The sequence below is a fragment of the Mugil cephalus genome, chromosome 7, assembly GCF_022458985.1.
Source record: "Mugil cephalus isolate CIBA_MC_2020 chromosome 7, CIBA_Mcephalus_1.1, whole genome shotgun sequence".
Lineage (NCBI taxonomy): Eukaryota > Metazoa > Chordata > Actinopteri > Mugiliformes > Mugilidae > Mugil > Mugil cephalus.
The window spans coordinates 20405445-20616961 of NC_061776.1; the positions used below are offsets into that span (position 1 = coordinate 20405445).

At 42.4% G+C, this 211517-nt stretch overlaps 20 protein-coding genes, 1 long non-coding RNA gene and 1 other non-coding gene across 31 annotated transcripts; 12 read left to right on the forward strand and 10 right to left on the reverse strand.

Annotated features, from left to right (window-relative positions):
* The first annotated feature begins 3621 nt into the window (after nucleotides 1–3621).
* On the forward strand, nucleotides 3622–10939 carry gtf2b (general transcription factor IIB). The gene is made up of 7 exons (XM_047588989.1): nucleotides 3622–3740; nucleotides 4952–5064; nucleotides 6438–6571; nucleotides 6838–6984; nucleotides 8878–9007; nucleotides 9334–9615; nucleotides 9737–10939. The coding sequence occupies exons 1-7, from the start codon at nucleotides 3724–3726 to the stop codon at nucleotides 9868–9870; spliced, it is 957 nt and encodes a 318-aa protein (XP_047444945.1). The 5' UTR covers nucleotides 3622–3723; the 3' UTR covers nucleotides 9871–10939.
* Nucleotides 10940–11063: 124 nt separating this feature from the next.
* Nucleotides 11064–34103, reverse strand: pkn2a (protein kinase N2a). 2 transcript variants are annotated; one of them, XM_047588988.1, is made up of 23 exons: nucleotides 33707–34103; nucleotides 27091–27255; nucleotides 26609–26744; nucleotides 23133–23287; nucleotides 20329–20458; nucleotides 20093–20238; nucleotides 19648–19861; nucleotides 19093–19278; nucleotides 18772–18881; nucleotides 18505–18648; nucleotides 18048–18123; nucleotides 17682–17838; nucleotides 17455–17581; nucleotides 15882–16018; nucleotides 15482–15557; nucleotides 15160–15251; nucleotides 14706–14882; nucleotides 14370–14432; nucleotides 14202–14278; nucleotides 13453–13595; nucleotides 13236–13343; nucleotides 13041–13121; nucleotides 11064–12956 (listed from the first exon to the last, which is right to left on the reverse strand). In XM_047588988.1, the coding sequence occupies exons 1-23, from the start codon at nucleotides 33725–33727 to the stop codon at nucleotides 12753–12755; spliced, it is 2925 nt and encodes a 974-aa protein (XP_047444944.1). In that variant the 5' UTR covers nucleotides 33728–34103; the 3' UTR covers nucleotides 11064–12752. The 2 variants fall into 2 exon arrangements, with proteins under 2 accessions (XP_047444944.1, XP_047444943.1); XM_047588987.1 differs by lacking the exon at nucleotides 33707–34103 and adding an exon at nucleotides 28751–29131.
* Nucleotides 34104–38564: 4461 nt separating this feature from the next.
* Nucleotides 38565–61892, reverse strand: hs2st1a (heparan sulfate 2-O-sulfotransferase 1a). Its single transcript, XM_047589574.1, has 8 exons — nucleotides 61618–61892; nucleotides 61301–61475; nucleotides 44552–44805; nucleotides 44382–44467; nucleotides 44037–44175; nucleotides 43372–43469; nucleotides 40994–41151; nucleotides 38565–39378 (listed from the first exon to the last, which is right to left on the reverse strand). Exons 2-8 carry the CDS (start codon nucleotides 61422–61424, stop codon nucleotides 39155–39157), a joined length of 1083 nt encoding a protein of 360 aa, XP_047445530.1. The 5' UTR covers nucleotides 61425–61475; nucleotides 61618–61892; the 3' UTR covers nucleotides 38565–39154.
* A 313-nt stretch (nucleotides 61893–62205) lies between these two features.
* On the forward strand, nucleotides 62206–67992 carry selenof (selenoprotein F). Its single transcript, XM_047590313.1, has 5 exons — nucleotides 62206–62312; nucleotides 63544–63711; nucleotides 66163–66226; nucleotides 66680–66729; nucleotides 66919–67992. The coding sequence occupies exons 1-5, from the start codon at nucleotides 62265–62267 to the stop codon at nucleotides 67048–67050; spliced, it is 462 nt and encodes a 153-aa protein (XP_047446269.1). The 5' UTR covers nucleotides 62206–62264; the 3' UTR covers nucleotides 67051–67992.
* Nucleotides 67993–68608: 616 nt separating this feature from the next.
* cldn18 (claudin 18) lies at nucleotides 68609–72472 on the reverse strand. The gene is made up of 5 exons (XM_047590098.1): nucleotides 72140–72472; nucleotides 70792–70956; nucleotides 69374–69539; nucleotides 69179–69295; nucleotides 68609–69058 (listed from the first exon to the last, which is right to left on the reverse strand). Exons 1-5 carry the CDS (start codon nucleotides 72357–72359, stop codon nucleotides 68962–68964), a joined length of 765 nt encoding a protein of 254 aa, XP_047446054.1. The 5' UTR covers nucleotides 72360–72472; the 3' UTR covers nucleotides 68609–68961.
* A 161-nt stretch (nucleotides 72473–72633) lies between these two features.
* Nucleotides 72634–74987, reverse strand: LOC125010861 (transcription factor Sox-14). The gene has a single exon (XM_047589738.1). It carries the CDS (start codon nucleotides 74684–74686, stop codon nucleotides 73961–73963), a length of 726 nt encoding a protein of 241 aa, XP_047445694.1. The 5' UTR covers nucleotides 74687–74987; the 3' UTR covers nucleotides 72634–73960.
* A 5549-nt stretch (nucleotides 74988–80536) lies between these two features.
* On the reverse strand, nucleotides 80537–80608 carry trnap-ugg. Its single transcript has one exon. It is a non-coding gene; the product is annotated as a tRNA-Pro (tRNA).
* A 1153-nt stretch (nucleotides 80609–81761) lies between these two features.
* septin2 (septin 2) lies at nucleotides 81762–91400 on the forward strand. Of its 3 annotated transcripts, none has more exons than XM_047588978.1 (13): nucleotides 81762–81915; nucleotides 82786–82831; nucleotides 83588–83702; nucleotides 85476–85562; nucleotides 85693–85816; nucleotides 86041–86175; nucleotides 86326–86443; nucleotides 86770–86871; nucleotides 87429–87574; nucleotides 87710–87832; nucleotides 88806–88869; nucleotides 90004–90103; nucleotides 90258–91400. In XM_047588978.1, exons 2-12 carry the CDS (start codon nucleotides 82808–82810, stop codon nucleotides 90088–90090), a joined length of 1125 nt encoding a protein of 374 aa, XP_047444934.1. In that variant the 5' UTR covers nucleotides 81762–81915; nucleotides 82786–82807; the 3' UTR covers nucleotides 90091–90103; nucleotides 90258–91400. The 3 variants fall into 3 exon arrangements, with proteins under 3 accessions (XP_047444934.1, XP_047444936.1, XP_047444935.1); XM_047588980.1 differs by having other exon boundaries at nucleotides 87710–87793; XM_047588979.1 differs by having other exon boundaries at nucleotides 81778–81910.
* A 686-nt stretch (nucleotides 91401–92086) lies between these two features.
* Nucleotides 92087–97791, reverse strand: stk25b (serine/threonine kinase 25b). The gene is made up of 11 exons (XM_047588977.1): nucleotides 97375–97791; nucleotides 96377–96607; nucleotides 96183–96239; nucleotides 95943–96051; nucleotides 95002–95159; nucleotides 94660–94845; nucleotides 94119–94264; nucleotides 93810–93915; nucleotides 93339–93410; nucleotides 92521–92657; nucleotides 92087–92429 (listed from the first exon to the last, which is right to left on the reverse strand). The coding sequence occupies exons 1-11, from the start codon at nucleotides 97402–97404 to the stop codon at nucleotides 92390–92392; spliced, it is 1272 nt and encodes a 423-aa protein (XP_047444933.1). The 5' UTR covers nucleotides 97405–97791; the 3' UTR covers nucleotides 92087–92389.
* A 1198-nt stretch (nucleotides 97792–98989) lies between these two features.
* LOC125010368 (mitochondrial fission factor homolog A-like) lies at nucleotides 98990–104584 on the forward strand. The gene is made up of 7 exons (XM_047588944.1): nucleotides 98990–99160; nucleotides 99809–100032; nucleotides 100236–100414; nucleotides 101813–101904; nucleotides 102052–102222; nucleotides 102639–102714; nucleotides 102999–104584. The coding sequence occupies exons 2-7, from the start codon at nucleotides 99816–99818 to the stop codon at nucleotides 103128–103130; spliced, it is 867 nt and encodes a 288-aa protein (XP_047444900.1). The 5' UTR covers nucleotides 98990–99160; nucleotides 99809–99815; the 3' UTR covers nucleotides 103131–104584.
* Nucleotides 104585–104665: 81 nt separating this feature from the next.
* zgc:110269 (probable flap endonuclease 1 homolog) lies at nucleotides 104666–109504 on the forward strand. Its single transcript, XM_047588942.1, has 11 exons — nucleotides 104666–104918; nucleotides 105649–105715; nucleotides 105895–105997; nucleotides 106201–106255; nucleotides 106343–106404; nucleotides 106498–106634; nucleotides 107743–107803; nucleotides 107960–108091; nucleotides 108194–108339; nucleotides 108416–108560; nucleotides 108732–109504. The coding sequence occupies exons 1-11, from the start codon at nucleotides 104837–104839 to the stop codon at nucleotides 108786–108788; spliced, it is 1047 nt and encodes a 348-aa protein (XP_047444898.1). The 5' UTR covers nucleotides 104666–104836; the 3' UTR covers nucleotides 108789–109504.
* Nucleotides 109505–109652: 148 nt separating this feature from the next.
* Nucleotides 109653–117796, forward strand: agfg1b (ArfGAP with FG repeats 1b). 2 transcript variants are annotated; one of them, XM_047588940.1, is made up of 12 exons: nucleotides 109655–110013; nucleotides 112211–112304; nucleotides 112582–112697; nucleotides 113290–113428; nucleotides 113558–113717; nucleotides 113867–113974; nucleotides 114401–114533; nucleotides 114801–114880; nucleotides 114999–115091; nucleotides 115296–115454; nucleotides 116066–116160; nucleotides 116295–117796. In XM_047588940.1, exons 1-12 carry the CDS (start codon nucleotides 109847–109849, stop codon nucleotides 116352–116354), a joined length of 1404 nt encoding a protein of 467 aa, XP_047444896.1. In that variant the 5' UTR covers nucleotides 109655–109846; the 3' UTR covers nucleotides 116355–117796. The 2 variants fall into 2 exon arrangements, with proteins under 2 accessions (XP_047444897.1, XP_047444896.1); XM_047588941.1 differs by lacking the exon at nucleotides 113867–113974 and having other exon boundaries at nucleotides 109653–110013.
* Nucleotides 117797–117952: 156 nt separating this feature from the next.
* fbxo36b (F-box protein 36b) lies at nucleotides 117953–121645 on the forward strand. The gene is made up of 4 exons (XM_047588943.1): nucleotides 117953–118467; nucleotides 119699–119807; nucleotides 120502–120674; nucleotides 120855–121645. The coding sequence occupies exons 1-4, from the start codon at nucleotides 118372–118374 to the stop codon at nucleotides 121350–121352; spliced, it is 876 nt and encodes a 291-aa protein (XP_047444899.1). The 5' UTR covers nucleotides 117953–118371; the 3' UTR covers nucleotides 121353–121645.
* A 3551-nt stretch (nucleotides 121646–125196) lies between these two features.
* On the forward strand, nucleotides 125197–131926 carry grk7a (G protein-coupled receptor kinase 7a). The gene is made up of 4 exons (XM_047590291.1): nucleotides 125197–125963; nucleotides 126801–127256; nucleotides 129729–130009; nucleotides 130257–131926. Exons 1-4 carry the CDS (start codon nucleotides 125367–125369, stop codon nucleotides 130594–130596), a joined length of 1674 nt encoding a protein of 557 aa, XP_047446247.1. The 5' UTR covers nucleotides 125197–125366; the 3' UTR covers nucleotides 130597–131926.
* Nucleotides 131927–133836: 1910 nt separating this feature from the next.
* atp1b3a (ATPase Na+/K+ transporting subunit beta 3a) lies at nucleotides 133837–139202 on the reverse strand. Its single transcript, XM_047588753.1, has 7 exons — nucleotides 138665–139202; nucleotides 137202–137330; nucleotides 136821–136919; nucleotides 136490–136683; nucleotides 136220–136270; nucleotides 135586–135672; nucleotides 133837–135497 (listed from the first exon to the last, which is right to left on the reverse strand). Exons 1-7 carry the CDS (start codon nucleotides 138774–138776, stop codon nucleotides 135330–135332), a joined length of 840 nt encoding a protein of 279 aa, XP_047444709.1. The 5' UTR covers nucleotides 138777–139202; the 3' UTR covers nucleotides 133837–135329.
* A 1552-nt stretch (nucleotides 139203–140754) lies between these two features.
* Nucleotides 140755–152808, reverse strand: gk5 (glycerol kinase 5). 2 transcript variants are annotated; one of them, XM_047588752.1, is made up of 17 exons: nucleotides 152768–152808; nucleotides 152020–152385; nucleotides 151653–151746; nucleotides 150883–150958; nucleotides 150709–150802; nucleotides 150402–150533; nucleotides 149270–149345; nucleotides 148983–149044; nucleotides 148801–148874; nucleotides 148110–148170; nucleotides 147569–147695; nucleotides 147384–147488; nucleotides 145334–145428; nucleotides 144335–144438; nucleotides 144184–144243; nucleotides 143797–143930; nucleotides 140755–142450 (listed from the first exon to the last, which is right to left on the reverse strand). In XM_047588752.1, the coding sequence occupies exons 2-17, from the start codon at nucleotides 152143–152145 to the stop codon at nucleotides 142281–142283; spliced, it is 1590 nt and encodes a 529-aa protein (XP_047444708.1). In that variant the 5' UTR covers nucleotides 152146–152385; nucleotides 152768–152808; the 3' UTR covers nucleotides 140755–142280. The 2 variants fall into 2 exon arrangements, with proteins under 2 accessions (XP_047444708.1, XP_047444707.1); XM_047588751.1 differs by lacking the exon at nucleotides 152768–152808 and adding an exon at nucleotides 152531–152758.
* On the forward strand, nucleotides 152797–158472 carry LOC125010268 (nucleolin-like). Its single transcript, XM_047588750.1, has 14 exons — nucleotides 152797–152953; nucleotides 153355–153418; nucleotides 153508–153618; nucleotides 153689–153826; nucleotides 154074–154145; nucleotides 154233–154356; nucleotides 154478–154635; nucleotides 155569–155698; nucleotides 155825–155979; nucleotides 156089–156218; nucleotides 156308–156441; nucleotides 156546–156672; nucleotides 156758–156954; nucleotides 158172–158472. The coding sequence occupies exons 1-14, from the start codon at nucleotides 152939–152941 to the stop codon at nucleotides 158231–158233; spliced, it is 1617 nt and encodes a 538-aa protein (XP_047444706.1). The 5' UTR covers nucleotides 152797–152938; the 3' UTR covers nucleotides 158234–158472.
* Nucleotides 158473–158652: 180 nt separating this feature from the next.
* On the forward strand, nucleotides 158653–177226 carry LOC125011313 (polyamine-transporting ATPase 13A3-like). Of its 4 annotated transcripts, none has more exons than XM_047590467.1 (34): nucleotides 158653–158989; nucleotides 159513–159596; nucleotides 160619–160688; nucleotides 161484–161706; nucleotides 161922–162092; nucleotides 162259–162329; nucleotides 162480–162563; nucleotides 162651–162720; nucleotides 162819–162953; nucleotides 163128–163200; nucleotides 163391–163522; nucleotides 164590–164757; nucleotides 164912–165069; nucleotides 165145–165333; nucleotides 166148–166209; nucleotides 166992–167142; nucleotides 167373–167495; nucleotides 167572–167589; nucleotides 167696–167846; nucleotides 167998–168118; nucleotides 168968–169092; nucleotides 169177–169340; nucleotides 169800–169898; nucleotides 170036–170115; nucleotides 170246–170288; nucleotides 171062–171171; nucleotides 171297–171393; nucleotides 172177–172249; nucleotides 172355–172532; nucleotides 172705–172886; nucleotides 173999–174087; nucleotides 174257–174337; nucleotides 174619–174714; nucleotides 175748–177226. In XM_047590467.1, the coding sequence occupies exons 4-34, from the start codon at nucleotides 161527–161529 to the stop codon at nucleotides 175928–175930; spliced, it is 3657 nt and encodes a 1218-aa protein (XP_047446423.1). In that variant the 5' UTR covers nucleotides 158653–158989; nucleotides 159513–159596; nucleotides 160619–160688; nucleotides 161484–161526; the 3' UTR covers nucleotides 175931–177226. The 4 variants fall into 4 exon arrangements, with proteins under 4 accessions (XP_047446423.1, XP_047446422.1, XP_047446421.1 ...); XM_047590466.1 differs by having other exon boundaries at nucleotides 161533–161706; XM_047590465.1 differs by lacking the exon at nucleotides 159513–159596 and having other exon boundaries at nucleotides 161533–161706.
* A 7222-nt stretch (nucleotides 177227–184448) lies between these two features.
* LOC125010872 (transcription factor HES-1-like) lies at nucleotides 184449–186684 on the forward strand. Its single transcript, XM_047589765.1, has 4 exons — nucleotides 184449–185223; nucleotides 185323–185418; nucleotides 185543–185630; nucleotides 185937–186684. Exons 1-4 carry the CDS (start codon nucleotides 185116–185118, stop codon nucleotides 186386–186388), a joined length of 744 nt encoding a protein of 247 aa, XP_047445721.1. The 5' UTR covers nucleotides 184449–185115; the 3' UTR covers nucleotides 186389–186684.
* Nucleotides 186685–193053: 6369 nt separating this feature from the next.
* On the reverse strand, nucleotides 193054–195581 carry zgc:153913 (carboxypeptidase N subunit 2). The gene is made up of 2 exons (XM_047590567.1): nucleotides 195090–195581; nucleotides 193054–194951 (listed from the first exon to the last, which is right to left on the reverse strand). The coding sequence occupies exon 2, from the start codon at nucleotides 194946–194948 to the stop codon at nucleotides 193383–193385; it is 1566 nt and encodes a 521-aa protein (XP_047446523.1). The 5' UTR covers nucleotides 194949–194951; nucleotides 195090–195581; the 3' UTR covers nucleotides 193054–193382.
* A 102-nt stretch (nucleotides 195582–195683) lies between these two features.
* Nucleotides 195684–198336, forward strand: cldn1 (claudin 1). Its single transcript, XM_047590568.1, has 4 exons — nucleotides 195684–196030; nucleotides 197209–197373; nucleotides 197513–197597; nucleotides 197832–198336. The coding sequence occupies exons 1-4, from the start codon at nucleotides 195808–195810 to the stop codon at nucleotides 197989–197991; spliced, it is 633 nt and encodes a 210-aa protein (XP_047446524.1). The 5' UTR covers nucleotides 195684–195807; the 3' UTR covers nucleotides 197992–198336.
* A 109-nt stretch (nucleotides 198337–198445) lies between these two features.
* LOC125011376 lies at nucleotides 198446–210232 on the reverse strand. Of its 2 annotated transcripts, none has more exons than XR_007113179.1 (3): nucleotides 209952–210232; nucleotides 204326–204524; nucleotides 198446–203953 (listed from the first exon to the last, which is right to left on the reverse strand). It is a non-coding gene; the product is annotated as an uncharacterized LOC125011376 (long non-coding RNA). The 2 variants fall into 2 exon arrangements; XR_007113178.1 differs by having other exon boundaries at nucleotides 204249–204524.
* Nucleotides 210233–211517: the final 1285 nt, after the last annotated feature.

A 211517-nucleotide genomic window follows, 5' to 3' on the forward strand; every position in this document is an offset into this window, starting at 1 on the left:
ATCTATCTATCTATCTATCTATCTATCTATCTATCTGTCTGTCTGTCTGTCTGTCTGTCTGTCTGTCTGTCTGTCTGTCCCTCTGTCTGTCTAGCCATTTCCAGCCTTTTCAGGATTCGATGATGCACTGGGTACAGGAAGTGTCTTCTCTGTTTCAACCCATACAGGTTTCAACCGGTCCTGGGCTGCTGCCTCCTACCACTCTGTTCTCATTCACGCTGCCCCTGTACTTTGAAAAGAAGGGGGAGCGATGTGTGTTGCAAGATCAGACATGGAGGTTGTGCGTTGCGTGCCTGTACATAGACACCTGTAGACCGATTACACTGATAGGTGGTTTTGTCTATTCTCTGTAGCAGGGTTTTAGAGAGAGCAGACTGAGTGCATACAGCACACTATATGACAAAGTTACTGTTTTGGCGATAGGGCCAAATATTTGCTCAGACTTGAGTAACACAGTCGTGTGATAACCGAGAAAAGCAATAGATGTGAACTCACTAAACATGCAGGCTACTTTATTTCAGCTTTCAGTCATTCTCCTCACAACCTCTGGACATTATTCGTAGGTAAGTGTTAATATGATACGTGGTATAATGGTTAAATAAACTGGGCTAATGCCGAACCTGCAATTGTTATGTGGCTGTGGTGAGACATATGGTTAGTGTGGTGAGGGGGAGGCTTGGTTTGCTGCGCCGTGGTAGCAGTGCTTAAACAGTATGAGGTTTCCTCTCCGTCTTAGCCTGTAGAGGCCAACTGTTGAAACCCCTAGCAACTAGTTCAGTGAGTTGGAAATCAGCTCAGTGATGCATAAATTATTCAGCATGGACCTCCCTTTGATTTGTAAGGAGTGCACATGGTAGTAAAACACTAAGATGTGTGTAAACTGCACATCAGATAAACACATATGAGGTCCTTATGTGGAAGAAAGGGGGGGAAAAAATAAACTGTGATTTTTTTCTTCTCTAAAGTCACACACATCAACAAACCCAAACAAACAAACTCGTTTCTATGGCAGTTAATTTCCTGTATGCAAAGTAACAGCAGAGCTCTCAGTCCTACGCGCAGTGGGGTAGGAAATTTAGGATTTGGTTATAGTACATGTAATAGTGGCTAAAGTAGCTTTGACAATGTATGTAATCACATAAGAGTGCTTGGGTACAAAAAAAATGTGTGTTACCTAATGCCAGTTTAGTATGCCACTTAGTGTAACATGTGCATCTTTGGAATGTGGTACGAAGCCAGAGCACACAGAGAAAACCCACACAAGCACAGGGAGAACAACTCCACACAGAAAGGCCGAAGACAAACTCCAGACCTTCTTCCTGTGAGGCAACTGTGCTAACCACTGAGCCTCTGTGCCACCCTGATTACAGATATTACAGTTGGAAAAGAACAACAGAACAGCTCCTCAGGCCTTGAGCTAGTAGCCCATGTGCATTTGTATGTCGAGCTTGTTTAGTGAACATGTGGTGTCTTCTACTGTAACTTTTTATGCAAGTGGAAGTTACACAATTGTTGTGGAAATTCTGTAGTAAAACGTAATAAACCTACGCATGCATAGGAGAAAAAAAGACAAAGAAATTAAGCAGTGCTCTATATTTATTGACGTGTTTCTTATAACAGGATTCCAGCAGGAGGGAAACTGGTGGGTGCCAGTTTTCGTGGGATATGCGTAACTCCTACAACAGAGAATCTTTTCAGTTTTTTTCTCCACTAAAGAAACCAACTGCCCTTGGACAGAGTTGGATATCTGGGCTTATCTTACTTCCCTCTTTCCTAAAACAGACTTCTCTGATGTATGTGTGTGACAGCCAAAAGATAAGTCCTTCACACACAAAGGCAGAGGATATCGTGACCTAATGGTGACCTGCGTCTCACCAAGGTTTAAAGTGACCTGCTGGCTCGTCGCCGCCAGCAGCAAGAGCTGGGTCACTCTGCAAAATGGTAAAATGATACTTGGAACGATAGTAAAAATGATAACTGTCGATGCTTTTCAGGAACACATGCGCTGAAGCAACAGCACAATAAACATTTACTTGCTCGGAGTGCAGGCATATTCTATATTGCTTCCTGACAAGCAGCAATGGACAAATGGATTAAGTCGCTGTTCATCATTTTCAGTGCTAATGGGATAACCACATCAAAGCTATTTTCCTCTATGCCACATTCACCCACACCATAGTCAGACACCCACATCAATACAAGGCGGCCTTTATTTGTCAGATGTCAGATGAAACTACTGAGCCCAGATGATGTGTTTCAGACAAAGTGGGACTGTACATGTGGCAAGGTCATCTTCACTATTATTCCAACAAACTGGATCTCGAAGGTGGAGATTCTAGTGATTTTTGAATTACTGAGTGAGAATCTCATGCTGAGTTTGTCCGTTAAAATGAACAACTCTAATCGTCTTCTTGGAACAATGAGTGTCATTGGTGAGTCAGGAACACTTGGAAGTATTTTCTAAACCCAAGACTCCTTTTGTTTAGCTCCACCTGCTGTTGTCTGGAAGCACACTCATGACTAATACTGGTGGGGCAGTGGTAACGAAATAGTTAGCTGCAAGTCCATGCCCTTTTGTTTGTTTTGTCAGTAATATATGATCATTCTCAGATATTGCTTTGTTATTCTGTTACCACAAAACAGGACCATATAAAGTGACTCTTTGTGGTTGTGCGGGTTCCTTCTCCTTCCTGGGAAGTATGGTACAGAGGAGCAGTGCAGTCACGGACTGGTACTGAGTCAGACACACAGGCTGGCCTGGCACAGTCCTATAGCTGATTCACTTATTTTTCTTAACAACAGGCTTCTTAAGGAAACTGGTAATGTTAAGATTTATGAGGCTGCAGAACAAAAGTTTTAAATGTTCAGTACACACCCCTAGGCTGACACAGTGTATAAACTGAAGCATTTAATTGTTCCTGATAAGCTATTGCCGTGTTTATGTTGTAACACGCCAGTTGCATTACATTCTTGAGAAAGCTTTATATTTACAAGGTTTTTGCAATTGTATGCCTCTATTGCGTGGTTAGGTTTGTAGCTAAGGCCTTAATTCACTGGCCCTTTTTAGTAATTTTATTAAAAGCACCATAGAAAAAAAGGGTAAGTATCAATTAAAGGGGAAATAAAAACAGCGCTAAGCTTGTTCGGCTACTTCTAGTAGATTTAAGTTAACCTCACACATGATTTGGACACCAACACACGCGAAAGCTATGTTATAATGACATTTACAAGTTATTTGTTGAACTACTTTTGGGAAGTTTTCCGGAAACGGGAGTGCGTTTGTTCTGGCTTGTAGTGACGTGCGAAACGATACTGAAATATCGATTCCTCCGCTACCAGGCCTTTATGCTCTAAAATCGATTCTCAAAACAAAATATCGATGCGTCTGATCCTTTAGTCGTTTCGGGTAATGTATGTCAGTAACATGAACACAGTAGAAAGCATTTAAATTGTTGGGATCTTACAAATGATACGCGGTTGGTGGGGCCTACTTCCGCCTGGGTAATACGCTACTTATTTTTAGATTTACGACACAATAAAAGTATTTTCACAAAGTATCGATGTCGGATCGGTATTGCTGATACCAGCCTGAATTCTGAATTAGTACTATTTTGGTCTCTTTGACTCTCCGTAGACGTGTGGGCACGTGATCGTACGAAGTTATAAATAGAGGTGCGGCCCTCGTTTGTTTCTTTGACTGACTGGAGTGAAGTAAGGAGTGGTATGGCGTCAACAAGCCGGTGCGTAGCAACTTTGTCCGAACGCAACATCCCTGATTGTTTTTTAATGTACGATTGGAGAATTTTATCTGATCGGAGATATAGAGCGAGCTGTACTCGACGAGACATTTGTGTCGTGGTGCTGCTAAAGGGACCTCTCCTTTGTCAGTTCCGTTAGGTGTACAGTCTATTGTGCTAGGTGCTAGGTAACAGATGGCTAGTTGGTTGACATTAGATGTTACCAGAAGTGTTTGTATCGTTGCTCTGCTCTCATCGCTGTACCTTTGCCCAGTTTCTTCTGTCGTCTGTCTGTCTGTCACGTTATTTGCCTCGCATTACGCATATGTTGTGCCGCTGCTTTAGCCTTTTTTTTTTTTTTTGGGTAACAATGTAGCTACTGTAGCATTAAGCGATAAGTTAAGCTAACATGTTGACTTGCTTCCTTACATCCTGACATTTGTAAACACACGCAGTCGTGCAGGTTTGAGACTCTTTAACCTGGCTCATGTTGAGCCTTCATTTAAAACAGGTTAAAAATATAAACATATAAAAAATAGAAAGCCTTAATACTTAGGTTTCTTTGTTTTGTCTTTGTCACGCAGTCTGGTTTTCGTTGTTATGTCAAAATTATACTAATCACTGTCATGTAATTATTAATTAAAGAATCAACAGATTCTGGTTCTTTCTGACTGCAGACACATATTCACATATTTACACATACCAACGAGCTTCAGACAGTTTGGTTGTCTCAGCCCTGTTTGTCCTCTCCGCTGGACAAATAGACCAACATTAACAGAAGACAGACACTTTGTAACATGTGTTGCTGAAGAATATTCACTCACTTACTCCTTCCCAGACCCACACACTTAGAGGAAATTGTAAGTGAATAGAAAACTACTTATCTTCTTAGCTGAAATTAGTTTTCATCATCCTTGAGCAGATGAGTGCCCCCCTCCATATGACCTGCGCTCTGCACAATGTTTCTTCCTGTTATAGGAGAGGTTTTCCACTTTTTTGCCTCTTTTTCTTTTGGGTTTAGTCTTTGTGTTCTGTAAAGCATGTTGAGTTGATTCAGATTGCTGCTGTAAATAAATATAAATTGAGTTGAAATAGATTTTTCAGCTCTGCAGTTCTTGTCCCAGTCTTCCTCTGCATCACCTCATCTTTGACCGTCTTCTTTGCTGTTTTGCCTTTTGGGCTAATTCGTAACTGAACTGTTGTTTGCTTTTCAGCGGAGATGCTCTGGCCCTTCCAAGAGTTCAGTGTCCCAACCACCCTGATGCATTACTGGTGGAGGACTACAGAGCAGGGGACATGATTTGCCCTGAGTGCGGCCTCGTCGTAGGTGAGTACAATGAACACGTGCACTTTGGCCTTTCAATTACGACTTTCAGTCAGTGCATCCTTCTTTCCTTTCCTGTACTTGATACTTCCACTAAACTCAACAGCCCATTTCTGTCAGTTTGGTTTTAAAGGCACTGCACGTATAAATGAGGTGAAACAAGGTCACAGTTTCCAAAATCTGAAAGAATTTTTTGTGTGTTAGAAGCAAGAATTTGATATGAATATGAATATAAAAAAACATTTGACCTACATTTAATGAGAGGCCAGAGTGGGGCGTATAATAGAGATGGTTTAACGTCAGAGAAACTTCTAACAAACCGCATCGACAAGTCGGCCATTTAACACCAAGGTGCATATTTGCATGAGTGGTACCGTTCCAGAGTATACAAAGAGAGAAGTCTTTCATCATGGGATTCAGAGTGTACTGTAAGACAAAGGTGCACAGAGTTCTCCTCTAATGAGGCCCCTCAGCACAGACCAGGTCAGATGGGAGACGAGCGACGCCAGTCGGTCTCTGATGCAAGCTTAAGTGCCCCCTGTTCCTGCTCCCATCGTTCCGGCCGGCCTCTCTGGAGATGAATGTCTCTAGATATTAGAAAGACCGATGGAGGGCAAAAAACAGGATTAAAATATCAAAATCTAATCCTCAGCCCTGGCACATGGTTCCAGGAAGAGACGGCCGTGATAACCGGGTGAAAATAATAGCTCTGTTCTGGCAATTTCCTCTGCTGTTGTCACACCCTGACTGAAGACTCAGATTCAGAGACAACACGCTGAGAATATTTGCATTATTTTCTTTGGTTGAACTGAACTGAAGGAAGTGGCAAAGAGACAGTAGCTACGGTATCTGAACTGGTTAAAGACACGTTCGCATGAGGAAATAAAAGTTGATATTACACAATCTTCTGGTTAATTATTCCACAGAGGCATCATTTGGCCAGGCACTTAAAATTTATATGCTTAAGTGTCTCACTGGTCATTGATTTTTCAACTACTGTTTTGTGTCAGGTTGTTTCAGAGGAGCTGTTTACTGTCTAAATGCTGAAATTCATCTGTCACGAACGTCTTAAAAAACACTGAAATCAGAGTCAGGTCCTAGGATATGAGAAAAAGTAAACATGTTTATAAGGATCTTGCACATCTCAATGAAATGACGCATGTCAACGCTTTGATGAAATGTCCTTGTTTAAAATAGTCCTTTCTTGCTAAATAGAAATCATACAGTCAGTCATGATGAATTGAGAAACAAATATACCAATTAAAAACCTAATACTGTGAATATTTCTGAAATAGATCCCATGGGCTTATTGGAGATTTAGACGTAGTTTCTTACCATCGAATATATTTGTATTAAATTGTCTAAAACCATTTCAGGTGACCGTGTCATCGATGTTGGGTCAGAGTGGAGGACGTTTTCTAATGAGAAAGCCCTCAAAGATCCATCCAGAGTGGGAGACGCCCAGAACCCGCTGCTTAATGGAGGAGACCTAACCACCATGATCAGCAAGGTGAGAGACGGCCGTGTGTGAAGTTTTATCCTGTTCACTGTTAAACACGCAGCTTAGTCAGATTTTGTCAGCGCAGTTTTCCTATTGCTCAGAGATTCACATGCAGGAAGTGAAACACCTTGACGTTTAGTATTAGTGGAAACATCAGTGTCACCATCTAACAGTGTCAGCAGCTACTCGCAATCACAGCAAACCACATCCTCTGAGTCGCTGTGGCTTTTCTTGGAGCATCCTTTACTCATAATCGTCCGCCGCTTCCACCGCAGGGAACAGGTGCCGCCAGTTTTGATGAGTTCGGCAACTCCAAGTACCAGAACCGGCGGACCATGAGCAGCTCTGACCGGGCCATGCTCAACGCCTTCAAAGAGATCAGCACCATGGCCGATCGCATTAACCTGCCAAGGAACATTATCGTAAGTAAAAAAAAAAAAAAAAAAAGTGATTTTTGAAGCATTTCATGGAACTCGTGAGACCCATGAGCTGAGCCCCCTTCACAGGCCCTACCTGCTTCTAACAGGATCATGAGCTCATTTATAGACCGGGCGTCTCTTCTAGGAATTGAAACTGAGTTTGATAAGGAAAGTGGAGAAATGAAAGCCGTGTGTGCGGGCAAAGGGGAAAGGAAACTGAAGTGTGCAGTTATGTAACCGTGTAACTCGGTGGTGTGGTGTGCCACACGAGGGCAGGAAGACTCTGGGGCATTAATAAATGAATGAATGAATGAATGAATCCATCTCATTATCAGGAGTAGTAAAGACCTGATACATTAAGTTTAATGTTCTGCCTGGTTGCAGCTCCTTAATAATTGGTGGTTATTTATTTCTAAATATATTTCTGGGATTACATCATGTTAGTGTTGAAGAAAAACTGAGGAAGTTGCTGGAATTCGTCGCTTTCTGAGAGGGCTGGGTTTGCCCAGTGACTGCACATAGGATAAATGCAACGTTGACAGCAGCTGGCGTCTCCTCCAGTAGGATCGGAGGCTGTGGTTTGGTTGTGGCTCTCCTTACACAACCTTTCGGTGAGGCAACGTTGCCCGGAAGAGTGGGCTGGATGAGCTGATCGAGCTTCCAGCCCAGGGTGGAGCTGTGCAGGCGCTGCTGTGAATGTTTGCTTTGGAAGGAGGCAGAAGTGAGAGGAGACGTGGGATAGTTCTGGTTCTGTAGCAGGAGGGAAACGTGGATCAGGAGCTGAATTTGATCAGTGGTGTAACCTCTGTTAAAGGTGAGGAGCAGTCAGGAGACCAGGAACTTTAATTACCTGAGGTTCTGGGTGGAGGGAAGTGACGATAAACGTCTCAATCCTGGAGAATTATTTAATCTGTGCATCACCATGAAGATCAGATGCAGAGGAAATGAAAGTAACTGGTGTAAACAGAAACATTACTCAGTCGTTCAATACTGCGATTCCTATATATATATATGTTGGTGGAGAGGGCTGGTTCTCATCTGGTCAGTCTGGTGCTGATTCTGTTCATGGTCAGAGGTGAAACGACCGTCTTGGTAGATTTTGGGAACAACCTCCTCCCAGTTTTCTGTAGAAGTCAAATGGACGTCCAACGTACAGTTACTCTGACGTCATGCTCATTTACATTGTATAAAAGGTCTATAGAAAATCTGTCTCCTCGTTCCTTTAACTCCAGACGAAAATCTCGTTCTGTGTGTTATTGAAAGTAAATGGTCGTATCTGTAAGAAAAACACATTCCTGGAACAAGTTAGCACCACACATCCGAAACGGTGACAACTAGTTACTTTTTAAGACAATGGTTAAAAATAAGTCAGACATGTACTCACATAGCATAAATAGTTTTCTTAATCTGATGCATACTCTTTGGTTCTTGGTCCATGTCTTTTTCGATGCCGTCTGTCTGTCTGTGTCCTTTCGGCTTTGTTTTGGTTTCCGGTTGGGTAATTGTCTATTGTGTGATTGTTGTTCTTAAGTCTTCTCTGTCTGTGTTGTGTACCTGGGACTAAGGCTGAAAATCAGCATTTGTGTTAAGTTTGGCTCATTAACACTGATGACGAACGCATCAATGTTGATTAATGTGCATCGTCCCAATTCATTAAAACTAACAGTGACAGGTAGATCTTTTTATGCTGAAACAGAACAACTTCACTCCTTTTATTTTTTTATATTCAAATGTAGGTAAAGTTTTTAAACGTCCACTATGAATCGTTTTCAAATTTCACTTAAAAAAAAAAACCCTAAATGATCCTTAAAACCATGTGATGTGTTGACTTGTAGATTTATGTTCTGAGAGTATGCTAATCATATGTTTCCCTTAAATAACGTTTTCACTCTGCAGGACAGAACAAACAACTTATTCAAGCAGGTCTACGAACAGAAGAGCCTGAAGGGTCGAGCCAACGACGCCATCGCGTCGGCCTGTCTCTACATCGCCTGCAGACAAGAGGGTGTACCGAGAACTTTTAAAGGTTTTTATTTCTCTTGTTACAGTTTGTCCAAAACACTCTTGATGTCAGAAAACGGGAATCTGGTGTTTAAACCACATTTACAGTAGTTTACTCTAAATTTAACTATTATTTGTTTTAATTACTTCAATTACTTTTTGGCAGCACAGAAAGAAATTATAAATATGTAATGGTTCAAACGTAATTTTTGATGTTCATGTTTCCATGATGTACCTGAAGTGCTCTCAGCTGGTTTCGTGTGCGCCATATGATTCAGCACCATTAATGTCAGTCGAACAGCACAAACCGCTCACTTTCCTCCATTACAACTAATCTCCCCCCTCCTCCAGAGATCTGCGCCGTCTCTAGGATCTCAAAGAAGGAGATCGGGAGGTGCTTCAAGCTGATCCTGAAGGCGCTGGAGACCAGCGTGGACCTCATCACCACGGGAGACTTCATGTCCCGTTTCTGCTCCAACCTCGGTTTGCCCAAACAGGTGCAAATGGCAGCTACGTTCATCGCCAGGAAGGCCGTGGAGCTGGACCTGGTGCCCGGCAGGAGCCCCATCTCTGTGGCTGCTGCAGCCATATACATGGCCTCCCAGGCCTCCGCGGAGAAGAAGACCCAGAAAGGTGAGTGGAGAAGTTGTATATGCGTAACAGGTGCGTTCATGTGTACTGGTAGTAGTGGGCTTTGTGAGTTAAACGTTTAGGATGTGTTCAGACTCTCTCTCGGTCTCTGATGCTCCCGCAGAAATCGGAGATATCGCTGGTGTCGCAGACGTCACAATCAGACAGTCGTACCGGCTCATCTATCCGCGCGCCGCAGAACTGTTCCCTCCGGACTTCAAGTTCGACACACCCGTCGACAAACTGCCACAACTGTGAAGAAGACTCGCGCCGCACTGTGCTGATATTTTTTTCTGCTGTACTTACAAGATTGTATTCTTCTTATTATTATTTTTTTTTAAATCTTATTTGTGTTGGATTTGGAGGGTTTCTCTTGTCCCGCCTATGACTACAAGCCTCCGTCATGGCACTCTTGACAGGAAGAAAGCGGACTCACATTCCAGTGCTTAAACCAACAGCTGTACTTACAGTATTTCATTTGAGTGTATATACTGTACCATGTATATATGTCCAAGTGGGAAAGTGTAACTGATGCTTGGAATTTTAGGCTGGTTTCATACTGTATACATAAAACTTCTGTTTTTGTAGAGAAATGACCAGGTCCCGTGTCCGTGAGGATTCTCAGTTATCCAGGTGATAGTAACAACCGCAACAAAGCTAAAACCAAGACGACTGGACTTGTTGAGTCGTTCCATCCACGTGTCGTCTTCAGTTCTGAGCGACTTAAGTTTGTGTAGTAGGTGGTGTACACTTAAAGCTCAGTCCTCTGCTGTTGGAGGTTGTCGTTCGGATTAACCTGCTGCGTCTTTTCGAGGTTGGTGGCGCTTTAACGAGGCGTTAAACTTTTTGGGGACAGACGTCGAGACTGCTTTCGGGTTTTACGTCGATGGCTCCCTGCTTCTAAAAGTAAAGAAAGCTCTGTTTATTTTAAATTTAAATAAATAGAGACGTTTACGTAAAACTGTCAGTCCCTGAGACGCTGGTCCTGACTTCTGTCCACGTGAGGTTTCACGCCCTTTCACACATTTAGTCTGGAGTGTTTCACCGTTAATGGTTGGTTTGAAAGCCACTAATCTTGGAAAGAACGAACCGCTGAGGTCGTCCGACTACCGTCTAATGACAGGTGAGTATCGCGTCGTTAACAGACCTCAGTCATGTGACCAAATACAGACCTACTCGGGGCTTTTAGAACTGAAGCGGACACTTGGATGAGTGGTGAGACGTCAAGATTATCTTGACTCTGTTATAGCTTTGTGTTTAGACCAGGTTCTCTTTTGTTAGTTTGAATTGTGTTAAGTAACTTAAAATAAAGATTTTCATGAAATCATGTCGTCGTGTCTTTAACGTTAGTGTTTAAGAACATCTCCACTGGCTGGTTCCCATCAACACCCGAGTCTTAATGAAATAAAATAAAAAAAATAAATAACTACCAGGAGTAATAAAAGCAAAGCCACTATTACAAATGTTTAATTTGTGCATTCAACAAACAATGACTGCAAAAATGCCTTTGTTTTGTTATTTTTTACACCGGGATGAACAGCTGTGAGGGTTGAGTAATTGGTGTACCATCCATAAAGTGCCATATGTTCTGGCAACAACATGCACAAGCAAGGAATAAAAAAAAAAAAACTTTGTACAATCTATTTTCATCATTAAGAAACGTACATAATTAAAAACTATTGATAAAATTAGTGCTTTCAGCTTAATTGTGTACATACAGTATGTATATATAATATACCCTGCCCTCCCCTGTAGTGATTCATCTCGACAGGTCTGCGACATCTGAGTTAGTTCATGTGGGACATGCAAACTGATCAATGCACCAGCTACAAACGGGGAGTCACAACAATGTGGGAAGCAATTCAATTTGACAAAGACCTAAAATAGTGTGTCCCTCCACATCGAAATAATAATAATAAAAAAAAAAAAACACTTTTATGCACAACCCATGTTTGCTTAATTTGTCGCTGGATTTGCTTTCAGTCCATTTTTTTTTTTTAAACCTTTAAAGATCCTCTGCTGCTTCAAGAAGGACAGGACAAATTTGGTTTTGGTAGCTGTAACTGTGCGAGTCACTTTAGTGTTTCTACTTTCACTGAGGTAACAACAACAAAAAAAAAGTCAGGTTCAACACAACCAGTTCAGAAAGGAATGGAAAAAATAATCCACCTGAACAGAGCCAACAGAAAAAGTAAGTTCAGCTGAACATCGACACTAAACCAACCTGCCACTAGAGGGCGGCACACACAACACAGTCCATGTTTTGTAATATTTTTTTGGCCAAAAGGCTTTTTTTTTCTCCCCCCACACTTAACTCCTTTCCAAATACCTGCTAATTCGTTCAGCTGCTTCGGTGGCGTGTAGTATTTGATGTTCTGCCGTTTAGTGTTAAAATCTGAGGTCTCACACACAGACACTGAAACTTCAGGTGAACAAAGAAACAGGAACACGTGTTGAGGTGGGACGCAGACGAGGACCCGAAAGGAAGGGTAGTGTGAAGACTCACTGGGTTTTCAAGTCTAGAAGCAGCAGTAGTAGTCAAGAGTATTTGCTATAGCTGACCATTCAGTGACTAACATCAGTTTCAGATGTGATGGTTGCAGGACTCAACAGTGAGAGAAACGTGAGCTGTGGCGAGGGCTTGAAAGAAACCGAAACACAATAAAATATACGACTGAATATAATCTGTACAGATCAAAAAAAAAAAAAAAAACTGAAGACAGCGACACTGAATAACATGATTGTGACGTTGCCGTCTTCTCAGAGTTCATATGAAAAACATTCTCAGTGGTCAGACAACGGACACGATGACGACGATGATGAGAGTCTTTACAGGAGCACGACCCTCCTTCACTCTCCAACACAATTTCAGTTTTATTTTTTTCTTTAAAAAAAAAAAAAAAAAATTCTTCATGTGGATTAAAAAGGAAAGTGGGGTTCCTCAGGAGGCGTCTGGACTTTCTTCTCAATGGCACAGAGTTTTGCCCGAAGGCTCGGGGAGCCGCGCTCGTTCTGCTCCTCCTCAACATTTTGGGCAGTTTAAAAAAAAAAAAAACGATCTGAGCTACAGTCTTCGCTCCGTCTCTTGGTTCACAGTGTGTGTTGTGTGGGTGTGTGTTTGGAGGGGGGTTCGGGTGAAGCTAACACCAGTCAGCGATGTAATCGAAGTCAGAGAACATGTTCTGCTCCCCGGAGCTCAGCACTCGAGGTTCTCTGGGTGGGGTTAAGATCGGAGCCTCTGAGGTAAATTCGTCGTCGAAGTTGCTGACGTCGTTGGCGCCCTGGATCGTCGGGACGAACGGCGGCTTCACCTTCTTGGCCAGCAGTCCGCTCCAATCCATGTTCTGCCCGGAGACAGGGAGCGTAACGTGAGCCATCGGTTTTTAAACGATTCGTTATTAGTGCCGATTGTCTTTTAAGTCTCTTACCCTGAAGAATAGATGTTTCTTAACCTCCTCTGCGTCCTTTTCTCCTGCTCCCAGACGTCTTTCTGGGCTTCTCCTTAAAAGCTGAGAACAAACGGATGAAAAGAAGAAAAGAGTAACTCACACTGTCCATGAATTGAAGCATTTAAGTGTTTTGAAAAGGCTTCGAGTTTAGAGTTATTCATTCTGTCTACGTACCCTCCTCATGATGGAGATGGCCTCTGTGGAGAGGAACCGTGGGTAGCGGACTTCATCGTTGACAATGCTGTCAAACACCTCCTCCTCATCGTCACCTGGGAAGGGCGACTGGAGAGAAATGAAAAAGAAAGCGATGTGAGAAAAGTTGAGCTTGTATGAGTCAAACCGTGCAACACATGAACATTCGCTGACAACAACTACACAGTGATGACCTCACCTCTCCAACCAGCATCTCAAAGATGAGGACACCCAGCCCCCACCAGTCCACAGCGCGAGTGTACGACGTCTCGGTTAAAACCTCGGGAGCTAAAAACTCCGGCGTGCCACAAAACGTGCTGGTGCGGTCCCTGAAACCCATTCCTGAAAGAAACGCAGAGGCCGTTACACAAAGAAAGCAAAACTAATCATCCTCTAACGCTTGTTTGGTTGAGATTCAGAGGACCTTCCAGTTCACAATTGTTAGTTTTAAGTAGAAACATGGATTTGTTATTTTTTTTTTTGCATCAGTATTGCCCGATACATGCAGCCGATTTTTCTGAGTCGATATTTGGAGCCGATACTGCTTTTTCTCCCTCCATTTACATGGTAACAATGACACAATAGTAACAAATGTTACAAGTCTCAACTTAACCAAAAACATAAACATTTATTGAGCTCAAAAAATTCTAAGGTCAGAGAAATAGAAAAAAATAAAAATATATGTATTGGTGTACGCACCTGCGTATCAGCCGACACCGATACAGAAATATCGTATCGATATACTGGCCGGCCGATATAAATCGGTCGATCTCTACTTTAAAGGTTAATTAGAGGGTACATATATGTATTTAAAATACCAATTAAAAGTCTGGACAAACCCTTGCCTGGTAGTGGTGGTGGTGCAATATGCAAACAAAGAGTCCACAGCATGTTTCAATCCTTCAAGCTTTTAAGAAAGTTAAAGACAATTTGATTTTCATCCTTTACCTTCTTTGCAAAGCCCAAAGTCAGCAATCTTTACGTATCCCTCTGTATCCAGGAGCAGGTTATCCAGCTTCAAATCTCTGCAAGTTACAAAAAACACAAACAAGTTTATTTTGGTGAACACTGACGCTTCAAAGGAGGATTATATCCGTTTCACTTCTCAGACTTTACCTGTACACAATCTTATGTTCATGTAAAAACTGTAATCCCAACACAACGCAAGCTGCATAAAATCTGCAAGGATGAAAAAAAAAAAAGGAGATTGTGTTTTATTGGAGAGCAAACAACACAGGAAGAGAACCACACTCATCAATAAGTAGTAAATGATGATTAAAGAGCAGTTTATGTCAGAAGTGAGATTAAGTGAGAATGAAAGAAGAGGAGGAAGCTTTAATTCATCTGTGCAACAATATGAAAAGAAACTCTCTTGAGCCACTCGTGAACATTTTACATGGTCCCACTGATAAACTCATTGACGACCACGGGGGTAAAGCTGCGGTCACTCACACGGCCCTGGGCTCAGAGAAAACATCCGCGTGGATGTGCATCATCAGGTCGCCTCCCGCCGCGTACTCCATCACAAAACAAACGTGCTCCTGCGTCTGGAAACACGCAAACAGGTTGACCAGGAACGGGTGGCGGACGCTGTTGACAGTTTCAAAAATCCTCTTCTCGCACATCAGACTGGTGGAGAGGAGAGGAGAGGAGAGGAGAGGAGAGGAGAGGGTCAATACAAGAACTGATCCTGTTTTTTCTGTACAACGGGGTTTTATCAATGGATTTGAGGGGTCTGATATTGATTAATAAAATACTGTGGAAATATCACAAATCTCTGGAACCAGCAACATTAGTTTTGAGATGATCTGTTTCGTAACCAACAGAAAGTTAGTGTTTTGATATAGAAATGTCTCTAAATGAATTGAATCAGACCTTAATCTTAGAAACCACTTTAAATGTTTACCTGTCAACTTCATCCCGAGCCACAATGTCTCCTTTCTTCAGAGCTTTGATGGCAAACATCTCTCCTGTGCTTTTATATTTTGCTAACAGCACCTGGGGGCAGATGAGAAAAGCATTTTAGAAAAAAACCTTTGTAAGTAGCAAAATCAATTAATAAGTTGACACAACAACAAAAATCAACTGTTTCTGACCAAATCCTACTTCTAGCAAACCTGCCAGAAACTTTCAGCTTCTAAAAGCGTTTAAATCAATCTATCAGACACGAGCTATTAAATGCAACAATTAATCGTTCGATGCAGCCTCGTGAGTCTAATGAAACGTACTTTTCCGAAGTGACCACGTCCGAGCACCGCCACACATTTGAAGTCTTGGAGGCTGAAGTGAAACTGTTCTTCTACCCTGCAAAGAGATCAGTGTGTTCAGTGTCAGCGAGTCGACACCAGGGGGCGGTGTTTGAGCCAGGGAACCGTTGACGGCCTCACCGGCAGCATGTCACAACAGGAGGGTCAACAACAGACAGGGAAAGATGTCAACAACTGAACAACAACAACTAAAATGGTGGCTAGTTGTTATTTACAAAGCTCGGTGTGTTGAAACAAAATTAACTTGGGGAGAAAGTAAAATTAAACAAAATATCCGACTTGTCTTTTGTTTAACTTGAATGTGAAACTTCCTCAAAGCCTTGTAAGTGGCCTCAGCACAGCGAGCACACGGCCGTCCCACCTTATGTCTGTGTCTTTCTGGATGGCGGTGAGCTCCAGGTCTGGATGCTGGATCTCCTGCTCCACCACTCCATCCATGTCGGGAATCAGCACCTTGCTGTTTCTCTTGTTGAGGAAGTCGAATGAGGCGAGCGCATCCTGCACAGACGACAGAAACTTCAACACTTAAATGTCGGCTTATTAAAAATTCAAAGGGGGACTAATAGTTAAGTTACAGCCACAGCTGTTGAGTCTTTGACAGCGTTTTTCAATTTTATTTTCTTCTTCGTTTCTCTGCCTTGGAACTTAAATTGTTTATTTGAATTATAATACTACAGCACAGTTGGACCAGAAGCAAATAAACGGTTGAAGGAGTCATATTTTTCATGTGCAGTCAGTATTTTATTTTAGTTCAGAACTACTGCTTTTTGTCCTGTTGACTCATTATTTCAGAGCCATCTTTGTCCTCTTTGGCTCAGGACAGGCAGTTTCAAGTCCATGGTAAATACAAAACCATGATTACAAAACAAAGAACTTTAAAAGCTCCACACAGAGCAACCTTGGTGGCAGTTCAGTGTCAGCAAAGGTCTCTCGGTGACACGGTGGAGTCTGGCTACGATTAACTTGATTTTAACTCAGAATAAAGGAGATGGTAGACGGCAGTGGGTCACGTCTAGTAGCTTTGTGCAGGTTTGCCTTCATGTTCTCCTCATTTCTGCAACCTTTGGAGCTGTAATTTGTTTCATGGGTAACTTGGAAAAACATTTAAGCACCTCCTAAAACAGGAAGTCAGGCCCCTCTGGTCCACTGACTGAGATCTGAGTCCCGGCTGAAGTCTGTTTATTCAACTTGGATGCATTTAAAACATGTTTTTTTCTGTGATCAAAAACTGTAACATGTAACATACTCAAATCAATCAATTTATTAAACTATGAGAGTTTAGCCCTGATGACATGAACACATGCAGAAGTGCTATTTGAAGTCTTTCAGTTAAAGTGTGACTATTTTTATTTTATTAGATGAGTGATTTAAAAATAATAACAACCATGTGATTTTTCTGGTACAAACTTTTTTGCCCTGTTAATTTCTCGTGTGTCAAAACTGGCTTTTCTTGCTTGGCTGGATGTTACTGATTCACAAGAAAGCACTTGTTTTATCTTTACAGGAGTGACACATTGTTTTAAAGAGCCAGGGTGCAGGATTTAGTGACAAGTGCCAGTAAGCTCATAGTAATCCAAAGAGTAACCCTCCTTCTCAAGCGTGACTCCAAGACGCCCGCTGCCCTCTAGGTAGCGTCCGTTGGTCTGTTTTGGTCGACTATAGAAAAAATGTTTTGTTTTGTTCAAAATAAGCTGCTCCCACTGTAGATACGAACGGTTCATTCTACAAACAAATATATTCCTGGGTGATTTTACACTAATAGAAACATAATCATGAATCCTGATCCTGTTTGTGCTAACAGATTGTCCTAAACTCTACCCAGTGGCCCTTTAGATAAAGAGCATGTGGCCGTGTTGCTCCTACATCTGTGTTTACATCAGCTCATAGTATCGTCATTGACAACGCTATCTGTAATTCCTGGAACACTACTATACCTGTACTTCCTCCTTGTCTGGGATCTTATGCTGCACCAGTGGTTCTCTGATGTCATCAGGTGCTGGGTAGTGTTTGGGTCCTGGTGTCGGCTCTTTGTCAAAGTCCAACTTGGTCACTAGAGGGTCACTGTGTGTGGACGAGGACAGACAGCTCAGTGCTCTGGATAATAACACTATGAAACTTTTTGTGTCCTTTTAATATCTCTTGTGTGTGTGTGTGTGTGTACCTGTTGGGTGTGGGGGAACCCGGTAGGCTGCTGGGCCCAGTCTCCGCTGCCTGCGGGCTGAAGGAGTTGGTGCTGACGGTCGGTATGGCTCTTCTTACCAGACGGCCCCAGGTAGCGATGTTAATGTTCATCTGAGGGGCTCGCAGGAAAGTCTTACCTGATATGGAGAAAAGCAAAAGAGACGCAAAATGAAGATTTTGAAAAGCAAAAACGATGGGAAACGGGAGAAAGAAAGAATTCTGCATGTACACGAGTAATAGAAATAAAATAACTGCTTTTAGCCGCCTAGCAACAGAGTTGGATGTTAATATGACTGGACACACCATTCAACAGAGTTTAAAAAGATTAAAGACAACAATTAGTCACCTTGTTGTTTTGAGAAAATCTTCTTTTGTCTTTGCAACTTTGGTCGTCTCTCAATGACAGGGTTGAAAAATGTTACCTAAGAAGGAGAATAAAAGAGAGATAAGAGATAAATGTGTGCATTTATGAGTCATCCAAACAGGTCTGTGTGTGTTTGTACAAACATAATAAGATGCACTGCAATCACACCACAAAAACTGATCTGATACAGGGATCAAAGTAACGTTACATGATTGTATAGATACACATTTTCTGTCTAAATCAGGTCAAGAACAATAATAACTTTCTTATCATAAAACCGAGTGCATAATGAGCTGCATGTTGTTCAAATGTGACCTGTCAATGTTCTTTACTTTAGTTATTATTTTACCATTTATTATTACATGACTAATATTAAGAAATCTTTATGATCAGCAAAATGCTCAGCGCCCTTTTGAGGAGGTAGTTGGTGAGAGTTTACCTCAGCAAACAACATCCCCTGTGGCTCCAGGTACAGACACATTCCATGACGCTGGTTGTCCAGGAAGTCCTCCAGCCGCAGGAACTTGACGGCACAGAGCGAACGCCAGTCCCGCCAGTACACGGAGATCTCCAGCTCGCGAGACTACACGGCGACATTTACACACCGGCAACAAACATGAGAGAAACTCACCGGCCGTGTTGCATAAAAGCAACACTGAGTCAACAAGCACACGTGCAATTCGAAGGCAGAGATGTGTGTCCTTACCCGGTCCAGTTCCAATGTAAACTTCTGGTCCCACGCCTGGTTGCTGACCGGCCTCCAGCTCGTCTGTCCAACTACTGTGTTGTCCAACTTCAACACTGCACTGATCTCATCTGAGGAAAAGCTCTGAGCTATTAACAACATCCTGGCTGTCACCATAATCCAGCCGGTATTAAAATAAGGCTGTTTCTTTGACTGATGTGTTTAAAAGTGGGGCTGACGTCGACATAAGTTCTGTGTGTTAATTTGCACAAAATCAATAAGTCTTCTTCTAAGTATTCTTATTACTTATTCAAACAGTGTACGAGGGTCAGGTGTACTTACTGGAGACCTCCTCGCTTTTCGTCAGGTTCCTTGAGCTCACGCTGCGGTTTCGATTTGCTCGACTGATGAAGGACGAGCGTGTCTCGCTGGGGCTCCAACCAGGCAGAGGGACAGAGGCGGCTTTGGAACGACCTGGGACGTTTTCCAGAAGATCCTGACAGCCCATGAGCCTGACATCTAACGTGCCTGGAGGTAAAGGAAGAACAGCAAACACCTCTGGTTCACAACGTGTCCTGGTTGTTCCCAGACAGTTTTACATATATCAACTGATATATGTAGATAAATACACGTCAGGGTACGATGAGTTAGTCTAATCTGTGTTTTAAGTTTCATTCAGGAATATTTTTAGGCCACAAATGTACCATCCTACTTGCTAAATTACTAGCTACTAAGTTAATCTTTTTTGTAAATAAGTATTATTTTAATTAAATTTAATCCAAATGGGTGAAACAGGAAGTTGATATCAATCTTTGACCAAGTTGCTTCTTTCATAAAAATAAATAACCACCTTGAGCTCATAAATAGTATTTCAGCAGCATAAGAACATCATGTTACCTGTGAGTGCTGCAGGCTTGGTCACGGTGCTGTACTGGTTCTGTGTGGAGATGATGCTGGATCTGGGACTGAGGACCGGTGAGGACAGCAGGGACAACTCTTCTGCGATAATGCTGCTGCGAGGATGGTTTTTAGGCAACTCGCTGAGGCGCTGCTCCAAAGAATATCGCAAGAGGTCGAGCTTTTGACTGGACTCATTAAAACGGGCCTGGGCCTGGAGACGGGAATCAAGGAAACAAAGGTGGGAGGACATTAGACGGCGATAACATGGCCTATTTCACTTTGGGAGAGCACAGCAGCAGTGCAGGGATCGATTACATTCCCAGTCTATGAGACTCCATTGGCAGTGATGGGACTCTTGTTTTGTCTTGTATCAAATCACTGCTGAAAATGAGGGGTTTACACACATACAACCACCGACACACACACAGACTCATGAGTCTACCTCTGAATGTGCTCTCTTTTCTGTGACTTTTCCCGAGCCTAAGAGCTTCATGACGTTCTTGGCTCCCTCGGCCACCGCGGACTCTATCTTGGCGTGGTGACACAGCTCCTCCACCCGTAGGTCTAACGGGCTGATGATGGACTTGTCTAGAGGACAGGACGGACGTCATTCTTTATTTTGATACAAATCTGTTGTGTAAGTTTGTGCTTACTGATGAAACGAAAGCAAAGGCTCACCCATCATATCGTTGCTCTCGAAGCTCAGCTCGGTGGCCTGGCTGGCCTTGAGGATCTGCATCCTGATGAACTCGATCTTCGTCTTGCTGTCTTGAAGCATCTGCTGGGCCGTCGCTAATAACTTACGATCCTGTGAACCAAATCAAAAACAACCCCTGCTTATCTAAAGCACGGTATCTCTAGACATACTTAATGTTAAAACAGTGTTGTGTCTATGAAATCTGGCCACCAGGACTTCACACGCGACTCTCGGCGCATGCCGTCCCTCGTCACTCATTGTGTTTTGTTGTTGTATGTAACGCTCACAAGTTCATGCCCTTAATTGGAGCTAAAAACAAGTGACCTTATGGAAAATGTTATTCACATAAAAAAGGAAGGTGGAATCTCATTGTGTGCTGTTTTTGCTGAACCTCTAATACGTGCTAACACACACACACACACACACACACACACACACACACACACACACACACACACACACACACACACACACACACACACACACACACACACACACACACACACACACACACACACACACAGTGAAGTAAGCAAACTCCACCCCGAATTCCTGTCAAGTTTAAATCGTGGTCGTTGATAGCGACGCGTGCAGGAAAAAACCTCCGTCCAACAGGCATTTCCTCTCTGACATCATGACAGGACTATTTCCAACTGGAAGGTGCCTCTGTCTATTGAACCGGGGGAACTCGCTTACAAAACACCGTGGACCCCCCCACCCACCCAGACAGACAGACAGCGGGTGTCAGGTGACAAATTTCAGTCGCCTTTACTGCAGCACAGTTACACAATAAGGCCCTGCAAGTACCACTTGTTTTGAAACATTCTATTGAACACACAATTGAGAACGGCCTCTCAGAAGACTCGGCCAACTGTGGACACCAATTAAAGACAAATATAAAGTATCACGTCTAGAAAGCTTTATAAAACGGCTCATTTCAGCAATGCTCCACATCACACTGCATTTTTAAAAGCATGCGAGCAGTTGATTCTGGGATGTAGCCTGACCCAGACTACTTTAATGAGACTATATTTTTGAAGTACATGATTATATATCAATAAAACAATCTATTTATTCATGTGCACATTTATTTTTGGAATACGTTACATAAAAGAGTTCATTGTTGACATTCACACTGGCGCTGGCAGGCAGGTATTACTACCTTTAAACATAGCCACAGCTGTTGCTCTGTTTCCAGCTGGGTGACACTGACTTGATTTGCATTTAGAGTGTGGACTTGAGAGTGGTGTCAATCTTCCCAACTCTGGTCAAGAAAGTGAACAAGCCTGATCCTCAAAATGTTGAACTGTCCCTTTGAAAGGATTTTAGAGGAAGAACGTAATCAATCTATGCCACATTAAATTACACCGGACATAAAATGCAGACTAGCAGAGTAGAGATAATACTACTGAAACCCTACACTGCACTATACCACAAACTACAAAGTGGTTTCAATTACTACTGGCCAGCACAAGTTGAACATGAGAGGCTCACAGGGCTCCAGCTGTTATTACCAGACCTGGGGACTTACGCTCACCTCCCGACTAAATTATAGTTTTCCGTCATTCTGAGCATTAGACGGGGACCGTAGGAGCTTTGTGAACAAACAACATCGGGCATGACACGCAGCATGTGTCAGCACCTTCTTATGTTCCCCCTCCCCTGCAGTGACGGTGCCAGGTTACAGGCTGGAGTTCAGACGAGGAACGGGGCAGCCCGATGCAGTTTCATGGCTTTATGTTAAGACCAACTAGCAAGTCTGATCATTTGTTCATATGATATTTTAACTAAGGTTTGCAGGACGATGAATGAAGGATTTTAAATGTTGGTGAATTATGTAAATTGATGTGAAAGAGCATTGTGGTGCAGGACCTGAGACCATAGGCTCATATGAGGCATTTTCATGTAAATCTAATAGTGAGTCAACGTTACAGCTGAGAGGGTTGAAAAGTTCACTTAAGGTTGACTTTGATTACTAGTTATTTCTAAATTACAGTAATAGGTGAAAAAGATTTAACCTGATTATTTTATGTACCACTTTATTTCGTCAGAGATGGTCTCTCACTGCAAAGCAGTGAATATGACAACTATGTAAGGTCAGCGTTGGACCAGGATCAGGTCGGTTTGAGAAGTGAGGCTGTGCTCCCTTTGATCAAACCAGTGATTCAACTGCTTGATGAATGAAGCTGAGGAAAACCTGCTTAAATGGAATCAGCTCAGGTACAATAACGTTATCTCTCTTTCTCAAGGCTGATGATCCAAAAGCAGCAAGAAACAGAGAGAGCCTATTTTAGTTTTGTTTAGTCATGTCTCTCTTTTTAAAGCTCTTGTGCGTTGGAAAAGAAAGAACCCTACAGAATATGTGTGTATGTTGTTTTTATGCCTGTTTGCCCCACTGAGTCACTGTTTCAGGCACCATAAGCAATTTGTCTGTCAAATGGAAATGGGGTTGAAACTAAGCCCGTCCAGCTGTCGCTCGGCTCTGAGCAGACACCGTGACCGTTAACCACGGCTCTAAATCAATGCACAGTATCTTTATTGTTGGGGAGACATTTTACAGTATCACCAGCTTGTTTCTTCCAAGATCTCAGCACTCTCTTTGGCGAGTATAATATTATTTTTAGGAATAATGTTCAGAACAACAGAAGAAACATCCAGCTGTGTGAAACTGTATCCGTTTCATAAAATATAACTGTTGTGTGTGATTTGAACACGCTTGGCAGTTTGACAGGAAAGGAGCTAAAACCTGAATGTCAGGTGAACCCTCCCCATTTTCCGTGCCTACCTTGGAGGGCCCGTTGGAGTACATCTGAATCATGTTCTCTGCTCCTTGTTTGACCTTGAGCTCGATGTCGTTCTGCCGTTTCAGGGCTGCCAGGCGGCTGCTGCTGGTGCACATTCTCGCTTCGCTGTTAGGAGTATCGGGGGTCAGAGGGCATTCTGGGTAACGACAACAAAAACAAAGACAGGTTAGAGTGTGGTTAGAGCTATCTGGCGACAAAGACAAGGTGTTCTTATTGAGGTTTGTCACAAATATGCAAAAACAAGCTCTGATTTTTGGCGGCGAGCCATTTTTAAACGTTGCTACACAGATTCGCGGCTCTGCAAAACGACGCCTAACTTTTCCCACAAAAACGCTTCAGGTAGCGACTTCAGTCGACGCATCATGTTCCCAGAAAAGTCTGCTGTTCATAATTTAATGCGGTTTGTTAGTTTGTGTGACTAGAACTATAATAATAATAAATTAGTAAAAGTAACACAAATGTAGCCTTTCATTAGCGACTCTCAGCAGTGCGCTCTGTTCAACCCTGTAGTCATTTCTCTTTTAGGCAACGCAATAAAGACAAACGACAGCACAAGTGCAAACATGCAGAGCACGGCATCACTGTATACGTTAATGAGGAGGAAACACAAACCTTTGAATTTTTTTAAAAACCCAAAATGATGTTGTGTTCAGATCCCACAAGCTGCTAGACAATCCCAGCACCATTAGGCTCATTTATTTGTAGGCATTTGAAATACATTCACTAATACACTTAACACAAAAATGCACAGAGTGATACACAAAGTGAAAATGAAGAACAACCGCCTTCTACCCACGAAGGTGGACCGCAGCACTGAGAAATAAGATCACTGTTTGGTTGTGTCGTTTTGTCATGTCTGGACACGAAAGGTGCTGAGAAAATCACTCCCTAGAATGAGCACACAACACAGAGCACAACATTCACACACAGGTGAGTGTGTCAAAAAAAGAAGAAAAAAAAAACCCGCCCAACGTCTCCCAACTTGACTCGTCAGTTCAGTTTCAGAGTTAATGTCATAAAGGAACTTCTTTTAGAAAGATCCCATAGAGAATAATATTCATACAAAATAACAGCCCATTGCTATGAATGGAAATCTGTTAGCTCAGTTATAATATATTTTTTATTTTAAGTCCAAAGACAAAAGACAAGTCCTATGACATGTAACAAACAGGTGGAGATCTTCACTGAAGGTGTCTTGGGTTTATCCAAAGTGAGCTTGACTTGTGTTACCCTAAATAAGGAGCGGTAAAGAAAATCAGTTGTGCTCCGCGCCCCTCCCAGACCCAAAAAACAATAACCAGCAGGAGGGTCTGTGATTCATTCAGCCTGGATGTCTCATCAAAACATTGTTTAATGACTCCTTTGAACACCTGTGGGATATGGGAAATAAGGAAGCATGTGACTCTTTGAACTGAGAGTCTAAATGATTCATCTAATGAACCTTAATAAGCTTAGAGAGCGTCACTGCTGGGGTTTCTATTAATGGGCAGGAGAGGAGGATGCTGGCCTTCCCCGGGGCTGCCCTTTCCTACGCAGAGATACTCACGCTGAGAGGGGCGGGACTAGACCAGAAAACCAGAGGGGGCACATGTCTGAAGAAAAGCCTGAGGAGCACGATGGGAACTCACCGGGAGCTTGGGGCAAAACTGACAACTTAGTTCAGCAAGTGTGCTGCGTTATATGAATGAAGGTTGTGTTAAATCAAAAGGAAACTTGTTAGTGTTAAAAGGCCCACAAAAACACACATGTAGACGTGGTCCATATGTCATGTAGCTTATGTTCGGGGCTTCACTCTCTGCGAGGGGGTGCGGTTTGTCTGAGATCAAATCGAGCCAAGAATTCAAGGACCCCCACCCTGTCCTCAGTGTGGTTCAGCCCACGCTGGGCAGTAGGACAAGACACTGAGCTACTGAATAGCTGCAGGGCTGATGTCATGCTGGACAACTGACAAGGGGAACCCTCCCTCAGATTAACCCCATCTGTGTCCAACAGGAACGCAGCGCTAACAATACTCTCTAAACAATGACATCATGACTGGGAGACCTGGACACACAGCTGGTGCGAGCGGTTGTGAAATGATGATGAATGGAAGAAACGGCGATTGGGACCGGACTCTTTATGAATGAGATCAGATGCGATCGAAGGACCTGCCCGGTGACCCCGCTTCGGGGCCGCTGGTCCCAGACAGCGTCTGAGAGCGAGTCGGTCCATTTCTGGCCTCGGGCTGAGTGGTGGAGAATAACCAGAGCTCCCTCAACCTTCTCCTGGAACAAAAACACATTCTGGCTGCTCACAGCAACTCCTTCCTACTAATTCAGGAAACAAGCGGCGTCTCTCGCGGATTCGGGAGCCAAACATATTTCAAGAAGTTGTCTCATGTCTGAGGAGCTCAGCAGCGTTCAGTCCCCCTCCATCATTTTGCAATGGCCAGCGACATTCCACCGGTGTTGCGTCACTCAAAAAGAAAGCCCTTGTTCACCAGATAGAAGGTCGCAGAGTCAGGCTAAATTTGTTTCCACTTAAGATAACCATTTACCACGACAGCCTCCCTTCCCTCCTCCAGTACACACACAAACATCCCTCATCATCTACTTCCTAACATCAACCCAAGCGAGGAAATGTGATGGCAACTGGCAGACAAATACCATTCCCTCTCTTCCTGAATTCACTGAGACGCTGGCCACCAACAACCATCCTATAAGTCAACTACTGTAACAAAACCATACTGAATATACACACAGCTGTTGTGGTTTACTCTCCGAATTCCATTGTTGTCGACAAATGCACAGGAGCGGGCTTTCAGCAGCCTCACGGAGGAACAATCGACAGCGCGTTGTAGCTGTCGCTGGAATGCGGAGTGCAACAATGTCAGCCTCTGGAGAGTGAGTCACCTCCAAACACTCAATGTGCTCTCTGTGTGTTTGCATAGGTGCTGCTCTGACACAATGCTGCCGAAACAATTTACTTAGTGATACTTCACATTTACAATAAATCAATAAGACGGCGCAACAGAGACGGGAGTAACCGGAGGACGGGCTGGTGTCGTGTGACTTGTTTACCTTTAAAGCTGAGAATGAATCACGTTTAAAATTCCCAAAACAAGAAGAAGAAGAAGAAGCCTCCTTCAGTGATGGAGGTTATACTACAGGTGTAAACATGATGACATGTGTGGAGATAAGATTCTGTTTCCTGTGTCTTCTCGTCTCAAACCAATGATACACTTGAAAACATAAGGATTTATTTTAACAACAATTATCTAGGTGCTTAAAAAGACATTTAATCTATCACCTTATCAATTAACTGACTATTTTTAACATCTAACGTCATCATGTGACCAACCCGTCACCACCCTCTCCCAATACAGACACACAACTACAGCATGTCTGCTATAGCATAGCATTAGCTTATGTTGGCGTTCCTGCGTTGTTAATCATTACTGAAGTCTTTGTGGAGTTACCTAGCAGCTCCTCAGGGTCTTTGACCACAATGTGGGCGTTGAGCTCTTGTAGCTCCTGGTGAAGCTCCTCAACCTTCTTGTTAGATTTTTTCAGCATGTTGTCAACATAAGCCAGGCTCTTCTTGTCTGTGGTGACCTGAGGAGTGAGAGAGGGCACTTGAGGATATTTGACAAACACGGTGTTAAGGGAAACTCCAATGTGAGTTTGTCAGTCGTATGTACTCGGCCTCTGATAAAATCTGCGTGACGTCACCTAATAATCTGGACGAGACGTCACGTCTTTGTTAGCTGGAAACTTTACTTTGAAAGATACAGGTATTTCCCAGATAAGCTAAAATATGTCACTGACATCTTGTGTTCTTAAATGCTGACCTGCGCTACCGTCTTAAAATCATTTCTGACTGTTCTCTGATAAGAAACCCAACCACAGAATAAAAACCTAACTAAATATTAAGACTGTAAACCATAGTTAGTGATGTTACCTTTCGCAGGTTCTCTGCTCCTTCTTTGATCTTTAGCTCTTTACGGATCTCGCGGCGGATCTGCTCCTTGATCTCATCCAGCTTCTGTTGGACCATGGTGTCGGACAGGTCCAGGTTGTGTCCCAGGCCGAGGCGCTCCGCCACCAACTGGCCCCTGGCGTCCCCCTAGAGGACGACACGAGAGGAGGAGGCAAAAGGGGAGATGAGGGAAAGATGTAGAAAGTAATTCAGAGGTCAGCGAGAGAGGAGGAGGAGAGGAAAGAGGAAAGGGGGGATGGTACAAAAAGGAGGGCAGGACAGACAGAGGTCAGTGACTTGCTCAACAATTTAAGTATGCGCGCTGGCAAACCAACGGTTTAAGGAGATACAAAACAGTCCAGGAGGGAACGAAAGGCAGCGTTAAAACAAGCTAATGCTTCATAACGCATTTTGCTTTTGTTATGAGGACCAATCGAAGGAGGAGCTACAGACAGTTTCATTCCTGCTGCCACAGCCTTTCTTGTAGTCACAGGTGAAGTTGGAAGGAAATCTTTGTCACCGATAAGCTCACAACACACAATTGGGGATTCATTATGGGACGTGTTTAAACAGACACAGAGAAAGAAAGTACCTCTGGCATTAGATAGTCCTACAACCAATCAGACCCATTCTGTTGTCAACAAAGTCAACTCCATGGCACTGCGGTGAAGTCACTGACCCTGCAGATATTTATCAGAGTATGATCACCCAACGGAGAGACTCACAACCAGCTACTCCCACAAAAACTTTGTGTGTAGTGAACACTATGGGCTGGCTTCCCATGTCACCAAGTGAACAATAATTAATTGTAATTATATCTGTCTACATGTTTCATTTGAATGCATTTGAAGTAAAAATGACTGACCAACACTGAAAATATCTAAAAACCAAACACAAGGTTCATAGATCCAGCCCTGGACGCCCAACCACTAGTTTGGCCTCAGTCCAACACAGTGGGTTGTTTTGAACTTGAGCCTTTCTGTGTTGTTTACACGGCTCCTGTCAGTCGACAGTGACCTGCATCCTTAAAGGCATCACCTTAACTGGAGAGGGATTAGAAGTCACTTCCTGAATGCTTCAGCTTTAAAAGGTCAACATGAAGACACAGTGACGTTCCACTGGTTGATCCGAGGATATGTCCGGGACCAATCAGTTTACTCTTTTTCACCACATGGTTTAGGTTGAAAATATATTTTATAATGGGATAAGGCAATCCTTTATTATTACAACTATGAAATAACATTTTATTTCAGCCTTAACATTACTCAAGAGTCTTCCAGTAACCCAAATATATATAACCTGAACTCACTGTGGCAATAATCATTTCTATTAGTTCTATTAGTTCACTTCTATCCATTGTTAGAAAATGTGTCACTCCAGGTAAAGGCACCGAATCTAAATTTGTAAACCAAACCTCGTTGCCAAATGGCTTTAAATATGTAGAAATTAACTTATCCCAGTAACTATCACAAAATCTGCCTGTCACATTAAACTCATTGTGACTTTAATATAAAATAAAGTAGACAGATACACTTAATCAATCAGAGGGGTACAGTTTCTACAACTGGCAAGGAGAGGATGCTAATGATGGATAAAGGGAACAACACCAAACGTCTAAGCTTTACCAATCGTTCAGTCTTACCACAACTTCATCGGTTTCAGCCAACTCCATCTCTAGATCAGTGGAGCAAACCAGTCCACGCATGTTCTGCTGTCCAGCTAAAATGTTGCTACATGAACTCCAGTGAAGTTCTGTTGTCTAGCAGCAGTAGGAGTACTGGTATGCCCGTCTCAAAGGTTAGGCTACGCCATGGTCGAGAGAGGCTCTTTCCAAAGCCACATTCATTAACTCTACTAGTATCTGATTCTCTGCAGCTCTCCCTTTCTCACACAGACCATTGACATCAACAGGGAAGATAAACCGTCTGAGCAGCAACAGCCAAATCCCTCTTAGCTTCTCACTCTGTGAGGTCAGCGCAGCCCAGAATGGGACCTAATCTCACTCCAGCGGGAGGACTGTGTCTAAAATTAACCCAAGTTAAAAACACAACGCTGGCTGTCCGCTGTCGCCTTACCCCCCGGAAAGAGACTTGCGCGTCTGAAGCGACGCCCTAAGTGTAAGACGGTTACAACGCAGGAAAGAATGAGGTCCGTGTGTCGGCGTAGGTAGCGGTTAGGTCTGATGCTGTTTTCAATCTACTAATAATACCAAGAGTAAACAAGAGCACATCATGAGTTATCCTGGAAGGCTGTCACTGTAAAACACAAGCAACTATTATCGTCAAACACGGCCCAATATTCCCCCCCCCAACAGTCACAAGTGTTGGACAGTATTTGGACAGATTATCCTCTGTCAGTGATTCATACACTGCTGGTTGTTTTATCGAAACTGTATATGCAGTTTTCAGCTCCGACCATTAAATGGAATATATTTCTTGGCCTTGTTCATTTAGAGCCTGCAAGTAAAACATAAAATTAACTTTTCACATTTATAAAGAAAGATATGTCAATAAAAATCCCAATATTTGCAAGCTCACGACTGATTGTAACGTTGACTTGTGCTTTAACAAAAAACTATCAATAAAGAATAATAATGACGTTTAAAAAAAAAAGCCAATATATGATTGTTCCCATTGCAAAAAAATGTTGGGTTTCACTGAACCCTAATGCTGACCTCACCTCAAACAAAGTGCCTCCACAAGGAAAGAACCTTTATTTCACACGACAAGAGCAATAATCTTACAAAGTCAATTGATTGCACGACACAATAAGCATCAGGATTTAAGCGATTAACAAAACAGTTACCTGAATAAAATGCTGAAATCTCGTACTCAACCTCTGATTGATAGATTAACGGTGGGAAAACACATCAGTTTCGGAAAGATAAGGGATTTCCACGGGCGCAGTCATTCCCTCCCCCAGCCCTTGTGAAACACAGCCACTTTCTTCTATAGGTGCTCACTTCAGAGGAAACTTCAGTTTGGACATATTCCGGTCCAGAGGCTCCTTGATGACTCATAGGTAAAATGGAGGTCACGATTCAAGAGGTGGGGAGTGCGTGTGCACGGGTCTCTTCTTCAGCTCCATCCCATGAAAAACTTGTTTGCGCTGTGGCTGTGTTTGCTCAATGCGGCATGAGGACAGCGCGAGGACACCCAAAAGGGCCTATTTTCTGTACAACAATGCAAGGAAATCCATGAAAGGCCAATCAGATAAGGTGGAAATTAATCAGCTAGGAGCCCCGCAAGGCCTGCATTTCAATTTGAGATCAAACTGAAAATAAAGTACATTGTGAGAACGAGAACAGGCGCTCGTTTGCAGGATAAGCTTCACCTCTTGTTTCTCTGTCACTGAAATACTTCCTTGAGTTCCTCTTTTACCTGCGCTCCTTTTTCTCGCTGCGTGAACGTATTGCATAGTCAGGGGTATGACGCCATACCGGGAACTCGAGACTTATTAGGTTCAAAGACGAGCGAAGCAGGAACTGTAAGCAAATGTTTCCACTCATACCTACAATGCACACAGTTTATAATGAATGGAGGAAACTTCTCCTGCCATTGTGACTCTGCCAGTTGCTCTGTGAAGTGTTCAGGACTCACAACAACTTAAAGACTGCAAACAAGTATTAAAAAAACAAGAAGCAAACTGTTTACTTTATCAGATGGATAAAATAAAGAGTAAATAAAGAGCCCTATAAAACAAAATAAACTAAATGAATAGCCGTCACTGACCTGCTGGCAACCATTAAGGACTTACATTTAATAAAACATAATAACAGGTTACCACCTAATGTTGACCGTGTTAAAGAGCCCTTTTGGTGTCTGAAACATGAAAGGAAACTGTGAGGTAAAAGCAAACATTAGGCCTGAATCTCAAGTATAATCAGGTTAAGTTGCTCTTTAAGCCTGAAAGCTCCAAGTCCAACAACAAGAGCTCCATTGAGACAATAGGACAATGGAAAAGTTGAGGCCACTATCCAGGCCCTCTCGCTTAAAAAGCCAAGCCCCTGCCATTTCAATGCGAGGCCTATCTCAGCCTACAACCTGACACCCGGCCTATCTTACCCCACAGCTGGCTGCAGAGCGCTGACCACAGCCTGGTGCTCTGCCGTGGCCAGAAATAGCAACACAAGCTAATACACATACATCCTGTATGTGCAACCTTCACACTAGCCTCAAACATGTCCCATGCTAAGTCCACTGTAGCCTGTGTCTTGCATTTCAAGTTGCTGTTAAAGGTCATTCGTGAGCTGCTCTGAGAGCGAGTGACCGCAGATCTGACACTACAATGTCACAGAAGAGAACAAGTGGCGAACTACTCTGCAGCACCTGTTGACTTAGTCTGGTTCAATGGTTCAGTCCTCTGTGGTAGATGTTAAGGTTTTCGCTTGCTGGGCTGGTCCGCGATAAACATGAACTACATCCATCCTTTAATATTAAAGACACACATACCCCGACTAATTAAAAGTCCTTTTGAGATTTTTTTAATGCTATTAAAAACATTTAGCCCTGGGTGTTGATTCTGTCACCATCAACCTACAATCATAACACTGCAAATATTGTGTCAGATTTCACCAAAGCTTGTTCTGACAATGCGAAATATAAGGTTTGATTTTCATATTCAGATAGGGGCGGGAAAAAATATCGATACGGCAATATATCGTGATACTCTTCCGATACAATATCGATTTAGAAACAATTTTAAAAGAAAAAGTAATGTTTTGGGCCGATCATGAACAACTTCCGCACTTCTACCACCACTTTTTCTCTACAAATGCAATAAATTGGAAAGGGATTATTTGGATTCATTTTGTTTTTTGACTCAGTTTGTCCAATGAATTATCACTATCGTCCTATGCATACACATAAGCTGCACTTAAAAGTTCTAGGTGAACTACGTAGAATATTGCAAAATCATAATATTGCATCGTATCGTGACTCAAGCATTGTGCATCGTATCGTGAAGTCCTTGTCAGTACCCACCCCTAATTCAGAACACATTCAGTGAGCTTATTTAGGGACAATCACTTAAAATAAGATTAGTCCTTAAATGCTCCACCAGATAATAAAACCTGTGGATCTCTGTCCTTATGACAATTCTTTGTCTTGTATTATTAATGAATTAATAAACTTAAATGAACTGAGACATGAGAATCAGAGCAAGTGAAAAAATATTACTCACCTTGGAATCTATGATAACGCACTATCTCACACTCGTAGGAATCGCATAGACCAGTGACACTGCATAGCTCATAGCATAGTACGAGTATTTTACTCTATATGCACCTTTTGAAAAGCCTGTTTTTTTTTTATCTCAATTTTTGGGTTGTCAACTGCATTTTAAGCGGTTTCTTATTCCATGCAGCTCGTCTCTCTGTTCCTCCTCTGCAGCACATATCTGATGTGGTGTTTTGTAAGTAATTAAGGTTATTAAGTGCACATTGTGCAAGTTACATTGCCCTAATGCACGATTCCAAGAAAAACTTTTGGATTTGCAAAATTCCCACCTACGGTGCCAGTCCAACTACCGCAGGTGATACTGTCAAGATGAGTCATCCACACACATGACATGACATTGGTATTTTGTGCAGCCATCTGTGCTTAGTAAATTTTCCCGTTTAGATCAGGACAGCAGACCATCAGCACCGCTCTTTTCCTCAGCGTCAGTCAGTTCTGGGAATGAACTACTGCTAAGAAACATTTGAACTATTACTTTTCGCAAGTCTTATCTGCTGTAACCAGAACTCCCCCACCATTCCCATATAAAACGAGTAATAGAGGGCGAGGGATCGGGCTGTTCTCTGGTTTAACGTGAATCCTGGAGGCTTTAAAACAATGTACAAAACGTGATGTGTTAATAATTTGTTACGCGGATCACTCGCACTATCACTTCATGTCATGAAGATGGGTTTGAGGGCCTGACGTCAATCAAGTGAAACCACCTTATCTAATGAGTCATGGCTGTCCACAATGAGACATGACTACCAGGTTTATTTTAAACTGCACATTCTTGACAAACACACACAAAAAAGTGCTGCAACTGAGTTACAGTGAGTGTACAAGTTCGTCTAGTCTGCAACGAGCTTGAAAAACTTTACGTCAAGCAAACAAGTTGACGTTTTCGCCTCGCAAATATGTCGTAATTTGTCATTTTATTCACACTAATAAAGTCTGAACACACGACGGTGGCTGTTTATTTCCTCCAAGAAACACATGTTAACTTCACGTAACGTTAAAGGCTACAAACCTGAGAGTTAACGTTCAACAACTTTTATCTGACTTAAACGCAGGCAATGCAAAAGTTAAAAGTTTGTACGACGACGGCGGATACTTTAACAAACACAACAGCTTCCGCATAAAACCGCCGGGTTGAAACTTGGATATTTTATCAGGATAAGTTGGATAATTGTTTCCCAGGCCTCGATCCATGGATAATTCCCAGACAGCCCTTTGAGTCCCAGCAGAGGCCCTGGACTTTAAAACAACACTACTAACTCACAGAGACCCGACTTTAATGAAACAAACCCCTTTGCTGACTTCTAACTGAACCTCTGGAGAAAGTTTGCGCACTTTTCGCAACAGTTGTCAACTTTTCCTACCTGCACGGAATCGGCGGCCATCTTGGTTTTCGCCTTTGAATCAAATCCTACGGGGAGAGAGGAGGGGTGGTGGTGGCGGCGGCGGCGGTGGTAGTGGTGGTGGCGGTGGACTCCAACAACAAGACTTGTTTCAAGTTTCCCTCTCTGGCGACAAAAAGACTATTTTGCCCAAACCGCGGGTCATCTCGGGCACAGGGGTCTTCCCATCTCGTCTTCACGCTCCTTTTGCGCGGTCGCACCGTCCTAGCGGAGGCCCGGAGGGTGGACTGGTGCTCATAAATTTAAAAAAAAAAAAAAAAAAAAAAAAGAAAAAAGAAAAAGCTGAAGCATAAATCTGTCCCAGTGCAGTTGGAGAAAGAGGCGGTGGTTAGAGTGGAAGAGTCCGCCCAGAGGAGCTGCTGTTGCTGCTGCTGCTGCTCTTGGGATGGGATGGGCCGGGATGGGCTGGCTGCTCTCTGCCCGGACAGTCAACACACACGTGATCCTAAACTTCACAGGGGCCGGACTCACCTCATGCTGAAACAACCTGAAACCCTCCCTCCAGGAGTAAACACAGCCAGGCCGGGCTGCTCAGACTGAGGCTAAAAACAGGCCAAATCAACTTAAAAAGTCTTGCATACATTGGGTGAATAATAATGCACACATTCCATCAACACATTTTACTTGATAAAAACACAAGGGCCACGTTATTGCAGTTTTTCATTCATTGATATTATGCAAAGCACATGAACCTCAATCTGTAGTGGTTTACATATTACAAGTTGGATGTGTGTTTTGCAAAGTGCCATAAAGCTACGCTCAGTACAGTAGTTGAGTAAGTGTATTCACAACTGCCTGACTGAGTCTGTGATATTATTAGATTGTTTTTATTATTGTTATTATTATTATTGCAGGGGCTATGTAAACACAAGGCTACGTAAACAGCATTCTAAAGCTAGAGTAAATAATCTCTTTATTTTAGGATCCCACTTCAATGAAGTACTTGTAAGAGTCACATTTGAAAGTGACTAGTCGAAATCTAAGCAGGAAAGTAGAGGGGGGTACCCAGATTTGAGCCCCAAACGTGGGTCGAGCCCTCTCTTTCCATATTGCACAAGTTTTCGTTAAGCCTGCCTGGTAAATTCACACAGTGCTGCTGCAGACCGGTCTGGAAGCCCAACATTATCAGGGTTAAGTTCCTCAGCTTAACAAAGATCAGAACTACATGATTTTAGGCTGATAGCACACATCATTATTAGCTAAATGCATTTATGATAATGTCAGTGGCCCTGGCCGTTAATGTTCAATCGCAACTGTGCATCGTTAGATCATATTTTATAAGGTTATGACATGTTTTACGATTGTAGAATAGATGTTGTGGAGTCGAAATATAAAGCAGGATAAGCAGAAACATTTCAGTAAAGTACAAGAACCTCATAACACTGGTCAAACAATACTAGATAATATAATTCAAATCTAAAGGATGGCTGCGCTAATGTATAGACCAGAGCTCCAAAGAAACAGAGTAAGACTAAGTCAGGAGGAGCTTCAACGAAGGAGACCACAGGACAAACACTTAACTCTTCTCACTTTGGCCAGTGCATGACATGTCACACCTCAGTGAGGAGACTTACTGCCGCATTACATAACCCACAGGGACACAGTCATCACACGCCATATGTCTCAGAGTCTGGGCTCTCTCTGTGCTTATGGCGCAGTGTCTCAAACATTTATTGGTGTGGACGACAACTACCACTGTTTTTTTTCAGCCATAAACTCACAATTGTCTCCTCAATAAAAAATGACACATGCCCCGTTGGGCAGACTTATGAGTTATGTGTTCAAAGCCCATGTCTGCTCTTTCCTTCTGTCTCCATGGTAACATCTGCAGAGGACAGGTCCTTCAGACGGAACGTGACTGTGTCTCCGTCCTTCACGTATAGATATAGAAAGGCTCCCAGCAACACCTTTACTCACAGGTTCTCATCGAGAGGCCGCTGATCTTTATCAAGGGTAATTGTTTGGTTTATAAAAAGGGGCAAGTATGAGCCAGTGTTTTAAAGACATATGATGACTGTTCATGGTGTTTTTTTTCCTTCAAACTACAAAAAAAAACAAAAAACAAAGAGGATCTAAGCAATTGTGCCTAAAAGTCTGCTGATATGATACTTTTGTTGGTGATAAACTTAGTTTTGTGAGGTCAAAATAAGTTAAACGGTCTTAAGACACAGTAGAAGACAATATAAGATGAAAGAAATTGAAATTTGCAAAATGTCCGTGTGACATTAAGTATATGAGATGAGGCGAGTTGACAAAAAGCCTGTATGATGTTTCATTTGAGCACTTGACACCTGATCTCTCCTTTTTAGATATGTTGCCACACTTTATTCAGTTGTGCTCTCAGTGAACTTTATTTATTGATTTTAAGCAGGATTAGAGAAGCCAGTAAAATAGGAGAGGAGTTTAAATTCAGCTGCAATAAAAAGGAACGATTCAGGTTGGGGCGATATCCTCAGAATATTTGTGCTTGTTCATTTCCTTCGCACAAATCATATTCATTCACTTCAGTGACCAGAAAAAATAAATAAAAAACTTTTTGGAGTGGGGTTACATTTAATTTAACACAACAACCTCTAACAAAATGAATGTATTCAGGAGTTGAGGTGTTCACTGGTGTTTAAACCCAGTTAATATAAAAGATCAGAGGGTGTAGAGAAGTTGTGTGTCAGAGGTGAATTGGTTCTCCAGTCATTGAGGGATACAGGTAAAAACAGCAGCATCACAGTAGTAAACACATATTTATATAAATATCTGCTCACCAATAAAACAGGGTTTTATATATATCTATATTTATTTATTTTATAGCAGCTCCTCTGATTTTCCCCGTTGCAGCCTCATTAAAGTGCGCAGCCCTGATTCTAATATTAAAAGGTCGGCTGTAACCGAAGCTCCAGCGTAGTAGGGGACACTGTTTATGTGGGTCACAGTGTCAAATCTCAGGAACTGTAACTGGAGACCGATGTGAGATTAATTGGGATGAGGCTAATAGCTGATGCCTGTGCTGGGATTATCTGAGAGCAGGGATGAGTAACGCGGAGCGGCAATACTGGCTCACGTAAACTTTTCCCTGACCCCTGGTGACTCCTCTCACATAACCATGCTCCTATTTTAGTGCCCTCCATTTACGTTTATAGCTGCAGCAACGGAGGAGATGCTGCGTGTGCATATTCTTGTGGATGTCATGTGTGGCTGTAAAATACAGGTTAACCAGATGTGTGTTTTTTTTTCTTACAGGCTGCAGAATATGATTGTCTCGTTATAGTAACTACTAATGCTGAAGAATGAGAACGTTTAGTGTGGAAATAATGGTGCAGGTGTGGACCTTGCAGCTCTTTATCTCCCCCTGCAGGACACTGGTGCTGAAACAAGGCAGCATCCATTTTCATAGGATCACTCTCTCCTTTCATTACCTAGTTTAGTACTCCAAACATGTGTATTGAACTTAAAAAAAAACAAAAAAAAAACACACGCATTGTAAGTTTTTTAAATCTTCTGTGTATTGTTTGTCAGTCAAAAGATGATGGCAGCCACGTCGTCTTCATGATCCGTCAGACATAGGAGAGCTGTGGAGAAGGCACACAAAAACCGAGTGGTAAACTACTACACTACAGTAAGATAAAATATTTTCAGTATCGATGGAAAAGTCTTTCTTTGCATTCACAACAGTTACACTGTTCTTGATATGACAGAGATAAATTCAGGGGTAACATTCGACCTCCTCCCGGTTAGTTACTTATCAAGGGTGATACAAAAAAATAATCAAAATACCCCCTCAGCATTCAAGAAGGTGAGAGGAGAACTATCCCACACCCTGTTACATCAGTCTGTTAAATATAAAGTTGCAGCCGGTTAGCTTAGCATAAAAACTGGAAACAGAAAACCATTTCAGAAAATCCACCTAGCAGCACAGGCTCCAATGCAATACTGTTCGCATTAGTGCATACTCACCCGTCTGTAACTACACAGGGGACAGCTCGTCTTCCACAGCCCCCACGTTACACCGGCATGTTTCTACAGTGAGCCAGAACGGACAAACTGTACACGGCACTACTACTACTCCACTACATCCTATCCACTGGTAGCCTGGCATAGCCAAACTCAGACTCAAGGGGCCTGGTAACATGCAATTCAGATTTCACAATGGGCTCTGTTTCAGTCGATACAATGATACATAAATACTGTCAAATGATTTGATTGGCCCAGCTGATGTTTGTCTGAGCATGATTAGCTCCCAACAGAGGGACTCCAGGCAAACTTTCAGCCATAAAAGACTTGTAGGTGGAGCTTCCAGGAAAATACACTGGTCAAAAAATCACTGACTTTACAGAAGAAAATAAAATGGTTATGCCTTTCCTCATTTCCGGTCCTTGTCCCTGCTGTAGTTTTATATTTACTGTTAACAGGCTGATATGAGAATGGCATTCATTTTCTCATCAACTGTCAGTAAGAAGGCAAATGGACAAACTTCTCAACGTCGCTTAACTAGTCTTTTGAACGGCAGTGGAAAATATTAGTGGGAGTCAATGGTTTAAAGGTTTCTACAGTAGAAAAAAAAAGCAGCATAAAAATAACAGAAATGAAGGAGGTGAAGGAAATTTACAATCCGATACCACGTCCAGATCACTGTAACCAATTAGACTGGAAATTAAATGGTTTTAAAAAGTAGTAAATATTTACAGAAGCAGCATCCTCCCCTTAGTGTTCCTTTTGACGTAACATTAAGTGTAAAATCGTCATTGACTGCCCACGAATGCCTCTGGGCAAAGGTGCACATTTCACACTTCAAGCAGAGTATAAAACATATGCCCTTGCCCCAGTGAATAGTCCATGGTCACAGGATTTTTATTTCATAAAAACCTCAAATGTTCTCATTCAAGACCAATAATACAGCAAAGTAGCCTGTTTCTTACATCTGTTTAAGTTAGTAGTGGTGGTGAGGCATGGGGGGTTGTTTCACCATGAAAAATGTCTTTACATACAAACGACAACCATATTAAAGAGATAAAATACAACCAAACACAACCAAACAGTACAGAGCCAATGAAAACGTGTCATCCAAAAGAACAGTGAAGTCCATCAGGAGTCGCCGTCCGATCGACCGTTGGCCGGGTCGTCGTCAGGACACGTGCCTGCAGAGGCCTCAGCACGGACGACCTTTGGCATGGAAGTCAGAGGGAGTGGAGGAGCCGCTGGGAACACAGCCTGCTGACGAAACACAGCCTGCTGACGAAACACAAGCTCCTCGTCCAGTTGGCGGGGACAGGTGTAAATAACAACTGTCACCTGTCGACTGCAGCGTCACCGCCGGTTTGTTCCGCTGCGCCACATTACGTTCTCAAGCACATGTACAGACGAGGCACAGTCAGCAGCAGCAGCCCCCCCCTCATTTCGCCCGCTTTCACTCCTCCTTCAGTTTTTGGGGTAGATTTTTTCGTAGAAGAAGTTTTGTGCCAGCAGGTAGAGCTCTCCGTCCTTTTCTCTGACGGCGTGCGCCCTGACGAACTGGAACTGCTCCAGCGCAAACTCGTAGAAATCGTTCTCCATCTTCCAGATGGCCGACTGCTGCAGCTTGGCGATGGACTCCTTCGTGGGCGGCTTCTTCTCGCTGGTCTTCCTCAGGTGGGACTTCTTACCTGTAGTGACAGATGACAAGAATGAAGAAGAATGAAGACATGTGGGGACGCGCACTGAATCATTCAGGATTTATGACATGACGCTGATTATGTTTAATGTTATTGTAAGAATAATCAAACTGGTATCATTTAGTAATAACTATTGTTTAAAAAAAAAAAAATCAACCTACATAATTCACAATAAACTTAAAACAAGCTCCTCTCCATGTGTCACAGGCAAAGAACATTCATTAACTCCAGACTGACTTCAGTGCATTCGTGTGGTTTTAATTCATAGTGTGTAATTGTATCATGCTCGTAAAAAACGAAGGAAAATGATCAAGGAATTCATTGATCCATTGATTAATTTCAAGCATGTTTGGGTTAGGATTACATATGTTTTCTGAAAATGTGTACAATAAAGTGCTTGTGTTCAATTGAATTTTCCCAGTCGGGGGACATAACATGAAAGCACTGTTAAACAATATCAATATCGTACCATATCATCACAAGAGAGTTCCTACAGTTTCAAAAAGTAGATTGGGAGCTAGAGTCCTCATCTATCGGGCTCCTCTCTAGTGGAACCAGCTCCCAGTTTGGGTTCAGGAGGCAGATAACCTGTCTACTTTTAAGATCAGGCTTAAGACTTTCCTTTTCGATAAAGCTTATGGTTACGGCCGGCTCAGGTGACACTGAACCATCCTTCAGTTATGCTGCCATATGCCCAGGCTGATCGAGGATGCACTGGCACAGAGCTCCTCTAATTTCTTATCTAATTTCCTATTACTACTCATGCATTTGTCTGCTACCACTGTGTGTCCCTTTCTCCAACTCGCCGGCCCAAAGCAGATGGGTCCCTCCATATCAGTTCGGCTCAAGGTTTCTTCCTGTTAGACAGTTTTTCTTTACGTTGAATTACTTTAGACTTAAAGTCATATCTACAGTACAGATGCAATTTTTTAAAAAAAAGCTCAGATTTTGACAAAAATATCTGAAGATTCCACACAATATTTACAGCAGCCTAGCTTAGCACAAACAATGTAAACAAAGCCAAACACCTTGTGACTAAATACACCAAGGGTACTTTATTTACTACAACCATGTTTGTGTTCTCTGTACAAAACAGAGTGTAAAAATTACAAGACGTTATCTTTGTCAGACGTGCTAACCGGCCATTTTATGAAACACTGCATGAAAAACATGTCAGGATACAACCTGCTTTATGGCGGGTGTTTGGTTTTCACACACAAGGGTAGAGACTACATGACATCACCACATCTTCATATCCATTAAATAAATACCTTATTATCTTGAGTGCTTAAATTGATGAACAACGCTCTGAGTCACTGCCCGTCCATACCACGGTCAGATTTATTGTCTACTTTGCTCTACGTTATTTATTCTGGCTGCAGTCATTGCAACTAATCTGTATCAGTGAGGAGAGGCACGAGTGCATATTGATCACAGTTCAGTTCTCACGAGAGCAGTTCATACTGCTAATGTGCAGTCACCACACACACACCCATGCAGTGTTTAGCACTGCAATGTGCGCGACTCTTTAAATAGTTCATTAAATTAGCGAGAGAAGCTACAACGTGGAGGGAAATGCTCTTTAACCGTTTAGTGGCCACGGCACCTGTTTTGTACAGCTCGGTGGCTCCTTTGAAGAAGCGCGGCAGCGCGGCCTCCAGCATCATGACGAAGTCTTCCAGCTCTTCTGTCACGCCGACCAACATGTACTCATTCACCAGGTTGTACTTGGCCTGCTCCAGAGCCCACTGGCTGCCCACGTTCCTGCAAAGAGATGATGGTTTTTTCCTTTAAACGTGATATCTTTACTCTGCCTTAAGAGTAGCTGTTCTGATGTAAGATGCCAACAAAGCTTGGAAAAGGGAGGAGAAGTGATGGAAAACAGTGATGTTAAATGGGAGACAATGAGAGTAACTAAAAAATCAGCAGAGGGGCTGAAAGGTACAAAGGCAGGAAGGAGGATTAGGTGTGAGGTGAGCTGTGAGTCCAGAGAGGGTTGAGACAACAGGAGGAGCAGAGCAGAGGACAAAGCAGTACGGCAGGAAGGAACCCAAGAGAAAAAATAAAGCAGGTGTCATTAAATAAAAAGGGAGGAAGTGGATTGTTTAAACCTATAAAGTAACTGTTTGGCAAGGTCTTGTTAAACACAGCAACCGAGGACTGGCAGCAACTTCACTTTTTTTGTCTTCGGTATTTATTGAAGGTTTCCAAGGAACTATCTTTTACTTTTAGTGTTGGTGCGCCAGAGCGAGCTGAAGCTGAAGCCTGGACCTTCAGTCAGTACCGCGATGAGATAACATGAGATTAAAGAGGGAGGAGGGATGAGAGAGAGTTTGATAGAAATAATGATAGAGAGTGAACGGATCAAGGCTGAGAGAGACATGGAGGAGAGTGTGCAGCAGAGGACAGAAAAGGACTGTGAGGCTTATTGTGCTGCACTGTGAAACTAAACTGATACAGCAACCTCTTGGAATACCTGAGCAGCCTCAGGTGGTAAACAGATAAGGTTGGTGATATCATTTGTTTTTCTTATTTCCCACACACCACTAAAAAAGAAAGAAGCTGTATTGAGATAGCCAGTCTCTAAATTCTCTCCTACTTAGGCTGTGGCACTAAACCCAGAGACCAATTATACATCTTAACCTCCTGAGACCCTGTGTCCTCATATGGGGACATGAAGTTTTAGGTTTTATTTCAGCTTATTCTGCTTCGTTTAAGCCCGTTGCCCTCGTTAGTGGACACTTTAGTCTGCCATCTAGTGGTAGCAAAGGGTCAATACATTAGTTGGTAAAAACATGATAGTGGGCATTTCATCGGATTCATTGTACAGATGATCACAAGGAAAAAAAAGTAAATGAACAAAATCTTGTCAAATAATATGGTTACTTATTTTTGCTTGTTAACGTGTCTAGTTCGAAATGCAAATTTAGCAAATGTTAGCGATGAGCTACAACGCTCGCTAATTACCAAGTACTCGTTTGAGGACGTTGGGGCTTCATTGTTCACAATTCTGGTTTTGCTCAGTCATGTACAAGTATCAAAATAAACAGTTTTATATTTTGTCACACATTGATGACTCTATTATAATATAAATAATGAAATAATCCCAGTGTCCACATATGAGGACATTGTTTTGTTTTTTCCAAAAACTTCCTGTTGAAAGATGATACTTAATTTTTATACATCTTAGGTCCTACTAAAAACAGAAGCTGGGGTCTCAGGAGGTTAAGACATGTTGTACCATTAGCCATTCCTGCTATCCATGTCCCACCCCAACGCTGTCTATGATTTCTGTTATTTGGAAGCTGCTCCACCAAATTTCCACCTCTCAAAACGCATCTGCTCAGTCAAATATGGTCATATGGTGCTTTTTGATTACACTGGATGAGGATATAGTGCTTTATTAACTCACACAGGACTTCTTCTAGTAATATGTTTGGCATGGATTCGACTTGCATATAGTTGCAGGTAATTGGTCAGTTCCAGTACGGAGCCAAGTCGGTGCAGGTGGAAGTGGCAAAATTGGAGCAGTTCAACTGGGAGATTAGGTTTCAACTACTACAGCTGAAACACAATAAACAGCACATTTGTTGGAGACTAATTTCCAGTGGTGGTTTAGTGCACATTTGGTATGATACTAAAATAAAACAAAGTGCAAATGTTCATTGCAATGAAAGAAGGGTTCATTTACTGAAACATACTGTATAAAATATATACTTTGTTTGGCAACATGGGAAATGTAGTAAGCAGATCAATATTTTGTCGACTTTTGCTGGAATATCACCAAACCTAAAGGGGAAGTCAACTAAAAACCAGACTGATGAAAAATAAGCCATATTAAAAACCTGCAGATTGTATTTATTATCTATCATATTAGATATTAAGTAGATAATTATTAAGGGCTAAACCATATGCAACATGCATAATAAATACGGCTGGTGATTTCAAACTCTGACGGGTCTGACTGTGTGTTTGAATACTTGCCAGCATTCAGAGTAGTGGCCACAGAAAAAGGGGATCTGGAGCCAGAGTTTCTCAGGTGCACAGTCTGAGCCGCCGGCTGATACACATTCATCAAATGTCTGGAACAGAAACCATGGAAGACATTTGAGGAAATGGCTCAAAATGAGATTCAAGCCTGTCTTAAAACCACTGGCACGCACTCTACATGAATGTGAAACAGGTTTTTTTCGTGCTGCAGTCAGTCTTCCTGGACATGCTGGACATCAACATCTCTTAACGCATGTTGATTTATAAAAGACAAAGAGGAGAAGTCTCTTTCATGCAGAAAATATATTTCAAAATGTATCTGAAACCAAGGCTTCAGACATTTGAGTTAGTCAAAAATAGTGGATATCTTCCGCAGGTTTAATGAGAAACCCCCTCTTTGTCTCATTATTCCTCCACTTTAGCTCATCAATAACACTGTCCAGGGAACACAAAAGACTCTTAAAAAGCTCTTGAAGCTTGATTTGACTGATGAATAAGAGCAGGACAGCAGCTTGCCTCCCACATCTCTTTCATTTACAGCACAGTGAGAAGGCATCTTTTAACGGCCAGCATGAACAGGCCGATGATTACAGTTTCAATGTACATAAGAGTGCTTGAGATATTGTGAAACTGTGATTGTTTTATTTGAGCGTCTTTACCTTCTTGTCTCCTTGTTTCCTGCGCCTCAAGCCGGGCCTGTAGTCGTCCCCGAAGCGCAAGAAGTAATAATAGGACACCAGCCTTTCAATGGGGTCCCTGATCACATTTATGTAGATGGGCTTCCTCTTCACCCCAAACCTGTGGACAATCATGAGAGAACTCAGCAGGAATGGATTTAACAATATTTTAATATGAGACATAAAACATAAGTGACACGAGTGAGACTTAAATTGTTCCTTTCTTACAAAGTCAAATCTTTTACAAAATGACCACAAGGTGGAGCACACAACAACACAGTGAATAAACTGGCTTCTATCATATGGTAAATGTGTGCGTTTCTTTACTTGGTGAAGTCCAGGAAGGAGACGTGTCCGTGGTAAAAAGCCGGCTTCATCTCCCTCCATTCTGTCACATTCTTCACAAACCGAACCTGAACAAACAAATGTTTCTTGGTAAAACGTCTGTCACACTCGGGAAGCGGTTAAACGTGGTTCAAACTAAGGATGGCTCTGACCTGGTCCTGTATGGACATGACTGGGTTGTTCTTGGTGGTGTTGATGTGCAGGACGTGGTAGTGGTTCTTCCCACACAGGTCGTAGGCGATGTTGGTGAAGGAGGTGCTGGCCGTCTTGGGCACGCGGTTGTAGATGATGACCACGTCGTCATCGCTGTTGGACAGAGCCGTCGCCGCGGAGTCCCGCTCCCGCAGGCCGTCCTGCGTGTGCCGCTGCTCGATCTCTCGTACCTCGTGCCTGGCGATGGCTCGTTCTAAGGGGACCACAGGAAGTTGGAGGTGAGTTTCGGGACGTGCAGGCGGAGATGTTTGTTGCACAAGAGTACGTGGCGAGGAGAGAGGACCAATGAGTTACTGATTCCAGTAACTCTGAGAAGCTCCAGGTGTGGCTGCTCTTAAACCGAACTTAACTTTTCACTATAGTATAAATACTATATAGAGTAGATCAGAAAAAAAAAGAAAAGAACCACTATGAACGTCCACATCCACCAACCCTTGTTTATTTATTTTCTACTCCGTATATAGCTTGTCTCATAGATGTGATCAAACCCTTAGCCACTATCCTTGAAACACATACCACAAATGAACTTAAATTTAAACCTGATCCAGTTAAACCTTAAAATACCTCGCCCGTCTTGTCGGACGAAACGCTGCCGTGCGAGAAACTTCATTAAAAATGGATTTTCATTTCATTAGGACACAGGGCAGACAGCTAAAACGCTTTCCTGCTTCACACCGAGGATCAAGAATAGTGTCAAACAGGAATATTAGTTAATCATTGTGTGAGCAGCCTATTTCACGCTGTGGTATCACCCCACTTGTTCGCTAATCAGATTCAACTTTAATAGCAACCCCCCCCCCCACCACCACCACCACCACCTTTACTCCCTGCTTAACCAGAGAGTGTCTGTATGCAGAAGTGTGCTTTCACGTGACCAAGTGTGTCTTTGTGTGGACGGATTCACAGTGGTGTGAAATGATTTATCCAGCTACGGTTGTTCCACCTCTAATAAAGGTAGCAGAAAGGGTAAAAATGGAGGGGTGGCGGGTTGGAAGGGTTGGCAGTGGGCAGTTAAAATGGTAATGCTACAGTTATTTGATAGCTAACTGGACGTTTACAGGAGATCAGAGCGCTTTAAATGAGGAGGTTGGAGGTTTGAAACACTGCACGGAGCTGCAGAAAAAGCCCGACCTCAGAGCCTCAAAATGAATAGATCGGACACAAAGCAGGCCTGGCCTTTGTCGCCTCCGGGCTTTCCTTTATCTGAATTTGCCGCAGATTGACGGGTGTTGACAAAGCCTCAGAGTGCTCCCCAGGAAGGACCGGGAGAGAAGAAGGAGGTTTGTGAGTGTGAGTGTGTGTGTGCGCGAGGAGGGGAGGCAGCACAGCGCTGGAGCACCTAATACCCGTGGGAGCTCGCGGAGGAGCCAGCGTGCTCCTAAAGCCCTGCCTAAAGCCTAAAGCCTGGCAACTGGGACACAGTTACAGCCTGGACCGGACTGGACGTCTTTACAGGATGGCATCTGGCACCCAAGGCCAATTAAGATGTCGTCTGCGATTCCACCGCCCTCTCCCTCGTCTGCGAGTGTGAACACACAGACACACATACTCTCACTGCCCCTTCTCTTACGCCCTCTGAGCAGCTGCTAATGTTGCGCTCATCAAAGCTGGATCTGGTTACGGTCGGAGCCGCGGCACTTCCGCGCGCTCGCAGCTACCGCCGCGGACGGACGGACGGGCGGACGGATTGACGGCGTGGGGACGTGCCAGGTGGCTGTAATGGGTGAAGGCTGTCAGCGGAACAGAACAGCTGTAATGGAGACATTCATTCACACGTCCGTCCAACGACAACAGCAATAACAGTTGCTATGTTGGAACTTTACTGCGTGAGCTCGAATGTCCTTTTAGGATTATTTTTACGTTTGAGAACGTTGAAAGGCAGCGACCAAAATAGAGCGGCGGCCCAACCTGTGACAATACAAGTCATTAATAACAGGGGCCTTTTGTCTGACTCATGAGCCACAGTCTTAAAGGACCTGGTTTAGTAAGATTTTGTGTAATTTTCCTGATAAAATCATCATCAACTGCACTTCATCTCTTCCCTAAGGAGCATTTTACCACCTTTAAGCTCATTGTTTTGGTTTTACGACCCACAACTTCACTACTTCCTGCAGTACAGTCGTCTGTGGGAGCTGTTAAAAGTCCTGTACGTTATCTGCCGAGCACCAGACTGCACACAGACAAAGTCCAAAACACATCGGAGAATTTAATGCCAAATGCAGCCAATAATGAGACCAAAACAAAGCTAAAAGAGAGTGAAATGAGTATTGGCTTTACATTCAGCTGAAATGATTCAATCAATAGTCGATTAGTCAAGAGACTAAAACAAAAATCGATTAATCACTCTTTCAGGCAAAAAAAAAAAAGACTTTACAGACTTTATAGGGGTAAAATCTATCAGCACCCTTTCATTCATAGATATTCTATTATATTATTCCTCTCCCACTTCACAGGTAAGAGCCCAACCCTGACCCATATCTACTGAAAGGGGATGAGAGGGTGAGGGTCAAATTGTTCCCACAATGTGAAATGCAAACTCGTTCTCATAAAGATTATTTTACAAGTACACATACACACACGTGCATTTTTTAAAACAGCTGGTGGGCAGCTGCTGAATCCCTGGACGGACAGAAAGTAACATATGCAAAGGCGGACTGAATGGGCAGTATCTATAGCTGAGGTGCCCTTGAGCAAGACGACTGAACCCCTGAACTCTACAGGTGCTGCTCACTGCTTTCACACTACTAGATGGTTTAAACGCAAAGGAAAGAACACTGAAAAAGCCCTGACCTTAAATATCATAACGAGGCTGATCATGATAGAGATCCCTTTACATGGAAACACAAACACATACACAGCTCTGCTAAAGACGTTGGCTGTTGTGTTTTGATACTGAAGAAAAAAAAATTAAATTTTAATCCAAAATTTCACAGGCTTTCAGACGGGTAAACACGTCGAGCTGTTTCACTTCCTCAAAGCATTAAAAAAGTAATTGCTGTTGAATAATTTAAATTCAACGGCAAGTGAACACTTTGCACCGGGACTACTTTCCATTGTAAAAACACGACGGATCAAAAGGTTGGCTGGCGACGTGTGGATTTCTCAGAGACACGTGTTCGGCAAAGAGCTGCTGCCAGTCTGTATTTACAGATAATACCGGAGGCAAGACGTCAAATCTGTTTCAAATGCCTCGACACCTTTTCAAGGCTACGCTCTTGTTCTTGAACTCCAAAATCGGAGAACACGAACGTGAGCTTATGCGTGAGCTTTCCTTTTTACTTTGCTGTGGAATAAACACACCAATGAGAGATTTCAAGCTGCTTCTAGCCTGCAAAGAAGTCTCTCAGCCTCTTATTTTTTTCCCTGGAGAAGATGGAGAGGCTGAGAACACTGTGAGGGCGACCGTGCACCTAGCTACAATGTCCTGAACTATGTGCACCACTTGTTAAAGACATGGTGTTTTGTGCCAAATTTCCAACAACCAACCAGGAGGCGAAGCGGGCACAGAGAGGGGCTTCTCAGGCTTTGTAGTAGACGCCCTATTCATTGCGGGACTGAACACACTTGGCACAAACCTCCATATCAGAGGGCACCCCACACACACACACACACACACACACACACACACACACAGACAAAGTTAGGCTTAGCGCTCCCTTCTGAGGTCATTTAATTAGAGAACAAAAGCCTGAATTACTATGACCACACAGCAGGCCTCCTTTCTTCCCACATTTCCGCCAGTTTCCTCCCTTCAAGCCGTCTCTGTGCATTAAAAGCTAATTATGAACCGTGAAGCAAACACGGGTCCTTAACATTGCGACAACTACAAGCCTATTACTGTGAGTTTCATTCAAAGAGGGAGACGGGAGGAAGACGGAGTGCTCGTCGCTAAACATATTTACTGAAGCAATTTAACGCTGATTAGACGCGAGCATTTGAAATCATCCTTCATATTCGCCGCCGGATCTGTAAAACGTGACAGGACCGTCATGTATTATTGCCATCGCGTCAGATCTGATGGGATAATAAAAGCAGGGGAGAGAAGATAATCCTTTCTCCAAGCAGCTCATAAATCTATCATTGCGCCGATCCGCCAGTCGGAGCTCATTCACTCTCTCCGCTTCCCCTTGAGAGGGTTAGCCCCTCGAACTGAAGCCTTGAGCTAGGTGGGTAATAGAGATTGGCTATCAGCGACAGACTGAGGTGTACGGCTTGTATGGTTCTGCTTGGATGCCACTGGATTGCAAAATCAATGAAGTATGACAGGAAGGAGATCTAGGTTGCTGCTGTATAAAAATCGAGTTAGTCCTCTGCTGCTGCTGCTGCTGCTGCTGCTGCTAGTGCCGCCGTTCCTCCCCGTTCCCGCTATATAGCCTTGGATGCACGCTGCTGTTTCGCAGTGCCAGGTTTCCAGGGGGACAGTTATGTCACCACTGCAGCACTCGCGAACATTGAGATATACTGTGCACCCTCCGCATTTCTAATTATTCTAATTCAGCCCTTGGATCCATTTAGCGGAGGGCAGATTATCAGAGGAAACAGTAATAAACTCAGGCTGACGGGATGATTCAGGCCCTGGAAAGCTGAGGTGCAGCTTTTCAGCGCCGCTGGCAGCTTTCGGGGATCTGAACACAAAGGCAGGCGAACGGGTAAACTCCTGTTAAACGATTGCGTAGGTATGTTCGGAACACCCTCAAAGATTTCTAACGAGGTCGGAAAGACGCATGAAATAACTCGCGACGACAGCACATGAAACCTCCCCCTCGAATCTAAACTTTTGCTGCTGCGTTTCATCCTTCTCACGCTGACATGAGACACAACAGCCCTCAACAGACCCGAGCGTTTGGGTTTTTTTTGGAACGAGGGGCAATTGCTAACTCCGAGGCATTTTTCGCCCACACAAGCGCGACATTGACGCCACAAAGAAAGGTCTCATTCACTGGGCCGTCCTCCGCAGCACAGCTGGGGGAGACGGGGGCGGTGGGGAGTCGGGGAAAGGGAAGACGAGCGAGACGAGGACCGGCCAGGTCTCCCAAGTCGGACCATAAACCAGTGTGGCCAGACAACCTAATCACGGTTTGGCAGCGTTAGCGGGCACCTCGGGCAAACCTTTGCTGATGAGCTTCTGTTTGCCCCAAAACTCTGGTCCACTGGGCATTATCAGATAGAAAGTATTTTCATCGGGCGTTGGTGGAGGACAACAGAGCGCTAAAAGAGCAGTGATTAGAGGGCCAATATCACTCTACGTCCACTGGATGCGTGGAAACATTTATTGTCCGAAGTGGTCAATTAATGCAGCTTCTAAACTAAACCTCATTTATGAATGTGCGTTATGTGAAGGACGATGTTGGACGTGGCATTTCCTGTCCAGGACCTGGCAGTACTAGCCCAGAAGCCGGACCAACTCATCTGGAAGTTGGACTATGGGTTCTATCTGATTTCAACTGATTATTCTCCAGCAAATTGTTTGGGTGGGCTTTGTGATGTCCAACTGCGTGCAGAGGTATCTTCTTATCAGCTGAAACACGCCCCAGTAATGAAATCCAAAAGGCCCTTTCCCAGACTCGTATTCTGATACAAAGTTATTTTGGCTAGGCCAGAATGTGACACTCGAAAAACCAGACTAAATGTCACTGTTGTGACTTTTACTAAAAGGTCCAGAGGGGAGCGGGGAGGAAAATACCGCACCCTGCTGTTAAGGTCACAAGCCCGGTCGTCACCCGCCACCCTCGTGGAGTGAGGGAAGCGCTGCATCCACCAGAGAGAAGGTGCTGCAGGCCCCCACCCAACTTTAATTCGGCACAGACAATCCACGTAAAGGTCACGGATCCTGTAAAGCCTGGAAATGACAAGTTCCTCTCTGCCCGACAAAAGCAGCATTCTGAAAAAAAAAAAAAAAACGGCGTCTCTGTCCAGAGAACGCCGACAAAGCATTCCTCAGATATAGCGAGGACACAAAATGCACCCTTGTCAGCGCTGGACAGACAACACAGAACAGAACATTTTAAAGCGGTTAAGTGGTTTGGGTCTTGAGACCACAATTACACCATTGAATGTCACTGAAGAGGAAGATGCTGAGACCGTTAACAGCAAAAATTAATCTTTCCGGGAAAGTGCTCGAAAAGAATGAGGACGTGGTCTTTCTGCGCTCTGCGGAGTTGAACGACGCATAAAAGACACGCTCTTGGGCTAAACTCGAGGGAATGCTAAATAAGCTCCAGCCGCATGTGGCCCATTTGAGACCTGATTCGAAATGCGAGCCATGCCGCTACGCTAATGACAACAATCCGGGATAGATTGAGATGATGATGATCGTGGTTCAGGCTGCCATTTTCTCCCCCTAATATGTCTTTTGCGCGATCGAAGCCAGCAGTGCTGTCTGACAGGTGAGCCAATAATGTCTGGAAAAACAGAGAGAGTGAAGCGCGCCGCGTTTCTCCTGTTTCGTCAGAAACAGGCAGTCAGATGAGATTATGGAGCAATTTACACAGATGGCAGATCCCATCATTCCCCTGCCTTGTTAAGTGAAGGCGGGTCTGACAGGTTGTGGCATGGAGGGAAGGAGGGGGGCGATTGATTGGAACAGATCTCATCTTGGCACAGATTGCAGATGACTAAGCAGTGGGAATTAGCCAACATTTTTAGAGGCAGTTGTGCCTCAAAGGAAGAAGAACATATCTGCGTAACTCTTGTCAAGGGAAGAGCTATTAAACGCATTTGTTGGAGAAAAAGAAGCTGCAGCAGGAATGTCTCCGTCGCTGCTAAACCCTAAACGCCGAATCGCTGCAGCCAAATCTGCAGATGTAGAGCGGCTGGATGCGTGTAGATTTGCACTAAAACGCAGCCTTTTGCACAGAGCCCTCATACCCTGATATGACAACAAACAGTGTTTGCGTAACAGTGTGTATCTGGTTGCAAGCTCCAACCCAGATATGCAATGTTCCCCTCTCCGTTTCCCCTCTCTGTCGCGTTACAGATAATTAATAATGCATATATAGGAGTACTGGGAAAACTCCACACTCTATTAGTCGGAGCAGACGGCAGCTATTCATCGGTTTAATGATGAGTGGGAGGGACAGGTGAACACCCCAGAGAATCTGTCCCACACAATGAGACGTCATGCAGAAGATAGAAGCAGCAGCAGCAGCAGTGGTTTACTGTTATCATTTTATCTTTGCAGGCTCATCTACGTGTCTTTAATCTCCCGGTTATCTGTGTCTCTACTTTCATTATATTATCTGTTAATGGATAGACGGTCTGCAGCAGCCTCCCCTCCCCCAGTTTTAGTCATATTTCTTCATTAAAATCTCTCTTACTGTATCTTCATACTGAAGGAAGACATCTCTTTTCTGACTGTTTGTCACTAGTTTTGCATTTGACTACAGGTAGCCTGAGGCGATATCTGGACCCTACAGAGGGAGCACGGGTTGACCAGCTCCCGACTCGACAGGCCAGACCACAGCACCCTGACTGCCACCAGGTGTCTGGATAAAATCTTCGGACTCACCGTCAGACCCTACGCTTATTAAATCAAGTCATGATGTGAGCAAACATGGCAGTGACTGCTTTGAGCAACAAGTGGGTGTTATCACAGGTCATCCCGAGTCCATCCCCACATAATCGTTGCGACTTATTTATTGTTCGGATCACAGTGCTGACATTATCCTTCAGATAAGTCTGATAACCTGTTCGTTTCGTCTGCAGTTGTACGATCTGTCAAAGTTAAGACGTCAAAGCACAGAAGCCCCGGCGGAAAATTTAATTTTTCTAAACTTCATTAAACAAGATTTTTCTGGCTGATTTTTATTTATGGTGCAATTTAAGACCAGTTTCATTAGGTTTCATCTGCTGGGTTAATGTAAATAGCACTTCATCACTAAATTAAATAAACAAGCACTGACAACTTATTACTGAATGACTTCCAGCAGCAACCTTGATAAAGTCGGGCCTTACTACGGCGACCACATGTTGTACTTTGTGCACATTTGAATTATGTTGTCCTAGGTTTGCATTAGCGCTTTGTTACGACAGTGGAAAGTGAGAGAATTCATGTTGATATCCACGCCAAGCCCATCAGAGATATTCAGGACCAGGATACAGAGCGGAAACTTAATCCAGTGCATTGAAGGAGTAAATTAATATCGGTGGGAGACAGGGCAGGGGAAGACACCAAGAGAAAAAAAACAAAAAAAAAAACAGCATGATCAATCAATCCGGTGGGCAGCATTAAGGACTGAGCAGAAGTCGATGGAAAACAGAAAGAGATGCAGACTCATAAATCTACTGATCCTCAGTCGACTGGAGGACAGTCTGAGTGTGGGAGCTGAATATTCAGCATCCCAGATATTTCATTTATAAGGGACACACACACGCACACGCGTACACGCACACGCGTACACGCACACGCGCACACACACACACGCACACGCGCACACACACACACACACACGCGCACACACACACACACACACGCGCACACACACGCGCACACACACACACGCACGCACGCGCACACACACACACACACACACACATTCGCCCCGCAGCTGTTTGCCTTGTACCTATTTGTATTCTGTCTAATAAAGTCTTCAAGCTGAATGTCAACCAATTTGGCAACGCTGCCGCCTTCATTCGGCGAACTGAGGCGAGGGGAAAGAGAGAGGAAGTCGAGAAAAAAAACAAAAAAAGAAGAAACTGCCGGGATAAAAGCGTTTGAGGGAGAAGAGTGGAAACTGTAGTAGCGCCACACTGGTGCGGGTCATGATGCATGTAAACAAGAGAAAAGCAGCTCTGAGCCCAACTATTAGGAGCAAAGTTGAACTGGGGGCTAAAGAAGAAGAAAGAGGAGCGGTCTGAATGTCTTCCTTTCTCCTCTATTCCTTTGTGCTCTGATGAAACTGCTTGTAAAAGGCTGCAGGCTCGCTTTTTTCATTTTTTCTCTCTCTTTTTTAAACAGTAGAAGCTTATGATTTTCACTCGCTGGGGTTTTAACCATTTCTCTGTCACAATGAAAATTAAATCATCCCTTTCATTTCACCCCCCCCCTCCCTCCACTCTTCCTCCACTCTTCCTCCTCCTCCAGACAGCACCGAAGCCAGCAGCAGATATCCGCTGGGTCCGGTGAGGTTAATAAAACACAAGAGGGATTTGAATATCGCCGAAGAGACTCGAGGAGGCAAATAAAGAAGTTGTTTACAACCATCGATCCAGAACGGAGCGGGATGAGAGCGCCGTCATTATAAGTTATTATCGTGACAGGGGTTTATTAGCCTCTCGCCGATTCTCCTGTCGTAGGAGGAGGAGGAGGAGGAGGAGGAGGAGGACGCCGAATGGAGTCGACGATGAATAGAAAACCTAGCTAACTGCGCGGAGAAGAGGCGAGGAAACCGACACCTGCTGTCACGTGTTCACAACCACGGGCTCCGTCATGTGTCAAAAACCCACGGGCTCTAACTAGGTACGGTAAGGTGAGAGTCCCGGACGCTCCAAATGGGATCCTGCAGCTTTTATCATCATTAAAACGGAGTGTGGAGAACGCATTATATCGGAGGCACATTAGCATTCGGGATTTTTCGCTGGCCTACATTTGAACTATCATATCAATTCATTAATAATATCTCCTGAGCTGTCAGCCACGGGTCCATCAGCGCGGTCTCCCCGGGGAACTCGCGGCAGCTGAAGCCCAGTGACACTGGGAGAGATGGAGACGGAGGAGAGAGTTCGACTGCGCGAAGCGGGAGGGAAGGAGGGAGGGAAGGAGGGAGGGAAGGAGGGAGCGTTGAGGGAGCGTTGGGGGAGAGAGCCAGCGGGGTGGGAGGGTGGCTGGGTGATGGCTGTTACTGGAGCGGGTCACTCTGCGAGAACAGCCTCCAATTACACCCAGGGTGTGAAACCGTCCATAACACCCCGATTAGCCTGTCTGTCATCCCGCTACAGCAGCGTGCGCAGGGAGGGGGGGGCGGCTCTGGTTGCTGCTCCGCGCGCCACTTTGCAGGAACACATTCCCTGTCAGGCGAAGCGCACGTCAGGGCCCATAAATCCTCGGGCCCCAATCAGAGCCGGCTTCTGACAATGCAGCAAAAGCCCAGTAAGACCATTAGCACTCTGCCTCCCGGCCCTCCCGCAGCAAAATCCATCCTCGACACCTACGCCCATCCCCGGAGTGGGCTCCCCTCCATTAGCTGTTCAAATGGCATGCCTCGCAGCGACGGAGCACGCAGGTCCGGGCGATAGACGCTGCCGGCTGCTTGCGCTGGCAGATGCCAAGGTGCGGACTGAAAGCAAATGGCTCGTGCACCCTTCATGCCCCTTAGGCCGGCTAAAAACAGAGACATGGGTGTCAGGGAGAGTTCAAAGGGAACCTGAGAGCGGCGTCAAGAGAAAGGACGGGAAAACAAGAAGACGGGTCGGACTTTACGCGTTTGAGGGGCTTGCACCTGGAGCTGTGGACGGAGAGCGCTGCCAACGTGCCACCGGTTAGCTGTAAAAGAGGAGCCGCTGTTGGGTTTTAGAGTGAGTCACAGACACAATTGGGGAAGAATGAGAGGAGACGTGGTGAATCATTAGAGTAGAATGCCCAATGCAGTCTTCTATCGGCTAAAGGGGCCGAGCTTGAAGGTGTAAAGTCGACCATGCCGTGCACGCCACAGGACAGACTAACGATGGCTGATCCATGTCCTTTCAAGAGCAAATTCCTGAGCCGGTCCCCGTGTCCCTCATGACTGGGCTGCCAGCGCCTGGCATGACAATCAAAGTCAAATCGGCGAGCTGATCGACGAGCTGCGTCAACAACTGAATGCTTAAAAGTCTTGCATCAGCTCTGCAAACAATGAGCGAATGCCCCCCCCCTCCTCCTTCCTCATTCAACAGCATCACTCTTCTCTCTCGGATCTCATCACAGAGCCGCCTGTGTCTGGAACTAAATATCGCCGCTGCGCAACAGATGGAAATTGAATTCCTTTAATCAGGCTGAATAACGGCCAGCAGATAAAAGGCGGGGGATGCTGAGGGGGAAATGTCTGTGAGCCTCTGTCCTGCTGGGAGTCACGCAGCCCTCACATGGCCTGCAGGGCACAGAGTTGAAGAGGTCTGTTTTTCTCCAGTTACAGGGGTCGTAAGGTGACAACTTTACAAGCAATGTTTCTATTTACACAGCTCTCAATTCACCGTCCAGAATTAACCCGTCATCCATAGCTACACTCCGCTCTTAGAGTTTAGACTTTCTTGTGTTTACAAAATCTAAACCTTCAGCTACCAGGCTGCTCTCCTGTGGAACCAGATACCAGACCTTCTTTCCTTTTTGATGAAGCTCATCGTTTGGACCTGAACCTGTTACGGACCCTGGCTTCTAAGGGACCTTCTAAGGGAACGTACTTAGCAGCTCTCACGCTCTCTCCTCCCTGCAGCTCTGGTTTATGATCTGTGGTTTCTGGACCCTCTCACCTGTCCATGTTTTTTTTATAGTCTGTTGTTCCTTAATCATGATCTATTCTCGCAATCCCCTCTCCCCGAGGGCAGTTCAGGAAGACAGCTGCCCACCCTTACATTCATAAACACACAGGAATAAGACGCTACAGTCCCTTGTGCCATGAGCCGAGGCAAAACGCCAACCAGCAGGCTAGAGGTCAGCTACCAACAAGCAGACACCAGCTAACTAGCCTAGCCAACAGCGGCAGGTAAAAAGTCATAGGACATGCAACTACATTTTCAACCAACACTTCCCCCTCTACCAAGAACGAAAGTAGAAGTGATAGGACACTTTCAACCAACACTTCCCCCTCTACCAAGAACTAAAGTAAAACACTAAAAGCCACCAGCTAACTGGCCCAGTCAACAGCAGGTCAGAAGTGATGGGACATGTGACTGCACTTCAACCGGCACCTCCCTTCACCAATGTTTCGTTAAGTTAGGCCCACGACGCGTCAAGAAGGCCCAACAGTGAGCTCCAGTGTCCTGGAGTCACCCGCCTCAATGTAGCCACCACGCAACCGCGTGACTTTCAACCAAAAAAGTTGATACAGGTTGATACAGGTAGCAGGTGCAGATTAGAGCTACTACCTACTGGATAGATTCCACGTAGAAGAATAAATCTGCCTTTCCTCCTCACTGTCAGTTCATTCTAGAGGGATTAGCTGGATAACATCTTAACATTACTATGTAAACCGGGCTGAGATGAAGTGAAAGACGCGTTTAATTGACACGTTTTAAGGCGTCAAAACGAAATCAAAAGCAGTAGAAAAGCTTTAATGAGTGTTTATGAAAACTCTCCCTGAGGACACAAGTCTAGCCTGACTTCACTTTACGAACGGAAGTAGCAAGGACAGATGTTACAAAAATAACGATGCACTGAGCTGTGTAATGAACACGCTTTCAGCGAGAAAACAAAGTGGGAAGTGTTTCTGAAAGTCAAAGTGATTAGCACTGGTATCTGGTTATCAAGCCGTTTCCAGTGAAACTTCTGCGCCGAGCTGCTCCTGAGGCGCTGCCGATTTACGCCTCGTCTCCACCGCGAGTTCAAACCAGCCACTTTAAAAACGAGCCGAAACCTCACAACACGTCTAAATGATTGGCTGCGTGAATTCAGATTGTTCAATCACACTCTAATCTAGAGACAATTTACAAGTACTAGTTTTTTTTTTAAGAATATACGACTGGTTTATGTTTAAAAAGTTTAGACTTAGGAAAAAAACTTTTACTTTCTCAGCTCCTTGAATCAAATTAATTTCCTTTGTCTCCTCAGTGAAAACTTCAGAATAAAGCAGAATTAACTTTAAATTGTCCGAGTAGAGAGCAACACTGACTGGGAAAGTGGCCTTCAATCTCCTAAATTATTGAATAAACTTTATGTTCATGCATCCGTCCGTCCATTCATTCATCGCACAGTCGGCCTGTGTCAGCGCTGACCCAGTGGGCAGCAGCGCCGGTGAGCAGCCGGAGAAAAGCACCGTCAGAACAACGGATCAGCTCCACAGCAGGACGCACAGCTGCACTGTGACATGTTTGCAATGCAGGACGCCTCTCGGTGAAAACCTTGGGACGACGATCAGTTTGGAAGCAAATCACACAGCTTGTCTGCCCCGCGGGAGGCGTCTAATGAGGGAAATGATTCAACCTCGCGTGTCAGCCGGTCGGATTCCACACTGCGGTGGGAGAGAGACTGGCGGTCATTCCAAACCCGCCAGGAGTAGATCATGAGCGTGTAAAAACACGACGCAGGACGACGAGATAACAAGAGTTCTCCTTTCGAAACTTCCCCCGGTAATCATAACATAAAGAGTTTTCCTCATTATCTCGGCTTGAGCTGGGGCACCACCCGTCTGCGCTGTAGTCGTTCCGCTACTTTTTTCTTTTTATTTTTTTAGTCTGATTGCACAGATGGGAGCTGCAGCAGGCGTACCTGGTAACGTGACCGGGCCTGTGAAAGCCTTCATCGCAACTATTTGGCTATGCAGCACATAATTCAGAGCTCCAGTGTACGGACGTCTGCTCGCGCCAGTCATCCATCAGAGGGCTTTTTGCCAAGTCAACAGATTCTCGTGGTGGTGGTGGGCTGCAGGGGGAAAGGCCTCTCAGGTTCTGTTTCAGCAGTGGGGGGCTGACTTTGGGTTTTCACTGGGTGGAAAGTATCGCCACTCTCAGCAGCATAAACCATGTCGCGGGCCAATGTAGCCATCTCTCCCCGCGGGGCTCCCGATTGTTCCGACGCATGAAAACTCACCTGGGAGGCTTTAATTAAATTATGATGACCATTTTTTAACGTTTTATTCACTTCAGCCTGGCCCACAAGACTCCTAACACAGACTCACCTCTGACTCACCTGACAAACTCTGTTAATCAATCGCTCTTAAGCTCCAGGTCTCATGGGCTGTTGCACGCAATGTCAGAAAAAAAAAAAGGGGGGAAAGTCCACGTTAGGACGATCCCAAAAGAAACGCATTTAAATAATTACTCCAGTCTGAGCAGCAGTGAGAGCAGAGGATATCTGAGGACATCGATCAACGGATCAATTAATCAGCTACGGGTTTCTGCTCCGCTCCACGTAAAGCTGGAATAAAACCACCTACCTAAAACTCTGGCAACTGCCGGGACGTCATTAGCTGATGAAATGAAATCACCGGTAAACTCCACAATCGATTACTCATGAAAGTCAAGCAGAGATGGGGCAAATAACCGCGCCGCTGTGAAAGGTTGTTATTACAACAACTAGCACTTTTTTCTTGGCACTGGAGGAATCGAGGGGGATTTTAGGAAAACTGGTTCAAGATTTCTTGGAATCCAAATGTAATCAAATGTAACCTTCAGATCTTAGGTTTACTGTTAATGTTCATACACTAACTTGCCAAAGAAATAAGAGCATCCACCAATCAGCCACAACATTAAAACCACTGACAGAAGAAGTCAATAACATTGACCATCTTGTGACGTTTCAATGTTCTGCTGAGAAACTTTTGGACCTGGTATTTGTGTACTTGTCACTTAGACATGTACCACCCACCTAGATGGGACCAGACACCCCCACCCCATATCAATGACACTCCTTGATGGCAGCAGCCATCCCCAGCAGGATGCAGCCTGACACACACACACACACACACACACACGGAAATGGTTTAGGAACAACTCAATAAAAAAACATGACAAACAGCACAAGGTGTAGACTTGACCTCCAAATTCACAAGATCCCAAATCAAGCATCTGTTATTTGGAAAAGCCTGGCAGGGTTTGGATTTAAACGGTTTAGGCTCAGACCAACCAAGTGTTTCATAGGCTGCCACAAGTCCTAACACTGAACAGGAGGAATCTCCACCAGACCCAATGCTGAATATTACCTGAAACCCTCACTTACATCATATTCAATCCCAGCAATTCTTATTCTGCATTTTAAACGTGTGTCATCCCCCTCTTGTATTACACACATGCTCTCTGTTGGAACCTTTTAGAAGAAAGCATTCAGGGCTCATGTGGACTCACAGCAAAGGTAACAAATATCCTTCTCCAACGTACGTTTTCCCACAACACGACGGGATTAATACATTAATTAGCTTAGCCCGCTGACTGGGTGTCCAAATAATAGAAAGGTGTGTCGGTAGAACACAACACAATTCAATAGTACTACAAACCACAACATCCAAAGATGACAACGCAGCTGAATAAACAACTCTCAGTTATTTTAGACTAATGCTGAATCCCATGAACTTCATGAAGCTTAGATTTGGTGCAGGACTGTCATATTATTAGTAAGCTTTTGTTTTCACTACTGTGCCTAATGAACTGGCAAGCCCCTACATTATCACATCTAAGAGCCATTGTGTCTTTCAACAGAACATCTGCCAAATAATTTGCTTTCAATCTGCACCAACAAACACCTGCGGGTTTAGATTTAATAGTGTCATGTTTCAAACTTCTGTTCAGAAAATAAAAAAAACAACTTTGAAGACGACACCTTAAGCTTAGTTTCAAGTCCAGGCACAACTGTTTGCTTTCACGGTGTGTGTATATCCCAGCGTTGCTCCACCCTACTCCACATTAATCTACCAGACTGACTCCAGCGAGTGAGCACAGGGACCTTAAAAGTGTATGTTAAAATATATGAGACCATTTCCTCAGTTTCACAACAAGAAAAGAACACATCCCCTTTAATTTATAGGAGCGAGCCAGCGTCTGTGACACCAGGACCCTAAGTGGAATCCCTTCATTACACCTGTGTCTTCCCAGCTCCAGCGTCTCAAAATCTAAGCCTGCTGCTTTCTCTTCAAAGCAAGGCTCCCGTATTCTAATGCAAACATGCAAGTTGTGGTGTGAGCCCCTGAGGTACACTGGCTGCACCCTCCAAGTGTCTGCACCGCTTTGCTGAAACATCCCACAGTGGAGGCACCAGAGAGATAATCCTGCAATGTCCCAGATCTTTATTGGGACTGAGCCCCGAGTGGGAGCTGGCGACGGGATTTGAAGTCGGCGCAGCCACGTTTCAGTCAGAGGAGAGAGGGTTTGGCGAAGGGGCAGGAGAGGACTCACACTCGGGGGGGTTGGTGCCGCCACGAATGCAGAACATTAGCACAAAGTGCTCAGAGTGAGAAGATGGCTTCTGGTGTTCTGTGGCCACCGAATCATGTTCATCACCGACCAACGTCACCTTAAAGTCTGAATGAAGGATAAGCAATCGCCCCAGCCAGAACAGGTTAACATCTCACATCACCAACCACACCATCAATCACATGGCAGATTACAGTCAATTATTAATAACAAAATAAATAAATCTGCTTAAATGAATGTTACCTCAGACTACTTTTCTGTTCTGAGGACCACAAATTGAACTGGGAAAGGTTGAACGCCTCCTGACTTCTGAGTGATTGATCACGTCAAATAATTGAATCATCGTGTACACAGACACACTCCCTCTCACAGGGGATCAGGCCGAAGACAAAAGCAGCTCCTCGGTCTCACACTAGGTAACACACGAGGATGAGACGAGTTTAACTGTACGCACTCGCTTAAATGTTTTATTCCGTTCCGCTGACTGTGAGCCATTGTCTGGTCCATACGACGAGGCGCTGCTCCCTCGCCACACCGCATCCTCCATCCTGACCCACATGCACAACAATAGGGATGCTGACCCACCAGAGAGGGGACCTGACAGACCCGGAGCGCCGCGACGGGATGGGATCGGGCTGCAAGCCCCTTCAACTTACCCAGCTTTCCCCGGGACTCCTCCAGCTTCTGGATCTGGTTCTCCAGGAAGAACATGGCCACTGCGAACGCCAGCAGCGCCAGAAGCTGCAACTTGGGCGGCATCATGACTCTGAGCAGCCCCATCAAATCACCCGGAGAGGGTCTTCGGTCAGTCCATGCTCAGAGGAAGGGACACTGAAAACACACAGCGGCGAGGGTGATTACAAAGCGGCTGAGTGTGTGTGCATGGCCCTCCGCGGCTCTCCCTCCCTCTCTCTCTCTCTCTCTCTCTGCGTGTGTGAGTGTATATCTCCCAGTGTTCAAATCCTTTCGTTACCTCAAAAGCGGCGTGTTCATACTCGGTTTGTTTATTTCATCAAGTCAATTTCCCGCAGCGGAGCGTCGCGAAGCCCGACAGATTTCTCCAGAGAGCGGGTTGGTTCCCTCCGTGATGCAGGAGCAGTCGTAGCAGCCGCCGTCGCTCGCGTCCCCCATGTAGCTCTGTCCTGTCCCGTCCAGTGTGTTCACCCACCGTCGCACCACGGACAGACTAGACACCACCACTCTGACCATTGGATGTATTAACAGTCCACCACGCGGCAGACGTTTTCTATTCGTCGACAACTACTGTCTGTTCAGTCCGGATTGGACGGTTTTCACAGACTCGCCTGGACTCGAACAGCAGGTGTCGCACTTCCTTGTACAACTACAGGAAGCGCAGGGCCGAATAAGAATTCCCGAGACGATCTTAGTATATGCCAAAATACAAGAAACATGAATATACGATTTAAATATTCTCATTACTTCACATATTTTTATGAGTAGTTATGTATCCTAAGTATGCTACGTTATATTAATGAAATATAAATATATTGACGAGATAAATTATCATTTATGTCGTTTTATAGTCAGGCGCAGTGTGGCCTCCCTTCGGCAATATAGAGGGGTCCTAAGAGTAGTTGTGCTTACAAAGCAAGCTGCAAAATGTCGGGAGAGGTGTATCTCCTGTGGCTTCTCTCGCTATTTCAGACGGTGAGTTTATTAACGATACAAAATACCAATGGCGTCCGCTTTGAGAGGCGTTTATACCTCGCACGAATTGCTGACGAAGCTGTCAGTTGGTGAACGTCAAGTTTCGTTTTGTGAGCCGCATCCTGCTGTGCCCGGACCTTCAAAATGACGTGGCTTATCCTTAAAACCACTTCAAGTCCTAATGGAAAATCAAACCTTCGCAGTCTTTGTTGCTTCCTTAACTGGGCTTTACTATTCGTAAACCAATCTGAGTGTATGTATTTAATAGGAGAAAAGCAATGGTAAAAGAAGACTTCCGGTTTCCGAAATGTACTTAACCCGTCTAAGTCTGAGCCTCTCAGTCATCGAGCCCATGTAAGTTAGTTAATGATTATTTCAGCTCAAATTTAAGGAGAAAGTTGAAAATTTAAAAAGCAAGGTGTCGAAGTCTTGCTCAGAACAGGGACGCCTTCCTGAAATATGAAAGCGAAAACGGATCGTGGTAATCTAAGTAGCAGTGCTTTTGTCAGGTTGTGTGCACAGGAGAAGCGGACAAAACAAAGAAACACAAAAAATGAACAGCAGCAGCCTCATGTCAGTGTCAGTAATGTGGACAGTTTGTAACAAAGAGGATGGAGACACCTCAGTTTGAAAGAGCCTTAACTGGCTACATATTGACCCCCATTTCCAACCTAACCTAGAAGCTTCAATTCAGTTTCGCATATATAGTGTCAGTAACAACATAAATTGTCTCAAGATGATATACGAAAACCAGCCTGAGGGTGACGGTGGCAGGAAAAACTCTCTTTTAACAGGAAGAAACCTTGAGCAGAACCCAGCTCATATAGAGGGACTCATCTGCCAAAGGACAGCCAGGAAGAGACAGAGAAGAACAGGAGAAACAAGATAAACAAATTCCTGTCATAGATACATACATTGGGCTGAAGGAAACACCTAGAATCTAATACACGATATAGCCAGTGAACTGAGTGGAATTTTAAAAGACTCCATTACTGCATTATGATCTTAGGTTTGTGTCGAGTTACATAATATATAGGATATAAAGGGTTGTATATAGGTCGCTCACTTCTCATTAGGGTTCAGTTTCCATTTCCCTGCAAATGTGCACTTCATGACGATGTCAGTTCCCGATCTCAACCTGTTTCAGTAGTAGCGAGGTGCTGTCTTAAAAATCAGCCTGTAATTGCCTTTGATTCATTCCTCTTTCATCTCTCGCTTCCTCTCCCCCCAGCTGTCGGCGTACGGTGCCGACCTGACGTCTGAGGCGTGCAGGGAGCTGGGCTTCTCCAGCAACCTGCTGTGCAGCTCCTGTGACCTGCTCGGGGAGTTCAGCCTCGCCAAGCTCCAGCCTGACTGCCGGCACTGCTGCCAGCAGGAGGCCCAGATGGAAGGGCGCAAGGTAAAAGAACAAAAGCAGCCTGAAAGTAGCTGCCCGTGCGGATGAAGTCAAAGTTTTTGTTTAAAACTTAAAAGCTTTTGTTGTTAGTTTAGGCTCTCGACTGATGGTCGTAGCACTTAGAGGACCCCTCTGTCAGTATGTGTCACTTTTATTGACAGGGTCACACCCCTCAGCATTTGGTCTGCTACTAAAAACAGCCTAGTTTTATCCTCTCTCTCTCTCTCACTGGGTCTGTTGGTGCTGTTTGCAGCTGTGCTTCAGGTCTGAGCTGCCACACACGAACTCTGTCATCATCTGCCTCAGTCTTTCTCTCTGATGATCGGAGTTCGGGCTCTATAACCCCAGCTTGATACTTTCAATGAGGTCAAACTGTGTCGTTAGGCAGCAGGAGTCTCTCCGTGTCACAGTTTGCTTAATGATCCGGTGATTACATCAAATTCAAGGAGCTCCTGCCGCGTTCTGACCGACAAAGACTCGAGTGATGGTGAAAAAAAAACAAAAAAAAAAAACAATATAATTTCGCTTTGATTAAGCAATGCCCCCAGAGCATGGTATGCATGGTATCCTAGCAACGGCACCTTGGAGAAGTGCAGGGCGCACCTCATTACATCTCTTGATGATAACTCTGTTTTAGGCAGACATTTAGAGAAGAGATTACTCTCGTTCCCTCTCACGATTCGAGCGAAAAGCGCAGCCGTCTGTTTCCAGCTGCACTCGAGAGAAACAACAGTGCCACCAAGTACATTTTGTCCTCAGACAGCAACAATTATCTCCCTTAAGAATTCTTTCAAGTCTTTCAATCAGCGAGTGCCGTATCATTAAACCGCCTGAGGAATGGCTTATTGTGCAACCCCGTCGATTAGTGAGATTCAGTGAGCATGGAGGGCATTTCGGTTACTCAGTTTCAAATGTGCTCTTCTCTGCAGAGCACCAGTGGCCCGTAGCGGCACATCGACTCCCCTGGGTGTGATGATACATTAGGACTCTCCAGAGCAAACAAACCCCTCACAGCCCTGTTTGATGCAGAGTTGATGACAATAACACGAGAAGCAGCCGTTTCAGGAGTGTGAATAGATCTTTCTTTCTTAGGATGGTTTATATTCTTCTCCTTATTTAATCCCATGAAAATACCAAAATCAACTCTTAACATATGCTTTGGTCAAGTGTGATATCACTTCTATGCAGAATGGCCCAGGAAGTCCATTACCCTTCAGCAGCACAAGCTGTACAGTTAAACATGAAACATAGTGTATTTGCCTAATGTTTTCAGGCACTACTAAAATACTGTCAGATAAGAGTCAATAACCGTGTGTTGGTTTCTGGGCTATGGTTGAATGGACTAGAATAATAACCAGTATCAGGGAAATAATCTCCACATTTTTGCTTTTAGTGACTTAGTTTATTTCCCCTTAATTCTGATCAGAGAATCCAATTTTACCGTTTACATGGAGGCTACATCAAAAGGTCTGAAGGAGAAACGAGCAGATCAGGTGTTGACGTGGTTTTTAGATGCTAATGTGTTTATGAAAGGTTTTTATCTCCTCCTTTCAATCTGATTGAGAATGACTTCCAGTCAGCACAGTCTGTTCTAACTGAGGTGTTTACATCAGGCCTTTTTATTTTGATTGGGTTATTATTCTTATTATTTGTGGAATATAAATAACCACGTAAACACGCAATTATTGAATTATCGTGGTCGCAAATATCTGAGATTCCAGTCAGACTTAAAATACACATATTATTTCCTTGTTAACCTTTAGAGATTTCTATTATGGTCATTTTCAACGATGCTCCAACCTTTAATCTCCTAACATTTTCCGCCGTAATGTCTGTGGCTGATGAATGTGTCTGCAGGGTTGATAAGAGGATGTAACGGTAACATCAAGACATGGAAGAGGTTCTGAGAAAGTGGAGCTTTACAGGCCTGATTTAGGCAAACATTTAAAATGTTAAAATACTAGTACCATCTGATGAAGTGGTCAAAGTAAAAAGCACAAAATTTTTATTTCAGCCATCACAGATTGTTTACAGAGACTCGGGGAGAGGAAAGGAACGCAGCTTCGCACGCGAAATTTAATTTGCTGCTGCGCGAACCAGCCGACCTGGTCATTTACTGCCGTCCTCCCCGAAAACAGAGCAGACGCGCTGCCTTGACGTACTGCTGCGACAGTCCAATTTCCCCATAACTTATTGTGTACCAGGGCCGGAGGTTTGATTACGAGTGAGCCCGGCACAAATGGCCATCCATCAGGCCTACTCCATATGCACAGGCTCACAGTTTAATGACCCCCAAGGAGTCGCCCGGACACATTTATGAATCAAATTACTCCTCCAGGCCAGACATCTACCACCAGCAGAGCCTCCGTTCATTCAGGCTCAGTGTGTGGGCATAGATGTGGGGAAGAAAAATGTTTATTGCGCTGGCGTAACATTATTTTCCTCCGCACTCAGCTCTACGCTGGAGCCATCCTCGAGGTGTGTGGATGAAAATTGGGGAGGTTCCCTCAAGTCCAAGGTGAGGTCTCTATTGATTCTACTCTGTCACCAGTAACAGCATTTCCTGACTTGTTTTGTGTCTTATTTTTTTTTTTTAATTTCCAGTAGGTGGTCTAACGGCCCCAGGACGGGTTTCAAACATGCTTTTGAAGTTATTTTTTCCCCCCGTGTTTCCTCTGTGGCTCCAATTCCTGCTCAGACTAACGTGCAGTTAATTGAGTGTCAAGTTACTTTGATGGAGTTACTGCAGCTCGCCTCAGCATGGGAGGTAGACGTCTGGAGCTCCGTCTGTGCCATATGGCCGTCGTTTGTTTTCTTCAGCTGTAGCCGCCCTGTGTTTTCAACTGTCTCCTCCGCTGTTAACGCTGCATTCTCACGAGGGCTTGCAGTCGTCACTAATTACTCTCCCAGTGCTAAACACTAAACAGCGAGTGACGATTGATTAGCTGACACTTGTTTTTTTCCTCCGCAGCTTTTGTCAGGAGCGATAAGCCGAAGATGTTCAAGGGTCTTCAGATCAAGGTAGCGATGATTGTGTCTGTCATCATTAGGCTCATTAGGCTTTAGAAAGTACATTTCGTCCACTGTGGTTTCTAGGATGAACCAGATTCAAATGACACATTTCTCTGAATGTTTGTAACGAGGACAGACTGGCATGTCTAACGCCGCCCACTCCTTTCTTTCCTCCCTTCACCTCTTCCCTCTCCGCAGTACGTCAGAGGTTCAGATCCTGTACTAAAGCTTTTGGACGATAACGGGAACATCGCTGAAGAACTCAGCATCCTCAAGTGGAACACAGACAGCGTGGAGGAGTTCCTGAGTGAGAAGTTAGATCGAATATAGACACCAGTACAGATTTTCTTTCTTTTTTTTTTTTGTTTTGTTTGGAAAGACTTGAGTTAAAGGGTCAGCTCCCCCAAAGAAACCTACTTCTAGTTTAATCTAGTGATGCAGATAGTTTCTCTGTTAATTGTCAAAGCTTCAATGTCAAAAGCTTCCAAATCCACGAGTTAGCTACTTAAAATTAACCACCGAACACTATGACTAACCCTCCACAGTGAATTACACATGAGGCAGAAACGTCCATAGATTTTTTTCTACAAACTAAGTGAAAACTATCTGCATAGCTAAAGATTTACTAGAAGCAAGTGAGCAATTTTTTTTTTTTTTTTTTGAGTGATCATGACCATTTAGTTATTTACCAGTTTGTATACAACTCGGCCTTGATAAATTGTTGAGGAATCACTGCTCTATATGACTGTTTTTGTATCTGAAATTTATGAATTTCTTGTCAGGATTTTACCAAATAGCTTACGCGAGAGTTTGAAATTCCATAATCTCGGAGCCTAAAGGGGCAGCACACCTACTATTAACCTAAAATTAATGACTCGCAGTGGATTCCTTAGGTTTGGAAAAGAAAACATGCACATTATGTGACCTGTTTTGTTGTCTATCTGTGGGAGCGTCCGTTCCTCCCGCCTGTCCGTCTGATATTCTTGTATAATTATTTTTTTATAACGCTCATTGTTGTAACTGATGTAACGTTGGGATTTGTAGTAAGAGAGAATGGATCCTAGTTCCTCCCCAGATGCAGTCGTGTTTGCCCGGGCACACGTTGGTGAAGACCTCGCAGTAAACCAGGTTTGGGATGCGAGGTCGGATGTGAATTTGTGTGTTTCTGCGTCTTCTGCTCTGGAGAGAAACTGGATTTGTTTGGAAAGCAAGCTGTTTTTGGCAAGTGAATTGACGGTTTAAATATGCAACAATAAACAAAGTCTCTGGTAATTTGTCTCTGAGTGGTGAGTCCTTTGCTCCCAGTTGAACGCATGTATGACTTTCTTGGGGATACTTAGAAACTAGTCACTTTTCAAAGCAAAGGTGGGACTGTGCTGACATCTAGTGGCCTTAAGTGACATTGCAGCTCTTTTTGCTCCGCCTGCAGGTTCACGACACGTTTAGTGACTTCAGACTAAAAATGTGTATCATTATACATCATTATCAGTGTCTCGACATCTAGATTGTTTTACTCTTTAATAAAAGGCAGAGCATTAATAGTAATATAGCAGATTGTTGCTGCAAGTTGGCCACAGATGACTACACTTAAACCAGGTGCACTCATATGAATATACACTGCCTGGCCAAAAGCTTCCTTAAGACGCCTTAACTCATCTGTCGATCCTCTGCTCTATTTAAAGCTTTCATTAGCTGTGGCTTAAAGAATCTGTGTTTAGGATCTCATTAATGTGTAATCCACCACCTGTAACTAACTAATTGTGTCTTTGATTGGATTGGATAGTTATGTATGTAGGGAGAGGGTTTCCTGTTTCCCCAACATGCTTCTACTAGTAATAAAGTTTAACATGAGAATAATCAATCAATGATCAATTAGGTATTTATATGTTACTAATCATCAGTAAATGCATTTAATACAATACAGTTAAGTCTGTTGTAACATTTCACAAATCAGCGTTTTATTCTTAAAAACAAAAATATATAAATGATTTGACAAAAACACAAGTAAAAAAAAAAAGGCTTCAATTTCATACAGTGTCATACAGCATTTATAAACATTTAGGTGCCAATCGGATGTACAAACTAAATATTTCTCCATTCTGTTTCCAGATTGTAAAGATGTGCTGTATGTATGAATGTATTTATGAGGAAAATGGAAATAGAAAATCTGAAAAATATGAAACCGCTAAAAACGTCTCGACGCCTTGGCAAACACAGACTGTTCTGTTCTGTTCTCGAAGCTTACACGTACTTCTGCTCTCCCTTGCGTTGCTCCATATGGTGATCTATCACCTCGGTTTGACTGTGGGACTGAGGTTTGTAAACCACCCCCGGGTACCTGAAAGGCAAGAAGGAGCAGGAGGACTCATGTAAAAGGTGTAAAATAATAATAATAATAAAAAAAAATGTTGTTGAGGTTCATTCTCATCCTTTGCTACAGATCTGTGAGTGGTCTCACCGTGGTTTTTCATCATCTTTCACCATCTCTTTGAAGGACACAGACTTCAGGATGCCAGCGATGAGCAGAACCCCCCCTCCGATCCAGGCGACAAACAGAGCAGGGCCAAACGTGTATCTGTTGAAGACCAACCAGCTTAAAGTAGGTCCTACCTCTGAATGTTATCAAAGGTGAGAAGAAAAACTAAAATCTTACCTAGGAAGTCCCCCTGACATTCCTCCACCCATCCCCATCCCCATCCCCATCCCTCCCCCCATCATCCCCTGCTCGTAGCCTCCTCCATAGTTAGAGTAACTGGACATCATGAAAGAGGATACGATCTGATGGGCGTAGATGGAACCTCCTGCAATACCGCACACACCTGAGGCACAGAGAGGAACTCAGTCATTTATTTATTTAGTATTCAGATAAAAGTAGTCAGATAAAACTTTAAAAGAAAAAAAAACTTCACTAAGTTTTACTTAACCTTTACTTTCCAGAGAGATATTTCACACTTTCTCCACCACTACATTTATTTGACAGCTTTAGTTGCTTCATATTAACATTTTACACCATGGACGATATAAAGAGCTGTTAAAATACGGCACACAGTTTAAATATTAAATATGTGGTTTTGACCTCTTTGTCTCCAACAATCAGTGTGTTGTCACATTTGAGATGGATTCTTCCCCCTAAATCTCTGACCTGGTTTAACAGCAAATATTCAAATTACCCAGAAGGTCAAAGATTAGAGAACAAGTCCTGACATTTAACTTTGTTCTTTCGTCATCAACTATAAATGAAACTTTACACAAAGTATTTCAAGCTAGTTCTGCCTGCAGCAGCGGCTCCAGTGACACAATGCTTAGACACAGACGCTTCAGTATGAATGATCCGATAATGTCTGAAGCACCAAACCAGTCACTTTAATCCTTAATAGGGCATTAAAATACTTGGAAATTCTCAATTTCAACCCTAGAGTGTTACTGTAGGGCAAATATGACTCTTTTTTTTTTTTTTTAATTTTTTAATTTTTTCTTTAAACTTTTATGGAGAAAATCGAGGCTGATGAATTTAACAAATACTGTATGTTTCCTTGTCCTTATGTGGTAAATAAATCTAAGCATGAGCTATCAGTCATCACGCACCATGATGCACAACATCAGTCTACAGGGGCGTTCAACAACGCTAACTAATAATATGACAAATGTAACAATCACTTTATAGGGAGGGCACTCATTGAAATACTGGGAAATTCTATTTTCAGCCCTTGAGTGTTATCATATGACTATTTTACTTTAATGAATTTATTTTTTATTATTATTTTCATGGAAAAAATTAAAACGTAAGTGCTGATTCAGGCACTGTCAACATACACATTATCACATTAGACACCATAGTTTGTGTTCATTCAGAGTCAAAACCAGAGGCACATGGACACAATTTAAAATGTGCTGGTTCCTTGCCTCATAAAGGGTTAATACTTTACGGTTAAACCACATTTTTCTCATTATATATTTACTTTTAGTTAAATCCAGCTTTGTTGCAGGACTTTGACTTGTTAATGAGTATGTTTGCGTTGCTGTGTCAGGACTTAAAGTAACACTTATCTGTGTCACTTTAGGAACTCGTACCAGCGATGATGAACATGATGCCGGCGGTGAGGCTCATCTTGGCCTTGGTGGTGTCCTCCATCTTGTTCATGGTGAGACAGGACAGGGAGAAGACGGATATCACAGTTCCGAGCACGGCCAGCACCACACCCACTATCATCAGGGCTCTCACGGCCTGGAAGGTACCTGGAGGGAAAACACATCACGGTCCTGTTCTGTTGACTCTGTCAGAAACCAGCGGCACAGGTCATGAGTCTGATAAGACTTTTCTATTGTGCCCTCAGCCCTCGCGTTTTAAGGCTAACCATCCTCCGACTGAGGAGTGCTCCTACTGTGTGCCTAATGTTGTGACCTGTGTGCAGCTGCGGTAGGTGTGCTGAGGGAAACTGCCCTTTGCTTTTTTGTTTGTTCTCCTTCTGATAACTGTATTGACTGGTCATCCAGTACAGTGGCCAGGGTGCACCGCTGCTAATGCAAATACTGATAGGAGTGGGCTGGTTGCTGTAGATACTGAGGACAACAGAGACTGAGTGTAAAAATCTGTGTAAAAAACGATCATTTAAATCACGTATTTTTGACAACAAGCAGCTTTTTGTCCAACAATGGTTTCCTCAAGAAGATAGTGAGACGGCGTTTTCTTTTCATATTCTAACTCTTAATAATTACTTTACCTTCATTACCTTTCAATTGGCATTAAATTATAAAAATATGTCTCTATTTTCATTTACTTCACTGCTTTATTGACAGTGTTAGAGGCTCATGAGCGGAATTATTGTTGTTTTTGTGGATTTTTCTTTATCAGGAGGTTTATTCATCTGAGTTAAGTTTAACTGTTAAAACATATTTAGGTTTATTTTAGTATTAATTTTAGTAATTTTGGATTTGAACAAGTTCAGATATACAAGACAGAAAGAGCAAAACTCAGAATCATGCAGTCACCAATGCTTGTTCAACATTTTTCAGTTTTACTCAGTTTTATTTCAATTCTATGGTCTAGTTTCTATTTGTATTCGAATTAACAAGAATGTCTATTTTCTCGGCACCAGTTTTTCATTTTGGTTCGGTTTACATTCACCCAGAGGCCTCATCATGAGTGAGCATTTTGGTAAAACCCAGAGGCTGCTCATCACATCTGCTTTGTTCTTCCATGAGATATTTTACAGACGTACGGCGTGAGGGGAGGCAGACAGAGAAGCTCCCTCCTAATTCTGAGGAGTCTGAGCGTCCTGTTCTACTTTCCTCGCTAGCAGAGGCCCACGAGGCCGCGGCGTGGACAGTGGCGGAGCCTCATTCAGACAAACTGGACGCGTGTAATTGCTAGGAGCCACCGATAAGCTCATCAGATTCAGGCTTGTGAGTCTTGTCCTACCTGAGAAGCCCAGGAGGCCGTAGAGCGGGCGGCACTCTGTGAATCCGGAGGTTGTCGTCTCGCAGTCCTGCCACAGACCCTTGTAGGTGTACACGGACGTCACCACGTCCCCCTGCCGGTCCTTCACGCTCCATTTGTTCATGGCGGTGGCTGCGATGAGGGCCGCCGCTCCAATCAAGCCCAGGATGAATCCACCGTTCTGCAGAGCTGATGGCGCCATAGTTGAGTCCCTGCTTCAGGTCAGACAGTAAACCTCCCGGTTTAAAACGATGAACAGATATCACTTAAATGAAGTAACAGCGGTGAACAGGTGCGTGGCGCGCAATCAGAGGATGGCGGTGGGCAGAGTGGAGCTTTGTAGTGATGGCGCGGTTGGGCGGGGGCGTTGGGTTTCACCCAGTGGGTGACACAGCAGCATGGGTTGGGCCGCCGCGTTCAGGGGTGTGGACACAGCGGCGACAGGCGCAGCTGGCACCGAAACGAGCCTTTAAATGTAAATATGATATCAGTGGCTCCACTAAGCGTTCAGGGAACCACCACATGTTTGTCAGCGTGTAAATCACATTTGACAACGTCACAAACTATAAAAAGAGAAGAAGAAAAAAGTGTATGCACAGATGAGAAGTGTGTGTGAGTCAGTGTGGTCTAAGACAACCTGAGGTGTGATTTCAGTTTATATTAGGTCCTACTTTAAAATTAATGTGACAAAGGTGGAGGTCAAAGGTCAGGATGAGCTAGAGTGAGACTGGTGAGGTTTTCTCTTCTGCTGGGGTGCAGGGAGTGAGGTAAAGAGCAAAGAAAAGAACATTTGTTGTATTAATACCATAAGTGATAGACACACGCTTCCTGTTTCAAGTCACAGAAACCAGACGCGCGTTGTGAGCTGCCGTCAACATCATCGTGACTAAAGCTCCGCGGTTTCACTGTGAGCTCACATTCATGCTTTTCCAACTACGGAACGAACGCACGACTTCCCTGATTCAACTTTTCACGTTATCGCTGTGTCAACAACTGGGCAGGAGAGAAGTTTCTATTATTCTCTTATCGTCGCTCACTTTGGCTCACACACAGTCAGACTCACACAACTCAAAAACTCATGCCGTGGTCATCAAACAGGACCGGATTCTGTCATGCGTCTGTAATGCATTAGCATCTGATTGTATCATGTGTAAGTCCAGCTCTGGTGCAAACACTGTGGCTGCAAATGTCACCGAACCACCAACGTCACATTAACGCCTTTCACCAAACATCAACCGGCTTCCTTTTGAGACAAGGATACTACTATCTTAAGACAATCCTTCAGGAGACATTTATTAGTTCCACTTTCAAATTGAACTGGAAAAACAGGCCAACATACTGAGATACATACCCCGGGGGGACAAAAAAATGTGTTACTGTCCAAATGTAACAGTCAAAAAAATCCAGTCAATCAATATAAAGAAGCATCAATAATAAACATGTAAGAAAGTAACAGTAACACAAAATTACTTGTCAACCTGTGTGTGCGTGTGTGTTTGATGAGTAATTTTAATATTGTATTTAGTAGGTTACACTTTATTTTAAAAGTTAAAACTTGCTGTTGTTTTTTTTTTGTAAAAGAGTAATAAAATAGCATCTTTACATCAACCCCCCAAACATTTTCTCTGTATTTTGGTAGAATAAGGGTGAGACTGTTGTTTATAATGTCTGCAGAAACACTACAATATTCAAAGTTAACCTCTGTGACAGTTGTAAGGTGAAAACGAGTGTTCAAGCCCAGCTTTACGCATGCAGGTCCAGCGCGCAATTTTCCTCCATGCGTCCTCAAGTGCGTCCAGCCATTCACAGAGTGGAGCTGGGTGAACCGTACGAGTCCATGCCGCTCTTGGTCATCCCTCCGGGGAAGAGGATGTATGCCACCTGAGGCTGTAAACTGGCGCCGGACCAGGCGCTGCAGTTACACGGCACCATGTATCCCGGGCTAGAAGGTGACGGATGACTGTGTGCGTGCTGCCCGGTGCAAGTCAGACCCCCGAACCCCCCAGTCTGGTATCCAAAGCCGTGCGCGCTGTACGGCAGAGCGCCTGCGGCCAGAGTGTGGGGCAGATCCGCCATCCGCTGGACAGCTCCGGTGCTGAGCTGCGTCACCGGCTCCAAGAGCGAGAACGAGGACGAGGAAGAGGCGGGAGCGAGGAGAGCTCTGGCTTTATCCCCGGGGACAAGAAAAGAGTCGATGGAAAATCCCTTCAAGTGCTCAGCTGCGTCCCCGAGCAGAGACGGCAGAGGGAAGACAAACCGGTCCCTCTTCAGGAGACTCTTTGGCTTGCGTCTGGGTCTGTACTTGTAGTCCGGGTGCTCCTTCATGTGCTGAGCTCGCAGTCTCTTGGCCTCGTCGATGTACGGACGCTTCTCGGAGTCGGAGAGCATCTTCCACTCCGCGCCGAGCCTCTTGCTGATTTCTGAGTTGTGCATCTTCGGGTTTTCCCTGGCCATTTTCCTCCTCTGGCCTCTGGACCAAACCATGAAGGCGTTCATTGGTCTCTTGATGTGATCTAAAGGTTTTGCCATTTCAGGAACTAACACATTCAATCAAAGCACACACCGGTCGCACTTTAAAGTAAACTACGCATCATGTTCCTCTGGCGCGTAAAAGGAAAAGTGGCGAAGAAACCTCAAGCATAAATGTAGAAATATATATATATATATATTTTAGTCAGAGAGTAAGTCCAAGTAAGTGACTGGAGCACAAAGTGGAACTGAACACAGCAGAAAGCCGAAGACTGCATGGGCGCATGAATGGGAGTCACACGGGACCAAGCTTGTTATGGATGATGCTGGGCATGTCATCCACTCATTACCACACCACTGTCACGGCAGACCAAGCCAATGGGAAAGAGAGCGCGGTGTAATCCCTTCACAAATAACGACTGTAGGCCTGCAACATCTCTGAGTAACACCCCTCTTCTTTATCTCTCCAATAGTTTTTAGTCGCTAGTGAGACACGCGTCCACGCGAGGACAGGAAGCCAGGGAGGAGAGTAATGTGCCACACAAAACACGCAGAAAACTGGAAACTGAAGGGTTAGTTTAAGGGAACAACTGTACCTGGTCTCATATACCATATAACATAATAATAAAAAAAGATAATAATAATAGTAATAATAAAGTCCTGTTGAAGGTTATTGTTGTTTTTAGATACAGTGAGAATCTTTACAGCTATATGGTTATACTTGGTACTTTGTTACTGATCCTGTTCCCCTGAGCCACTAAAGCTGCGAATTTAACATGATTCCTGATTCTTACATTCTTACATATTCATTCCCCTTCAATGAGGTACACTAGTGATATAAACTGTACATTATAAGTGTCAGGAAGGGGGATCTAGTGCAGGATTGTTATATTGGAATGTATTGGTTTTCGCTACCAAATGAACTTGCAAGCGAGTGCAGCGTCTGTGGTGGGACATCAGTCTAAACTAAACAAAGCTGACCCTGGTGTCGTCTTCCTGTGGACCATGCAGCTACTGTCCTCCTTGGCCTGTTTGACTTTTTACAAAGCCTCAAATAAAATGTATCAAGTTATTTGGAGTTACACATTGTCAGCCAACTTCTTCAACACCAATAAGAGGCCCAAACAAACAAGACCGGCTGAGGTCAGAGTGTAGATATTCTTTCTAAATATTTGTTGCGAGGATCGCAAAATTGTGTCTTCAAACCTCACACCGTGGCTCATTCAAATTCTCTCCCATCATGCCATGCGGGTTTATCATATATATCATTATGTGTACCAGTGGCTCACCTCCTCCTCCTACACAATCAATACTAATCACAGGGCCCTCGGTGACTCCATAGATTTCCACAGTTTTCATAATTACAGCACCTTATCTGATCAAATGTCTGCTTCGTCCATCTCATCTGTTATTGAAATGCCATTGATGGACCCCGAGCAGTAACTTAACTATAAATTAAAGGTGGCGCCGTGTACTGTATGCTGCTGCTCAGTGGAAGATGCAGGTGCTTCTGGGTAATAACAGGGGATCAGTGTATGGAGTGTGTCCTCGGGAAGCTCATTTTACAAGGAGGAATTTAATTCTGTCTAAGTGGAAGCATCCAGGCCTCCTCAAAGGCACCCAAGATGGCTTCTGCGGAAAGGATTATTTCCATGACAGAAGCGCGACGTGTTTGTCCGTTGACAGACCCGTGGCGGTCAGTTGAAGCTCGGGGTTTCGGTTTTGGTTGCAGCGATAAACTCAGATATCAGGGCACCGGCGAGGAGGGGGCCTTTATTTCATTTACCTCCCACAATCAAAGACGCCACAGGCCTCTTCAAAGGCAAAGCAAATGGACATAAAGGATCCAGTTGTGCACAATGCACCAGTGGCGGAGATGATAAGACTTTTTCAGGGAGTGTTTTTCTCCGGGTTTCCCCGCAGCAGACGGGCCGGAGGGATAAAGTGATTGGCAGCGGGGGACAGACAGCTGATCTGTCTCCTCATAACCGCGCCGTTATCTTCTGTGCTGTGTGTTCAGCCCGGCCTCCACACACGGGAGGCCCCCTCTGCCACGCAGAGACAATTATCGCTTCCACAGAGGAGCCGTGTTTGAGAGAGCCCTCAGCTCTCAGCGAAGAGAAGACTGTCTGAGAACACAGGGCAGTGTGGAGAAATGATCTTTTTCCCTGCACTTCTTTACTGGTCCGCATTCCTTTTTTTTTTTTATTATCAAGGACAAAACTTTCTGTTGTTTTAGCGGAAGGGGAGAAAACATGTGTTGTGTTTTTTCTGAACTTCCATGTCTGTGTTTGGAGTGACTTCCAAGAAAGGGCAGCATTTCAACTTCCAGAGAGATGAGGGGGGAAACGGGTAATAAGAAAAACTGCCAGCAGCACAAAATGGCTGTCGTAATCCGGTTATCCCCCGGGCTCTAAAGATACTGGTCCTCTCCTTAGGAGTCTATCTTTTCTTCTTATGTCAAAACTGTCCTCTATGCACTCAGGTGGATTAAGGAGTCACACTGTAGAAAGAAATTGACAGGTACAGAAAGGCCCGGGGGTGAAAAGGAAATGAAAGACGACGCACGGAGGCAGGTCGGGCACGCCAGCCGGGGGCGCGCCATCGGCCGACAAGGAAACAATCTACCGGGTCAATGACGGGAAGAGAAAACCAGCGTAAATGAATTTTATTGGCAATGCTGGTTACTCATTATGTACCTCTTAATCCTTAATTTCTCCACACAGATTAAAAAATAAATAAATAAATCTTATTTCATTTCTATAAAAGGCTCCAGGGTTTTACTTTTTTTATTCTCCTCTGATGTGATCGGATCCAATGGTACTTAAAATGATTTCTATTTATTATAACAGTATTATTTTTGTACTTAGACAGCTTACCTCATGCTGAAAGTATAGGATAAATGAAAATCAATTAATCTGGCAAAAATATAAAATCCCCAAAAATATATATAATAAACTATTAAAAGAAATACATATACAAATAATGAACAAATGTCTTCTTGGCTGTGAGGATGAACTGTTTTAATATAGTAACCTGAATATCTTTGGACTATTAGTTGAACAAAGAAATTATGAAATGATCTGTTTTATAGAGTAAATAATAGCGATTAAACAGATTAATTGACATCATATGCAATAGTTTCTCAAACTTCTCCGCCCCCACTGGCCTGGCAGGAGCCTAACGAGGATGTGAAAAAGTTCAGTCATCACATTTCCCGTAGCTGTAGGGCATCTTATCGTGTCTACAGACTAACACAGAGTGAAGCAAAGAGTGGGATAACTTAATGAATTATTGACAAAAATCCAAGTTTCCAGAATCTCCAAGCTGATATGAGATAAGATTGTGGTTCACGTCTGAAGGTGGAGACTTGACGAGATAAAGCCGCGGCCCCTCATGCGGAGGAGGGTGAAGGTGGTTCAGCATCAGCCTGGGAATACCAGCGTGATCTCAGGATGCGCTGAGGCAAATGCACTAAGTTCAGATATTTTTTTTTAGTCCACGTTTACCGGACAGCGTGCCGGTGGGCTGGAGAATGGTTTCCAACTCGTCATGTGTAAAGTTCTGATGCGCTCACACTTCAAATTTTGTCACTTCAGCTCCGAGTAAATACACTGAAATCCAAAAAACATTCAGGTCTAACAAGAGATCCTGACGCCTCTGAGAGGACCATTAGGAAACGTTTCAAGGGGAAAATCCTGGAGATTTTCACTGCTCTGGGGAGGATTTCACTAAATCTTGTGCTTATTCTTATGATACTTAGGAAAAGTAGAGCGGTTTTAATAGCTTTCCTCCTGACTCCTGTGGAATATGCTTTGGCTCTAAGGCAGATAGCTACAATCCGAGGTTAAGAGAGAGGAGGGGGGGAGAGATCTTCTCTTCTCTCTGCCTGCCAGTGCACTTCATGAGGCCCCATCTAAACTAAATTAATACACTTCCTCCTACATGTGGGGATAAACCTGAGGGCCACATTACTGTGGCAGCCCCTATCAGCCAGTTTGTAATACGACCGAGTCAGCAGTCAATGAGATACATTTGCAACCAGGCATTTGTCAGCGACTCAGTGCCACGGCGCCGAGAGATTTAAAATGTCCTGCAGTAAATTAAGTGCTGCCTGAAAAGTGAAAGGTGCCGGCTAAGCAGGCAGCTGCTTTGCTTTAAATGACACACCGGTTAAGAGGGTGATGATGGCGTGGAGATGGTGGGAGGAGAAAGACGAGCCAGAGCTCCAAGTGTCTGTCTCACCCTGGTTGCGCTGAATTTATATATTAAAAGAAAGTCTGAAGGGTGAAATAAAACAGTGTAAATAATGATAGATAGATCACATACTGCTACTGCTAAAATCCTCCACCGCCTTCTTTTAATTTACCCTACTTCAATAATGACAAGGATGTCAAAACGAAACGAGAGATGATTTACTTTAAGATCCTGACAGCTAATTTTGTAATTATCCATCTCGCTATTAGCACAACGGAAGAATTTGTGGATGATTTATCACCATCATCCATTTTCCAAAGCATGCTGCACTATTTAACTTGCGGAAACTTGAAATGCATTAAATGTTGAAAAGTATTCCCCTTCGTAACGCATTATCCGGAACAGACACGGGCTCTGGTGGTTGCCTTAATGCTAAATCTCCTAAAGTCCTCTGGGGTGCTGCCAGCCAGGGGCAAAAGTCCACTTAATTTATCACAGTTATCTTTTCATTAAACCGTTGGTGACGGGCCACTTCTACACACATTTCAGCCTCTTCCATTGTAAGCGTTTGAGTCACTGCTTTTAATTTTGTGCAGAACAGCTCGAGTCTCCGAAAACAAACATTCACAACAACATCCGTGGGTCTCTTCACATTCGTGTCACCTCCATTTTCAGAAATTTTGCTCTTTCAAACTGATTTCACACTCAGCCCTGTTGAAATGCACCTTAAAAGTACAAGCAGCATGCGTGAGTAGAGAGGCAAAAACATTATTACGGTTCTTTACATGTATCTCTCTTGCTTGCTCACTTCCTCTCTCTGAAGAATGGGATTACAGCATCCATATAAAACACAGAAATTATCATTCTTATTCACAACATAACAGGAACCCTTTGCCAAATCACCATGGCGGGAACAGGAAAGAGGCGCTTAAAATATACAGAAACTCACACGTCTCATCGTATGAAGCCACTCTACAAATGACAGAGCATGGCGCCACTAAGAGGCTTATGGAAATAATGGAAATAGTGTAGCGCCTGTGGCGATGATATGCTTGCTGTAACAGAAAGGGAAAGAGGCTGGTATTTACCGAGATATCTCCTGGACTCGTGTTAAGCAGAGCAGTGGCTGTCCTGAGCCAGACTGGAGGGAGGGGAGCAGAGATGCTGTCACAGTGGCAACCTCCGATTCCTACAGGGTGAAGACAGAAAGACATCAAGTGAACATAGTTTTATATCCAGTGATTCTCATCCTGTGCTACTGGAGTGAAGATGTGTTAAAAAAATGTGCATGCACTTCTTTTCTTTATGAACTAAATAAACACCTTGCAGCTGTGAAGCTATACTGAATATCTCTCTAAATCAGCGCTCACATGTGAATTTATTTCAACTATTATTAATGAATATGATGATAATTACAATGATTTATTTTATAGTTTATGTATTCTGAGTTGAACCGCAATACATTCTGAAATGACACATATTAGCAAACATTTGAACACATATTAATAAAGAAATAATAGAAACAACCAAAGGTAGTACTGCCAGACTCCACCAGAGACCAGTATAACAGTATACAAAAATATATGCATACTGAATTGAGCAGTAACTTCTTTAAGTCTATTTTTGTAAAACAAAACAAACAAACAAACTTGTTTTATGACGAACAAACAACCTGGGAAAAAAATATCAAGTCATTTATTTGGCTAAAAGAGTGGGCTCGTCCGGGATTTGAACCCGGGACCTCTCGCACCCAAAGCGAGAATCATACCCCTAGACCAACGAGCCGCATGCAAAAGTAGCGGCAGGTACAAATAATAAGCACACAAAGGTACGGTATCAATTATTAATTAATTCAGGATTAAAACGTATTCTAATTTAACACATTTTAAGAAGGCCACACCACAACATGGTTAATATTTAGCATGTCAACAATAATGTAAAAGAAAAACGAAGAAGTGAACGATGTTTTATAATGGGCTTTATGGCGCCCCCTTTGTGAAGGCTGCCATTAGTGCAAAGTTTAAATTAAAGGAAGAACATTTATCAAAATCTTCTATTTCATCCCATGTAGTTTTATTTTACTAATGTTAACCATCCCGTGAAGCTGTGGATCAAACTGAACTGTTTAACAGAAAAAAATATGAGAAATTTTACAACAGGGCTCATTTCACATAATTTTTATTGTATTGCAGATGTTCATATTTTCATCCCTCTGTAATACTTTGGTTTGAAATTATTTTTCATTCATGAATTCATTCATTCACAACAAACTGTTCAGTCAAAGACATTCAAACTTAAGACCGGACTGTAATATATATTGCACTGTTTCTAAGTCTAAGCATTTGGTCACTGTGAAAAGGGCCCATCAGTTGAATTAACCTTTTATGAGGCAAGGAACCATATTTGGTAACTTCAGCACATTTTAAATTTTGTCTCCGTGCCACTCAGTGAGGTTTAGAAACATGTCCTTTTCACCAGGTCACCAGGTCATTCAGGGTCAAATGCGGTCTACCGGGTCCAACTCTGCGTGAAGATTGAGCACAACCATTTTATTAGGTACCACAAAGAAGTGTCCTAATGTTGTTTAATGTGATATTGTAATAATGATGACAAGTGCCTGGATCAGCTTTTATGTTCTAATAGTCTAAATACATGTTTGCATATGTTTAACACTTAAGGGCAAGGAATAATGTATGTTAAACTCATTAATCTTGATATTCTCTCTTGTTCTCTACAATTTCCCATTGAAGTAAAATAGTCTGTTGAAGTCCTATGATAACACTGTAGGGCGGAAATCCCAGTATTTCAATGAGTGCTAAATAGAGCGAGTCCTTTTATTGTATTACTTGTTATGTTTTTATGTTAGTGTTAGTGTTGTAGTGTTAAACGCCCCTGTAGACTGATGTCGTGCATCATGCTGTGTGATGACTGTCAGGGTTGAGCCCAGTGCATTGTGGTCTTTGTGCTGAAGGAAGCTGCTGCTGCACCGGAATCTGAAGAATTTGAGGTGTCCGCCAAGTCTACTGTTGAACGGCAGCTAGTTTCTCTCCGTACCCCCATCTACACCATCCTCTCTGCGGGCAGACTGTAAGGTAACGCTGCGTTTTTAAGTGCTTCACCACTTATTTATCTGTTAATCGCCTCGGCGCCGCGTTAGTCGCAGTTAAACCGTTAACAAGGCAACATCCTGCAGCCGTTTAGTTAAAGCTATGCTGCTAAGTTAGCTTCACACTTTACTGCGCCGCTAACATGGGCTGCTTAGCTTAGCTTAGCTTAGTAAATAGCTTTGATTTATCCCTGATGACACGGTGGATTGGTGTAAACTAGCGCTAGCTAATTAATGAGCTACTTTCAATCAGTGTTATGATACAATATAGGCTATATCCAGCTAATAATCTAGTTAACGATATATTAACGATACATACTGGTTGATAAGACTCCTTAAAGTGGCTAAAGCTAGCTCGGATATAAACATTTATCTAATGAGACGTGAATACATGTATTTTTAATTTTTTTTTGTTTTATTTTGGGCGGGTTGTTCATATGTAGAAAGACCGAGTAGTGTTCAGCTCTCGCTGTGGGCGTGTTTCACAGTTTCAGTTCATTTTAAGGGTTTGAATGTGACACCATATCTCACAACTCAACAATCAGCAATAAAAGTGGTGAATAAATATGAAGCAGCAGAGAGGAAGTCGGGATTAGCAGCACAATCTCAGATCTGTCTCATCCGTAAATTATAGCGTTGCCGTGGGACAGGCCATCTAGGCAGGAAAAGAGTTTTGTGGTGAGGCTCATCTCTCTCTCACAAGCTCAGAGAGCACAAACCAGACTTCCTGTCTCTCACACTGCGATGAGTTTGTGCTGACTGCATTCACAAGGGCCTCCATGTCAGACGAGCTGCACACAAGGCCAAGGATGTAGTGGAAATGATTCTGCGTGTCACAGTGTGTCTTTTCTTTCAGGTTTAGCAAAGAGGAAAACAAAATGTCTCAGGCTGATAAAATGAAGGTAAGCAGAGTTGAACAACAAAACAGATTTAACATCTAGTCCAGTGGGGAGGTATGCAGTAATTCTGGATTCACAGTTACTGATAACCTGTAATAAGAAAGTAAGATACAAAATGCCTACACTAAAAAGAGGTGTGGTTTTATTATAGTGTGTTAAATTGATTCCCTCATGCTTTTGTGCAGATCAACTCTACATAAGTGTGTTGTTTATGCAAATGAATTCTCATCCTCCTCACGATTCACTGATGCAGCTGTGTAAAAGGGCAGAGCAGGAACACGCTTCTTATCCAAGCTTATCGGTCTTGACCTTTGCTGGAAGGACGTGGAGGGGTGGTTTTGTACACATTACCAGGCTGTAAAGAGAAACTTGAATAAGGAATGTGTTCGTCTTACGTTTTATTTGCCTTCTCCACCGGCTAACTCCTGTGACAGGGACTGCTGCTCTGCCCGATGTAGGAATGAGCCGTAAACTCTTCTCTCGTGGAGTGGTGGAAGGTCTTTGGCAAATAGGCTGTAGAGGAGTTACCATTGTCCTCCTAAATACCCTGTTTGTTCACAAACAGATGTGTCCTCAGTGATTTCAGCCCTAACTGTCACATTATTGCTGTAGCAACTGCCAAAACCACGTCCGGCTAACCGGGCGTTAGACCTTATCTCGCCACAAAAAGTTTTTCAAAGTAATAATTCTGCACATTTTACAACACGTTTCTCTTAAAGGTCGTGACTCTCCTGCCTTTTTATTTATTTTTTTCTACAGCAGGGCCAGTTCACCAACCCTGAGACTCCAGGGTACGTTGGATTTGCCAACCTGCCTAATCAGGTTCACCGCAAGTCGGTGAAAAAGGGCTTTGAGTTCACCCTTATGGTTGTAGGTGAGTGCGTTTGTACTTTTTCCTCACACCGTTTTCTCATTTTGTCTTTTTCTTCCTTCCCTCGTGTGACGCTGTTTTTTTTTTTTATCTGTCCTGGAAAATTCTAGTGCATCTCTCCGATAACAAGGTTCAAGCTCGACAGCTAGAGTAAACAGCGACATTTGTAGGAATGCATTTTGATTTTTGGCTCGTGATATTGGGATGGATTTATGGTGGGATCTTGGCCAGCGGCCTAAACAACTTTCAGATTTTACTCTCTTTTTATAGTCGCCACTGTACCCAACTGTTTTACAGCTCTTTGCGTGACTCCTTCTGTCTGTATATTGATGGTGAACTGTTTTATCTTTGCCTTTGGCTTCTGTGATTGTGACTGTGAAGCTCTGTGCTCGTTGGTTAGGGGGGAGGGTAGAAGCACTCCTGAACACTACTGCTCATCCTTCTGCTTTAAAATAAACCAGAGCGAGGAATGTAGCCTGTGTGGCTCGAGGGACTGATTCACACAGTGGACTGCGAGGCCCGCTTGTCTTTCTACTGAGAGAATACTCACTGGGTGCTGATTTAACCCACTGTGTGACCCCACTTCTTAAATAAATCAGCGTTTTCCTGTCTGAGTAGCCGGCTGCAGTTCTGCGCCACAGATAGAAATATTCTAGTCGGCCACGAAAGTCAGCGTTTCGAAGAAACATTTTCCTCTAAAGACTTTTCCTTTCCCACAATCCCCCGGACCTACAGTTTATACAATGAGTGTGTCGATATGTATTTTCCATGTAAGACGTTTCGGCAAATTGCCAGTTAAGGATGTAATAACGATTTGTGTTAATCTTTTTTTTCACGGCCCTGGTGGGAACCACAGTGGCAACATTCCTGTTGAAAACACACAAGCAGCTGTTTATGTCTCTACATCTGTAACCTGACCATGAGACATATGGAACATAGTTTCTTACAACTCGGGCCCCCCCCCCCATGCAGATGTTTTACATGGCTGCTGAAGTTTGATGACTTCTCCAGGCAGACAAAGTGTTCACTGCCAGGCTAAACACTGGAGACGTGTTGAGAGACGTTAGTCTGGTTGAGTCTTAATCTTGGGCTGAGAATCCCACTGGACCGAAGATCAGAAATGTGTGCAGCAATGCAAATGAGTGGAAACAGACCGGCTTTGTCTGGGAACCGCAACCACGCGCTTTTGCTCAAAACTTGATCACCTGCTTAAATGTGGTGGAGCTGCATGACTTGTGTTTATAGTGTCTTAACACCTGTGAGTGTATGGATGCTTTCAAATGTGTACTCATAACAGCTCCGAGAACCCGAGTGTTTAAGATCCTACATTTCATCTGGTTAAAATGGAACTGAATCAAGATCTTGTTGTCATATTCCCAAAACATTTCAAATAATCCAGAGTTTTAGCTATACGTTTATTCATTTATTTAATGACGGAATAAAGCAGGAAGGGAATATCCAGTTTCATGGTGCTAGTTTTTATGCGAGTCACAGTATGTAAGTCACACTTGTGATTCGTTCCTCAGTTTAAGAACGTTAAATGAACCACCTGATAGTTCTGGGAAAGATTTAAGATGTGTGGCGTGAGGCCTGTTGTGCGTCACAGGCAGATGCTTCTTTTCCTACAGCACAGTGAGGATTTCTTTGTTCTTTATTTTTTGTTGGAGCTGAAGTGTTTTTTTATTTGTGTGTTTCACTTGTTTAGTTTATGAGTGTGATCCTGTCTGCTCGCACTGAGGATGGTTTCTTGACAGTTGTTTCCTTTGTTGTCTGAAGGTGAATCTGGACTTGGAAAATCCACCTTGATCAACAGCCTCTTCCTCACCGACCTTTACCCTGAGAGGGTCATCCCTGGAGCTGCAGGTAAAACACCAACGCTCGTATTTATCCTAGTCCAATGTAACTAATGTAACCATGTCAAAGTCGTTTAGTGAAAGTCACGACCCACCCTGGTGCTTTTGTTCACTTTATTTTGATCTTTGACTTCTAATAGAGAAGATCGAAAGGACGGTTCAGATCGAGGCCTCAACGGTAGAAATTGAGGAGCGAGGAGTGAAGCTCCGTCTCACCGTGGTGGATACACCTGGATACGGAGACGCCATCAACAGCCAAGACTGGTATGTACAGACTGATGAGTTATTTTAAATTTAAAGTACACAGCGTTATTCCTGTGATCCTGTGACAATCCACTAACCTTTGACAGTTAATAATAAAACTGTATTGATATGTTTAAGTTATGAAGAATCTGATTTGGGCCATGGTTTTAGTTTGTCGTGAATATTCTTTCAGTGTGTCTTGATGCATTATACTTTACACTTAATGTGTCTTTTTTTCCATCTAGTTTCAGCACCATTATCAGTTACATTGATGACCAGTTTGAGCGCTACCTCCACGACGAGAGCGGTCTAAATCGTAGACACATCGTTGACAATAGAGTTCACTGCTGCTTCTATTTCATCTCCCCACTTGGCCACGGGTGGGTCCCGCCATACACGCTTACACAAACACCGTGTGTTTTTCCAGCGAAGGTCCCGTGTGTTTTACCGAGCACGTTTATTTAAATGACCCTTTCGCAAAGAATTCATCGTCTCTGTTTGACCCTCTGCCTGCTTCCTGTCCCAACCAGCCTGAAGCCTCTCGATGTCCAGTTCATGAAGGCCATCCACAACAAGGTCAACGTGGTTCCTGTCATCGCTAAAGCTGACACACTTACCCTCAGAGAGAGGGAGAGGCTCAAGCGCAGGGTGAGGACAACAGGGTTGCCCATTGTTCGGGGACTTTCCCAGTTCCTGACATGAGCTGTAGTTACAGTATCACGTAGTAGCGATCGCTGCTGAAGCTACTTGGTATATTGAGTTACTGTAGGTGAAACCCCAGTCCTACACGGAGAGGACATGTCAGAAAGATTTGTTATTGCTATGCCAATCAGATGGCTATTATCTCACTGTAGGTATGTTGTTTTTTTGTCCCCAGTGGGTAGTTGCCCTCAGAGAGTCTGGAGAACAGTTTGTCTTTTGTCCATCTTTAAAGATAATGAGCATTGTTTTCGTCACTCCCGCACTGCTTACAGATTCTTGATGAGATCGATGAGCATGGCATCAAGATCTACCATCTCCCTGATGCTGAGTCGGATGAAGATGAAGACTTCAAAGAGCAGACCAGGATCCTGAAGGTAACCACCCCAGTTGTCTAGAGCGCGTAATCACTGAATGAATATACACTACCGGTCAAAAGTTTTAGAACAGCACACAGTATCCTCTGGTGTAGTTGGTCAGGGCTTCAGCCCACAGCAAGATAATGACTTGATATGACTCAAAACTTTAGCCCAAGTTACACCAGAACTACCTCAGGATAGAAAGGAGATAGAAAACTTGAGCACATTTTTGGAAGCTTCTGCCACAAAACTGGGAAGAACTCTTTGAAAAATATTTGATTCCCATTTTAGAAAGAATGTGCAAAGTGCGTTCACATGTTAAATGAGCTAAAGATGGTTAATTTGATGAGTCGACAGTTGATCATCTATTTTGGGTTACATATATTATTTGGTCAATGCTTTCATTTAAGAGTAAAACGAGACATTAAACTGACTACATTTCATTTAAAAAAGAAGAAATACTGGAGTGTTCTGCATCTGTCGAACCGTAGTGTACGTTTCTCTCTGTCAAAGCCAACTGTGTCCAACGTTCAGTTTAAGCCATGACGGTAGAAACATTGGCTCCTCTTGTCCAGGCTAGCATCCCGTTTGCGGTGGTAGGATCCAACCAGCAGATTGAGGCCAAAGGAAAGAAGGTCAGGGGCCGCCTGTATCCCTGGGGAGTGGTGGAAGTGGAGAACCCGGAGCACAACGACTTCCTCAAGCTGCGGACCATGCTCATGTGAGTGGTGGAGAAAACTGTCATTTCTCCCTGGTTTAAATGACACCTTTTTAAAGGGAGAGTAGTAGAGCCTGAGTTTGTCAGAATGTCCTTTTCAAGTCTATTTATCGCTTTCTCGCTTCTCCACCTCCACAGAACCCACATGCAGGATCTACAGGAAGTCACCCAGGACCTTCACTATGAGAACTTCCGCTCGGAGCGTCTCAAGCGGGGTGGCAGGTTGTCCTCCCATGGTTACGTTCTGCCTCTGTCGCCTGCGTACGTACTTGTCTGTCGGCTTGCTTCTCCGCTCCTCCCCCACCTCAAACAGCAAATTTCACATAACCGTATACAGTTATTGTAAATATCGAACACAGCAGGCGTCACACACGCACACAACACGGTAGAAACTGTTACATAACCTAGTTAGAACAACCAGCGCTGTGGTGTCCTGTTTAACGGGATCTCCAGCCGTTCACTTCCTGTTTTGTTAAGTCATATGATGTTGGACTAGTATCAGTTCTGTAGCACAGCAGCTCTAACTTGACATTTAGCACCAGTTCAGCTGCGGTAGGTTGACCTGAGGGTTGTAGTGCTTTTAATAGTTAATTCATTGGTAGATAAATAGCATGTGTAGTCCTGAGTGTCAGGATTACTGTATGTGTCATTTAACATAGTCTGAGCATATCATCATTTAACCCTTGATGTAGACCCACAAGATTGTTTTAGACTGTCCTCTTAAGCCAACCGAGGATAAGGGAGTGGTTTACACATTGCCTCGCCATCTGTCCAAAGATGGCTGTCTGGTCTTGAATTGTCCGATCCCATGAGTGGACTGTTGGAGGTACTGTTTTATTTTTCATCTGGGGGAGGTAACGCTGTTTCCCCTGACCTCTACTCGCTTCTCTCTTGAATCTCCTCGCTTTCATCTTTTCGTAGTTATTTGTTGTAGAAGCCCACTTTTTCCCCTGCAGAACAAAACTAACCCACTGACCCCTATTTCACTTTCTCAGTGTGGCTTTTGTCATGTTTGCCTAACGCTGCTTAAAACCGCACAGTATAAACTACTCGATGACTTCCAGACAAACACCAAACCTCCTGCTGATGCAGTCTCTGTGTTTTCTGGATCGTAACACAAAGCGACTTCACTTTTCTCTGATTCAAGCATTTTTTTTAAGTATATCGTTTTATTGCCTTGTGTTCTGCAGAAATCACGGCAATGTCTAAAGTAACTTTATTTTTGTAAGTACAGCAGGAAGGGGCCGGAGCCGGAGGAAATGGACAAGGACATGATCCTGCAGGAGAAGGAGGCTGAGGTGGGATATTTCAGACACTGAACTACTTTGGGCCTCTCCAAAAAGAGGTTTCATTAGGGCTTGACCTTATGACCAGAAGTGTATATCACTATCATTAATGCAGTAGATTATAGACTAAGGATGGATTGTTTTACTGTGATGATGAGTAAATATTGTAATAATCCCACACTACTAGTAAAACTGGTTTGCATGGGCGCTGTTAGCACTGCCTGCTCTTATGGATATATACATGTATAGCTTGGAGAAAAAACTACCTGTATTAGATATGAACCAGGATATACCGCCCAGCTGTAGGTTTCATGGAACCTCATTAACAGTTGTCCAGGTTTTCTAAATGAATAGTCCATTAGTTTGAGCCTTTGCCTTTGTGCCATATGAGAAGAGTGAGTGGTTAAAGTGTCTAATAGTATCAGTATCTTCCCATTGACTGCGTTTAAGGAGGGAGGGTGAAGAGCAGTTATGAAGCTCGGTGTGGTTCTTATCAGTCTGTGACTCATGTCAAATTTAAAAAATTGTTAAAGAAGTAGAGTGTTACTAGAGCTAGAGCGGACAGAGGACGCTGGGGCAGAAACCTAGAAACCTGAGAAACCACCCACCTGTCACTCAAAGCAGCCACGCCCTGAATTATGCATAACTTAAAAAGCCTGGACATAATTGAAATGAGTGAACACTTATACGCGGCGGTGCACACAGCACCATGTATACGTTTGTTGATAAATTTGAGATAAATCTATGGATTATTGACTCACTTCAGAACTGTAATTTCACCAATTTTGAGATACATTGTTACATCTTTGTTATAGTTCAGCGTCTGGTCAGTCCCAGTTTAATTAGTGGAAAAGGTCGAACACTGAAGACTTGCTCTGTTCTTTTGTAAAACTCAGTACGCAAATTACAAACTGGTGAAACGTACAGGTTCACTTCTTACTTTGTTACTCGATGAGTTCAAGACAAGGATTTCTAACTTGCAGACGGGTATTAATAATTTAACTACACTGAATGGGAGGGGAAAGAGCTTATATATAAAAAAAAAAAGAGGGTTGTCTACATAGCTCGAAAATCCTTTTTTTTTTTCGCTGTTATTGGAAGTACAGTTGTTTCTATAAATGCACGTTGGTGTTCTGTGTCACACAGCTGAGGCGAATGCAGGAGATGATCGCTAAGATGCAGGCCCAGATGCAGAAGCATGGAGATGGAGAGGGAGACGCCCCACATGCGTGAGAAGTTGTTTATGGTAAGAGCACGACCCACGGACGCACACTCAACACCCACACTACGCCGCAGAGACGCACGAATAAGACGTGGTTGTCTTTGACTTCTGCGAGGCCGGTCTCTGTCTCTGGTCTCTGTATCTATGTGTAACTTCAGCTTTTCCTTTTCCCTTGTAGGTATTTGAGCCACTGCTTGGAGTTTGACCGAGGGAAACGGTGTAAAAGCCGCCTGGTTATTGACTCCTACTGCTTGCCACTATCTTTATTTCAGTTCCTTGTGTGTTCCTTTTTTTTTTTTATACAAACAGTAAAATATATTCAACAGTATTATGTTCATATATAAATACACACGGTTGTATTCATTTTTTTTTTTGTATCATTTTACAAAACGTTTGCCAGTTACTCAAATGAAGTCACACGACCCATCTTTTTAAAACGGTGGCATATATTTTATTGGGATGTTCTGTTACTTTTTTGATTATTGTTTTTTTTTTTTTTCTTCTATTGGGAAAGCCAAAGTACGGCTGCTTCTGTTCAGTAATTGTAGCGCTAAAACCTTAGCTAACATTTGCTGTGTTGTGAAAGAGCTTCATTGGGAGAGAAAAACTATGGTGAAAGGTAGCTAGAAAAAAATGACTGAAAGCCTCTTTTATTCCATTGTTACAGTTATGTCAATATTACAGAGAGCACCCAATCTCAGCGTTACATAGACTCTATTCTTCTCAGTGGTTATCCCGCCCATATGCATGCACTCTCCACCTTGCCTCGTTGGAAAAAAACAAAACAAGATCTATATATATTTAGGGTGATTTCCTAGCCGTGTTGGGATCAGCTTCTTTTCTTTCCCGTCTCTTCCACTAGCGCTGCCCCCCCCCCCCATCACCGTGTACAACTGCCTTCATCTGTGGTTCAGCTCCTTTTTGAGCTCCTTAAACTGTGACCCGTAGCCTCCTCCAGTCTTCCTGTGCTCTGCCTGACAAATGAAGGACAAACAGTTGAGGCGCGACGCCCGTTTGGTGCTTTCAAATAACTGGACGCATTCGCTCCATGTGTCCTCTCTACTGTAAAGTGAAGTCTCGTGACGGCAGCGGGGGCGGATCTGTGTTTTCGTTGAAGCGGTGCGACTGTGGAGGGTCAGACTTGTTCCAACTGCTGAGTACTCTGTGGTGTGAAGGTGACCCCACGAGGTCAGTGTAGCCAATGTTCCCCTCACCAGCCGAGAGCTCTTGACATTCCTCTTTGTGCTGTTTTTACCCAAGATTAAAGTACCAAATATTGTTCTTGTTGCATATATTGTAATAAAAATTTTATTAAACTCTGTGATTTTGTCTCAGTTTTCCTCTGAAGTGAATTAAATTCCTTTCATTTTGGGGTAGTTAGACCCTGATCTTTATGTTAGAGCCCGAAGCCGCATCAGCTGATGCTTTTTGTTTCCGCTGTGTCTCATTTAAGTTGGATTAATTGTTTCCGAAGGACATAAACCACCACGAACCAGCCCTGACTAATGGGGCGTGACTAATTACTGTGCAGTATATGGAGAGGTTAATTAGCCGTGGACTTATGTCCTTATTTAAAAGGAATAAAATCCCATGATAGTTTAACAACCCATAAAAAAAAAAAAAAATACACTAGCACACTTTATATTGACACCTACACCTTTTTTTTTTTTCTTAAAACAATGCTTTTAGAATATAACAACTAAAGCGATCTACAGGATAAGTTTACAGAGAAGACCAGCAGCACACTGGTCCAGTGGTCCAGTGGTTAGCGCCATCACCTCATTGTCGTAGCAACAAGGTTGTGGTTGCTCCACAGCACATTAAAGCATGTTGGTTTATTTGGTGATTCTAAATTGGTCAGAGTTGTGCATGTGAATGTCAAAGGTTGTCTCTGTTTGCCAGTCTCTCGACCAGTGAACCTGGACAGGGTCCAGACCCCCGTTATCTATAAGAGATTATAGACATTGGAAGCACAATAGAAAATACAAGACACCGGAGACACTGGGACATTTTCCATAGACTTTAATTATAGTTGTTCTCACTCTAACAGGTATACACAACGCTCTAAATGTCATGGCTTTTTTTGTCTTAAATACTCTCCGCTCTTAAAGAAACACTGTAAAAATATTTAATTATAACTAATTAAAAGACCTCTTCAGGGACAGGAAGGGGGAGGACGCAAAGGTACGAGGGGTTGGAGTTGGTTGGATCATCTGTGGTCCTTATCTGAGAAGCTGGGTGGGACTGGGAGACAAGGGGGGGAAAAAAAGAGGGGTGGGGGCAAGGTTAAGTTACATCCAGCCTGGGGTTTCACCGTGAAGACGGGGTGGTGTTACCATTTAAAGAAAACCTGAAAAGAAGGACGAGAAGCAGCGGGTTAGAATGAAAGACGTGTTTCCTGCCGGGGAACAAATGCTCCAGCTGAAGGGACGGGGTCTCACCTGCACACTCTCTCCATCATGTGTGTGACGAGGCGGTCTGAGATGCCCGGACAAGACTCCTCTGCCAGGTTGAAGGCGTTTTCCAGCTCCTCAATGGCTCCGACTCCACCTCCACTTGCCCGCCGCTTCTCCTTCAACTGGTGGCAAAGAAAAAGTTTTTTTCTTTTTATGATGCACAGTAGGAGACGTCAACTTTGTTCAAAGTTTATGTACAGCAACACACAAAAAAAGAGCATAAAGGTTTGTTGGTTCTTGATTCACTATAACATCTTCTTACAGACACAGATTCAGGCATAAGTTTAAATGTAGACACGGTTTGAAAAATCCCTCCAGCCAGATGTGAACAAACTTTTGGATCAGTTTCCAACACAGATGTCAAGCAAATGCAGCGCAGATCATATCATTAATGCAGCAAAGACATCAGTTCGAAAGTTTTCCATTTTTATATCGAATATATATATATATATCCAAGTCTTCCTTATTCCTGACGGTTCAGTTTTTCTTTTCCAGGTCAAAAAAAAGTTTTTCTTCATCTCATAGTTGTTATCGTGCAGCCAGTTTTCATGAACATGCTCAGCCTTTGCTCGAAAACCTCACTCATGACGCTCCAGATTAAAATCTTATCTTTGTCTAATGTAACAGGCTGTTGATAAACTATGTTTTCGGATAGTGTGGATAGCAGCACATATTTCATCCCAGTTTGACTAGACTTGTTCTGCCGCACTGTGAATCGGTCATCTTTTACTGATTTGGATGTAAAATAAAATAAATAAATAAACAGTATCTACATTATACGACCCTGCATCCGTTTGACCTACCTCTCTGAAGATGGGCGTTACCAAAGCAGACAAGCACTGAGACTTGGGTTGCCTTTTCACAGAATCTCCTGACTGCAAAGAGGAAAAGGGTGTTAGGAAACGAGAATAACAATACTCAGAATATGACGGCATCGGTCTTCCAATTGGATATGAGTCATGTAAACAGCCTACTCAGTTTGGATACTCTGCAGGTCTTCTACTGAATGTAGTATTTTCAGATGAAGGAGTGTGGAATATGTTAATATTAGTCCTTTTAGCATATTGAGTTTACGCCTGCTGTAGGAAATGTGCTATATAAATAGAGTAGAGACACAAACACAAAATAAAACATCTTGTTGCAGGTAAAACAGGATATTATTGGAGTATTCACCTCCATTAGCTATTTAAGCGACTTATTATTAGGAATACTGTTATTAACTAATATTTTGTGTGAGTCAACTTGTCACCGTCTATGTGCTGCAGGTGTCTTACCTCTGAATCTGTGTGTGTGTAGCCCTTCTGTAACTTGTTCATGGAGCTGGGTCTGACTGTAGGGAAAGTCCACATAGGACACTGTTCCACATCACCATCAGGGTCCCTGAAGGAGGGACAAAAAGAAAGACATGAGATGGAGATACAATAAATTACTCACAAGAACATATCTGTAAAAAAAAAAAAAAACTAACTAACCCAAAAAAACAAAACAAAGAACTTGTTCTTATCAAAAACACATTGATAGAGGAGCCGATGCTTCTCTGAATGTCTGTCAGAAGCCATGAACAGTATAATCTTGGCACTAACATATCTGAGTCGTCTGAGCTGGATTCCTCTCCGTGGCCCTCAGATTTCCAGCGGCGGTAACGGTCAATTAGCTCTGTCAGATAGGCCGTCTTCTTGGTGTAACGTGTTATGAACTTGTGCTTCAGAAGCTCTTTGGCGGTTGGCCTCTGTGCAGAGAGGAAATAAACCCAGCAGCAAAAATAAATTAATTAACATTCGGAGACAATATCATAATTTTAGATTTGGAAGAACAAACACATACTGGAGTCCTGTTGTTAAGTAACATTCATATAATATTACTAATACTTTATTCGATCAAGAATGTGATTTGGATCACGTTGGAATATTTGAACAAGCACAGAACCAACTCTAATTCCTATTAAAGTCAGGACGTACTAATCACAACATATTTGGAAGGATAAATGACCCATATTTTACTTTGCCTTAAGTCAGAACAGCCACTCTGGAATTAGTTTCTGATCTTATTCGGCCCAAATATGCCCGTCTGATCCCCGTTTTGCTTGAATCCCACTAATGCTCGCAAATAGATGCTTTTACTTACAAAACGAGGGTCTTTATTTAGACAAGCCTCCACAAACTCTTTAAAAGGTTTGCTGTATGGGCCTTCAAGTGTGGGTGGAGTGTTTTTGGGGATGAGGAAGAGGACTCTCATGGGGTGTAGGTCAGAGTTGGGGGGTTCCCCTTTGGCCAACTCAATGGCAGTAATTCCCAGGGACCAGATATCGGCCTGAGTGGGAGAGAAAACGTGTCAGTAAAGGTCACTTCTCATACAGACACTGAAACTAAACAAGAAATACAAAACTTCACGTGCTCCAAGTGGATATCTCCTACAGAAAGAAACAAAGAAAACAAGCACAACAGGGTAAATGCAGTGCTGCCTCACCTTAAAGTCGTAGGCTGACTGTTTGATGACCTCTGGAGCCATCCAGAAAGGCGTGCCGACAAACGTGTTCCTCTTGATCTGAGTATCGGTCAGCTGCCCCGCCACCCCAAAATCCGCCAGCTTCACGTCTCCCTGCTCTGATAAGAGCACGTTGGCGGCTAGGAGAAGGACACGGAAAAGAAAAGGCAGTCAGAATACAAGCAAAGGTGGTCTGGGCTGGCTTCTGTCATCAGGCTTTTTGTTTGACATCAGGGGCTAAAAATAAGGCGTCAATAAAATGCAGCTCGCAGGTGTGGTGACTACTCCTATTCTGAAACATTTATGAGCAGTGAAGTAGCGTTAATCCTACTTTTAAATGTTTTTCAAAATGCAATAAGCAGCATTCAGCAGATCACACGTGACAGATGGAGAGACAGATGGACAATGGACACATCAGGGTCCATTCTCCAGTTTCACCGCGGCACACAGCTTCAGACGTCAGGTGAAGTCGGGTGCTTTTTGGCAGGAACAGTTTAAATGGCAACATAATGTTTATGGAAAATAAACATGTTATCAATTTTGTGATCGTGGTAAATTCTCATCTCAGCGTCACCTACGCAGAAGGGGGAAAAAAAAGGAGCTCTACACGAAGGAATATGCAAATGTGAATAAATTTAACACCTGCAATGTGTTGTGAGATTTCGATCTCACAGGTTGTGTTAATAAGTGTATACAGGTTGCGATCATATTTCAGTGTGTGGACTTATTCTGCCCAGCATCTGGTTAAAACTGGATGTGTAACACAGCACGTCACATTTATTCTTTCATCCAGTTGCTCCCCAACATCCCACCGATAAGCTTAGTTGTTTAAGTATTATATCTGAATTTGTACCAGGATAACACTGTAAAATTATTGATGTCATAAGACTTAAGCATAAACAGCATAAAACAGCACTTCTTGCCTTTAATATCTCTGTGAATCTTCCTTTCAGAGTGCAAATACTCCAGCCCCTTTAGTATTTCTCTCAGTATAGTAGCGATGTAAGTCTCTTCGAGAGGCCCCGGACGGAGCTGAGAGGAAGAGGGAACGACAAATACATGAGAGAAAATTGGCAGAGAAATAGGTCAAGCTGTTCAAGTATGAAAGGTGCCGAAATGTGTTTGAAACTTTGAGGGCTGTATAAAAATAGAAATGTTCCTACCAGATCCAGAGCAGATCCTCCACCTAAATACTCCATGATAATCCACAGCTTGGTCCCCTAAGAGGAAGAAACACTTGATGAAAAACGTTTTTTAAGTCTGAAAGGCACCGCTTCTCCGCTGCCCACGTTTGCGCCTTACGCCTTAAGCATCTGTTGAAAACTAGAAATAATCCGTCTCGCTGTCGCTGTCTCACCTTCAGGTATGATCCATAATATTTGGTGACAAAAGGACTGTCACACTGGCTCAGCACCGTGATCTCCTGTTGAATGTCTTCTATCTCATCCTCGGCCTCCTCCAGGTCTATAATTTTAATCGCCACCACCTCCTTGGTTCGGTTGTTGATGCCTTTGTAGACTTCGCCGAAAGAACCCTTTCCGATCCGCTCCTGCTTGGTGAAGTACTCCTCGGGGTCCAGCCGAGTATTCTGGACCAGAGTCAGCAAAGACACTTTTCAACAAACGCTTCGCGAGTCGTAATGGCAGCGCATATGGTTTCATTTGTGTGTACCAATGCGTACGTCTCCCGTCAGGCATGAGAGCAGAAGGGAAACGACATGCTGAATACAAATGAGAGGTTTCAAGTTTGAATGCCAATTACTGACAGTTAATTAGACCTGACAGTACGAGTTGCATTTACCTGTTGCACAGCCTCCACACGGCTGTCACAATGTTCTAATGCACTGCTCAGACACAAAGCCATAAAGGGCCATTAACCCGTGTCAAAACCCATCTCTTCAGTCACAGCCCATTTAATTATCTAGACTCCAGATCAACCTTTGTGCAAAGATGTAAATCAAGAGGCATAACGCTTGATTATTTCTTGAGGCGTTAAGAGCAGGAAATTGGTGATTTCAGAAGAACCAGCCACCGGGAAAAAAAAAAAGACATCAAACTTAAAAACACTTTCTGGTACAATCTGGTACATTTTTCGACTTCTTACACAATAGACCATTTTCAAAATATCATTGCGTAACATAATGAAATTAAATACTGTGTTGATTGCTTTGCCGGATTACATAAATCATAACCCAATTTATTTTAACGTATGTAGTAGGTTGTATCACCTGTACTGACGACTTAGACCTCCCTACCAATCCATAGAAAGCCTGACGGACAGTCATGGGGACTCGGCTGGTCTTGGACATGAAACAAGGGAGGTGACAGTTAGTGAAAAGATGAGTTCTTTCTGTACCTGGTTTTGCATGTCTCGAAGGTGTGCCATCCCCGCTGCGTGTGTGACGGGACTGGGACAGCCACAGCTCCTTCTTTCCAAGGTTATGAAATGGTCCTTTGGTGGTTTTTCCTCCCCTCTTAGCTGTCTAGGAAGCTAGCTAGGTGGCTAGCCAGCTAGATAAACACCCAGTCTGCTGCTGCTGGCTTTAACGGGGCTGTCACTCCGCGCACTGTTTTCGGCCTCCAAGTCCAACGGAGGACTGAACAGCCCGGCGAGACAACGAGCTATTGACCGAGATACTCCATGTGTGTCGGCGCTGGTGGGCAGGAGAGAAAAAAAAAGCTCTTTCCGCGAATTAATATTTAATTCATTTCAGGGAGCGCTTAGCCTGTTGTTCATTTGAAGCTTGAGGAGGACAAAATAATGGCCCAGACCCATGACGCATGCGCACTGTCTTCGAGGCAGTTGGAATTGTGGGAGTTGTATTTCTAAACTGTCTGCCCTTTCAAATGCCACCTGAAACACTACAGTATATTTATATTGTAGATGACACAGAGGCTTTGTTATCTATTCTATATTTATATATATTTTAATATATTTTATTACCTTTATAAACACCTGACCTTAAGCTGTTACTAGAGTTTGCTGCCAAACACAATTTCGTTACAACATGTGTGCAATGACAATTAAAGTTATTCTTTAATTGGACGTGTTATTTAATCCGTAGTCATTTTAATATAGTGTAAAGAATGAATCTATTTAAATCTCTTTATATTTTCAGTCAAGTAAACATTGTGCAGACATGATGAAGATTTAAATGGTGTATACAACAGATTGTTAGTATGTTCTGTATGTCTCATTTTATCATTTTAGCTATGATATTTTTTATAAATAATTTAAGCACATCCTTGTCTGTATATCTGATGCCTTTCTCTTTCACATGAGCTATATATGTATATAAACCCTGCTTTCTCAAATAAGCTTCTAAAAATAGCATTCAACAAACACACGAAACCAAAAACAGGTAGAGGTAAACACATCATCAAGCACAGTCATCCAACTATTGACGCCACACCCAAAATGCAAATGCCATCTCTACAGTCACTCCATACAAATGTCCCTTTCTCTGTGTTGACATAAGACATACGATTGACAAAACGGAAGCGCATTGACAAGCCATAAAATGAATAAGTTATAACATGATAGGTGATAACGTTAATCTGATATCACACTTAAGTTTTGTGAAGGTGAGAAGGTTTGAGAGTCTGAAACCTCTGAGGGATCAGTTTGTCTGAACCGAGCGACATGCAACTTCAATGTAAGACTTTACAATGGATTCACTAAAAAATAGGCTATAACAATGAGACAAGTTGTTTATCATGGTACTGAACGTCAAAATATGCAGGTGTGTGTTGGTGTACTTTATCTTTACCAGCACCAAATCACTTTATTTCTTTAACTTCGCGGCTTTCATCCATATACCTAACATTGTGTCCCCTTACATAAAGGAAAGCGGCTAAATTGAGCGCTGCGATTGGGTGCGTTCGTTTTCCAACCAAAGAGACACCTGCTGTTGCGGCTCGCGGGGATCGATGTGTGCTTCACAAGCTCCACCCCCGCGTCCAGCCGAGGCGGCTATTGGCAGCTACACACACACGTCCACACACTACTGTGGCGTCGACTCGATCCGTGTCTCCGGGTGTCTCCTCCTCTGTGTCCGTCCCCCGGCTGATGCTGTTTATATCGCAGGACAGACGGCGTTTTGACTCATGACATTTTAAAGCGCCGTGGCCAAACCTTTACGGTGAGTAGTGACTGTAGCCAAAGCTGCGTGTAGCCGGTGTGTAAATGTGTACAGTCAACGTGCTGTTTAGATACCATCAGCTTACTGTTAGCTACACACTGGCTAACATGGACATGGCGCCTTACATGGATATTCATTCAATGACACTGAAGACTCGTCTCAGCAACAGCTCCACTCCAGGTCAATGTTATGTAATTTAATGCAGCGCAGTGTGAAATGTTATTTCTCATACATTATTAATTAGCCTCGGCTGCTAAACCACATGCCCTGGCTCCTCTACGGGACATGCCCTTTCTCACACGGGCTGGCTGTAGATTAGGTTTTGGGTTGTACCATTTTCCACTGACCTAATTATCGAGGCCAAAATTCCTCAGGTGTGACATTTTTAAATTGGCTTTCATGGTAATGTTTTCATTAATTGTCACAGACGCGGGAAGGCAATAAACCAATATACACAGGAGGGAGTTGACAACATTCAGATAAGATATGAGCTTTAATGGGTTTAATATTTGACTACTCTTCCTCGAGAAAGTGCCATCATACACTGGAGTGCAGCTTACCTGTGTTTACTGCAGTTTTACTTGTATGTGTTTTCCCCATTTTTTTTTTTTTTTAATTTATTTATTTTTTCTTTCTGCATGCGTCTAGAGCCTGGATGAGCGGGCCAAACTACGCCAACCCGTCTGCAGAAGAGGCTGAGATGAACCGCATCCATTATGAGTTGGAGTATACAGAGGGCATCAGCCAGCGCATGCGAATCCCCGAGACCCTCAAAGTGGCCCCGGAGAGCCAAACAGGCTCCATGCCACATCAGCAACCCTTACCCCAACACACCACCCTGATGCAGGTTCCTGAAAGGATTGTTGTTGCAGGTAAGGACAACTCCATAGCCACGTTTATTCATGGTATTTGCATTACCTTTGTGTATGAAAAACAGCACTTTGCTAAAACCATACACGTATAAAGCTAAAGGTCTGTTGGGACACAGTTGTGCTGCAGTCAACACGCTGCCCGTGTAAAAAATGTTATGATTCTTGCAACTTTGCATCCCTCTTTTTGAAAAATTTGCCTACAGGTGATGATGGGGACTCTCGATTTACTCGTCCGAACGACTTGGATCTGATTCAGTCCGTCCCTTCTGTCGACCTCCTGAACATGAAGGCCCCGCCACGTGTCCTCACCCTCACAGAGCAGCCTCTGGACTCCCTAGAAACAGATCCGACGGCCAACTCACAGAGCAATCCCATCCACGTGGTGAGTGTTTCTGTTTTGTTTAGCATTATTTGACATTACACTTTCCTTCTCATTAATATGAACAGTGATCTTATACAGTGATGCACTTCTCTGTAATAATATGCTTAGAATGATGCAAAGGTGCATAGTGGTTATGTTTACATGCACAAAAAAAAAACAAAAAAAAAAAACTGCTGGTTGATTTGCGTTCAGTGTGTGTTTTGCAAACTGCAGTAAAAACCTCAACTGAGACACAGTGAGCTGAATACAAATACACATAATGCTCGTATATCCCACGTCATTATCGTTATAAAAAAAATAATTTGGAAGAATTTGTTCCTGTTTCAGGAACATGACTGTTGTTTGCATTTGTTTGTTATATTTCAATTAATAGTGGGGAATATTAATGCATTTATGAAAATAGTACAAATTAATACATTATTTATGACTTTGCAATAACTTGAGGTATCATTCTGATTAGGTGAAGGTTACAGTTGAGTCCTTAAAAAAAAAAAAACTATAACAATGTAATCCCACTTCTCACCCTCGATGCTAAATCATTCCATTAGTTTCCATCTTTACCATCTGTACAAAATTACCGGCAGACGTATTGACTTACAGTTTAAGAGGAGATAGAATGACTTGCTCATTCATGCCTTACAATCAGACTCTGTCTTTTGTTATTGAAGCTGCTCTACCGAGTGTGTTTAATTAAGTACCTTTCTTACTGCAAACTTTCTCCTTAAGATGGTAAATCTGCTTGTTTCTCCCAAAAATTATACTTCTGTTTTCACTGACCGTAAACTGGATTATACACACACTTACTCACTGTTGCCTATTTCTGTTGTTCACTGTTGTTGGTCGAGCAGACGTATGATCACACCCATAAATACAATCCATTATTATCAGCAAGCTACAAGTCCAAGAAACAAAGAAATGTAATAAATTGTTGTGTCTGAGGGGGAAAGATATTCAGTATATTCGGGGTATTAAGTTATCGAGCCAAACAATGGCATGTAAAGAAACTAGCAAATAAAGAAAAACGTAGGGAGATAAAGAGAGAACTTGTTTTCAGTGCTGATAACAAAGGAAACCAATGCAATTATTTATTTGCAGCAGCTTTTAAAAACTGTTTCTAGTGCAGCTTCCTAATAACTGAGGCTTCTTATGCTTGTGCCACCTCTTCCTCTTGATTCTGAAGTATATTGGAAAAGAAAATGCAAACAAATTACAAATGTGGAGCACACTATTAATACAGTCAGAATTTTACACTCAGAAAAGTGACAAAAATCACTGCTGACATCTTCCAGTTAGTTATGTGGAACTAAGTCCTGTAAAATCTAATATTAGTTTCAACCTGTAACATGTTAACCTGTAATGTCAGTCTGACACTATTTGAAATCTTTTTCTCGATAATAGACCAACTTCCATGCTCGGACTCGAAGGGAGCGCAGTGCAAGCGAGAACATGTCGGTCCGTCACAGCAGTCAGATGATCAGAGGGGACATCAGGTAAGGACGCAGTAATTCAAGACCCCCCCCCTGCCACAACACGGCTTCACCGCTGCTGCCTTTCCATCCTAAATCCTTATTTCACTCTCGCTTGATTTAAATATATCTTCTTTCTCTGCTGTTTCTCCCCACTTACCTCTCTGCCAGTGTAACCCCTTCCCCTTCTGCCCTCCCAGTCCGCTTGTGTCCTCCTCTCTGTTCCCCCGAGGACGCCAACATCAACCTGTTCACAGCTGCTGGCTTCCTGTCTTATATCCAGTCAACGACACGCCGTGCGTACCAGCAGGTCCTTGAAGTCCTGGACGACAGCCATCGCAGGTGATTTCTTTTCTTTCTCCCTGAATTCCTCAGAAATCACAACATACTGCAGGAAATTCTGATTTGTTTCTCAAATCTGAATTTTAGGACAGAGTGTCTGCACTAGTCTGTGCAACACAAATGTTGCTCATCACTTTTGGCCTTTTCAGTTTGAAGGCATTGTTGTGTCACTTCACTTTGAATTTAAAGTCGAGTAGCAAGACTGTCCGGACTGAGATGGAGCTGTTGAAATCTGTTGGGAATTCCATTAAAAAATTGCAAAACTCAGACTTCATGTTGGATTCCTGGGAGAAAATGTGCATTGTGAAAAGTTCCCTTTCTCAATAGTTGTATTTTTAGCTATGCTTACAGTTCCTGGACTGAACCCTTTTTGTCACTAGTCTTTACTCAAAATGACAGTGTGCTGATCTCCACAGGACACACTTGGACCTGGTGACGGACATAAACCCTGATGAGTCTGGCTTGGTGGACGCCTCCTCGCTACGACGACAGGTGATACGTCTCACATGGCCAAACGCCACACAGGCAGTGTTTAGTTTCAGTGGGAATTTTGCAATACATCTGTAAACAAACAAGAAAAAATATTGCTACTTTTCCTCTGGTTTGTTAAGAAATCATTTCTGTGTTATTGTTGTGGACAGTTGTCTTACATACAGACAGATAAAGATACATTTGTTACCAAATTGAAACAATCTTTTGTATATATATACGCAAAGTCAACCAGAGTACAAGTAGTGTTGTGTGGAGAAAAAAAAAATGTTTGTGTGTTCATTCAGATTGTGAAGCTGAACCGGCGTCTGCAGCTGCTGGAGGAAGAAAACAAAGAACGCTCTAAGAGAGAGGTGATCCTGTATTCTGCCACAGTGGCTTTCTGGCTTATTAACACCTGGATCTGGCTCCGTCGCTAAAAGAGGACAGGACTGAGTCTCCCAAAACAATGGAAGCCAAAGCAATTCCTTGTTAACGTGGTATTTGTTGAATTACTACATGAGTCTGTACAAACATGTAAAGGCAACACTGGGAATAGTTCTACCACAATTCAGGATTTTAGAGCAAATTCTGTACTGAGCTTTACAAAATTCAGGCTTAGTCCTGGCAATGTGCTGATCCAGGAAAACAATGAATAATAATGTATCGAATCAGTATCGTTCTGACTGGTGTTCACAACTGCAGACATGGCCGAAAAGTGGCGAACTGTTGCTACAGCACTTGCATTATGATTTTTCCTGAACACCAAGAGAAAGCACAGCGCCACTACAGCTGGGTAGTTTTGCAAAGCACTTGGCAGAAGTTAGCAGCTACTTTGATGTGATTAGCCGAGGTTTGATAGGTTGCTTCAGACTCCATTTTAGGCTAAAACTAGCTGCAAAATAGGTGATTGTAAAACATGTACAATCTCTGAATGCATGTTGAAGTTTGAGGGGAAACTATAAATAGTTTGAAGTAGCCAAACAGTGCTAGCAATAAGTAAAAATGGTCAACCTTTAATAATATGTTGTGGTTGCTTTATGCAAAAAAAATAAACAAATAAATAAAAAAATAGGAAAATATTGCAGTTTGCACCATTAAAAAATGGATGAAGTCTTTGCCCAAAAACACATTTGGGCAACAGCAAGTTGGCGAACAAGGATTTACTTAAGCCACAAATGTTTTGGGAACCCTTCCAGAGCTGGAACTTGTAAGCTACAGGACCAAACCTCAGACCTCATCTGTTCTGTTTGAAGTCGACTTCACTGGTTTGGTCCTGAACTTCCATTCTCAAAGTGTCAAACAATAAGACTAAATCTAGAGATGCCATAACATTTGCCCTGAATGTCCTATAAGTTTTTCATTACCCATGACATTGGTGTAAGTACTTGAATAACTTGAATAGTCTCCTGTTGAAAATGTTGTTTTGTCTCTAATGCTATTGTTTTTTTTTACCTCTTTGGCAGCCACATGCCTCGGTATTGTTATGATATTGATGGAGTGGTAATAAAAATACTAAGGCTAGGGTACAAAGTGAACTGATAATATTTTCTCACGCTACTCATAATCTTGGAGCTTGTTGTTACCTACGAGATTAAAAGCATGTAGTTTTATACATCATAGTGTGATATAAACCTTTTGTGTATGATGCTGTGTCATAGACATGAAATATTGATGTCTTTGTTTTTGAACAATGAGTTAAGCTGGTATTTCATGCAGGTTTTTTGTCACATGTATTACTGGAGTGTTCTCTGTTAAGCACTGTAGCAACTTGTACCACTTGAAGCTGGAGGTTTAAGTTAAATATTTGACTGTCTTTGTAATATATATGAGTACATTCATTGTTTGTAAATAGCTTTGCTGTAATAAATGATGGATGTTGGTTTCTTCCTGACTCATGTATGTGTGCAGTGCTGACCCCTACTGGTCCCTTAGCTGCTCTACAACCCGAGTAAATGGAGCTGTTTTAAATGGAAGTCGTCGTAGAGAGTTATGATTTAATTCAAGCTGTTTCAGTCGGAATCTGTGCCAACACAGCAAAAGATCCTCCCCGAATTATCCGGGAAAACTTTACTGACATTTTCTCCCCACGCCGAGTCTTCAACCCGGAAGTCTCAAACAGAAAATCTATGGTTCCGGTGACACAATGGGGATCACCAAACTTGCTGATTTAATCCGTTCACATGCTCCCGATGCTATTTCTCACAAGAACATCAGTGACTACACAGGTACCCGGTCATGTTCAGCGGTTTTAAGAGCGGAGGCGATCTTTAAATCTTAAAAGTCTTCTGGTAGCCGCTAACGTTAGCATTCAGATCAGCTGACTGCTAGCCTAGCTGATGTGAAGTTAAAATAACACAACCATGACATCCCCAGTTATTCTAATCAACAGCTCCACTACTACTACAGTAACACCTGAGTGTTTTGTGGCATGTTGTAATTTACTTTTCTTTCCTTAAACCAGCTAACTTTACATGTTAGACCAGTAAAATACATTGAAATGATTTGCATTCCAAACACAAACTGATCCTACTCATTTTACCTGAGTAATGAATCCAAGTTACTTTATACTGTCAAAGGGAAGATTAATTACCTAGTCAGTGAAGCAATGTTTACTTGACACTTCTAACGTCTTTAATAAAGTGAGTTACACTCTATATGTTAACCTACCTGTTAACAGATGAAAATCTTTGAAAATAGCTCCTGTGCTGTAATAAATCTGGATATGAACACTACTGTTTAAGTGTTTGGAGGTGAATACTCACTGTGGTAAACTACTGCCAGTTAAATGTAATATTTTAACACCGTTTGAACAGTTATGGACTAATACACTTCGGCTTGAATGACTGTAATCTGTTATATTTGACCTCTGGTTTAATGTGAATGATGGACTTATAGAAGTGAAAATTGTTTTGTTTTCTATCCATAATGCTCCTGCTGTGTTTTTACACTCCACAGGAAAAATAATTGCACTGGATACCTCTATTGTTATGAATCAGTTCCGTGCAGCAACGCCTATGGTCAGGTGAGCTGTTGTGTTTTAAATCCCAGTAAATTGACTGTCTAAGAAAATACAAATGTCTGTAACAATGGGACCCCATCCATGTGAGCTCAATCTCAGCATAGTTTCTTAAACAATAAATAATGAGGTTTCCATTCGGTGGGCAGTATTTGTGTAAAATCTCTTTTATTTCTTCTCTCAAGCCCCTTGACAGGTCTCTTCTTTCGGACACTCACCTTCCTGGAACATGACATAAAGCCAGTCTTTGTATTTGATGGAAAGCCTCCAGAGGAAAAGTCGGCTGTTGTAAGATTCATTTTGTGTCGGTAGTTTTTGACTCAACATTTCCTTGTTGTATATATAAAACATTTCCGATCAAAGTGAGCTATTAATAGCTGTTGACGCATTACATCAGTCACTGTGAATGTGATGCACCAGAGACTTATGACAGAGACGTCAGATAACTAATACAGGTGACTGTCACTTTGACTAACTTCTGTTTCCTGCAGCTTGAGAAGCGAGCTGAAGCACTTTGTTGGAAGTCCCCTAACCGGACAGGCACAGGTACATCTACACAGAGAAAGATTCATTAATTATACAATGTACTATGTTACTTAGGTTTAAATCTGACTCCCCCTGTGCTCTCTCCAGCATCAACTCAGACCAGAAATTGTCAACAGCTCCTGAAGCATATGGGAGTACCTATCATCCAGGTACAACTGCTACACACGGAATTAATAAATATTAATTTATCCCTCTGTCTTTTTTTGTTCCATCAACTAATGCACACCGTTTTAATTTGGCAGGCTCCAGGGGACGCTGAAGCTCTGTGTGCCCGACTGGTGAGAGAAGGGACCGTGGACGCTGTGGCATCAGAGGACATGGATACACTCCCGTTTGGAGCCACTACTCTTATACGTCAGCTGAATGCCAAGAAGGACAGGTAAGAACTGTGTTACTCAGAGGACTGAACTTAAGTTTTGTGCATTTTAATGAATTAATTAGCATAAGCTGTGTTGAAACTCCCTCTGTCTGTGTGGGTTTTCTCCGGGCACTCCGGTTTCCTCCCACCTCCAAAGACATGCTCGTTAGGCTGATTGGTGACCCTATATTGACCAAAGGTGTGAGTGTGAGTGTGAATGATTGTTTGTCTCAGTGTTAGCCCTGTGTTAGACTGGCGACTTGTCCAGCGTGTACCCCGCCTCTCGCCTGATGACAGCTGGGATAGGATCCAGAAACCCCCGCGAGGATAAGCGGTAGAAGAAGATGAGATGAGATGTTAATACTCATAACTTTCTAACATATGCCACAGACATTAAGTTTGGTTGCTTTTCTTCCCTGATGAGTAGCACTGGGTTTCCCTCATGTTTAAGTACACAACAACGATCCAGCAACATGCTTTACATAGGTTCATCATTGTGACCAGTGGGCTGAGATATATTTGAGTTCTAAAGTGCCGTTGCGTGGTTGTGGAGTTGAAAACATGTCATTATTTACATACATATTTCTTGGGTTTTGTCTTTCAAGTACTATTGACACCAGTTTGTGAACAACACTGCATTTATGACCTTTAACCATGGAAAGTTAAACACACGCTTTTATTATTTATACATCAGGATAAGCTTAAAGGATGACGTCAGTATGTTAGCTTTGTGGACAGTGGCATCATCTTAAATTGCCCTCTTGTAGTAAAGAGATTTCATAATCAAACTAAGTTCAGTCAGCGAAGACAGATAAGGATTCTCCTCCCTGTTTTATCTCAGAGGTAATAGCTGTGACACGTCCATCAAATATGAGAGGCATACAGTCCATCAGCAGATAGTTTATGCTTATGATCTTCTATAATGGCAGTTCAATTAAAAGATGGGCTCCACTCTCTCTTCCCAGTTATAACCGCTAGATACAGAGTGGGTAATGAATAGGCTTGTTGTGGTATAGTTGATAGATCCACTGGCTGATGGGTCTTTCATTTAGAGCAGTCTTTTACATCACTTTATTTGAAGAATGAATTGGGAGATTATCAAATGTCAATTCTGTGGTCTTTTTCACAGTGAAATCGTTGAATATTCGTTACCCAAGCTGTTGAAGACACTCAAAATTAAACATAAGGGGGTAAGACTGAAACATTTGTTAAGATATCTCTAGGGAATAGGGTTCATACATCATATACAGTACATATGTAGTATGCATTAACAGATTTGTGATCACTCTGTGTAAATACTCATACAAATTGTATACTTACTCTCTTGTTTTCAATTGTTCCACCAGTTTGTTGATCTCTGTATTTTGCTGGGCTGCGACTACTGTGACAAGATACCTGGTCTGGGTCCAAAGAGAGCTCTGACACTGATCCAGAAGCACCGGACTATTGAAAATGTGGTTTTGTATGTCAACAGAAAGGTATTAGAGGGACACCATTGGTTCTTTGTTGTCCTGTTTCTGTCCCATAACATTAAATTAAAAGTAAGACCTAACGGAATGATTTTATCTGCTACCCTTCAGAACCATCCTATACCAATGTCCTGGAGGTATGAACAAGCGAGGAAGATATTTTTGGATTCACAACAAACTCAAGCTCCAGAGCTGGTCTGGTCTGAGCCAGATGAACAAGCCTTGGTGACGTTCCTCCGTCAAGCCGCACATGCCAAGTAAGAGCTCATGATAGGTGTGAATGTCTTCAGATATCGTTTGAAATGGCAACCATTTGTGTTGGGGTGTTTTCAGGGAGGAGAGGGTACTTAATCGGATGAAAAAATTCCTCGAGACGCGGCAAAATAAGCGGGAGGAGAGGGAAAAGGAGAAAGCAGCTGGAAGTCACAAACAGACAGTCATGGAGGACTTCTTTAGAGTGACTAGAAAGAGAGGAAAGGTGAATGCAGCAAGCAAATCATACACAAGAATCATTTTGAATTTGTGTATTTTTAGAGCTTAGTAAATGTATTTGTACTTTGAAAATTGCACCTCTCTTTATTACCTGGACTAAAATAACTAGACAGATAACTCAGTAGTCTTAACATTCTTTCTTTTTCTTTTTCTCTAGCCTGTGGAAGTCACAGATACTTCAAGCAGCAACAAAAAGAGGCCCAAGACAAAATAAGCCTGCCACGTCTTTTTTGCTGATAACACGTCTAATTTTAATCCTTGTTTATGTCAAAACATTCAGCCTTATCTCTGTTCCCAGTCACTTTTGTTTTTACAAAAATTATCATGAAGCATTCCCATGACTTAATGGTATTGCTCTGGTTTTTATTTGACTTTTGTGAGTTTAAGAATTTTGATGTGTCTTTCAGAGTTTTAGAGGCAGCTGCTTAAAGTTGTAACCAAATTCTAAAGGAGCCAAAACAGGCGAGACAGTCATTCTCTGCGCAGGACCGCTACCCCCTCTGACAATACAATAATCAGATCTTGTCTGAACATCGGGGTTCACAACAATTCAACTCACTGAGCATTTCTTCAGCGCACCCAGCAGTTTCCTGCAACCCCACCAAGAGAGGCAGAGCAGGAGGCGGACGGCAATGAAAGAAACCAGTGTAATCAAGTCATTCCACAAGCCAAAACTGGAGACAGGGGACGTCTCATCGCTAGATATTCAGCGAGCACCTGTTGTGTAAAGGGTGCCAAGGGAAGACATAAGACTTGAATTTTAAAACATGCACAAAAGTGGTATAATGTGTAAAAGAGAGAGTGAGATTTCTCCTCCTTTGAGAAAATTATAAGTTTAATGATGGCATTCACGTTGTAGCCTGTGTTTTGTATATTTTGTATATATATCATGCAGATTTCCTTTTTAAATAAATATAATATTTGAGTTTGTCGGGTCGTGTGGTGTTTTTGTACCTATAGTCACAGTACTATTTTCCCTAGTATTTCCAGACAGCTGTGTTTCGGTCATTGAGAATATGAGGAGTTCCTCCAGACCGACAGGTGGCGCCGGTGCTGGATTAGTGGGAGGTTTTCCTCTCTTTTTTTCCGCGTAGAAGAAGTTTTCCAGTCTCCAGTCTACCCCCCCTCCAGCTGCTAGACCTCTCAGCAAGGTGTCTCCCTCCCTGGCTACCGCCGTCATACGCGGCAAGTCAGCCTGAAGACACCCGCCCTGCCCAGGGTCCCTGACCGAACTTTCTTCTCCCCCAGTGAAACCCGCCGTCATTTTCGGCCATGGCGACGAGTGCGAAGAGAAAACAGGAGGAGACTCATCTGAAGATGCTCCGGGAAATGACTAGCCTTCCCGCGAATAGGAAATGCTTCGACTGCGACCAGCGCGGCCCGACCTATGTCAACATGACAGTCGGCTCCTTCGTCTGTACCACCTGCTCCGGGATCCTGTGAGTTTCCTTTCGCGTGGGAGCGTTGTTTTCATCGTTTACAGGGTCCGCCGGTCACCGGCAGGGTGCCGCGGTGGGTCCCGGGTCCCGGGTCCGTGCGGTCCCGCTAGCTCGTTAGCTGGTGTTGAGGTCGGGACAGGTAACGGTGACGCTCCCCTCGGTCCAACCCGAGGCCGCTGGGATGGGCCGGTATCTGCGGATGTGTTTGTTGACAGCGCTGCCTCGCCGTGATAAGACGTGTTGTGTGTTCTAGTTTGAGTCAGGGGTCGTCTCAGTGGCTTGTTGCCTGTGTGGTCAAGGTTAGCACGACTGGGGCTGGGTTCATGACTGCAAATATTTGAGCCCACATCACAGGGGGACCTCCTCTAGTTGATCTTTAGCAGGACCTCCGACCAAACAGGTCACACACACACACACCTTAAGATGAGCAGCAGCTGGGTGGGTCTGTCAACTTGGGACAAACTGGGCCAGTGGGTCGTTCATATCTGCTGTGTGTGTCCCTCTTCCTCAAAAACGGATTCATTATGATCATTATGAAATCATAGCCAGGGCTGAGACAATGGAGCTGGTCTACTCAACATGCCGTCAGTCCACTCCCATTTATGCTTATTTTTGAGAATCTCGCTGTCACTGTGTAACATGTGTTTTACTAAAGGGGTGACTAAAACGACGTGGATGTGATGAGAAATCATGAGTCATTATTTAAACATTGCGCACTCATCACTAGAAGACAGAACGACACAGGTCATGAGAGTAATCCTGGGGAGATAACACAAACTTCCTAACAGAGTGTCGCGGTTTCCTTTTTTTGCAGCGTTAAATCACACTAGGTTGAACTGAACATCGATTCACTAAAAAAATACAAATTTTGAACACGACCGAGTGATTACATGAGTAGTATTCTTGAAGTCGCTCTTAATCCGTGCGGATGGGTCTGTATCCACTGTGGACATCTGGAAGCCATTATTTTTCCTCATTCTTTGCATAAGTGTTACAGCTCTGTCAAGCTGCACTGAACAGCTATTTTAAAACGCTTCCACCACTACTGGAGTGAACAGGGATCTGGGCTCCAGCATTAACTTTACAGTTTTTCAGCCACTTGTGCTACAAATTGCCTCAGCTTTTCATCTGAAATGCCTCCTGACTGAGCTGAAATCTTTTTTTTGTCAGCATTAGTTAGTTTTGCCTTTCTCTGCCCGCCACAAAGCTTCCCTTAGGCCTCTTGATGCTTAATCTCGTTGGTGTGCCTTTTGGACCCACTTAAAGAGTTTGACAGTTTCACCAGTCAAACTAGTTCTAGTTATAACTTCTTCTTTTTTTACATTTACTCTTCCAATAGTTCTTTTTTTCCACGTATTGAAGTTGCCTGTTTGAGTTTGTTGTATTGTGTACAAACAGTCAATAATTCACTCCCCGTCACAGATTGTTTGTTGCTATAATTATAAGGTGCTTGTTCTACTTTCAAGTCTGTGATGATCCTCCGTCATTAAGGTCATGATATGTCAGAGTATTTAAAGCCAGAGAGCTGGATTTTTACCTCTCGTCTCATCCAAAGGGCATATTGAGCTTTGTGTTGCTATAAAATGAATTTAAGAAGAACAAAGTTTAACTTATGGTTTGTTATGACTTGATTACACAAAGATCATGTCAGGGTCAGTACGACGTTTTTAACGTTGCGAACGTTTCAACAGTTCGAACATATTTTGTGGTAGTCACAACAGATATTTACTAGTATAATACACAACTACCTTTACAGAGTTACTATATGTTAATTGAGTTGGTGGAGGGTTTATTTTATCGGTTTAGATCCACAGTTTTTATTGACAGTATAAATACATCTGTATGACATCAGCTTCAATCCTTAATTAATTAATTTAGGTCAACTCATCTGCGACTATTTAGTATTTAACATTCCTTTTAACTTAAGTTAATTATGCTTTTTAAGTCCCTGTGATTTATACCAAAAGCTGTGAAGTTTGTGTTCTTCAAACATTCTTTATCAGATGTTCATATTGACACGTCTAAAACATGTTTCTAACATGAACTTCATGCGTTCCCTCTGAAAATGCAATACAACAGGGGATCTGTGTTTCTCTCTTTTTTTTTTTTGTTAGCTTGTTTCATGTAACATGAACAGTGTTGGGTTGCATTCTGCCTCTGTTGTTCTTTAGCTAACATATACCTCCTCCACCCACAGGCGAGGACTGAATCCCCCACACAGAGTGAAGTCCATCTCTATGACCACATTCACACAGCAGGAAATTGAGTTCCTACAGAAACACAGCAACGAGGTATCACGCACACTTTACAACAAAGGGCCCAGCACCATGTTTCACATGGTTAACGTTTATTTTCATAGACACGAGTGCAGTTTGGTTTAGTCGACCCATCTTGGTATTTTTTTTGAACCCTGCTCAGTCAACTTATTGGCATTCCTTTCTCCCACTTCCCGTCATCCCTTCCCCCCCTTCCCTTTACTTTCTCTCATCTCCGTCCGGGGCTGTGCCACCACCCCCACCTCAATTCTCTACTTACCTCCCACTCCCCTCATTCCTGTGCCCCCTGTAGGTCTGTAAACACATCTGGTTGGGCCTCTACGACGACAGGACATCAGTTGTTCCAGATTTCAGAGAACCGCAGAAAGTAAAAGAGTTCCTTCAGGAAAAATACGAAAAGAAAAGATGGTAACATAAACTTGTTCTTTATGTTCGTTTGATATATTTTGAAAAAGTAAAATCTGATGTTAAAATATCGTATTGTTTCACTGTATGTCAGTTTGAACCTGCAAGTGCTCTAATTGCAACAATTTGCTTAATTATTAACATATAATGTTGGTATGTAGAAGAAAACTCTGCTGCTGAGAAGCAGTATAAGACGTTCTGCAGTGCTGGCGTGTTTTATGTGTAGTATCAGCTGGATGCAAAGAGGAGGCATGCAGAGAGTCAATTGTTACCTTTGCCAAAACCATTCTGCAGTCATGGATTTGGTTAACCATATGCTGCAGTTTCATAGCACACACTTCTTTGTCTAGAACTTTTTATATCCACGTGTCATTTTCCTGCTTTTGCTGCAGAGGTTGGAGAAAGAAAGTCTGTAACACTTCTGTGTGCAACGAAAAAATCAGTTCAATCAGACTGAAATCGTCTTTGAAAACAATTAGCTAAGTTTGATTTGAATAGCAACCATTTGACATCCTCAGAAAGATATCTGTGTCGCAGTGACTTGATTTTCTAAACATATCAGCGTTTGTGCTGGTGCTCTTTCCTGAATGCCTAGGTATGTTCCTCCAGACCAGGCGAGAGCAGTAGCGAGCGTCCAGGCCTCAGTGTCCGGCTCCTCGGCCAGCAGCACCGGCAGCACCCCAGAAGTCCCACCCCTCAAATCCCTACAGCTCAACAAGACCCCGCTGCGACAGGTAACGGAAATCCACACTGAGCCTCTGTCTGCTTTGTTGATAATCGGTAATTATCACCTTTGACTTTGTTTTTTTTCGAAATTTAGTTGGAGCAAAGTTTAGAAACATTTTTATACTACTACCACTCAGTCTCCAGGGTTAAGTCGTGCCCAGGCTCATCACAGTGCTGCTCAGGAGAAGAAGTTCGACTTGCTCTCAGACCTGGGAGGAGACATCTTCGCTGCTCCGCCCACTCAAACTGCCAGCTCTACCAACTTTGCCAACTTTGCACATTTTCCAAGCCAGTCAGGTACTGTTCAAATGTCACATTGTTTTACTAAGGTCATAACAGGATGTATCCCTTGCCTGATCATTACCACATACATTTCCCCTCTCATTGTTTTTTTTTTATTTCCACATTCATTGTCACTGTTAATTTTTCCTTGTGTATGACTGCAGCACCTCAGGGTAATTCAAATACCAACTTTGCCAACTTTGAGGCATTTGGAAACACTACAATTCCATCCCACCTGAGCACGTCACCTCCCACAAAGTCCTTTTCATCAGGTACCACTTTCCCCTCCGTTGTCTTTCCTCCATCGCATCCACACATACTCACGCTCGCCTCAGTTTTCTTTTATTCATTTCTCACCAACTGTGTCCACTGGGTGAGCCCTCTCTGTACGGATGCTCCGAGCATTTGCTGGTCATCAATAGTGCTGTTGCTTAGAAACTGTTGAAAACTTTGTGGCTGTAAAAGATTTAAACTAATGCTGAGCATACTGAGCACTTTCAAACCCTTAGAAATGTCGTGAATGCGCCAGAACATCTTACCGGTTTCAATTCATTTGAGAAAGACCTGTTGGAAAGGGCTCCGGAGTGAGACATCCAGCGTACTTTTTTCCCCTCTGGCCTATTAAGTATTAGGGTGTGCCCTTATATGTTTAAAGCACTTGATGTTTGAGTAGGTTTAATTCGAATGTTTGTTGAAAGGTGGAGGAGTGCCAATTCCGTCAATGTCTAGTGCCGTAGCTGCCCAGTCCCAGACAGGGAGCCGCACAGAGGACCGCTATGCTGCTCTGGCTGAGTTGGACAACGAGCTCAGCTCCTCTGTCCCCTCAGGAGGGTAAGGCAGATACACACACACACACATACACACACACACACACACATTCACCAGAAGCTGTTCATTTCCTACACAGATCCTTCTGCACACCTGGAAATACTGGATAATATTTTATGAACACTACGTTAAGTTGATTACTTCAGTGTTCAGTGTGTGTGTGTTCTTCATATGTCGTAGCTGATGAGTATGTGGTATAACCTGTCACGTCCTGCTGGATTTGTGAAACTGCTGTGAAAAAAACATTTCATTGCATCATTTCCTTTACAGAAACCTATTTGGACCAGTGCTTGGTTCATCACCAGCTCAGAATCCACCTGTGTTACCCAGCATGCAGCCTGGCTTTGGAGGTGGTCATAGTGATTACTACTACAGTGATATGTTCAGAACTAAAGTACAAGGTTCTGATTGTTTTTTCTTTTTTACATGTGACTGTAATTAATTATTTTGTGACTGTATTCCATCCAGCCGTCCCATCCACAAATCCATTCGTTGCTGCAGCCATTGGCCCAGACATGGCCACCAACCCCTTCCAGACCAATGGCAGAGCTCCAGCTGCAGGTATGTCTGAATCTGAAGTTACTAAATAACATGTGTGTTTTACATACACATTTATGTTACTTTGATGTAACCCCGTTACATTGCCAAGTAGCTTTGTGATTTGTTAAAGTATCTAGAATATACTCCTCCTTGTGTGCGTGTGTGTGTGTATATATATATGTGTGTACGCTCACTGTACACACATGCTGTATGTGTATCTCGTAGCCTCCTTTGGTACTGGCTCAATGAGCATGCCCGCCGGCTTTGGGAATGCGTCTTCCTACTGCCTCCCGACCAGTTTCAGCGGAAACTTCCAGCAGCAATTCCCCGGCCAGGTCCCCATCCCTTACACTCAACCTGGGGCATATCACCCTCAGTCTAATGGTTAGTGGCTCCCACATCCCTATGTCCTCTTACCCCGTTGCACCTGTGCAGTACCTGTCAGCTGTTTTTTTCTGGCATGAATTGTTTGTATTTTTTATTTTTTTTAAATCTACTTTGAGGTTTGAGTTGAAGCCTCATTGCCTCAAATTGAAGTGTGACTGGTCAGTGGCAGCTACTGCACAGTGATAAAAGGTTGCATTCAGGGTGCAAAGCCTGAAACACAAGGACGAATCTGACATTGCTATGGCTTTGTTAACTGAATGCAATCTGACACGCTGGAGCTTGGCTCTCTTGATGTTTTATTTCTCCTATCAACAGTTTTAATGCCGTAGAAAGAGTCATAGTTTAAATCATCCTAAAATAACAGTTTATCTGATTCTTTATTACCTCATCTTCACGACATGTTTTAAAATTACAGTTCTGTTCCAGTTCATTGGTCTTGGTAGCAATTCACTCTCTTGCTTTAACCATTTTGTACATTTACTTTAAGCAAACACAGGGGAGTAAAATCAGCACACGTGTATATGAACTCCTACTAGACATGGTGTCACTGCTGGGGGGGGGCATCAAACTCAGCCTCTTGTAAATCCCTTTCCCTCTGTCACCCCTAGGCCCCGCATTCCCAGTCTATGGTCAGAGCAAGCCCTCGATCACGGCCTTTGGGCAGCCCATGGCGGGACCTGGCATGTCTAATAACCCGTTCATGGTGAGCATGCACCAGCTTTCGTTGTTCCACTGTTAAATGAGAAAAAACAGAGATGTAATTGAAAGGGATACACGTCTGCATAAATGTTTCTTTTTGATGTCTTAAGTCTTAACTCACATTCCCTGTTACTTCAGGCAGGAGCACCGGCCGGCTCTTTCCCTTCAGGGGGTTCATCCACCAACCCTTTCCTGTAGCACAGCTCTCGCTCCTGGCCACCAGAGGACAGCATGCAGCACATATTCAACGCACCATATTCAACAGTCACGCAATTAGTGGCAGTACATTTCTAAAGAAGACTTTTTTTCTTTTCTTAAAACAAGTTTACAACATTATGAAGGAATACAAAGGACTATATTGAAGACTAAGAGACTGTTATGGGGGAAAATGTACTGTTTGGACTATATACATTATGTCATATGCTTTTTATTTTTGTTTATAACTGTAAGCTCTGTGCATATCACCATTTGTAATCACACTTAAGTACATGTTATGTATAAGGACTCAGTTAACAAGAGTGAGTATACACACACCTTGTGTCATAGAAAAACCACTACAAACTATTTACATAGATATGGGTATACATTTTAAGATTATGAACAGGGTTCCATCCAAATTCATGATCTGTGGTTTGAAGCAGTCATGATGATGCAGGTGATTTTTAAAAGGGATATTTTTGTGTTTTTAGGCATAATGCTCCTTTACTGGCTCTAAGGACATTAATATACAGAGCTCTCTTGAGAGACACAAGTCTCTTGATATAACCTGTAACAAAGCCACCAAACCCACACCTTTTTAATTCAGGGTGACATCCCAAGCAGGTGGATGGGTCCCGCCAGTTATCCTTGACTATCGGTCATCTGTTCAAATACTGCCAATGTCTCTGAAATTGTGGAAAAATGGGCTGAACTTTGTTTTGAAAGCAAGTGCTGATCTTCAAATATGAAGCCAGTGTCAGGTCAGGTCTCTTGGAGCACAAACGGAGGAAAGACACAAAGTGCAGTTAGGATGAGTATTTATTTGTCATGTTAATTCACCCAAAATATAAAGCATTGGTAAATTTATTTAGTGCTCTCTATTAACCTCACTTCTGCTTTATGAAGATGTCAGATGAGCATATTTCAGATATTCACTATATTTTACAAGTATGATGAAAACAAAAGAAAGGACTGTTAATGAAAGCTTCAGGGTCGTGGGTCTGATCCAGTTTGGGTTCCCTCAAATCGGGTGAAGTACATGGTTGCGGGTTGACAGGGAATGACAGGTTTACCAGACCCTGACAAGGAAAAATAAACAACAACACTATAGCATTTGAAACAGATTGTTAGTTGTATTGTATACACTACACTCCTTTGGTATCTGTTCTTTTCTTTGCTTCGTTATTGAAAACCTTTTGAAGGGAGGGACAGAATGAGGAGAAATAAATCAAACTGCTTGCTTTAAAATAAGTCAACATGAATTTAGGAACTATTGCATTACTGGATCTACTTGTGACTCGGGGAAAGTAACGGTCTCAATTGTGCCACCCGTGACTAACAATGAATTTGACAATGTGTTTCTTGTCTTGGCAAGAGTAGGTAAGTAAATGTGTACATATATAAATATATGTATAAATAAATTAAAAGATTTTTAACTACAATTATGAGTTTGGCCGTCATTGAGTGAGAGGCGGGTTACATCTTGGACAGGGTCTACAGAACAACCATTCACACTCAAATACACCAATGTAATGCCTCCGACTGACCAAATACTCCTGTGCAAGTAAACCTACCATTGTAAATGTAAGTAATGATTACGGAGATTTTTAGCAGATAGCGTTACCCCAATTTAGAGTAAATATTTTACAATTTGTTTATTTAAATATGTGTTCACCTTGAAGGGTTTTTTTGTAGCTGCCAAAAAATCAAGGTACAGTTAAAGGTATACTTGAATGAATTAAGGCTTAAGTGACTGCTTACTGCCTTTATTGGGGTTGAGATCAGGTTACTCACAGCTTTTGAGCCAAGTTTTGAAAATGAGGGGGCTTCGTCTTAAAGTGCTGTAATTCCTGAACATTTCCACCAATTTTGATGTGAAGGCGACAGTGTGTTGGTGAACGTCTAATTGAAAGTTGTATTAAAGTTACAGTGTAGTGAACCAAAGAGATGGACTTGGGCCTCGTAACGCAACCAACCCAACAATGTGCCGTTGCCATGACAACACACAAACTTTGACATGGCGTCGCTCTTAACAGACCCGCTGTTTGAAATCTCTGGACGGGGTCCTCCACCCAACAATAACTTTTATCACCTTTTTCTCACCAAGTCAGACGTAAGTGATGATATTTTCTGTGTCTACAATATCTTTGATAATAATAATAATAAAAATAAAAAATGCATACGCCTGGTTTCCTTTATTAGTAACGTCTGTCGGCTAACTAGCTTTAACTGCCAAACGGTAACGGTAGCGGTAATTTAATGTTAACTAAGCTCGCTACAACCGTCAGCCTGGTTACCGGTTTAACACTAATATTTGTATGCTGCTATGTAATTGTAGCTAGTAAATGTTTATAACACATGTAAATGTTTGTGTGAATCTGTGCTGTTTTTACTGTACTGTTAATCAGAACCATAGACTGTATATAAATACACACACCTGCCAGTTCATTAGGTAACTTACCCTCGTGAAAACGAACGCATGCTTATATTGTGGGTCTTCACTAAATCTTTAGGGTCATTCATCACTTGTTTCAAATAACAGAGAGAGCTGTCAATTCGTTTGGAGACTGTGGTTTGTAGTCAGCTTTTTTCAGTGGGCTAGTCTAAATAACAGAAATACCTTAGTGTTTAATTCAATCCACTTTCACAGCACCACAAACTGCATCCTCCAAAATTATATTGCGAAGTTGAATTGCCACCTCTCTCACAGTAATTCATATTAAGGTCAAGCATTTCAGGTAATTTGTCAAGAATATAATTTACAATGTACAGTTTACAGGGTAGCTATTTACACTTATGTGTTTGCAAAATTATTAGTTACATATTTGCACATTTAATTATTAGCATTAGTGTATTTGCAAGCAGCTAAGGTTGTTGAATCTGCCTTTCCTGATTATTTTACATTTACCTGTCTAAACCCAGTTAGTTTGTAATTGGTCAGTTTTAGTCATGTGCCTAGAGTTGTCAGGAAGTGCTGGGGCTGTAGTATATACAGTCAATGGGCTGAACCAAGTTTTATTCTGCCTTGCTTAAAGAGTAAAGCGCTTTTCCAGAAGAAATCGGTCTCCATCCTGCTCTCATTTTACAAAGAGTGAGCCATCAACCAGCAATGAACCTACACGTTACACTATGTCAACATAAACTGAACATTGTAACAGTCATGAAGGAGGATTTAGTGCAGGACTGTTATATCACAATACATCTGTCATCACTAGTGTACCTAATGAACTGGCAAGTGAGTATATATATGTGTGTGTGTGTGTGTGTGTGTAAATTAGTAGGAGGCTGTGCTTTTGGGTGTAAAAATATTTCTGACAGTGATTATGCTTTGTCCATTTCTCCAGGTGATATGGAGATGGTGGAAGATATCGCCGAGACTTGTAGACAGGTATTCCAGGCCTGGGGAAGTGAAGGAGTCTCATCATGACTTCTTGGATGACACTCGGCTGCAGGGTAAGATTCTCACATCTGGGCGGCCTTTTGACCATTTGATGCTCCTTTTCATTTTCCCCTAATTAAGAAAAGCTGTCTTGAGGGAAGTACTCAGAAGCTTAACTTGATTTGGTTGGGTAAAAGTATGTGTTTTTTTCCCATAAAAATATAGTATTCCATGTTGTATTATTTTAAATTATATAATTTGATTAATTAACATGAAAACACAATTCTACATTTGTAACTGATGGAGATGAGGCACATTAAAATGGTTCACTAGGACTATTGATGGCTGTGGTCCCTTTACCACCTTCTACTATTGTGCATTCTGGGAGTATTTCACACTATCACTTACTTTACTGGGACTTAAATAGAGCAGCTTGTTATTGTAGCCTTGAGCTTAAAGTTAAATTATATTTAAAAAGTATATCAGTGATTTCTAAAAAAACATGTCCTGCTCTGTTATGAAGACATGGCAAAATACAGTGAGAATATTTTATATATTTTAACTTAAAGTCACGTTTTGTGCATGCTGATTCACTGTCATGTCTTACACTTGATGGAACATCAAGTGTAAGGAAATTACGTGTGTGATTCCCCAACTGAGACTGGCCAAGTCTACTGTGAAAAATGTCGACTTATATAATCACATGAGGGGAGAATAAAGTGAATGCTTTCATACAGATGACAGATACAATTATGGGCTTCTTCCCAGGTGAGGTCAGCATGGTCTTTGGCCAAGGAATCTTGGAGTACACCAAGGCTTTGTGCCAAGGCCATTATGATTATCTGGAGCACCTGTCTGACTCCTTACTTCTACGGATAATAAATTATCTAGAGCTTGAGGATGTGGGTCAGCTTGGAAGAACGTCACGCAGGTTCAGGCAGGTGAGGCCCAGAGAAAGCAAAAGAGGCTTGTTAATAAGATATTAAGTTTATTTATTGAAATTTCACCGTTGAAGAATTTTTCTTCTGCAGTATTTGCAAACTCTGTTTAATGATTTAGCAACTAAGTGAGCTCTTACATTTAGAGTGACATATCTTTTCCTTTTCACCTGTGCTCTTCAGCTATGTGGGTCAGAGGAGTTTTGGGAGCAGGCAGTGCGGCAGCGCTTTAACGCTGTTTCAGGTGAGATGGCATCTCTGGCACTAGAGGTAGGCTGGCGCAATATCTTTTTCACCAGCAAGTTACAGCTGCAGAAGTTGATCAGCCGTAGGAGGCTGAAGATTGAGGAGCAGCAGGAAGAACAGGTGTCTGAGCCAGATGCACTCGCAGAGGAATCTCCTGATGAAGGCTCAGAGATTATTCAGCCACACGGTTTGGATGAGGAGTCTCCCGCTGGAATTGTCTCCGACCCAATCCTCTGCACTGACACTGCTGCTGGGTCTGACACCAGCTCTTGCTGTGATGATAATGCTGATCTTAACCATCAAACAGAGGCCGGCTCTGATTCTGACAAACCTGTGTCTGACCTGTTCCTGGAGGACACGATACACTGTGAGGTAGAAACACTGAGCAACGGTAGAGGAGACTTCAGTACGGAGCCGGACAAAACACAGACTTAAACCGTTTAACAAATGTTGTTCAGACTTATTGTTACATTAATGTGTCATATTTGCATATTTTCTTATCATAAAAGTGTGTTGGCTATGTATCAGCCAAACAGTTTTTTATCTTTCATTGGTTAAGTGATTTCATTCTTGTTCATTTGATATTATTTTTCAGTTGGTATTTTTCACAAGTATATTTGTTGTGCCATGATATTAGCTTTGCTTGCTAAGTTGATATTAATTGTTGATTGTAATGTACAAGTTGTAATATACAATATTGTAGGGTGGAAATAAATTTATATACTGTTCTCTTGTCTGTATAGTGTCATTCATGAGCTGAGTTAGGTTAATATCTATTTGCGTCTTTATAAATATAAAGAAGAGCTTGAAGGATCCATAAACATGGTAAGTAAGGTAAACATACTTTAATTTTTCATATGCATAATATATGCTGTAGTAATGATACAGTCATGGGTCATTGTTTTGGTTCCTTTTTCAAGCAGAATTGGCCTATTACAGTATATGGTAAACTAATCAATGTTCAGCCATTTTACTTATATATGGTGTGTACTATCTTAAGGATGCAATAACATCAATACATACTCAAATGACGATATCTTGTTCTTGAATATCTTGAATTATTTGGAAATTGCCTTTTGAATTATTGTTTAAAACTTGTATTTACTTTCCATTTTAATGTATGTTGTATTGCGAACAAGGAGGAGCTTAACCAGCTCCAGACAGATCACAAGGTGTTATTGTAGCAGCCAGGAGATGTACTGTGTTCTCATTAGTCAGGAGCTACAACACTGCAGTAGAGAGGGGCCATGACATCTTTCTCAGGTCCTTAATATTTAGGATTTTATTTTTTTGTAATGGAAATAATCATGTCACAAAAATATGCTCTTAAAATTGAATTATATATAGTATGTTTCAAATGCAGTGGATAGGTATACCAGTATTTTGATACAGGACATTTTTTCCCTTGGATTCTTATTTTTGTTTTATTTTTCTACAGATAGATGAAAAGATCGATCTACTTCACTGATTCTGCGAGGGAAGTGGTTGTTACAAAATATACACCAAATCAAAATAGTTCAAGTTTTAAACCGGTCTTAGATGTTTGCAATATAAAAAAAAAAAATAGAAACATAAACAACTCAATACTTTTCAAGATGGACAGAGTCTTGTTTGAATGAGGGGTAGGGCTGCCAACAACGTACGTGTTCAGTGAGTGGGTTACAGTTACATCATGATCTGGATTCTTAGAAGACACGGATAATGTCTGTGAGTTTTGATAGGATTATAGGTGTAGTGTACACAGAAAAAAAAGTCCCCTAGGGGGCACAAGCTACCAGTTCTGTTGCTCCTGTCTGTACCAGACATTGTCCTTGTCTTGCTTTACTTTATGTTGATACATGCTGCTGTAAGTGTGTGCAAACATGTAAAGTCCTTGATGAGACTTTTAATTTCTGCTGGAAAACAAAGTCAGTCTGATTAAAGTTATGATTCAAGGCATAAAGAAAAATGGACTCTCGACTGCTTCCCCTGTCCCAGATTCTGATGGTGACCTGCTCTTGTAATTTTTTGGCAGGACACTGTAAGTTTGAAGCAGTTTGATCGGGGATTAGACCGAAGAGAGTTGCATGACTGCAAAAAATTTGTCGCTGATCACCGTCACTGCTCCATCTAAGGGCTCGCAGGCAGCATCGTGGGAGCCTGAGTCTGATGTGAGCTCGTCTCCTCTTCAATTGAGGACAAATCACCTCATCTCTGATAAACCTCCTTAAAGTCAAACTCTGATTTTTGGATCAATAAGGACTCGTCCAGTTTTGGATCAGGGAGGTCTTGTTTTGTTCTGATCACACATTTCTATCTGTTACAGTTCTTTGACTGGATGAAAGGAGAAGGTTGAGCTTTAATCAGCATCTGACATTCTTTACGCTCACACAAACAACAGTTCTCCTCTATAAGAAGCAGCCACACTGAGGAGACTAATGCAGGTGTCAAATGACCCCGTCCTACATCCTACTACATCTTACTTCCAAACCTCTTCCCGGTTCTCTTCTCAAGCCATATTTATTTATTTATTTATTTATATGAAATTATAACCCAGCCATAAAAAGCATCCATGTTGATCAAACTGAAAAATGCCCAACTTGTTCTATTTCATTCTCACTGGTCACCTGGTAATGCGTTCTGTCGATTATCTTTTTGTGGTGACTGGCCATAAGAGGATTGAGTCAGACCTATAAAGGCCATATAATGGACCATGTGGGAGACAGGATGAGAATGCTCTCCTCATCTTAACCTTTGCGACCGCCTCAGGCCAGGCTAATCATCCCAAGGTTAAAGAAGCGGTGGTGCACCACCTCCTGTATGTATCTCTACTCGACTTATTCTCCTGTATCACTAAATCCGACATATCTTCTTACAAGTGCTGCCATTCATGCTTTTTCATTAAATCCCCTACTAGCGACGGCTGTACCCGACAGTTGCATGTCTCCACAGAGATCCTCCCTAAAGTAAATGGGGAACCAACACAGCGACGTGTAAGCTCTCAGCTTACCTCCCTGCACCTTCCCTGACCTGGTAAAAGATGAAACCTGGCCTCTTTTCATCCACTCAGGAGGCTTAAGTGCTTCACTGGCGCGATCCATTTAAAACATGATTTACACTGGACGTCTGATATTTATGGAACTTGTCCTAAACTGGCTGAATGCCTCTTTTCTTTCTTTCTTTCTGCTTCTCTCTCTCTTTCTATATATATATATTAGTTTTCAAATTTCTTGTCAAATGTTAGTGAATACACTGTTTGTACTTCTATTATTACCTTCCTCAATGTGACAGCTCACTTTTTCTTTGGGGAATCCAGAATTATGCAGAATAGAAAGGAAGATTTAATAGCATTGATCACTATGATACACACACACATATAAATATATTTCCCGCTAACATTTGGCTCGTCCACACTAGTCGACCTGCATGGGCCTCTTGGCCTTTTGTTAGAGCTGAAGCTCTCTGACGACAAGCAAAGCCCTTGATCTTCTGCAGGCCACTGAAAGCTTGAGACCATTAGAGAAAGGATTGACTAATATTATCTGAGGTTTATACATCTACATCTGCACAGTTTTTTATTAATTCACAAACCTAGAGTTCACAAAATTTAAAAAAATACAAAAACCCAAATAAACTATGTGTGGGGCATTGACATTGACATTGGCAGACATATTGCAGACAAATGCATGTGTCTCTCTTGTGTGTCCAGTGTTACTGTTTCGTTTAACTCTGTTAACCTCATCACATGATTGAGGTCACACCCCTCAAGGCTTATGCACCAGTGTAAAGAAGTGCCAAACCTGGCAATGGAAGCACGTACTTGCGTGTGTTTTTTTTTTTTCTCGTTTGTTTGTTTGTTTATCTTTGTTATTGTTTATCGTTGACTGAAAAATCATTCTTTCCGTACCTGAAGATTTTGTTTCTTTCTTGTAGCAAATAATATACATGCATTACTTTTCAATATTCAAAACAGAGCATAGATCTCCACATGACACATCATATGTGCAGTATATCAACCTTCCTAAGCAACAACATAATGTCAAATGGTCGTTTATTGGTGTCTGCTGATTTCTGATCTTTTACTGTAACTCACCATTAAATGTAAAGTCAGCCACTGGACCACCGTTAGGCTGCTGTACATCATGAACAACTATAAAGGACTACAAAGCCTCTTATGACAGAGCCTGCTTACGATTCCCTTTCCGTGTACAGCATCCTTGAATAGACCACACAAAGATCCTTAAGCCAAAATCCCTCCCTGGTATTTAATTCTAAATGAGTAATTACTGGGTGTGTCAGTGTGTCTTACGTTTGCAGGTAGGCTGGGTGAAGGAGCTCATTTGCGCGCTGGCTTCAGAGCGACTTGCACTCTCACACAGACACACAGATTGTGAAAGTCGGAGGGCATCTCTGGGAAGCCGCTGAAGAACCCAGTCGCGTAGGGGGGACAGACCACATACAGCCGCCAACATGTGTGACATGGGGGGACTGGATAACCTGGTGGCCAACACGGCCTACCTGAAAGCCCAGGGTGGTGATGACAAGGAGATGAAAAAGCGCCGTCGCAGCTTGTCTCTCCCCAAGCCCGAACAATGTACTGCAATAAGAGCTTCGGTTGAAAAGGACTTTACATCGCTTTGTGAAAGACAGCCTATTGGCAAAAAGTTTTTCCGTGAGTTCCTGGCAAATAACGCTGAATTTAAGCTCGCTGCTGATTTCTTGGATGAGTTGTACGACTGGGATCTGGCTGAAGGTCCAGCGAAAGATAAAGCACGCCAAAACATCATCACCAAGTATTGCAAAGCTGACTCCAAGAATTTCCTGACCTTTCTCTCCGGGGAACCTGCTGAAAAATGCAAGTCTGTCACAGATGCCACCTTTGATGAAGTGATGAAAGGCAAGGTCCAGGAAGGTGTAAGAGAATTTCTGAAAGGCAAACCCTTTACAGATTACCAGGCAAGCCCATTCTTTGATAAATTCCTCCAGTGGAAAGAGTATGAGAAACAGCCCATCAGTGACAAGTACTTCTATGAGTTCAGGACTCTGGGAAAAGGAGGCTTTGGAGAGGTAAGCATGCAAATATATCTACATGTAGCTTTGGAAAGTCATTTTAAATATGGCTTGGAAAATCTTTTTAACAACCTTACTTTAGTTGCAGGCTTCCCCATGGATTCTGTAGGCATGATGGTGTAATATAGTGCAGTTTTAGTGTTTTTCTTAGAAAACAATAGTTGTATTCATAGGAAAGAGGTACTGAAGAAATTAAACATTAATCATGAAAACTGTCTGTCTCAAGCTGACCAGATCGTTATGTATCACATGGACGTACTTCTTACATTTTTGAAAATCAATTTGTGAAGCACTAATTACTGAAGGACATTTGCTGCCACATTAAGGAATAAAATAATAAACAACTGGTATTTAAGCATGTGACCAGGCAGTAATTGTGTTGTGCTGATAGTATCTGCAGAGGACCTACAACTGGTACTTGTTGAACGTCTCCTCAGAGTGAAGCAGTGAGCTAAATTATATATCTGTCTAGTTCACTGTCAATTAAAACAGCGGTGGTAGCTAAAGATATTAGTGAGACAGGTGGCAAATTGGATGCCAAGACACTTGCGGCAAGGATCAAGCTAGTTTGATAACGTGAACCAGTTACGTCCTACCAGTGTATCTATATTAGGATCAGGTTAAAGAGAAATGTATTTTATCTGTATTCAGTAATGCTTAGCCAGATTATAGCCCCTTGACTGGTGTAGCTCAAGGGTGCATGTACTGCTTAGAGCCTCGTTAGCCTGCCACCATTATTTGCCTTTCTGGGGAATGGTAAAAAACAAATTAAGGCACACGTGTCTAAAAAAATAGAGAAGCTTACATTTTTAACGAATCAACTGTCTTCGGCAGGTATGTGCTGTTCAAGTCAAGAACACAGGCCAGATGTATGCCTGCAAGAAGTTGTGTAAAAAGCGACTGAAGAAAAAGGGAGGTGAGAAGATGGCCCTGTTGGAGAAGCAGATCTTAGAGAAGGTCAACAGCCTGTTTCTGGTCAACTTGGCCTACGCTTACGATACCAAAACCCACCTGTGCCTTGTCATGACCCTGATGAATGGAGGAGACCTCAAGTACCACATTTACAACATTGGCTATGATGGCAAAGGTGTGGACAAGGGCATTGAAATGAAGCGCATCGTCCACTACACAGCTCAGATCACCACTGGCATTTTGCATCTGCACGCCATGGATATTGTATATCGTGATATGAAGCCGGAGAACGTGTTGCTGGACAGCTTTGGCCAGTGCCGACTTTCAGATTTGGGTCTGGCCATAGAGATCGTTCCGGGGAAGACTGTCACCCAGATGGTGAGTAGATCGACACCCAACAGTGACATTATGTCACAGTAAACACATTAATCTCATGCCATTAGGAAGCTGTTAACATGTGAGGACTGGCTAGCCGTTAGCGATGATTAAGGGACATATGATTTTACATTCTTACCTATTAGTCCAAGTAATACACACAGTGAAAAGGTGCAAATAAACAGGGGCTGGTTGTTGGGTGATACCTCATTTATTTGAAGATGAAGCTTGAGCCAAAAAATGATTTCAGGTTCTTGACCTCCTGTCACTCTTGGTGAGGTCTTCACTTTAAATCCGGACAGGGATTAATGGATTGCTTAAAGATCTGTGCAATGAGAGTCACTGAATCCATTATATAACTAATTTGATCCTTTAGCAGTCAGATTATAGCTTGGCCGTTTATAGGTCACCATCTTGTGCAGGGGCTATCTTAGAGACCTTGGAGGTCTAGTGCTGGTTAAAGCAGCAGTTGCTAAGCGTAAGAAGGTTTTAGTTATTTCTGGTGCCTTAAGAGAGCTGCCTCAGCTGTACTGAAACACTTTATGAAGCTCATAGCCTGTCATTCCTCTTTCTTCACAAAGTCGTCATTGGGTTCATAAGAGATCACATCAGATGGACTCAGGACAGGACTCATTTACTATCATGGGGGAAATTAAGGTGTTACAGAGGCATGGAACAACAGTGCAAAATACAAAACAAACAAAAAAAATGAATTAGGTGAGACAAGAGAAAAACTATATAAAAGTAAATATGCTAAAGGTATTTTTCTTTACACATTGTATCCAATTGTTTAAAGTAGCTAACCAATTGTTACTAATACTAATACTAATACTAATACTAATACTAATAACTACAGTTGGTGAAAAACCAATGTAAATGGAAGAATAAAGTGGTAAGAAGGCTGAATATACATAATGGCATTTATGAATATCATGATGATGCTACACCACACTGGCTCCACTAACTGAGGATCAACTGACAAATGTTAAATGTTAAGAAATGTTAATGGGAAATAACCTCTTGATACAAGTAACTTGTCAGTTTGTCCTTAAATTTAAAAGTAGCTCAAATATGCATTTTGCATTTATGTTTTCTGCACCTGACTTCTTAAAAGCTCCCAATGACTGATGATTTTACATCATCCCTTGTTGCCTCATAACACCTGCAGTGCATCACACCTCACATACACTAAGAACTTTGCAATGGGGTTTCTTCGGGACTTTCTTGCAGGAGCAAAGAGTAAGCTCTTGGCGCTATGAAAGTCCAGTAAGCTCATTATCCAGTACTCTGATGCTCCTCAGCCAGCCAAAGTGACTGGGCTAACCTTCTATAGGCAAGGCTGGCTTTGGTCCCCTAATCGTCTTAGTGGGCATTACACAAGTCTGTCCCTGATCAGATTGACAGATGCAGGTAAAATCTTACACTGAACAGGTTCAGACATGATAGTTTGCAAACAAGATGACTTCATTCTGAATGGAAAATATCTCAAGGTTATTTCCTTGGCTGGAATAAACTGAGGCATAAATAATTACACATAGAAACATCCTGTGACAGTCAGGACTGCCAGGGGACGAAATGAAGCGGTTCAGTAGATTTGCTTGCTGCTCAGTGGAGCAGACGGGTCTTTCTCGACACAGCTGTGGATGGGCGATGAAGACATGTAACACTTAAAGTAAAGTAAAAGTAAAAGCTACACGTAGCAGAGGTTGTTGAGGAACCACAAAAACACAAACCAAATGAGTTTAACAGCAGAAACTGTGCAGACACTGATTAGTTAGATGAACTTTGAGTTCTAAAGCTGGAACCAATCCAACCTACTGAGGGTAGGTTAACTCAGATGGCTGATCACATGGCTGATAAGTAGTTAATGTCTAGTTTGTGTTAGCATATTTAAGTGGCCTGAATGCATGTATAGTAAGACGTCATTTCGGCAGCAAATAGTCAGCTCTCAGTTCTGCAGCAGTTGCGGTTTTAGTTTTAGTGCGGTTTTACATCGAGGACATGGCTACATGTCTGAGTGGATTTCTACTGTAAGCCATATCACCCAGAAATGGTCAGTCTTTATATAAGAGGCTGGACAACTCTGTCAGTGTGCAGACACATACAACTCTTGACAGGTAGTAGGCTTAGCATTAGGATTAGGCTCCTGGTCCAACAGGTGAGGTCACACAGGAACATGGAGGGAAGGAGGGAGGGAGGGACTGGGTGGTGGTAGTGTAACAGGAGAGCAGGAGGAAAGTGAATGAGAATGGTTAGACAGAGAATATACAAAGACTTTGCTTTTAGTTCCCTGATGAGCAAGAGTTTACACAACATCAAACTGTGACGGCGTCTGAATGGGTCTCAAAGGTTTCCATTTGAGCAAAATATGCTGAATAGGTACAAATAGTGTGTAATGTATCTCATATTCACTTTTATGAGGTATTCACTCTCTTCTTCTTCTTTCTACTCGTACCCCTCTTCTCCTTCATCCAGGCCGGTACTGGGGCCTACATGGCCCCTGAGATCCTCAGCAAAACCCCATACAGGACATCAGTGGACTGGTGGGCCCTGGGCTGCAGTATCTATGAGATGGTGGCTGGCTACACACCTTTTAAAGGCCCCGAGAGTAAAAAGGAGAAGGTGGAGAAGGAGGAGGTGCAGCGCCGCATCCTCAATGAGGAACCAAAGTGGGAGCACAAGTGCTTTGATGCACCCACCAAGGACGTCATCCAGCAGTTCCTCAAGAAAAAAATAGAGGAGCGCCTGGGCATGAAGTAAGATGTTCTTCTATTATACTTAGTGTTAGGGTTAGTGTTAGGGTTAGGGTTACCCTTAGCAAAACTCTGGTGGTTTGATCCAGCATTTTGCATCAAACTGTCATCAAAATGGAGTTGGCTTAGGAAGGTCATATGAAACTAGTTATTGTGGACCTTTAACCTGAAGTTTTGGGTAGCTACTTGTGTACAACGCTGTTTTTAAAACTTTGATGGAAACCTTTATTATTTTTTTTATTATTATTAGGAATGACATGGAGGATCCCAGGAAACACGAGTGGTTCAAGTCCATCAACTTCCCCCGTCTGGAGGCAGGACTGGTGGATCCCCCATGGGTGCCCAAGCCCAACGTCGTCTACGCCAAGGACACTGGCGATATTGCAGAGTTCTCCGAGATCAAGGGCATCGAGTTTGACGCCAAGGACGACAAATTCTTTAAGGAGTTCAGCACAGGTGCTGTGGCCATTCAGTGGCAACAGGAGATGATCGAAACTGGGCTGTTCGACGAGCTCAATGATCCCAACAGGAAAGAAGGCGGAGGAGGTGGTGATGACGAGAAGAAGTCTGGCACGTGTGTTCTGCTGTGAGCAATCGCGCGTTTGCTATCGTGTACCAGTAATAACACTCAATCATTCGTTTTCTCAGTCACAAGCAAAATAACGTTGATGTAAAATAAAGAAATCATGTTTCACGAGAGTCGAGCATCTAAGTAGAGAAAGGTGCGCTGTCCCTCTCTTGTAAGGATGCTCAGGGTTTAGAGATCAGCTGCTCATGAGGCAAAGTTGAATAAAATATGAAGGATGTGATCCTTTGAACATCTTCTGTGTGGTTCACAGCTTCTCTTGAAGATATGCGTACCTAATGTTGTAGACTTGCACAATGGCCATAAATGACTAGGCGTAAGCTTTACAGAGTAACACTAGTGTTAGAGGGGTAAGTGGGAGGTCTTTGTGCCAGGAATACTGCATTAGCTAACTGCCCAAGAAATGAATATTCAAACACGATGTGCAGTATCACCTCCTGAAGAGACTTAGTTGCACTCAAGACCCCAGATGCTGAAATTGGTCTTCAAAACCTTGAATTCTATTGAATTGTGTAAACACGTAATTTTATAGCACTTTCATGCCCTATATCGATCATAAGCCCCCACTGTCTCTAGACTGAAAAGTGCTTTTTATCCACACTTGGGGATGATGTAAAGTTTAATTAAATACTGTGACCCTAAACCTCACTATGTGACATCTAGCTGGTTAACCGTCCACACGAAGTTTAGTTGTAAAAAAACTATAAAAAGCAATTGTTGCAACTGTATGTTTTGTATATAAAGAAAATGATCTATATCTATGCACAGAGAGAAAGGGAAAAATGTAATAAGTCATGTAAAATGTAGGAGGAATTTAAAGAAAATGAAGAATACCAAACGGCCCTTCACTGAGTCCCTCTACTGTTGGTGCTATGAGGCTCAACTTAGTGAGAAATGGAGACTCTAGACCGGGGATATTGGGGGACAGATGCGTGCAGAGACAGCAGCTCATTGCTGCATGTGAAGGAGGAAATTATAGAGGAGTTGGGCATTAAAGCTCCGAACCAGGAATGTGTGCATTGCTCTGTCCATAGCCCTGAAATACAATGATAAATCAGGTCTCTTTTCTTAGTTTGGGATGAGACATGGGTTAGTTCAAAGATAATCCTTGTTACTCTTTATTTGTCTCAGGTTATTTATTTGCTTTTAAATGTCCAGATCTTGGGCCGAGTTGTTTGAGTTTTTACAGGTTATGTTAATACGAAATATATATATACAATAAATGTGCTTGTAAATATAAAATGGGACAAATTGCTCCAATAGAAATATCAGATGTGATGCAGAAATTTCCATAAACACTGAAACCTTTGAATAAATGAAAATGTCTTTTAAAACGTTTCCGTCATTCTGGATACACAATCACATCATTCAACATACTGCGTTTCACTCTATATATAACCTCAAAGGAAGCGCTGCTGACGCCTCTGGAGTAAAATTTATAAATATCAGCTGCTTTAATCCCCTTCGGGATGCTGACTACAGCAAGGCTCCGCTCCAGGCCGCCACAACTTGGCAAGTTCAATACTTAGCTGATAAGGCGATAACCAGCGTTAACCTTGTGCCTTCTCTGCTTAAAACAGCTACAAATCCCCTCTGGTTCTGAGGCATCTATAGTGGGGGGACGTCAGGAGAATAAACCTATACAGTGCGGACCTGAAAAACGTCATGGGAAAACATTTTGACATTCTCAGCTTTTCCACCGCTTTAGTTTTTTGTTGAAAGGATGGAAAATTAATGAAATTAAAAGACGGTCCCAAAGTTTTTCCAACTGCCCACGAGTGCTCGAAATGAACTCTTCTTCATGATTGATCTCTTCAGCTCGCGCTTTCAGGTATTACACCGAAACACCTTGCCCATCCCTCAAAGTTGAAGAAATGTCTGATTAGTATCTTCATTTGTCTGCGACACCACTTGTTTACAGCGCTCTCACTCAAGGACGACGAGAGCTTAGCGGAAATTAAGGTGGATTCGTGCTCCAGCTAAACCCGGAGATTATCTCACATGTAGCAGGACTTGGGTCTCCGCTGGCAGCGCAGCTCAGTGGAGCTGCTGCAGCCTGAGGGGACAGTGGGAACTGGACAGATGGAGGCGCAGGGAAACTAGAGTGGACTTCGGGGGCACAGTTTGACACTGGGTTTCTGGAAACATCCGAATGAGTTGAATTGGAGCAAATCCTGCAGAATATACTATGGTAGGAGCACCTGAGGTTACGACGAATGAAATACTTAAAAACATATTTAACAGTACAATACTGTATTATACAGATCTTCTTTTTCATTCCCCAAAGAAACCACAAGATGCATAAATGTAAAGTGTGAAATGCCTCACAAACCCTGTCAGTTTATCCACACTGGTCCCTCTGGCATATCTGAGCCAAAGACTCACTGACAGCTCGCTCCTGTTTCTGGCTCCCTCATGTGGCTGCAGCTCTGTGCTACAATGCTGGTGAGTGTATTCAGACTGAAGCTGAGGGATGACGGAAGCAAATCTCAGCAGTCACAATCCTTATATTATACATAAACATCCACTGATCAACTACAACATTAAAACCACTCACAGGAGAAGTAAATAACATTGACCATGTTGTGACAATTCAGTGTTCTGCTTGGAAACTTTTAGACCTGGCATTCATGTAAATGTTACTTATTTATGTAGCACTCATCGAACCAGACCAGGCACCCCAACCCCATAGTAGTAACACTCCTCCAGGATGCAGCCTGACGCAGACACACACACAAAACAGTTTAGAAACAACTCAAAAAAACAAACACGAAAGAACAGCACAAGGTGTTGACCTGGCCTCCAAACTCACTGTCTGTTTCCCTCACCCTATGGGACCCAAAGATCCCCACTAACAACATTGCATTGACAGATACCACAGGACACCCTCAGGAAGTCCATGTCCATTTTCTGATGAGTCACAACTGTTTTGGAGGCACAAAGGAGACCTGCATAATAATAGGATGGTGGTCATAATGTTATGCCTGATCAGTGTATGCATTTGAAGATTCTGCTGTGTATTATGGTTTTTAAATGAAGGTGCTTAGTAGACTTTGAATCGTCACAAGATGGTCAATGTTATTTACTCCGCCCATCAGTGGTTTTAATGTTGTGGCTTATCAGTGGATATTCACAGTACAAATAATGATAAATGATAATATAAATCAGCCATTTGTCTGCAGGTTTGCTTTGATACAGTTTGTAATAAACAGAATTGATGATAAATAAAGGAGACAGGTGAAACTTTTTCTCTTCAAAATCACTTTTATTCCACAATTTATTTCATCAGGTCTTAAGGCACCCTGAAGAGATGTTACAAGTTGTTCTTTCAAATATGGGTTCCTTTTAAGACTGTGTAAACATAGCTTTGAATAAGATAATTTCCTGTAAATCTTTGCTTAAATTATTTCTTTACAGTGCACAGACATTGTGTTTTGTGACAAAAATACAGTGTGAATTAAGTAAATATGGTAGATAGTGTATATATATATACATTGAAGAGTAATAGATTGGCAGACAATCAGATCAACAGGCTGAAGAAGAGAGAAAACTAACAAACAATCTTTGAGACCCAGATAGATATACAGATCACGTAAAGATATACAGTACATAGTTACAGTGAACTTGTTTTTTGTTTTTGTTTTTTTAAATTATTTTTGAATTTTTCCTGACGCTTTCCCAGCGCCTCTCCGCCATAAGAGCAATATTTTTTTTAAAATTATTTTTATTTTATTTTTTTTTTACATTATACTTTCTCGTTTTGTGTGTCGTCTCAGCCACCATCAGTTCGCAGCACCCCGCGAGCTGGAGCGAGACGACTTATCTAGTCCTGGAGGGCTCACCCACATGTTGTTGGCTATTGCAGTGGAGAGGTGAGTAAACAGGAAGACGGGCAGACAGACAGACGGACATGCAGACAGACGGACAGACAGCACAAGACTGGGTTGTGGCCACGCGGACCACAACACGAAGATCTATCTATAATTCCCTAAATATGGTAAGGATCACAATGTATTTATAGTAGAAAGGGACTTTGTAATTGGCATTTCATATACAGGGATAGTAGTGGCTATACTTGATTATCAAGGTACTTTCCTATGAAGTCTTTGTGATATGTAATGAATACTCTGGAGATGTGTCAGAAATGTTCTACGTTCTCAATTGTACTATACAGCGAGATTAAAAATCCTCTCCACGCCATGACAATACTGTCCTTCATACATCCTTCATTCGCTTAATAAGAGATGAAAACAGCACTCTCTCCCTGACAGCGGGAGGATCTAAAAAAACATAGAAAACTTGTATCATCAGTTACACAACAGCTCCACATGGCTTGGTTGCAATGGCTAGCTAATCACATCAAATACTGAAAAGAAAATAATTAAAAAAATAAACAAAAAATATGTAACGGAATGAACAGTGCAACAGGGGTGGGTGGTTGGGGCGGACGGATGGGTTCAGGAGCAGAGCCTGCGTTTTGTTCTGGGGGCCTTTAAGGAGGTCAGCATGAATCATGGAGGAAAGAAGGGTCAGAAACGTCGTCAAAGAAAAGATTAGACGTGGCAGTGCTTCACACTTAATAAATGCATCACACTCCCATCCCACAATGCCGCCCGACACTGACATTTCTGACACTTCCTTCCTTTTTATTTGAGATTTTCAAACACAAATCCTCGGCGTACGTGGGCAGCGTCAGCGGGTTTCCTTCGCGGTGGGGGGCGGCCGTCGTCCCGGCTCCTACTCCGTTACCTTGATCCTGAAGGTGACACGGCCCAGGAACTTATCCCTCTCGTCGTTGTTGCGGAGGTTGGAGCCCTCTACCCTGCACTCCACGGTAAGCTCCTTGTTGTAGTCCTCCTTGGTGAGCAGCAGCTGCACAGCCACAAGGGGCTGCAAGTAATCCTTCTGCATCAGGACAGAGACGGCCATCTGTCAATAATACGTCAAGGTGAGGGTGTTAGCGGACGTGATCCGATCGGGGATAAATACTTACATGGGCTTTCTTGCCGTAGTAGGGGAAATACATCTTATCAATGCGCCCCTCACTGGGGAAATAGCGCATTTGAACTGGATTGTCTTTCTGCAAAACAAAAAAGAATATATACACATATATGAACATATACGTCAATGTAAGTACCACATTAAATGATTTTACTTAATGTTTACATTAAGTCCAAATGAGACAATATTCGAAGACCACATGAAACAGGACACAGATTCTCTGCTGCAGAGATTAAAATAAAAAAACAGGATGTGTTTTGAAAAAAAAAAAAAAAGACATTTCTGGCAGGAATTACACTGATTTCATTAAAATAAACTCGAATGTGGCTCTGGGATTGGTTTAGAGGCACCTGCATAATGACCTGTTATATAACAGCATAAATGTGCTAACACTTCTACTGGCCTTATCCTGGGAATTTGCATATTTATCTTACCCTAAAGCCATCAGTGACAGCATGCAGAAAGATATCACACACAAAACAAGCAAAAAGAAGGAATATAAATGAAAGCAGGATCGACAGAAAGAAAATATTGTGATCATATTATGAGAGAAAAGAAACGAAAATAAAGTACACATACAGGCAAAATAGCACACATTTATATATAACGTGGGAAAACGTGTTTACTTTTACTGTGCAGTTGATGTACGGATCCCCGAGTGGCTTCAGACCAATGATCTGCCGAACGAGAGAAACAGGAGAGGTTGACATTGTGTAAAGCTGCTGCGTGTGTGGATCCAAAATTAGAAAGTCTGCAAATAAATTATTTTCGAAACTGGGATCAGAAGCAGACAGGAAAGCGTGAAACAGTTGTAAATCTGTGCGGATGTGCAAAGAGATGTTCAGGTTGATCTAAAAAAGCCAAGTTCTGAATCTGCCAGGGACGGCCAGTGTTACCCTGTTCATTTTCAGCAGCACGCAGGGTTTTCCTTCATGATATCCAAAGTTGGTGTCAGAGAGGCCAGAGCAGAGACTCAGAGACACGCGCTTGAAGCGACAAGCTTTCTTTGACATGTCGGTGGTGTCGTCCTGCAGATAATAGTCCCCTGGAGTGCAATCCATGTTATTCTCTTGCACTGAGTCGTTATACCCTGGCAGAGAGGCAGAGGCAGATATATTCAGATGTGATTTTGGGGGGGTTGAGTCAACAGAAAGACAGTGTTCCTTTTATTGCAGCTCGCTTTCAATCTGTTTCATTTATCTGTGTATTAGACGGAGGTGCACTCACTTTGGAGGAAGGACTCGAGGTGCTGGACGTACTGCTCGTACTTCAGCGGGTCAGATTTGTTGAACGCGATGTCCAGCGTATTCGGGCGAATCACCAAACCTGAAACAAAGAGGCAAAGAGGTAAAGCGATCCGCACTAGCTATCGGAACTCGTCTTAAGTTACAGCTGGAGAGAAAAACATCCAGCGAGCCGTCTCCGGCGCTGATATTAAACAGGAAGAAACTTCCAAAACAGATCAATATAAAGAGCAGCTGGAAAAAGCAGCACATTACGGTGACGGCACCTGATTGGTGCCGGCATGAATAATGAATGCCTGAAGGAGAAATGCTGCCAGTTATGAGGAGCTGGAAGTCCCACTCCTGCATGTTGAGAGACACTAACCTGGACATGGGACGCGGTCTTTGTACCTCGGCACATAGTCGTCCAGAGTGAGCAGCATCACCCACATGGTCAGAGCGAACATGCCAGCCAAGAAACAGTAGAAAACCAAATAGAACAACAGGATGAGGGCTGGAGGGAGCCGCAGGAACATAGACAGAGCAGAAAAAGAAAAGAGACATAATGAGGCAAAGAGACACAGAGGGTTATGTATAATTAAGCGTGGTCTTTCACCAAACACATGCTCGTCCTAACGGCTTCCGATTTTTCCACCTCTCCCCCCGTGTTCAGGCCGAGGAAAGCTGTCATTTGAGTGAACTATCCCTTTGAGAGAAACCATTTTGAATCGAGGAGCTAATGCTACAGACTGCTAGCAGACGTCGTGCCATTTTTTTATTTTTTTTTTTAAGGAGGGACCCGCAGTTTTTTCAAATCAGGCAAGGTTTCGGGGAGTTCTGCTGCAGTGCTCGGAGCATCTGCTGCCCCGTCCGTCTCCGTCCGGCGCGCTGGGGGCGGGAGAGAGGGTGCACTTGTGGAAACATCTGACTCAAAATGGTTCACCACCATCCAGCTTGCACAGCACGGATGCCCTCTAAGTTGACAGAAAAAAAAGAGATGGACCCCTCAGCTTCCTGCTGTACTCCCCCCCTTTCTCTCATTCCTCTCCAACAGTATCCCACAATGCACCTGCCTAGTGCGTGAAAGAGAGAGAAAGAGGAGAGAGGGAATCCCATTTGACCTTGACAGGCATGCTAATGTGGGCGGCCATGCAACTGCAATGGAGCATCCCACTGCACAGCAGCACAGGGGCCCAGGCAGCCTGACAGCCTTGCCCTAGCCTATAGGAGCTGGCTGCTGGAGGGAGGGTGGTGTGTTACTACCTCACTCTGGAAATAACTGGGGAATCATTATATAAAACGCATGGCCTGATCAGCTATAGATTCAGCTCAGGGAGGCTTGTAGCCCCACTCTCCAGTTATGATTAGGTAATGAGCAGCTCTATCAGCTGGGCTCTGCATTGTGGATTAAACCCACTGTTAATCCTGTCACTGCAGATGATGTGTACTAATAAAAAAAATAAATAAATCTCAGCTGCTGTGACTGATCGTCATCAGTTATTTCTCCCAATGCAGCAAAGAGGAAACCGGTGCACACCTTTGATAGCATCATTCATCTCGGAGAGCCTCTTGGTACAGGCTTCTCCTTTACACCTTCGCGCAGGCCTATGACGGCCCCTCAGATGATCCAACACTTAGCTGGCAGTCATTTTAAACCCATCCGTACAAAGAAATGCGTGACTATACATCCCAGGCCAAGCGTTCAAGACAGACGCGTCTATTTAAAGGAATGATAAGATGGGGACATCAGATTAAGTGTAAACCCCCGCGAATGTCACAAGCAGAGCCAGTTATCGACCGCTGTAAGAAAAAAAAAAAAAAAAAAAAAAAAAAAAAGGGCATCCTTACCCCAGCTGCTGGCCGTACGACCCAGCAGCTCCCCGGTCCTCGGGTTGTAGATGGAGTCCTTCCAGCTGGACACGTTCTCCTTGTTGGCCGGTTTATCCTCGGTGCTCGCCATGGTGATGGGGGGATTTTTTCTCTTTTTTTCTTTTTTGGTCCAAAATGTGCGGTTTGTCCTCCCTAAAAAAATGCAGATAAGCGCAGCGGGCGATGTAATGAGGCTAGGAAGCCGGCGAGGCGGAGGTGAGTGGTCGGATCAATGGCTGGGGAGGAGTGGGCGGTGTAGAAACAGGGAGAGCAGAAGGAGAGAGATGCTCTGCTGGAACAAAAAAAAAGAAGGGGAAGGTGAGGAAAGAGGGAAAAAAAATCTGTGACGTCCACACAAGCCCTGTCGTGGCAGCTGATGCAGTGCGACCAGATGGATGTACATTGGCTACTGACGGAGAGACGCACGGAGACGCACCGTTACGCGCACAAATATATATATAAAGCGCACAGTATCTTTCTTATTCCTATCGCCAATTAGGTATGTTCGAGGCGACTCTGCTCTGTATGTAGAGGGATTCTTCGGCAAAACCCGAGAAAGGTGCGCATTCGTCAAGAATTATAGCGCAAGTGACACATCAAAAGGCTGTGCGACGATATCAAATATAATTTATGGCACATTAGCTGCTGCGCTTCTGCATGACTGCGATGACTCACCAAACCAATAACCAATAGATCGCTGCGTGTGTCGACAGCCAGTGCACACACAGACACACACACAGAGGAACAAACACTTTTATCTATGTGAGGATATAAATGCCAGTGATCGGCATATTTGAAGCCGGAGAGGATGCTATTTGCGACAGACCGGATGAGCATAGATATTTGGGGCATTATCCAATCCGTGTTGCTATGGCAATAGAGCAACACTGAAACTAGACAGTGTGTGTGCGTGCGTGTGTGTGTGTAGTGTGCAGCACGGAGAGGAGGACAGAGGCATGATTGGAAACAGATGTGGCCAAGTTAACAGAGAACATGTTGTTTTTTTTTTCTCTGAGGATTTTATTGCTGCATTGTTTTTAAACATCAGCTCAATTTTATATGCAAAATCTGTGCCTTGGAAAAAAAAAACTTAACTGAGAAAGGAGTCAGGGTGATAGGCAGGAGGAGGAGAGGCTGAGCACAGGGACAGGAAGAAAACAAAATGCCAAAAGCTTAACTTCCAAGCCCCGGCACACCGCCGAACAATCCCAGTGTGTCAGGGAGAGAAAAGAGGAGAGGGAGTTATATAATGACCCTTGATGCAGAGTTCAGCTCACATGGGGGAGGGGGACTGGAGTGGTGGTCGCGCTGCATCCAGTTCCTGCTGTCAGTTTGAATTTGCAAGGCAGGGTCCACCACAGCTCATACAATGCAGCACCAGGCACCACACACACACACACACACACACACGAACCAATTTTACTGATTAGTGAGAGCAGCCAGTTCTGATTCATGGGCTAGTCCCGTCTGTCTCACACGCTCCAGCACATTTCTCTCTGTGAAAGCACTCCACTGCAAGCCAAAGGATACTGCCCACGTCTCAGCGAGAGAGCCGAGATTGACAAGCCACACCAGAGGAAGCCGTTTTGTGAGTGTGTGTGGATGGGGGGACGAGGGGGGCTACGCAGAGAAGATACAGTATGGACCTGTGTGATGTACACAGAACCCACTTCTGTTCTTTCCCCGGGCGAGCAGACGCACAATCCTCCCATTGTTAAGGAAAACCCCCTTTCGTGCACTCAATTAGCGCCCCCTTCACCATACCAGCACCATGAGCAGGAATACACACCCCATTTGTTCTCAGTCACTCCATCGGCAAGCTACCATAGCAACCCTCACAGCGAGGTTGATCACATCAATGGGACTCAATCCCTGGTCTCATCTAGCAGCCTGCGTTTCTGACGATTCCCCGAGCACAAGGCCACAGCATTTCCCCAGAGCCCATGTGGAGGTGAAACGCTCGGCTCAATCCATCAGTGTCAGAGACACCTGTACGGCATGAGTCACCCGAATCACCACCAGCACATTTTTAATATTTGCTCCTTCATAAAATACAAAGTCACCATAAATTGCACTAATGTATTATTCGTTTATTTCCAGTGTCCTGGTTAAAGTTAAATGCAACAAGATCTCACAAGGGACCACCGGAGATGTTCCGATGTGAGGTGTTTCGTCTCAGGAGTACGCACAGTTTAATTTTACACGAAACATAAACAGTACAAGTTATTAGGGTGACATTACTTTAGTTCCTGCTTTTGAATTTTTAAACAATGTCATCAGAGTTCATCAGGTCCCGTAAGAGACGTGAGTCAATACGTTATCATATGACATCAACATGGACATTCAACTCTAGCAATGAAAGCTGCAACAACAGCTACACAACACACCGTTACGAAAAATATCATTAAAGTGTACACCCTGAATTTACCCCGCAGCAAAATCAAGAGACCTTCTGTGTCCTGAAACACAAGCACAGTTAAATTGAATACTTCTTTTTTAAAGTTTTAAGTAATTCAATTTAAATTAAGTCTTAAATTGAATACTAGTTACTCCAGTTCATTGCCAGCAGAGATGAGGCACAGTAATGAATCGTCACTGATACAAACATAATGTGAAACAGGGTGGAAACATTTACACATTGAAATCCTGAAGGAATTCCCTGAATCAGAGAAAAACACACATTTGTTTTTTTTTGTTCTGACACATTTAAACAATATCATTTCATGTAAAATACTCGTTTAAGTCTGATGATAAACATACAACAAAAAATCCAAGGTTACAAAAATAAAGTTTTTCACAGAACCATCACGTTTGACATTTCTGAAAAGAAATGACTACGTTACAAAAAAAAGCAGCAGCCACATAAAAAAAAGAGAAATACAGGAAAAGATTTGTGCCTCACATCTTTGTATAACCGTTTGAATCTTTAGTCGTCGTTTACAGGAGGAGTCTTTTGTTTCCCCCTGCTTTATTCTCACAGCTGATCATGTGTGTTTCTGGTAGAAATTATTTTAGTCTGCAGCTCCGATTAACATTTGGCATGTGGTTGCTATGGTGAATTAAAAGGCTGTGGAGCCAGAGCCATATATTAGAGAGATTTCTCTAATATATGGCTCCGTGTGAAGTCAATCATCAGCACCCCCATGTGGTAAAATGGAAAATATTATATCAGCTGAAAAAAAAAAAAGAAAGAAGAAAGAAAAAAAATACTGAAATATGAAGAAGCACCTGATACGTTAATCTGGAATTAATGAAGTGTAATTTTGATCAGGCGGCCAGTATAAAGAAATAAAATAAACGTAACTACTGTATGTAGACAATTTAAGGCTGTAACCGGTAATATTTCCCTAGTGTAGTGATCAATGCAGTACCAGTACGTCAGTGCATCATCTTCAGCTCTGTTTGAATTTAACATTTCCAGTAAAGATTAGACTGGGTTTCTACTTTCATTTCCCAGGATTTTACTTAATTTCAAGTCACAGCTGGTGGATGTAATTTCTTAAAAACAAAATCAACCGTCTAGTTCTACTTGTACCCAAAGATCAAGTTTTTCCTACTGGTCAAACCTAGGATCCCCCAGGTCGTGTGTCCAGTGTCAAGGCTTGCTGTACCAGTTCATGGAGCGCCTCAGAGCCCTCTCCCAGCTCTGGAGGACAGAGGTGTACTCCTGACGGGCGCCAGCACCTTCCTCGGACGCTACGTGAGGCAAGAACTCCTCGTCAGTGCTCTGCAGCTTTTTCAGCTCTTCGCGGCTCTTCCAGAAACCTGATGTGACAGTGATGGAAAAAGATCAAGTCATTAACACTACGCTGATCTCCAAAGAACCCGCGCTCCTCAGACACAGGACTCATTTTAATATTCAATAGCAGCACCACCTGCTTCTGGCCCATTATAAACCAAGCCTTGATGTTGTTTATGTATAACAATCTCATTGCATAATATGAATAATTAAATGGGAAACAGTTACATAACCAGGAGCACTTCCCTTTATTTCTTCTGACAGTCATCAAGAATAATTTCAACATAACCTTTCAAATAAAATGATAATGAGTTGTAGTATTTTTAGAGAAAACCTGAAGAGAAAGAAAAGAGAAAGGTCTGAACCTGACTGCTTGACAGCTGCTTCTCATCTACATATAAATCAGATTGTGTTCAACAGAACAGGTAGTGACACGACATTTAGATTTCATTATGGGGGGTTTTAACGGACACAGAGAAATCAAATTCAGCTCCACTGAGCTCTGGTGTGTAACCATGTTGCCGTTACTCTTCGATCCATCACCCCGTGAAGTCTGAAGCCTAAACAATGGCATTGCCCCAGCAGATCTTTGCTGGGGCACAAGCAGTTTAAAATAAAGCAACTCCAGACCGACTTTCCTCCACAAAAATGGTTTGGGGTGGGGAAGTGGAGCTGGCTTCCATGCAAACCGCCTTTATTACCAATGAGACCGGTACTGAAGAAGTTATGGGGCCAATCTTGAAGATTTCCACTTAATTAAATGTTTTATTGATTAAATAAATCATGACTGATCTGGTCTCTAGAGTCTGTAACACAATGGTGTCTGAACCCACTGACACCGTCTTATATTACTAGATATTTACTATTAGTGTCATCTATATAACCAGATATCTCATATGAATGCAGAATGTTAAATCGTCATCAGAAGACAGCAGATGGGCTCAGAGACACAAAACCACAATTTCCTCCTGCTGCAGCCTCACATTAAAAGCAGTGAACTGCCAAACTACAAGATGACTTTTAGTCACGGATTGACGAATGTCTTTGTTGCTATTAATGAGAATTTCCACATTGTGGGATGAATAAAGGAATATCTTATCATATCTTAGTCACAGTGAGAAATGCGATGCGTTTTGTCAATGATCAACAAGACAATGTTTGTTTCTTCGACTTCTCAGATTGGTAACCAGCTCTTTTCACTGTGGCCTGCTGTTCACACACAGACGTGCCAACCACTATAGTTTGAATACCTGTGGTTCTAAACCACATTAGCTGTTGCCACCAGTAACCAGTCAGGACAGAAATGTTTCGGATTGCCACTTAACATTTCAACCCCAGTGTTTATGTTATGTGCTAGCACGTCTCTACGTACCCACTCCAAGTCCAGCGACAAAAGCAGCCCCCAGACACGACATCTCATGGTGATGAGGTCTGGCTATCTTTCTACCAAACAGGTCTGCAGTCAGCTGCATGATGAAGTCATTGGCGGAAACGCCGCCATCCACCCTGAGACAGAAAGGAGGGGTGCAACTAATTTTACTGGAACGGTAATAGAGGAATATACACAAAACATACACAGAGAAACAGCACAATCCATTACCATTAAAAACTGAACTGCATTAGTAGAAAGAGTTTGGTCTGTTACATTTAGTTTGTTGGCTAAACTCCAAATCCTAAGAGCATTGTGAGCTGGGATATAAAAGAGATGCTTCTCCTAGTTAGACATAAATACCGTTTCTCACATGTACAGCAACTGTACCTGATCGTCGTGATGGGAATGTTAGTCTCTCTGTGCATCGTCTCATATAGCTGCTTGTTTCTGGAAAGAGTAACAACACGAGGAAGCAACATTAGCAATTAGCATGAATGACAATTAATAACAAATAAACAGGCTCTTCCAAATGACTCACCTGAAGGCGACAGACTCCAGAATGGCACGGACCAGGTGCCTTTTTGTGGTAGATGGTTTCAGACCCATGAGTGAAGCGCAAGCTTTTGGATCGTTCAGAGGAGCCTTTGATAAATTAAACAAACAAGCATGTTGTGTTTGTCAGAGATAAATTGACCTGAATAGTCTTCATATGGTCAGAAACAGTCAAAGTCCAGTCTCTGGTCAGCAAGGGTGCAGCTATACAGTTATGCACAGTTATGGTATACAGCTTTTGGTTAAACAACACTAAGGAAACAGATCATGTATCAGATCTTAAGCTATAAACATTCAGGACAAAAACTTACACGGGCCAGTTTATTGGAGGGCATAGAGAAAACACAAAAGAGACAAAATAAAAACAAATCAATGCCGGTTCTGGCTAAAGTAATAACACAAAAAACAAGTAAAACAGTCGCAGAAAAATACATGTTGTTTATGTGTGACTATGGATGTGTACCATGTATCGTACTGTATAGAAAGATGGCTGAAAGATGACTGGCTGTAATAGGAAACAGCCCCCTTCGTATTAGTGAACAGGAAAAGAGTAAGCACATGTTACATTTCTTATTTCTGTTAAGTTTCTTAAATAGTTATTTAATGCTATAAAAAGAGAACTGACATCAGGACGTCCACTCAGACTGGACCCACAAAATGAGTGGCTCTGCAGTAAACTGTACTAACCTACCCATGAGCTGATGCTTGTTGCAGTTTATCTTTAAGTTAAATTTGCTTCATGTCACATAAATCTTGATCTAGATCATCAAGATCCATGTAGCCCGACTGTGTCAAAAGCTGATGGCGTCATGTGCGTATTCAGACTAGTGGAATGATGGTCTGGACAATAATACCACAGATGCACTCCTTAGACACTTGTGCAGACCAAATGCAAGATGGCATCCGTCTCATCCATCTTTATATACAGTCTACGATGTGTACACATACCAGTACCAACTGTGGAGAGAAATAATACACCATTTACCTGCAGCCCACTGAAGGATGGGACGAAACACACTCCGTCTGAGTCACTGACACTGTAAGCCATGTCACTGGTCTCTTTGACGTCAGAGAACAGTTCTGTAACAAAACAAACAGGTATCACATACAACTATAACTATGACTTCAAGTCTGCACTATTGAATGCTTGTCTCCATCTTTGGCAGTGAGAGCAATTATGTAAACATTGGTGACACTGCCTACACATGAACCGATCCAACGAGGTCTCTTCAAGTTTTCTCCAGTGCAAATAAGGACATCCTTGTTTCAACAAGCCACAAACTGAGTTAGCTCCACCTAATCCAAAAATGCAGAAGCGAGTGGCTGTGCTTAGGAAGTCAGTTAGCTGCTCAGATGATGTTGACTGGACCCGCCGCAATGAGCTTATAAACTGCACTTCAGAAAATCTGTAGACAAAGTCTTAGAAGACTCAGTCCTAATCATTATTTGTCCTTGATGTGAATTATTTTATTTATTTATTTTTTAAACTCGATGTAGGCCCCACCCTACTCATAGCTGCTGTGGCTTGTTCTGTCTCATTCAGACTGGACCCACAAAAAGTACAGAGAAGTTAACCTGGTGCTGATTTGCTTAATGATGATTGTGTGAACTCATTGGACCAGAGTTTGAATGTACTGGACGTTCATTTATACTGTATATAACAGTCAATCACTTCCCACTTCAAACATTGTGTTTTTACAATAACCTTATACAATTAATCATATGGGGTGGGGGTGTCTAGTCTGGTCTATGTGGGTGCTACATGTCTAAGTATGAATGCCAGGTTCAAAAGTTTCCCAGCAGAACATTGTATTGTCACAAGATGGTCAATATTTGGTCCGATGTGATGGTCAGAATTCAAGTCGAGCTAAGCTTCTGTGTGGGGTACCTCAGGGCTCTATTCTGGGACCTATTCTGTTTTTAATGAATGATTTATCAAGAGTCTGCCATTATGTACTGCCTCTTCTATTTGCTGATGATACATGTCTTGTTGCTTCACATGAAAATTTTACAATACTGACCAAAGAAGTAAATGAGGAAGTATTATCTATCTCTGTATGGTTTCAGATGAATAAGTCATCCCTACTAAATACGACTGAATCAAAATTTATATTTTGTAACAAAAAAGAATACCATAGAAAACGCCAACATTTTGACAGATAATGTTAACTTTGCTTCCACATGTAAAATTCCTATGTGTCATAACAGATGAAAAATTCACATAGGAACAGCACATTGATCTTGTCTGCAGGAAGACTATGAAGTTAATTTGTATTTCGAGTAGAGTTCGACCTTCCTTGAATAAATCATGACATGTCCTACTTTTCTCAACAAGATTCTGCCTTGTTATCAATTTCAAATGTTAATATTTTCCAAACCTGCATGTTTATGCATAAATATGAACATTTAACTCATGATGTGCCATTCACTTGCCATATTTTTTTTATTTGAGGAAAACTTTTTTTCTCCTCAGACATTCATTCATGTCATACAAGACATTCTAAAGACTTTTATTTACCACTGTTGGACTCTTAATCAATACACCTTAACATACACCTTTCTTATGGAACAATTTACCTGCATCTATATCTATATCTATATCTATATCTATATCTATATCTATATCTATATCTTTGCTGTCATCGTTTACAAAACAATTGAAAATGTCACTCTCCAGCCAAGATTTATAGTTTTTTTAAAATCATCTGTTAACATCTACATATTGCATTTAGTATTGTTTTATATATAATGAAATTTTGTACTTCAGTTTTGTATTTTACCTTCCTAATTTTGCACACAATGTACTTCCATTCTTTTTAATTTCCTCTAAATTTGTAGACAATGATTTGTACCTTTATATTTTTTGTATATATATATATATTTTTTTATTTCTTTTTATCTTGTTTGTAGTTTAATTTTACTTGACATTTGTAGATAACAAATGTAAAGTAACTCTCTAGGTGCTGTTTCCCACACCGTTACAAAACCACTAGTAACATGAAAGAAGTCATCACAATTGCCACCTCATAGCTCACCCAACTCCTGTGCCCATTTGATGGCAGTGCCTGTGTCTGCTGCATTGCCCTCTGCCAGGTACACCACCTCTGAGCCAATCTTCCACCCCACAAGAGGATAAAGGCCTACGGTGATGGGGACACGGGTTTGTAAAGAGCGAGTAGGGACAGGTGGATGCGTCTGAAAGTGTGTGCGGCTCCTTTACCTGCCACAGACGTATGTGGTTTACTCCCAGTATTGATGTCCATGAAGGTGCCTGTTCCCATGGTGATCTTTACATCGCCAACATCAAAGCAGCACTCTCCAAACATGGCTGCCTGCTGGTCTGCCATCTACAAGAGGACACAGAGAGAAATTTGTATGATAAATTTATATGTTAAATTGTAACAAGAAATATCTCAAACTGATATAATGATAACATCTGAAATCAAAAAACAAGCACTATGCAAGTTAATGTAAATCTATTATTTTAGTTAATTCACTACATGTTGTTTCTCTTTGTTACATTCACCATCTAATCTATTTTTATCATTATTTAAATTGTGCTCAACCCGACTGAAACACTTCATCAACATCAGACTATCTGCTGATTAGATAAATAGCACTGTGACATGTCCACTTGGTAACATAATAAGGGCGGACACGCTGTAATAATGAATGCTTCTTATCACAACTCTTGCACGCACACACATCCACACACACAAACACATAAGAGAGTGCATGATGCCAAGGTGTTGATAACTCACCACCGACTTGATGGGTATGGCGACTCCGAAGATGGATGGGTCCGTGGAACCAAAGTCATGGCTGTTGAATCAAGAGGGAGGAACCAGAGAAAACACATCATCTCATATTCTCCATCGATACTCTGATCTAAAAGCAAGTCATGGATTAAGAACAGAAAGGACACAACGCTCATGCTGAGACAAAGAGCAGTGAAATGGTGTAATAGTGTTCAAATGATGCGAAAATATTAAATGTGTTTGTTTAAATAGTTATAAAAACTATAAATAACATCTTTCAGGAATGGAACGGAAATAAAAACACCTTAAAGGGGAACTGTGAATGCTGGTGTTTTAAACATTTAACCTGTGCTTATTTACAAAACTACAAGAAATAAGTAGAGTGAAAGTTTCATCTGAGTTCCATTTCAATAGAAAAGGAAACTGTAATAATTTTCTTATTATTCTTTCTGTTTTTCTTAATACAAGATTTGACTGAATGTAAGAATATTTTGTTTCTTTCTAGAAATGCTGTTTTTGCAGTGCAGTAATAATCTCACAACACCTTGTGGGGAACCCAGCCCGCCGCTTAGGAACCTCCGATTTAGTGTTGAATTACTTCCGTCATCTGAATAACATGTAACTTGAGAGGAGTATGTCAAAATTTCGGCTCAGTCTAGTGTTGGCTGTGATTTGAAGCGGACGGTCGACTCACTCTGTGTTTTCTACTTTGGGGAATATAGCGAGGGGCAGAGACACAACAGAGCAGAGAAACCCACTCCAACACATCTGTGAAACAAGTCACATCACTTGATATAACAAGAAAACAACATGCACAAAGAAAAACTCATCTCACAACAATGAATGAACGGTAAATAAATATGACATTCACCCGACCTGGTAGGAGTCGAAAATCCCTGTGGCGCTAGCGTTAGAATAATCTGTGACGTGGATGCGCCCTGAAACAGATTAGAATAATGTATCAAATAAATCACTTTTTGAAAAAAATTAAATAAATAAAATGTATGAGCTCATAGTCATTTTTCCAACTCCTCCCACAGGAGTGAGCAGAGCATTTGCTAAGGAATTTCAGGCGGTCAGTGATGCAGCTCACTGGACAAATCATATATCAGTGCCCTTGCCCTCAGAGGGAGGTGGCTAAAAATAAACAATGCCAATCAAACCTTTTGTGAGTTTGTACAGGAGCCAGGTGTCTATTGTTCCAAAGCAGCAGTTGCCTTCATCTATCGCTTGACGAACCTGGAAGGAGAAAGAAACACGACTGAGTGTTGAGCGCCACCTCATGACAAAGCCTCTCCCTACTGAAACTTAATGCTCTCCACTTTTATTGTTAACCCTTTGAATTATTTGTAGCCCTGGAAGATGATGCTATCACCCATAACATTATGACCACCTTCCTAATATTGTTTAGGTCTCCTTTCCCTTCCTCCCTCCAAAACAGTTGTGACTCATCAGAGAATGGACATGGCTCTTCTGAGGGTGTCCTGTGGTATCTGGGAACAGGTTGTTGTTATTGGGGGTGTTTAGGTCCTATGGGCTGAGGGGAGGGGCCTCTGTGGATCATCGCACAGATACTTGGTCAGTTTGGGATCTCGTGAATTTGGAGGCCAGGTCAACACCTTGTGCTGTTTTCATGTTTTTTGTGTTGTTCTTAAGGTGTGTAATTGCTGTGGGGTTGCCTGGTCTGGTCTAGGAAAAGGATGTTGAGTCTGGATGAGTAACAGGAACAAGGTGGTAATGGCGTCAAATTCCCGCGTTTACTATACACTGCCCATTAGTAACATCCACATGAATATCAGGTCTGAACGTTTCCCAGTAGGAGATTGATGGTCAATGCTATTCACTTCAGCTGTCATAGTGGTCATAATGTTGAGGCTTATCAGTGTATGTAAAGTTCTGCAATCTATTGTATTAGTACTACATACCTCCAGCCTTCTTCAGATGGACAAATGGTTGCACTAACTAAGCCATTTAATAATTTCAGGTAAAACATGCTCAGCATTCTCTGCTCCGACAGCTTTAAGAAACTGAACATTCATTCATCCAATCCTGACACAATCCTCAAACCAATTAAATCATCATTATTTGATATCAAAAGTTACAGCTCTAGCAGCAGTTTTAGGTTTTCAGTCCTCAGTCAGTCAGTTTTTGGATTCATTCTTTAGCTGTATGAACCCAAAACAAACCTAAACCTCAATGTATTCAGTAGTTTAGACCAGTAAACACTACCCACTGTGTTTACCAAGCAGGTCAATGTCCACCCCAGGTCAATGTCCGTTATTCCCATCCACATACCTGCTTGTAGTGTGTTAGGGCCCAGGCGAGGCGTAAGGTGACATGCTGAGTGGAGAAGACAATAAGACTCGCTGCAAGGGAGCGCTTCTGCCTGGTCAGGAAGTAGACCACCTTCATCACGCCATGGATTGTCTGAGAAACAAATACAACAAGCATCACTGTAATGAAAGGACACTACGTTCAGCTTTGGAACTTGCATTATCAAACCTAGGTTTTTACTCAGGTTGCAGTTTTGAAGTTTAAGCATTTGTCTCCCATCTTTTAAATTGAAAAAGTATTTTAAAGTTGAGATGTAAAGCAGTCTTACTTTCATGGTGCAGGATCTGTTCCAGGACCTCACCAGGTCTGCAGCCCTCTGATCCTGCCAGCTGATGAAGTTATGGAAAGGAACCCCAGTTTTCCTGTCAAAGCAAAGGGAAAAATATTCATGCAACTTCTTTTGGAATTAAGTACATCTAGATTAATTATGTTGATTATTTACCTGTTCCACGTTGTGAAGGTGCCTCGTTGGGTGGATATGCCAAGGGCCTCTATCTGGCGCATATGTACTCCTGCATCTATATCATGAGCACAACAATGCAAGTATACATGCATGCAGGTAAATGAGAAACAGTGAGATATTGTCAAAAGTGTTTCAGTTTACATTCAAGGAATTTTTCCTTTATGCCAGATTTCTAAATGGTCTATAAGGTATCGCGAATAAAACAATTTCAGTGTATTTTAACCCAATAAGGCAAAAATAAACAGGGAACTGAATGAGTACCCTTAAATTATAAATTAAGAACGGTTATGATTATGGAAAGCATTTGCAACATTCAATTTTTTTGTTGTTTCAACAATATCTCGTCACACATCCAGCCTTCCGGTAACCTGGCATTGCTCACAATGACAGCACGTGAACCTGTACAACTGAACTCTATTTTTATCCAAGACTTTTTCGTTGGTAAAGATCAGAAACTCAGATCAGATACCTGCATTAAAAGTAGAGGCAGTATTACTTGCTGCATATTTTAGTTGGCAAAATATAAAGTTGTTTTTTATTATGTTGTAAAACAATCACAATGAACTCCAGAGGAGGACTTTGAGAAAGGTCTGATGTATTGATAGGCAGCAGCAGCAAAGTGTATAGACAAACATGCTAAATCATAATGGAACATCTCCAGCAGTGAATGCATTTGTATTGCGGATGTTAAAGGAATCCCTTGGTACGGTTGCAGATGGATGTGAAAACATGAACTGGAGAAGCTGTACCTTGCACTGCTCCCTTGACCACAGTGATAAACCCTTTCCATAGTGTATCTGGGTCCATCTCCACATGTCCTACTTCTGGATACAAGAGAACAACCTAAAGAAAATTACCACGAGAAAACAATACATGTGAAGGTCAGCTACAAGGCTCATGTCTCATAATGCAGTGTTCAATTTTTCAGTTACATTTACATTTCAGTTCATCGTAGATATTTTAATTAGCATATTGACATCTGCATTAGTTAACTCATATATAGTTTCTACACTGTGCACATGGCAATAAAATCTTTGAAGATGAAATATTTGTGTGCACGTTGCATTAAGTGAATGATGAGAGGAGTACAAGTCATTAAAAGAGGGCGGTGAGTACCTTGGTAGTGCATGATCCTCGGATAGTTGCCTGCTTGTCATAGACGTGACATCTGATCAAGGTTGTACCGACGTCCACCGACAAAACGAAGGTTTCCTTGTTAAAACCGTTCCTCTGACTCCCCATTGCAAGAAATCCTTAGTCCAATTATTATCCTTCAGATTGGTCCCACGTCGTCCATGGTCAACGCACAGTGAGTGGGCTTATCTGTGCCAGATTAATTGTAGCCTGAACTTTGTACCGGTGTGATTTCAACGAAGTCCACTTCCAGTCCGACCAGTTTGCGTCAACTCATTGTTATTTGTTTTCCATGACGAACAAATAAATAAGTGTCACTGCGGGTTCAGCATGACACAGTGCGGCATTCTGCGAAGCGACGGGACGGAAACAGAAACACAAACAGAACAGAAAGCAAATTCAAAGTCAGATTCCACACGCCTGAGTCTGGGTGTAGAGCAGAAATACAAAAGTAAAGCAAGAGTTGATCCTTCAAGATTTATGTCAGATTTACGCTAATTGGCCACATGGCTAGTTGTCAGATGACAAATTAAAAGTTCACGAGCAACAAGTCAGCGGTCAGCCGCTTGGACAAACACTCTAAAAAATCGTCAATTTCTGTCTAAAAATCACTTTCTTCTTAAGAAAATTTGCCCGGTTTGTGTTCATAGGTGTTTATAGGAATAAAGCTGTAACAATGATGCATATTTAGAAACGAGAGCCGGAAGTTGTAGCCTGTAAAGAAGATTACCGTTTACGACTAATTGTCTCCAACTGGGCACCCGTAGCACGTCACACACATGCGCAGTGCGCGTTTCGAACCTGTCTGTCGCGTGTGGATGTTTTTAGCAGAACACGCGTGTATTTGCCGACTACGATTCTCTGCTTCAAACTTTGGTCGTGTGCTGTTTTAACACAAAATATGGCAAAGATAACCGTAAGAATTACGATATATTTAATCCGTGTTAAGACGAATTTAGGGTTATTTGAAGTCGATGTTTTAAGATAAGCGTTGTTTATCCTTACTGTCTGCAAACTAACAAGCTAACAGTTGGTTAGCTGCTAAATGAGACCCTGAGCCCCACACATGCAAGCACTATTTGAAGTCTTTATTTTTAACTTTAGAATGGCACTTTATCACAGTAATCGTTGTTATGTTTAACTGAATGGTAGAAGTTAAATGACATTTTGACAGACCATGTGTAATTATAAAAGTCTAACAATATGTAATTGTCAGACTTTACACTTGTCAATTGTCAGACTTGATTATTGGTAAATGCCACTTATTTGACAAACAGTTGCAACCACCCCTAACGTTAATAATTATGTTTGTTTCAGGTTACAAGACGTACAACAAGACAAAGAAAAGTTGTTAAAGAAAAGGAGGACGGCGTTGACACTGGCAAGTGGTTTGAAAATGCACAGTGATTGAGACTCTTTCAGTTCAGTAATGGCAGTAACACTAAATAGTGAAATAAATAATTGTTCCAGGAGACCAGACTGAGTGCTTGAGTGAACCAGTGCTTGGGACAGAGGAAAACAGCCCCAGCAAGAGCTCTGAAGCAGAGATAAAACAGATGGAGGGGGACCAGGATGAACAAGGTACGGAGCACTTAAAACACATGAAGTCTGACTAAAACCCAACTCTGTGATTAATAAGAGACCTTTTCAGATGCTCAGATGACCTCTAGCATAGAAGTAAAAGGAAACACCCCAACGGTAACTGTAACCTGGAAGAAGAAGAAGAGTGAGGAAGGAGGGGGTAACCATGTTGGAAAAGAAACCAATGGAAGTGGACAGATGGCTGTGGGTAAGCATGTCTCAGAGAGTTGTCATTAGTAGTTTATAACATATGTAAACTGTTTGTAGACAAAAGTTAGATTTGGATGAAGCAATATTGGCTAAACATAAGTGAAATAAATTGGGAATTATATAATACATCACTTAAGGTCATTACACATTGTAAGACCAAAATCTCTGAACAGAGTGAACATAATGTTCGGCTCACTGCTTGGAGACTTGTTGTTGGGCTGCGTCAAACCTTCTGTCTCATGCAGGGAATAAGAAAAGAAAGACCAAGCGTGCTGTTGAGACATCCCCACCAAAGAAAACAAAGCTCATCAATGATGGTATGAACTGTAAAATCCTTCCTTATGAAGAGTCTATAAAACTAGGGAAGTGTTTCTAACTCATTTCACTGCCTTATTCTGTTGCAGGTTTTTGTCTATTTGTCGGCAACCTGAACAACTCTAAAAAATTTGACGAACTCAAAAATTCCCTTGCAAATTACTTGATGACACAGAGTCTCCTGTTTCAAGACATCAGATTAGACCAGTCCAAGTGAGTATGTTTTATTTTGTTCATGTTCGGTTCTGTTTAGCATTAGTCCACAGGTCTGTGAAAAGTGCTATATAAAATAAGTAAAATTTATAATTTTTCTTTTTTTTTTGTACGGCTGTAGAAATCATGCATTTGTAGACTTGGCTTCAGAAATGGACCTGACCAAAGCCTTGACGTTAAATGGAGAGACTTTCCTTGATAAGCGGTTGACTGTCTCCAAAGCAAAGGTACAAAGTGAAGACGAAGTGAAGGTGAAAACTCCACCACTCAACAAAAAAGGTAAAAATGACTAATTGTAATTCCTAATGGTAAGATCTCCCAGAGATAGTTGAAGAGATAGTTCAGCACCTTTGAAGTGGGGCTTAGTGAAAACTCATCAATAGTGTCTCAACTACAGTGGATGGTGGTTGGCATTTGAAAGAGCAGACAGGGCCACTGACACAGAATCAAGCATGCACGTGCAGCTGTGGACAGACTCAACAGGAAAATGTATAGTTACCATTTAAGTAATTAATATTAGAAGTGTACACTGTGTGCATAATATTATTACCTCTTTACATTCAAACAGCTATGTCAGGTGGGAAACTGATGCCGTTATATAACTTTTGCGCTCTTCAAGGCCACCAGATACCACTGACAAGAACATTCATTTTTATCTGCAGAAGTTACATTTTTACTGCTGCCTTGAGCCAGTAGTTCACTGGTAGTTACTGTGTGAGTTTTGTGTGCTAACCCAACATTCTCGTGTTGCATAATGTGAGTGTTAAAATACCAAAGTCACACTGTGGTAAAGCAGCTACTCCTGTGGTCTGTAAGGTAAAAGTGAAACAACAGCTTCAGTTCACTGTCCATAAAGGCTGTCTGACAGCAAAGTTAAGTACTTATTCTAAATTTAGTGTACACTTAAACTGATGTAAAGGTTTTAGCGGGCTTTGTTTTAGGTTTTAGAGTAAAATACTTTTTCTCCCCTCCTGAGCCCATCTACAGTAGTTAATTGCTTGGTATCTGTACCTGTACTCCTGTTTGCCCCCGACCACCACTGACTGTAAGAACCTTTGGATGAGCGCTTTGTCCCACTTCATAATAATGTCAGACTCATTCATGAACAGCTTAAATATTGGACTTGTGACGTGATGATCGAAGGATTTAAGACATCATGAAGTTCCAGAAGATTAATGTAGACTGACTGTGTGAGGACTGGTCTGTTTTTAGCTGAAAAAGATGCCAGGTGTTTGTTTGTGAAGAACCTGCCGTATACCGCAACAAAGGAAGACATTAAGGAACACTTCCCCAAGGCCATCGCCATCCGCTTTCCCGGTGGAGCAGAAAGCCCAAGCCATGGGTGAGCATTTGAAAAGGTTGCTTGTAAATCCATCAATATACAGTGGTTTCAAATGAGCAAAGCATGCACCATTGATTCAAATGTGATTTGTAGTGAATTAAATAAAACGTCTGTATTTTTCAACAGAATTGCTTTTTTGGAGTTTCAAAATAAGGCCATTGCTCAGGATGTACTGCAGGGAAAACAAGGCGCTGAAATGGAAGGCCGGATTTTGATTGTGGACTGCGTAGGGGAAAGAAATGTGCCTAAAGCTGATGAGGCTGACAAGAAGAACAGACAAGGTCGGTGATAAGAAGGGTATAGTCAGTAGCAATAGAAGGAACAAAATGTCGCATATTTGAACATTAGGACATTTCATTAGGACATTTTATCCTTTCTTCCTCCTCACAGCTGAAATTTCTCCAAATAACACCTTGTTTGTGAGCAAGTTGTCCTCCGTCGTAAAAAAACAGAACCTCAAGAAGCTCTTTCAGAAAGCTGTTAAAATCAACATCCCTGAGAAAAATGGCAAACCAAGAGGGTTAGTACGTCCTCACTGATTACCAGGTTTTTGTTTCCAGTGAAGAAATTATTTGAATATTTTAAGGAGCCATCTGTAATTCTCTACAGATTTGCGTTTGTTGAGTTTGCCACTGTGGAAGATGCTGAGCAGGCCTTGAAGTCATCCCAAAACATTAAACTCTGCAAAAAAGCAATCAGAGTACAGTTCTGTGAAACAAGAGCCAAGCCAGAGGAAGCAAAAGGTATCGTTCATTTTATGTTATTCATTTAGGATATTTAGACTTTGATTTCTAATGTCAGTTTAAGTGAAGGTGTGGCACTAAATGTGAAAAATGTTCCTGTTCAGTCCCATCGAAAACACTGATTGTAGTGGGCCTCACCGACAAGACGACTGGAGAGACACTTAAAAATGCATTTGAAGGAGCTCTTGACGCAAGAGTCGTTGTAGATAAAGAGACGGGACTTTCAAAGAGGTTGGTAACTGCTGAAACTGTCTAAAAAAACAAAAAAAAGAGCAATATCTTTTTTTACTTAATTTACGCTGCATTTTTTTATCAGGTTTGGATTTGTGGAATTTGAAAGTGAAGAAATTTGCACAGCTGCCAAAGAAGCCATGGAAGATTGTGTGATAGATGGCAACAAAGTTACCCTGGATTATGCAAAATCCAAGGGCGAAAAGGGTCCCCAAGGGGCCAGAGGAGGCTTGGCAGGGTGTCCCAGCAGACGGTCCGCAGGTCCAGGGGCTGGCAGAGGAGGTAACGCTGAACTTACTGCTACAGAAAAAGGCTTGTTTAAGGAAGCCAATAATGCAGTTAAAGCACACAAGCATGGCTACGTGTGGGGAGAAAAAAAAAAACACTTACAGTGATGCACTTGCAGAGAATTATCACCTGACACTGCAGCTCTGCAGAGTGCTTTACTGTCTTTTGCCTCATTGTTTTGGTTTTATGGCTCAAGGCTGATGAAGCCCAGTGTAGAAAATCTGCTCAAGAGACGGGAAGTAATGTGGTGAGTGAGAGGGGATGACATGCAGCAAAAGGCGCAGGCTGGAACCTAACCTGACAAGAACTTGGAGGCAGAAGTTTAAAGACAGAGTTCATGAGCTGTAACCGGTGTAATGTGTTTGCTGACATTTAAGAAATAGCGGCAGTGGATTAAAAGTTACGCTGCCTTCGAAAGGAGTTAGTGAGCTACTACGTGGGAAGTTTTGTACATAAACGCTTGGAGTTTGTTAATGTTAATGTTAACCCTAAGACTGCTGCTAAGCAGCTGTTGACTTCTAGCTTGCTTGCTAATCATTAGCCACGGAGGCTAATGATTAGCAAGCCACCGACTGGGAAACTCAACATGCGAACTTCTGTCATTCCTCAAAATGACAGGATACACGTCACAACATGACAACTTAGAGGACTACCCTTGGAGAGGGTCATATTTATATCAATATCTTCATCATTTAGTTCACTCTTCATTACTTTACTATATCTGTCCGAGGAAAACATTGATATTCCCAATGGACCTCATCCTTTCATTACTCCTTCACATTTCCTACATTGAGTTATATCCAGCCGTTAGCATGCTAAACTTTAGCCCTGGCAGTTGCCTAGCAGCGGTGTTGCGCAACACAGCAGACAAGGCTGAACACTAAACACACAACTTCCTTTGCTCTAATAATGTATCCACTAGTTCCATTTAAAGGCAGCACTAAATACAGTTTTCTAATCAGCAGCTGGCATCTTATTTTTGTCTCATGCTTTGGGATGAATGATATTAGCCTTAGTCCCAGACACCAGGCTAATTTGAGAAACGTTATCACCCCACAACTTGGGACTTTTTTAGTTCAAAACCTAGAGGTGATTTTATTTTAATTTTATACTTGGGATTGGAAATGGGATGGGGCTGATATCTGATTGTTCTTCTTTGTTTTAACGTTAATTTAATAATTAATTCATATATATTGTACGTTTCCTTTCAGGAAAAAGACGTGGAGCTGCCACATCGCAGGATGCTGCTAAAAAAGTGAAGCGTAACAACTAATGTGGAACAACCTCTATGACTGTTTATGTAACCTGAAGGCTGTATGTGCTCTCATGTTGTCTTATTGCAGTTTAACTACAATAATACTTGTACAGTGTTGTCAGTCTTTGTACATTTGGCATCTTGCAATTTTAGCTGTCTAATTTTATACCTAATTATAGTCGATGAAAAACGACCCTGGATTATTTTCCTCACTGCAGTTTGTCATTTTTAAAAAAATAAAAATAAAACCCAAACCAGCTGTGTTTTGGTGTTTTTTGTTGTCATAAAGACCACCCAGGACCTGGTGAAATCCCAGCCAAGTCACAGACTATTGCTTCTCTGCCATTGACCTGAAATAACGCCGGTCCTACGTGACATATTCCCCAACAACAAAATGCAGCGCTAATCATCACATTTACTATTTCCGCATCAAATTCGGAATCCTCTTCACCACGCTCGACTTCACCACACTCTCTGCACATGCTGCTGCAGGACTCCGATTCGTTTCAACTTGCAGAAATTCAGCCGAAATACGGTGTCCTCTAATGACCTCACATCCTGTTTTCCCCACTTCCTTCTGAATGGACCGGTTTGGGACGGTCCGGTCGCAGCGCAGCGTGGATCTCCGTAGCGTCCGCGCGTTTCTGCAAACACATGCTGTAAGAGGAAAGATCCGCGGAGATAACGGGCTGCAGAGGGCATCCGAGCAAAGTTTTAATGCAGCGATTTACTATGCAACGTCTCACTTGTTGATTCGGATAAGAAGAGTCGTCGGTAAGTCGTTAACCCGCATGAACTTGTGCGTATTTACTCGGTGACTCCCACCATTTATGATCTGTTTAACAAAAAAATAAATGCGCCAGATCTGAAATTTAATCCGGAACTTGTTGTACGACTTTGCTTCTTGTTGGTAAAACTGCCACTGACGGGTCCATCCGCTCCGTTTGCTTGCACAAGAGCTTGTGTTGAAACAGTGGAAACATACGTTTTTCCAGTCCAACTGAAAAGTTGTCTTGTTTAACGTGTCATCCTTTCTGCACTGTGCTGCAGCTCTGACTTACGGATTACATGTGTTGACTACCAGCACATCTGGATTCTGCATTATTTCTTAAGTCACGGGATCGTTTAACTCTGTCATGTTGGATGCTTGAACCGCTCATCTGAATTCCTGCCACAAATTCTGGATTGGATTAGTCCTGATTTGGCCACTCCAAACATTTCTGTCGAGTTTGCTTTTATCCCAGCTTCTGATTAAGCAGCAGGCTTTGTTGAGGGATTTCTTTCTACTTTTTCTCAGTTTGTTTAACGTCTACTTCCGCAAGCTCCCCAGAGCCAGGTGCAGCGAAGCATCCCCACATGCTTTCACTTACGTCTGTCACTGGTAAGACTTTGCTTCTGAAACGGTTTCACTTCTCACAGTTGTGTTGTCATGGCAGATTCCTCGCTTACATTAGCATCCAATGTCAGGTGTTAAAGACATAATTTCTGCGGAACGAAAACAATCTGTTGTGATCTAAAGTTGTGTGGGAGTCTGAGAGAGTCAAACACTACATCAGGTGTTACTATTACTGAACATGTGTGCACGGTGCAAAGGTTTCCATATATTGCGCCTATAATGCTCCTGGTAATTGCAGGACTTGTTGACACTGTTGTCACATTTATTATAAGGAAATGAACTCTTTAATTGTCGCAAATAAAGCTAATCAGTTAATTAAATCAGGATTATGCAGTGATGGCATGTTGTGGTCCCTACACTGAAATATATCTTGCTGGTGAGACATGTGAATGAGTGTCTTCTAAGAATTGTGACACCGGCATCTATCTAGAAAGAGGCCGAGTTCAAGTGGAGATATTTTTGGGACATGGAAAGTTTTTTTTTTTTTTTTTTTTTTTTTTTCTCAGTCCCAAGTCCAGCTGGCTAATACATAGCTACTTCAGTATCTACCTTGACTAATGCTCCAGGAAATGTTGAATCAACAAGAATAATGTAGGTGTTTTCTTAAGCGTCAGATCAGTAGCGTGTCAGGTGGGATGTTACAGTTTGGTCAAGTTGCTACTTGCCAGAGAGTCTTTATAGGCTGATCCTTATCCATTAGGTAATAATTCTTCCATTCTCTAGACTTGTTATAACTTTGTCTTGTTCCTATGTTTCACTCCTTAATAAGGCAGTCCCTTTCTCTTGGTCGTTTCAGGTGTAAAAACCCTGTATAACAGAAAACTTAACGAATGACTGACTTTGGCTCCGTATTTGTCCCGTCTTTTCTCGAAATGTTCATAACACTGAACACCTTTATGCCCTTGGCCAAGTTTTAACATCTTTGTTAAGCAGACAAAGTCAAAGATTTAGTTGTGTGATAAAAAACTGCACCACATCAAAAAACTTCTTTGTGCATTTCTTCGCAGTTGCTGCACTTCTGACAGAATGAAGACGAGGGAGGTGACGGTCATCAACCAGGGCCTGGAGGAAGAGATGGTAAACATCCCTTTGTAATCTTTTTCTTTTTTTCACCATTTACACAGTTTAATTTTGCATGAAACAAGGAAACACGTTACATTGTAAAGAAACACCATTGTTTATGATTTTCAGTTGGACTGTTACAATCTCAATGGTTTGTTTGGGATTGAAAGTTACCAGTCATGAATACGGTAAAATGTTTGTGGTTCTCAAAAGATATAAGTTGTGTTCATGTATTAAAACATGGAAATAGATCCAGAGTGAGAGAGGGGCGCACTGATCACCCTACATAATTTATACCTCCATTCATTTAAAAGATGTGTGTATTCAACCAGCTGAATGACAAATAAGTAATGATAACAATAATGATCATTTCTGCTGTATTGATCCCACATTGGGCAAACCTGTGAGCTTTTGGTCCTAAGGTGCTTGGAGACCATATTGTGGCCAACACTTCTACATATAAACACAAAAGGTCCACTTTTGAGCCAGGTTCTGGGTTAACCAATATAAATGTAGATAGCAGCAGAAATGTAACTGCAGGTTGCGGCTGTAACCGCCATGGCTGTAATTGGTCCATTTCCTTGTTAATGTGGCTGAGTGGCCGGACAAGCACAGACTCCTACACACCATCTACTCAGACATCTTCTCAGTGTCTCTCATGAGTTTCAGTCAGTTTAAGCAATGATATTACTCTTAGGTTAGGATAAAGAGGACCTGCAGACATGGCAGAGACACACAATCCCCGATGTGTACACTCGACTAAGCTACGTGGTTGCTGTTTGAGGTGACCGTTGTCAAAATTTCATCTAGCTCCCTGGAGTAAAGCAAACCATGGCATGGTAACTATGTGCCTATGCAGGAAGTGTGGGGGTACCGGCCCTGTCTGTGGAAGATGGTCCTGGTGGGTGTGGGGGCTGTTTGCTCCGGTGGTCTCCTGCTGCTGCTGCTCTACTGGCTGCCTGAGTGGGCCGTCAAGGGCACCTGTACACGCACCTCGCTGAGAGACGCACACACGCTGCTGCTCAGGACGAAGGTAGGAAAAAGGCCAGCCTGACTCTTTTTAATTTTACGATTTTTCCTGTGCTGCTGCTAAGACATTACATTTCCAATCCGTAGACGTGTGTGAAACTGTTGATTCTGTCAGTAATTTTTTTAATATTTCACTCCCGTACATTCTTAGTCCCACATGCTTTGCAAATGACAAATTCACAGGCAGAAAATTTTTAATTCTTTACATTGTTATCACAGGATGAGTTCAAGCAGTGGTTTCGAGCCAAAGTACACGTGATGTTGGCTCCAGGGAAGAAGCCCTTCGACGACTTGGACCTGCAGTCCAAAACTCAGCTACCAAATGGAGACGGAGACCACAGCACAGAGGAGGAGCTTCATGGAGAGTGTCTCTACGGCCCGTCTGCTCAGGTACTTTGGTGGGAAGCTCTCTCTGCCGTATCAGGGTTCATACTTTTGGCCGTAATCAGTAAGTGTTGTTGCATTCAAGCTTTAGTTTTCAAACTCAGATCACAGACCATGAAGCGAGGCTATAAAATCTCACCACCTCCTTTATCTCGTCTTCTCCCTCTCTCAGATCAACTACTTCACCCACCACAGCATGAGGTACTACTGGAATGACGAGATACAGAACTATGAATTTTATAAGTGAGTGTTGTGTTCATAAACATTTTATTATTTCTTTGCTCAGCGAACTAAATCTCTGTCACTGAATAGTCAGCACATCACACGTCATGGACATGTATGTGTGCTGCTCTGCAGAGCTACAATAGTAATGAATGCGTGTCACTTTTCTAGAGGCCTGGAGGATGTGAATGTGAGCTGTGCGAGCATCCACTCTGACCACAGCGCTGGGCTTCCTAAAGCACTGCAGGACTACAGGTAGGAGGAAGTGTCAAGTTATGTCACTCTCAGAGTGTCTTTGACAAAGTAAATTGCTTCAAATTAGTATTTTCTTTTTTTTATCAGGAGGTTGTTTTTTGGGGAGAATGAGATCGCGGTTATAGTGCCATCTCTGTTCAAGCTTCTCATAATGGAGGTGAGTTTCTTAGCAGAATATCTGGCCTCTTCTTCTAGTACATTCATAATAAAAATAATATCTTATGCTTTCTCTGTGTAATTGTCTTCCTCCTTCAGGTCTTGAACCCTTTTTACATCTTCCAACTCTTCAGTGTTATTCTGTGGAGTGCTGAAGATTATTACTACTACGCCACAGCCATAGTGCTCATGTCTTTCATCTCAATAGCTACCTCACTGTACACCATTAAAACGGTGAGTCACACCTAAGCCTCAGACAATATGAAGTGAGCGTAGAAACAATTAATCATTTCATGTTGTTGCATCTTTTTCAGCATATTGGGGTTTATTTTGTGGGTCATTGCTTTACCACAACATTTTGGTGTGTGTGTGTGTCTCCCTCTTTACATCTGCGTCTCTTTCTTTCAGCAATACGTGATGCTGCATGACATGGTAGCAGCGCACAGTGTGGTCCGTGTGTCTGTGTGCAGAGGAGATAAAGGCATGTTTGAATATCGGACTATATTATGTTTTACGACTGACTCTATATAATAGATTGTAAATACTCAAACTGTGGTGATTGTTTTATGTTCAGTATCACATTATTACATATTACGGTATTTGTGTAGTAAGGGTTATCATGTCTTGGTTCTCTCACTAAATGTGCATGAAAACGTTTATCTTTCTTTCAGATGTTGAACAGGCCATGTCCACTGATCTTGTGCCGGGAGATGTCATCATTGTTCCAGCGAATGGGATGATAATGCCCTGCGATGCCGTGCTTTCACGCGGAACCTGCATTGTAAATGAGAGCATGCTGACAGGTGACATTAACGTCTGCAGTGGTTCTCAGTGAGAAAAGTGTTTTACTGCTGTGCTGCAAAGATCCCTGCGGTCAGGTGAAAGGCATTTATCCTTTCTCTGGGGGAGAGAGCTGCTTTCACTGGTTGCTAGTTTGTTTTAGGAGTGATTGTAATGTTTCTTAGATAGGCAAGCCGAAGGCTTGTTGAATGGAGGAAATGCACTGGTAGCACTGTAATTTATGATGTGACAATTAAGACGGATCAACCCACTGCATCTAGGAGTATGGTGGAGAAATAAATGGTTATGAATCTAAACTGAATTTTGTGAGTCTGCCCTCTCTAGTGAGTGCAAACAATGATATAGAAGGCTCAAAGCATCCTACAAAGATGTCTGTGAAGGTTCACACTCCTCCAGGTCATGGTAATCCAAAATCTTTTGGATTACAAGAAAGATTTGTGATGCTCTGTTCAGGTGAAGAATAACAGGCTTAAACAACAAACACATTGACACCGAGAACAAACACACTGTCTTTTCTTCTTAGGAGAGATCTTTAAGAACAGAAGGGACTGAGGGACTGTGGGTGTACTTCATAGGGACTTGTGGACAGTGTTTGTAATTACTCTCACTGCCAGAGGGGGGCGACATGTGATCCACACTGTAGCTTTAATATTCTCTAAAAAATTTTAATCTTAAACATTTATTTCCACTTTCTGCCATAATTTGGTTGAATCTCTTGATTGTCACCAAGAAGCCAACACAGTGAATTATATCGGATGCTGGAGTCTATCTACATGTGTATATCATCAATATGTCAAAGAATTTTTTTAAAAAAGCACAATTTTTTTTCTTCTCAAAATTCATTAAGAGGTATTATGTTACCATCTGAGCAGGGATCTAAAAAGCAGAGTTAAATTAGTTTAATTTGAATTAATATTTATAGGATCTATACTACAGCAATATTTTGGGATGTATTAGAAATGTTTTGTCACATTTTAGTTTGAGACTTTCCTGGTGGACTGGTGAGAAATATTGCAGCAGTTCTCTTTTGAACTTAGTGTGAATCAGATGTCTTTGTATTGTCATTTAGGAGAGAGCGTTCCAGTCACCAAAACCAGCCTGCCCAGTTCAGGCGAGGAGGCAGCCATGAGCTACAACACAGAGGAACACAAGAAACACACTCTATTCTGTGGTACCCATGTTATCCAGACACGCTTCTACTCTGGTGAGCTGGTGAAGGCTGTTGTGGTGAGAACAGGTGAGACACAGAGAAACACACTGGAAATAACACCCTGTAGGTTTGTTGATGGTTCAGCCACAGCTGTAAAACACAGACTGGTTACCATCAGGACTGGCCTTATTCAGTCTCTGCAAGAACATCAAGGAAAATAATTATTTGTGTGCTCCCACAGGGTTTAGCACGGAGAAAGGCCAACTGGTCCGCTCCATCCTCTACCCTAAACCCACAGACTTCAAGCTGTACCGCGACGCTTACCTTTTCCTGCTGTGTCTGGTTGGGGTGGCGGGGGTCGGCTTCATCTACACCATCGTCCTCAGCATCCTGAGCCAGGTCTCCCAGATCTCTTATCGAGCTTAGTTATGTCCTGAATTTCACTTGACGTGACTGTTCCTCGACCTTTTCCAGGTTCCAGCGAAAACCATCATCGTCGAGTCTCTGGACATCATCACCATTACCGTGCCCCCGGCCTTGCCGGCAGCCATGACAGCTGGTATTGTGTATGCGCAGCGGCGTCTGAAGCGCATCGGCATTTTCTGCATCAGTCCTCAGAGGATCAACATGTGTGGACAACTTAACCTGGTCTGCTTTGACAAGGTAATCGCTTCTCTGGCTGAAACAAAATGTGATTTGGTTTCCTCATTGTGAGTTCAGTAAATGCAATCCATGAAGAGAGGTTTCCTCTTGGCCGTCTCAGTCAGAATACATGAAAAACATTATTATCCGCAGCATTCAAACTCAGTCTGAGACCAAGAACAGGTTCTTGTTTGAAAGTAGCTTCCCCGTTAATAATAAATTAAAATGTATCTAGAGGCAGTTCTGTATTTGTGCAAGCTTTACACTTTCATACATGTTAAGTCTAAGGTGCTGATTAGCATGTTGAGGATAATCTTAATGTATAGTGACCTCTGGCATGATAGTTTCTTTTTACATTTAGTGGGTAAGAAAGTAGATTTGATGTCGTTAATGTGATTAGTTTAGTGACCGATAATCAGTCAGCACATTTGCTGACTGTTGTTCTGCGTTCTGATGCTGTACTGCTCCTGATGGGCATGTGGTTAATTAAAAAAGGAAACTGATTCATTAGCCACGGCTCAAATATAAAATTGGTTTGTGGCTGAATGGATGCCAGAGTTGCCATTCTGGCTGCAAATCTCATCCACAAGTTGATTAAAAAATAAAGTAAAAAAAAAAATAAATAAATAAAAATTCTGTGAATAGTTGGGTTCAGTTGGCAGTAGAAGTCTGAATTAAATCAACAGAAAATGATTCAATCAGAAAAGTAAAGAAAAGTTGGAGAAACCAATAAAGCGTCTGTTCCTCTGTCTGGGAAATGTCTTCACATTGATCTACTGCCCTGACATGGGAGTAATACGTCCTGGGTTGGTAACTGTCTGTTTTAATCTCTCAGACTGGCACTCTCACCGAGGATGGTTTGGACCTGTGGGGCATTCAGAGAGCTGAAAATGGCAGGTAAGAGGAGGCCTCCATATTATTTTCCTGAAAATAGCCACAAAAGGCATCAAAAGCCTGTAGCAGCTGCAGCAGATATTGTTGGGTTTTTAGATTTTACCTTTTACCAGACAGTTAGGAAACGGGAGTCGACTCATTTCCTGTGAATCTTTGTATTAATACCATTGTAACTGTCTCAGGTCGTATTAGGCCAGTGTGGTGGTGAAACTGCTTTGTAGCAGTATTGGATTTCTGAATGGTCAGATAAGAGAGTTTCTGTCCATTTATAGAACAATAGTGGTCTTTATAGACCTCACAGTTTCATCTCTGTACCTCAAAGCCACACTGTGAAAGTTTTATAGTGTGTTGTACAACATTTTGTTTCCATGGTTTGGAAAGTAAACCATAATTTAGACTATACTGTCTATACTCAAAGCCTATAATATTAGTCCAAACTAATTCCTCTGTCTTTAATTCTCTCTCATGTTTGCACTGTTGTCTTCCTGCAGTAAATTGCCTCCTCCTCCTTGAGTGAGACTTCTGCTTCGTGTTAGCTATAATGGCCATCACTTTTCACAATCTGAGTTTGTCAGCTGTCGGTGGCAAACGTAAACTGTTTCAGTGCCCAGTTTCTCAGTTTCCATGTAGAGTTTCCAATAGTTATCAAAGACTTTTATTCTTTTCAGCCATGTGAACTCATTTTAATGGGAAAAAATGTGGTCTTTTAATACAGTATCATAGCTGATGTAGAAAATGTAAAATGAGCACAGTCCTTGAGTCAGATCCTCCCCTTTCACTTTCAGCTTTTTTCCGCCTGAGTCCGAGGCAGCTAAGGAAAGTCTGGTGAACACTGCATTTGTGGCCTGCATGGCAACCTGCCACTCACTGACCAAAATAGAGGGAGAGCTCTCCGGAGACCCTTTAGACCTCAAGATGTTCAGCGCTACGGGCTGGGTAAGCAAAGGTTTTCAGTGTTTTTAGCACGATTAGTGCGACACCCAGTACTGACGCTGTGCAGCACCACGCTCACTGCCTTAGCAGAGCAACTTCCACTTGGCTAAAAATTTGCTACCGCCTGCTGGCACCATGGATGCTCCAGCAGAAAGTGCATTTTCATTTCTGTCACGCCAGGGTTAGCTCGAGGTCCCAAGACATTAGCATATTATTCAATAATTTTTGTTTAGGTCCTAGAAGAGCCCACAGAGGAAGAGACTGCACTCCACAACCCCATAATGCCCACAGTCGTACGACCCCCGAAGCCAAGCGTCCCTGAAGCCAATCAGAATAATCCACTGGCTCAGAACATGGTACGATGTCATTATTATAGATGTGGCTGTTTTTGACTCCTAAAGCTAATATTATTCTTTTTTGTTTTCCCACCAGGAGCTTTCTGAATTACCAGTAAGTTCTTTATTTTTCTGCTTGAAAATTTGCCTCTCCACTTCCATAAATCTGAAGACTGCTTCTTTACTTGTTACGGGGTTTATATACAACTTTCACTCTTCAGTCCCGTGAGATCGGTATCGTGCGTCAGTTCCCCTTCTCGTCGGCGCTGCAGAGGATGAGTGTGGTGGTCAGGAGGTTGGGGGATAAACACATGGACGCCTTTTTGAAAGGGGCACCAGAGATCGTGGCCAGCCTCTGCAAACATCACACAGGTCAAACACCTCTTCTTCTTCTGTGTGTCAAAAGTTTTGGATGAACTTTTCCCTGCCTAATTTTAACTTCCTGTCAAGACTGACAAAGTCAAAACATCGAATGACTTCAGGTGTGACCCCCTGCAAATAAAGCCAATTCTGTTCTCTTCAGTCCCTCAGACCTTCACAGAGACTCTGGAGACCTACACTAGGCAGGGCTTCAGGGTTATTGCCTTGGCACACCGACAGCTGGAGTCCAAACTCTCCTGGCACAAAGTCCAGAGCCTCGGCAGGTATGTCTCTCCCCACAGATAACACCAGGCCAGCAACCACCCTAAAAATGTCCCTATTTGACGTTTGGATGAATGAAGTTTAAATTACATAATGTCCAATATATAAACAGACTTGCTACAGCAGAGCAAAAATGTTGCGTGAGCAAGAGCAAATAAGATTTTGCACTGTTGATCAAACTGCAGGCTGCGGTGTGCTCACTGTTATACAGCCACTACAGAATCTTTGTAGAAGAAGCAATAGAAATATTAATGATTTAGTTCTTATCTTTCCTGATTGACAAGGCCGCGGGAATTCTTGATTAATCAAATTTGGTGTTTGCCGTCGATCTGATAAATGTAGGAAATCATTTACCTGAGTGAAATGGGGCAAGGCAGTGGAAGAAGAAGAAGGCAGCAGGTCAACAAAGTGATTTGAACTAATGTGATGCAATGAACGCGAAAGATTTATGCTGATGTATCAAACGAAGGGTTTGTGGCTTTTTATTGTTCGCCGTGTTCACTTCTACAATCTGGATCTATAGTTTATTGAGGATGTTACTTGTGGACAGAAATAATAGACAAGGCTGTAACTGGACTTAACTGAACGTCCTCACAGAGCACACTCAGGCAGTGAGACTGACCGTCTGTATATTCCACAGTCAGATTCATATTTACATTCATCATCACATTCCTTTCCAATTCTAATTTAGTTATAGATTACATTATGTTCCTACTGTTGTTATACTGTTTTACTATATTGTTTAACCTTGCACTGCAGTGACAATAAAGTCTACTCTACTCTGAAGTGACATGAGTGTTTTGGACGTGGCAGCCAGGTTTTGAGAACCATGTGGTCTGTGTGTCTTTTAGGGACCTGATAGAGACCAACATGGAGTTCCTTGGTCTGATCATCATGCAGAACAAAATTAAACAGGAGACCGCCGGTGTCCTGTGTGAACTGCGAAAAGCTAACATTCGCACTTTGATGGTCACAGGTAACCCGACTCATTCAGCCCGTTCACGTCATTTCTGTTTCCGTTCATTCTAACCTTCCTGTTTCCCTCCGTGTCTTCCGTCAGGCGACAACATGCTGACGGCGATATCGGTGGCTCGGGACTGTGGGATGGTGTGTCCACACGACAAGGTCATTATAGCCGACGCTGCGCCACCCAAAGACTTCCACCCAGCTAGCATCACGTGGCACTACACTGAAAACCCTGCTCGAACTCCTACGCACAATCAGGTGAGACAGAAAGAGCCAAAGACACTACTGAGTATTAAATAATGACACCTGACTGGACAAAATATCTTTGACTTTTTTGGCTTGATAAACAATTAAAAAGAACTTTTGAGAACAACTGATGTTCTCTGATGTCTCTGCGTGTGGTTACAATAATGTTTGCATTCCTGTTAAACCGCTGTACTGTTGCTTTGTTAAGTTTGAGACCTGCATGTTTAGATGTTTCTTTGTAGATGTGTGTGTCTGAGGTTCACATGGAATAGAAAAACATTGTTCATTACTGCAGAGCTGTTACATTTATACTTTTATCACTCAGATAAGAGCGGGAAGATGTCCATGGTATGAAAACAGCTTAAAAGGACGTCTGTTTGTCCATTCAAGTTTGCACCCTTGTTCAATAAGTAATGATAGACAGCACTGTTTGTCCATTCTTGTGTTTTTGTAACGACTGACTGCCTTCAGACTGTGGAGATAAACCTGGAGGAAGGGATGTATCACTTCGCTGTGAGTGGCAGAGCCTTCGCCGTTATCGCTGAGCACTTTCCTCAGCTGGTACCAAAGGTACAGACTCATCTTTGGACACATAAACATAGACACAGTCGCACTGGTATTAAACCAGCTTTAAAGATGAGTGTCCAGTCTAATTCAGGTCTTTCAAGTCTATTAATTCTCTGTCTCCCCACATGGGGGCGCTGCAGCTCATGGTAAGGGCCACTGTGTTTGCTCGAATGGCTCCAGACCAGAAGACTCAGCTGGTGGAAGTCCTGCAGAGCATCGAGTGAGTTTTTATTTTGCGGCGTCAGTTTTAATCGGCTCATTTTTCCGTCTGTATAGTTGTGTTCATCATCATCCTCCTCATCATCATCATCATTTGTGACGGACATTATTGTGTTGTGTTTACCTTCCAGTTACATTGTTGGGATGTGTGGCGATGGTGCTAATGACTGTGGAGTAAGTATGACTTAGATTTAATAACACAACACGCACAAATATTTAGTGATGGTTCATCTTCCTTTATTTCACGTTTTTTTTCTCCACTAGAATGCCTGTTCATTAAAGTGATTTTTTTGTTGTTGTTGTTGGCCATAGAAGCTGTGAATTATGTTTTCTTCACATTATAAAGTGGTTTAATAAATTCATCATCACTGAAATGTGAGCATCACATTAACTTTGCACAGAAACATGACCTGCTTCTAACTGTGTAACTAATAATAAATAACTAATGGGAACAAGTGTTTTATACTGTGCTGACTAGCCGACTTGTAAACCTGGCTCACAGTCGTTTGTAGTTGTAGTTCTCTGATAAACAGAGACATGTCTATTATTTGTTCGCCCAGATTACACGTGCACATCACAGAACACCAGTGTGAACTAATAGTAGCTGTTCATAAGACGCGCGCAGCTGCAACAACTCCTTTTAGATTTTGCTTTTTCTCTCATTTGTTTAAACAGAACGGTGGGAGAAGGCAGTGCTTGATTCAAAAATGTTAATTCTGGTCTGAACGCTATGAAAAAGATTTATCCGTTTGTCATAATGCATGTTCTGCATGCGAATGCTTGAAAACAGCCTTGACACGCGGTCAATGCAGCATCAAACATAGCATAAAATTAATTAATCAAACTTATGTGCAGCTCATTAAAGCTGAACTTTCCACCTCTGGTTTTGAGTAATATTGTAAGAGCAAAGTGAGTTATATTAATTAAGTTCTCTCTCTCTCTTTCAGGCTCTGAAGAGAGCTCACAGTGGGATTTCTCTGTCAGAGCTGGAGGCCTCAGTCGCTTCACCCTTCACCTCCTCCACCTCAAACATCTCCTGTGTCCCCAATCTCATCAGGTACATGGCAGCTTATTATCCAGTTTCCAGTAGAGTGCTCCAAACAGAAAAAGAAATAAAATCTACATTTTAAACAAATAAGCTGACAAACAAGTATTTCTCTGCTTTCATTTGTCCTGTTAAAGGGAGGGCCGGGCTGCCCTCATAACATCATTCTGCGTGTTTAAGTTCATGGCCCTCTACAGCATCATCCAGTACACCACTGTCATCTTGCTCTACTGGGTAAATATGGTGCACATTCGGATCCTTCCACATTATTTATGTTGGCCACCTGCTGGTCAAGAACACAGGCGTTTTAGTTACGCTGAGTCAAAAGAAAGGAAATGTTGAATATGAATACACGGTATCCACATAGTATACAAGCGCTGAGATAATGGGACGTCACATCAGAAGGTTTGAGGGAAAGTTGTGGCTTTAAAACGTTGTTGGAGTGACACAAAGGCAGCTAACGGTGACCTGGGAACACGTGTTAAGAAAATTCACAAGTATATGAAAGAATTGAAGGAAAATGTACGTAAAGTATCAAATGTGAAGTAGGAAAATGTACTAGATTGCAAAATGTGAAATATTATAAGTATTATAGTAGTATTACTATACTAATCTAACTATATTACATATATACTATATACATATAATATTATGTTTTGTTATTGTTTTATACCATTACATTGCTATTACTTATACTGGCACTCATTTTACACTGTTTTATAGCAAACTTCATTTTATGATCCTTTTCATTTTTGGTTTATTTTATATTGGATCATTGATTGTTTGGTTTGTAAAAAAAAAAAAAAAAAAATACTGCTCTGCTTTGTTCATCTACCAGCTCCACTCGTGTAAAAGTTATAACAAAATGTCCTGTTTCATTAGGTCAAAGTGTTTTTGTGCAAAAACCTTTATTTACAAAGTGACTAAGGCAGTCAAATAAATAGTGTGATAGGTCCTGGTTGACTGAGTGAGTGTTATTGATTGGAGTTCCATCAATCTGCTGTTCTCATGTCGTAGATTCTCAGCAACTTGGGAGACTTCCAGTTTCTCTTCATCGACATCGCCATCATTCTCATCATTGCCTTTACAAGTGAGAAGCACCACCACCAAAAATGTGCCAAAAGCAATCAGTTGTTTCGGGGGAATCGTGTGGTCAAGTCTCCAGAAAAGTGATGCTGTTCTTCTCTGTCATCAGTGAGCCTGAACCCGGCGTGGAAGGAGCTGGTGTGGCGTCGCCCGCCGTCCAGTCTGATCTCCGCCCCCCTGCTCTTCTCGGTTCTGGCTCAGATCCTCACCTGCCTGGTCTTCCAGGTCCTGGCTTTCCTCCTGGTACAGCAGCAGAGCTGGTACGAGAAATGGACGCCTCAGTCGGAGTGAGTATCATCTGTTATTACCACGTGTCTGTATACGTTTTACCATATGTGTGTATGTGGATGGACATTGTACCGCCTGTATGCCATGCTGAAGTTAAATAAATATTCTCGATTCTTCGTGCATTGGTTGAGAAATTCGTTTTTATTTTGTGCGTTTCCTCTTGTCCTGCAGTGCCTGTAATGTCTTCAGTGCCAATGCCTCTGACAACATCACCGTAACGACGCCTCACAACTCTAAAAACATCAAGAATTACGAGAACACCACCCTCTTCTACGTCTCCTCCTTCCAGTATTTGGCCGTGGCCATCATCTTCTCCAAGGGGAAACCCTTCAGACAGCCAAGCTACAAGAACTGTAAGACTTCAGTTGATGGGTTCAGATTGGTCAGAATCTCAAGGAACAGTCGACCTGTGGCACCAGCAGGCATAACATTATGACCACCTTCCTAATATTGTGTAGGTCTCTCTTGAGCCTCCAAAACAGTTTTGCCTCATCAGAGAATGGACATGGGTCTTCTGAGGTTGTCCTGTGGTGTCTGGTTATAGGTCAGCACCCAGTGCTGTTTTTTTGAGATGTTCCTAAGCTATTTTTTGCCATCAAGGAGAGTCATTGCTATGGGGTGGAGGTGTCTGGTCTGGTCTAGGTGAATGGTACATGTCTAAGTATCATCCACGTGAATACCAGGTCCAGAACATTGTCACAAGATGATCAGCGTTATTCACTTTTCCTGTCGGGGGTCACAATGTTATGCCTGATCAGTATATATTTTTCACATATTTTAAACATATTTACTGAATTTACATGAAATATTTTACAGCCCATTCAATCCACACAGACCATAGATGTCCATAAATTAAGTTCTGTTCGGGGAAAAGTATTAAACACGCTAACTGAAATTTACTTAACAAAAGCCTTTTGTTGGAAATGCTTCAACTTTCAAAATGCTTCCTGTATGGTGGAACTAGCCACATTGCATGTCTCTTCTATGAACTCTGATCTTTAGTTCTTTCCATAGATTTTCTGTTGGTCAGTCAGCTGATTGGCTGGACAGTTCTAGCAGCTTCATTTTCTTTCTCTGAAACCAACTTTCCAACCACCTAGTTTTCTTGGCCGTGTGTTTGGGATCATGGCAGCAGGTTTCAATCAAGAATAATTTTTCCGTTCATCTTTGGCTGAAAAAACGGTGACAGATTCAATATGTATTTTACCCACTGTGTACACTCTAAAAACATAAAAGACATAAAGAGGTGATCTTTGATTGCTACAGACTTTTTTCTTTTTTTTCAATTTTCTTAGATGCATCTATCATTACTTCTTAATCCAGGTTTCTTGTCTGACTCAGTGCACACAGAATGAATGTATACACTCAGGATGTCTACTTCTGTGGAAGTGCCCCACTGCTTATATAACGTGATGTTCTTTTAAATGAAAATAACTAAAATTCCTTTCTTTATTTGTTTCTCGAGGGCCCTTCATGCTGTCCTGTGTCACTCTATATACTTTCCTCCTCTTCATCATGCTGTATCCTGTTCCTGCCATCGACAACTTCCTGGAGGTAAACGTTTGTTTCGTCTCATTTCCTCTGTCTACCACTAAACGACATAACCACTGCCCTGGTTTTAGATTTGAACAAGAGAAGCACCAGAACTCTGTAATAACTCTGGAGAAGATGTATCAGCTGAGACATTTTGTTAAGTGTGTGTTTGGTGTGGTCCTCTCCTCAGATCGTGTGTGTTCCACATGACTGGCGCGTTACTCTGGTCATCATTGTCGCGGTGAATGTGGCCGTGTCTTTCCTCTTGGAGGTACGCTTCAGAGGCATCACGCCCCACGAGCTTTTGTGAACGTTCTCTCTTTTTTCCTTTTTTTTTCCAAAACTGATTTGCATGTGGTGATTTTTTTTTTCCTGAATCGGCGCTCAGCGGCTCAGCTCTTCCTAATGACTAGAATCAGCGATCACAGTTTTTACCTTTCCATCTTTCCATCTTTCCATCTATCTATCTGAGTTATTTCTGCCTCTGTGTGTTTCCGTGGCTCAATCTTCATGATCAGCTGATTCTCAAACTCCCACTGAAATCTCTCGTAGATGTTGATCCTTGACATCATCTTGTGGAGGCTTGTTTTCAGAGGCAATCAAGGGGCAGCTCGCCCCACAGAGTCATCCTCTGCTGACAAACTGCAGGTTGGGAAGCTTTGTTTTGTCTGGTCTCGCTCTCCATGTGTCTTTGACTACGATTCTCTCTCTTCTTTGCATATCTTCAACTTGTTTCACAAGTTGTAGCCTGACAAAAGAAAAAAAACTGGGTTTGTTTCTGTCTAAAAATGCTTGTTTTGGAATAGATTAAATTCTCATTTATTTATATTCTTATTGATTGTCCTTGTATATAGTACAGGTACATACACAGCAAAACGCAGTTTGCCATCTATCCATTCGTGCAAATAGCAGCAAGTGTAGAATTAATCCAATAACAGGGTATAAGTTATAACTACATATTATTTTGTTCAGTATATTAAAGTGCAATGCTTGTATACAAAGTGGGCATTACTTAGACATGTACCACCCACCTAGACCAGACCAGACACCCCCACCCCATAGAAATGATACTCCTGGATGGGAGCAGCCATTCCCAGCAGCATGCAGCCTGACACAGACACACAAAAACAATTTGTGAAAAAAAAAAACACAGAAAACACGCCAGGGCTATCTATGGTAGCTGCAGTTTGTGTGAGTTTTTACATTTTAAAGAAAAAATCTTGGTCTATTTTGTTTGTTGAATACATTTTAAAAGGCAGAATGTTATTTGTGGAAACCACATTACAGTCCTAACTCCATATAAATTACAATAAGACAAATATTTGTATTTATCCTTTATTTCTTTTTCTTTTATTTTACTTTTTTTTTTTTTTTTTTCGATTGTTTCTACGCACAACAATTCTCATTTCAGGATTACTCTTCATTCATATATGTCTTTGAACCATTTTGCTTTTTATCTATTAGCCAGTGTCATAAAACAGTCATCTTAATATTTATACAATAATCAGCTGAATGATTGGAGCTCAAAACTTAACTTTCTGCCAAATCCAAACAAGTTTTTCTTTTAAATAAAAGTAGGGTGTGAAATTTACTTGCAGAAAATCCTGAATATGCAGTCTCATTCATTGACTGCAGCTAGCGCTGCCTCTCTGCAGTAACTAACGTGTGTGCATGTCCTCAGGTGGCCAATGACTGCTGGGGCCAGTCTTTCCTGTCCTGGCTGTTCTGCCGGAGAAACAAGCCGCCGAGGACGCTGTACAAGCAGCTGGCCCTGGAGCTGCAGGAAGATTCGGACTGGCCCCCCAAACCATCCACTGTCACGTACGCCGTCAGCCCACCGTCAAACATCTCGGCCCTGCTCTGACCCCCCGAACGTGGCTGCCAACCAAAGCTCAGCACAGACTAAAAACCTCAAATTTCCCGATACGTTAGCGCGAATGGAGCTCAGGTGTGAGGGAAGGCCTAGCTTTCACATAGCAACCGGCTGACACTGTGAACCACTCATACGTAAAGTCCTCTTCCATTTTGAGCCGTCTCATCAAAGTGGACCCAGCACTTGCATTTTAGCCGTACTGTCGTATCACACTGCTGCAACTTGAGCCAGAGGATCGTTAAAGGGATAGTTCGGCATTTTTTTGTGAAATTTGCTTCCTTGTTCAAAGTTAGACGACGAGCTAACTAATTTCTGGTCGTGGCTTTACATTTCTAACTCTTACCAAGGAAAGAAGTGAGTGTATTTCCTATAATGCCTTTAAGGTGACAGGTTGTCTTAATAGTAACTATATAGGTGCCACACTACACTAATCACTGAGCATGTTAAAGTGTGTCAGATTAGTCTTTCATGTATGACACAGTTTTTGGAAATCAGATTAAGATTACCTGCTCCTTTGTACAAGGTACACGTGCCGCTTTTACTATTCAGTGACACATTAGCTGCAGCTATAAAGTAAAAGTAGGACAGTGATAGGTCACAGGAATTCAGCACGAAGGAAGCACGAGAGACTTCTGTCTGTTGGCAAGTTTACGAACACGACTGGTACTGTAGTGTTGAATTTCTTTAGTCGACTTGCTGAAATTCTTCCTGTGGAAGAGAGAGGCAGAAATGACCTTTTTTTTTTTTAATTATATTACTGGTAAAACAGCCTGTGTGTGGTTGTGCGAATGAGAGAGGAGAGGAAGAGAATCAAAGCGAACCATTTCCCTCGGATGCATTAGGAGACACTTCTGCTGCATTTCTTTGAAATACTGTATGAACCTCTGCAACAATTCCATCGTTTAACATGACCAAGGTACTGTACATAGCTGATGATCATTTTAGGCAGTTAAATTAATCGAAAGGAATCGTTGAGACACTTGCTGCTGTGATGATTTTTATAACCGTCGATGTTAATATTTGATCATGTTTAATGTAACGTTCTCCTGTAACTTTCTGTGTTGCTGCCGTTTACGTGTTTTTTCTAGTCGGTTTCGCAAAATTAAATCTGTAGCGGGAAAAAAACAATTTTTACTGCAAAATAGAGAAATGTTTTTAACAGAAATCGTAATAGAGTATTTGTACTTATTTTCTCATCTCGAAATGTGACAAAAAATATTTTGTGTGTGTCGACGAAACGCTGCAGAACTTCCATTACATTTCCCAATAAATCTGTGTATTAAGCCACTCTTGCGTGCTTCGTGGGGGGCTGACCCTGGTCACACTTTTTCAGCCAAGACTTACTGATCAATTACGGGCTTTCCCAGCCTCCTCGCTGCCTGGCATATGGGCGCTTAAAGGCGCGAGAGTGGAGGAGAAAGAGGGGTATCATTTCATGTGGAGATCAGGGCCTATACGCAGTGAATGGGTGGATTTAGGGGGGACTGTGAATAAGAGAAGGGGGTCTTCGCTTGTACCAAAAAGAAAAGAATCACCCACAGATCAGGGAAGAGCCTTTTCGGGAATATTCATGATGAGGATGAGGAGGCATCATGAATTCATGTGTGTCTCTGTGACTTGCACAGATCATCTTTTCAGTAAACACTGCTGTGTACAGAGGCGGGATGTCTTGCTTTCCGTCCGTGTTTGCGATGTAGTTTTGTGGATAGTGTTGCCTCTCCACAAAGCAATATGGGTTTTTGTGTACGCCGCTGTATTCCTTTTGTGTCCGCAGAGGAACAGATGGAGAGTGGTGGAAAGACATAAAGAAGCTAAAACACACAGTCTTTCTTCCTCACAGCTAGCTTCTCGCTCAAAAAGATTTTCTCAAGCTTGCACTCAGACGTGCGCTATTTCGGGCATTTTGGACTTTTTCTTTTCGGGCTTTCTTTCTCTTTTAACCGTGCGCTTTTCTTTTCTTTTTTGTCTGAGCTGTGTGCTTTCAAGATTTGGGCCTGTGCACACAGACTGTTTACTGTTTCTTTGCGTACAGCCGCCCCAATAGAGCAATCAGGCCTGCTCAGAACAGGGAAGAACATCCACCGCGACACACTTTTCTCCACCACACATTATTCTGTTGGGTGTTAAACAAAGTTTTGCCGACACTTAGTCTACGGAAGTTTCCACAAAAGTTGGTCAACGCTCGTCTTGATTAATAGTCAGAACACAAGGCCGACCTGATGCTCACTTACGGCTGGGCTCGTTGTACGGATGACACAAAGGCACCCACGTCTGGTAAAAGGTCCGTGACCCACCAGACGGTCACAAAGCCGTTCTCCTCCCTCCTGTCCCCTAAGCATGGGCTTCTTTCCTGGGCCTTCGCGGCGTCCCCGTCCTCCTTCCTTTATCAGCGTTTCCCGGCCTGAATGGGCTCTGTGGTTGGTCAATAAATTCAGTGATTCAGGGGGTGGACAGTTGCAGCCGTGTTAACGTTTGTTCACAGGCTTGTCGGAGGGACGAGCCCCGCCCCGCGGCTCTTTGTCTCCCGTGGTCTCTCATCAGGTTAGAAGTCAATGGAGGGCCTTGTGTGGAGGTGGCAGGGGCATGGATGGAGCCGCCTCTCACATGGCGTTCACACAGGGGGAGGACCGGTTCGTATCACTGCGACACTTGTTAGTGTGGGGCCACACAACATCGCCGGATCGCATCCATCGCCGTCCCCGAGGGCCTCTACCATATTCAGCGCTTTAAACAAACTAATGGTTCGGGGCTGCGGGGTTGCATCGGGGTAAGATGATCCGCACTCAGAAGCCTGCAGTGGCCGCGCTGAAAAGAAGCGCACAAGTGTATCTTACGATCTCAGTTTACAAATCAGTCTCACAATAAAATGAGGTCAGGCCTTCATTTGTGGCAATGGTCGGTCCACTCTTTAAATTTGCGCAAGAATAGAATTGATGCACTTTTGTGGCCCCCGAAGGTGCCACTCTGTTGCTGAGTTATGGCTGGTTTCTCAGGCTCAGCTGAGCCAAAGCATGGGAACAACCAAGATGGGGGGAAAAAAGGAGACAGAAAGCCATAGATGGAGAAACACACAATCGGCGCAGGGCTTTAGGAGACGGAAAACAGTGGACAGAAAAAGACGCAGTGTGACTGAAGCCTAACTGTCATGAGAAGATGAGAGTTGCCATGGCCACCCAGGAGCCACCCAGCAAGCATGTGAGCAGGGGAGGCTCGGGGGCCAGGGGCCTGAGCCCAGGCTGGTGGATCACATGCACTAACCAGGGATTATGTGCATAAGTGATGAGCGCTAAGCCGGCAGGTGAAGAAGGGAGGCCCTGGGACGAGGAGCGCGCCATCCAGCAGGACAGCTCCCTCTGTAAAGAGAGCAGGGACTTTTTTCCCAAGTGAGGCTGATCTGCCATGTGAAGGAGACTCAGCCAGAGGTCCTCGAGTGCTGAAAGGGCATCCCCCAGGCTGCTTTCACAGCATAAGTGGCCAAAACGCCGGTCTTGTGAGTCATCTTGAGTGGCAAGAATGGGGCATCTTCACATTCATAAATCCTAACACAAACACACTCGTGGATATGCGCTAATCTTGGATGAGGATAAGAACCACATGGCAGGGCATCACCAAGGCTCTTCTCAAGGAAGCATTCAGGCTCACCGCCGCTGCACAAGCAAAAGTCCAAATGAACCTAGCGTTATATTTGTAGATGAGAAGCTCTTTTTCCAGCCAGGATCAACAGGTTCACAGGTTGTTTTGCTGCTCGTAATATCCATGGCCTTACAGGAATGTGTTTGAACCTTGATGGCACAAAGAAATCACATTCCCATGGTCCACCGAGAGAAAACACACAGTTCACCAACCTACCCCCAATACCTTTTCAAGACGATACTATCCCTGAACATATTAACATGTAAATACACTTAGATACTTTGACAATGCACTGAAATGCATATAATCTACATGCTAACTAGTGCTTTAAAGACTTTCCACTGCTGAATGTGGTTTAGCGAACACTTTCATGTCTGGGTTTTAAAAATTAAATGTGAGGCCTCTCTTAGAATCTCTTAAAGCGTTTTTCAATTTGATGAGGGATAAGGCGATGACTGGGTTTCCCTTTCAAAGGGGGAGACCCAGAGTTCAATAAGACTTCAGTCTCATTGCCTTTGCCTCCAAGTTGAAGATCTAAACGCTGGCTTTTTTAAGAAGGAACCCACTACGTTGGGTGACAGATGGCAGGTTGTTATGCTGGAATACCAGTTGCTATGGTCCCCCCCTTTTTTCCTCCGTAACTTCACTTGCCATAGCAAAGCATCCCCTCAGAGGCCTGTGTACTGACTTGGAATAAGCTGACTTGAAACCGCTCAGGTTGTTGTTGACAAACAGGAGCCTGGATGAGTCTCCTAATCTCCCGCTCCTTTATCCGCTCTTTATTGCCGTATAAACAGGGCTGAATACGCAAGAAAAACTAAACCTCTGTTTTCAGCCTTCTCTTATCTCACGCAGGGTTTAATCTAATGCCCTCTACCCTTTTTACATCTCTGCCTCTGCTAAATTCGACCATATTTTTGATTCAGCGCGTCACCATGACAACCAGTTATTTCCCATCCTTGAGCCCCCCCACCCCACCCCTCCAGCTCTTCTTCTCCATTGATACCGCTGCCTCCCCCTACCCCTTCTTTTTTTTGTCCAAATAAAACAAAGCGCGGAGTGAATGCTCTCTGAGGTAGGTAAATGTATTCAGTGACATCAGCCAGGACGAGTCTATTCTGCTGGATTCCTGTACCACTTGTTTCCAGCCTTGTCTGGGGGCCGGACACTCTGTTGGGCCCATTGTCCCACGTGTATTCCACACAGGCCCGCAATTAATGGAGGCCTTGTCTAAGGCTTCTGGAGCAGAAACTGCTGTTGGGGAGGGGGACAAAAGGCGAGCGGAGGCAGGGGCTGGGAGTTGCTAAGCGAGGGCCCCCCTTCCCTCTTTAAGGGGGAATTCAAAGGAAGAAGGAGGGGCAGGGAGTGAGCGGAGCACTGGATGAGATGTTAAAGTGATCCCTTCTGTCTGTGCCCTCCCCTCCTGGTCGGAGATGTTTTCATACCACCATTTGAAAGGGAATCTTTGCAGTATTTGATGATGAGGATGGTCATTTCACAGCCCACATGGTGGAGGTGGCAGGGTGGAGGAGGAGGAGGAGGAGGAGGTGGGGGGCCCGCTGCTTTCAGACCAGGTGAAGATGGAGAGGAGAGAGGCAGCTGGCAGCGAAAGTTATCACATTTAGTCACATTATTCCTTGACGTTTGGTTATAATTGAGTTGGGAAATATCTTTAGGCTAGAAATCTACATTGATTTTGTCTTTAGCTGAATGGAAGCACCGTGCGGATTGGTCGTACAATCTGGTGATTCAACTTTCTTAAGTGATAAAATGATTATGAGCAATTATTGGTCGGCTAGTTAAATAAAATAAGGACTTAGGTATTTCCAATAACGCAATTATGTGTCTTTTAAAATTTGTATCAAAGTTTAAAAGTTAGAGCTTAGGAAGCTGGTATTTGAGTTTCTTCCTTGTTAAAAACGAGTTCTGAACCAGGTAAATGACTATACGCTGTTAGTTTATAGCTCTGGTTTCTTCAGACTTTGCACAAAACAAACGTATGATAGTGACCATTAGACATGTGTCACTTCTTATGGCTTCTCTTGCTTCCTGCACATTATTGAACTTTAAATGATCCAATGAAACAAAGCTTCTAGGATTTTAGGATTTCTTCAAGTGTTTCAGTGCAGTTCATCAGACTTTTTATAGACTTGGAGTCTTCGATCTAGACATCTTCATTGGCTTAATTTAAGAGTGAACCAAATCCTCCTACAATTAAAGCAAAGGTGACCGGCGTTTAACAGTCATCCTTCATTGTGGACCTAATTTTTATTTTATTTTATTTTATTTTATTTTATTTTTATATTTTAATCTCTCACTTGTCTTTCATCTTATTTGTGAAATGTTTTTCAAGTTGATGCAGTTCAGTTTTCCTGTTTCTAATATGTCCTGATGTCCGATATCAGTCTCCTGTTTGCGGACGCAATAACTCAAATCGAAACTAAGAATAGTTCACGTCTTCCCGGCCCCATTCCCACTCACCTTGTAGTTATCTATCACTTCATGACTTTCTAATCCTTTCTATGCCTTCGGGTGCCTCCCATCACAGGGTTCCCACACTGATACAGATCAGGCTTGCGCTATAAACCACATTTCTATATCCCCATCTGCACAATAAAAGGGCTGTTTGTAGCGGAGCAGCAGGCTGAAGTGAAAACAGAACTGATAGGGTGTAATTTATTGTGGCACGGCCTTCTCTCCTGAAACCCTCTCATGTGCTGCATGCAGAACCTCTGGCTACACTTAATAGCATCTCGTGGATTTATTTATTTATTCATTTATTATGGATCCCCATTACTCCTCGCCGCGTGAATGTGGTGCAGGATATCTTTACTGGGGTCCAAGTATTCACTCTTCAAACTTAAAACGTAACACAATGAGATACAACCATCACAGTGGATGATTCCAGCTAAGAGATTAACTGAGGATTTAACCGAGGCGGAGATTCACAGTTTCACAACATTTAGCTACAGATTCTTAATACACATGTATTTTTTAAAAAGATATATTTTTGAGACACGTCTCCTCCTTTTCCTGCCTTGAGGAAATGTAGTGAACTATTTAGTACTTTTGTCTTGTGATTTCATCCTCAAACCTTACCTCATATCTGATCTCCTATCCTTTCCATGATTCCATGAAACATGCAACGTTTGTTGTTTTTCTCATTTAGAAAAAAACCTTATAATTAGTTGTGTAACGAGTCAGTCTCAGACTGGAGGCTTGACTTGATTTCATTTGGCTTAATTTAATATTGACTCAGGTCAACAAGGCAGCGGTGCTTGAAGTTTGTCTTGCTCACTCAGAGGGGAAGCCGTGGACACAAACAGTGACCTGCTTCTGGGGTCATTTCACCTCTGAGGATTTAAGAGCTTTAGAAAGAGTGTTTGAAGTCTATCGGGCAGGATGGAGGCGACTGATGATAAACCTGGAGCAGACAGAGACGTCTCTCAGTGAATAAATACATCAGTGACACACGCGGAACATGATCGGACGTGAACGGTTCATGAACTAGATGCAAGAAGTTACAAGACATTTTTCTGACATTTGACTGTCACATAAAAGTTGTAAAAAAAGAAAAAAATAAATGCAATACATATGAAACGAACATTTAAATAGATTTCAGGTAATTTTTTTATTATATATGTGGTTGTTTTGTAGCTTCACTGTATAGTTTCTTCCTGCTATTTCCATTCTCTTTTTTTGAGAGAAAACAGCTGATTGAGGACAAACTTTAAATATAGCGTCTGCTCCGAATTCTCCGATAACAGACAGGAGACGTGGGGCAGGAGTTCGTGGCTGTGAGAGGACAGCTGAGTGCGTCGGGGATTTTCTTCTCTGCCGGACTTCAGGCCTGGAGTGTGTCAGAGGACTAAGTCTTCACTTCAAACCCTGAAGCACTCGGTGACCCCTGAAAAAATGAGTGTCTGTAGACCTGCATGTGGGGGTTGTCTTTACGCACACTCACACACAGGAAGAAACGGTATGAGACACACTGAAGTAATCTCTTGACAGATTTTAAACAGTTTATTCATAAAAATTTTAACAGAACAAAAAAGACTCATGAACTCTTCGCATTATGTTGCTATTAATTAAACAAAAGTTAAGTAAACTAATCAGTTTTATTTGACATGCAAATATAAACTCTTGTTTTTTGATGAATAGTTTCAGTAGTCCAAAAATAAATAAATAAACAAACAGGAATCTTTATTTTGTTTAATTTCACTTAATTTATGTGACTTAATAAATAGATTTTTGTGTGTGTAATGAAAATGTACTAATATTAGACTAATAAATGGACAAAGAGACACTATTTATTTACAGGAAGTCAAAGTGATATCTTAAAGTGGTCTGACCACAGCCAAAACGTCAAAATAATTTAAGAGGACTGCGTTTTGTATCTAAGAAGCCAAAGACTCCAACTTCTTTTTCTTTCTCATCTTATTTCATCTTCTGCTGCCACCCATCCTCACTAGCATCAAAGTATTAAATAAAACATTTAAAATTATAATTAATTATAAATAAAAAGGTGTAGTGATAATATTTTACTATTTATATTGTGTATCATGTTACAAGAGTTGGAAAACTGATAAACTACAGTATTTTCTTTCTTTCTTTAGTTTTGTTTTATTTTTTATTCTTGTTTTTTCTTTCTTTCTACTTTCATTAATTTTCCTGTGCGGTTATAACCATGTATGTGTAAGAGTGTGTGTACCAATGAATAGGTATTTTGGTGTGTTCACATGTATAAGTGTTTGGAAGTATGTGTAGGGTGTGTATATGGGTATCTATGTATACAAGAGTATACTATATGTATCTATAGGTGTATATATGTCTATACATATACCTTCACTTTCTTTTATTTGCTGTTTTTGATGCTGTTATGTTGTTATTCTGTTTCAATGTGTTATTTTATGTTTATGGTACCTCAGGAAGAATAGCTTCATCAGAGCTGCAGCTAATATAGATCCTAATAAAAAAAAAAGTTGGACTATCACCGTTAAGATCAAACCAAGCGACAGTAACACAGTAACACTTTAACCCACTATACTCCCTTTAAAACAAATAAAACTTGTTTCAGTTACATTAATATACGACAGCTGCAGCCTTTAGTGAAGCAGTTTGCCTCAGACATTTGAGACAGATTTACAGCAGGAGAGTTGCTTCCAAACATTTAAACTTCCTACTGACGGCTCTATGGGAGCCTCGCTCTCAGCATCCTGACAGGGAGCCAATGGGAGCTCCATGTCGCACGAGCCCGCCGCCTCCCCGGCACCGCGTCCCGCGCGCTCATTGGACGCACCAACGGAACCCGGGGAACTCGCACACGAGCCGCTCGCGTGCAGGCCTGAACTCTATAAATAAGAGCGCAGGCGGCGGTAACAGGAGTCACTTCTCACATTTGTCATTAGCGAAGCTGCGGCTCTGCGGTCTGCCAGGAGAGAGGCGGGACTCGCTGCGCTGGATTTTCTATTGCTCGGTTATTGATAAAGTACTTTTATTTTTATTTTTTTTACTGTGGCTCTAATATTGATTTAATCTGGAAGATGCCAGCGGGCTGTTTAGGAAGAACATCTCCATCGTCCGTGGCTGCCATCCCGGCAAGTGGCGACTCCACGCCTGAGAAACCCCGCACTCAGACAGAGAGCAGGAAGGTAGGCACTCAGATTTTTTTTTTGTAATTAGAATTAATTAGCTTTCCAAATGCTATGTAATATTAAAAATCTCCTTTTTCTCTCTCTTTTCCAAACCAGTCCTCCAAACCAATCATGGAAAAGAGGAGACGTGCTCGCATTAATGAGAGTCTGGGTCAGCTGAAGACCCTCATCCTGGATGCGCTCAAGAAAGATGTAAGGACATGCTCCGATCCATAACTCTTATCCCCACGGACTGGAAATAAACCAGTTATGTTTGGTGTAATTGTAATAAATAGGCAAAGTGAAAACTGAATTGTGTCTTTGTTTTTCCGTTTAGAGCTCCAGGCACTCTAAACTGGAGAAGGCTGACATCCTGGAGATGACTGTGAAGCATCTCAGGAACCTGCAGCGACTTCAGATGACCGGTATGTAGCTGCCCTTTCTGGATTGACCATGCTGATGTGCATGCTATAACTCTTTAGATGGTAACTTTAGATGGTAAACACTCTCCATATTCCCCTAGATTTATAGCCCATCCACAGCTGTGCATAAGCTCTTAAGTAGGCCTATTGATTTCACAGGCCAGAACTGAACGAGCAAAACCAGTGTTGATTTAGATCACGCCATTTGCCAAATGTTCATTACTATTGAGCCACCCTGGTTGTATAGCTTTAGTACATCTCTCATCATCCATCATTTGTGTATTTACATATTTTTGTTTTCTTCTCCAGCTGCTGTAAACACGGACCCGTCCGTCCTGAGTAAATACAGAGCAGGCTTCAGTGAGTGCGTGGGAGAGGTCACACGTTTCCTGTCCACGTGTGAAGGAGCGAACCCAGAGGTGAGGACTCGCCTCCTCGGCCACCTAGCAGCCTGCATGACCCAGATCAACGGCGTGAGCTTCTACGGACCTCACCTAGGCGGACTGGGGCCGGGGCAGAACGGCACGCAGGTTTCAGCCGCTTCCGCCGCACAGGCGCCTTGCAAGAGCATGTCACCGCTGCACACGTCCCCCGAGGTCATGAAACTGTACGGCGGCTTCCAGGTCGTGCCGACGCCAGACGGACAGTTCGCTTTTCTTGTTCCCAGCGCAGCCCTCGCACCTCTGACAGCGCAGAACAGCCAGCATGCGTCGCCTGTTGCACCCGCAGTCACCTCAGACTCTGTGTGGAGGCCGTGGTAGGAAACGCTGCTGAGTAGATTGTGAGGGGTGGAAAAAAAAAAGACTATTGCACAATAAAGCTTATTTTTGTACATTTTGTAAATAACTTTCAGAACCTGTGAGAATGTTGTTGAAACACATTTTTTTTTTTTTTTTTATATGGACACTATAAAAGATATTTTTTTGCTTATTGTGATTTTCTGTTTTTTGATATGGCACAATTCATTTGCCTCAGCGGGCCTAGAAAGCCCAACAGCTCTTGAAAAGCACTGTATTTTCTCAGATAAATAAAATGTTTTTATGATGTTTGTAGTCGACACGCTGGTGCCTTTGTTTTTTCTCCTCTCCAGAAATGAGGTTGTTCCTCGCAGGATGAATTAGGTTCCTTCAGTAGCGCTAGTGCTCCTTCGTGTAGTGGCAGGTGGACTCGCTGAGGGTTACAGTTTGGCTTCATCTCAGACTTGTGTAAAGCAGCCGTCTAAATATAGACCCCCTCCTGTGAGCCTTGTCTGCACTTGATCATCCGTTTTGCAGTGAAAGGGAAATCTGTTTTCTGGGTGGAAATAAATACCTCTCTGAAGAAGTAAGCAACCTGAGAGGTCATGTTGAGCCCAAAAGGCGTGCTGCCAGTGCAGAGAGGAGGGCAAGTTAGGATCTACAGACACGCGCGGCGCCGCTTTAGCTCCTGCCAGCTGGGAAATCATGCTGAAATAGATAGGGCATGATTCTGAACTTACTGACAGGGCTAAATGTGGACTAGTCCAGATAAGAACCTGCGATTTGTCACGGATTATGTGCATGTTGTGAAGTTTCGAGGGATCTTCCCCGCAATGACCCCCGCTAGAGGGTGAGGCTAATTCAAGATAATTGGTGCTTGTGTGATGAGAATAAAATCACAATATAAATATGATTTAAAATTGGGTAAGTGCGCGCACGATATAAGCAGCCCTGCAGAGCCGGTCCAGTCGCAATCCATTTAGCGGACAGTTGAAGGGCCGACTGTCCCAGCGTGTGTCCCGAGCGTGGTGCTTACACAGTGGGCCACAAGCAGAGTGTGAGCAGAGGTCACAGGTGCCCCTCATTCACACTCCCAAGACAACGTGGCTCCAACAGCATGCTGCCCTGAATTGGACAGCCCGTCAACAGGCCTGGCAGCCCATCACCAAAAGACAGGGCCTCCCTTTGACAGCATCAAACACTGGCACCTCCAGTGGCAAACTCACCATGACCACTTGTTGCTTTCTGGTTTGATACGGAACAATTTAAGACACGGATATACGTATAGTTAAGAACCAACTATGAGTATATACCGTGTCTGTGTGGCAACGTGTCAAGAAGCACGCACTAAAGCACTTTTATTTCACAGTTTCTACACGCAAACGTCAATAGCGCTGTGTCTCTTTCACTCCAAAAGATATTAAAACTCCACATGACACAGTCAATTAAGTTTACATCTCTGTTTTGGCACGGCCGAGAGAAGACTGGCAGTAAAGAGGACTAAAAGACAAAAATAGAGGTCCCCCCTCCCATCAGAGCATCCTTTGAGAAGACCCTCGGAAAGACAAAAACAAAGATGGGCCCCTCAGTGACTCAATGGCTCCTCTCTTTGTGACCCTCTCCATCTTCATAAAGGGCCTTCCCCTTGTTTATCCAGGAAGAGGTTTAATGGCTGGGAGTTGGGTGTGGGGGGGGGACCATGCTGTCACTTTCACCGTGCTAAAGGAGGCTTATTGTTGGCCGCTCCCGAAGGTCCTGGTCTTAAAGGCTTTGTGAAAACTCTTCAGGCGAGGCTGCGCTCTTCAGATAAGGAGAGCTGTGAAGTGCTGACGGCAGAATATATGGGTCACCCGTATATGTGTGATGGGGAACCTGTAGTGGGTTCGGATGGAGCCGCTTGAACAGATAATGGCTAGAGTGGAGGAAATTACAGCTGTTTACTGGTGTTTGGCTGTTTCCTCCATGTTTTGGTATGATAACACACCCCCTCGCTGCGCCTCCCTGGCCAGAACCCCAGTTGGTTGCAGAATTCTCCCAAACACTGAGAAAGTGGTAAACACAAAGCAAGCGAGGACCCACCCCTATGCCTTGCTCCATGATTGATGGCCTCCCCTCACAATCCCAGCAGCAACAGTGACAGGTTCCCTGCTTGTGGAGACTGACTCCCTCTGACACGCACCGGAAACCTCCACCGCCTCCACCTCTGCGGGTGAATCGCCTCAGTATTGTTCTTAGGGTTGTTATGGAGCTTGATGGAGGCCGAGGCATAGTCAGCGGTGGTTCACATCAAGGCTAATGAATAGATTATGCACTGGATATCAATGGTGAATGAACAATACTCTTTGTCCCGTCACCCCAATTCATCCCTTTTTGATTTAGCTGGTTGTTTTTGAAAAACAACTCCTCGGCACAGTGGTGGAAGTGTAGCTTCCGGGCCGGCTTGAGGATCAGCGTGACACAATAACACTGGAAGTGGGAAATTTATTAGTTCGCAGCCACACAGAGGGAGGATAGTGTGACTGTTAAACCAGAGTACATCACAAGTCATCGCATCTTCAAAGGGGATGTTGTGCTGAGTGTTAGAAGGGGGTGGTGTTGTTTTCTCTCTCGGTCATATGCCACAGAAGGCTCATGAAGAGGACCTTTAAAACACACTTTCACTGCAGGTGTCCCTTCAAATGGGATTTTAGTAACACTGGAAAAAACATTTCAGGGATCATCTGAGTAATAGTAGGAAATATGCATCACTTTCCACAGATACTGGTCTAAAATAATGTACTTGTGTTTTGATTGAACTTGTCGTCAGCTTCAGTAGAAACCAGCCCAGTCACGAACCACTCTTCATAAATAACACAGCTGTGGAATCACCAGGGTGCAGGTAACTGACAGCCTGACCTGGTCCCTCAACACGGCATCACGTTTTCTTTTTCTACAGATGTACTATGGACACCATACCAACCAACTGCACCTCTTGTCTGGTTTGGTAGCTGCTGCGCCTCAGACACAAAGTCGGTGCACAGAACATTGAGAACATCAGAAAAAAATCCTCGTCACCTCACCTCCTCTCATACTGCAAGAAAACACTGGATGTCCACATCATCCAAGACCCAACCCACCCCAACAATGGACCACTCTCCATGCTTACGCTCTGGGAAGAGGCTTCACAGCGCCCGGAGCAGAACAACTACTTGTGTATAGCGTGAGTGATGTCTTGAAAACTCTGACTCTAACTTTGTTGTTAGCATATCAGCAGAAAATAGTGAGTAAAGAGACAAGATAATATTAGTGTCTCAGGATATAACGTCGACATACAGTCAAACAGGCGATGAATGAATCAGCTGACCTCAGTGCTGTGCATTAAATACCATTTTGCACAGACAGGACCACACATTTCAGTTTTCTTTGTTGTTTGGTTTGTCTCTATCAGTATTAAAGATGGTCAGCACTGCTTTTGTAAATTGCCCAAAATATATGGTCTCATCAAGACTTACAACTATGGATGGCACACATTTGGGATATAACAAATCAAAGTTGACAGGGGACAGACTTGATGCTGTGCATTCATAAAACTTTACATGGCAGGTGATTCTTAGTTTCATTAAACCGTCATTTAAGAAAGACATAAGCGTCATTTTACCCCGTCTTTACATTGTGAAACAAAGCACTTTTGCTTCTGCAGTTCGGAGTGAGGGGGGTGTTTTATTTCTTTGGCTGCAGCAAACTGGTTTTTCAGCGACTCTTCTGTGAAACGACCAATAATAAACAATGAAGGACTGCATGCATGCATAATAAAACCTCTCCATCCCAGGAGATAGACACAAAAAAAATTTAAGTGCGAGGTCTAGAGGTCCACAGTTCCTGATTCATCCTCAATAATTGTAATGTGATGATAAGGAGCTTATAGCCTCTTGTTATCCTCCAACAGGGAAAGACAAAGGGCGGTGTACCAGTATGCTAAAGATTACCATTCTGATGACATCTCCTCGGCCACTTAACACCCACGTCAGGTCAGCTGTTCTTAATTTGGTCGGCAACGCCAATTTAGCCTCCATCTAGTAGTCTGGGTGCACTGAGGGGTAAACATTGACCCTTGTTTGTAAGCATGGTTCACATTTTGAGTGTGCAAAATAGCCTATTTGTGTTCCTGAGATGTTTGGGTCATCGTATCATGGAGGGTGTGTGTCACCCTCTCATGGGCTGAGAGACACGACCTAATAGACACCTGCGCACATAATGGCAACTGGTGGTGGTTATCATTTCACGATTGACTGAGCTCATTTGAATGGAGCTGAAAGAAAATACAATAAGAATGACGGTTAAAGGAAAAATGAAATGCATTTTGATTTGTAGATTTGTGTCCTGGAGACATTTCCTGGAGAGACATTTCAGTTTTTTTTATGAATACAGTATTTTAATGATGAAATTGGTGATAACACGCACACACAACCTGATGTGAAATTATTTCGGATGGAACGGCGTCTTCTTGAATTCTTGCCCCAGGCACAGAGACTCAGATGACCCCTACTCTTTGTCCGGAGGACCCTGCCCTGCCCTCCCCCCCTCTTTCCTCACTGGCCGGTCTAAACTCTGTGGGAACCCCCACCCCCCCAGTGCTTTGTGTTGTTTCGGACATTGTGTGTCTCACCAGATAATGTCTCCTCCCCTCTGTCCCTTTCCTCTTGCATGTGAGGAGATGCTGCGTGGAGCACGGTTTCTGGCGCTAACTGCCCACTAAGCACCACGGAGAGATGAGCTCTGACGGCGGGGGTCAGGGGCGGCTTTTCATCCCGCCTCACAGGACAACACTCACACACTGATGATGTAAGTTTGCTGGGGGGTGAGTGTAACTAGCAGTGATGGATGATGACAGGTGCCTGATTTGGTGCTGTAGTATCTAATATACTCTAATATCCTCTTGAGTTATTATATGTCACATTTCCCAACAAGCCATGATATGTTTGAAAGAACGGCATAAATTTCATTTCATCTCCAGATCATTGGATCATGTGATATGACCGGTATGACAAACCTGAGGGGATTTATCGTGCCACTTACCATCACCATAGCTCAGTGTTTTGGTTTTCAAAACGGCAGCTTCACTGTTTCTTTTATACCCTGACATCTGTATCTTCCCTTGACATCAGAATCATCAGAAAGTTTCCGATAAACCGTTAGTGGTGATAGGTTAGTAGTAGTAGTAGTGTCAACACATCAGTGCTGTTTTTGGCGAAAGAAACTAATATTGTTTGGTGACATATTCTCACATTATAAAGCTACTATGTGAACAAACTAGCAGAGGAATTACAAAAAGGCAACACTCCCATTGCTTTTCAATTTGTTTTTCTCTTGACCTGATGAAAATAATTCCCATATTCATTCTTCTTGCAGCATTTCATAAGAAGATTGTGCTTAGCTGCTCTGAACTCTTTCCAGCCTGTCAATATGTAAATGAAGAGATATAAGACAGGTTTTATAATTATTTAAATGATTTAAAAAAACAGCTGTGACAAAACAGATGCAGATTAAGAAAGTTTTGCTGACACTGAATTTGACATGAGTTATTCTGATGATGAATTTTAAAAAATGATTCAAAAGTTTTGTTTCAAAACTCTCCTTTCAAATGTATTTCCAGTAACTGTGACAAATGTGGTCTTTGAAAAGTACATCATTTGTGTAAAAAATTGCGTGAAATCACTATTTTAGAGGAAACTATCTTGTACAGAACAGAACAGGATCTTTATCGTTGCGGTTAATAATTTCCATTAAAATCTAATGTCAAGTTGGTGGCAGTGGCATATCCTATCCATTTCCTCTTGTAACTGTAATAAATTATTCATTTCAACGTTGCATGAATAAATACACACATTTTACAACGTCCATATGTCTTGATGCTCATTAGCAACATCCCTGCACTTTAGATGTTAAACCATAGTTTTAGTCAAGTGAGGATTACCTCCATCCCTCCACGCTCCCGCTGCTTTTTGTCCTGTGAATTGTGATGTCGTTCACCTCGCAACGAGGACCCAGTTGACCCCCCGACATCTGACCCTTATTAACCACGGGTTAGGGTGTTGTATTCAAGGTGTAGCCATCTGTGAGCCTTGCTGTGTCGCAGCTTCCCTCCTCCCTCCCTCTTTATCATCCCTCTCGGCATTCAGGAGCAGTGGGGGGATCAGAGGACGACAACTCGGCCTTGAGCAACTTTTAAAGACCTCAGATGACAGGATGGTTCACCCTCACAGTCATGGAGGCTGTGGTGACATGTAGCCAAGTATATTTACTGCTACTAATATTTTAAAATATTAAAATATATTTTTACTCTTTGCTGTAATAAATATGAGTCCAATGTTTACTCTGACTGGCTGATAGCTAACATTCAAATCTACGGTTTGGCTATAGGCAGGTAGACAGTGGACAGTTTTTGCTGTGACATATATAATATGTAAAATCATATTAGTCATAACAAACCCAGAATAATGATCCCATTATCTGTAGTGCTATATAGAAAGGAGAGATTCGTCCACATGATGAGTACTTTTACATTTTCCTGAAAATGCTTCTGTTTAAATACATTTATTTAACCCGTATGTTTACCTGTAACGGAACTTTTACAATGCGTACACGTTCCCACTATCGTGAACCTGGACTTTTCTGTTGTGTTTCAATATGAACATTCAAAGAAGCAAATCTTTCATTTTACCGACTTTTTTCTTTTTTTAATGTGAAACCGTTCCAAAACTGCACATTCAAACATTTGTCGACCCCCAGCTGGCATGAGGACAAATTACGTTGTTAGCTGATGTTTGACATGTTACTCATTGTTCCTTTTAGGATCTTAAAAAATAACAAGTTGAACTTTGAATCTTTTTTTTTCTTTTAAAAAAAAAAAGGTTCATCCACCCCTGTTATCATTGAGCAGCATTTATGTATACTGGTTATCAGCTGGTGAGGTTTGTTTACAGTATTGACTGCAACAGTCTGAACATATAATGTGACACAGAAAAAAGTCTTTTAAAAACTACTGAATGGTTGTTGTCTTGTTGCTGGTACACTGAGAGTGATCGACCTCGTTTTTCACAATGTGCTCCTTAATGCTGCCGTCCTCCTCCTGAAACTGCACCTTCACTGTGTGCGGAGAACATTTGTCCACTTTACATTTGATGATGAAGGTGTCGTTGGAGGCTTGGAGCCTGCAGGTGCTGAGATCCTGCACATGCTCATCTTTGGACATCTGACACACCAGCTGGTTCTCGTCGATGGAGGCAACCGCGTGATTTCTCAGGTAGCCAGGGCTCCCGCAGAGCACCCTGTCCAACATCTCTATGTCTCGGCTGCTGCTCAGCACCCAGTCATGCAGGTACCGTATCTGGCAGTCACATTTCCAGGGGTTTCCGTGCAGCCTCAGGGTGGGCTGGAATATAAAAGGATCTAAAAGGCCCGGCGGGAGAGTTTCCAGCTGGTTTTCAGACAGGTAGAGCTGCTGTAAGAAAGACTGATCCCTGAACAGTTGGGTGTCCAGTTTGGTCAGGTTGTTCCTGTGGAGGTAGAGTGACTTGATGATGAACAGATCATTAAATATCCTTTCAGGTAATGAGGTGAGCTGATTTTCAGAAACATCAATAGTCTCGAGGAATGTAATGTTTAGAAAAATGTCTTCAGGAAGCATGGAGAGTCGGTTAGAGGACAAGTCGATGTCGGCAAGTGAGGTCAGACTACTTAGAGAGGACAACTGAGTCAGTCTGTTGCCTTTTAAATTAAGTTCACTCAGATTTGAAGGTTGGAACCCAAACACCTTTTCGCTGAACGTTGTCAGAAGGTTTCCACGGAGGTTCAGCACCTTAAGGCTGGGTAACATAGAGAAGACATCGTCACTGAGTTGTGCTATCTTGTTCCACTCCATGTGAAGCTCCGTCAGCTGAGACATATTGTGGAACATGTCGGATGTGAGGTTGCTAATGAAGTTGTTGTTCAATTTCAGGATCTCCAGCCCAGACAGACCAGAAAAGGTCTCCCTTGTGACTCCTGTAAGCTTATTTTGAGACAAGTCCAAGACGCGCAACTTGTGGAGGTGCAGGAAAAGAAATGTGGGCAGATAGGAGATGATGTTGCCCTTCATTTGCAGAGTCTGTAGCTGTGTCAAGGAGTCAAACGTACCTGGAGGCACCGTCTTCAACCCGTTGTGGTTGAGGAACAGCTTAATCAATTTTCTCTGCTTCGAAAACGTCTCCAGAAATAAGTTCTCCAGCGAGGGGTTCCCACTGATCTCCAGTTCCTGCAGCTCAGTCAGACTCTCAAATGCCATAGCGTGAATACTTATCAGTGTATTATTAAGGAAGACGAGCTTGGTGAGCTGTGGGCTTTCCTTGAAAGTATGAGTGAACAGGTACGACACAGATGATATCATTAAAATAAAGTCCTCCACCTGCGTGGACATATTGCTGGGTAAAGCCATTAACCTTTCATCAGCACAAAAGACTTGTACCGGAGTGAAACACTGACATTTGTATGGACAAAGAGACTCAGAGTTGCCTTTATGACACAGAAGCAGCACCAGGAGGAGAGTCAGGCCCAAGTTCCTGTCCATTATCTACAGTACAAATATAAAGAAAACACGTATAAACCAACAGAGGAAACCGAGGTGTATATAACTGGAAAGGCAAATACAGGATACATTTACTAACAACACAATTTTTCAAATTTAAACACATGACATTTTCTAACATACCTTTGTATTATGTGGATCCTTTAGCCGTGAAATAAAAGTCTGCCTGGGTCCACAAACCAGCTGACGCAAAGTGCAAATGACAACAAGCCTGAATTAGGCAAGACAAAACCTTTGCTCCATGGTCAAATCCTGCAGCGGTTTCATTTGCTCCCAATGAAGAGAGATAAGTAGAACTTCCTGTCACTCAGTGAATAAACAGGCAGAGGATATGTCAGTTTTATATTTCACGATAATACACAATATACGCAAGTATTTTATTTTGTATTTATTTATTTTTTTGTCTTTTTCACATTCAGAAATTGTCTCTTAGAGTTGAGTCACTGTTTATCAAAGAAAACAAATCCATCCAATGTGCTTTCATGGAAAACACTGGGTTAATCTGATACATATATTTTTAGAGCTATTTATTTTATTATTATTATTATATTATAATTATATATATATATATTTTTTTTAAATGTGTCCTTCAATTTCATTCATTGCAGGACACATTTACAGCCACAAGGTGTCACCCTGCTCCTCCTGACCTCCAGCCGACATGCTGGAATTCCTGGATCCTCCCTGTCCTCCAGGGGCTTTCCTTCAGGATTCACAGGTAGACTCACCTTAGTTTGTGGGAAGAGCCACATCCCAAATCCACCAGGAAGAATACCCAGCAAGTTTTTGAACATCACGTCTCAGATCTTTTTACACATTTTCAGGTTTTTGGAGTTAAACAATGGCCAACCCTGGAGTACAGCTCCTTGGCTTCACGCTGGCCTTCATTGGCTTCATTGGGACGATAGCATGCACAGTTATGGTGGAGTGGAAAGCTTCATCCTATGCAGGAGACAACATCATCACAGCCCAGGCAATGTATGAGGGGCTGTGGAAGAGCTGTGTGTCACAGAGCACCGGGCAAATTCAGTGTAAAGTGTACGATTCACTCCTCCAACTACCAGGTAATGTTTCACTAACAATGCTTTTATTTTGTAAGTCTAACAGAGATAATGAAAAGTGATCATCTTACACCATCAGGGACAGACTGCTATTAGCACCTTAATTTTATGGTGGACAAAATCAGATGCTTCTTCCACAAACAGGAGGGTGTGGTAAAAAGGTTATTATGGGCCAATGAAGGGGGAAAACTTCATAAATTAAATTGAATTCGTGTCTGTGAAGGCTCTCAGTCATCCAGGTCACAGTATATCCAAAAGACTTTTTGGATTGTCCAAAAGTGAATTTATCAAATGTTTCATGTTAGACGTTCAAGATTCAATTCAAGATTCAAGATCAGTTTATTGATTCCTACATGGAAATAGTTTTGTCCAAGAGTCACAAGATAAGAAAAAAAGAAAAAACATACATGGACATAAAATAAAATAAAATAAAATAAAATAAAATAAAATAAAATAAAATAAAATAAAATAGGAACGTGGTAGAAGTAAATTTTACAAAAAGAAATGTACAGTCCACTCTAAATGTAAATAAAACATCTATTTGCTGTTGTTCAAGAATAGCTGCTTTTTATTCAATGAAACAGAGCCGAGTTGAGCTCTGTGGCTGTACTCCAAGACTTTTGGGGGAATGTCCTTTTCTTCTCATAAGACCTCTTGCATGCAGAGACATGTTAGTCAAATACCTGCAACTATCTGATCAAAGAGAAACTCATTTAGACGGAAGAGGAATAATAGCGGGCTTCACACTCTTCTTAACGTTGTCGTTCAGTCAGTAAATTCTCCTTTACCACAAAAGATTGTTTCAGAGGATCAAACTAATCCTTGGAGGAATATCTCAGCTGTCACTCATCTTGTCTGCATTTACGCCTGTTTCATGTCCATTGTAAACACAGAGACTTACAGTGGGATAAATAAATGCACAATGAAAGAGTTACATGGAAATACATTGTTTATTTATTGATTTCTACTGTACATCTGGAAAAGTATTGTAATTATAATAACCCATTTTAGTTCCAGATAGTTGCCATTTTTATGAAAAATATAAATTAGAGTAAGTCAAACCACCCATCAACAAACAACACAAACAACTAACATCCACTAAATTAACGAAATCAAAAAGCCACGGTGGCCTTGAACGTAACTGCTTTAACCAGTTTGATATATCACCTCTGCGTCTCCAGCAAACATTCAGGGCACCCGGGGGCTGATGCTGGCCTCCATCTTGCTGTGCTTTATCGCCATGATGACGGCAGTGGTGGGCATGAGGTGCACAACCTGCATGTCAGAACAACCAGAACAGAAAGACAAACTGGCTCTGGGCGGAGGAGTTGTCATCATTATTGCAGGTGGGAATCGGTTCAATTCACACACACACACACACACACACACTGATCCGCATCCAGCCTTTAGAGATAATTGTTGTCTGTTTTGTGTGTTTAAACCTGTAAAGTTACACAACATTTTCCTGCTCGTGGTCTTTCTCAGGTGTGCTCTCTCTGGCGGGAACGTCCTGGTACGGCCACAGGATAGCGCAGGACTTCTACAACCCCTTTACTCCAACTAATTCCAGGTGAGATCATCCTCCTCTGTCATTAAGTCTGAAACCCACAGATCTCATCAGGTATCGTTTGTGCCCGGGCTCTGGGTATTTTATCTGTAGGTTATATTCTAAAATGTAATCTTGTGTTTTCCTGTAGTTAATTTCCAGTAATGCCACAATGTTGTGCTGTGAATCAGACTCCTATGTAGTATAGTTGATATATACATTTACTCGTTTGTAATGCTGGTACATTTCTTGTCACAGGTATGAGTTTGGAAGTGCCCTGTACCTTGGATGGGGAGCTGCTTGCCTCGTCCTCATAGGAGGCGGCTTCCTCTGCTGCAACTGTCCCAACAAGAGCTCAGGGAAAAGCCCCCGCTACCCGCCGTCCTCCACGGGGCACCCAGGGAGAGACTACGTGTAGACTACGTCATTTACTCCATCCTTTGCCGGGGCATAGTTTAGTTTTGCAGCGTGTGTATTTGCAGGCGGTGCCGCTGGTGTGCGTTGCATACAAACACTGGTGTATACAAGAGCCAGTACTCAGAAAAAATAAATAGTTCAGGGTGTTACAGCAGAGACTTGCTTGGTGACAAAGCTTCACATTTCAACCATAAAACATTAAAGGCAACAGCCACAGTAAGTTGCAGGAAATTCTTGAAAAAAAAAGTATGTGGTGCTGTATATTTTCATTACTCAGCTTTGATTGGAATCTGCCACTGTCCTTTTGTGTTTTGTAAAATAAAATCCTTGTTACTTTTTCACGAAAGGGCTGGTTTTGTAGTGTCTCATGTTTTGTTTGATGTGTGAAAGGTTCATGTGTGATGAGAGAATAAAAAACAAACCTTTCAAACCGTAGTCACATGAACTGGAAACAGCTGACTGTACGCGTAAGATGAAGTCATACAGGTGAACTGATGAACGCAAATGAACTGAGGTAGGGATTATAATCAGGCGTCCGGCAGGTTCATGAATAGTGCATCTATAGTATCTTAGTTCAGTTGTGTGAGTCTAGCTGCAGAGAAAAAACACACAAACTCATTTGAAGTCAACTTCGAGGATTTGAATATTCCGTTCAAAGCTCCACCCCAAACATCCCACATTTCTTTAAACATGTAACTTCTGAAAAGATAAATGATAGGAATCATCAGGTGGTGAGATTTAGAATAAGTTGTCACTTAAAGGAGTTTATTAAAACCAATGAAAAGTGTAAAAGGGATTTTAAAAGAACAGAGGACGCATAGAAGTAACCACAGCAGAAATATGTTGCCTCAGGATACAATGTTCATTTAGAGAGTGGGGAGCAGGTCATAGCAGGCATACCTCAAGCCACCCGCTCCTGTCCCAACATGTCTGTTCGCAGAAGAAGCGCGCTCATATCTAAGACTTCATGGAAAGTTTTGCAAAATTTATACCCACCCAGATCTATTGCACGCTCATCAGGTTGTGTGCCTCTACAGAAATACTGAGAATCTTATCCTCCATCCCACCACCCCATTCAGAGACATGAGGTGGTGATCTCACCTACTATAAAACAAACAAGGAAGATGAACTGTTCGAAAACGCTGCAGCCACAGAGTGATTCTGCAGAGGAGGGTGCCACCAGCTGTTAACTCTTGGGTCTGTTGAGAAGAATGGAAGAAGAAAAACAGAGGAACTGAGAAAAATAAGGCGTTGACAGCATTGTTAAATATAATGCAAATGTTTAAAATGGATTTAAAATATAGTCTGAATCATGATTTAAAGAGAAGCAGATTCGTTCCAACAGGGAATGTTTCCTCCTAAAATTATTCCAGTTGAAAGGTTTACAGAGCGCTGAAAAGGTAAAACTTTAAACAAATGTAAAGTGAAAAAAATACAGAGAAAATTAAGCGTTTAATGGTTTCGTTTGATCTTCAAAACTACATTGATCTCAAATCAAACCAGTTTTGTTGTGGTGATATAATCACAGATCAGGATCTTTTCTTTTCAATACAGTCATTTAATACATGTGCTCCACCAAAAGGGAAGCATCAAGAGCCTTTCTATAAGGTTAGATCTTACTGATATTATAGAGGAACATTGTGCAGTCAAGCAACAAGCACCTGCTGTAAGGTTCCCTCTAAATTTCTAAAAGCTTATGATGAGCTTCCAGGTTTAAAAGAGATACACTATGAAAACCCTGACAGTATATCGTTAGCATAACAACATATATGGACGTTTTTGGAAAACAAGAAAAAAAAAAGAATCTTTAGCAAGCACATTGGTATTTTTATTGATATTGTAACAGTATTGTAAAAAAACATACTTGGCAATTATGCTTTGATAGTTGTTTTTGGCCAAATGGAGCCTTGTTTTGCCTTTTTAGAAAGACTTTTAGAAAAGTTGGGTAGAGGTCCGTAAACTTTTCACACTAATATGAGCAGACAGACGGTTTCAGGAAGTATAACCTAATCTTTAAAACCACAAATCTAATCAATAACAGACAGAATTACCGCAAATCCAGCTTCCTGATTTGGATTTAAAAAAAAAAAAAAAAAAAGGGAGCAGAAAAGAAACCATGTGATCGCTGGTTGAGATGTAGCGTGTGACCACTAGAGGGAAACAGAGGCCATGTTTAGGATTACTCACAACAGCTGCCGCCAGTAAATCTATAATGACAAATACCAGTAAGATAACGCGTAAATAGGAGCTTATAGTCTATCTACAATGTCATAACTTTAAAACTCCATTCAGAGTCAGTATCACTGTGAGAGGTTACATTTGAAGAGGATGAGTAATGAGATTAAGAAGTTATTCAATTTATTCTGAGATGTTTAAGTCATGAAGTAACTCACTCGACTATGTCACATTATACCTCCGACCCATAAATAATCACTATTTGATTAAATAGCAATAAAGAGTCACTAAAATCTAAATCAGGACTAAAAACTGGAATACAAATTCAATATAAGAAAATGTCAACATGGTTTGACTTTCTGTGCTGAAGACGTACTAAAAGCATCCAGACGTGGGGGAACGGCATCATGTCACCTTCACCTCTCACGAACAACCATAATTCCATAATGAGGTTGTCTTAATTAGTGGGCGAACTCACCTCCTGTTCTCACTCACTGTAATACTGTTAAGCTCCTTTAACCCCTATTTCTCTTTCGCATTTAATTGCATTTTGTTTCATGATGCTGTCGATCACTGGATCAAACTTTAACTTTTCTGTTTTCTGCAGCAAACTAAATCTCCTGTCGCATTGTTGTAGCCCGAGGAAGGAAGTCAAAGCTTCTTAGATATAAATGTTTGTGGTTCTCGTGGAAGAAGGAGAAAAAGGTCAAAAGACTACACAAACAATGAACAGCAGCGAACAGTAACATGCACTGAGGTTTGACCTTCTGTGCAGTTTATCTCTAAACAGCTCCAGACAATCCTATTGTGCCAAAGCTACCATATGGACAGCTGCTCCGTGCAGAACACACTTAAAGTTTTAATAAAACAAAGGTTCGAGTTTTCCATTTCATCTGTGTTTCAGCAAATAACCCCTGAAATATGAGGGCGCCCGCTAATAAAACATATTTTTAACGACTTTTGCATTACAACTGAACATTTAGATTAATGAAGAGGGCTTCCCCCCTCTTTAGCTTAGTATTAGATTTGGAGCGGATCCAAACTCCTACTCAAACTGCTGCAATCAGCAGAGTGCAGCTGCCAGACATCACATAGGAATCAATGAGTGAGCACAGGAACAAAATGGAAACTAAACTGCTGTTAAACTCATTTCTCTTGGCGGCCTCTTGAATATGACCAGTGATCTTGAGAGAGGAAAGATAAAGATTAATTTGTCGACCTTTCTCCACTGTCTGTTCACAAATCGGCTCTTAATCAGAGATGTTTGTTAGATTTTTAATGATTGTGTCAGGTTATTATAATTTACGTCTATGCTTTCTGATAGGGTATGAGAACGTTATTATAATTTAAGTACACCAAAAGAGATCACCTGCCAGTTCATTAGGTACACTAATTAAAACAGTTCAGAGAAAATTCACTCCAATGTAACTGCCCTGCGCTGACTTCTCCTTTGCGGTCGTTTACCACTTTTCTGGTTCGACGGGATGATCGTGTTGGAGGATGTAGTTTGTGGTGCTGTTAAAGTGTATTGAATTAAAGCTTTCTTTTATTTAGCCTAGCCCACTACCTACCCACTTTAAACCCCTGAAATGGTGTCGTCTGAATATAAGAAACACATGTTGTTACAGCTACAAATCCTGAAAACCATAGCTGTCATCAAGATAGTTAGTTAGTTCAGGGCTGTCGTATTAGAATGCATCCATATTCATAAAGTGTAACTTATGAACTGGTGAGTGAATGTTGTGCTGTGCAGGCTCATTAAATGGGAATTTTTGCTGTAAAGTGAAACGTTGGAAGTTCACTAAATGTTTTTTTGTAAATTTTCTGGAACACGTGACATATAATGCCTTCCCAGACATGTATTGCGTTGTTGTTTTCTTCCATTGCTTCCAACTGATGCACCTATCTCTGCCTTTAATGTCCATACGTGAGTGATGAGGGAGAGCATCAGCGAATCTAAGTACAGTTCTCCTAAAATACAATGAGCGTGCTACCTTTAACTAAACAGTGTGAAGAGCTTTGTACTGATACCAAAAATAAAATCAGCATTTGTGCGCTTAAACAAGCTAAGCAAGTACCTGCATGGTTGTTTGCTGTTGAAGCATTTTGCTTGTAGTTTCTGTTCTACATTGGTAACCTTGAAAGTACTCACCGTATCATGACATTAAAATCAGCAGCCAGCAGTGAAGTGTTGAAAATGATAAAATAATAAAATGATAAAATTATGAAATTATATACAGTAACCTTAGTACCAGTGACCCAGCTGTGTTATACATACATATATATGTATGTGTGTGTGTGTGTGTGATCTGAAACCGTTGCCTACGCTTATTAACTCCATGTGTTTATTTTTTTCGTGTAGCCTAATAGCAGAGGTGCTCCTTCACCTGACTTCAACCTGTCGATGTGGTGTCAGCGAAACATCTTAACCCTGTGCAGAGATCTTCGAATAGAAGCTGTACCTCATCAAAAGATCAAAATAACCTGATCTGTTAATCCACTCTGCGCTCGCTGACTCGCAGCGCCACTACATGTGCCGCCTGCCCGTAACTTAAAGATCTGAAGAGCCGGGGCAACGAGGGTCGGATCATCAGAGCTGAATGCTGCAGAAAAAATACGGAGGTTAAACTGTCTCATCCACTTCACCACAACTCTGGTAAAGGCCCCGCAGACAAGGCACAGAAGCAGTCTGCATACACCTCCTGTGTTATGAGTGGCTGACGTCTCTCTGTCAAGGCTGTCTCTACGTATCTAGGACAGGAGGACCTCACTATGGTCGGCTGATTGTGTAGCTGCTGGAGGGCATGCATGAAGTCCTTGCTGCAAGTAAAACGTTCAAACGTGACTCCAGTCACTGTGTCATTCTCGATAAAAGAATTTATGTAACAAATGCATTCTGCACATCAAAACAAAATCTAACTACAGACAACACAATTATTGTTTTGCAGTTTTGTAATGTTTGTTGCATTGGATGTAGTTAGTTTATTGAACCCATATGTGACTTTGTGCTGACTGATTTTATTGACATGTATAATATTAAATTCATCACGGTATTGACGACAGTTATGTGCTTTCATACATTTACCTCTGTCTGATGTAATTCACGGGGCTCAACTTCAGGGGTCCCACTGCCGGGCACAGCAGACAGAAAGGAAAAACAACCTGCCCGCTGACGCCCGTGTTAGGATAATTAGTGTACTTAAGAACATTTATCTGTTAAGTATGAGTCCTCGGCGGCGGCCCAGTGCAGAAGGGACATGAGTTACTGATTTGGCACCTCTGAACAATGAAAGTAATTGAAAAGATGGACGCACACCCACTCACTCACGCAGACTGCACACAGGGACAAAAATAAACTCATTTGCAGGCCAGATGATCCTTGAAGCTTAACTAATGAGCTCAGCTTGACTTGGAGATTTTTCATTCAACTTGCCAGGAAGTCTAAATCTTTAATGTGCGGTTGCAGCCACACTTCAGTAGATGTAGATGTGTGCGTGCATGTGCAAACTGCTGAACATGTGCTCGAGTGTGTCATATCGACTTAATTAACTCTCTTTGCGGCTCGCTGCTTGTGACTAGCAGTACGGCTCGCTGTTCACTATCACTAATTCAGGAGCTGCTGACCCCCACCAACACCTGGATTGTGTTCTGCGCGCGGCAAACGAGCGTCTCCATGGGAACAGGGTCTCCTCTTCAAGGATTAAACATTAACATTAATTTCTTCATCCTCTGCACCACACGGACGCCGGGAGGGGAATATTATCAAGTGACACGTGAGACAGCGTTTCCTAAGGAATAAAGAAGATGAGTGATGCCACAGAATGACAAATGCAACATGCAGATGTGATCAGTATTAGAAAAACTAAACCCTCTGTAAAACCAAAAGGCTTCAACATGAATAAATACTCCACATCCCAGCTGCATTCCTCTCTACTGCTCTTTTAAACCTGTCTTTGAGCTGTAAATACGATGTACAACTCCCTCTAAGCCTGCAGTTCCACTGTTATGGCTTTATAAGTTCCATTTTCAACTTAAAAAAAAAAATGTCCACTTCTCGGCCAACCAGGTGTTGACCATACATACCTCAACTCTTAATTCCAATATAAAGCATTTAGAAAAATGCCTCATCTTTTACAAGTGTTTCCAAACCCTTCTCTCACTCTGGCAGATGTAGAGTGCGGATCCTTGGCAGGAGCCTCCCAAATATCCAGAACAGCTTGGGCGAAACAGCGGAGTAAGTGATTTCAACAGAGAAACGGAGACGCTGCCAGGTGTCGCTGTGTGGCTCCCAACGTGTGAAGGTGCCAGCTGATTTCAAAACACTGCACCTATGCATTCCACAGTTATACCACACCCGACCTGTAGAGACATGAGGTTAGCCAGTGACTTACTGGAGTGATATTTTGTTCACATGTTCAGTGGTATTGGGTAGTAGGTTTAATATTTCTTTTATATATTTAGTTTTTTTTTTTTTTTTTGTATGGTCTAAACTGCTGTGTTTTTCTACCTAAAAAGAAAAGACGCCATTTCTCTTCAGCTCGAAAAATTATTCTGAAGTTAAACCCAGTACTATCATAAACATGATGTTTGTGGAAGATTTTTGGAGCACTTTGGGATTTCACCTTTAAATATCAAATAATAACAAAAAAAGATTAACTGAAATGATTAAAGTTTTCCACATGTGACCCTGGGTTGAATAAGCAGACCCTGCTCTTAATCTCTAATTATTCTTTGCCTTGTAATCTTTTATCAGTCTTTCACTCGTCCTGGCTTTCAGCTGTCATTTTGTGTGAGCATTTTTCACTGTCTCCTTTCAATGCAAACTCTGCAATCTGACGTCATCGCGTGAGATTTCCTAAACATTTTACTTGGTAAGGGATAAGCCTCATTCGCCCTATTCACTTTCGTACTCAGATGACCAAAGAAATGTTTTCACTTGAGCCTAAAATACAGTGAACTCTCCACGTGGCAGACACATGGTTCTGATCATGAGACATGGAAAGTCAGAAATGTCTCTGTTCACACACGCGCACGCACACACACACACACTCTCACACACACACACACACACACACTGCTCCAACTGTTGTACTTTCTCCTAAAATCTGCTGTAGCTAAAAAAAAAAAAAAGTTTAATATTATATCAACTGCTGCATAGTGGCAAATACGCTGAATCTAATTTATGTGCTCTGAATGTTACTTGAGAATGATTTTATTTATATAGCAATAATAATAGGGACCCAGAACTTGAGACTCAAGTGTCAGCACTTGTTCTGGGGCTCTTAAATACAAGGATGGAGAAAACAAACATATAAAAGGGACACAATGCAACAACTTTATGAGACGGAAAAGTATTGTCTCATTCAGTTCTAATGTCTGATGCTCTGTATGGAAATGAAAATGTAGGCTGCGTTTCCGAAAGCATGAAGCATGTAACATGTGTATCAGTCTGAACGTTATGTTCTAATGGTCTAAATACATGTAGATTTTTTATTTATTTATTTATTTGCCACTTAAGGGCAAGGAACCAAGTTGAGCTAACTTCACTGAGCTTGATTTTCTATGTGAAAATTAAACATTTTGAAAAATGTCACAAAATTAAAAAGAAATCTGTGACATTATTATTATGCCCTACAGAGGGTATTGACGTCACTGGCCCCACGCCCCCTCGAGTGGCAAAACCACGGTGAAATGTATCAGTAAATACAGCCGGACTGGGAAAAACATGGATCATCAGATCAAATAAAGGACAACTGGACTCGACAGTGATCCATACGAACTACTATGGTTTTGGGAAAGTGGATTAGTCTCAGTTTTAGGTCAATTCAGTTATGGTAAATGTAGCTAAGATGCTAACGCTAAGAGCTTTAATGAGAAGTAATGTTTGCCATATTATACTATAGCGTGGGTTACTCTCGGCCGTAACTACGCTAAAACAACAACATGGACAAACTTATCTGACAGCACTGAACGTAACTTCATATTGAAATAACTTAAGGTATGTCTTCATCAAAAATACAGCATAAATTAATATTACCTGACATAAAGTGTGAACCACAACACCAGCTTTCTGTGCCTGGATTCCAGCTGTTTCTTCTGGTGCAGCGATCCGTTTATTTCTGTTTTGTTTGGTAGTCGGAGATATCTGTAAAAATTCTGACTGCTTTTCAAATCTGTTGGTACACTCTGTTGTTTTTTTTGAAAAAACAGAACAAAAAACAAACAAATTTTTTTTAAAGCCTATGATTCAAACTAATGCTGCTAATCTCCATGTTCCTCTGTCACTTTTTGCTCAGTGGCTGTTACCATGGAGATTTCGCTTCGCTGTGACGTCACATGCATACCCTCTATAATAACACTCTAAGGTTGAATTTTTGAATTTCATTGGCATTGCCATTGATCTGTGGTTCCAAATGCAGCAATAACATGTGGCGGTGTAGTGTTAGATAGTGTAAAAGAATCGATCTGCTTTATGTAAAATTGGAAGCCTATAACATCCTGACCTTAACAACATGGCCAGAGACTCACATTTCCCTGAGTCAGTGGAGAACCACTACTTGATAAAAAAAAAAAAAAAAAACAGAACACCACCGGATTAATCTGTACAACATCCCATAATTACATGTGAGCATCTGTTGTTAATAGACCCCAGTCATGTGAGGTTATTTTGGCAAAGTTGCACATCAATGTTATTTAAAGTGATACAATAGCCATAAACTTAGGAATAGGAAAGCACTGTAAAACATTAGAGGCCCTATAAGTTATGTGAACATTTTTCTTGTCTTCAACTCCAGTAGTCATGACAATATTTTGATACTGAACTCAGTTTTATAATAAGTTTTCCAAAATTAAACTTTAAAATAATCCATTGACGGGACCTAATGTGGGTTTTGTCTGTGTGGTCAATGTTCATTTAACTCATATCTTTGTTGTTTGGAGTGGCTTTTTAAAAGAGGATTAAACCATGATATTTCCATCAGCAAAAATATTGACATCATAAGCGTAGTGGATGGGTGGATTTTAGAACCTGTTCTCCTACCGAGAAAGCATTGCTGAGTGACTCTTCTTGGTGGATCAAATTTTATTGTGCTCTTCTCAAAATGGCCTAAACAGCATTAGGTGGGGCAATCGTTTTTAAATGCCAATACTGACATTTGTACTTTTTGTCAGTATATGTTCAACAAAGTACTTGAACAAACAATGCGATGTGAGTTAAATCTGTCTGAAGTTTAGGTAAACTTTAAAACTTTCCATTAGTAGCCAGGATAAGTAACCTAATCGGTTTTATTTCATAGTGTCAAATTGAAACAAGGAATCAGTAGGTATAAATGATCTTTTTGAGTTGAAACAGAGGTCTTGTTTAAGATAAGGCAGCTGGTGAACTTTGGTTTCTAAGTTTTACTGACTAGTGAGGGGAAGTCCGTCTCTTTTCAAAAAATTGGCTCCGTTAGAAGAACCCACTCTTACAGCCCCAAAATGTCTCTTTCTATTTTAGCATTTTGAATGAATGAATGAATGAATGAATGAATGAATTTGTCATTCTGCTCAGTAATCAATATGTTTTGTGTGTGAACCGAATCTGAGGACAACATATAAGGAAAGTACCCTAATTAGCAGCAAAATATTCTTCAAGTGCCCCTTTTGCAGAATGGTCTCATTCATGGTGATAAAACATGGAGCCCCCATGTCCTCAGAGAAGATTTTTAAATATTATGCCTAACAATGTTTATGCCAAACTAAATGTTCAGGAAGACTGTCTAGTTTAATTAATTAGTTCAATTTCACATTTGCACATTAATCCCAAATGTTGCACCCTAACTGTAACCCGTTTTGGCAAGCACACACCTGTACGAAGGCGTGACTCAACTAATTGTACCAATAATGAAATATGCGGTCATGGAAAGTTACACTGCCGCGCTATTGTTTTCATTAGCTTCTCTTTTCTTTTCTTCGCTCAAACTGGCTACTACTAAAACATTATTTGCAGTTGTCCTAGACTTGGTCATAATCAAATTTGAATTTTATTTCTGTACCATCATCTGAAATTCAATTTAGCTCATTAGGTCTCCTGCTCATCTTGTACCTGGCATCAGTGCAAACGGAAATTACGTTATTCGATTACTGCTTATAAAGTCGTTAAAGAATACACTTCCTTCCACTCAGAATGGAATTTTACTGTGCGCCTTTTCCCAAAAATTTACCTAGATGCGCTCAGAATATTATTCTTTGTCCTTCGTTATTCATCCGAGGAGCTCATTCACAACTTCTCGTGAGATCAGTGGAATGGCAGCGGGCTGGAGGTGAATGGGGCGGAAGAGGGATGCACCAAACAGACCGGCTCGCACAGACTCTGGAGAAATCAGTTTAATATATCTGAAACAGTGAACACCCTATCAGCTGACAGAAAAAGTATGAAGAACTGTCACCGTCAGTGTATTATATAACAACCACTGATGTGAAGGAATCCTTTGTCTCAATTGAGCTTGAATTTAATGAATTAAGTCCAATAAAGAAATGGGCTTTCACCACTGGTGTCGTGTGGTTTTAACGGATGCTCCAACCATTTGCTCGTTTTTTACTCTGCTGCTGATGTGTTTCTGGCTTGAATTATGACGAAATGGTGATGGTTACCCAACACAAAACAATGAACAACAACTTTATAAGCATGAAAATAGTTCTGGAGAAGATACTGTCTTTAAAGTTGGACTGAATGCATTCACTCAATCATACCACTGCATTTGAAGATGGTGAATATATTCAGTTTGTTCCATCTCAAGCAGTAACCAACTGCAAGAATTTCATTAAAGCAAATGCAAGGTCATTTGCTAGCTGAACAAACTAAAGAAAGAAAATACAACAACAACAAAAAAAAGAACACATTGTATAATAGAAAGTCAATCATTCCCACTAAACTGCTCTAACAAATGCAAAAAATATTTTAGCTCATTTTCTTCAACCACAAGATGGATATTGATTTCATCAGCTTCCGGAGCCACAAACCATGGCAAAAAGCAGCTGTGTCCATGCACAGCCACCACTTTCCAGTTTCCCCTTGGAAGCAGCTGTTTTGAAACACCTTTTTTTTGTCTGTCGTCTGTGCTACTTTCAACATTTCCGCAGTCGTTTATATTTTCTGTGTGTGCAGCACATTTCAGCATTTGATTGTGTTTTATTACTTTGTGTAATTCTTACTAAGTAGCTCTTCTAAAGTAGTCATGGGAAGCTCCCACCACCTGGGTTCTAGCTGACAGTGTTTGTACACAGTGTTCCCATCTGATTCAATTTACAAAGAACATGTGAGTGTCACTCAGAGGACAAGGAGAAGAGTACAGGAAAATGACAACAGGAAGCTGTGAGTACACATGTTGCCATCTCAGTATGAAATTAGCCAAACGGTTTCTGGAGTCGATTTGACTCCCCCACACCGTGTAATTGTCAGAAAGTCGTTCAGTACGTGCCGTATATCTCAACGATGGCTTTTTGCTGAAAGGTGGATGAGTCAGTCACAACTTTGATTCATTTTCAAATCTTTTTCTTAAGCTTTCCCAACACATGAAATTCCTCAAATCAGCGCAAATCACAAAACAAATGTAATAAATCAGAGATGAAATAACATAATTCCAAATGAAATATGATCTGTATTTATCAGAAAAAGAAACAAGAATCGGTGTCTTTGTTGAATGCGATAAAGAAAGCAAGCAAACATATTTTCCCATTTCCACAAAATGTAGAATTATTACTCCAGGGTTCAGTTGTGAGCTTGTCTGAGCCTCCGAATGTGCTTACCCGCTGTGACTTGGAGCAGATGACCAGGGGAGAGAGCTCAGGTAAACAGCATGACATTCAGCCCTCGACATCGATTACGGACCCCAGAGAGCCTCGGTTGCTAAGGCTAATCTTGGCCTTCAATCCACGGGTCACTAAGTGTTCATTCGAGAGTGATTCATCCGTCCATGGAAAATCAGAGTGCTCGCTGCGCTGGAGGGCTGTCGTGCTGGTTATGCAGAGCTGGTGGAGATATCATGTTAAGAGACTGCACACACTGACAGGTTGGGGATGGAACTCGCGTAAAGTAATACCCTCCACCGTTGGGGACTACAACGCCAACGACCCACTTTGAGGGGCGATAAATAAAAATCTGCAAGCCTGTTGAGATGTGATGGTGTCAGCGAGACTTGGCTGTGTCGCCGTAAACACCATCCGCCCACAGGTCCTCTTACATCTATTTCACCTCAGTAACTTTTCATGAAGGATTTCATCTGTGGCGATAGAACCAGAGGTTGATTTGAGTTTTCCCACATATTAGAAAATAAAGGAGTGTTTTATAATCTGCCACTTCTGTCATTAACAGTGCTACATATAATGTGGCATGACGTGAAAGGAGGTGTTCATACTGAGGAGTATGCAAATTTCTCGTCCAACTCAGTCGTCCACCTCAGCACTTTAGAGCCTTTAGCCTTTTTTAGCTCCTGGTTTTGGTTTTCTTGACGACAGCTTCACTCAGACTGAACTGCAGGGTTTTCTGATCGCTCTGATAAACTCATTGGCAGCTCTACCTGCCAACCACCAAGCCACAGTCAGTTAGAGACACAGATAAGTTTCCTCAGGAACTGGTGAAGACCGAAAACAGAGAAAAGAAGAGAGTAAATATTGGACTTACTTCGATGACGCTGCCAGACACATGTCTGTATACGAGTTGCAATGTTGCTCCTTCTCTACCAGACGTGTCATGACGATGTTTGCTATAACGCATGGACCATGTGTCGGTTTTGAGCGCACAAGCTGCCCCTAGTTGCCAAACAGTGAATTAATGCAGGATTAAGGTTTGTTGACTAAAGTGCTCGGCCAAGGTTAGGGAAGGATCGTGGGAAACATACACTGACTGTTAGAGGGGACAACATTCAAGCCCCAGTCTCCTCTATGAGAGACAGACGAATCCAACCAGTGTTTATTCTAAAAGGTTTTTGCATTTGACTGTATTTCAGTCATTATACACACAACTTTACTGACATTTAAAAAAAAAAAAAAGAAAAACTAACCAAAACTTGAGTAAACACACTGTAAAGGTTAAGTGACTCAGTGAGTTGTGCTGTGTCTACTTGAAGACAAGCTGAAGAAGAAGAAGCAACATCAACAACATTGCTGAAGGTTCTTGTAACATAATTCTTCATTGCTAAACGGTAAATAGTCTTGCTTTTATATAGCGCTTTCCTACCTATTGGCATTCAAAGCGCTTTTACATTCACAGACACATCCATTCGCTCACACAAACACACACACATTCACACACCAGCGCCACACACTGGGAGCATCTGGGGGGACCTACTGAGCTACAGTCGCCTCTGGCCGGAC

Excerpts from the sequence above, each read along its gene's own strand:
- gtf2b (XM_047588989.1), top strand. Across the intron at positions 6,572-6,837 it reads TAACCACCATGATCAGCAAG|GGAACAGGTGCCGCCAGTTT; the intron begins GTGAGAGACGGC and ends CTTCCACCGCAG. Across the intron at positions 6,985-8,877 it reads ACCTGCCAAGGAACATTATC|GACAGAACAAACAACTTATT; the intron begins GTAAGTAAAAAA and ends TTCACTCTGCAG.
- pkn2a (XM_047588987.1), bottom strand. The coding sequence starts at position 28,813 with ATGCGTGGACTGGTTTGCTCCACTGATCTAGAGATGGAGTTGGCTGAA. Across the intron at positions 18,124-18,504 it reads AGGGGATGTTGTTTGCTGAG|GTAACATTTTTCAACCCTGT; the intron begins GTAAACTCTCAC and ends TCTCCTTCTTAG. Across the intron at positions 12,957-13,040 it reads AGAAACATCTATTCTTCAGG|AACATGGATTGGAGCGGACT; the intron begins GTAAGAGACTTA and ends GTCTCCGGGCAG.
- hs2st1a (XM_047589574.1), bottom strand. The coding sequence starts at position 61,424 with ATGGGGCTGCTCAGAGTCATGATGCCGCCCAAGTTGCAGCTTCTGGCG. Across the intron at positions 44,806-61,300 it reads GGAGTCCCGGGGAAAGCTGG|AACGAGCCATCGCCAGGCAC; the intron begins GTAAGTTGAAGG and ends TGGTCCCCTTAG. Across the intron at positions 39,379-40,993 it reads CACCGAGCTGTACAAAACAG|GTAAGAAGTCCCACCTGAGG; the intron begins GTGCCGTGGCCA and ends CTGTCACTACAG.
- cldn18 (XM_047590098.1), bottom strand. The coding sequence starts at position 72,359 with ATGGCGCCATCAGCTCTGCAGAACGGTGGATTCATCCTGGGCTTGATT. Across the intron at positions 69,540-70,791 it reads CATCATGTTCATCATCGCTG|GTGTGTGCGGTATTGCAGGA; the intron begins GTACGAGTTCCT and ends TCTGTGCCTCAG. Across the intron at positions 69,296-69,373 it reads ATGTCAGGGGGACTTCCTAG|ATACACGTTTGGCCCTGCTC; the intron begins GTAAGATTTTAG and ends GGTCTTCAACAG.
- LOC125010861 (XM_047589738.1), bottom strand. The coding sequence starts at position 74,686 with ATGGCAAAACCTTTAGATCACATCAAGAGACCAATGAACGCCTTCATG.
- septin2 (XM_047588978.1), top strand. The coding sequence starts at position 82,808 with ATGTCTCAGGCTGATAAAATGAAG. Across the intron at positions 82,832-83,587 it reads CTCAGGCTGATAAAATGAAG|CAGGGCCAGTTCACCAACCC; the intron begins GTAAGCAGAGTT and ends TTTTTTCTACAG. Across the intron at positions 86,872-87,428 it reads AGCAGACCAGGATCCTGAAG|GCTAGCATCCCGTTTGCGGT; the intron begins GTAACCACCCCA and ends CCTCTTGTCCAG.
- stk25b (XM_047588977.1), bottom strand. The coding sequence starts at position 97,404 with ATGGCACACCTTCGAGACATGCAAAACCAG. Across the intron at positions 94,265-94,659 it reads TAAATAAAGACCCTCGTTTT|AGGCCAACCGCCAAAGAGCT; the intron begins GTAAGTAAAAGC and ends CTCTCTGCACAG. Across the intron at positions 92,430-92,520 it reads ATGATGGAGAGAGTGTGCAG|GTTTTCTTTAAATGGTAACA; the intron begins GTGAGACCCCGT and ends CCTTCTTTTCAG.
- LOC125010368 (XM_047588944.1), top strand. The coding sequence starts at position 99,816 with ATGAGCGGGCCAAACTACGCCAACCCGTCTGCAGAAGAGGCTGAGATG. Across the intron at positions 100,415-101,812 it reads AGAGCAATCCCATCCACGTG|ACCAACTTCCATGCTCGGAC; the intron begins GTGAGTGTTTCT and ends TCTCGATAATAG. Across the intron at positions 102,715-102,998 it reads CCTCCTCGCTACGACGACAG|ATTGTGAAGCTGAACCGGCG; the intron begins GTGATACGTCTC and ends GTGTTCATTCAG.
- zgc:110269 (XM_047588942.1), top strand. The coding sequence starts at position 104,837 with ATGGGGATCACCAAACTTGCTGATTTAATCCGTTCACATGCTCCCGAT. Across the intron at positions 105,716-105,894 it reads GCAGCAACGCCTATGGTCAG|CCCCTTGACAGGTCTCTTCT; the intron begins GTGAGCTGTTGT and ends TCTTCTCTCAAG. Across the intron at positions 105,998-106,200 it reads CAGAGGAAAAGTCGGCTGTT|CTTGAGAAGCGAGCTGAAGC; the intron begins GTAAGATTCATT and ends TGTTTCCTGCAG.
- agfg1b (XM_047588940.1), top strand. The coding sequence starts at position 109,847 with ATGGCGACGAGTGCGAAGAGAAAACAGGAGGAGACTCATCTGAAGATG. Across the intron at positions 112,305-112,581 it reads TACAGAAACACAGCAACGAG|GTCTGTAAACACATCTGGTT; the intron begins GTATCACGCACA and ends TGCCCCCTGTAG. Across the intron at positions 113,718-113,866 it reads ACATTTTCCAAGCCAGTCAG|CACCTCAGGGTAATTCAAAT; the intron begins GTACTGTTCAAA and ends GTATGACTGCAG.
- fbxo36b (XM_047588943.1), top strand. The coding sequence starts at position 118,372 with ATGGCGTCGCTCTTAACAGACCCGCTGTTTGAAATCTCTGGACGGGGT. Across the intron at positions 119,808-120,501 it reads GGATGACACTCGGCTGCAGG|GTGAGGTCAGCATGGTCTTT; the intron begins GTAAGATTCTCA and ends GCTTCTTCCCAG. Across the intron at positions 120,675-120,854 it reads CGTCACGCAGGTTCAGGCAG|CTATGTGGGTCAGAGGAGTT; the intron begins GTGAGGCCCAGA and ends TGTGCTCTTCAG.
- grk7a (XM_047590291.1), top strand. The coding sequence starts at position 125,367 with ATGTGTGACATGGGGGGACTGGATAACCTGGTGGCCAACACGGCCTAC. Across the intron at positions 127,257-129,728 it reads GGAAGACTGTCACCCAGATG|GCCGGTACTGGGGCCTACAT; the intron begins GTGAGTAGATCG and ends TCCTTCATCCAG. Across the intron at positions 130,010-130,256 it reads GAGGAGCGCCTGGGCATGAA|GAATGACATGGAGGATCCCA; the intron begins GTAAGATGTTCT and ends TATTATTATTAG.
- atp1b3a (XM_047588753.1), bottom strand. The coding sequence starts at position 138,776 with ATGGCGAGCACCGAGGATAAACCGGCCAACAAGGAGAACGTGTCCAGC. Across the intron at positions 136,920-137,201 it reads AGACCGCGTCCCATGTCCAG|GTTTGGTGATTCGCCCGAAT; the intron begins GTTAGTGTCTCT and ends TCTTTGTTTCAG. Across the intron at positions 136,684-136,820 it reads CCTCGAGTCCTTCCTCCAAA|GGTATAACGACTCAGTGCAA; the intron begins GTGAGTGCACCT and ends CCTCTCTGCCAG.
- gk5 (XM_047588752.1), bottom strand. The coding sequence starts at position 152,145 with ATGGGGAGTCAGAGGAACGGTTTTAACAAGGAAACCTTCGTTTTGTCG. Across the intron at positions 145,429-147,383 it reads CAAATGGGCACAGGAGTTGG|AACTGTTCTCTGACGTCAAA; the intron begins GTGAGCTATGAG and ends GTTTTGTTACAG. Across the intron at positions 144,439-145,333 it reads CATCCTTCAGTGGGCTGCAG|GCTCCTCTGAACGATCCAAA; the intron begins GTAAATGGTGTA and ends AATTTATCAAAG.
- LOC125010268 (XM_047588750.1), top strand. Across the intron at positions 153,827-154,073 it reads AAGTGGACAGATGGCTGTGG|GGAATAAGAAAAGAAAGACC; the intron begins GTAAGCATGTCT and ends TGTCTCATGCAG. Across the intron at positions 156,442-156,545 it reads CAAGCCAGAGGAAGCAAAAG|TCCCATCGAAAACACTGATT; the intron begins GTATCGTTCATT and ends GTTCCTGTTCAG.
- LOC125011313 (XM_047590466.1), top strand. The coding sequence starts at position 160,638 with ATGAAGACGAGGGAGGTGACGGTCATCAACCAGGGCCTGGAGGAAGAG. Across the intron at positions 161,707-161,921 it reads CGCTGCTGCTCAGGACGAAG|GATGAGTTCAAGCAGTGGTT; the intron begins GTAGGAAAAAGG and ends TTGTTATCACAG. Across the intron at positions 170,289-171,061 it reads ATGGTGCTAATGACTGTGGA|GCTCTGAAGAGAGCTCACAG; the intron begins GTAAGTATGACT and ends TCTCTCTTTCAG.
- LOC125010872 (XM_047589765.1), top strand. The coding sequence starts at position 185,116 with ATGCCAGCGGGCTGTTTAGGAAGAACATCTCCATCGTCCGTGGCTGCC. Across the intron at positions 185,419-185,542 it reads TGGATGCGCTCAAGAAAGAT|AGCTCCAGGCACTCTAAACT; the intron begins GTAAGGACATGC and ends TTTTCCGTTTAG. Across the intron at positions 185,631-185,936 it reads GCAGCGACTTCAGATGACCG|CTGCTGTAAACACGGACCCG; the intron begins GTATGTAGCTGC and ends TTTCTTCTCCAG.
- zgc:153913 (XM_047590567.1), bottom strand. The coding sequence starts at position 194,948 with ATGGACAGGAACTTGGGCCTGACTCTCCTCCTGGTGCTGCTTCTGTGT.
- cldn1 (XM_047590568.1), top strand. The coding sequence starts at position 195,808 with ATGGCCAACCCTGGAGTACAGCTCCTTGGCTTCACGCTGGCCTTCATT. Across the intron at positions 196,031-197,208 it reads TTCACTCCTCCAACTACCAG|CAAACATTCAGGGCACCCGG; the intron begins GTAATGTTTCAC and ends CTGCGTCTCCAG. Across the intron at positions 197,598-197,831 it reads TTTACTCCAACTAATTCCAG|GTATGAGTTTGGAAGTGCCC; the intron begins GTGAGATCATCC and ends TTCTTGTCACAG.